The sequence below is a fragment of the Microcebus murinus genome, chromosome 1 (assembly GCF_040939455.1).
Source record: "Microcebus murinus isolate Inina chromosome 1, M.murinus_Inina_mat1.0, whole genome shotgun sequence".
NCBI lineage: Eukaryota > Metazoa > Chordata > Mammalia > Primates > Cheirogaleidae > Microcebus > Microcebus murinus.
Genome location: NC_134104.1, coordinates 143,317,627 through 143,605,984, shown reverse-complemented (window position 1 = coordinate 143,605,984; position 288,358 = coordinate 143,317,627). Strand labels below are relative to the sequence as shown.

Genomic DNA, 288,358 nt, shown 5'->3' with positions numbered 1-288,358 from the left:
TCAAAGCAAATTTTATAGCTCACTTCTGTGCTCTGTAGCATCTTGACCTTTCTTGGAGAGGCCTCAGAAGCTGACTAAGGCCATGAAGGGGAAGGCTTCTGGACTTTTCAGAAGCAGGAGAGGCTCTGGACTTTTCATCTCTGCTGTATGTTCCTTGTAACATTTCCTCTGAAGGAGAAAAGGGTTCCACGACTGAAAAAGAATTTGCCAACCACTGTTCCATGTGACATCTGCTTGTTCCTTAAGATGGTCTGTAGTAGCAGATGATTCCCGAACCCTACTCTGCTGTTTGATAAAGTAAGTAGTGGAATTTAACACATTCCCTCCCAATTACAGTATCATAGACACATATCTAGAAAGGACAAGCAAAAATATGTCTCTGGTACAAAAATTTTAGCAATGTTGTTTTTATAGCACTGACGGAACAGCTATGTGACGCCGATTCAACAATTATAACCACTTTGAGTCTTGATTTCTGCATCTGTAAAATGAGGATCATCATTAATATTAGGACAGAAGCTTGTGATGCACACCACACACCCTTGGACCACCTGTAATCAGCACATCTCTTGGTGGGCAGTTCCGTGAACTTCGTCAGAGTGCCGCAATGAGCACACTGAGAACACAATGCAAGGTGTCTGCTTTACTGTCCCTGGGAGTCCTCTGAAGCTGTGAAAGTTCACACGGACTCATGCAGGCACAATCCAAAAATGCAGAGGAGCTGATGTCCCAGGGCAGCTCTTAAATAATGTGAATGGGTGTCCAAGATAAATTCTCTCCAACTTCTGGTGGCACAATGCTGAGGTGCATTCTATGCAGTTTCTCAGTTTCTATACATTCTTTTTTTTTCTTTTTTGATTGCTACCTTTTAATGTGTATATCATGCATCACATATAGAGTGTGAAGGAGGTACATCATTGTTGCACCTTGAAATATGAGTAAAGAAATAAAAATGGGAAAGAAAAAAGAAGAAGTTACAAAGATGATTACAACATTTTGTAGGAAGCTAGCCAGACAGGCCCTAAATATATTTTAGATCTATTGAATTAAACCATGAATGAGTCATTGTCTGGGAAATAATTTATATTAAAGTACTGGCCTGTACCCATGTGTCTATGCGTTCTTGCATGGTGGGATTGAATCCTAGTTGCCCACATTGGTTATTAACTCATGAATCCACCTTTTATTGGTTCCAACGTCCATCAGCCGAAGACCACAGGACCATCCCATGTGAGGTCAAACAAAGTTAGGTTTACAGTTTGCTGCAACAAGGGAGACCCCATAGAACAGGGAGCTATAAAAGAGCTTAGGGAGTTTAGGGAGGATTTTTTATAGGGTGTTTACTTGTGAGGGATGATTTTGGAGATGATTGTAGGAAGTGAGACTTTTTTTTTTCTAAATGATGTACTGAATTGAGTACTAGGGGAAATTTGATGGCTGGATATTTTAATAATTTTTATGTAAGAGGCAGGACTAACAAAAGTTGTTGCTGATAAAGAAGCAGGACTCACTCCTGTTAGAAAGAAGGGGATGTTTGATTATTTCTGTGGTTTCACAGTGTCCTTGTCTTTATGTTCAGCCATGATTATGGAGTGGTGTTGTTTTTGTCTCGTTCCATCATTGGTGGCCCCATCTAATTATTTTTGATATTCTATGGAGGTTGTTTGTTGTCAGTTACCAGTTACGCAAGCTTTCAGGGCCTTTTATCCCACCTCTATTGGCTTCCTCCTTCTCCTGCCTCCCTTGTGCCCTCACTTCTACTTCCTAGCATCCTGTCCCTAATAAACTACAGGCTCCCAAGTCTCAGGCTTTTCCCTGCTATGTTACCAAAAGCATTAATAACACACCCCCTTTTCAGTAGCTCAGTTCCTGGGGTTCATGGAATAGCTGAAAAAATCCAGAGGCAGACCAACCTGGGACATACAGTGAGACCCTGGCACTGAAAAAAAAAATTAGCTGGGTGTGGTGAGATGCAGGTCTGTAGTCCCAGCTACTCGGGAGGCTGAGGCAGGAGGATCGCTTAAGCCCAAGAGTTTGAGTCTGCAGTGAGCTATGATGATGCCACTCCACTCCAGTCCCGGTGATAGAACAAGATTCCTCTAGGAAAAATAAATAAATAAATAAAAAAACAGAGGCAGGTCTGGTTCTCAGAATCTTAAGGCATTTTTTAAATGAGATCTGGACATGGTTACTTCCTCCTTACCTTGGAAGTAGTCACTCATGATGATGCACACCTACATTTTAAAACAGGACAATGTCAGGAGAATTTCCCAGCTCTTCCCAATTTCTGCTGACTGCTAGGAGTACTATCAGGAAGGAGTCTTTCTGCTACTATGACCTTTGTCCTTAATTCAGAGATGTTTACCAGGATGCTTACTCCTACATTTTTTTCTATTAAGTTTTTAGTATCCTGTGACACTCATCTGAAGCTGGACACTTTAGCATTGGGTTATCCTCCATGTTCAGCAAGTACAGATCAGTCAAATAGACCCAGTCACAATGCACCCTATTCCTCCATTGGGAGAAAGGCAAGATTCCCTCTAAGGCAATAAAGAAGGGCAGAGTCTCCGTGGATGACGTTATTATCATCATTATCATGTTTTATAGTTAATAGACTTTCTATTTTTAGTACAGTTTTAGATTTATAGAATAATTAAGCAGATCTTATGGAGAATTCCATATACCCATCCCCATCCTTCTATGCCCCTCCATCCCAAGCACAGTGTTCCTATTAACATCTTGCATTAGTGTGGTATGTGTGTTATAATTAATAAACCAAGATTGATACATTACTATTAACTCTAATTCACAGTTTACATTATGGTTCATTCTTTGTGTTCTATGGTTTTGAAAAATGCATAAAGACATATTTCCACCATTACAGTCTCATACACAATAATTTCATTGCCCTAAATATCCCCTGGGCTTCACCCCCTGCATCTTTTCCTCCCTTCCCTCCTCAAACCCCCTTGCTCTGTTTTGTTAAATGCATTAGGAAAAGCAGGATAATATCTTATGACCCTGGAATATTAACCAGAGAGGCTTTGCCTCTTGACTCTTGTTCCATCAGGAAGGTCAGACAGCTCCCTCTATCCGTATCCATCCTGTGGGGTTATGTGGAGAGTCCTCTACATGAAATGAAGTCTGTAAAGTGCCAGCATGTAGCAGGGCTTCAGTACAGGTTACCCCTCTCGCCCCCTGGCCTCCACTGCGGGCTAGCTGGGTCTCAGGCATTGGAGAGAAGGCTGAGGCAGCCCTGGAAACCAAGGTAATTGTATTTTCTTGTGATAATTCTTTTCCCTGCCTGCGTTCATTCCCAAGGAGATGAACAGACTTTTCTGGCCCCAGGCAGGGGAGGAATCTGGTGGGACATTTAATTTTCTGTGTGAGTTTGTGGGGGTCAGGGGCCAAGACTTTTCATTAATCACCATGAGCATCTTCTTCTGCCCAATTGCTATGGGTGTCACCCACCCTGAGCTATCTTCCTGGGGCCATCCATTCAGAACAACCCAAATTAACCTCTCACAATTGGTTCTGACCCACCCTGACACCACCTGCCCCCTGCAGTGAGCCACCCCTGCCAGCCCCATTCTGCTTTGATGTTGGGGTAGTTATTCCTTTATGCAGATTCGGCCCTCTGTGGCAGGATCTCTCAACCCAGACGTTTCTCTTTAGAACACGCTTTCATAATGCAGATTGGAAATGATGTTATAGATTAATTAGGAAGCTTGGTTTGCAATGCGGAGGCAGATATTGGTTCTAACATGGAGCTTGCTTCATGGACATAGGAAAATGTTGTTGCTCACAACTCAAATAATTTGTTGGAGTGCTCAGTTTATCCTAACAACGGTGGATTGGTTGGGGTCTTGAAGCAAACAGATGGTGCATGCAAATATAATTGTGGGGAGTTTAATGAGGGGGTGTTGGCAAAGATGTGGATAGGTCGAAGGGCACTAACAAGGAGTGGTGAGGCACTGTAGGACCAAAATCAGCGGAAAGCCATCGCCCCTCCCGATGGGCAAAGGTGGGAGTGGTGATGTGCAGTTGGCATGAGCTGAACCTGTTAGAAAGGGGCTGCCCCAAAGGAAATGTGGCCTTGGGTAGAAAAACACAGACACCATCCAAATGTTGTGCAGCAGGGAGGAAGCCAGGGAATAAACACAACTTCTCTTTCCTGCCCCCCACTTGCTTGCTGGTAGTTCTGTTCACCAAATCCAACCAGAGGCCAGAGGGCAAAAGAGCCTGAATGATGCATTCTACAAAGGTCAGCCTTCTGGGGCCCAAAGGAGGGTGGACAGGAGCTGGAGAGGGGCAAGTGGAGAGCACTCAGCATAAGTGGATTATATGCAGGATAAAGGCGACAAGAATGTGTAGGAGATCAGGGCTAATAAATGTGCCAGCAGTGAAAGGAAAACATAGGCGATAGTCTTGCACAATAGCCAGGTGGAATCAAATCCTACATGTGCTCAGTGATAGGTGGTTTCCTTTTTTTTTTTTTTGCATTTATTATTGAGTTGTAGGAGTTCTTCATATAGCCTAGATCCCAGTCCTCTGTCTGATATGTTTTGCAAATTTTTTATCTCAGTCTGTGGCTTGCTGAATTGTTTTCTTAATGGTGTCTTCTAATGTACAAAAGTTTTTAATGTAGAGTCTAATTTGCCATTTAAAAATTTTGTGGTCATTGCTTTCTGGGTCATGATACAGAAAGCTTCACCTATTGCCGAGTTGCAAAGATATTCTCCTATAGTATTTCTAAAAGCTTTAAAATTTTAGCTTTTATGTTTAGGTGTATGATGCATATCAAATTAATTTTTTATGTTTTGTGTGAGGTAGGGGTCGAAGTTCAATGTTTTTCAGTTGTTTCAGCACCATTTGTTGGAAAGACTTTTCTTTTCCTTACCTGACTATTTTGGAACCTTTGTTGAAAATCAAATAACTGTATGAACTTCATTGATCTATTTGTCCATCCTAATGCTGTGCGGACTCAAGATTCCAGACATCCAGAGCCAGTCTTCAAATCACTTAGAAAACCTGGTTGCTCTGTTTATAGTCACATGTAGCTGGTCTCCCCCACTAAAGGGTAAATTCCTGCAGAGGAAAACCCATGTTTTCCACGTCAGTACATTCCTTTCAGTGCCAGGCCCATGGTAGGGCCCAAACGATTACTGAATAAAACGAAGTTCAAAGTCAAGTTACAAATGGAACTATAGCAATTGTTGAACCATAACTAAGGCACAGGGACATTTTTAATATAAAATAGAGCGATAAACAGACTATTCTTTTATTTTTTCCTTTCCAAATAATTCTATTTAGGTATAGACCTCTTTCAGTACTAATGGTTCTAGTAGTAAAAATAAAATTTGAACACAGAAGGAAAATAAAAATGAATGTGCAGTAGACTGTGTTAAGTAGTTTTTCATTTAAAATTGGTAGAGTCAATCCCCCTGCTTTTCTAAAATGACATGGAGAAGTTTAAGAGGCTTTTATTTGCTAATATTCATTTTGATTATTATATATGCTATCCTGTCCAATGTTTGATTTTGCAACCATGGAGCATAACCGTAAAAAGAAAAAAATCTTATTGGGCTTTTTTCTCCTGTGTTTTCTCCAATTTAATTATTTGGAAGAATATCAAGTTGTAGTATATTTTTCCTCCACATTTTATTTCCCTGAATTTTAAAGAAAGGCCTAATAGAATAATGTGGACATATATAAATATATTCTTTCCCAGTACATGCTATAGGACTATGATTATTTTTAGTTCAAATAAATCACTGAATTTTTTTTCTACCAAAAAAACATTAAAATTTTTCCACAGGAAAAATAACAGTCTAAAATTCTCGAAGCCCCATCTCTTTACCACCTCTGCTTCTATCGCCACTGAAGCAACTGTTTTTTTTACTGGGATATTTCATTGTTGTTTTAATTTATATTTCGCTGATGGCATGTAATGTGGAGCATCTTTTCATATGCTTATTTGCCATCTGTGTATCTTCTTTGGTGAAGTATATATTAAGATCTTTGTCATATTTTTAAATTGGGTTGTTTGTGTTCTTATTGTTGAGTGTCTTTGTGCATTTTGGATAATAGTCCTTTGTCAAATGTGTCTTTTCCAAATATATTTTCCCAGTATGTTCCTTGTTTTTTTATTCTCTCAACAGTGTCTTTCACTTAGTAGAAAATTTTAATTTTAATTAAGTCCAGCTTATCAATTCTTTCTTTCATGGATCATGCCTTCAACGTATACAAAAGGTCATTGCCAAATCCAACATTATCTAAATTTCTCCTGTGTTATTTACTAAGAGTTTTATAGTTTTGCATTTTATGTTTAGGTCTGTGGTCCATTTTGAGTTAATTTTTGTGAAAGGTGTAAGGTCTGTCTCTAGATTCATAATGAATGTTTAATTGTTCTAAAACCGTTTGTTGAAAAGACTGTATTTGCTCCATTGTTTTGCCTTTGCTCCTTTGTCAAAGATCAATTGACTGTATCGATGTAGGTCTATTTCTAGGCTCTCTATTCTGTTCTGTTGATCTATTTGTGTATTCTTTCTCCAATACCATACTGTCTTGATTACTGTAGCTTTATAATAAGTCTTGAACTTGGGTAGGGTAGGGTCAGTTCTCCTTCAATATTGTGTTGGCTATTCTGGGTCTTTTGCCTCTACATGTAAACTTTAGAAGCCACTTATTGATATCCACAAAATAACTTGCTGGTTTTTGATTGGAATTGCACTGAATACCTATAGATCAAGTTGAGAAGACATCTTGAGAATATTGGGTCTTCCTACCTATGAAATGGAATAGTTTTTCATTTATTTAATTCTTTGATTTCTTTCATCAGAGTTTTATAATTTTCCTCCTATAGATCTTATATATGTTTTGTTAGATTTATGCCTAAGTATTTTATTTTTTGGGAGTGCTAATGTAAATGGCATTATATTTTTAACTTAAAATTTTACTTGTTTTTTGCTGGTGTATAGGAAAGTGATTGACTTTTATGTATTAAACTTGTATCCTGCCACCTTGTTATAATTGCTTCTTAGTTCCAGGAGGCTTTCTTTTTGTCAATTCTTTTGGATTTTCTTCAGAGACAATCATGTCATTTGTGAACAAAGACAATTTTATTTCTTTTTTCCTTATCAATATAGTTTTTCCTTTTTCTTGCCTTATTACATTGTTAGAACTTGCAGTGGAATGTTAAAAAGGAGAAATGAGAGAAAACATCTTTGACTTGTTCCTGATTTTAATGGAAAAGCTTCTAGTTTCTCACCATTAAATATGATGTTAGCTGTAGGTACCTTGTAGATATTCTTTATTAAGTTGAGGGAATTCTCTTCTATTCTTAATTTCCTGAGAGTTTTTTTTTTTTTTTTTTATCAAGAATGGGTATTGGATTTTGTCAAATGCTTTTTCTACATCTACTGATATGATCTGTGATATTTTTCTTCTTTAGCCTGTTGATATGATGGGTTACATTAATTGATTTTTGATTATTGAACAAACCTGCATACCTGGGATAAATCTCACTTGGTTGTGGTGTATAATTCTTTTTATACATTGTTAGATTTGATTTGCTAACATTTTGATGAGGACTTTTGCATCTATGTTTATGAGAGATATTGGTCTATAGTTTTCTTTTCTTAGGTCTTCTTCTGTTAATGCTGACCTCCTAGAATGAATTAGGAAGAAGTCTCTATGCCTCTATCTTCTGAAAGAGATTGTAGAGAACTGCCATAATTTTTTCTTTAAATGTTTGGTAGAATTCACTAGTGAACCCATCTAGGCCGGGTGCTTTTTGTTTTGGAAGGCTAATTAATAGATACAGGCCTATTCCACTTGTCTATTTTGTCTTGTGTGAATTTTGACAGATTGTGTCTTTCAAGGGATTGGTCCATTTCATCTAGGTTTTCAAATATGTGGGAATAGGGTTGTTTATAGCATTACTTTAACTTTATTATTATTTTAATGTCCATGGTATCTGTAATGATGTTCCCCCCCCCTTCATTTCTGTTATTAGTAATTTGTATCCTCTCTCTCTTTTTTCTTAGTTATCCTGGCTGGAGGCCTGTCAATTTTATTGGTCTTTTCAAAGAACCAGTTTTTGGTATTATTGAGTTTTACTATTGACTTTCTGTTTTCAATTTCATTAATTTCTGCTTTAATTTTACTATTTCTTTTTTTTTTCTTACTTTGGATTTAATTTGCTCTTCTTTTTCTAGTTTTCTGCTTCTTGATTTTTAATTATACATTATAGTATTGTTAATTATATGCACACTGTTATAAATCAGATTTCTAGACTTTTTCACCTTGGATGACAGAAACTCTACACCCATCGAACAACACCCTATTTTCCCCAACTGACAACCCCTGGCAATCACGACTCTCCTTTTTGCTTATCTGAATTTGGTTACTTTGCATACCTCATGTAAATGGAATCATGTTGTATTTGTCTTTTTGGGATTGGCTTATTTCACTTATCATAATGTTCTCAAGATTTATCCGTGTTGTAGCATATGACAGGATTTCCTTCATTTTAAACAATGAATAATATTCCAATGTATATGCACATATTTTCTTCATCTATTCATCTGTTGATAACTGTTTAGGTTGCTTCCTCATCTTGGCTATTGTGAATAATGCTGCAATGAACATGCATATACAAATATCTCTTTGAGAGCCTATTTCCAATTATTTTGGACATGTGCTGAGAAATGGGATTACTGGATCATATGATATTTCTATTTTAAAATTTTTGAGGAATGTCCATACTGCTTTTCATAGCAGCTCCATCATTTTACAATCTCACCAACATTTTGCAAGGGTTCTAATTCTTACACATTCTTGCCAACACTTGTTATTTTCTATCTTTTTGATAGTGGCCATCCTAATGAGTATGAGGTGATATCTCATTGTGGTTTTCATTTGCATTTCTTTGAAGATTAGGGATGTTGAGTATCTTTTCATATGCTTCGTGGCCATTTGCATATCTTCTGCAAAGAAATGTCTATTACAAGTCCTTTACCCAATTTTAAATTATTTTTTCATTATTGAGTTGTAGGAGTCCTTTACATATCTAGATATTAACATCTTATCCAATATATGGTTTGCAAATATATTCTCCCATTCCATAGATTGTCTTTCTCCATTGATTATTTCTTTTGCCATGCAAATTTTTCAGTTTGATAAAATCCCATTTGTCTATTTTTGCTTTTGTTAGCTGTGCTTTTGGTGTCATATTCAACAAATTATTGATGATTCCAATGTCATGAAGCTCTTCCCTATGTTTTATTTTAAGAGTTTTATAGTTTCAAGTCTTATGTTTAGGTACTTAATCCATTTTGAGTTAATTTTTGTATATGGTGTAAGATAAGGGTTCATCTTCAATCATTTGCATGTGGATATCTACTTTTGCCACCACCATTTGTTGAAGAGAATATCCTTTCTCTATTGTGCAGTCTTGACACCCTTGGCATCACTTGACCATATACATGACAGTTTATTTCTGAGCTTTCTTTTCTATTCCGTAGATCTATATGTCTGTCTTTATGCAAACACTATACCAATTTGATTACTGTAGCTTTGTATCATGCTTTGAAGTCAGAAAGTGTGAAGCCTCTGGCTTTGTTCTTCTGTCTTGAGATTATTTTGGCTCTTCAGGGTCTTTTGAGATTCTACATAAATTTTACATTTTCCTTTATTTCTGCAAAAAAAAATGCCATTGAGATTGAGATTTTGATAGAGATTGCATTGATTCTGTAGATTACTTTGGAAAGTATGGAAATTTTAACTATATTAAGTTTTCCAGTCCGTGAACATGAGAAATCTTTTCATTTATTTATATATTTTAAAAAATTTCTTTCAACAATATTTTGTAGTTTTCAGTGTAAAAGTCTTTGCCTCTCTTTTAACTTTATTCCTAAGTATTTTATTCTTTTTGATGCTATTGCAAATGGCATTGCTTTCTTAATCTTCTTTTTGGATTGTTTGTTGTTAGTGTGTAGAAACACAACTGATTTTTTTCCCCTGTGAACTTACATGGAGAAGTATACAACTGCTTTTTGAGTGTTGATTTTGTATGTTGAAACTTTGCTGAATTTATTTATTAGTTCAAATAGCTTTTTTGGGGGGGATGTGTGGAATCTTGAGGGTTTTCTACATATAAGATCATGTCATCTAGAAACAGAGATAATTTTACTTCTTCCTTTCCAATTTTGATGTCTTTTGTTTCCTTTACATTGCCTATTACTCTGGCTAAGAATTACAGTACTATGTTGAGAAGAAGTGGTAAAAGTGGGCATCCTTTCTTTGTTCTGGTCTTAGAGAAAAAGCTGTTTTTCATTATTGTCTATGATGTTAGCTGTGGGATTTTCATGAATGACCTTTATTATGTTGAGGTAATTTTCTTCTATTCCTAGCTTGATGATTATTTTTTATCATGAAAGAATATTGAATTTTCTTAAGTCATTTTTCTTCATCAATTGAGATGATTGTGTGATTTTTTCCTTCAGTCTATTAATGCATTGTATTATATTTATTGATTTTCATATGTTGATCCATTCCTTCATTCCAGTGATAAATTACATTTGATCAGAGTGTATAGTTTCTTTAATGTGTTGTTGAATTTAGTTTGCTAGTATTTTGCTGAGGATTTTCACATTAATATTTGTCAGGGATATTGGTCTGCCATTTTGCTCTAAAACAACTATCTCTGTGCCATGGTTTTATGTAATTTGAAATTTCTTAGTAATACTGTACTTTTACTTCTTTTTAGCCACTTATTCTCAAATTAGTTTTTTTGAAATGTCCTGACCAAAACAGGGTTCAATGACTAGATAAATTTTGGAAATGCTGGCTTAAACAAGGTTAAATTGATTTCTTTTCTCCTTTTTTTATAGAGGACCCAGAGCCCTTAATATGCTAATGAACACTGAATCTCCAAGAGAGCAAGTAATTTCACAAGCCTATTTGATTGTGAAACCCTTCTTATATTTCTTCCCAGAGCATTTAGGAATATCTTTAAGGAACACTTAACACATTTCAAAACAGCAGACAGGATGTTGGGACAGCCCCAGTGCCTGGTCTGGCCAGCATTCCATGGTGTGTCTGATGAGAGCTCAGGTCTTTGGTGAACACAGTGAAATAATTTGAAGTTGGTTGGTGGGCTTGAGACAACGGCTAGGCTCCTCTGGGAAAGGCCAAATTGGTTTTGGGTTTATACAACAGTCACATGTAAGGAGACCCGTAGCCTTGGTGGGAGGCCAGGCCTTTGGGCAAGTAAGAGCAGTAAGGCTTGCACAGCCTGGGTGGCTCAGGAGAAGCCAGCTGATGGCATGAGTTTGTAGAAGCAGATCTGCCTCTCAAGGGGCTAAGAAGAAGGTTCCTAAGCTATGCCTGGGCAGGATCCAGTAAAGTGGCAACAGCTATACTATGATATATTTCATGATAAACTTAGTATGTCAGTAGACAAAAACCTTCAAACTTGGAAGATTGGAATCAGGCATGTCATGTGCCTTTTGGATCAGCGAGGAAATAAATAAATTCAGTTATAACTACATTATTCTCCTGCTGCAAAAAACTGTGGTATACAATGGATTACCCCAAAATGGAAGCTCTTATTTGGATTTTGATTTTGGGTTGTCGGGTAGGAGGAGTTTATAAGGTACATGGCAGCAGCCAGTGCAAGTTAAATGGGGAGATAGAGTTTTGAAAGGGCTTCCAAATGGACTGTTGGTATAGGACTCATCTGCATGGAGCCTGTGATCTTACCACTATCTAGACCATCTAGAAAAATGCTTCTTATGGGCACACCAGCCACCTGGGGTGTTGTTACAATGCAGATTCCGCAATGAAACTGTGGCAGGTCCTGAGATCCTATTTCCCTAACAAGCTCCCAGGTGATGTGAATGCTGCTGGTCCGTGGAACGCATTTTGAGCGGCAAGGATCTAGATAGACTATAAGAGAGGGAAGGAATCTGCATCACTTTTTTATACACAGTAACTTCTGTTTTTTTCCTCACACTCTATGTAGGATTAATTTACCAAAACTGATTTAGGTTACCATTTTATAGATGGGGAACACTAATACTCAGAGGATTTCCTGGGTCCTTCCCCACCATTTGATTTATCAGTGAAGCTAGAAGCAGAATACAATATTTTTTTTTAAATAAAACTTATTTTTAAGGACAGTTTTAGATTTACAGAAAAATTGTAATGATAATACAGAGAGTTCCCATATATTCCACACTTAAGTTCCCAATTATGGTAGATTTGTTAAATTGAATGAATCAATAATGATACTTTGTTATTAGTGAAGGGCCATACTTTATTTGGATTTTCTTTTTTTTTTTTTTTTTTGTTTGTTTGTTTTTCCTTGTTCTTCTTCTGTCCTAGGATCCCACGTTATCCTAAATACCACATTACAGCATTGTATTTAGTCATCATGTCTCCTTTGTCTCCTCTTGGCTGTGACAGTTTCTCAGATTTTCTTTGTTTTTGATGACCTTGACAATTTTGAAGAGTGCAGGAGACCTTGATCACCTGCATGAGATAGTGTTTGTTGTCAGCTTGCTGCACTGCAAAGCTACTCTCCCACACTATCCTCCCCTTCCTGCTTACCATACTGCCCTCTTTAGAAGAAAGTCATGTGTAGCCCACATGTAAAGTGTGGGGTGTTATGCTCCACCTCCTTGTAGAGTGTCTACATTAATTATTTGAAATTCTTCTGCATGGGAAATTTGTTTCTTATTCCCCAGTTATTTATCTATTCAGTCATTTATATCAGTATGAACTCATGGATATTTATTTTATACTTTGGGTTATAATGCAATGTTACTTTATTTTGTTGCTCATGTTGTTTCAGTTTTGGCTCTTGGGAGCTCTTTCAGCTGGCTCTTATGTCCCTTTGACACACTCCCATCATTGTGAGTTTGTTTGTTTTGAGTATTACCTTACTTTTTGGCACTATACATGCTCCAGGCTCATATTGTGTATTTCCTGCCCAGTCCTAGAATCTTCATTTTCTCAAGGAGCCTTGGTTCCTTTTATTGGAGAATGGTACTAGAAACTGTGATGGTAAATTTTATATGTCAACTTGACTGGGATGCCAAGGTAACTTGTAAAATATTTCTGAGTGTGTCTGTGAGAGTGTTTCTAAAAGAGATTAGTATTTAGATCAGTAGACTGAATAGAGCAGATCCACCTTCACACATGTGGATGGACATTGTCTAATCCATTGAGGGCTGGGATAGAACAAAAAGACAGAGGAAAGACAAATTATTTCCCTCTCCTTGAGTTGAGACATCCATCTTCTCCTGCCCTTGGCCATCACAGCTCCTGGTTCTTGGGCCTTTAGTCTCTGGGACTTATGTCAACAGTTTCCCTGATTCTCAGGCCTTTGGACTTGGACTAAATTGTACCAACCAGCTTTCCTGGATCTAGCACTTGCAGACTGGATAGTGTGGGACTTTCTGGCCTTCATATTTGCATGAGCCAAGTCCCTTAATAAATCTCTTCTTATCTATATGTCTATCTATACTTCTCTGCCTCTATGTATACATATACATATTACATATATATCTCCTATTGGTTCTGTTTCTCTGGAATACAGAAATAATACAGAAACCAAGTTATGGGCACTAGGCATGCTTGTTGTTACTGAGGTGTTGTTGCTTCTAGGCATTTTCAGCTGACAGAGCAAGAAAATTTATGTGTATATACTAACCCATGAATATACACATATCCATATATATATGAAGCTAAATGTAAGTTTACGTTGATGTCTCCAACTCTCTTCTGTGACCTCATGGATAATTCTAGCCTCCTTCCTTGCTTACCTGTAACCTCCCACTCCAACAGTGAGAAACCTGGCTCCCACCACCTGCCATCCATTTACTTAATTATTAAGTTCCAGGATACATGTGTAGCAGGATCAGAATTACTTACTTGTTACCTCCATGGGGAACAACTTTATCAACTAGAGTACTCTGTTTATGTACAGTTTCTTTTGCTTTTAATTTTGCAGACTCTATTAATTTCCAAAGATACTTAGGTCAACATCTTTTTCCTCTAATTCCTTTAGTGAGTTTATTTTTTACAGTTCTAAATATAGTTACATTTTTTTCCCTACCACATTCTGCATTCCATTGTAGGATCATCTTGACTTCTTAAGTGATTTTTTTTTTTTTCAGATTTGCATACATTAAAGTTTACTTTTTATGTTGTAAAGTTTAATAGGTTTTGATGAGTGCATAGTATTGTATATCCACCATTATAAAATCATATAAAATAGTTCATCACCAAAAAAACCCCTCTGTACTTCACCTATTTATCCCTCATCAGAACAAAATCTATGTGTCTATTTTTAGGCTGTCTATTCTTTTCCATGGATCTGTGTCTGTATTCTTTCACCAATATTTTGCTGTCTTGATTACTGTAGTTTTATGAGACCTCTTGAAATCTAGCAGTGTGCATTCTCCAACTTTCTTCTTCTTTAGGATTGTTTTGCTATTCTAGGTGTTTTGCTTTTCCATATGAACTTTAGGATAATTTTGTTGACATCTACCAAATAGCTTATTGGGATTTTGATTGTGGTTGCACTGAATCTATAGATCAAGTTGGGAATACTGGACATCTTAGTAATATTCAGTTTTCTAGTGCATGAACACAAATATCTTCCCACTTATTTAGATCTTCTTTAATTTCTTTCATCAGAGTTTCATATGTTTTCTGTATATGTAATAGATATTTTATTAGATTTATACCTAAGTATTTCATTTTTATGGGTACTAATATAAATAGTATTATTTGTTCAATTTCAGATTCCAATTGCTCATTGCTGATAATACAGCATAGATATCAATTCCAGCCCATCTCATGCTTTTTCTATTGAGCCTTACTCTCTGGAAAGCATCAAGGGGCCAAAGAGCCTATGTTCTTAGATATAAAGATAACATTTGATGTTTTCAGTGCTACTGGGGCAAGGGCAAGGCTGGCACCTTCCTCCTCTGAGGTGTTGAAAAGCAGCTTGACTTTGGACCTTGAGTTCACCTTTGCAGAGAACTGGTTCTTTTATCACCTTGTGATCTGGACTTGCAGAGATTTTTTTTCCCTCCCTAATATTTATTGGTGATACAGAACTTTAGCACTAAAGAGAAGGTAGAATCTGGCTCATTGCCTAGGTCTGCATTCTCTTCTCAGTCCCCACATTTTGTACAGAAAATTCAATCTGCTTGGCTTCCCACTAGAAATGACACTGAGACTTATGTTACCTTATAACATTTAATTTTACATTTCCTTCTCCAAAAAAAGGGAAAACATTGAAATAGGAGTTGTATCACATTCCCCAGAATCAGACTTCCAGATAAGGATTCATGTGCAAATGATTTATGAAGGAACATGCTCCCAGGACAAGCAGGAGAAGGAAGGTGGGAAGCCAAGCAAGGGTGAGATTTCAGGGGAAGTCCTCACCTAAATCCGGTTCTGAGGGGGGAAGGTCTGGGGCATAAACCACACAGCAGAGTTTGTCCAGTCTCAAGGCAGGGCTCTAGGCCTTTATACTCCTGCACTTGCTAGTCAGTGACGGTAGGCTACCTCAGGAGGATGTAAACTCCTAGGAGCATCTGGCAGCTCTAGTAGCCCAAAGATAGTGCTCCGAAGAGATTGCAAGGGTGAGCTGTTAGGAGTGAGGAATAAAAAGCCTGGGAGAGGGGCATGCCTAATCAGTAAGAGGACCCTGGGGATCTGGGCAGAGCACTGACAGCAAATGCCCCCTTTTGAGTCTTCTGTATTGAGTGCATGGTGGGTGGAGGCAGTTGTAGCAGGGTTTACCACTTTGATAGTCCTTCTCCTTTTCATTTTTCTCTGCTGATCTGAGGTTGTGCCCACAGCCCTTCTCTTCTCCGTACCTGATATATAAAAAGACACATTTACTGTATATTGCTTTGCATGTTTCCTCTGGAGACAGACCATCAGTCCATTGCTTCTTTTTGTTTACAGAATCATAAGGCTGCCCACTCACTGTGTCGTAGTCCAAAGTTGTAGCAAATGAACATATTTCTTGTTTTAAATATATATATATATAACCAATTCTCTTTTTACTGGAAGGTGATGATTTAGTTTTTCAATGATCCATGCATGCCGATACCATTTTACCACTTTTCCTTTTAATTATCACATCCATAAGGGAACTGGGAGGTGAAAAGAGAGAAGCTGAAACTCAAATGGGCCTAAAATTTAAATAAGCGTGGTTAGGACGAGGCATCTTATATTACTATATGCTGACCCCTTCTACATGAGGTTTGCATTAATGTGACTCATTTGGACAGGACACATCTCCCTAAAAGTAGTCTTAATTTGCAGTGATGTCATTCGTAATTTTCTTATTGATTTTGGATGATAAAAGCAAAAGCACATTATTGATCAATTCTAGAAGCTAAAATGAGTAGCTGAAGGCTGTGGACAAATGATTCCTTTTGTCTGGAGTAAGGATAAAGAGGTGGCAGGGCTTTTAGGTCTTCTCTCATTTTTACCTCTATGTGCCCCTCCCTCCTGCATGCAGCCACGACACTGACAGGGGTGGCTGGGCTGACCCATCAATTCTATTGTCCTTTGCTGCCCAACATGGTTCATATTGGTGATGCATTTGTAGCCACTGCTTTTGTGGTGTTACTGCCTACTGTGCCCCTACCCATTATGGATGCTTCGGGTATCTTACAACAGCTACAACAAATCCAGATTAACATATGTGTGTGCTATCCTGGCATGATTCTAATGCAGAGAAGGATTGTTCTCTTAAGTACTTGTTGAAAACATAGATCAGTTTAACACTTTCCCCCTTCTTTAAGAAATCAGATGTCATGCCAAAACTCTGCCAGAAGCAATTCTCAAAAGGCAGTTTAAATGAGTGTCTATCGATAACTATACATCTCCCATTTGTCCTTGAAGGTAGGGTTAGTTATGGCAAATTAATAAAATCTATGTTAAATGGCTATCTAATCTAATTAAATGTCTCTGTTTTACTTTTACTACTACACTTATTTGTAATTAATGACTGCAAGCTGATATATACAAAGAGACAATTCATGTAGGCTTGAGGGGTTTCCTGAGAGATAAGACTTTCAGTGCTAACACTAGGAAATCCCTGGGGAAACCAGGACTAGTTGGTCATGCTAGACCTTACAACATTGATGTGTAATGCAAACTCAGCATTGCCCCCTAAAGAGGCAGTTTTCTGAGTTTGTTCTGACTCTACTGTTGCCAACCATTGGATGCCTCAATTCTTTCCCCACTTTTCTCCGTTCAAACTACTGTGAAGCCTTTGCACAAGAGGGTTCCAAATTTCCTCTTAGCATATTTGCATGTGGAAAGAAAGGTTAGCTTGTTTATTTCACTTATTATGGATCCAACTTTTCTCCAGAGCCTCCACTCTTGCTGGGAACTCTGAAATGCGGGGGGTCTTGCAGGGCTGGCTGGGTAGGCTTCTTTTCTCCCTTGTTGGACCTGGACTCCTCTCTTTCATGTTCTCCTCTTGGCCGAGACAACATTTGCCCTACTCTCTTCTCAGGCTGTAATAGATATGGCACAGGCAGAGAAATTGGCTTACTGTTAGAAGGACATGAATCAGGAAATATTTAGAAAAGTTAAACTCATATTCATTCAACGTACTGTGATAAATTTTTCATATTCATTAATGTGTCATGATAAATTTTTGCTCTGTACTTGGACTAAATTTAAATATAAATATTAACAACACAGTACAAAGACAGATTTCTACTGGTTTTTTATTACTCTGTATCTTTAGGAGAAGGAAGTTAAGACCAAGGAAGATTAGAATGAAGGATTTGGAAGGTTCTTTAACCTCACTGATAGATATCCTCTTCCCCGCCTCTGAGGCGGGCACAGCTGTGGTTGTCTGCCTTGTGAGCCAGCAGGCTTGCTATGGTGACGATGTTTCTGGTCCTAGGAGGCAGGCACAGGGCTCCTTCTTGGCCCCACCATTGTGGAAGCATCTTGATCATGGCAGCATATTTGTGGTTATTGATATGGAGACTTCATCTCTCATCGGCTGTAAGCTGGTAACATATGAGTGGTTTTAAATTCTCCTCTGACGGAGTGAATGTATAAAGTTTCACACTTCCTGGAGAATAATTTCACAAAGCCATTTAAGAGGAACATTTTTACAGAGAGTTGAATTTATTATCCCAGTAGCAACAGTTAAAGATGTTTTCCAGGAGATGTGCATCCTTCGCCCTGCCATTCACTGCCTAACTGTTAAATCTGTAGATTTACGTTTGGCCTCTTATTTTTTCTGGCTTTTGCATATTTAACTTTCTCTTTTTGCAACCAAGCACCTTTCAGAGGAGATGGTGTATGAGTTCTGGATGTAAGCATAACAAGGCGAATGCTCCTAATGACCCCAGTTTTTCAAATGCAAATTTACTATGCAGAAAAACCTTTCCTTTGTTCTCTTTGGCTCTAGAAGCATTTAGGACTCCCTTTTGAAGCTTTTATTCTCCCCTCAAAAATTCAATATTTGTAACTCTAAGAATTGGAGGTGATCATGATCTACATATACTATTTGAAGGCAACTATATTTTCTCAATAGATATTAATAACTCCTTCACTATGCCAATCATAGCATGTTCAGTACATGTAAATACGTGTTGAGTCATTGAATTACCAGGATAAACCAAATTTTTTCTAAAAGTTTTCCTTGATCTCTTTTCCTTTGTGTGAACATCCTTATTTTAGATCCAAGGCTGGGATACTGGTTTTCTATTGCTGTGTAATAAATTGCCATAAATTTAGAAGTTTAAAAAACACCATTTATTAGCTCATATTTTTATAGGCCAGAAGTCCAGCAAAGCATGGCTGGGTTCTCTTGCTGAAGGTCTCAAAGGTTCTTATCTGGATGCTTTGGGGAAGAATCAGTTTCTAAGCCCACCCAGGTTGTTGGAAAAATTCAGTTCCTTGTGGCTATAGGACTGAGGTCTTGTTTTCCTGCTGGCTATTGGCTGGGGGTCACTCTCAACTTCTACAGATTGTTCTTAGGTCCCTTTCAGATGGCCTTCTCTACCTTCAGAGCCAGTAGCACATTGAATCCTTCTTATGTTTGAACCTCTGATAGCTCCATCTCCCATCAGCTGAAGGCAACTCTCTCATTAAGTTAGGCCCATCTGGACCATCTCCCTTTCTTAAAGTCAACTGTGCCATAGAACAAAACCTAAGCACGGGCATAGTATTAACATATCGTCATATCACAGGTTTCCCCCACTCACTAATGGCAGGGTTTATAGAAGGGCAAATATTATTGCAGGGTCATCTTAGAATTCTACAACCATGGCTGGTGATAATGATTAAGAGTTGTGATCAGTTTCTCTGTGCATTGAGAAAAAGATCTATTGAATGTTGAAATTGGCTGTATGGAATATGATAATAGGAATAAAAATGTTTAATTTTTGTGAAATAGAAAGGCTATAGCATTGTCACATCTCCTCCATAGAAAAAGAGAGAGAATGAAAGAAAGGAAAAGATGGAAGAATTGCTGAAGGAGTGATAAACTTTAGATGCTACTAGCTTCCTCCATATTAATTCTATGGTGTGGAACTTAAGAAATATAATGCATGTCTGCTTTGTACTCTTTGTGCATACCTCTTTGAGCTGAAACAGCTAACTTGAATTCTAGTCTCTCGGGTCTTACACTTCCAAACTTGGCGATCCTGCAAAGTCTGGTCTTCATTTGGTTAATGAGGATAATCGCAATACACTTTCTTAAAGATAGCAATCTTTAGGGTGCACATCACTCTAAGACGTAGGTACTTGGACATAACCAAGACGTGAAGGATCCACTCACTTGTGCAGAATGGAAGCCACATGCTTTGGGGTATTTACAGATGCATGTTGTTCTTCCTCTCAGACTCTTTCCCAGTCCAGGAATCTGGCTGGCCCTGTGGCCTGTTGTTGGATCTCAGGCAGTTTCCATGGGTGGCAAGCCACTCTCCCACCTCCACCTGGAAAAGTGAAAACTTCAGAATTAAAGTTTTTCTTCTTTCTCCAGATCATATTTATGTTGCAAGCAGCATCTAAATGCAAGTCTATTGCAAAGCCTTTAACATGTGATGGGAAGGACAGCAAAGTCCAACAGAGGAAAAAGACTTATCTCAGTCCATTAGTGACAAACAAAGCCTGCAGAAGAATGTTCAGAGCAGTTAATTATTTCAGACTTGAATCACCTTCTGTAATCCTCACACAGAATCCCCCTTGAGTGAAGGGAGAGGTCCCTCCCTCCTTGGTCCCTCCATGTCACCGGCTCTCTTTTCTCTCAGCTCCTAAAGGAGCGTTTTTCCTTGAGTCCCACTTTCTCTTGCCATACTCCTTTCAGGTCCTTCAGATTTTCAAACCCTCTGCTGCCTCATCTCCCTTGCCAGCTGTCAATCATTCCGTTTAATTTGCCTTTTTTCTTGGATGGAACTCTATAAGGCCAAAGATCCATGAAAGTAGGGAAGGGATAAAAGACAGTAATTTGATGGTCTCTGGTCAAACATCTATAAGATAATCAGAGTTTTATACTGCCAATAAAATTGGCAAAATTTCTGTATATCCTTTTGATGTTTATAGAGCCCTGTTTCTTTTCAGTGTGATTTGAACTGTCCCCTTCTGTTAATCTGGGTTGGTACATGCCCAGTCCTGTAACTGCGTTGGTTTGGACTTATGTTGGAAATTGTATGTAAGTTTCTCCACTCACAAGCTGTTTCAATGACTGGGCAAACGCAAGCCTTATTCTTCCTGTCTGTGGTTTTAATCCTCCTTAGATTTGGAAATACTATTTTATTCACAAACAAGCCTGGGCTCCTAAAGTTAAATCATATTTTGCATGTACCACTGGATGACACCATTAAAACGGTCAATATTAATAAATCCAGGATGTTCAATTGATGTCTTTTTAAATTGAACTTTGAAAAAGTAGGATAAAATTATTCTAGACTATTGTTGCATTTCAAATTGAGATGGATGTCATAAGGTCCCATATTAACATATTTGTTTGAATTGAAAAATGAAGTCAAATTCTTTGGACAAAAGTGAACTCTGACTTGGTGATTGGTTTGATGTGAGGACTGGTATCATCATTAGGTTATATGAAAATAATCTACCACAATTTATCTGCTGCTCCAACTTTGGTTATAAAGTCAAAGAATTTTCTTCCCAAATATTGCTTAGAACAGTTGTGTTATAATTAGAAATATTGTATTTTCCGTTTCCTTTCTCAGTAAACTGTGTTAAACCAGGTGCCCATAAATAAGAGTATCCAGTATAACTAGGTATAATTAATAGTCATTTAGTAGATCTTGGTAAAGTCTCTTACATGTAATGCTCAGAAATTAAAAAAGTAAATAAACAGAATGATTATGTAATAAAATCTTTTGCAAAACATAGTTTTTAATTCTTTGCTTTCATCAAAATTGAAAGAAGACTGAATCAAGTTGTCAGCATCCAGGTCATTAAAAATTAGTTTTTGATGGTGGATTACTATGTGATTTTGGGCATAAAATGGAGAAGGAGTTCAAAGAATTGTGTAACATTACCATAAAAATATTTTTATTTTTCCTTATTTATATAAACAGGTTTCTCAATACTTTTAACCATAAAAATGAAAATTAGTTAAGAAATTAATACTAAATTCGGCTTAATTTTGTGTTTATAATATTTATCCACAGATGTCAGATCAAACTTCTAAAATTCCCTATCCAAAAATTATTTTTTGTTTAATGGTTACTTTTCAAGAATTATAATATATTTTTGTTGCTTTGATACTTGTGTTACAATAATCATAATGGTAATTCTATCAGAAGAAAGTTTTTTAACCTTAAATGATCAACTGGATTTATATTCTCAATTTTTCACTCATTATCTTTGTAATAGAAAGAATATAGTTCCCCACTCCACTGATGTTGAACTTGTCCATGTGATTGGATCAATGGAATCTTAGCAGATGGGATGCAAGTAGAAGCTCTGAAAGTGCTCGTGTGATCTGATCTTACTTCCTGAATTTATGTCATCCACCTTGATAAGAAAATGTTCAGGGTAGATCTTGACCAAGAAAGAAGAGATAGGGAACAGACCTGAATCAATCCGAGGTCTGGAGCTAAGACCAGTTGGCCTGTGGCCTGCTGAGAGCCACTTCTACTGACCCAGAAACTCTGGAGTAAGAAAAATAAATATTTATTATTGTGGCCATTGATATTCTGGTGTTGTACATGCAGCATTATTATAGCAAAACTTGTGTAATAAACTTAGAGATGTGTGCACAAATGAAATAAATAAATTAAAAATTCTATTTGTATATCCATTTTGTTGTAGAGAATATTAGTGTAATTAATGAAAGACTTTCAAGAATAAAATATAAAGTTACATTTTGATAAGATTTCATTCTATTTTATTTTCTCTATGGAGAAAATAAAATGAAAATACAAGTTCTATAGTTTATTTTGGAATAACTTGTTGGAAATACAAGTTCTAGAAAAAGAAGGCATAAAAAGACAAGAAGAGCTTGTTCACGTATTTTTTAAAAATGAGATGATGGTTGATAGCCAACCCCCATACTTAATTTTTCATCAGAAATATTTAAATGAGTGATATATAGCCCTCTGATTTTAAAAATATCAATACTTATTATATGCCAGATATTATATCTTTTGTAACAATTTAAACTTATGAAGAAAAATGTGTGATTAAGCACATTGTTTTTCAAATTTCTCTTAAGTCATATGTGAACATGAAGTTTGAAGACCGTCAACCATAGATAAATACAGCTGGATGGTATCTAAAAGACCCTTTATTTCAAAGACTTTCTGGGCTTGCTCCTCAATGTCCTTTCCAACCTTTAGTTTCATTGCTAAGAAAGAAATATAAATAAAACTCCAATATCTATGTCTTTGACCCATGATTTACTAACAGTAACACAAAGGCAACATTTCTTATGAAATTTGGCAAGAGTATAGGGGAATGGCTTAGTTTACCTAAGAAAGGAGATATTTTAGATTATTCTGTAACTGGAAACCATGTTCAATTTTATCAATTTCCCTCATTCTTGGTATTAAATGAACCTGTCTCTATTAAAAAAACTCCCTAAAATTGAGAATTTTGAAGGGGGTGGGTACATGAACTCCTGTGACTTTTGTGCAGCTGAAGACTATAGTCTACTCCATGTCCAGGATAAGAATAATTCCTCTTCCTGGGATATTACTTTCACTTGATCCAATGCTTCTTAAATATTAATACTAAATTAAACCTGGACATATTGTGGAATAGGGTGTAAGATGTGTGATAAAAATTTAAGGATATTATACAAGATTTATAGGACATTTTGAAATTATGGGAGTATCTAGAAGCCATGCCTCCAACACCCCTGAGTGTGAGTTTACCACCCTCTGCTACTAGGAGGTCTTCAGTGAAAATTGAAAAATCTGTTCTAAGGGCTCCACCTGTTTAGGGTGGTCCTAGCTATGATGGGGAGAGAAATAATCCCAGGCATCATCAATGCCTCCATTTCATACTTCACAGATGTAGCCCTTGTCATCTGGTCATGCCACTGGCCCTTTCCCTGAGGCCGTTCTGGACATGGTGTTTGAGAGGAGGTTGTAGGGTTTGCAGAAGTTCTGGAGGGTTTTCTTCCTGGCTGACATTCAAAGAGGAACCTTTTTTGCTTGGGTTACAAGGAGGTCAATGTCTCATTAACAGCGATGACAGATTGTAGGGACTCTGAGACAGCCTCATGCCAAATGTGAAACAACCATTATGTTTATGAGATCATTTAATCCATAATCACAGCAAGTATTGAAAGGGACTGATAGCTTGGCATTGGTATTTACAAACTGGTCACTATGATATATTTCTGTGAATTACAGATGCAGCAAACTGTGTAATTTATGAGCAATGAGAAAAAAGGATCCATCTGGGCAGTTCTTGAAGCTTTTTGAGGCAAGAGCGATGTCTTTAATTAACCCGAAAAAACAAAACAAAACAAAACAAAAAACCACACACACTATTTGAGTTATTTTGCTATTCTGCACAATGTCATATTCCTCTGGTCCTTAGCGTTTTCTCAGGGATTTGGGAAACAGAGAAGGTAACACTCTTTTCAGTTTTGCTGATTATAAATTTGTTATTTTCCAAAGATGCAACAGATGTGGTGCAATTATTTTTTGTTGTAATTCAGTGGCAACAGAGCTGTGGCTTTGAGTGTACTGCTTGCATTGACCTTGAGAAATTACTTGAGTTGCCTTTTATTGGATAAATCGAGAGCTATAATTTGGCCCTGAACAAGACTGCAGACAGAGTGTCTGTGAGATTTCTATGGGCTCTGGGTTTTCCCATCATTTTGCATAGTGGAATGCAACCCCTTTCTGAATTCTGGCCTCACTGATCTTGGTTTCAGTGGGTCATTAACTGTGCCTACATGCCATTTATTCCTTTAGGACCACCTTAGAAAGGCCCCATGTGTCAACCTCCATAATCACCACTCTGTGTTGTATTTGGGTCTGCAGGCCAAATTTAATATATTCAACAAATCTATGCCTGCCATGACTTTTGGTGTTTTTATTTGGAAGGTGATGACAGTAATATTAATTTTTATGGTGGTTGTGAGGATTAAACAGTCAGTAAGCATGAAGCACCAGGGCATTGGTGCTCAATCAATGTCAGTTAGAGTGCCTTCTGTCTACCCCTATACACATCCAGCAGGTTCTCTCAGGGCAGGGAAAAGTACTGGGTTGTAACTGTATGCTCTCTTGGTCTTTATGGGTGTGGGCAGATGTCCAAAATGAATCAGGCCCAGGGTGTGAGCTTGTAAGTTGAGCACTAACAGAACCAGATAAGTAGCAGCTGCATGTCATTGTTGTATGGGTTACGTACATATTTTCTGTTGATACACCATTGCCATACTCTTTAAAAATCTACATTTTGAGCAATAAAGGTATAATTCTGTACGTTAAATTTCAGCTGCTCTTATGGCCTTCAAGTGCATTTTTCTCTGCCATAGCATTTTATCTATACGCTTCTAGATTTTTAGTATTAGAGCTAAGATATATGTATTAAAAATGATTTCTGTGAGTAGCCAGAGTTCCTAGAGGTGGAGGGCTTGGCACTGGAATCCAAATCTAAGTTTCCTTTACACCTACCTCATTTTTGTTTCTCATTATCTATTTTTGGGATGTCTCAGTGATTTGGGCTGGGGTCAGAGGTGGCCAGGGGACCCAAAGACAACAACTAACCTTTGTATGACCTCAGTATTCACGGATACTCCTCTTTCCAGTATAAGAGATTGTTTGATACTCATGACCTAGTTCAGGGGTTTATAAAAATAGGAATATTAGGCCAAATTGATATTTTTTTAGAAAGAGTTACCTCCCCTGTTAATCCTAGAGAAATAAATAGTGATTTCGGCACAGATGATGCTAAGAATGCTCATTGTCGTTCTGTTTATAATAACAATAAAAGAGAAATTGTAATTTTATATAATTATTATTGAGATGTCAGTCCCTTTATAACCCATGTAAAAAGGTTATTCTACCTCTCCATACCAATCTGGAAGAAAATTCTCTGAAGCCACATCAGTCCTGCAAACTTCTCTCAAGCACAACTTTGGAATGGCCTCAAGAAAATGATTGATAACAAGGCCAGAGGGGCCACGTCTGTAAATATTAAAGTTACTCTTGGCACAATGAGAACTCCCTTAAATGACAGGAAAAGAACATAGTGTCATGTCTCTGGAATGTTCTCAGCAATCACTGAGAAGAGTGATTGCCAACACCTGGGTGATGGGGGGGTGGGATGAGGAGGAATGGCCTAGAATCCTGACGTTATCTTCTTTTCACTTGAATTTAAAATTTTCCTACAAGTCTTGGGTTTTATCTTTACAAATTAATATGTCTTCTATATTGTACTCCATAACAATCCCTCTTTTATTTATTGCTATTAAGTAAAACTGATGCCCCTAGAAGCTGTGCCATATTTACCCTGGGCTTTGAGGCGCCCATGGCCTTCTGTCTGGGGATCAGGTACTCCCAGTTTAAAGCCTGAGTTTGGTGCAATTTGTCCCCTATTAGATGTACTTTCTGCCACGGTGTCTTAGAAGTGGAAGCTCTGATGGTTCCCATGGAAGTGGCAGCTCCCAGTGAGGTGGTAATGCCAGACATGCAGCGTGCTGGGGGCACAGGGGAGCCCCCATGAGTCGATGAAGAAGGAGGATGGCAGGGTGCTCTCAGGAGGAACATGGAGAAAACAGAGCTCACAGGCAGTGCCCTGGGTCCTGGTGAGGGTCAGCCCACTCAACTTTGTCCCAGCAAGAACACGGCCATGCCCACTGTAACCAGGCGTGGGCATAGGACAGCATCAGATTCTGGGAAAAGAGGCAGGTGCAGCACAGATAAAATGTGAGCATCGGTTAGTCATTCTGGCTGTAGTCACAGGTTCAGCTAGGTAGGGGTGTCTTGAAGGAGGTGAGAAAGCAGAGCTCAGTCTTAGTGTCACTTGGGGCCAGGGCAGAATTTCTCTCTTGGTTCCAGATACCTCAATGGGATAGAAAAACTCAGGTACTCAAGAGACACTTAAAGATGGGACCAGATGGGTATGCTGGCCCTTGGTGGAGGAGGGGTTGTCATCCATGCTTTGTCTAAAATTAGAGTCTTCCTGATTTATAGTAAAGAGCTGGAAAAGATGATCTCCCAACTCCATTGGCATGAAAGCTATTGATAACCTTTGGACATGTCTGGTTTTATGGGGAGACATCAAGGATGGCACTAGGACTGAGACCATGGACTGATGATGTGTGCAAGGGCTAATGACTGAGGCCAGCAGAAAGGGGGAAGAAGAAAGGAAAAGAAAGCAGAAAGAGAAAAGAAGAACAAATATTAAGGGCAAAAACACAATCTCAAAGACTGAGGAGTTTGAGAGTAATCACTAGCCAAGGAGTCAAAAAAAAAAAAAATTACTCAGAAGTGACATTTCTGGCAGTGCGTGTTGTCAGAGGAAAATTAGAGGTTGGCTGAGCTTTTAGCATAGCTTCAGCTTGGGGATGATGAGGCAACATTTGGTTTAGATTAAGAATGTTCAGGCATGGATTTACTGTGAATGAGTCACACACAGATGAAGAGGTTGAAAAAGTTCAGGATTTTTCAGGTCTCCGTAATAGAATGGCTTGCTCTCCCAAGGAGATGGATATAAAGCCTCACTTTTTTTTTTTTATAAGAAGAGAAATATGGGTTTGTTTTTATAAAGGAGGCATAGTTCCCTTCTTTCATTGCCATTATTTTTAATATGAAGCATAGTTAGACAAATATTGGTGAAAAAAAGAGAAATATATGAGATATGCAGGCAGGCAGATAGGCAGAGGCTTAGGAATTCATGACTTGATGAAATGCCTTTGAAGTCACATAATTGCATCAATTTTTACATGATAAAACTGACTATATAAATGACACGAGGATTCTGAACTCTTTTTTCAGATGTGAGATAAATATATAAATACTACATATAAAAATCTGTAAAAAGTACTGTCTTTTGCCACTAAATATCCTTCAAAATATTCATTTAGCTTAAAATGGGATATTTTTGAGACAAACATGAAAAAAATATTTGTACACAACTAGGTTCCTTGATGCTCATTGTGAATGCCTAAATGAATAATTTTCTTCTTTGTTTTCATATTCCATTCATTTGAAATCTAACATATTATAATTCCAGAATAAACACTGTACCTTTTACAGGACTTACTGAGCAGAAATGTTTGATGGTCTTGAAACAGAGCCTTCATTCTTCTCTCCTGATCAAAAAATGTCTCTAGATGTACAGACTTTCCATTCACCCCTTTCAGTGTTGGCTTAAATTTGGGGAATAGGAAGCATACTTCCTGAAGAAAGGTCCTCACTTTATCAGTTTCCTGATTTTGTTTTCTGTATTAAGCCAGTGTATAAAATTACTGGTTATTTCCTGATGTTGTGAGGGGAGGCATCATGATTATCATCATCATTGTTGTCACCATCATCATCATCATCAACCTTCACAATTTCTAAAACTTGACAAATTTGTTCACTCATATATTTCCATATAGATGTAGTACTTTGTTAGATATTGACCAGCCACAGAGTCAGCTTTAAGTAGTTGCTAACATCACAGGGACAATGGAAGTGTCAGGCATGTCTGCAGGTATATCAAGGAGAATATGGCTGGTGCAAGGTAGAAGCCTTGAGCAGCTCAAATGCTTTTACATGTAAGCTGATAAATATAAATGAAAAAGCAAACAAACAAAATTCATAGTAGCAAAAGATGTATAAAAAATCCTGGTGTTCTAAGAGAAAGAGGAAAGATTACAGTCTCATGACATTATCTGGGGGAAAACCAGTCCTTAAAGTTTGTGCTAAGTAGCTGATTAATACCAGATTTTAAAAACTCAAAGGAGAATTCTGCCTGAGATTGTTGCTTGTGTTGTCACGATGTCAGTATTTTGCCATTTCTATGCTCAGAGAAAAGCAACTGTTTAATAAGTCAAGGCTACTTCTCACACTTCCATATCTATTTCACTTCTCTGATATATCTCGGATATGAACTGAGCACTGTGCCAGGAATGAGTTTGAGCTGGAATTAGGCTTTAGCATAATCACTTGCTGTGTAACTTAGTACAAAATAATCTTTCTGAGCCTCAGATTCTTCCTGTATAAAATGCCTATTGGTTTTTAGGGTTTAATATATGGATCAAATGAAATACCAAAAGTAAAAGCATTCAGAAAAACTGTCAAACAGTATTCCCATAGGAGTTGATGTTGATTATGTCTGTCTGTTCTCATAGTTTTATAGATATTTTTAGCGTTCTTTATTATTTTTCTACTTTTAAAAATATTCTTGAATAATCTCCAGATTAATTTGGAATTATTTGGTTAATTTTTCTAAAATATTTTGTTGCTATTTTAATTTTTATTGTATTAAGTTTGTATATTAATTTGGGAAGAATGGACATCTTGACCACAATAAGTATTTTGATTTGATGACATGAGATGTTGATCACTTTAACACATCTTTTATATACTATGGTAAAATTTTACTGTTTATTTGTTTTGTACCTCAGATTGATAATTTTTGTCTTTTAACTAGAAATTTAATTCACGTGCATTTGCAATATATATACACATGTATCTGAGTTTAAATGTGCCCTCTTATTTTGTACTTTATATTTGTTATATATTCTATAATCTTTTTTCCCTTTCCTATTTAAATATTTTTAAAATTCCATTTTCTCTTATTCGAAAGTTACAGAGTATTTTATTCTTTCAGTGGTTACTCTAGAAATCATTACCTTATCAAAGTCTAAACTCTAAACAATGACTTTACTCTCATTCCAGAAAAGATAAGGACCTGAGAATACTTTAACTCTGTTTACCTGATAGTCCTACAAAAATGTTGACCCTTTTTCATGCTCCATCTCATATTTTCTCAAATTTCTCACCTCATGTCTGCAGGAATCTGCATGACTGTGAGGAGGTTAATGACAAACTAGGGACAGAAGCTGATGAATAACTACTGTCTTGTGGCCTTCAGGTGCACAATTCTGTGACACATTTATTTTACTTGGCTTCTCAGAAGGCCCTGGTGAATGTGAGGTCCAGTTTTCCACAGAAGAGACTTGCTCAAGAATAACCCACCCCCCTTTTTTTTGCTTTCCCTCCTTTCCTGTTTTGCTTTCCCAATCCCCTATTCCTCTTCCCTGGGAATAAATTGCTTGTAAGTCATTCTCTGGCTCTGCTTTCCAAGGGGATTATAAACTAAGACCCTGTGTATTTTAGTTATATAATCTCAACCTCATATATTGATCTCTTTGCTTAAGCTTCATTCCTTTTGCACATCTAACATTTAATGTTAAATACTTTTTCTTCTGCTTGAAATACATCCTTTGTATGTGACATAGGGCTGTTGGCAATTATTTCTCTGGGTTTTTGCTGGAAAATACCTTTATTTCACCTTAGTTCTCAGATAATTTATGTTTTTCTGGGTATAAAATTCTAGGTTGGCAGTTATTTTCTGTAAGCACATTGAAGATACTTCACTTCTGTTTTTTGTTATTGTTGATAAGTTGTCTGTGAATGACTGTCATCTGTTTTTTGTTGTTGTTGTTATTGTTGTTTGTTTGTTTTCCTTTCATTTGGCTGATGTTATAACTTATTTATTTATTTATTTTTGGTCTATGTTTTCTTGCAATTTTGCTATGATATATCCAGGCATGAACTTCTTTTTAATTGATTCTACTTGGGATTCATTCAGCTTTTTGAATCTGTGAATTGATGTTTTCATTCAGTTCTAAAATATTGTTTTTGCCCCACTCTTTCTTTTTCTTCTTTTCCTTTTAGGATTCCAAGTAATTGTATATCAGACCTTCTTATTATTGTATTTTCTATGTCTCTTATGCTCTCTTCTGTTATTTTCATCCTTTTTGTCTATATTTGTATTATATATTCTCCCTATAAGCTAGGGCACCATTTCTCCTTCAGCTGAGTCTAATTTACTATGAAATTTTTGTTTATTGCATTTTTAAAATTTTAAATTTCTATTTAGTTTTAAAAAACCTGCTATGTCACTTTTTATACTTTTAAGTTATTTTCCCAAACTTGGCTATTATGTTTTTGAGCCAATAATCTAGTTAGCCTATGGTAACTATGATAATCACAATATATAAAGTCTTTGAGAATCTATTTTTGTATTCTGTTTCTGCTGGTTCTTGGTCATGGTGACTTGCTTCCTGTGTGCCTAGTTTTGTTTGGCTGTGTATTACACCTACATTTTTTTTTAAAGGAATAATTTGGTGCCTAGTATGATCATTCGCTTCCTCAAGAGTTTTCCTTTTTTGTTGTTTAGTGACTCCTCTTTAAAAAGTTTTGTTCAAAGTTTTAGACTTCTTTAGCAGGAGGGTTGGTCTGACTCCCTTTGACTTCAATTACAAGAAGTGAGAACCCCATTTAAAGTTTTTGAGCAGATGATATAATTTGGTTTTAAATTAAAAAATTTCTCGTTGGCTGCTGTGTGGATGTTGGAAGCAGAGCAAGAGTGGTAGAGGGAGACTAGTAAGGAGGTCTTGAAGTTAACCAGGTGAAAGACAGAGGCTATTTGTACAACAATGGGTGAGATGGAGAGAAGTAGATGGATTTATCTGTGAGCTAGAAGTGACAGGACTTTATACTAGACCATAGTGAATGATAAGGAAAAAGGGTGGCATAAAGGGTGACTTCCATAATTTGGCTTTGGTAACTCAGTGGCGACTGTGCCATTTATTAAGAAAGAGAAGACTGGTTATTTTATGTTTGCTCTCATATACTTTCTTCATCCTACCTATGCTATGCTCTGTGTCATAAGACCCCCAAGTCATAATTCCTGGGCTCCATTGTCAACTGGCTTTTGGTAGATTTGGCCAGTGGAGGAAATGGTAGAAAACTGATTAGCAAGAAAAGGGGAGAAGCCAGGGGTATTTCTTTTTTTTTTTTTTTTTTTTTGCCTTAAGTATCTGTAGCAGGGGTTTTGTCTCTTCTAAGTCTCTAGCTTCTATCATCTTGTATACTGGAATCTGGACTATGATGACACTTTCACCTCTCCTTTCCTTCCAGCCTTTCAGGTGATGATGACTTCCTGTTGTGGCTAATTTTGGGGCTTACCTTAGTCCACTCAGACTGCTATAAAAAATACCAAAGTCTGTGTGGCTTATAACCAATAGAAATTTTTTTCTCTTAGTTCTGGAGTCAGGGAAGTTGAAGATTAAGATATTTCGAATTCAACATCTATTTAGGGACCATTTCCTTGTTTATAGATGGCACCTTCTTGCTCTGTCCTCCCATGGTAAAGGAGGCTAGCTAGCTCTCTGGAGTCACTTTTATAAGGGCATGAATCCCATTCAGGAGGGCTCTACCCTTATGACATAATAATCTCCCAAAGGCCATAGCAGTGGTGCCACACCATCTCCTGTTTCCATCACCTGTGTTAGAAAATTTCTGGTATTAAATTCTCTTTGTTGGAAAGACCTCCAGTGATTCTGTTTTCTTGATGGACTTTAACTGATACACCTGGGTTAGGACTAGATTGGTTGAAAGAGAAGGGAAAATAAAGAGTTTCCTGAAATTTGAGATATCTTTTAGATATCAGAGTGGAGATGTCAAGACGGTAGGTGGGCATGAACCCAGAATTCAGGGGTGAGGTGAAGAGATAAAAATTTATATGCATATATAATGAGTGCTATACGCACCAACTGGGGGATGGACACACTGTAAGCTCTGACTTGAGGGGGGAGGGAGGGACAAAGGCAATATACGTAACCTTAACATTTGTACCCCTATAATATGCTGAAAAAAATTTCAGACTCAAAAGCATATAGATGACACTTAATGCTAGGGATGGATTATCTAACCTAGGGAGAGAACATAGAGAAAGAAGAGGAAGGGCCTAGGTCTTCCCTGGGGAATTTTAACATTCAAAATTCAGGTAGGGAAAGAGAAGACTGAAAAAGGAAATAGGAAAGAAGTGGTCAGAGAGGCAGGAGGAAAATCAACAAAGTAAGGAGTTGCAGAAAAGAAGAGGGGCAATAACAAGAAGGGGAGGATTTTCAAAGGACAATGAGAGGTGGAGTAATACGAGAAGAGAAAAATATCCACTGAAATTGTCAGCACAGAACTCTCTGATGCCCTTGGCAAGAACAGCTGTATGGGCAGGATGTGGATTGGAGTCAGTGGCAAGGAAACAAAAACAACTCTTTTGTGGATGTTTGCTACTCAGAGGTTTTACCTCTCTGGCTGCCAGTTACTTCTCCAGCTTGGCAGAATTTAATACCCCTGGACTTATCACAGTGGAACCTGGGGATGCTCCCTGGCTGTGAATCATGTCTAGGGCCCAAAATGGGGACAACACATGTAAGCTTCTCAGCTCACAAAAATAAATCTCTTGGCTTTGTCTTGAACAATAGAAATGACTGATATGTGGGACCCATGGTGTTGTCCTGGTAGGGTTTGGGTAGTAGTGCTACAGCTTTGACCAGGCAAGTGGGTTAATGGGTGTGTTTGACCCTAGAGGGAAGCCACCAGCATGAGGCACAAGAACATGCACACCCCACACATGGAGCCATTTCCCTCACACTTTTAGCAATTGTTTAGCACAGTATTTCTCAACCTCTCATTCACTATTGTCCTACTATGGAATATGTTTAGACTTTTTTTTCCTAATTGCTATCCTTCATCATGAAATTTCAAATTGTGGATATCCTTTATTTCTGTTTATATACTATATATATATATCTTTGTTTTATGTGTAAAATGATTGAAATTTTTTTCACTCCCTTAAAAATCAACTTTATTGTGATATCTCTGTTGAGAACGCATGGCCTAGCATAATAACTTTGAAACTGACAGGTTAATTTGATCCGATCTGCCTGCCCTGCTTGTTCTTGGTCACTTGATTTTTGTCTTTTCCCCCCTTTTTCCATAGAGCTGAAGGCCATGGTAGCTGAAGGCCACACTGCTAAGTGCTGAAATGTAACTTTCACTGGCTACTTTATGTATAACTTTCGTAAGTCACCATGATAATGGTTCTTTCAGGTGTTTTCAGGCACTTGGGCCAGCTCCTGTCCAGTTCAAACCAGTTGAGACTATGACCCTTCAACTGGGCCTGCACAAGCGCACGAGAGATGACCTTTTGTCATTGGTGGGCCAAATGCTCCAACCTGAGATCATGCTAACGGTGCCATTTTCTGTACATATGTCCTGTGAAATTCCATGAACCCCAAGTGTGCTTGTGTGGAATAAACCTATTTCTTCATTTTTCCCCATGCCAGTCACCTTTCCAAATGCCTTCGACCACCCTACTTTTCTAACCCATAAATATCCCTAAGCCTTATCTTCAGAGAGACGGATTTGAGAGCTGTTCTCCTACTTCCTGTCTCTTTGATGAGTGGCTGTGTGATTAAATCTTTTCTCTTTTGCAAAACTTGTGTCACAGCGATTGATTTACTGCATATGTACAAAACAGACCTGGACCTGTCTGGTAACAACTTTTCATCATTTATAGCAGGCATTGGCAATTTTTTATGTGAAGGGCTAGATAGTAAATATTTCACACCTTGTGGGTTATATATGGTCTCTAGTCTCCATGATGTATATTTTCCTTCCTTCCTTCCTTCCTTCCTTCCTTCCTTCCTTCCTTCCTTCCTTCCTTCCTTCCTTCCTTCCTTCCTTCCTTCCTTCCTTCCTTCCTTCCTTCCTTCCTTCCTCTTTCAAAATATACAAAAGCAAATATACAGCCATTCAGAGATGAAGACAATTGGTGACAAGCTGTTTCTATGATGAGGATGCTCATGAAATTCAGGAACCACTTAGAAAGTCTGATTTGGGACATCTCAGTGGCACTTGGAAGTTTTCATTTTTAAAGCAATCCAGGTGATTCTGATGCAGGTAGCACAAGGGCCACTCTCTGAGAAACACTGCCTTATTATTAAACAGAAAGGATTGGTTGAGGTTCCAAGATCTCATAACTGTATAGTTTTTCCACCAGGTTTCCTGAGACTTCATCAGCAAGTAAAGGGTGGAAATGCCAGGACTGGGTCCAGGGGCGTCTAACTGTGATAGCCAACTAGCCTTTCTATTTCAGTGACCAGTTTTAGCAACCTTCAAAAGCAAAAAGAGTCTGGCTTGACCCAGGCCCAGGTTGAAATCCTAGGGTGCTCAGTTAGATGACTGGGCCCCACAGACAAAGGCAGCACCCCCATGGCTCTGGACAGTGAGACTGGCTTGGGGGCAGGGCCTTGGATAGCTGAGGGTCCAGGAAATGGGACTGAAGGCAGAAAGAGGGGGCGATGATAAGAACTAGATAGGGTCCTAGAGTCTCAGCTGCAGTCCAACTTTGTGTGTGGAGGTTGAGACGACAACTTTTACTATTCAGTAGCCATACAAATACTTCTCAGGGCCTCTTTTTTTGAATCTATAAAATAGGATAATAATTCCTACTTTAGAGTGATGTTGTAAGGATGATAGAAGTTGTTCAAAGCACCCAGAATGGCACTGGGCACACTGTAGGTTCTTAACATACAGGGGTGGTTATTATAATCACTCCGGGGTGGAGTTCTGATTCCAGCTGAACCCCAGAGAGCTAATAAGGAAAGCAGACTCAGGCCAGGCTGGCAAGGGCTGGGGACGGGTCAGCTCATGTGCCATGTAAGCAGCCAGATTTTATGGCAGTGGGGTTGACCCCTAATGTCCCCATTGAGGATGTGAGGCTAAATTGGCCCTCATTGCCTTGGACAGAGCTGGGCTTCAGGGTCTGGGCCAGCAGCAGTGGCCTCCTAACCTGGGACTAAGATTTCCTCCATATTTCAGTCAGAGCCATCTATGTGCTTGGGATTCACTCTCAGAGACTCTGATGTTTTGGATTAGGATGAGAGTGAAGAATCTGCCTTTTAAAGCATCACTTCTCATTCCCCTTTTCCCCTTTGACCTTCCTTTCCCTCTGGTTCACACTTTAAGAAACACTGCGCTGGGAGGTAGGAAGATAAATGTATGGAATCGTGTTCTCACCTTTTTGGTGTTTGTAGCACCCTTTTGAATGTTTGGGAGCACACTATAAAGCAGGTATCCTCAAACCTTTTAAACAGGGGGCCAGTTCACTGTCCTTCAGACCGTTGGAGGGCCATTGGAAAGTGCGGCGCACATACCACACATGCGCAGTGGGGACCTGGACAAGCCGGCTGCTAAGCAGGACAGGCAGTGGTGGCAAAAACACCCGGCGGGCTGGATAAATGTCCTCGGTGGGCCGCATGTGGCCCGTGGGCCGTAGTTTGAGGATGCCTGCTAACGGATCACAGGAGTCAACCTGGCGCTAGCAAGCCAGTAGTCACTCTAATATTAAATATAACCCCCACAATCTCATGCTACCTTTAAAAGCATCCTGTCACCCCACTGGTCTCTGGTTTGCCCCCCAGAATCATGCTTCTGCTTGAGCTAAACCATTATTGCTCTGACCATACTCTTGAATATGTTCAGGGGGCAAACTTCTCATATTCTTCCTCTGAGTCCTGTTTGACTTCATGCTGTGGCTTTTACCTTGTATTCCCAGCACATCATGTCCCCTCTACCTTGAGCCACAAGTCCTATGCAGCTCAAAGTGTCAGCTGATGGACTGGACTGTCACAGCATGTATTCCCTGTTGGAGCAAGAGGGACCTTACACAGCCATCAACAGCTGGTGGCATGCTTGCGTGGCAGCTGTTTTCTGGGGCACGGGGTTGAGAGCCATTGGCACAGACAGATGGAGGGAAGGATTGGCAGAGCCCCAAAGCAGAAGTTGAACTGGACAGAGACAGGTGGGACACCATTTAGTGCTAGTGAAAGAACAACAATATTTCTGTGAAAATCTTTTTCACAGAAGTCAGTGGTTGGGAGCAATTCCCAAGCCAAGTTAAGGCTCCAGTTTCTTGCTTCATGGACATCTTGTTGGGTAGAAGCATGTACCCCAGGTATGGACTGACACTGTACATCCATTTGTTAGCTGGATTGACCACAGCAACGCTGGAGCTTCCTGGCTGGTGGGTCTGGATTCAGTAGTGAGAGTATGAATTGAAATGAGTCTTTAGAATTTACTCCTATTCCTTCACCAGGACACTAGAGTTTATTCCCGGGGTTCTCTCTCTTTTGTTTGCTGGTGAAAGCATAATGTGTTTATGTTAATTAGATTTGTCTGATTAAAACTGTTTTCTGCTATTGTAATGAATGTAAAATGACAACCACTATTTATAAGAACTTCAAACAAAAACATACTCCTTGTAAATGAATGTAAAGTTAATGTTGTGTGGAAATAGCATAATTTTGAAACTAAAGACATGACAGTCTGTTGGCTCTTTTGTCACCTGCATGGCTCTGGAGGAATAAAACAGTTTCATGCATTGCCCTAAATATGATAACTTTTCACAGACCTTTGAGTGACTCTCTAGTGTTTAAAAGAGGCTGTGTCTGTTTACCTTGAGTTTTTGCAGAAGTACTGACAGACCAATTTTTCAGGTGGGGCCTATTCAAAAGTGTGGCCTGAGGACTGTGCCAATCTGCCTACTGTTTGTGACTGGCTCACAGAGAGATGAGTATTAAATACATCAATGGAAGTGACTTTGATAGCAATTTGCCATTGCTGCTGCATCCCAGCAATGATCAGGGACTGTCTTTGAATGGAATATTTCTGGTGAAGAATTTGCATGATAAGTTCTATGTGGTGTGAGCTGCAAACTAGTCATGCCCTGTAGGACCATGTTAAAAAGTTAAAAATGAATGTCTTGAGCTTGTCGAAATTGCTTTAAACTCTTTTCTTCCCTTTCTGTCAACATACCCTTATGGGATTGGTTTATCTACTAGGAATATTATTAAAACAAAACACGGAAATCATTTAGATATACATTATTCCTTGTAAATAGCATCAATCTAATTTAGGTGAGCAGATGCATTTGTTATATTAAAACTTGTAAATACAGGGCTAAATACTGATATACATGGTGTTTGCTCAAAATGTGTACAAAGGTGCTTAATGTAGGGAATTGCTGACTCATAAGTTTTAGTTTAGTTGTGAGTGTGAAAAGACACAAAGTTATGACTATAATAAAGACTCTCTATGTATACTTTCCATGAATAAGATGCACATATTTTATTCTTTTCCTGTGCCCTGTTTGTTCTGATTATATTTTATTGATGCATTGATTATTTATTGATATGTAACCTTGTACCTACGGAATCTGGTAACAATAAATTCTGACTTAAATTTTTATGTACGTCAAATATATGTTTCTGGCTTTTAAATTTAACTTTTCTAGTAGTTAATTTTTGTTGTATTTTATAAAGCTATAGGTCTATGAATTGGAGATTAAGAAAGAATGGTTCTTTACCACATATAGGTAGGGAAACAATTCTATAGGAGATAATAGGAGAGTCATAGCAAGGCTACCGTAAGCTTATGGCCTAGTGGATTCCACTTCTGCCTAGGTCTAGGGTAGTACTTGCATATATACACCAGAAGGATTAAAATTAAAAAGACTGACAATATCAAGTATGGGTGAGAAAGTAGGGCTTCTGGAACTCCAAACACTGCTGGTAGTATAATAAATTGGTGTGTAAATTAGTACAAATACTTTAGAAGTTGTTTTGGCAGCATCTGGTAAAGACTATGACAGAAATTCTACTCTAGGTATATACCCAGTGGAAATGTGTCCATGTACATACTGAAAATCAGTACAAGAATGTTTATAACATCATTGTTATAGCTCCAAACTGAAAATAAATCAGAAGTCCATCAACATTAGAATGGACAAATAAATTACAGTATATTCATTCATTCAGTGGAATACTATACAGAAATGAAAATGAATGGTCTACATGTGACAATATGAACAAATCTCACAATGTTAAGCTGAAGAAATACCCCAAAGAATATGTTCTGTGTAATTTCGTTTATATAAAACTCAATCATAGGCAAACTACTGTCTGGGGACGGAAGTCAGGATGTTGGTTTCTTTTGAGGATGAAGGAGGGGCTGCTGACTTGTGGGGACGTGAGGGCGTGAGGGTAGCTTCTGGCATGCTGTCTGGTGATGCTGTGTTTCTGAATTTGGCTGGGTGATAGAGGGGTGTGTTCTTCCACCATGACCCATCAACCTGAACATGTATAATTTTGAACTCCTCTTCACATATGCTCTAGTTCGATAAAAGATTATTTTAAAAAATCATAGGCTCCCATGTCCGTTGGGTTTTCCCTGTCCTGGGATAATCAGCCTTCTTCAGTAACTCTCTGACTCTTAACTCTACTATGTTTTCTTGGTTAAGGAACAGAGCAAGTGGAAGGTTCTGAGTCCACACTCTGAGGTGGCTGAGTATGGATGCTGCAGCCTCATACAGATAATCTGCCACGTCTCTTCTCCTGGTAGGTCTGGGAGGGCCAGGCCTTGATTGGGTGGCCTCACTGAAAATTAGGTAGACCTATAGAGCAGGTACAAATCATTGTCCCAGGAAGGGCAACAGAGTCCAGATGGGAGTGGCTGAATCAGGATGCTGGGGGAGCACTAATCTGGACGTGGGAAGTGAAGCCAGCAAGTCAGGAGCCAGCTCAGACGGAGCTGGGGTTGAGCACAGAGGTGAAACATGAGGGCGAGGACTGGGGTGCTCCGTGCTGTCTCCTTGTAGGAGCATGGGCCACTCATGGATCAGGCTGGGAGAGGGAGCAGGGGACCACAACCTGATCTAATGATACTTTCCATATTTTATTCCTGCAACGGATCTTGGAATGATATCTGTTCTAAACTCAGGCTTCAAAATGGATAAAAACAAATGCAAATGTATCCCAGCATGCACAGTATCCGTTCAATGGAACACCTGGAGGTTAACTGTCTTCTCTAGGGAATTAAAATAAAGGTCTTCTAGCAAGGTGCTTATACCAACTGCTACTCACTGTGCAGTTAGAGCTTAAAATAGCACGAGGGGCAGGAGGGGGAGTTGTACTGAAGTTTGTTTGCCTTTGAATTTTGTTAGGGCCACAGTAAAACACAAGAGGGAATGTGCTGCAAAAACCAGGAAGTCATAAAGTATCTTTATTCCAGAACAGTTCAGTTGATGTTAAAATGTCAATTAAATCAGCAGATGGTAAGCTATTCTTCTTTCTAAGGTCAATTATGTAGTTTCAGAATTAAAAAGACTGACAAATCTAGCATATATCTATTCCATTTCTTCGTTTAGAGAAATAAGACATGCTGTTAAGTCACTTTTATAGATATTTACCTGCTTGTTCTCCCTCCCTCAACCCTCCAAAATGCCTGGTGATGGAATGGCACTGGCACGACTTCACATGGTTCTTGTGGGTCTGTCTGCATTATTATCTTAGCTTTTCTAACTGATGATGTATTTTTTTTAATGGTGTTGCATATGAAAGAAGTGAAAACAGGAAGCTGTCCAAAGTCACTCAGGCAGGTATTGGCACAGCTAGACCTGAAATTCAGGCAGTCTTGTTATTGTAACCACTGAGGGCTTATTGGCTGGATGGGTTCAACATGAGGTCCTGCTCAGACACACCTATTCACTGCTCAAATCACCAAGTCACAGAAAATCATTTAACAGTCACTAGGAAAGTCAGATACGGACAGGGCACACAAACAGAAGCCCGTGTATCTTATTTATTGGTGTTCAGACTTAATCTGGAGATAGCGAGAAAGCAATAGAGGCTCTTATCTCTAACAGAGGCAAGGCAGGGCAGGGCAACAAATTATGAGAGAGATAGAAAACAACAAGGGCCACTGGCCTCATCTGGTTCTCTTTTTATTTATTCTTGACAAATGTGATTTATGAATCCAAGCTCTTTTGTCCCATTATAGAATGGAGCTATCAGCTTTGTGTCCTGACACCATAATTTTGTTCTAAGCCATGCTGTCTACTCGTATGCATTTCCTGGCCACATTTGTACACCCACTTGTCGGTTCCATAAATCATTATAGATAAGCAAATCCTTCTCTTAACCTTTTGGAAAGATAACATGACCAATATTTTCTGAACATATTCTTGCCAGGCTTGCTTTGGGGAGATAAATGTGGCCTGTCTTGACGGTGCATCACTACACAATAGCATGATTTATGAAGGGAGAGTGGGGCTTGTTCATTGTGGCTTGCCCAGAGACTTTTCAAATTTTTTTTTTTTTTTAAGAATCTTGGTGAGTTGAAAGAAGACATAGTAAGGATTTTTGACAAAGATCTTATGTCAGATTTTTGTAGCTGTTTTTATGTACCAAGGTGGGGGTAGAATGTGAAAGTTTTAATAAAGCCACTTGAATGATTTAGATATTGTTTTTGAAGAGTATGAACCTTAGTTATGTATTTTTTCCTGTATGTTTACATAGACTCCACCATAAAGGTCTCAGCTAAGCAGCCTCTTTTCAGCTTCCAAAGACACATCTAGCATGGAGGGAATTTAAGACACAAAGAAGAAATGGAATGCATGTGGCCGTTGGGAGGGCCCTTTACTATAACATAACTGAAACATTGCATGTCTAAAGAAAGGACATCTCAGTGGAAAACCATGTCTAGCATAAAGGAAAACATGTCGTGGTTGACATACAGGCTGTGGAGTCAAACAGAGGTAGGTTTTAATCTCTACTGGTCCACAAAGTGAGCTCATGCTAGTGCCTATCTTGAGTTCACCCATTTTGCTTCCTTGTAAAATGAGGATAATGTGTACCTCAAGGTGTTGTAAGGATTAAAAAAGACAATATCCTGGCTTTCAATGAAGGATATTTTTCCTCCTAGGTGTGGAGAATCGGAACGATCATCCCTATTGCTCAATTTATTGCACAGGATGATTAGCCTTATTTCCTGCACAGTCTCTCTTTTAGTATTTTATTTCTTGTCCCATCATCTCCGACATCCAATCCTGTTTCCTGTTCCCAACAGACACTTACTCTTGGGTGTCTTCCCAGAGGCTCATCCAGCTTCTGGTATATATAAGCTCTTAGAAGGAAGGGGAAGTTGGAGGGGCCTGCATCACAGTCTTCAAAGCATCTAATCTTCCCGCCTACTGCCCTGTGTTCATGAATTGGAGGGCTGAACCTCAGCTTCCAGGGCTTTCTTTTTAATTTAGTTCAATCCATAGGAATCTATGGAATGCCCAGATATTGGCAGAATGAGGCTGGGGTTTTATCTGTTTCAGGATATATGTATATACATATACACACAGACAGAGGCTGTACATATACTAGGACTATCTGGAAAGTATCCAGCCACTGTATTCATGTATCCATTGTATCCATGGCTAGATACTTTCCGGACAGCCCTGGTATATACATATATATGACATATATGTATATCAAACAAAACATAATATAGATGTATGTCAATCAAAACAAAGTGTGTGTGTGTGTGTGTGTATATATATATATATATATATATATCTGTAAATACACAAACACAGTGTATATATATGCTTTTTTCTCTTTTCCTTTTTTTCCCCCCCAGGGGATATCATAGAGGTTTTTTTTTGTTTTTTTTTTTGGTAAGCTTTCATGTAGATCTGCATTATTATTATTATTATTTTTTCTTTTGCTGCTGGAATAAGGGAAGCCCTCTCTGGATCTGATCTTTACCACTTGTTAGGGGTGGGATATATTTTTTTTTTTATTTTGGCATATTATGGGGGTACAGATTTTAAGGTTTCAATAAATGCCCATTTCCCCCCCTAGGGGTGGGATATTGATGCCCTTGGTCTTGTTCTAATTCTGCTTGAATTTTCTTTGGAAGCTGATGTGAATAATTTTTAGCTCAGTTCATTCTGGGTCCCATGGTGGGGAAACATGGAATCTTTGTTTTGTTATTTAATCTCTACTGCCTTTTTCTTTCTTAAATGGAGTTGGTGACAACATTTAGTCCCCTTTATCTGCTACTGCTAGAGCACATAAGGCTTCCCTTGTCTTCACAGGCTGTCAGTTTCCTTCTATCTTCCTCTAGGGTTGTTTTCTCATTTTTTCCTTTTATTTCAAAATATTCACCCAGCCAAATATAAAATTGAACTTAACTTGGATGGAATAAAGTGAGCAACCATCTAGTTAACATTTGGAATATCAGGAAAAAATTAACCTGCCCAATCTCTAGCATCTCTCATTCATCCTGTAAGAATAGGTAGCATACTGGTTTCAGACTGAAGATAGGTTGAGATAGGTGTTTAAAAGCACTATTCAGCCACAAGAAACAATGGTGATATAGCACCTCTTGTATTATCCTGGATAGAGCTGGAACCCATTCTACTAAATGAAGTATCTCAAGAATGGAAAAATAAACATCACAGGTACTCACCATCAAATTGGTTTCAACTGATGAACACCTAAGTGCACATATAGAAATAACATTTATCGGGTGTTAGGCAGATAGGAGTGGGGAGGAGGGGATGGGTATATACATACATATTTATTTATTTATTTATTTTTTTGAGACAGAGTCTCACTCTCTTGCCAGGGCTAGAGTGCTGTGGGGTCAGCCTAGCTCACAGCAACCTCAAACTTTTGGGCTCAAGTGATCCTCCTGCCTCAGCCTCCTGGGTAGTTGGGACTACAGGCAGGCATTACCATGCCTGGCTAATATTTTTTCTATTTTTTTTTTTTAGTTGTTTGACTAATTTCTTTCTATTTTTAGTAGAGATGGGGTCTCGCTCTTGCTCAGGCTGGTCTCTACCTGAGCTCAAGCAATCCTTCTGCCTCGGCCTCCCAGAGGACTAGGATTACAGGTGTGAGCCACCGCGTCTGGCCTATTATATACATAATGAATACGATGTGCACCGTCTGGGGGATGGACACGCTTGAAGCTCTGACTGGGGAGGGAGGTGCAAGGTCATATATGTAACCTGAACATTTGTACCCCCATAATATGCTGAAATAAAAAAAAATAAAACACCATAGTTGTTCCTCCCTCCCCCCCCCCCCCCCCCCCCCGCCTCCACCCAGAAAAAAAAGACTCTATAGTGTTTCTAAACATCTTGTGGTTCTGGAGCATTGTATTACTTGTCATTTTTAGCTAGTTTAAACAGAAAAGGAAGTTAGTGAATACTAAGGGAATCAGGATTGGGGGCTACACAGTCAGGAAGAAAACCACAATGATATTTTCTAGGGCTCCTTGCAGGCACATTCTTGTGATAGTGGATACATGCCCCCAAGTTCTTACCGAGGACAGTGACTTAAGATGCGGCTGCTAAATTCTCTGCTGTCTCAGACTCTGAAAGCTTGCTATTTCTCTTCCACACTCCCTTTCCAATAAGATAGATTAAGTGCTGCAAGGCCTTCTTGTCTTGTTTTCTTTATCGAAATCTGTGGGGGTGTATCTGATGTGCTTCCTTGTGCCCAGATTGCAAGGGAGGCAGGGGAAGCAGGTTCCCTGGTGGGTCTCACAGGCTGGAAACTTTTCAAAGTATAGGAAGGGTATTCAAAAGATACCGGAAAACCACAAATATTACAAATATAGAAAATAGATGAACTCCAATAAGGTCACCTAAAGCTTCAGTCATGGGAAAACCAAAGACTGCTTAAGAAAAATAGGTCCTGAGCTAGTTTTGGAATTATTCTGTATTGTTTCCACTTGTGAGATTTTGAAACTAGGTTCTATCTTGCTAAAAAAAAAAAGAGAAAATTAATTTCTACATTTTGATTTTTAGAAGAACATGAGAACAGTAAATAAGCATGAGTCTTTTTTTTTTTTCTAACTTGCTTTTCCTATTGTTTCTTCTTCTTATTTAGTCCTTTCAAATGTCATTGTCTGGAATGGACTCTGAGATAGTGATTTGAATGCAGAAAATTTTCTGGGGTTTTTACTTGGACCAGGATGGTTTAAGTTTTTGGAAGTCCCTGTTTTTAGTCACAGCAAATGGTTCACTTCAAAACTGTACTTTTATGCTTAATATAATTTTTTTATCTTTTCTTTTAGCAGCTCAACTATGAAATACACCCTGAAATTAGCATTCAGTCAGAGGTATATAATCTCATTTCCTGTCTCCAATTAGTAGCTATTCTTCTGGGGGAGTACAATTTTGGAGAAGGAAAATAATAAACATTTATTGAACACTTATTATGTGGCAGACACAATTGACTTAATTCTCATAAGGACCTGTTTTGTGGTCACCCTGCAGAATCAGAATGAATCCCCACCTGGGATTTGGTTTGTATGTTGAGGCTGATGAGAATGCATACCAAAAGAATTTGAGAGAATGCTTATTATGCAAGTGAGGGACTCCTGGGGGGAGCTGGTTGGCCAAGCAGATCTGGGCTGGCTTGGGCAAAGAAGGAATGGATTGGCCCATTTTAGTGGATAGGGAGTGGGAGAAAACTTTCTGCTAATGCTATAGCAGGAGATACAGGCATTTTTTTTTTTTTTTTTTACAAGCTTGTCCATATGTGGAGGCAAAGAGGAATGGTAAGACATAATGAGAAGTCAGTGGTCAAATATCAAAAATGGAGTCAGACTCTCTACTACAGAGCTTGAAATGCAGTTGATATTAGCTCCATCTTAAAAACAAGGTTGCTCAAGAGTCATATAGCCGGTGAATACTGGAGTAATAAACTTGGATTCAAACTCTATTTCCAAACATCATGACGTATAAATATATATTATGTTCTATAAGTGTTGTGTGCTCAACAGAAGGATGAGTGATAAATAAAACCACCACTTTCAAAATGTGTGAACATTTCCTGAACTATAAATATTTATTTACACTTATAAATAAGTATAAAGGAGCTCCATAATTAAATAAGATTGGAAAATGGTCGGTTAAAACAATTACACTGTTTTTCCCCCTTTTCTAACAGAATTTATGCATTGTGAATCTTCAAGAGGAGTATGCAGAGTTACCCAATTTATTTGACTGTGAAATACCCCTTTTTCTAGCAATGCACTTTTGGGAAGTGCTGGATTACACTAATTCCACTTGCAACAGCAATTTCAATTGTGTCTATGTACATGGAATTAGGATCCCTCCCTAAACATGATCTTGATGTCTTGATAATGCTCCATCCTACTTTGTTTAAAAGATTAATATAGTTTTTCTGTTATGGAAGAGCAATTCATTTTTATCAGAAGATTTGCATAACGGAAAGAGTCAACAAAAGGATCCACAACCTTACATTTGTAGATCACTATTAACACTTCAGTGCATATTCTTTCTTTAAAAACCCATATATATTTATAATTACCAAAATATGGGATTGTACTTTATTTTGTGCCCCGAGTTTTCACTGAATAATATATGATGGACAGATTCTTATTTCAAAACCATATGCCCACTAGATGATGATGATAATGATTATTATTTGAGAAAGAATCTTACTCTGTGGCCTTGGGTAGAGTGCAGTGGTGTGATTGTAGCTCACTGCAACCTTAACTACTAGGCTCAAGCTATTTTCTTGCCTCAGCCTCCAGAGTAGCTGGGACTACAGGTGTGCACCACGATTGCCCAGTTAATTTTTCTATTTTTAAGTAGAGATGAGGTCTTGCTTTTGCTCAGGCTGGTCTCAAACTTCTGAGCTCAAGCAATCCTCCCACCTCAGCTTTCCGGAGTGCTAGGACTAAAGGCGTGAGCCATTGCACCTGGCCTAGATTATTTTTTAATGTAGGGTAGACGAGTTGTAATTTAAGTGTAATTAAATTAAATATTTAATCCACGCCTTATGGTTGGATATTTAAGTTTGCCTACAATGTCACTATTAAAATCTTACCATTATTAAAAACAGTGCTGTGATGAACATTCTGTGGCCAAATCTTTACATACTCCTTTAACAATGTCTTTAGGATAAATCATGGGAGAATTAATTAAACTCTCTCACTCTTTAGTTTTCTTATCTGTAAAGTGGAGCTTTTCATGGCATCTATCTCATAGGGATGTTATGAGGATTAATGAGTATCTGTGTGCATGTTTAGATCTTTGCCTCACACTTACCACTGGAGAGGTGTTAGTGATTATTAACTTATTGCCATCCTTAGTACTTTGTAATCCTGCCTGGCTGTGCTCATTATTCCCTTTATTCACCTGGTTCTTCAGCTGCAGGTTAGTGTCCCCCCCTCCCACCAGGCCATTGTCTGCGCCAAACTCAGCCTCCCCCTGTGTAAACCCAAGTAAGTCCAAGGTCTCCAGGGAGACCTGGGCAGGTTGTGACAGTCATGGGGCCTCACATGAGTCAACAGGGACTGAGCCAATAGGAGAGCTCCCAGTCCACCCTATGTCAAGGTTTTTCCAGCCCCCAACCCAACAACCCACAGGTTTCTGAACATTATATCTTGGGAGGATAAGTATTAAGTAGGCGTCCTGCCCCTGTGAGCCCCTCTCTCTTTCTAAAAGGAGAAAGATGGTGTTTTTGTGCTTTTCTGCACTGGGGCAGAGCTCTCTCTCACCACAAATGAAGAAGCAGAGTCAGGGTGTGAAATAAAAGGCCATTTTACCTTTAAAGCTCCGAATACTCCTGTGTTTGTTCCAGAATCTCTTCCTGTGAACTATCAGAGTGGGAGTGTCTCGGAGGTCCCAGCAATTCTGTTTGTGATCAGACTTAGGAGGGCTGGTCCCAGGCTGGCTATTTGGGTTGAAAAGTGTCTTATTCACATTCCTGGGATGATTTGTCAGAAACCTCATGGTCTGATCTCCCCTCTGGTGGTCCAGGTCTGCCTGGTGATCCTCTTCCCAACTCCGGTGTTTCATGAGCTTTGCTAAAGCCCTGTACTCTTCCTTTAGATTTAACTTTTCAACATGAAGGAATTTGGATAGTTTCTCAAGTCTTTGGGCAAGACCATGTCTGAGCCTGGCATTAAACCACTTTGACACTGACCTGTTCTGCCTGGATTTGACTGGTCAAGCTTCAGTCCCTCAGCTACCATATAGCTTATGGTAAGTCTCCCTTGTCTGAACAGAGGACCTCTTGCTTCTCTGTACACTTGTGGTCACCCTGGGCCCCTTTTCTCTTAGCTAGGAACTCTTTTCTATGCATGAACATTTAACCATACAAGCAAAACAACTTTAACCAGTGGCTCCAGTCCCCTTGGATCCTCTCTCTTACATCTGCCTCTGTGTGTATGATAGCTTCGTGCTTTTCTCACAGGGAAGACTGGGTCAGATACCCACCTATGAGCTAATAGTTGGTGACCAGGGTAGCTGACAATTACAAACATGGCAATACCCATGGGAACCATGTATACAGGGGAAAATGGGGAGGGGGAAGTTCCCTGAAGAAGAGGGTTGGTCCTTGGCAGACCATCCCTTATTGATCATTAGAAGGAGATACTTTTATGCTGATAGGAGAGCAGGTGCTAGGTATTAGTCAACTTTTGCTACAGTAACAACTCAATTTTCAACAGAATAAAATTAAACACCTATTTCTTTTACATTAAAAGAAGGCTGCAAGTTGGCTGTGATTCTGGAGGGCTTTTCTGGCATCTTCTCATTCCTGGACTCAGCCTAAAGGAGTAGTCTCTATTTTTGATACTGCTCGCATTGAAGGCAAGAATTCAAGAGGCTAAACAGACTGAGTGAACACATTTAAAGCTTATGTGTACAAGCGGCAAATGTCATGCCTACATTCCACTGTCCCACTCTGTTCACGTGGCCGACATGTCAGTGGGGTAGAGCAACATATCCTGCCACTGGGAAGCACCCAAAGTCAGGTGTCAAGGGTTGTTGATGTCACGTGTCAAGGGTTGTCCTCATCAAGTGATCCTCACCACTCATTATGGGGAAGGGAGCAGGAGGTGTGAGTTAATGGGAGTGAGGGCAGGACAGCACATGGAGATTTCTCTTTCAAAGAACTTGGCATTTAAGGAAATGGTGGTGTGGTCACCTGTGAGGGTGGCAGATCAAGGCTTTTTTTTAAAAAAATGGGGAGGCTTTTCTGCACAGAAGTCCAAGAGAAGTCACATAGGAGACTATAAGAAGATAATTTAATAGTTTTAGTGTATATTCATTGAGAAATTACTCTGTGTGCCCACTTTACATTTGTCATTAGTCTTCAACAGCTTCATGAGGCAGATAGTAACATTATTTTTATTTTACCAATGAGGACAGTGCATGGATTATTTTAACATTGGAATATTTGTGGTTTTTGTTTGGGTTCTGTAATAAATAAACCCAATTCAGTTGTTTGTATTTGGGGAATGAAGAAGTTCAGTTGCTGGGAGTGGGGGACATAGATAAATTCTCAGAAATATATGCCTCTGCAATAAAGACCAATTATTGAGCTGTGTACACAATGAACCAAATGCTGCATTAGACTTCTCGAACATTGCTCCTCGAGCAATCTGTATTATATAATACATATATTATATAACTTGCTTAGTCACAGAGCAAGTGAGTGGCAGAGTTGGTATTTCAGCCTAGTTGATAGACTGCAAAATTTTGGTTTGTTTCTTATTTACTAGATAAAGATGATAGAAACACCTCCTTCTCCTTCTTGCCCTGCACATCCAAGGAATCCAATAGGTGTGTGGGTGGTACCTTTTGTGTACTGGAGCAGCTGGTAAATGTTTGAGGTCAATGAGAGGCACAGGATGAGATCAACCTGCTCACACAGACATTTTGCCCTCCTACCTGTGCTCCAGGTATGCTCCAAGTATTGGACAGCTTTGCAATTAATGTACTGGGCCCTTGGTAAGACTTTCTGTTTCTTGGCTAGATGTGGCCAAAGCAAGCAGAACTCTTGGCGATTGCGTCCAGATGTTGCTTGAAACTGGAAAACAAACAGAATCTACCTCAGCCTCCCTCTGGAGCCAATAGAAGAAGTTTTGGGTTTACTGTACTCCTTGGTGGATTTGATGAAACATTTCTTTTTATTTAGGGCCAAATGTTCTGAAAGCAGAGCCTGCATTGTATTTGCCAAACATGCACAAGAACACAAACAAAACTCATGTTTGCAAGCCCCAAATAAGTGTTTCTTATGCCTTAAGTGCTTTTTGGAAACCATCCAGCACCACAGCGTGTAAGCTTTCTGAACAATTCTCCATAATTGTGTATGCAGAGAATGTGTATTCACAATTGCATGAATGTCTTTAATTGCTTTTGATTACATGGCACGCTCTGTCCTACCCTCTTGAAATGAATGTTCTTTATACACCAATGACTTCCTAAATTTGATATAGGTTCCTGTGGAGTGGAATTTTGTGCAATTGAATTTTCTAATTGGAGCTGTGGTGAAAGGAGAAGAAAGAGAAATGGAAGGGGACACCAAATTCTAAACAAAGAAAAGAAAAATCCAAGTGTAAATTGTTACATCCCACTGCTTTTCTCCCAAACAACTCTGCAGGCAGCATAGAATTGGCACCTTGGCCAAGTTTCCTCTGGGTGGTGGACTGCTGCAGCCCTGAACAGCATCTGGTATTTCTTAGAGTTTTGCTGGGTAAACGTAAAGGTCAAATGGGCAAAATGTAGGCAAGACAGAAGAATGTGTGGGAGAAGTGTATTTCACTTTCCATTCATGTCTCCGTGGTCCTCAGTGTTCATCCCTACCATCCATGCTGGCAACAGGGGTGAATAAGTCCCATGAGAGACTCTGGCCATCAGATTGTGGTAGTCCACATGGGGTTGTTAGGATGAGGGCTGGAGAGAACCTTCAACATCAGACAAGTGTTAATCCACACTAGGTGATAAGGGGTAATAGACTGGCTGTTGGCAATTCATGGTCCTTTCAGAAAGCAAGGGGAAGGACGACGACTTAGCACCATCTTGGTTTACTCAGAGTTCTTCAGTGCTAGTGATGCAAGCTCAGGCTCCAGCTGTGGTTTGCAAATTCTTCATTTTGTCATCTCTAATCCACCAGTTTTCTTCCTCCTCCTGTCTCCAGTGCTTGGTGTCTTTTAATTTGCCTTTTAGACAGAGAAAGTTGCTTTATAAGAATGCAGCCCTACTTTTTTGACCTGTGCTTTGGTGCATGGATTATTTTAACATTTGAATATCTGTGGCTTTTGTTTGGGTTCTGTAATAGATAAACCCAATTCAGTTGTTTGTATTTGGGGAATGAAGAAGTTCAGTTGCTGGGAGTGGGGTACATAGATAAATTCTCAGAAATATATGCCTCTGCAATAAATACCAGTTTTTGAGCTGTGTACACAATGAGCCAAACGCTGCATTAGGGGACTACTCAAATATTTTCTAATCCTACAGATATGCAAGGCACATATTATTTATTATTCCATTGTAACCAATGAGGTGACTGTAGGTCTGAGAATACCATTACATTTATAGACCTGGGAATACAATTGGATATATCTGAATCCAGAGATGTGATCTGTCTGATAATTAATAGCCTGCTTCATTTTGGAATTGTCAAGGTATTTTTTCCTGTCTCATTTTTCTCTGGGTTCATTTTCCCTGGTTCCTAGTACTCAGTGACAAGTCCTGTATGATCCCCTATCACATCAAAGGCTGATCTAATAGCATTTGTTTATACTGTTGCATTGGTGCTGCTGTTTCTTGTTTGTGTTGCATTTGGAATCTACCTCCATGTTATTCTCAAAGGGCCTTAAAGGGTCTGAAGGTGCTGGAATAAAGTTTGCCTTAGCAATGGTGATTAAAGAGTTTTGATACAGAAAAATGGGGCCAAATAAGACAGTATTCTGTAATGGGATATTGTCTCACTTGGCCCCATTTTGTCTAGCAAAGGGACTGTATAGTAGACATGGTAGTGCCTCTCGCTGCTTCCCCGTATTGGGCTGGGACACCCATCTTTTCAGCTTCTGTGAATCTCGGTTGCTCATGTTTCACAGCTACTTATCTTTTCTGGAAACTTGTCCTGGGCTGAGGGAAGCTTCCTGGCATACAGAGCTATAAGAGTATAAACTTTCTTTTCTTAAGAAGGGATGCCTCTGGGGTGTGGACTTTTTTTTCTCCAGAGCCCCTCTGTAGATCAGGGCAAAGACAGACTAAGTCTAAGACCACATCCTTGCTCAGTTCCTCCCCTTGCTCCATCCTGCTACCCTCCCTCCTTCACAGGTTTCTTGTGAGAATGCTTTCCCGGGAAACTGCATGTACCTACCTGATCCTTGTCTCAGGCTCTGCTTCTAGGGCTATTGACCTAAGACAGTTTGCTTGCCTGTCTGGTCCACTCTGAGCACAGAATATTATTTTAATTATTGAAACTCTTTTCTTTCTTTTTTGCTTGCTTATCATTAGATTTAGGATGAACAAGTGGTTTTGTGATACACGGATGAATTATATAGTGGTGAAGTCAGGGCTTTCAGTGTACCTATCACCCAAATAGCATTCATTGTACCAGATAGGTAAATTTTGATCCCTTAGCCCCTTCTCAGGCTCCCCCCATGTGAGTATCCAAAGTATATTATACTACTTTGTATGACTATGTGTAACCCATCATTTATTTCCCAATTATAAGTGAGTACACATAGTATTTGTTTTTCTGTTCCTGAGATACTTCACTTAGTATTATGGCTTCCAGTTCCATCCAAGTTACTCCAAAAGGTATTATTTCATTCTTTTTTTATGGCTGAGTAGTATTCCATGGCATGGGCGCATTCACGCACTCGCCTACACACACATACACACACACACACACACAGAGATTTCCTTATCCATTCATCAGCTGATTGGCATTTAGGTTGATTCTGTATCTTTGCAATTGTGAATTGTGCTGTGATAAGCATATGAGGGCATGTGTAATTTTGACATAATGACTTCTTTTCCTCTGGGTAGATACCCAATAGTAGGATTGTTGGATCAAATGGTACTTCTACTTTTAGTTTTTTGAGAAATCTCCATACTCTTTTCCATGGAGGTTACACTAATTTATATTCCCATTAACAGTGTGTAATCGTTCCCTTTTCACTTCATCTGTGCCAACATCTAGTATTTTTTTGATGTTTTAATAATGGCCATTCTGACTGGTGTAAGGAGGTATTTTATTGGGGTTTTAATTTGTATTTCCTTTATAATTAGTGATATTGAGCATTTTTTCATATGTTTGTCATTTGTCTATCTCCTTTATTTCTGGGCTCTCTACTCTGTTCCATTGATCTATGTGTCTACTTTTATGCCAGTACTATGCTGTTTTTTTTTTTTATTTCGGCATATTATGGGGGTACAGATTTTAAGGTTTCAATAAATGCCCATTTCCCCCCCTCCCCCCACAAGTCTGAGTCTCCATCATGACCATCCCCCAGACGGTGCACATCTCACTACTATGCTGTTTTTATTGCCATAGCCTTGTTATATAATTCAAAGTTGGGTAATCTGATGCCTCCAGATTTGTTGTTTTTGCTTAGGATGGGTTTGGCTATTCAGGCTTTTTTGATTTCATATGTATTATGGGATTATTTTTTCTAGTTTTGCGACACATGACATTGGTATTTTGATGGGGATTGCATTGAATCTATAAATCATTTTGGATAGTATGGACATTTTAGCATTAATGATTCTTCCAATCCATAAGCATGGGATATTTTTCCATTTGATTATGTCATTTATAATTTTTTTCATCAGTGTTTTATAGTTCTCCTTGTAGAGCTCTTTCACCTCATTGGTTAAGTATATTGCTAAATATTTTAATTTTTTTGCAGCTAATATAAATGGTATAGAGTTTGTGATTCGATTCTTAGCTTGGCTGTTATTAGTGTATAGAATCATATTGTCTCAAGATCATATTGGCTGCAAACAGGGATAGTTTGTCCTCCTCTTTTCTGATTTGGATACCCTTTGTTTCTCTTTCCTGATTACTCTGGCTAGGACTTCCAGTAAGTACTATATTAAATAGAAGTGATGAAAGTGGGCATCTTTCTTTTGTTCCAGTTCTTAGGGGGAATATTTTCAACTTTACTTCATTCAGTATGATGTTGGCTATGGATTTGTCATATATGACTTTTATTATTTTGAGGTATGTCCTTTCCAGGCCTCATTTATTAAGATTTTCCATCATGAAATGGTGCTAGATTTTATCAAATGATTTTTCTGTATCTATTGAGATGATCATATGGTTTTTGTTTTTAATTATGTTTATGTGTTGGATCACATTTATTGATTTGTGCATGTTGAACCATTCTTGCATCCCTGGGATGAAACCCACTTGATCATGGTATATTGATAATATTTTTTTTGATGTGCTATTAGATTGGTTTGCTAGCATTTTGTTGAAGATTTTTGTATCTGTGTTTGTAGGAATATTAGTCTATAGTTTTCTTTCTTTGTTGTTTCATTTCCCTCAGAGTGATACTGGCTTCACAGAATGAGTTAAGGAGGATTCACTCCTTCTTGACGTTATGGAACAGCTTCAGTAGGACAGGTACAATTTCTTTGTAGGTCTGGTAGAATTTGGCTGTGAATTCATCTGGTCCTGGGCTTTGTTTTGTTGGGAGATTTTTTGTACTGATTCAATCTCACTACTTATTATTGATCTGTTCTGGATTTCTTATTCTTCCTGATTCAAGTTTGGAAAGTGTTGTATTTTCAAAAATATATCCATTTCTTCTATCTTTTTGAGTGTGTGTACATAGAGATGTTTACAGTAGCTTTGGACAATATTTTTGTATTTCTGTGGTAATCAGCTATGTTTCCTTTTTCATTTCTGAATGAGCTTATCTGAATCTTCTCTATTCTCTTCTTAGTTAATCTAGCTAGTGGTCTAACAATTTTGTTTATTTTCTTGAAGAACCAACTTTTTGTTTCATTGATCCTTGGTATTGTCTTTTGGGGTTCAATTTTGTATCCTCTGATCTTTGTTATTTCTTTTCCTCTGCTAGCTTTGGGTTTGTTTTGTTCTTGCTTTTCTAGTTCCCTGAAGTGTGACATTAGGTTGTTAAGTTACCTTTCTGTATATTTGGTGTAGGCATTTAGTGTTATTAACTTCCCTTTTAGCACTTATTTTTCTGTATTCTAGGGAGATTTTAGTAGCTTGTCACCACTGTCATCCAATTAAAATTTTTTTTATTTCCATCTTGATTTCTTTGTTGACCCAAAGATTGTTCAGCAGCAGGTTATTTAATTCCCATGTATTTGTGTAGTTTTGAGAGTTTCTCTGGGAATTGCTTTCTAGTTTTATTCCACTGTACTCTGAGAAGATACTTTGTATGATGTCTATGTTTTAAAATTTGCTGAGACTTATTTTGTATCCTAAGATATGGTATGTCTTGGAAAACATTCCGTGTGCTGATGAACAGAATGTATATTCTACAGTTTGGGGGTAGAATGTTCTGTAAAGGTCTATTAGGTCCATTTGTTCTAGAGCCCTATTTAAGTCCAGTGTTTCTTTGTTGATTTTCTACCTCTATGATATGTCTATTTATGTGAGTGAAGTGTTGAATTCCCCACTATTATTAAGTTGTTTATTTTTTTATCTTAGGTCTAATAGTGTTTGTTTATGAATCTAGGAGTTATGGTGTCAGGTGTGTATATATTTAGGATTGTTAAATCTTCTTGCCAAATTCATCCCTTTGTAATTATAAAATGACTATCTCTGCCTTTTTTTTTATGGTTGTTGATTTGAATGCTTTTGGTTTCCATTTACATGGAATATTTTTTTCCACCCCTTTATGTTGAGTCTATGTGATGCTATCTTGGATTGTGTTATTTTCATCCATTCTATTAATCTATGTCTTTTAAGTGGGTCATTTACACTATTTATAATCAATGTTAATATTAATAATTGAGAAACTGTTCCAGTTATCATGTTGATTGTTATCTAGTTGCTTTGTAGACCCCTTGTGTAACTGTTTTATAAGAGCCATGAATTTATACTTTTGAATGTTTTTACATGAATGAGTATCGACTTCTTTTCATTGTTTAGAGAATTTTTGAGCATTTCTTGTAGGGCAGGTCTACTGGTGACAAATTCCCATAGTGTTTGCTTGTCTGGGAAAGATTTTATTTCTTCTTCATTTATGAAACTTAGTATTACAGAACACAAAATTCTTGGGTGAAAATTATTATGTTTAAGAAAACTGAAGATAGGACACAATCCCTTCTGGCTTGTAAAGTTTCTGCTGAGAAGTCTGTTGTTAGTCTGGTGGGTTTTCCTTTGTAAGTTATTTCATATTTTTGTCTCATAGCTGGTAGAATTTTTCTCCTTCACTTTGACTTTGGTCATAATGATGACTATGTGCCTTGGTGTTATCCTATTTGCCTTTAATCTCCCAAGAGTTTGTTGATCTTCTTGTATTTGGATGTCTAAATCTCTAGCAAGACAAGGAAAGTTCTCCTCCATTATTCCCTCAAATAGGTTATCCACACTGTTTGCCTTTTCTTCTGCTTCAGGGATATGTATAATTATTATGTTTGGGCATTTTACATAATCCTATATTTCTTAAAGACTTTATTAACTTCTGTTGACTATTTTTGCTTTATTTTTGAACTCCTTGAGCTTTGAAATCCTTTTTCCTAATTGGCTTAGTCTGTTGCTAAAACTTTCCACTGTATTTTGAAATTCCCTAAATGACTCTTTCATTTCTTAAAACTCTGTCTTTTAAAAAAATCTATCTCTTCAGCAAATTTTTTATTCATGTCCTGAATTATTATTTTTTTTTGTTTCTTTGTGTTGGTTTTCAACTTTCCTGTTGATCCCATTGAGCTTACTTGCAATCCATATTTTGAATTCCACGTCTTACACTTCAAAAATTTCCATTTGTTTGGAATCACTGTCAGAGCATTAGTGTGATCCTCTGGGGGAGTAAAGACAATCTGTTTTTTCATGTTGTCAGAGTTCTTATGCTTGTATCCTTCTCATCTGGAATCTCTTCCCTCAGCTCAAATCAGATAGCTTTGCAGTGCCCCGTTCTCCTCTGCTGAGAATTCTGCTGCTCAGTGTAGAGAAGGACAGGTACACTGACTTTTGGCTAATGCAGGTAGGTACTTGCTATGGTGTTGCTGGCAATTTGGGTCACTGGGACCTCAAACCCCTGGGAGAGTATTCAGGTGCCAGTGGTGATGGGCTAGTTTAAGTGATACTCAGTTTCCAGGCCCCTGGATGGCTTCCTTGAGTTCTGGGGGAACTAGACTGAGATTAGGCTGCCTTCAAGCCTCCGTGGGTTCAGGTGCTATCTGTGATAGTGAGGAGTGGGGTGATCTCCTACTCCAGAAAAATGCTCACAGGCAAGGGGTGGATGCACTGTGAGCCTGTGATGGGAGGGGCGCCTTCTTCTTGATAAGATTGGCAGAGGTAGGCAGCTGTGGCATGTACATGCCACTCACATCTCCCTCTCTTGGAAGTGCCAGTGATTTTGTCCTCCAGAGGCACAAAAGCACTCAGATTCCCAGCTTCTACCCTGACCCTTCTAGCCCCCTCTGCTGTAGCAGAGGTGGTGAAGGCAGCTCAACTTGTCGTATATAGGGCTACCGGACTGACTGGCTGAAATGCTCTGGTTGGGTAGGTGTGGTTGTGCCAGGGACTTGCTTTAGGTAATGTAGGTTCCTCTCAGAAGAGACAGACAGCTGGGGAGAGGACTGCTAACCTCACTCTTCCTTGGGAGTTAGTAGCTATTGTCCTTGGTGAATCACAAAAGAATTTGCTGTTGCTTTTCAGAGGGAAGAGAGTGAGCCCTAAGCTCCATGGAATGCTGGATGGTGATTGTGAGCACAGAATCTTGAGTGTGATAGGTGAACAAGATCTTTTTTATTTCCAACGGTATCCCTAAAGCTATCTGAAGGAGTTATTTAATGGATTTTAGGAGACATTAAAAAAAAACTTTTAAGAACAACTGAAACTGAACCCACTTACAAAATAATGACTATATAGACGTTTTAAAAAAGTTAACTTGAACATGAGTAATGCAACAACTATGGATACTATGTAATGGGGTCCATGTACTAATTTCTAATCTTCTCTTCCTTAAACTATGGCTAGCATCCTTGACCAGAGAGATTTTCCCCAAGGGCATGTTCTCTCTTGTGATCCAGCCTGGACTTCCTTTTCTTCATTTTGCCTATGTTTTGCTGAGAATAAATTGCTACTCTTGTCCCACACCATTTTTGTCTTTTGCTGGTATGCAAGGGAAGCAGAGTTTTTATATCAGAATGCTGAGTCTCAGTCTCTTCTTTTATATTTGTTTGAAATTTATTTTAAATATTGTTAAATGATTCTAAAAATTGCTAAGTACCAAATCCTTATTTTTGGGGAAATGCTTCTTTCTCTGGTTTGAGGGTCTTTGCCTGCATCTGTGAGCTGCAGCTTCATGCTGCCTTTTTCCTGAAATGATCCTGATTGGAGTCTGAGCTGAAAAGTGATCCCTTTGGGGGATGAATCAGGGAACCATGACAATTCCTATGTAACCTCACTAAACATCTAGTCTGTTTGCAGATTAGAGGGTCTAACTGTTGAGTTACTTCATGTCCAATATACAGTGTCTGGTATATACATTCTTTGAAGTTTTCAGGTTTCTGAGAATTGTTGCCCACAGAAGTTTTTAAGTCATTTTCCTTCTGGATGTGTCTTTCTGATTTTTGTTTGAGACAGAATCTCACTCTGTTGCCTAGGCTAGAGTGCCATGGCGTCAGCCTAGCTCACAGCAACCTCAAATTCCTGGGCTCAAGCAATCCTTCTGCCTCAGCCTCTTGAGTAGCTGGGACTACATGCCTGGCTAATTTTTTTCTATATTTTTAGTTGTCCAGCTAATTTCTTTCTATTTTTTTTTTCATTAGAGATGGGGTCCCTCTCGTGCTTAGGCTGGTCTCGAACTACTGAACTCAAACAATCCGCCTGCCTCGGCCTCCCAGAGTGCTAGGATTACAGGTGTGAGCCACCATGCCTGCCCCCTGATTCTTGTGAAGTAGTCTTTAAAATCCTTCAAGGAAGTGAAGACAGTAGGGTAAGGAAATTAATATTTATTACATCTAATTTTGTGCTATTGGAAAGCAATTGTTGAGTTAGGCAATAGGTGGTAATCTATTATTTTTCTTCCTCAAGGTCTCTTCATTATCCCAAACCCATTGAACTAATTCTCACTGACATGTTTTTTGGTTATACCATCTCCTCTGCTTGAATGCTTTAAAGTCTCCTTTCCACTACCTGCATCTCATCCATGTTTCAAGCTCATATTTCATTATCTTTAAGAAGTCTTCTCTAACTGCAGCTGTTCGATTCTTATATGACCTCTCACCTTCTTTTGAACTCCTAGAGCATTATCTGTACAAAACTGGCAAATAGATGTCATTGCATATGTCAACTCTGACAGAGTGGCAGTGGGTACCAGGTATACTGTGTTTAACAGATATTAAAATAAAGCTCTACTCAAGCTCTTTGGGAAAAGGAAGTACTATAAACTGAATGTTTATATTTTCCAAAAATTCATATGTTGAAGCCTAATCCCCAATGTGATGATATTAGGAGGTAGGATTTGGGGGGAGTAATTAGATCATGAAGGTGGAGCCCTCATAAATGGGATTAGTGCTCTTATAAGAAGAGACAGGAGAGAGATGATCTCTCTCTTAGCCACGTGAGAAAACAGAAGGCAGCTGTTTACAAGTCAGCAAGTGGCTCTCTCCCCAGATACCAGATCTGCTGACACTTTGATCTTGGATTTCTCAGATTTCAGAACTGTGAGAAATATATGTGTTGTGTTTAAGCCACCCAGTCTATGATATTTTTGTTATAGCAGCCCCAATAAGACAGGAAGTATTATTTAGCAATGTCTCCCATGGATATCAGTAGTAAGGGTGACCTTATATTTCACATCCTAGTTTTGTATTATTTATATAAAAATTTATACTTCATACCTTGCTTTTTAGTTATCTTTTAGAAATGTTATTTGTCTCTCCAGCTAGATTGCATGCTCACTGAGCGAGTGGATCATGTACTTCTCTGTAGCCACAGAGCTTAGTTTCTGGGTCACAGATGGTATTTACTATAATGAACCATTAATAACTTATACTAGACAAATAAACTCTGTAGGCTTCTAAGGCTTCATTGTTCTCCAGACAGACAAGAACTACTCTTGGAGCTTCTCTTGAGTGCTTAACCTACCATGAGGCAGAAAGGCACAATTCAAAGAATCACAGGCATGAAACATGGTTTCACAATGAAAGCTGAAAGAAGGTGAGTTTCCAATTGACCCAGAAACAGTAAACACACATTCATTTGCCAGTGGGGTATTTTTGTTTTTCAAATTTTCCATTGCAAACAATGATTTACAAAAGAAAACCGCTAATTAGAGTGTACTTAAAACTTAAACTGGATCTTTTCATGGAAAACTAATTATGAATTATATCTTTATTAAATACATGTCTACAAACATGTAAAACTCACCAGATTGGGAACATATTTCTCTATTAAATCTAAATCCCAGAAGAGTTTGCATCATTACTTCAGAGGAAAGACAAAGAGAATATATATTCAAAATCTGAACTCATTAAATAACTCAGGACAAGGGTCAATATATGAATGAACAATCTATTTGTTTATGTTTTAAAAATTTCTGAAGCTTATGATGTATCATGTGGATGGATGTTTCTTTGGAGGTGAATAACTAGAGATTGTTGTCATAAGGCCTAGACACCGAAGCTTGGTTTGTTTATAATTGACAAAGTATCAGGGAATTGTGTGACAGCCATAAGAATATACCATCTAGTGGAAAGTATGTAAATTATCTGAGGATAAGTTTGAAACTAACGTAACCCCCCAGTGGAGGAATTAACACTAAAGTTTTGATGCAATCTTAAACTTACATATATTAAGTGTCTAATAATTGTCAGGCATTGTGCCACACATTACATGCCTTACAAAGGTGAACAGTTCCAAAATTATTAGAAAGAATATGGGTCTTACACTTCATAATTATGGATTAATTTCTGGCAGTGTAACTGACTAATTGTAGCAGCCTGGGGAGGTTATTGACTTTTAGAGCCTTATAGTTATGTCATCTATAATTTATGTTGTTGTATAAACTAGGAGAAATAAAATAGATCTAAAGAGAGTTGGGGTAGAAATATAAGCTGCATGAAGAAGACTTAGGTGGGAAGCTGTTCATTGTTGGCAGATAAAAGACTACAAGATGTGGGATGGAAACCCCTCTTGATAAAGGGAGGATGTACTGTCAGGGGCTCTCCAGAGAAACCAAACTAAAGTATACACACACACACTAACATATACATACAAACACACACACAGAGTTATGCACTTCATAAAGATATTTTGATCAATGATGGACCACATATATGATGGTGGTGTCATAAGATTATAATAGAGCTAAAAATTCCTATCTCCTACTGATATCATAGCCCTAATAATATCACAGTGCAATGCACCAACCAATGTAATTACCATATTAACCTGCTAAGGAAGAAAAATCATATGATCATATCAATTGATGCAGAAAAACCACTTGACGAAATTCAACATCTGTTCACAATAAAAATTCTCAGAAAAGTAGGAATAGAGGGGAACTTTCTATATGATAAAGGACATTCACAGAAACTACCTAGCACTATATTTAATGGTGAAAAACTGAATGCTTTTTCCCTAGGCAAGGATGCCCACTGTCAGTACTCTTATTCAAGACAGGGCTGGAAGTTTTTTCAAGTAAAATATGGTAAAAAAAGGGAAACAAAAGGCATATAGGAAGGAAGAAATAAAACTGTACTTATTTATAGATGACATGATTGTGCACACAGAAAATCTCAAGGACTCTAATATTAAATAATTTCAGCAAGGTCACGGGATACAAGATAAACATATAAAAACAGTTGTATTTCTACATGCTAGCAATTAACACATGGATGCTAAAATTAAAAAAAGATACTATTTAAAATCACTCCAAAATAAAATATTTAGTGCAAATCTCACAAAATATGTACAGGACCAGTACAATGTTGAAAACTATACAACATTGATGAAAGAAATCAAAGAAGATCTAAATAAATGGTGAGACATACTGTTTCCATGATTGGAAGACTCAACATAGTAAATATGTCAATTCACCCCAAATTGATATAAAATCTGAATGAAATTCTTATTAAAATCCCAGAAAGATTTTTTTTAACATACAGCATAGACAAGATTATTCTAAGATTTTTATCCCATTTATATGGGAAAAAACTGGCGTAGCTAACACAATTTTGAAAAAGCAGAAGAAAGTAGGAGGAATTGATCTAGTGAATTCTACTTACTAGATACTTACAGTAATCAAGGCAGTGCAGTATTGGCAGAACTATGGAAACATAGGTCAATGGAACAAAATAGAAAACCCAGAAATAGAACCATGTAATTATGTCCAACTGTTTTTTGACAAAGGCATAAAACATACAAAATTCAATGGAGAAAATTAGTCTTTTCAATAAATGGTGCTGGGACATTCAGATATCCATAGATAAAAAAAATAAGCCTCAACTTAAGTCTCACACCTTATACACAAATTAACTGAAAATGGAACATGGACTTAAATGTAAAATGTTAAACTAATAAAAACTGTAGAAGAACACAAGAGAAAATCTTTGGGATCAAAGGCTCGACAAAGAGTCCTTGATTTGACATCAAAAAGCATGATCTAGAAAAGGAAAAGTTGATGAATTGGACATTCTCACAATTTAAAAGCTCTTGCCCTGAGAAAGGCCCTATTAAGAGAACAAAAAGACAAGCTATAGACTGGGCAAGATATTTGCAGATCACAAATCCAACAACGGAGTCGTATCTAAAATGAATATAGAATTTTCAAAACTCAACAGTAAAAGAGCAAATAATCCAATTAGAACATGGGCAAAAGACAGAAGAGACATTTCATCAGGGTATATATGATGACAAACACGTGAAAACATGTCAAATATCATTACTTATTAGGGAAATGTCAAGGAAAGCTGCAATGAGATATCACTTTTATACATTCTATGCATGTAACAACATTTCACATGTACTCCATAAATATGTACAAATAGAATGTATCAAAGAATTTTTTTTAAATGGTAAATCTAACAAAACCACTGAATACCTATAAGAATGGCTAAAATGGAAAGTAGTGATCACGCCAAATGCTGTCAAGAATGAGGAAGAACCCTATCACTCACTCATTACTAGGTTGAGGGTAAAATGGTACTGCCACTCTGAGAACAATTTGGTGATTTCTTAAAAAAAACTAAAAATGCAACTATCACATGACTTAGCGATTGTGTTCCTAAGCATTTATCCTAGAGAGATAAAAACTTATGGCCACACAAAAGCCTTTACGTGAATGTTTATAGTAGTGTTATGTTATTTGCAATAGTCAAAACTTGGAAATAATCCAAACATTTTTCATTGATTGAATGGTTAAACAAATTGTGATATATCCAGAGTATAAAATCCTACTCAGCAATAAAAAGAAACAAACTACTGATACAAGCAACAACTTGGATGAATCTGCAAAAGATTATGCTAAGTTAAAAAAAAGCCCTAAAAGGTTACAGACTGTATTATTCTATTTACATATCATTTTCTACATTACAAGTTCTAGAAATGGATAACAGATTAGTGGTTTCTAGGAGTTAAGGTGGTAATTAGGGCTGAAGAGAATTGGGTGTGTCTATAAAGGGCAACACAATGGATTCTTGTCATGATGGAAATGTTTTGTATGTTGACTCTATCAATATCAACATCCTATTGTGATTACTGTGTTATAGTTTTGCAAGATGTTACCACTGGGGAAAACTAGGGTACCTGGAATTGCTCTCTATTATTTTTTACAACTCCATCTAAGTCTATAATTTTCTCAAAATAAGAAGTATAATGTAAAAAATCTTTTAAAAGTAATCTTCAAATTTTAGCTAGGCTAACCTAAATTGGAAGGGCACAGATCCAAATGTCATAGCTCAAACACAATAGAAGTGAATTTCTTGTTCATGTTATAATCCCAGGTAAAGCTCAAGGGGGAAGGTAGGTTCAGAGACAGGCTCCAATATCCATCAGGGCCTTGCTATAGGTGATTGTGGCTAAGTTGCTTTATCTGTGGTCATGCTGCTGGAAGGAGAAAATAAGTATAGGTGTGGCTCACTGTCTCTGAAAAGCCTTGTCCTGAAAGTGGCTCAGATTTCTACTCACATTCAGTGGCAAATGTGGCCACATCTAGGTTCAAGTAAAAGTCAAAATGTAGTCCCTGTCAAAAACAAAAACAAAAAAACAGCTTCTGAGATACAACTATGAACAGAGGGAATAGATTTTATTCAACAGGTTTCTGCTTGAAATCTAAGAAAATTCAAGCTATTTGGGAGTACAAAAAAAGAAGAAAATGAATGATCTGGCTTTCTTGTGCTATTCTCCTTACTCCCAGAGGTCACGACTACTAACGATTTTCAGTATTTCTTTCCAGACTTTTCCTACCCATCTACACGTGTCATCATAGACAAATGGCCTCCACAGGGAGACTCACCAAAACCAGTGCATGTTCTACATAACATGGAGCAACTTTCTCTTTTCATTTACCAGTTTCTTCCTATTGTTCCCTGTCACCTCTCTTAGTCTTTCTTTACATACTGACACACACACATGAACAGACTTCAGTTTTCAAAAATGCCTGCATTGTATTCCATAGTAGAGATATATTGTGAAGTTTATTTATATTGCTGTAGAACCATTTCCTTTTGCCCCATATATAGACTGTTTCCAATTTTATGCTACTGTAAGTTAAACAACTTTGGGCAAAAAGCTATTTCTCTGTTTAGTATTTTTCCATTTATGAGACTCAGAAATAGAATTCCTGGGCTCAAGACCACTGGGTATAAGGCCTGCAAGTTTTATTTATTTAGTTTTTTACTCTTTCCTCCTTTTTACTCATACCTTTTTTTTTTTTTTTTGTCAGTTAAGTTTTCCTTTGCAAAGTTTTACCAAATTTACTGATTTCAAAAAGCCAAATTTGATTTCTGGATCTGGTTTGAATTTTATTGTTTTATAATACTTCCCGGTGTTTATGAGTTTCCTGCTCATATGTATGTGGAAAAACAGGCACAAGACCTTGACTTAGTCTTGGAAAATTGCAGTTTTTCATTCCCAAGAGATTCTCTAATAAAAGGCAGATCCCTGGGTCAGTCATCCCTGAATGTGCTCTGCAAGGGGAGAAGTCAGGTCATTAAGGTCATTCATACATACAATTCATGCTTCTTTTATTGTAAAGATTTTTTTTAAATTTCAAAACATTCAGGGGGTATAAATATTTTTATTACATGGATAGCTTTTATAATGCTTTCATCAGTGTGCCCATCACCTGAACAGTGTTCACTGTACCTGTTAGGCAGTTTTTTTCCCCTCCTCTCCTTGCTGCTCCCCCTTCTTGATTTCCAGTGATTTTTGCTTCTTTGTGTGCCCATCAATTCATTCCAAATCATTAGAGAATATATCTAATGTTTAAGAATGGGAAAACAATTCATGCTTCTTGATTTAGAAAAGTTTCAAAGAACTTAGCAATTCCTTCCTGGGTGGCCCCTTCTCTTGAGTTTGCAGGTCCTGACAGCTGATCTCTCCTTTGGGATCTCCTGAGCTTCAGATCTGGTTGTAGGAGGAGTGACATCATCTCTCTTAGTCCTGTGTCTGTCAATTAGCTTGACATCGAAATTGTTCTTCCCGCTCAGTTGGCTTCACCGGTCATCCTGCCGTGGTCCTTCTGGTTCCTCTGCTCTAGGAAATCCAGATATTTTTTCCTCCCTTATCTCCCTGGTTTATGACCTGGCCCCTTCTTTCTGTATAAAAGTCAGAAAAACATCCTGCACATTCTTCTTTCCCTGTGGGAGTTTATTTCTGTTTTATTAATAGAAGGTTTCTCTGGTTCTGCCCCTGCTCCTCTGGTAACTTTGTTTTCACTTGTTTTCTCAGCTTCCCCTTTTCTCTTCTCTGTCCTCTCTCTTTTGCATCTGATCTGTGTCCTTCTGTGTGCTTTACACTAGGTCACTTCTGTTTTACTATGAAAGGGTAGCAGGGGAAGGCCCCTGGCAGCCCCTAGTGGGAGATGGCAGAGGTCTGGGTTAGCAAAAGAGGCTGATGATGGATTACTGTTGGGCAGGCAGTGTGGTCAATGAATGAGCATGCAATTTGGAACTACAATGGTCAAACTGATAAGGAAAATATTGGGCGCCCGGCCGCAGCCGCTTGCCACCTCCCTTTCGCTCCACATCTTCGTGGGCCAGCGCTGCATGTGGCCAGTTGGAGGGCACGCTGCTGGGGCCAGGCCCCCGGCAGAGAGCCGCCTGGGGCTCCGCATGCTGCCTGGGGCCCAGTGTGCCAGAATGCGGCCAGGCCCACGTGCTGCTGCCTAGATTATGCCCAAGCTGCTTGCGTGATCCTGATTGGGTAATTTTTGAATCCCACTGTTTTTGATTGGATGTTAAAGCTTGTTGTTGATTGGATGTTAAAGCTTGATGTTGATTGGATGTTAAAGCTTGTAGTTGATTGGATGCTTTTTGAGCCCTACCAAGGGTATAAAAGCAGGAGAAGAACAAGGAAGGGGGGGCAGAACAGTCAGGAGATTGGAAGACGCCAAGATAGCTGTAACACTACGTGTGCTGAGCCTGCTGTGGAAGAATAAAGGCTCTTCTCCAACTCTTCGTGTGCCACTCGGTTCTTTCCCTGGTCAAGAGCTGTAACGCTAGCTGTACACATTGCCGCAACAAAACCTGTGTGTGCATGCACACGTGTTTGTATGCATGTGTGTGTGTGTGTGTATGTGTTAGACAACAGAAAGCATAGAAGCTGGTAAAGAAAACAGAAAAGAAACCTTGGGTTAGTCAAAGGAAATAAATAAAGAAAATGTTTAAGGGGCTTTAGGGAAGTCTAGAAGAAAAAGGATGGAAGAAAATTTTCTGAAGATAAGTTTTAAAAGTATTGAGAATACTCTTTTCTTCAGGAAAAAAAAAAAAGTGAGAACAGATGCCAGACTGCATGGAATTAAGAGCGAAATCAGTAAAGAGTTGAAACCCAGGCTCTGGAATCTGACTGCCTGGGTTCAAATCCCAGCTTCACCACATGCTAGCTGATTGACGTAGGACAACTTCTTGTTTCTCAAGTTCTTCACCTGTGAAACAGATAACAATAGTGCCTACCTTCTTCGACCATTGTGAGGATTAAATGAGACAGCACGTGTGTATTGCTCGGAGTTCCATCAGAGAAGCAGAACTACTCTAAGTAATAAAGAAAACAAAATTTATCGTGAGGATTTGACCCTGCAGTTGTAGAAACTGGTGGAGGAGTCTATGCCAGACTACATAACTCTTCACCTAATGTTGAGCCTAAAGTAGCCCTGGGGGCGCCAGGCAGGCAGCTGGATGGGAAAGCCCGTGTGAGTGAATGCAAAGGCAAACTGGAAACATGAGGATGAATTGCAACCTACGTCTGTCTCTCACCACCTGCCAACTCAGTGCCACGACTGACATGCAGCAGAAGCTGGTACCCTCCACCAAGACGCCACGTGCACATGTGAAGGAGCTGAAGGAGGAGATAAAGCAGGAGTTGGAGGAACTGCCAGTGAGTGCCTCCCACTGACCTTCAGAGCATAAAAAATACAACTGTGGCTTCATGTCTACTTTTTCAAATCTTGTATAAGATTTCTCTTGTGACTTGCACTGACGTGGAACCGCTCAGGGACAGGAATTCTGGGACATGTCGTTCCAGCTTAGCTATGCTGTCACATTGTAAAGCCTACAAGGCCACCACCTACATGTTAAAAACTGGGCACATAATGAGTGATAAGGAAAGTTAACTACGGGCATTGCTGAAAAGAAAGAGGCAGAGGCTGTCTGGGCTGAGAAAACTCCAGCAAGAGGAAGGAGGGTGATGGTCCCTGAGGGTCCCCTGGACACGTGTGTGTGTGTGTGTATGTGTGTGTGTGTGCGCGCGCGCGCGCGCGCGTTTGGTAACTGTGAAGTGCAAATCTTTCTGCGGCTTCCTGTCACAGTTGCCAATGCTATCTCAAGCTGGCAGGTTGGACCTCTGTCCTCTTGCAGCTGCTGATCAGAGCACTCTACCCCTCCCTGTGCACAAAGACCCTCTTTCTGGAGCTGTTCTTTCCTCCTAAGAGGCTTAGTGTAGCCCCTGGAACTTGGTTCAAAACAGAAACTTTGTGTTTCCCATGCCAGGTGTCACACAACCATGCACCTTTGGAATTCTGGCTTATCTGCTTGCCCTAATCTCACTGGCTCAGACTCTTTACCCAATTAAGGCAACCCCTGTCCTGGCACCCACCCCCACCAAGTCCCATAATTCGCCCAGTCACTTTAGGAGAATGGTGGGCTGTCCTCTCCAGGAAGCCACAGCCATGCTCTTTGGGGATTCCTGCCGACCCTCTGTGCACTCCCACGAAATGCTGGTCTTCTTATGTAAACTGCAAGTGTACTCATAAGGAATAAAGAATCCATAACAAGCATAACGAGTCCTGTGATTTATCCCCTCCTTGCCTCAGTTTATTTGTGTGGAAGATAAGGTTGTCAGCCACCTTCCTCAAAAGGATATTCTGAAGTTTCACATTGAAAACTTGACATTTATTAACCAGGGTCATATGAAAGCCCTGATTTAATCTCTGGAAAAATGCTTTGAGCATTTCAGGCATAGGGACCATATAAGCATAAAGAATTTTGCCCATAGCTCTTGAAGGAGGTGATGGTCAGTCAGCAGAGCCGTGGGACAATCTGTGGTTCACTTTGTTTTACACTTGCATCCAGACAAATTCACTGGAGAACTGGAGGGGTTCAGCATGTGCTACGATGGTTAACTATTCACACACTGAACAAAGATATTCTGAAGATGTTTACCATGTGAGAGTAGAATTCTTTTAGTTAACAGATTATAATAGTGCAATAGCCTCTTGATGGGATAATACCATTCTTGGGAGACAAGAGTAAACAAATGTGAGCCTTCTGTGTTCTAGTCCCTACACTATGTCCTTTCGTATAAATATTTCCCTTAATTCACTTAATGATACTTTCAGATAGGTATTATTATCTCTGAGAATCAGAAAGGTTAAACAATTTGTCCAAGGCCACCAACTAGTAAAGGAATTAATTAGTATTTGAACCAAGGTTGCTTATATTAAAAAAATAAAATTCATCTCTTCCCACTATATCATCAAACATTAATAGTTGCCTTCTAGGTCAACAGCTATATTATTTAGCATTTACTGTTTAACTTCTTTTTGTGATACAGTGGTGGGATAAGTAAAATAAAGATATAATAAGCCTTTAAGAACTATAGCTATTATATTTTAGAGCACACAATTACATTCATAGTATGCAAATAATGTTGTTATTGTTCTTGTGTACTTATGAAACATTATATTCCTTGGAAGGAAGAGTGTATAGTGGGAAACCAATAATAGCTGAATTTGTGTGAAGGGCAGGCCAAATGCATTCAGTGCTGGAAGCTTCAGGAACCCGAAGAATACAAATATTAAGGAGAGACCAGAGGCATTATTAAAAAACCACTTACTTGCACAATAAAATCATTCTGTTTTCAGGATTTAGGTCATTCTGTTTTCGCTGTTTGGTCAGGAATATGATTTCTATTTCTCCAAGACTGAACAATCCCCCAAATCCCTCATTGTTTCTTGTCTGTGATATGTTGGAAAAGAGACTTTCCAAAAATAATCTATTATTATAATATATCCAAATTATTATAATTTGTATATATTTATATAATTATCTAAATCTTAAATGAGAAGTCCAATAAAATCATTTTATGTTCAGTACAAAGGGAAGACATTAATAATAATAAAAAAAGCCTGCATTGTACTCACAGCAACAGTTACCTGAGTTGACATCGTGACATTCTCAGAAATAGGTGTCAAAAAGAGACATGATGCATGTGGTGTGGGGAAATTCCAGCTGGCTCACCATGAGAATATGTGAAGTGTTCTGAGATGCTGAGGCTGGAGATGTGTCCCCCAGGGCAGGAACCAGAGCAAGAGCCCGGAGGAGAGAAACCCTTGGAGCTCCTCTAATTCATTGTTCTAAATGGAGGCCTTTCTTGGTAATCAAAGATGGTATTTGTATAATTTATAATTTCCACTGTCATCTATATTCTTCTACGGAGTAGGTGTTGCCAAAAGGGAGCCCCCTAGTCCTGTTGAGCACTTTGGCATGTTTGGATATGCAAAGTGAAGGAAGGAGCTGGAAAGAAATACTTTGCTTAAAGAATGAGAGGAATTTGGAGTTCTTGGGGGCAAGATGGGAGGAGGCAGAGAGGAGCAGGGAGGGCACAGTGAGGTGGTAAAGGCAGTGGGCTGGGACTCCTGGGCCTCTTGGCTGACATCAGCAAGTCAAGTCTATTAAACTCAGCTCTTGATTTATGGGACTGGATTTCTTGTAAACAGTGTTGAGAAAACCAAATCTTGCCTCCAGCTTGTGGTAGTACAGCTCAGAAACAGCTTGCAAGGACTTAAGAACAGGGAGGCAAAGGGGGTCCAGAAGAACATGAGTCTTTGGGGATTTCTAGAAATTGTGATGGAGGCTTTAGACTTTTCTAGGCTTTGAACTTGAGACTCCCAAGTAATCCTCTCTAGATTTCAAGAGCTGAAAAGCCACTGGCTGGCACCTGTGTTTTGGAGACATACTCAATTTAATCTGAAAAATCCCAGTTATTGGACATTCACTCTATGTAGACAACTCTTCGAGGTGCAAGGAAAATAGAGATTGAGCTATACATTCCACAAATGTGTGTTGCTGAAACTATGATGAAGATCCGTTCCTCTTCTTAAATTGCTTCTAATCTAATAAAAGAGACAGATAAGAAAGCACTGAGTCTATAAGCAGAATGAGGTCGGGAGAATCCTGACGGGACACCAAGAGGTAGGGAACAAGCAATTATACTGAGTAATAGGTTCAGAGAGGTTATTTTCTGCACAAGCAGGATGTACATTTATAGGTATGTTTTACTGAGTGCTTATTATGTACCATAACATATGCTAAGATATTGCTATCTCATTCTCTGAACAACCCCATGAGATGGGCGTTATTTGATATCTGTTTTATGGCTGAGGAAATGGACTGTAATCTTACACGGCTGATGAGTGTGGAACCAGACTAGAACCCGCCCAGTCTGAGTGCACAGCTCAGATCCATCCTTAATCAATACACTGCAACTGTGGGAACATCCAGGAGAAAGGCTTTCAGTTCCTCCTCCTGGGCGTTAGCACAAGTCTTACAGTCAATCTAAGACACAGATTCATACAATACATTTTACTTTTAACATCACTCATAATTTGAGACTTAAAATCATAAAGTACAAATGATCCCTATTCTTTTTCCCCAGTCCCCCATGTGACCTGCATTGTCTCCAAAAGCAATAGAGATTGGAGGGGTCGGTGCACAAAGGGGCTTTGTGGGGCAGCCCTGTCAGCAGGTGCTCTTTAAGCTGTGTTCCCAGAGGTGGCGATGGATGGAACTGTGACATCACACCCAGCCCTTGTGACTGGACTGGAGCTGCAGTTCCCTGCCAAGGAACAAGACAATCAAATCTCGAGTCCAAGTCTTGAATTTGATCTCTATCTTGGTGGGCTTTGTTGACTGATTTAACTTCCTGTTGGCAGAGGTCATGGTCATCTAGTACCATGACCTGGACATGCCAAGGGGTAGGAGATTGTGCTAGTCATGGCCGATGGGGCTGGGGAGTTTTCTGATGATGTCAATACTCCGTGGTGCTCCGAACTTAACCTAAAGATAGTTTTCCTTGATTTCTTTCTCCAAGGCCATGACGCCTAATATTCTGCCCTCAAGGAGTTTAGAGTCTGTTCACGGAAACAAAATTTTAAAGTCACCACCAGTCAAACATGAAGTGATGGATGCCAATTGGGATCAGTTCCGGGGAGGGCTGTGCAGGCCCATAGGAGCCCAGTGTGGTCTGGGGCCCCTGGGGGAGACTCCCCACCGCAGGGCTGGGCTTGCTTCTGTAGCCCTTGGGGAACCCCTGCAGGTTTTGAGCAGGGCAGCAACAGGATCAAAGGGACACTTTAGGATGATGATTCTGGCACTGAGGTTGGCTCTGAGGAAGAACCGCCACCAAAAAAGGCTTTGCAATGGTAGAGGAGCTGTGAGCACACAGGAGGCTGCCAAGCAGGCTGGCCGGCCTTGCTGTGTTGCCGTAGGTCCCCTGCTGCTGCCCTATATGGCTATAGACTCTGCCACTCAGTCACTGGCCTCCCTCCTCTCTAGCCTGCTCCTTTCCTGTTCCTAAGAGCGTCTTCTCTTCTGTTTCAGCTCTCCCAATACCAACTCTGTTTTCACCCCAAGCCCCGTTGGAACCCCCTACAGAATATTCATTTCGCCCGTGTTCCATGATGTCCTGTAAACTTCTTCTTGGGTCTCTTCACCTACTTTTATCACCTCAACGATGTTATAGTCTCCTTGTTACCCACGATCTTCTCTTCCTTAGACACCTCTTTCTCTCATGCCTTATCAGTTACTCATTGCTGGTAATGACTGATCTGCCCTGAAACATAAAGTGTATGTGAGAAACAAATTGCAGCCCAGGGTGGAAATGCTCATATAGAACCACCTCTCCATATCCTCAGTCCTTAACTCACCTTTGACTATGCTTTTGCTACCCCTTGTCACACAAAGCCAGAGATCACTGAGACCAGAAAATCACCCTTCCCCTCTGAGAGAAATAGCAATTGGAAGAAGGATTTTTCACAAATTTTTACATTCATCTCCCGAGGCTATGAAATTTATAAGGTGCAAGAAATATGTTATTTCCTGAAGGAGGCTGAGTTATTTCTGAGTGGTAGGAGAGACTCTGGTGGGAGTGGTGATGAGGACAGTGGAGGAAGAGAGGGTTAAAGAGAACTAGAGGAAAAGAAGGCCCCGGGAGACACCGTCCAGAGGCCTAGACAACAAGACTTGGCTTCTTTGTAAAAAATGGGTAGAAACTAGCTTTAGAACAAATCAACTGAATCAAAGAAAAAATAACTGCTTAAGTCTTTGTGAGGGTCCAGTATAAATCCATCTGAGAGAGTGTGTGAGCATGCTCATGTGCATGGGTGTAGTATGCACACGCACATCCCAGAATTCTCTGCCTTCTGATTGGAACACGGACTGCAGCAGCATCCTCTGTGTGGGGTACAAGGTGTGGGGACAGTGTGCCTTTGGATGCAGTCCTTCTGGCCAAACTGAGGAATCTTCCCCTGCCTTTCTCACCTCAGAAGGCTAGCTTGGAGCAGCTAGCCTACTCTGTTTACACATGAGTACCATGATACTGGTTGTTTTTCCTATTCTCTTTGGTTGGCTTTTTCTGAGTTTTAGGAGCTCTTTTTTAATCGCTAATCTGTTTTTGTAGACTTTGTTCCTCCTTGGACACACAACAATGGGGTTCAGTTAAATTTTCCCCTTCATCTCTCCACCCTCCCAAGTGACACTGTGATGTTGTACATTTCCTATTAGTTCTGTAACAGATGGCTGCAAACTTGGTGGCTTAGACAATGCAAGTTTATTATCTTACAGTTGTGGAGATCAGAAGCCCTAAATAGGCCTCAGGGGGCTAAGGTGCAAGGAGCTTCAAGGGTTCAAGAAAACTGAGCTGTGGTCCACCTTATAGGCTCCTCAGCAAAACTAAAGCCCTGCAGGTAACAGGACCCACCCTTCCTGGAAGTCAGGTTAGCGTCAATCTGTTGTTACTTGAGTTGGTCTGTTGTGGGTCTCACACTCCAACATTCCAAACGAGGAGCTCTTAAAGTATTTCTGCCTTTAGTAGACACAGACCTGAGCTGTACAGCTTGCTCAGTCTTGCTGCATGGCTAGGGGTTCTTTAGTGCCTGCGGCTGCTCCTCCATGCACTGCCCCACCACCTTGCCCTGTCTTGAACCCCATCTGAGTCCAGCTCTGCTTCTTGCTACTGCCCTCCTGGCTGAGTCCTTGGACCCTCCTTGTCCTACTTTTCTTTCCATAAAGTACACGATGGCTGATTCTCCTGTGAGTGCAATAAACGTTGCTTGGTCCCCAAAGCCCATAGATTTATTTCCAGCCCTGGCTCAACAAGATTTTCCTTGCACTGTTTTATCACATTGAATTTTATGGTTTTAATATCACATGTCTGCAAGAGTCATAAACTAATTTCTTAGTATTTAAAGTTTTAACTCCCCTCCACCCCCGCCTTGTGATTAAAAAGGGGAAAAGCAACTTTGGGAGCACTATGGTTGAGCAGCTGTATATTTGAGATCACTCTATAGCAGGAAGGCTCTCGTGAAGTCCATCGTGGAAGTGACAGGAATCTGGCCCAAATCACAGGATGCTTGTGATAATTTTAAACCTTCTATCTCCTGGTTGTGAAGAAGCCTGTATATTTGTTTTTATTTTGATGATGCTTTGACCCTTTTTATTCTCTGAATAATTGTTTTCTGGGGTCCTAAACATCAGGACTGATGTGGGAAGGAAGGGGGTTTACTTGGTTACATCATTCTCCTCAGGCCATTTCTCTAGAGATTAGATGTGAGCCTAAACCCTCCTGGGAATGAGATGTCGCATAAATGAGTAAGTAGATTCTTCCTTCTGTGGCCCCCACCATGCTCCTACCTAACTCCATCCCCTCTTCCTCACTAGCTCCTCTATCCCTCACCCACTATTCTTCAGATAATGCTAATATTGTTCAAATACTCAACACTCCAACATAAGGGGAACACATTATTGGAAGCTTTTGTTCTAAAAAGCTCAAATAAATTGTCTCACTTTCTCAAAATCTAACTCTGTTCCATCTCCACAAAATGCCCTCCCTTATCATCCATAAATTCTGGTGAAACTGTAGTGCATCAAGTGTTGTGAAATTATAAAAAGAAAGAGCTGAAAAGCTGCCTTACCATTTCTAATCTAAAATTGCCCTTTCAGAAAGTGAGAAACTTCTTAGCATGAGAGCTTTGAACTTTTTTAGACCTTGTTCCTAATGGAACCAACACAGTTCTAGCATGCTCTTGTGGTTCACTAACTTTCTCTATTGTAGCTCTAATTGCACATTTTCAATATTGCTTGTATGACTCCAGTCTGTCCCAATAGACTCCAACAAATACTTGTTGATTTCACTTAAAAAATAATAACCATTGCTTCTTAGTTCATTTTGTGCTGCTATAACAGAATACCACAGACTGGATAATTTACAATGAACAGAAATTTATTGGCTCACAGTTCTGGAGGCTGGGAAGTTCAATATCAAGGTCCCAGAATCTTATAAAAAACTTCTTGCTGCATCATCACATGGTGGAAGGCAGAAGGGCAAGGAGAGGGCAAGGCAGAATGTGAACCCACTCCTGAAATAATGGCATTAATCTATCCATGAGGGCAGAGACCCCATGACCCAAACACTTCCCAATTAGATCCACCTCCCAATACCACTACATTGGGGATCAAGTTTCCAACATATGAACTTTGGAAGACACATTTAAACCATAGCACATTACAATGACCAAAGAAAAAAACTGTCTCGAAACCAGCAGTTTATAACTTACCATGTGCAGATTTAGATATTCTTCTGTATGAATATGTCTCGTTAGTTCATTTTGTGATTTTCAGCCTTGCCAGTCTCATAGGTGGTACACACTGAAGCTGTCATATGATCCCTACCCAAAGACCCCATCTTTGAGAACTTAGTGATGAGGTCATACCTGCCTTCTAAACGTTAAACTGTACAATCAGCACAGAGTAGATCAATGCAGAGAGAATGAAGCTCACTTTGAAAAGAGACATTCCCTGGCTAGGGTAAGACTTACATGGAAGGAAGAACTGTGCCTCTGAGGAGGTAAGTAGTCAGCTATGAAAGCATAGACAAAGTGAAGTCAGCAGTGCAAAAGTTAGCATTGATCATTTAGGCACTAGAACCGGGAGAGGGAGTTTTGTCCAACAGCTATTCAATATGGTGGGTGCCATTGGCAAGGCCATTTCTATTGTGTTTGTGGCTCTCTCAGGCTATGTCAGTGGAATGCCGATAAAGCACACCTCTAACTTCTTAGTCACTGAGCTTCCTTCCAAGTACAAGGCAAATTTCATGCAGTTGCCTTTAGGAAGACGACGTAGGGTATGACAGTAAAGTTTGCCCATCAGCATAGTGACTATATTATTTTCAATGTCAATCCATAAATTATTATTATTATGAGATTTTTGAGGTTGGTGAAAGTAAGTCCAACTTTGAGGGATGGAGTTCTCCTCAGTGCACTGACACGTCAGATTTTTAGTCTGCAAGGCTCAAAGCCAGGGGTGTGTTCCATAGATCCTGGGGAATTCATGTGTGTAATGCAAACTCTTCTGGCAACATCTCTTTATCACTGTATGCTTTTTACTACAGTCATCTATAAATCCATTAACTTGAAAGTATTACTATCATCATGGCAATAATTACAACAGGCTATGTAGTAAGGCATGTATGTCCCTTATAATAACTGCTGCCTGCTCTAACATTTAACTTTGCAACAAAAATCCTCCTAGTAGCCAGCCACTTAGGAGCACTAGAGATGCTGTTAGAGGTTCAAAATCTAGTTCTGCCTTTTATCAGTTATGTGACCTTGGGAAAGTGACCTAATTTTTCAGAGTCTCTGTTCCTCCATCTGTAAAATGGGGACAATAAGACTCAGCTGTCAGGATTTTTGTCAGGAATAAATGAATTCTTACCACGTGGCGAGGGAAAAGATTGCTTACACCAAACCTACTGTAGAAATGTGTTCTTTGGCTATGTTCTTCTAGGATTATCACTTTAGTCAGAGCTATATTTCAGCATTTCATTTTATGAACATCTAACATGAAAGAAAGAAAAAAAATCCAATGCCTTATAACTAGGAAATCAAAAGTCCCTTTGAATTTCTTAGAATCATTCTTAGCCTTTCAACAGTGATTAAGTTTCCTTGTAATATTTCTGTCTGTCAGAATTCCCTGACCTAAATTCTCCGCATTCAATATTGAAGTTTTCTAAGAATATCTTCAGAACCTCTTCACTTAAAAATGGTTCATTTACAGTTTGCTCCAGGGAGTTAAAGAGAATGTTTACTTAGGAAATGATCTAAGTGATTCATCCTAACTGTAGAAGGGGAGGCTGTGGTGGGGAGCCCTGGCTGCCATTCCTCCCTCTAAGGCTGGCTCTAAGGAAAAGATTAGAGGACCTTTAAAGGTATCTGTCGTTATAGCCTCACTGTTGCTTGCCCTTGTTTTTGACAGAGCAAAAATAAATGAGACTATAGATAACCTGAATACTTTAAGGATTTATTTAATAGATACATATCGGACTCTATATACTGCAGACATAACTTTTTCCCCAACATCATTGAATATTTATTAAGATTAATCATACCTTAGAGCACAAAACAAAATGCCAACTAATTTCTTAAAGGGGAAAATATATCAACTATATTTTATGACCACAATGCACAGTAGTTTAATTGCACACATGTGCACACAAAATAAAAAATTAAAGAGAAAATCAAACCATAATTACAGATTATTTAGAAATAAATGGAAATGGAAATAGCCATTTAATATGGTCAAAGCTGACTTCAGAGGAAAATTCATAACCTTGGTTAATTTTTTTTTTTACCTCAATGAAGAATAAAAGAAAATGACTTAAGCACATAATTTTCAAGAAGCTGGTAAAAGAAGACAAAGAAAAAAATTTCCATGCATAGAAAAATATGGAATCAGGTGTGTAACCTGAGAACCTGAATGAGTGACACTGGTGGAGGAATGTTAAAGATGATTACCCATTGTTCGTGCACTTTTCCAGTGAGTATTTTCAGGACTTTAGTAGGTTCTGACTTCCATGAAGATATGGAAGATGTTCAATGGCTGTTTAAGCTTGACAATGAGATGATAAAAATAAAATCTGCCACTTTTTCAATTTTAAAAGGGAACTATTAAAATAAATTGCTATAATCCTGTTAAAATTTCAAGGTATAGGTAAAAGTTTGTATTACCCACAAGAAGATTGAAGGCTATTTAAAACTCCTTATTGGAAGCTAAGAAAAAACACATTCAAAGGTCAAAACACCAGGTGTTGTACAAAACACACAAATGAATGGCAATTGAACAAAATCTCAGAGATAGTTACAGGATGTCATTAAACTGGTTTTAATATTCTTTCTGAGTTATTTTTAAAGGTTTTTGTTTTGTGATAAATCTGTGGAACACACCTGCTCACTCAGTTTCCTGGGGATGCTATTTTGGGCAATACTGAAGTTTCTTTTATTCTCAGATTGATACAGCCTACTCCCTGCTGATCTGTTTGAGAAAGCTATCTGCATGATAAAGCTGCTCTTCCTCCTGAGTTTTTCACCCTTGGGATATAGAAGTTCCCACTTTCTCCTATGTCTTACAGACTCAGATAATAGAGTAGATTGTCTTCAGCCTTACCAATCACTATGGTTGTGTGCTTTGGTTCTTTTCAATACTTTATAGACATCTTTCAGTGAGATGTAGGAAGAGGGGGAATATTAGGGAAACTGAGGCTATTAGGTGATCCTATGTTATATGAGAAGTCTCTGATGCAGAATTTTCCATACTGTGTTCCTTGGGATATTGTTCCAGGTGAGGCTACTAGGTGTTTCACAGTTTTAAATCACTTTTTTCAGATTCATCATAAAAATTAGGAAATTAAAGTCTCTGAGAAGTCCTGAGTAAATAAGTCAGATTCACTTTATTTAAATCTAAGCTTTTATTTGAACACAGCATACTTTTTCACAACTGCATTTCTGCCTGGATCTGGCTCTAGGCTGAGACTGGCCAATGGGATTCCTTCTTGGGTCTTTGTTTGGAGTAGCATGTTACCTGAACCAGCACTTTGACTTTAGGAGTCATTTTTTGCCTTTTAACCGTACTTGGCACCAAACTATTTGCATGTGTTTTGATCTTCCCACTGATTTTATTTTCTCCCTTCAATAGCAAAGAGAACTAATTCTAATAAGCTCTTACCATGTGCTACTCCACTACTTGCTTTAAATATGCAACTGATGCTGGACCCTTTTTCTTGATGAGAGAGAGGAGAGAGGGAGAGAGAGAGGGGGAGAGAGGGAGAGAGAAAGATAAAGAGAGAGAGAGAGAGAATGTGAGAGAGCGTATGTGTATTTGGCATATGGTTGGGGAAAGGAGAGGTGGTCTTTGAAATGAATCCTACCAGTAGCCATCTGGACATCTATACATGGGTTGTCTTTGCAGCCCACATTAAGGCTGCTGTAGATGTCTACTGGTGATAGAGGTAAAGAAAGTTCTACTTTCCACCTTCTGGAGCTCTGAAGAAGGTTCAGTCATTTTTCAAATTTGCCATTATATTAATAGAATTGAAGTCCTACAGCATTGGTAGTGAAATATAGGGCACAGCTTTCCTGGTTTAGCTAGATATGTATCATCCCTTAGCTTGAAGCAGGGGCATAAGGGGAGGGACACAAGGCTGTTTGCTTACACTATGAAAAAGGGGGGTGAGGGTTACCCTCAACCCCCTTTTTATCCTTCATTTGAACACTTTCCCTTTCTTCCCTGTCTCCTCACTAGTCTATCTTCATCTCATCTCCATTCAAAAATTGTAGTCCTTCTTCTATCTATTTTCTGCATCTTAGAAACCTTTGAGACTTTGGTAGGTCATAGCTATCCTTGTTTCTACATAACAAATCACTCCAAAACTTAGTAACTCAAAAATCTACATGTAGTTCTCTTGCTCATAAATCTGTAATTTTGGCAGGGCTTAGTGGGGACAATTAATCTCTGCTCTGTGATGTCTGTAACCTCAGCTGCTGAAATGTGTGGTCTTTCCACTGGGTCTCTCCTTTATAGTGGTCTTAGAGTAGATAAAATTCTTATGGCATCTCAGGGTTCCAACAGCGAGTGTTCTAGGAGATCAAGGCAGAAGCTGCAAGGGCTTTTATGACCTAGCCTCAGATGTCACTGCTCTGGTTTTGTCCCTTCTGAAAGTCAAACTGAAATTTGATTGCTATTGTGGGGTGTTGGGAGGTGGGGCCTAATGAGAGGTGTTTGGGTCATGGCAAGGGATTTCTCCTGAGTAGAATAATGCCTTCTTGTAAATGAGTGTAAATGAGTTTTAGCTCTCATGGGACAAGATTAGTTACTATGAGAATGGGTTGTTAAAAATCAAGCTGCACCTTGTGTTGGTCTCTCTCATTGTCTCTTTCCACACACCTGCTTTCTCTTCCACTTCTGTGCCATGTTATGACACAGCATGTGACCACCACCAGAAGCTGAGCAGATGCCAACACCGTGTTTCTTGGACTTTCTGCTCCCTAGAATTATAAGTCAAATAAATTTCCTTATAAATTATCATTTTTTAAGGACAAATTATAAATTTCCTTATAAATTATCCAGGCTCAGGTATTCTCTTCTAGCAACAGAAAGTGGACTAAGAGCCATGTAATATCACTTCTACTATCTTCTATTGGTCACATAAGACCAACCCTGATTTAATGTGGGAGGGGGATACACAAAGGCAAGAATATGAGAAAGCAGGGGTCACTGGGAGAACTGCTTAGAAGGCTGGCTACCATATCCTCCTTCTTCTCAACTTCAAAAGGCAAACTAATTTTTTTAAAGCTAATTAAATGTGCATATGATATGACACTACTATATCAAAAAACTGCGGTGGATATTGCCACAGAAAGAAGACATCAGGACACATGTTTCTATGCTCCTTCCAGCCACTGTGTTGTCTTTATTAAATGGAATATTAAATTAGACGGAAAGAGTGTTTGCAGTTGGCATCCAATTACACACAAAGGCCATCATATTATCCACCCTGGCTTTCAAAGAATGCATCTTGACTTTATACACCTGGTTTTGCATGTTGCATCAGAGAGGGAGGAAATTCTAGATGCTGGCTTGGGAATGAGAATAAGGCATCCAAACTTCTGTGAAGCCAGCAGCCATCCCCTCTCAGCTCCCAACTTCACACTGAGTAGCAACAAAATAAATAAATGGAGATTAATGATGCTTTGGTTTGGGAAATAATGCTTACATGCACTGGATGCATCCGCTTAAGTCTTTTAAAAACCATTGTTCCAATGATTTTATTGCTCGGTAACAAAATATATCAAACTGACATTGATTCCAACGTCATTGTGAATTGAAGTTTAACCATATTAATGACTAATGGGATGCAAGTTTGAATGCTAGGAGGAGGCTTGAGGAGGAAGGCATCACAGTATATTGCATTCTTGTAAACATTAGTACAAGTGCAGAGTAACAAGAGATTCCCCTAGATGATGCTAAATAGGCCCCAAGTTCCTCTGCTTTCAGAGGGATAAAACATTAAGGATTCTTTTCCATTTTACATCTGTTAGGGTTTATATAATATGCTGTCCTAAAGAAGAATGGGTTCCAATTTGGCTGCATTTCTTCTAAGATGCTGTTCTTGGTTACCCTCCATGTTCCTGGTTCCCCGCAAGTTGGGTTCAGCCTCCAAAATGAAGTCCCATAGGATGGCATGAGGAAAAATGCTTCCCCTAATACAGAGGATGTAAAATGAAAATGGAGACCGTTGGCCACATCCTCTTCCCCAGCTCCATCTCCTTCAAGAAAGGACTTCATTACTGAAAGGGCTGTATAATCTTCAATAAATGAGGGGTCTTTGCTCCACCTTATCCCTTCTGTCCTTCCCCATACCTATGCTTCGTATCTGCCCTGTCACCTCTGCCAATAACTACAGCAGCAGGAAGGACAGCCTGTCAGCAATCTCTGGGAAGGCCAGGTCTTTGCAGCTGGTGCCATGTCAACGTAGCCCTCACGTCTAATGCACATCAACAGGATTTACTCAGAGGACTGAAGAGAAAGAAAGAATAAGCCAGCCACTCTGTACTGCACAATCACAAAGTGGGGGCATCGTGCCGGGGAGCACTGGAATGTAGGGAGCTAGAAAGCAGGCCTTCCTGATGCTCTGCAGAGGGACTGCTTGGGTTCTGAAATGAGATCATGCTGATTGGCTGGTACTGGGGACAAAGGTCTGGAGCCAGAATAATACTTGGCTACATGGACCTGAACCTTGCACTGGGGCTACCCCACAACCTGCTGCACAGTCCAGTGGGTTAACTTACACCACTCGGACAGGGAAGGAGCTGGGCCCTGGGGGACCACTGTGGTTTACAGCCCTGCCATGGCTGCTGCCAGGCAGGCACCTGGCTCTGAGGCCCGCTCAGCCTTGTCTCCACCTTGGGCAGCCTGGTGACACCGTGCGGTGGGCCTTCCGTTTTGTGGCTGTTACTCCACAGTCTCAGACCCTTGAGTCTTGTCCCACTATTTCCTGGGGTCTTGTCAGTGCAGCAGCTCCTCCGGGTGGACACAGTGTGAGATGAGGCAGACGGCATCGGCACTGCAGCAGAGCTTGCCCACTGCAAATATAGGTGGGGCTGGCGATCAGATGTTTTCTAGGACATCAAGAGGGATGAGGCCTCTCTTCTTTCCGCTGAGGACTCTGATAAAGCCATCTTGTTCTTCTTCAGAACTCACACAGATCTGAATGCCAAGGAGAAACAAAACAAGAATTCAGTGTCAACAAGAAAGAAGCTAGAACATGCTGCCTGAATCATTTGCTGACTGAGGTCATTGGAATAACAAATTGGAAAAGGGAGAGCAGTTTCAGGGTGGGAAGCTGTGAGAAAAAGGTTTGATAAGAATTTAGGCACAAACCTGGGTTTAAAAGTAAGCCCAGGCATTGAATGTTTTCTGAGATTCAGCTTTATGAATGAGGATCAATAAAATGGGGATTAATAGTACTGTGACCCCCTGAAGAGTCAGTGTAAGAATGAGATAGTGTTTACCACAGAGCCTAGCATATAGCATGCTACATGTATGTAGCATAGAGCAAGCAGAGTTCTCAATGCATTATTTTGTAGAAAAATAATAGCTATCATTCAGCAGACTCCTCTCATATGCTTTGAACTTTATATGTGCCTCATATAATATCAGGAAGTCAAATGGAATTATTTCATTCCTGGCCCCAAGCAAATAGATGCTGACATTTCCCATATTCCAAAGCCCACCTATGCTAGATGTAAAAATTGAGGCTGTAAAAATCCATTTGGGTCCCCTTGCCACTCACCACTTATAGGCCACTGAAGGGCATGGCAGGGTGAATGTGGCCAGATAAAAAACTAGGAGAGGTTTGCAAAGAGAGCTGTCTGTGTGTTGTGAGTTTCTCCTGCCTGATCTACTTCCATGGATGGTGGGTTGTGTCTTAGGCCGGATTCCCTAGAAACGAAATCTGAGACAGGGATCTTTGTGCAAGTGATTCATTGAGTGGGTGCTCTCAGGAAGGGGGAAGTGGGGGAAGCAGGATAGGGCAGGGCAGGGAGCCAAGCAAGGATGGGGTCTCAGCTGGAGATCAATCAGCTGACCCCCATGGGAGCTCTGCAGCATGCATTTTATCACAGAGCTGTCTCACTTTTGAAGCAAGGGGTCCCACTTCTTGAACCCCTTGTTAGTCATTGACCACTGGCCGACCTGGAGTGCGAGAGGCCTCACCCCTTAGGCCAGGCAGCACCTTCTTTCTCAAGGGGGCCTCCCAGAGAAAGGCAGTGGTGAATAGTTAGTAGCTGACTTAGCACCTTGGAGATGGGTGTGCCCACCTAGTGAAAGGGACTTGGGCAAGGGTCCAACAGAAACCACCACAGTGGGCTCTTCTGTCACATAGAATACGGGACTTGAACAGGACACTTAAAAAGCTTGATTTGCGACCCCTGGGCCTTGGGGCATATAGTGGACTGGTATCTGACGCATGTTTCAGAAATCTACTTTATGAGAAACTTGACTAGACAGATGCTCAGATGAAGAAGTGAAGAGAAGCAAGTCTATATAAGCTGAAGATGTGATGGCTGTTTCATGAAGACCAGATGTGGGTCGCTTGTGAGAGAGAAATAGCTGGGGGGTCACATTAGACTGATGGGTAAGATGACCCCAAAAGGAAGGTAAACCACCTGGTTTTCAACACCTGAGACCTGCCATTGCCCATGCCAGGAATACCACAGGTGAGAGGCCCCAGTGACGGGTAGGAGAATGTCTTGAAGGAACCCACAAAAATGCCTTCAGAGGAAGATTTACCTTTAAGATCTGCCAAAGATTGGCTTTTCTTTCTTATTGAAATGTGCCAAAATTCAACAACCCTTAATATAAGTCCAACCAGTCAGCATCAACAAAAAGCTGAACACCTGGTCCCTTGTGTAGGCTTGTTCTAGGTGCTTATTGAAAACATGTTCAGTTTAATATTTAAATAAAAAAATCACATTTGAAAATAATTCACTGATATGTACACACACAGATGTTGTTATCATGGTGATGTTGAACAGAGAGAACTGGGCAAGGAATCAGAACACTGAAATTCTGGCCAGAGCCAAGAGCCTTATGCCATTACCCCCATGCCTTGGAACAAACAAAAAACAGACAGCAGTTTGGATCCCCACTGGCCTTTGGGGTCATTTTCAGGATGTTCCATCATTTCCATGACAATAAAATTTTAGTCTCTGGAGAAAAAAAAAACTATTGAAAATCCGAACGTGTGCCCATATGTAAGACAGACCTTTGCTTTTCCCTTTTCAATTTCAGGGGTTCAATGTGGAAGAGAAACATTGCTTGATAGAGGAGTTGTTTGGAAGTGTCTCAGAGATGGGAAGTCAAGAAGCACAAGCATAGTTTGATGTATTGACTTATTTTGCACCCTCTAGTTGGCTTCTCTAGAGTGATTTAATTTGGAGAGACATTTATAAGGATGAGAAGTTCTGCCTCCACTCTGCACTGCTTGGGCAGTCTTGGTAGGAAGCAATGGGTGAGTAAATGAGGAGGCTAAGGAAAGTCAAAAAGGATGAGTACAAATGGCTGAACACAGCCTTTAGCAGCCTTCACCCTACCCAGAAATTGAGGGTGTAGAGTTCAAAATTCTGGTGGTAAAAATACAATAGCCTCCCAACCTTGAGAATCTACTATTTAAGGAAATGTTTAGAGGCAGAATAGAAAAGTCTTCCCAGAAGATTAATTATGAGTAGAAAAGAGTGGGAGGTGAGGACACCCAGAGGAACTCCTTTGGATTAGAGAGCCATAAATAGGGTGACCAACCAGTCTTGGTTTGCTTAGGACTTTCCCAATTTTAGCACTGAAAGTCCCAGTCCTAGGAAGCCCCTAAGTCTGAGACTGAAACAAGTGGACAGGTGGTCACTCTAGCAGAAAGGTTTTACTCATTAACCCAGGTAAAGATATTTCTGTTGTCTAAGGATCCCCAATTCTCTGCTTTCCACATTTATTCATTCATTCATTCATTCAACAACTTTTTATTGGGTACCTGCTATGTGCTAGATACCATTCTAGAGGCCGGGGGACTAGGACACATGACAGATCTCTGCCCTCACAGAGCTTTCTGGGCACCACTGGGAAGACAGACATTCACTGAGTAATCACAAATGTGGTGAGCACAAGGGTCATGCCTGTTTTGATGACTGATGACCCTGTGGACAACACTTAATAATCTGACAGCATAACACATAATATTTTTGGAATGAATTAATGCATGAAGAAAAGGGTGCTAATGAAGATATATATGGCAACTTGATCTAGCCTGGGGACAAGAAAGATCTTCCTGAAGAAGTGATATTTAAGCAAAGAGAGAAAGGTGTTGTGGGAAGGAGGAAAATGAGAGTAGAATAAGAACAAACTCCAGTATCAAGAGACTGTGACACTTTGGAGTAACAGAAAAAGTTCAGTGTAGACAGAATGGAGAGAAGGAGTGGATAAGGGATGTGAGATGAAGCCAGAAACACTGTTTGGGCCTAGAATGCCAGTCGTGCTAAGTTGCAGGAAATGCCAGTCGTGCTAAGACCCCTAACCGACCTTCTGACCTATCTCATTGCCTTGAATTGGGCCAAAAGGCAACCGCTAAAATCATCACCGCCGAGGAGAATGGGACCATGGGACCAACTCAATCAATTCAGTTTGGATTGCCTGAGTCACATAAAATATAGGTGGACGATGGAACAACATTCGGCCCTGAAGCATGGGAAAAGGACAAACGTGATGGTTGGCATCAACCAGAAGGGTGTCAAAAGGTTTTAAGTGGAGGAATGAGATGGTCAGATTGATTTAAAACAGGGTTTTCCCTCATCTCCCCTCCTCTCCTCTCCCGTCTTCATCTCTCCTCTTTTCTTCTCTTGTCATCTGTTCCCTCTCTCCATCTTCTCTCTCTTTCTCTAACCAGAAGACTTCCTGAAGGCTGGAAAGATTTTCTTCCTGTACTGACAAATCCTGACCTGGCCAGCCAGCTTGCTGTCACAGTGTGGACGTGCCTCGGGACATTGAACATGCAGTAGTGGCGAGCTGGGCATCTCAATACCGAGGTGGGTGTGGACAATGGAGCAGATGCACTCAGGTACACCAGCACACCATCTCCAGCAAGCCCAGGGCTTTAGCGAGGGCCAGCTGCTCAGCATTACTCAGAGACTTTGTTTTCTGAATATGGGACACAGACAGTTTATGGTCTTCTGGCTTAAAAGACTTATTCCCTTTCTTCCCAATCTCATTCCCAGAGCCTAAACTCTTTAATGGGTTGGAAATCTCTGTTTTGGAGTTAAGCTTTAACACTCAGTGTTCAATCTTTGGTCTTTTAGACTTTATTATTATTATAACTGTAAGACCACTCATCCATGTCTCTACTCTGGCTTTGGATTTTAATTTGGTGGATACTGAGCTGAACTCTGATTAATCCACTCATCTTCTTAGCTGGGAAACCTTAGCTCTGTGTCAATCACTACTTGCTCTAGGATAGCTAAAATGCTTGAGGCAAACACTGTTGATTGACACTAACTCGTTTTTTTGCGCTTTGCCCATACAGCAGAGTCCTGTCTTTTGTTCTGTTGCCCATTCCTATCCTATGTGACTCAGGAAGACCTAATTGATCCAACTCTGTTTGTATCCTCCTTGTTAGTGATTCTCTTAGTGGTTTGCATGGAACTTAGTTCCAGCCAATAAAACAGGATGAAATATCTGCTAGGGGACTTCTGGGAAAATTTGTTTTCCTCTTAAAAGTGATGCATTAGGAGGAAAATCTCCTTCTTTGTCTGGAAGGGATTCCTGGAGTGGTTGCAGCCATCTGTGACCACTAGGGGAGGTGGCTGATATTTCAAAGGTGGCAGAGCTGAAGTGTAGAAGAATTTGGTTCTTTGACCATGGGATCAAGCCACTCAATTACCAACCCAAGAACTATCCTGTATCAGACCCCTTCTGACATGAATAAACTATACCCTTTGAAAATGAATCAATTTGAGTTTTATAATTTGAGACATGTATTGGTCTGCTATTGCTGTTGTAACAAATCACTATAAACTTAGTGGCTTCTAACAACACAGTTTGTTATATCACAGTTCTGTAGGTCTGGTGGACTCGGCTGGCTTTTTCTGCTCTTGGTTCACAAGGCCAAAATCAAGGAGTCAACAGGACTCTCTTTCCTTTCTACTTGCCAAGGGGAGAGTTCAATTCCAGGCTCATTTAGGTTGTTACTGTGTTCAGTTCCTTGTGGCTGGAGGACTGAGATCCCCATTTCCTTGCTGGCTGTCAGCCAGGGGTCATTCTCAGCCTCCAGAGGCCACCTTCATTCCCTGGCTTGTGGCCTCCTTTCTCCATCTTCAAATCCAGTAATGGTAGTGCAGTCCTTCTCATACTTTATCTTTGCTGACTTGCTTTTCTGCCTCATTTCTCTTCTGTCCTTTTCTGCTGCATCTCCCTGGCTCCAGTCAGATATACTTCTCTGCTCTTAAAGACTCAAGTAATTATATTTGGCCCACCTAGGCAGTCTACGCTACCCCTCCATCTCAGGGTCCATAACCTTCATCACATCTGCAAAGTCCCTTTTGCATGAAATCTGGATTAGTTTCCTATTGCTGCTATAACAAATAGTCCACATTTTGTAGCTTAAAACAACACAAATTTATTATCTTACGGTTCTGAAGGTCAGAAGGCCTAAGAACAGATGTTGGCAGGGCCACTTTCCTTCTGGAGGCTGTGAGAGAGAATCTGTTTGTTTGTCTTTTATAGCTGCTGGAGCCCACCTGCATTCCTTGGCCCATGGCTCTTTCCTTCAGCATCAGAGCATCCACAAGTATTTCTCTCTCTCTCTGACTTCTGCTTCCATCATCACATCTCCTTCTCTGACTCTGACCCTCCTGTCTCCCTCTTAAGAGGACCCCTATGATTACACTGGGTCCACCCAGATAATCCAGGATAATCTCCCCATCATTAGATCTTTAACTTAATCAGACCTACAAAGTTCCTTTTGCCATATAAGGTAACATACATTAAAAATTCAGGGATTATGACTTGGGCATCTTTGGGGAGCTGTCATTCTGCCTACCACAAGATGAACAGATCAAGACTGTTACTATAAAACGTTGAAAAAATATTGCAGGAAATATGCCCAGATATAGTAGACTGAAGGAAGACTTGGCCTCAATGTTATAAGGAGAGAATCTCTTGAGGTGAAGAGATGATGTAATGAGATACAAAGAAAATATGCTGTAGAAGAAAGGAGCCAGCTGAGAAGAAAACACTACAAAGAAATAAATACTAAATTATAATCTATGTTAGAAGCAATGAAAGACTGAATTGAAATTTCAGAAAATCAAAGTGAAATGGAGACTATTTGCAATGTTCTCTTAGGAGGTAGTGGAGACAGATAAAAAAGTGGAAAATAATAAAGAGATTAAAACTATCAGAGAATTATGGTAAACTAGAGGGGATCCAATTAAAGAACTGTTAAGCTCCCGGAGGAAGAAGCTTTAAGATCAAAAGGTCAGTGATAAACTGGGGAAAATATGGGCCACATATGGTGTAAATATTCTTAAAAGAAAACTTTTTTAATAGTGTGAGACAATGGGAAAAGCACATAAGCAGATTATTAAAAAATGCAAATGCCTGATACATATTAGATAAAATTTCAACCTCTAACAATCCAGGAAATACAGACTAATATGAAATATTATTTTTCTATCCAAATGACAGATATAAAAAGATAGTAACGTTCAATTCTGGGAAGGATGTGGTGACCTGAATATTTTCACAAACAGCTGATGTGTGTATAAATTGGTGTAACATTTTTGGAGGCAATTTGGCAGTAGGTATCAAGAACTGTAAAAGTCTTTTATCTTTTTTCCTGTAAATTCTAAAATGTATCCTAAGGAAATGATCAGAATTAGGGAAAAGCACTTAGGTCTAAAAATGTCCACTGCAGTTATCAATAATAGTTAAAAAATAAAAACTATGGATATCTAACAATAAGGGGACCCTTAAATATGTACTCGTACATCTAGACTAGGGACTGGCAAACTTTTTTTGTTAGGAGCAAATTGCAAATATCTTAGGCTTTGCAGGCCATATGGTCTCTGTTGCAATGACTCAACTCAGCTGCTTAGTTGTGGCATGAAAGCAGCCACAGATTATACATCTATAAATGAATGTAATATGTTACACTCTAATAAAACTATTAAAAATTGTGTTTTGATGAACCTTTAATGACTATGTTAAAAAAGTTGGCAAACTAAATGGAATATGATATCAAAATATGAATTAAAAGGAAAAGTTTTGTATGAAATACACCAAAGTGTTTATGTTGATAATAGTTTCATGGTTGAATTATCTGTGCTCACTATTTTATTCTTTATACCTTTTAAAAATGTTATTTCCTAAATTTTCCACAATAAATTCATTTTAGTTCTACAATCTAAAAATAAATTCTCTATTTTTGAAAGCCTTGATAGAACACAAAGAATCAATGAAAATAGTTCTGTAGATACCAAAGAACTGTTGATCAATTTAAGGAAATGCTTTATGGTATTTAAAGATGATTTAATAAAGATATTTTTAATTTAAAAAATGAAGAAAACATACTTGTGTCAATGCAAACTCTGGCTGTGTTCATAACAAATGGATAACTTAATTCTATTTGGAAACAAGAGCTCTGTGAAAAATAATACAATAATTATGAGGCAGATTAACCCCAAGGATAGAAATGTGATTTAATCAAAGAGATGCACTGCATTTATTTTCAGAATAAAATTTCTTCTATTTCCCTGTTAATGACCATTTGTCTGTTTATATTTGTAGGGTTAGAAATATCATTCTGGCTGTTTTCTGATGCTTAATGGGTAATTTTAGGTGGTATTAACTGTTGTAGATGAATTCCCCATTTAGGTTTCACTCTGCATGAGGATGGTGGCCAGGGAAATGACCTCTGTTATGTGTCAGTGGTGGCCTCACACTGTGTTCGGGCGTTTGCACAGGTGATCACATTTCACCTGCACATCCACATCAAGAGGGAGATGCCACTTTGCTGATTTTACAGATGAGAATGTTGGCATTCAGAGGGGACTGCCAAAACTGCACAAAATACAGATCCATTTTTATATGACACTAGAATCTGTGTTCTTTCTACTACAATATACTCCTTGAAATTAACAAGCGTATTCTGAAATCTTCCACCTAGGGTAACTTAGGACACTGAAATAGAGACAAATTTTAAAATGTGTTTCTAATAATAGATTGTTTTTTAAATGCAAGGTTTCTTCCAAGTGGCCGACGTGTTTAAAAAATTGGTTGCCACATTAATGACAAATATTGAAAATGGAGAATTTGTGTAAAGGTAAAGAGACCTCAGTGCCTCTTGTTGACTCATATCTAATTGGAAATAAAAATGCCTTTCATTGTCACAGAACAACTACAGGACTTAGAATGAGATAATAGCAATGGAGGTCATTCTCAAACTTCATCATTGCTCAGAACATCGGAGGGGGTGGTGGTGGTTATAATAGAGACTAATTCCTGCCTTTGTGTGACAAGTTCTGATTTAGCAGGTCTGGCGTGGGGTCCAGGAATTGGCATTTTCCAACCTCTGATCCCCAGGTGAGTCTGATTCAGGTGATCCAAAGACCACACCTCAGAAAATGCTAGATAGGACAAATACCAGAGATTAAAGCATTTCCCTAAAGAATTATGGGCAGACTCACGTGGTTCCAGGTTCAGGCTGAAATGCTGTGCTGCATCCTGAACATGTCTAGCTGAAGAGGTTGGGTTTTTGGCCTCACCTCCTCCACATCTCAAACCCCTGCACATGGTCAGTTTAGCCACAAAGGTGGACAATGCAGATGTGAAGCCCATATCCAGAAAAATTGGCAGGAGTCACTGAGCAGATGTTCTGCTTTCGGAAATTGATCAACTTGAGCCGATTTTAATTTGGCTTCTTATTTCACGGATTTGTATTTTAATAACATACAAACAATGTCTCTAATCTCAAATGGGGAAGCACAAGATTTTTCTGAGAGAAAAAAATCAAACATGCTAGCAAGATTATTTAATAACACCTTGCCAATAAAGATGAATATCCTTCCCTGAATTTATTTTATTCAAAAGACTTCCAAAATTTTTAGAACAGGAAGGATACAGTTGGGTAAACTTACAGAAAGTTGAAATGTTGGCACAGAATCAAGCTGGGAAAGTGCCTGTTTGCTTTGTGGGGTGCATATGGCATTAGAGATGGGGTCTCAACCTGATGATGATGGCTCCATTGCCTGGAGTCAAGAATGACTCAAGGGAGAGCCCACATGAGCAAGAACTTGTTTTCAAGGGGTCCTCTAGCCCCAAGACAGTTACCTTTACCACCCTTGCCTTCCTGGGGAGCCAAGCTGCTCTTTACTGTTTGGAGTTTGGTACACATTGTTCAGGGCACCTGGCTCAGTGCAAAGCATGGACCTGGGCTTGGCAGTCCTGTGTTTAAGTTCCAGCCTGGCCACTTAGCAGGTTTTTACCCCTTGAGCAGGGCACATAACCTCTATGAGAACTTGTTTCCTCATTTTAACAATATAAATAATGAATAATTAATTTATAAAATTCATAGGGCAAGTGTGCAACCTGAAATAAAATGTTGCAGGTATATGAGCTTTATAAATATTATACATAATGTGTGTGTATAGGAAATTATAATATAATGACTAATAATGATGATGCTTACAACAATTATTGTGACAATGTCCAGAACAGTATTAATTTGTTCTTTTTTTCCCCCTGCCCTGCAAACCGGGGACTAGAGATAAAGGATTCTCTTTCAAAGAGAAGACCTCAAAACAGGTCATATCATAATCCAAAAAGGAATAGCCATGAGAGGTTTGCATATTCTTTTACTGGAGGCAAAGTTATCTGGGCAATCTTCCATGAGTAGAGGGATAATGGGCTCCCCAGAAGAGCTGTCATTAATGGGATTCCTCAGATGTCACTGTTCTTCATAAGCAGATGTTGCCTTTTGCCGTTACCTCTTTGGGGAGTGTGCAGACAAGTGATATGTTGGCAAATACAAGCTCCAGGGAAAACAAACAACTCTGGGCAGGAAATGAAGAACCAGGTGATTGTAAGCAAGGTTTATTTCATGACAGCACATGCATAGGTTTTGATTTCTTTAAATCTCTTTTACCTGGCTGTTTCTGTCCACAAACAGCCAGGTAAAAGAAAGGCTGTACAATGTATGAAATGCAGTGTGTTCTCGAGTGGGCATATCATGTAGGCAATTTTTATAAAAGAGAAGAATGCCAATTTCAACTAAAACTCTAAAACCATAGAGCCCAGTGATCCAATTTCCTAAGGGTATTAGAGATTTTAATGACCAAAAATCATTGGATGGCATACCCCTCTTGGGGTTATTGTATTTTTATAAGCAGCAGACACTGCAGATAGATATGGCAATAGTGGGACATAGTGCATGAGTGTCTGTGCAAGAATTTGCACAAACATACAAAGTTGAAGCCCAGGAAAACTAGAGCAACACTGTGCATCTTTATATTATTAGATTCAAAAGATTGTATGTTTTATGATTTGCTTCTTTTTAAATGTGGTTTTTATACATTTACACTATAAAAGTAATTTAAATGGAAAAGTAAAAAAGCCCTTAAAACTTCCAATTTTTCCTCCTATATTTCTATATTTTTTCACTACCCCTGTATAATTTTTTTTTGAGACAGGGTCTTGCTCTATCGCCTAAGCTGGAGTACAGTGGCCTAATCATGGCTTGCTGCAGCCTCAAATTCTTAAGTTCAGTTGAAGTGATCCTCCTGCCTTATCCTTCTCAGTAGCTACGACTATAGGTGTGTGCCACCCTACCTGGCTATTTTTAATTTTTTGTAGAGGCTGGGTCTCACTATGTTGTTCAGGCTGGTCTCAAATTTCTGGCCTCAAGCAATCCTCCCACATTGGCCTCCCAAAGTGCTGAAATCATAGGCATGAGCCACTGTGCTTGACCCACTGTGTCATTAATATTAATTAATATTAACTAATTCATTAATATTAATTATTTAACTTATCCGCTCACTGTTTAAAAACCATAATTTAACAGAAACTTTTCAAAAGAAGATAGACTAATAGCCAAGAAACATACAAAAAAATGCTCAATATCTCTAGTCATCAGAGAAATGAAAATCAAAACCACAATGAGTTGTCACTTAACTCCAGTGAGAATGACTTTTATCAAAAAGTCCCCAAACAACAAATGTTGGCATGGATGTGGAGAGATAGGAACACTCAGTCATATACGCTGGTGGGACTGCAAACTAGTACAACCTCTTTGGAAAGTATCATAGAAATCCTCAAAGAACTAAAAGTAGAACTACCATTTGATCCAGCAATCCCATTATTGATCATTTACCCAAAGGAAAAAAAGACATTCTATAAAAAAGACACCTGCACTGGAATGTTTATAGCAGCACAATTCACAATTGCAAAGATGTGGAAACAACTCAAGTGCCCATCAATACATGAATGGGTTAATAAAATGTGGGATATGTATACCGTGGAGTACTACTCAGCCACAAAAAATGATGAGCTACCTATTGTATTATGCTGGATGGAATTGGAAACCATTCTGCTAAGTGAAGTATCACAAGAATGGAAAAACAAACATCACATGTACTCACTATTAAATGGGAACTAATTGATCAACACTTATGTGCACATATGGAAATGACATCCATTGCAGATCAAGCAGGTGTGTGGGGGGGAGGAGGGGATGTGTAAATTCACACCTAATGGGTGCAATGCATGCTATCTGGGTGAATGGGCACACCTGTGGCTTTGACTCCAATGGTACAAGGGTAATTTATGTGACCAAAGCATTTGTATCCCCGTAATATTCTGATATAATAAAAAAATAAAAATACAATAATAAAGATACATTTTTAAAAAGCCCGTCATTTAAGATGGTGACACAATGAAGAATTGTGCCCTTTCTCCTAGATCTCTTTACTTCTCCAAAGGCAGGAGATCTGATTGGCCTACGTGTTCCAGGGGTTTATCACTGTTTCTTAAAGCTTCCCACTCTCTTGTTCCTCCTGGGAGGTCATCGGGCCACCTTGTCTCTTTTGTCAGCTTTGCCACACTCTTTCTGGGCCTTTGTTCTCCCATGGGCCATGTGGTGCCATAGGCTCCTGAGATTCAGACCTGCCCGTGGTGGTGGCAGTAAGGGTAAGGTTGGTAGGCTGTGCTAAGGAGGCCTTTTAGGTCCCTACATGACATTTCCATCTGGTTCACTGTGGTTCCCAGGGGTATGGATAGGGCTTCAGGCCCCATCCATATCTCTCCCTTTCTGTTTACCTTGGGGAGCAATCACTGGGATCTGGGACTGCCCATAGTATCATCATAACACCAGCAAAACTGCCTAGGTTCCTGACATTATCCATTAAAGCAGATATTATGGTTGATTTAATCACACTCATTTTTGTGCGATTGTTTCTAATTCTCAGCATTATGAATTGTATTTTTTTGATAAAGATTACCCCTTATATTTTAGGTTATTTTCTTGTATACATCATAGAAAATGGACTTACTGTATTCATGAAGTTGAACAATTTCAGGGCTTTAAATGCATGGGACCAAATCACTATTTAAAATGAGTGCACTGATATATCCTAACATTTATGAAAAGCCCAAATTCACTCACTCCATCCCACACCATTGTCAAAATATATAGGGAAAATAATAATCAGAATTATTAATCTCTCCTTTTCAATAACTTTTATTTACTTGAATATAAAGGAAGAGTGAGTTAAACTTTTTTTAAAAAGCTATTCCTCTATATTATAATTTTTCTTTAGATATTTCCTTGAGAGATTCCTTTGACTAGCCATAAACAAAAGGTAAATCATTATTCTTTGAAGACATATTTATTAATTTGAAAATGATAAAGTCATTTGAAGCCCCATGTGACACACAAAATGGTTAAGTTGGGTAAAACAATGTTTTAAACCTACAAATCAGCTATAATTATAATATAATGACTGATTTTTTTATGTGTGTGTGACTTAGAAACTATCTTTGAAGGCAATTCTAAAAGAAGACATTCAAGATGTATTTGGGGCCACTCTATTGAACAGAGATGTATGAAAATTATTAATGTCCTTTTCATTTTGTACTTCTTTGTAGAGTGAGGCTTATCATTTTCAAATATAGGCATTCATTGCCCTGGGAAATATTAAAATTATTTATTATAGCAAGAATGCAGAAAGAAAAAGAGGCAAGCTTTTGACTTTCAAAATTAGGAATTAAAGTCCACTGTGAGACTTTATTGGGAGAGAAAAAAGAACTTAATTTCTAATTCCCCAAATCCTCCCCTAATATATCAAGAACAAACTTGGAGGACTAAGCATATTCTTTTACTCTGTGTGAGAATAGAGAATATGGCATGAAGGAAGTTGCAGTCTGACAGGAAGGGGCAGTAGGAAGCCCTCTCTCTGCTGGAGGAAGACAGAGGAAGAGTAAGACAGAGAGTTAAGCTGTGAGTGTCCTGTTTGTTTCTATCCACATTCTAGGGATGAGACAGAGGATCAAGAAGCAAGGAGCTTAAAGACTTACAGGTGTGGGCGTTCACACCTTACCCCTCAGGGGAACTGACAGCATCATAAGGAACTCCACAATCAACATGGTACTGGAGCAAGATGGTGCTAGATATCTCCAGATTAGATGTAATGAGATGGTCAGTGCATGGGCCTGAGACAGTCCCTCGTTATGTATGTTCCATGCATGTCTTATGTAGTGTTGTGAAGGTGTCACTGGTTTCAGTGAATTGGCAGAAGCCTGGAGTCTGGACTTAGAAACCTTAGAGGGGTGCTTGTGACTGGAGGCAAATGCAATGAAGCCTGGAACCCAGCAGCAAGTAACCACAAAATATTCCTAAGAGACCATGAAGAATCAACCACACGTTAGTGGACACCAACATAGAACCCGAATTAGATGGGCTGCTTACATCAGAGAGCAGTGGTCTTCACAGCAAAGATTGGGGACTAGATGTCCTCACCCTGGCACCGTGACATTTCCTCTTGTGAACAGATAACACCAAGTGAGATTCCTAACATTTTGTTATCACATTTTCCTCCTACACTAATATCACTGGAGTAAGTATATCTTTTCTCAAAGTGAACACTTTGAATTGGACCCCACTTGCTCAGATTTATATGTATTGTTATGTTTATTAAAATGACTGTTACTCTATTTTGGTCCTATCTGGCGTGTGTTTGTGTCCTTTACTCACCTGATTCTCTTTCAGTGTTATTTGCCCCTGTTCTTTACACCCAATGAAGGTTCTAACACATCTAAAAATCTTCTCATTTTGTTGTACTCTCTGGACGAAGTTGGCTGGAAAGAAGCCAATCCTGTCTTGAATTTTTCCCTGAAAGGAAAAAAGGAGGCATGCATCTACAACTGTAGCATTTATTGTAATTTTAGTTACCAAATCATTTTTTTAAAGAACGAGAAATACTTACTTTCCACCAGTCTTCATTGGAATCCTCTAGAAGAGTAATAATGTCTCCTGGCCTAAAATGAAGAATGAATGAGTTGAGTGGAGAAGCAGAGGGAGAAGCAAAAGAAAAATATGACACTTTAAAGTCAGACATAATAGTTTTTGATTTATACAAATAATCCTAAAATAAATAGAAATAAAATAAACATGAGTTTGGCCTGTTCTTTCCACCAAAGAAAATAGTTTGTTAAACATTGAAAGCAAGCATCATTTCTGTGTTATAGTTTTAAAAATAATATTTACCTTTATTTTCGTACATAAATAGTCAAAAACCTCCAAAAACTTAGAAGCTGATTCGTTTCATGGTGCAAGTCCCCTTCCATGCCCTGTGTGTTCTTCTAGACCCTTTTCTGTGCACTTATATTTATGTATAGATATGTATATGTATTTTTTGTTTAGCTTATTTTTTTTATTTTTATTTTTTTATTTCAGCATATTCTGGGGGTACAAATGTTAAGGTTACGTATATTGCACATGTTCCCCTCCCCCCTCCCAGCCATCCGACACCCGATAAATGTTATTCCCATATGTCCACTTAAGTGTTGATCCGTTAATACCAATTTGCTGGTGAGTACATGTGGTGCTTGTTTTTCCTTTCTTGAGATACATCACTAAGTAGAATGGGTTCCAGCTCTATCCAGGAAAATACAAGAGGTGATATATCATCATTGTTTATCTACATCTTTTCAGTACCTTCTCAAAACCTAGTACACATTTGCTTAGCTCCACTTTCCTTGACTGACATATACCAACATTTTATGTTGGTATAATTTGGAATTTTATGCTAGATTTGAGTGTGTGCATGTGTGTGTGTTTATATCGTTTATCAAAAATTACTGGGGTTTAGCTGAAGACTTAATGTGTTTTCATTCTCAATAATGTTGTAGACATGGTCGTTTCATTTTCACATCCAGATGTGTGTTTGAGAGTGTGTGGATGTGTGCTGTGATTCCTTCTACTCAGCAGCTATTGGAGCTTTTACAATCTAAAGACTCTTATTTTTCACCTTAAGAAAATTTTCTCTACTATTTCTTTCACTGTTTTATCCCATCTATGTTCTCTCTTCTTTCCTTCTGGAACTTCTAGCAAACACATATACTTTTGGATCCATCCTCCACACCTTTTGTCCTTCTTTCCCATCTTTTTACCTTTCCCATCTTTTACCTTTTCTATGTGTTCTTAAGATTTTTCTCAATTTTATCTTCCTAATCATTTATTTTATATCTGGGCTTATCTCTTCTATTATTTATAATAATACTGAGAATTCTGTTAGAAAAAATTTTCAGAAAACATGTTTTGGAAAAAAATTTAATTTTCAAGTGTTCTTTATTATTTTCTGAAAGTTTTCTTTCTTATTATTTATGATTTCCTGAAAGATTTCTAAAAGTTGCTTTCTATCATGGATGTACTATTATAATGGATCTTTCTGAGGATATTATATTTTTAAAAATGGCATTTCTTTCTTTTATTGAATTATTTGTTTTCTCTAGGATTAGTTGGCCCATCCTTTATCTTATTACTTCTCTTTCACGTCAAGGATTTTCTTCAGCATCTGGCGTTTCTTGGTTGTCTCTTTTATTAATGACTGAAAATGGAGGTAGGTGAGTGTGGACAGCAGGGCAGACTTCTCTGCTATTATTAATACATACCTCTGGTCTGCCGTGGGTCTCTCTCTCAAGTGTGAGAGCTGTTTATAGGCTCTATGTAAGGGAGCAGAGTGCGTCAATTGACTCATCTCATTTTTGGATACGTGAAAGTATAGCAGGCAAGCAGTCTGGTGCCTCCTACCACTAACCCAAGGGCTGATTAAGGAGGGTTTTCTTAACGCTGGCGAGAGAGAAGGTCAGTTCATTTTCCTCCTAAATAGAGCTGCCTTTTCCTTTTGTCTCTGCCCTCTAGAAGGTCTGGAAGTCTGGAATTATCTCAATGCAATTCTTTCTCAGGCTTCTGTGCTCACATAGGAGCCCTCAAAAGGCATGGATTCCCTTTCTTCAGAAGACAGGTGTTGCCTGTCAAACACAGGCTCTGTGACACATTGCCACTTCTGCCTCATTGGCCAAAGCAAGTCTCAAGGCCTGTCCAGACTCAAGGGACAGGGTAAGAGGCTCCACTCCTGTTGTGAGAGGAACTGCAAAGTCTCATGGCAAAGGGCATGAATACAGGGAGGGGTGAAGAATTGGGACCATTAATACAATCATCCACTGCAGAGCCCCTGTGCTGTTCAATTGTTCTGTGTTCAGTGTCTTTTTGAATAAATTCTGACAGCTAAAGTTGTTTTGTCCTGAGTATTCTTTAGTCTCTGGTCATCTTGTGTTCTCAACTCAATTGCATTTACTGCAGTCTGCCAGGAAGTTCCCAAGATTTCTGGTGCTCTCATGGCATTGCTTTCTTGTTTTCTAGTACTGCTATGGCTGTGCTCTTAAAAAAAAAAAAGAGATTTTTATGACATGTTTAGGAATTGGAGCTTAAGTAGATTTGTGTGCTCATTTTGCTATTCGGATTCAATCTCCTTTGTTGTCATTTTCAATTCTCAGTTAATATCTACCTTCGTCGGGGATTCCAAATATAACAGGCTTGTTACACCTGAAGCATTAAACACAACTGGCATTTTGGTATTTCAACAGTCACAGCTTCATGCTGATGCCACAGAAAGCGAGATGGCTGAAAATCACTCTTCCCCAGGTGAGGGATTTAATTAAGCAGCAAGGATGAAAGTCAATGTAGTAAAATCTTCTAAGCTCCAGCAGGTTTTATTTAACCCAGTAACCTAAGAAACCATGAGTTAGTATCAAATGCAATAACTTAGCCATTGGTTTGGTAGAAATTTTAAGTAGGGAATAAAGCTGGAGACTGGGGGAGGTACCTTTTCTAAGGGTTGAAAGAGGCTGCTGCCTAGATGTGATCTCTGTGGTGAGAGTGTAGCTGGAGACTCACCCCTTACTCTGCCCCGGGGGGTGGGGGGCGAGGAGACAGTCCCCAAGTGCACAATCCAGGTTAACTAAAACGCACATTAGAATAAGGCACTCACTGGAATACAAGCTGTAATTTTATGAGAAATACCAGATGCACTCCTGAAGGTGTGATGTGGATTCTGTCTTTTCCCATAAAAGAGTTCCACCAGCATCAGAAAATTGCTTGGTGAGTGAAGGGAGATAAAAATCATCCATTTATTATTTCCTTTCTTTTTTTGTTTACCCACTCACTTGAAAAATATTTATAAAATGCAGGTTCTGAAAACATGCCATCTTACTAGGCATTGGGCTTATTTTGGTGAATAAAATACTTATTGGAGCTAATATTTTAGTGAGAACAATAGATAATAAACAAGTAAATAGATGATAAAACATTTAATAACTGTATAAATAATAACACATAATGTGTATGTATAATTGATAAGTATATAATTGCAAGTTGGCTAAGGACTATGCAAGAAATAAAAAGATGTAGCCCAACTGAGTGAGTAGACAGATTCCTACTGAGATTAGTCAAATACTCTAAGCATCTGGCAGCGATAGCTAATGCCTCATTTTCCACTGCAGGGAGGATCTTGCTCTAGGGTAGCCCTTGAATACAAAATACCAACTCTCAAACATCTGGGCCAGTAAACCCATGGCTTGCAGGGTTTGCACTGCCTCCATGTCCATCCAGGCACCCCGCCACAGTCCAATCTCAGCTGTCTTTGCCATTGAGCCTGTAGTCAGAATCCTTTTCAACACTGAGCTCCAGGGTTCATGCTTAGCTGTCCCTCTGCCTCCCTCATTTCTCAATTTTTCACACGAGCGTTAGAACCCATCTCTTCCCCCACCAGGTAAACTGGCTTCAGGGTCTTCACAGGCAGAGTGTGCACAGAGCTCACGAATGATACAAGCTAAGCCCTGCCGACTATATGGAACTCTTCTGCAAGGTGTTATGAGGATGATTTGGTCTTCTGTGGCTGGGGGCTCTTAGAGGGAGGAATGTGAGTTGGCCTGCCCAGCCTCTCTCCATTCCTGAGGTAGAGCACAGATTCCTAGTAGGGGAGACACTGCCATCCTCCTTATGGGGTTACTGATTCCTAGAAACACCTTCTCCACTGCCCAAGACAATCTGAGACCTCAGACTGGCCCTCCTTTGGGAAACACAAGGTCAAAGCAGGATGCCCTTCTTTGTTTCTGAATATTTTGGAATTCGAAGACCATTTGCCTTTTCTTGTTCCTCCATCTATGCCCATTTAGCCTATGAAAATTATATGACATCCCAGTATATTCTAATTGCTTATTAACTTTTAGGTAATATAAAGGTGAAAAGATTTCTTTAAGCCTCTGTTTTCTTTTCTGTAGGGTGAGGATAATAGCACTTACCTCATTAATATGTTTTTGAGGACTAAATGAGGTAATACTTACAAGGCACATTTAGATACACCCACAATAGACAGTGGCTATTACTGTTTTTAAGACGTAACCACTGCCCTCCAGATGTCCATAATAAGGAGAAATACAGTAAGCTGGTAATTTACACTAAGCTTTATTTCTGAATGAACAGTAAATGCTGGTGGAGGTGGGGGTGGGGGTTGGGGGAAGGGTACGCAAGGGAGTATGGGATTGATCCCAAACAAAAATCTCAAACACATGCCTCTTTGAGTCCTGGCTATCTCAGTTATATCCATATACTTGTATATTATGCATAATAAATTATTGTGAACTGTATTTACTTTGCAAAGTTGCTGTGTGGATAACATGAGAAAGCATATGCGGAAAAGTCTTTAGCATTTTGGTTGGTCTACAATAAGGTTTAAAAATGCTAATTTCTTCCTAAACCTGTAACTTTCCACTTGGAAATCAGAAGTTCTAGTGATCACTGCCTTTTAAGTGAATGTCCCATGTGGCTTTTGGCAGGACTGGTTGGTTACTGAAGTCATCTTTGACTTCAGCGGCTTCAGATGCTGACCTTTGGTGTGGTTCAGAGCTTTGGAAAAGCTTCTCCCTCTCTTCATACCATCCCCCATTCCCCTCAGCCCTCCACTGCAGGTAGTGACCCCAAAGGGGCATCAGAGCCCAGGGGCTGGACCTAGTATCCTAGTGCTCAGGTGGCTGATTGCAAGAGAGATGTTGGTAGGGTCGAGCAGTATTCACTGAGGGAGATGGGCATGGCCAGTTGCATTTTCATCCAAGTAAGCAGGTTCAGAGAGATTTCACCACTTAATGGCAGGGGTTGAATCTATGACTAACTCCACTACTCCAAGCTGCCTCTGTACTACCCAGGCTTTGTCAAAACTCGTCAGAACTGCCCATTTCACTATGGAGGTATTTTGGGTCTCTTTAATATTTCTTTCCCTTTCCCATTCATTAGGCAAAAAGAACCCCAACTCATATTTACAAGCAGCCATAGTAACTCAGCCAAAACAGGTGTCCTTGAAAAATCAAGCTAAGGAGGAAGATAAAGGAGCCAGCCTAATGGCTCCATTAATTTTTGATCGACTGCTTAATTTTTCACCAGACTCATTTCCAAATTTGCAGTATCTTGGTCCAGAATCTTTTCCAGTCTCGGCACATGGGTAGGTAATACGATACTCCTGAATTTTACAATTTGATTTGGTCTACATCCTTATAACTGTTAAGACTGTCTGCACTTCCCCAAATTCATAGACCAGCTCAGAGAAAAAGCATTCAGCTAAAGGGCTATTTGGAAGGAATTTGGTAAATGTTCCTCAACTGTCATGGATCACGCTCTCCAGAACCTAATTGAGAGGGGCATTTGAGTGAGAGGGAGGCTGCTAAACACATTAGTGACATTCGGGAAGATCTGGGTTTCTTGACATAGTGCAGCATCAGAACATAATATGCATCAGAGACTTTCCTCAAATAGCTTTAATTGCATTTTGATGTCCTGGTGACTGTGAAGATTATTTTTAAATCAAATTGGTGCATTAGAATTACATTTAGTTTTAATTAAGTTGATGCATTTGCCAAGCAGTAATGTACTTAGAGAATGGAAAGAAGACACCAAGGGAGTCTTATTCTGTCCTACAGGCTCTTTTTCCTTTATTTTATGGAGAGTTTATAAAACCTCGCAGGGTGAAGGACATCAGAATGTAAATCACAGGCCAAAAAGCCAATGCAGAGCCATGCACGGGGCACTGACAGGGAATCAGGAAACCTGTGTTCTGGTTTTGGGTCTGCTACTGGCCCACTGCTTATCTTTGCATAAGTCACAGTTATTCTCAACTCTTGCAGATAATCATAATCTAGGAGAACATTTAACCATACAGATTTCCAAGTGGGATTGGACTCTCTAGGTCTAGGTGGAGCCCAGGAATCTCTATTTGAGTAGTATTCTTTATTTATGGCTTGTAAGAAGTGGCTTAACCATTCTAACCAGAGTTTTCTCCTCTGTGAAATGTTATTAGCTTGGGTTACTTCACAGATTTGCTAAAAGAACTCCAAGAGATACTAGGAAAAATTATGAAAGCTTTGAAATGGGCAAAAAGGATGACTGATCTGTCTGGTGCACCCTTTCAGGTTACTTCTCCCCTTTCAATGCCTTTGACCTAGTTTACACCTCATGCAAGTTGTAGAAAACTGATTATGCAAATGATTCTTGCCCATAGTGAGGCAAGTGAATTGTGCCTGGTGGAATGTAATTAGTCGTTATCCCTTACCCTGCGAATATTGACTGGTTTTATATCTACTTGCAAATTCATGTCAGCATTCCTTACCGCCTACATAAGTGTGATGCATCCAGGTGTGACATCTTACTGGTTCTCTCATTAAGTCAAGTAAAACTTCTGACATGTGTTCATTTTCCATTTGTATGACAGTCATGATTTTATCTTAATTAAAAAAATTATCCTTTAACAGGAATACACTCATGAACACACTCTACAGATCACAAGCTTCCTGGTTTTACCAACTAGACTTAACAATTCTAATAGACTTGCAAGAAGTGGTATGAGTGGCCAATATGGGATAAATTTGTACATTGCCTACATTTGCTGATTAAAATAGAATTGTAAACTTTATCAGAGAGGAGCACTACTACAATTAACATAGGTTGGAAAGTGTGGGGTAGAAGAAAGACTAACGGATCCACGTCTATGTGCTCTATCCCTGAGCTTCTAATTTCTACCTATGAGTTCTTGGGCTTGGTTTTTCCACCTTACCTCCAGAAAGATAAAGAACCATAAGCTGTCTCACTGGAATGTGAATGTAGGAGCCAGGTGTCCATTCACTAAGCATTACCAAATTTTAAAATAGTCTTTCCATCATAAACATTGGAATCCATGTAGTTATCTAAATGTACTCTTGCTCCTGCAATGAGTTTTCACTATTATTTTTGTAATGGGGTTTGCATTTGCCCCCCATTTGGTATCTCTTAAGATAACTCTTTGGTTTTGATGTGTAACCCATTCTTCGCCTAACCTTTCCTGGCAGGAAAGTGAGGTACCCACGATCCCTCTTCTTTCTGGAGGCTCAGCTGTTTCAATGCCTCCTGAGGTGCTGCTGTAGCTTTCTGCAACACCTCCTACCCACAGCTCTTCAAATTGGATTATAACTTCTGGTCTACTTAAGTGGCTTAAGAGCTGCCCCTGCCCCAAGACTGCCTGAGCTCTTTGAGAACAGGGCCTGTGAATAGTTCTCCCAGCAGAGAGCAAATGCTTCATCACCATGTGATGAGACTAGATGAGGCAAATCCTGGAAACAGCCACGCAAGGGTTAAAACCATTTTGAACTAGATTTCAAGTAGTGCTTTGACAACATCTGAAAGAGATGAATGCAGGCCATCCCATCTCCAGAGGTTCTTTCAAATAAATGCTAGCTAATGAGAAAAATGGTTGCCTGCTTTCATTCAGACTTGCCCATGGAAAATCTGAGACTCGCTGCTTCGGACAGTGAAGCAATTCATGAATCTAAATTTATATTTGGGGTTACAAAAGAATGTTTTTCTTGGAAGCCCCTTGAATGTAGGTATTTTGACGTACACTGAAGTGGTAACTAATATGTGTCTCTTTTAGAATTTAATAATATTGAAAAAAACATTCCCTTTCTTCTTTTCTTGGCTTATAAGTCCTTTTTTCTTTCCCTTCTCTTTTTTTCCACCCTTATGAAAAAGGGCCATTACCATATAAATCTGTTTGAGGAGAACTAATAAAAATGAAAATGAATTAGCTGTGGGATGTCAAAAAGAAGTCTTTGGGATAGGCATTACATGGTCACTAAATAGGCATTTAAACATTTAAGTCTTTTATTTACTCTTGATCCTTTATTTCAGAGTTCCTGTGATGTTTTAGGGGTTTGTGTTTACTTACAGTTATTTACATCTGGTGATTATTTACATAAAATATCAACTCAACCAAGCCATAAAGGTTATTCTTATTGCTTTAAAAAAGGTGTCTTGGCTTGAATAATAAGTGAGGATGCCAAGACTCTGTTTTGAAGAATTTTGAGCCCCAAAACAATGAGGATAATGGGACTGGCTACAGTGGAACTGTTGAAAGCGGGATTTACTCTTCATAAAAAAACTAAGCATGGGTTATCAAGCTTTGGACATGTGTGTGCTTGTGTGTGTGTGAATGTGTACTGGAGTGTGCTAAGTGTATGGATGTGCATATATGTGTAGGAGTGTGTGGTTGTGTGTGAGTGAATTCGTGTGTATCTGACTATGACTCTGAGTGTGTGTGGGAGTGTATGTGCACATGTAAATGTATCTCACACACTTACACATCCACTTGGCCAGAAGGATGATGTGACGCAAGGTCTATGTGAATTCACAGAGCAGTATATAATGATAATGACACCAGTACTGATTGTAACGCGGTTTTCACTACTATAATGGGGTTCTCCCGTTTGTTTTTCAAGTAACATTTTAAAGAGCTTTGCTCATGAATTAAGCTGGCAGTCCATAAGGTGTGATTTCCAGGGCTCTTCAAAAAATTTGATACTAAAGGCTATTGGCAGAAATTGCCAAAGCCTCTTGATTAAGGAAGATTCTCTATTATACTATATAAGCCTGTTATTGTAGAACCCGGGTGGCTTTTTAATGTTATCAGAACTCACATCTTCAGCAATGGTCTGGAGACCCCATGCATGATAGCATTGCGTCTTGGGTGTCAGTGGTAAAATTCCATACCTATAGCATGTCATATCAGCAATTGCAAAACCTATTCTGGAGGTAAGTATTGGATATCACAGCCCCTTTTTGCTGGCTCAGTTAGACAAAATCTCATTGGGTGTCCCCAAAGGCCAGAGAGAGCCTTTAACTGTGTTTTGTCTAAGATATCCCTAGGGTAGTGTTGTTCGGAAGACTAGGAGACAAAACATATTGTGAAAAAATGCAAATTATGAAGAGAACGTATCTAAAACATACTGTGTGCCTCACTTTGTACTGGGCATGAAGTCTCACATTTTATTTGTATTGTCTCATTTAATATTCAATCTCCCTAGTAAGGAGTAAACTGAGGCTCCAAGAAATTAAACAGTTTGCTCAAATTGACGCAGGTAGTGTCAGAGTTGGAAACTAGACCCAGGCCTATCTGACTCTCAAATATTGCTCTTTCCTGCCCTGTCACTTTCTCTCTCCTACTCTCTGTCCATGATGGTAGAAAGGGAGAAAATTTTCATGGTCTGCATCAACTCCAGAGGTGTGGATGGACAACAACAAATGAATCTACAAAGAGGTTCGTTTTGTACTGAAACCGTAGCAAAGCAGACTGTGTGAGGTGTCTGCCTTTATGCAGGTAGGGTTTGTAGACTAACGATAGGACCACAGCACTTCCAAGAAGGGTGGTCACAGCCCTATGAATAAGTGACAGCAACCAGCAACCGGCTCCACCTGTCTGAGGTTCCTCCTTCCCCCAGCTGTGAGAGCTTCAGTAAAGACTAGCAGAGCTTCCTCCATGTTGCTTAACCCTTTATTACTTGCAAGTGGGACCACAACTACTTTTGGTCTCCCCTTCTACAACTTCTCTTCACAAATAATATGCATCATGGGCTCAAGGCCCATCTCCTCCAGGAAACAGGTCCTGACTAATCCCCCTCAGCTTGGTTTGCTTCCTCATTTATAGTCCTTCCCCCCCCCCCTTTTTTTTTTGAGACAGGGTCTCATTCAGTTGCTTGGGCTGGAGAGCAGTGGCGTCATCATAGCTCGCTGCAACCTCAAACTCCTGGGCTCAAGTGATCCTCCTTTCTCAGCCTCCTGAGTACCTGGGACTATAGTGCACACCACCACACTTAGCTAATTTTTCTATGTTTTGTAGAGATGGAGTCTCATTATTGCTCAGGCTGGTCTCAACTTCCTGATCTCAAGCAATCCTCCTTTGACCTCCCAAAGCGCTAGGGTTATAGGTGTGAGCTCCTGTGCCTGGCCACTTTCCATTATTTTATCATAGACTCGATTTGCTCACTAATTGTACATGCCAGGAACAGCATTAATTCGTTTAATCTCCACAATACTCATTCATTTATCAAATATTTATTGTCCACTATGCATCTACTATGTTTCAAGGACCGACTCATGCTCTAGACATATAAAGGTTAATAATTACAGAGTTGTTCTCATGGAGTTTACAGGAGAGAGAGATTAACCAAATAAGTCTAGAAATATATAAATACAAATTGAGATAAATATTTTGAACAAAGGAAATATGGTATCATGAAAGTATGTAACAGGGAAATCTAACCCAGACAGGTGGTAACAGGAAAGGCTGCACCAAGGAAATGAAATCTGAGCTGAGATCTAGTAGATGAATAATAGTCAACTGGATGAGCGTAAGTGTGTGTGTACGTGTGTATGTTGGATGTGGCAGTGGTGGTGGACAGGAGAATGGGGCAGAGTGCAGGCCAGTGTGGATGGATCAGAGAGGCCACCAGGGATGAGACTGTGTGGGTCTTGGAACCCCCAGCAAATGTTCTGGATGGTACCCAAGGGCAATGGAAAGCTATTGGAGAATTTTGAGCAGACTTAAGTTAGGCACAATGATTGTCTACTTTACAAGCCAGGACAGAGGCTCAAATGGCTTGGGTAACTTTTCCAGGAATTATGGGGGGTCACATAGCTGGAAAATGGCTTGTCTAGGACTTAAACCCAGGACAAGGATGGCGACATTTTTTATTCTTAAACATTCAGTGACTCTGTGCTGATATTTTCTCTCAATCTCTCTTTTCTCCCCACCTCATTTCTTAATTCTGAAAAGGAAGCATCTCCTATTTACTTCTGGAGTATGAAAAAAAAATGATGGGAAGTAACATTATTAAGTTCCTGTGGTGCATGGGATATTGTTATCTAATCATGTCCATCCTATAAGAGCAGACCTTATAATTCATATTTTCAAGATGAGAAAACAGAAAGTTAGGCAATAGACCCTATTGTTAGAAAGTATACGAGCAGGGAAATGAATCCATTCTGACTCCAAAGTTCAGATGAAACCCAGAACACTGCAGAGTTACCATAGCATACTCCCCACCCATAATGGATAGGAATTGGGGGCAAGACTGGAACACAGAGACCAGGTAGGGTCTTCTACAACAATCCAGGCAAGAGATGAAGGTGGGGGTGGATGCAGTAGATTTTAGGCAAATTCCTACTCAAATGCGTTTTGGGCAGAAGGTAGAAGGAGGCCTCCCTGGCTGGCTTGAGGCCTGGGCAGAGGGTGACATCATTTACTCTAAGAGGCAGGTTTGTGGGAGGAGAGTAGAGCTGCTGTGCTCCACCCACTGCTGGGAGTAGCAGGTGGGCAGGTGAATCTTGATGTTTGGTGAGAAGTCTGGATCATTAGCCTCTGGCAGAAAAAGCTTTCCCTATTATTGAGCAGATAGATAGTGAATGCTTGCTGAAGCGATGCTCCATCTGCTCTGATTTACGACCATTGGCTTTGCTTGTTGGGTCTTCTTTGCCCTCAAGGTCACACTCCTAACACTCCCTGTCCTCTCATTTCATTTGTTTTCTTTCCTGAGGACCATACCCAGTGTGCTTCCCCTCTGGATCAGAATGCAGGTGCTTAAAATCGTATTTTATTAAAAGGAATTTTTTTTTGCCTTATGGTTTGAGGAGAAAAAGATAATTCACAAAGCCCCAGTTCATTCAAGAAATGATACCAAATCCTCAAAGGATTGCTTTACACATTCTAAATTATGCGCCTGACTTTTAAAATGGGAACCTACAATCTCCTGGGACAAAAAAGAGCGATTTATCACTCCAATCTTGCAGTCTATGTGATACAGACATTTCACTCCTGGGAATGAATAGTCCTATTTGCCTCAAAGCAGACGTGTAAACGTGACCAGACAACTTGACTTTTAATGGCCTGCAACCAACTAAAATAACCACACAAAGTTACGACGACCACCAGGCAGTTAAACATCAATCTTCGGTATCCCAGTAACATTCTGTATTTCTCGGCAACTGCTTTTTTCTTTTTTAAATTTGCTGACTTCAGAATAATCTTCTACTGTGGGACCCATGCAATAGGAAGTTGTTAAATCTTCAATTTTAGATACCCAAGTGACACTCTCAAAAAGGACCCAATATACTATACTTACTGCAGAGTAAATATATATCATCCTTGTGTCCATCAGCAGGTAGTTAATTAGCTGTGGACCGTCAGCTGAAGGTATGGCACCATCCTAGCAATGAATCCTAGGCAGGCTCTTCCCTGACTCATGGGAAGTCATATATCTAACAGAACAGGGCTTCACTTGGTAAATACCATCTCCTCCTCGTGCACCAATAATACCAGAACTGTTCAGGAAATGGTCACAGCTCCAGCCAGTGAGTTCAGCAGGACAATTTTACTCAACCATGGAGAAAGCTCAGATGCACAAGAGCTTAACTGTCTGAGCAAAACTAAGGAGCCAGAATCAAGCCCTGAACTCTGCCCTGGAAAGACCCAAGACTCAGACCCAAGTGAGACCCAAGGCAGCAGATCTCAGACTAAGACTGAAACAAGCTGACCTTGGGGTGTGAACCAGGGAGAGTTGCCAGACTCCAGCAGGTTAAATAAATCTGCCATGACGTCTCACTGGATCCCAGACCCAGTGTGAGGGGTGGTGGGGCTGCTGGGGTTGATCCCGGTGGCATATGGAACCCGGGAAACAGGGTTGAACTGGAACCATTCCATGATGCTCTCCTTTTCTAGGGGGTTTGGGGAAGTGGAAGAGGAGGAGGCTGATTTCACTGAGGCAGGAACCATGACTGGGAAGCTTGAAGATGTGGAAAAGCTCAGGCATTTAATAGCTCCTGGGTGGAAAGGCAAGGCCTTCCTCCAAATGGAGGCTATTTCCCCAGTGCTGTGGCAATTAAACCATTTTTCAGTGCTAATTTATCTCTCCTTTCTTTTCAGAAGAGGAAAGAGCCAATCTCCAAGGGCCTATTTGACTGGAAAAGCAGCCTCTTCTATCCTGCTCTAGGACGGAAAAATATGGAGCCTTTTCTTGAGATTGGTCACATTTTGGGGTCATGAATGGAGGAAAGTAGAAAAGCCTTTTCTTTGGGATAGGCCGGTGAACATCCCATCATAAAAATTATAATAACTACCCACTATTGAGCGTTTATGATGACCTATGTGCTTTATGTGCATCTTCTTTTCAGCCTCACAAATACTTCCCCTCTTCAAGGGGAAGAGGTCATTATTACTCTTTTATGAGTAAGAAAATCAGAGTAGAGAGATGTTTATAAATTGTTAAAGGTCACACAATAAGTAGGATGTGAACCCAGGCTTGATTCCAGCTTGCCCATGAAACCTGAGGAACTTCAAGCTGTGGTCAAGAGAAAGGTTCAGATTTTGTCACAAAATTCCCCTTATGCTCCCCAGTGTTTTCAATTACTATGGAGTGGATGGTTCCTAGATGGCCTTGATAGTTTTAGTTTGATTCTTCCATCAATGTTAACTTGAGGATTAAATACATTTTTTGGTTCCCTAGTGGACCCCATGTGCATTTGATGGTTAACCTTCTTGAAAACTCCCATTGGCAGCTCCGTTGATCAGGTTTTAGTACTAAAATAGTACTGCCCAAAGCACCTCTGCGAACTCATCAGAACTGTGGACTCTCAGGCCCTGCCCCAGACCAGCTGAATGAGAAACACTGGGGATGGGGCCCAGAAATCTGTGTGTCAACCAGCCCTGCAGGTCATTGGATGTATGCTAAACTTTGAGAATCATTGCTCTAAAGCATTAGGAGGGGCACAAATGGAATTTTTTCACATGGAAAAATATTGACTTTAAATAGTTTTTCATCCTTTTAATGTTTTTACCTCATTTCCAAATCTTCATTCTCCTGTGGTACAAATTTGTACAAGGCAACGTAGGTGTTCATCTGTAATGGGTCTTTGGAAAGAGGTCCCTAAAAAAAAAATTTTTAAAAAATGAGAAAAGGAAGGAGGAAGAACTTGAAAAAATAAAGAAAATGGGAAATGCTTCTTAAGTGTTAAAATATCTATTATTAAAGATTTCCTTTCAAACTTAGGTTTATTTTTAATTTCTCAACTTAGTTTGATTTTACTACAAACCATTCAAAAACAATTATTTGGAGCTCATTTTCAGAAATACTGTAAGTTTCTTCACATATATTTTCTTTGATGTCATTGTTCATGAAAATTAATACAAGTTTGACCCTAGGAATGGAAATATTTTCCCTAAAGAGATAGGGACACATGAATAGCTATAAACAACTCTCACTTTCTAAAATTAGCTTTTTATCAATTAATCTTTTTTACTGATGTTTATCAATAAATGTCAGTACCTAGCATATAAAAGGGAACCAGATGTATTCATCTGGCAATTATTAATAGTTCATTTATGTTAAGGAAAAAGCATAGACTTTACATCAGACTGATTTAGTTATATCTACTGGCTATGAAATCTTACAGTGGTGATAATAAAAGCTACCGTTTTTGACAGTTTACTGTGTACCAGACATTATATTACATGTATTAGCATCCTTGAATTTCACAGCAACTTTGTTGGGTAGATTCTATTGTTGTCCCTAATTTACAGACTATAAAAGATTTTTGTGAGTATAATATAAATATTAGCAATGATTACTAACCAAATAAAGGATTTATACTTTATAATAAATAAGTTAAAATTCTATATCATGTAATATATAATTGCATAATATATAAATATATAATAATACAATAAATATATGCTATTTATGTATAGAAAAGTTAAACAAAAGTTGCACACAACTATAAGTATCCTTTTAACCTATGATTCACTCTGCTATTCAATGGTCAGGTAGCTTATATTATTTTATTTCATCCTATTCTATTCTAATTATACATATATATGAACATAAAGTATATACTTACTATGAAATATAGTCATAATATATTATATAATTCTATAATTTACACATTAATAGTACATATCTACTTGCATATCATTTGTATGCAGAAACAAAAGGTGCACAATACAATACTTATCCTTTTTATCTTTTATGCACTGTGATATTTCTGTTTATTCCGTGATATCTATGTTGTGGTATATTATGCTCCATTATTCTATTCTATTCTCTAGAAATGCTGGTCTGGGACCCACTAGACTGATTTCATGACCCACTTGGGTGGTGACCTGCAGTTCAGTCTAAGGACTCCTTCTGAGTCGTCTTCTGTGACATCCATAAATACCTGGTGGTTTATGTTCTTTGCTTGGTCTCTGAAATCATCAGTGCCATTCTCTGGATACGTAAACACTGAAGGAGACAAGAGAAAGCAGATGCTTTATGAATCCAGTCACTATTTTTTGGAAATGTGCTTGAAAGATGGCTTTATTTAATCCATGTTCTGTAACTTCTACCTGGCTACTCATTGCCTTTTTCCTCATCCTTAGTGACCAGGCTTGCAAGTCCTCTTCTAGGTGACCCTTTCCCTACCTCCCCACACCGCATTCTATACCACCTTCCCTCCACTCCCACATCCTTCGTACATGCCTGGCTGGCACTTATTCCCTTGCATTACTGGCAATTTTGTGTTCAAAATTTGGTCTCATTCGGCAGTATTCTTCTCAGGAGCAGAAAACCATGCCATTCATCTTTGTTGAATGTACCAAACTAATGGGATGGTGGGCAAGGTATAGTCCAATTTAGTTGTATTTGAACTGCCTTTTCTAAATATCAGATTCTTTAATCTATGATATGTTCAATATCTGGATTCTTGTTTCTTGATGACACCTATATTCTATTTCGCAGATTAAAGTTTAGTTTTAAACTTCAAAATATTTCCTTGACTTCTACTGTTAATGCATTGGGGCTATTATTTTGTTTTTTCTTTCAGTTTATTCTTGGAATATATAAATCTCTTTCTTTTGTATTTAAGCAGCTAATCTGTGGCCTTCGATATAGAATAAGCCTTCTCGGAATGGGGAGGAGTTTTAACTGTCCTCATACATGGCTTTGCAAGGTCCCTGATGGACACTGAAGCCTCTGCCGTAGCTAGTTTGATCTGCCTAACCCACCCCAGTGACTAACATTACAGCCTTATCTTTCTTATCGCATGCATCTTCCTTAAATAAAAATGTGGAAAATGGTTCAAAGCTGTGGTGTCTAAATTAATCTACCATTTAGATGACTTGACATTTTAAAATAACACATTGCTGCTTTATTCTTCCCTTTGATTTCCCTTCAGATTATCAAGGAAATATCAGTAGAAGGAGGGAAACACCACAGAAAGCTCTATAACCTACTTCATTAGTGCAGTGAGACTCTCCACCGTTCTTAAAAATAGACTCAACAACTGTGATGCAGAAACATGCTTCAGAATGAGAGCCCTTATAAGTGTACTGGTGCTTATTAAAATATCCATTCTCAGTTTATAGTTCCAGAGTTTATGGATGCAGTTTCATTATCTGGAGGAAGACAATATGCAGTTGTTGTTGGAGCTCTAGTTTGTGAATAACTGGAAAATGAAGGGTCTGGAATATGGGCCTTGTCTGCTTCAATATTTGGCCACTCAACTTGATGTTTACCAGTGTAAAAAGAGTAGAGATTAGCAAAATTGTTTTCCGATGCTGTGTGATTATTTGAAACCCTGGTGTAAACACTTGATTCCATAAGTATAGAACTGGATACTTGAAAAGAATATTAAACATGTGATGGAAACATGCAAAAAGAGTCTTCCTAGAAAATTCTTGATTTGGGATGAAAAAGGAGGGATATATAAAGTACATATGCAACATTCAGTTTAGATAGATTTTACAATTTTGTATTAATAATTTCACAGTATTTTAGCTTTTTATTGAATATCCATTTGGACAGCTGGTTCAAAATGGGTACCATTTTTGTAAACTATGCTGAAAATTATTTGAAGTGACCTGAAATGTGTTTTCAGACGTATGGTTGTATGGAAGGTTGCAAAAATGATTTTAAAACCTATTCCTTCTGGCCATTTCTAAGACTTTGATTTAAGGGAAAATGAGAAAAGGAAGGTAATTATTTTAATAAAGATACATCAAGGCCAGGCACGGTGGCTCACGCCTGTAATCCTAGCACTTTGGGAGGCCGAGGCGGGCGGATTGCTCAAGGTCAGGAGTTCGAAACCAGCCTGAGCGAGACCCCGTCTCTACCAAAAATAGAAATAAATTAATTGACCAACTAAAAATATATATACAAAAAATTAGCCGGGCATGGTGGCGCATGCCTGTAGTCCCAGCTACTCGGGAGGCTGAGGCAGTAGGATCGCTGAGCCCCGGAGATTGAGGTTGCTGTGAGCCAGGCTGACGCCACGGCACTCACTCTAGCCTGGGCAACAAAGTGAGACTCTGTCTCAAAAAAAAAAAAAAAAAAAAGATATCATATATATTTTATTTTTGGTGCTTTAAGTTCTTTTATTAAAATTATTTAGTTGTTTATTTCACCCATGACAAGTATTCAAAGAATATGTCCATTACACAGGGCATATTTTCTAAAGTTACAGAATCAAAATGAATCTATAGCTTTTACCACATCCCCAAATAAGTTTCTTCTTTTCCTTTCTCATATGTTGTCTATGTTTTTTACTTTGCAGATCTGTAAGGCCTATGTCTAACACTGTTTTTTAGTGAGATGATTATTTGGTTTGTCTTTTTTTAACCTGTAATGCAGCAAGTTACATTACTGGATCATCTGACATTGACCCAAATTTGTGTGCTTGGAACAAGCTCAATTTGGTAATTATGCAATACCTTTTTAAAATACCTTTTAAAATGCATTGTGGATTCAGTTTACTAAGATTTCATTTTAGGCTTCTGTATCTATTAATATATTCAAAAGAGAGACTGGCCAGTGATTTTCCTCTCTCACACTGTCCTTGTTTGGTTTTGAAGTCAGTATTATACTAGCCTCATAAACCAAGGTAGAGAATGTTGCTGCCCTTCCTCCTTGCTACTTGTGGTTTCTCTGAAAGAGCTTATGTAATCTGGAAATTTTCTATTTCTTAAATGTTTGGTAGAATTTACTTATAAAGTTGTTCAGGACTGGTATTTTCTTTGTGCAAAATTTAGAATATTGATTCAGATTCTGTAAGGGTTCTGAGCAAAAAAGATATCTTTCTTGATATCTGCCCATTTAAAAAAGTTTAAAAATTTATTGGCATGAAGTCGGTTATTAAATTCTTTTATTTTCTTTTCAATTTTTGTTCTGTTCCTCTTTTTGTATTATTTTTTGTTTTATCTTTCTCCTTTATCTTAAAAAGTCTCTTAGAGATTGTAAATTTTATTTAAAAATTCATTCAAAATTTATTGATTTACCTTTGTAATTTAATAATGTCTGCTCTTATATTTATTATTGCCTTTCTTTGCTTTCTTTTGGGTTTATTCTATTTTCTGACTTCTTAAGTGTGGTGCTTAAATTATTACTTTTCAGACTTATTTTTAATAGTATCATTTTAAAGCTAAATGGTCTAATTGCATCTGTAGACCTTTCTGACAAGTTTTTTTTTTTTTTTTTTTTTTTTTTTTTGAGACAGAGTCTCGCTTTGTTGCCCAGGCTAGAGTGAGTGCCGTGGCGTCAGCCTAGCTCACAGCAACCTCAAACTCCTGGGCTCGAGTGATCCTTCTGCCTCAGCCTCCCGGGTAGCTGGGACTACAGGCATGCGCCACCATGCCCGGCTAATTTTTTGTATATATATCAGTTGGCCAATTAATTTCTTTCTATTTATAGTAGAGACGGGGTCTCGCTCTTGCTCAGGCTGGTTTTGAACTCCTGACCTTGAGCAATCCGCCCGCCTCGGCCTCCCAAGAGCTAGGATTACAGGCGTGAGCCACAGCGCCCGGCCTCTGACAAGTTTTGATATGTGTTGTTTTATTATTACTTAGTATTTAGATATATTCCAATCTTCATTATGAATTCTTTTTAACACATGAGCTTTTAAAAAGTGTTTTAATTTCCCAAATTATTGGTTTTCCTAGTTATCTTTTGACTATTGGTTTCTATCTTATTTGCCCTGTGGTCAGAAAGATAGCTAGGTGATCAATGTTTTAAATTGTTCCATGTGTTCTCAAAAATGTGAATCCTTCACTTGTTAGATATAGTGTCCTTTTTAGTCAACTAGATTAGGATAGTCAAATGTATTATCAAATCCTCTGCATCTATATTGAACCCTTTTGTCTATCTGACTTGCCAATGACAAAGGCATTTTACAATCTCTCACAATGAAGGGGCATGACAATTTTCCTAATAATTTGGTCAATTTCTCCTTGAGTTTTTATCATTTTTCAGGCTATGTATTGGATATATGCAAATTTATAATTTATATCTTCTGATGAAGTGGACGTGACCATGTAATGATGCCTTTTATCTCTAGTAATGTGTTTTTGGTCTGAAAGTTCATTCTTTGCATATTAATATGGTCAAATGATTTTTCTTTTGCTTAATATTTGCCTGTGGTTTTCCTTTTGTTTCTACATCTGAAAAATTCTTTATTTTGCCTATGTTTTCCTTTTTTCCCCTTGGGGTAACTTTAAAAAATAAGTCCTTTACTTGTCAACTTTCTATATCCTTATGTTTTAGATATTTATAAATAGCATATAGATCATTTTTTAAATCCAGTCTGACTAACTGTATCTTTTATCTAGTGTTAACTGGTTTACATTGATTTTGTTTACTGATAAGTTGGGATTCCTTCCTAGCATTTTATTTTATACTTTCTATTTGTCCCAAATTTTACATGCTTTTTCTACTATTCCCCACCTTCTCTTTTTTATTTTGAATTAATCAGCTTTATTTATTTATTTATTTATTTTTTATTTCAGGATATTATCATTTAATTTTGTTCCCTTTCTGATTTGAAAGGCTTAATCTATTTTTTATTTTTTTCTGTAGTTGTCCTAGGCATTTTATGAAGCATATTTTAACTAAATCTAAAGTGAAATAATATATTTAATCTCCTTTCAAACAATACAAGAATCTTCAAATGCCCATTTCCCACTTACATATCAGTATTTTAATATTTCATTAACAACTTTTAAAAAATATTATTATTTTTTTATGTAGCCAGTGTTTACTTAGATTTAACCAGATGTTTACTACTTTCTTTGTTCTTTATTTCTTCTTGCTTAGCAATCTTTCTGTTAAGTTCACATTTTCCTGTTTGAAGTACATCTTTTTACAATTTTTTAGAATAGGTCCTTCTCAATTGCCCTGTAGATACAATTTTTGTCTGAAAATATATTCCCGAAAGATAGTTTTGCTTCATTTACAATTCTAGGTTAAGAGTCACTTTTCTTTTAGCATAAAGAAGTTATCATTCTACTCTTATTTATCTTCTATTGTAATTTATAAGAAGTAACTGTCAGTCTAATTTTCATTCCTCTCCAGATAATTTGTCTTTTAATGCATGTAATATATATATATATTTTAAATGTTATTCCTATATGTCCACTTAGGTGTTGATCAGTTAATACCAATTTGCTGGTGAGTACATGTGGTGCTTATTTTTCCATTCTTGGGATACTTCTCTTAGTAGAATGGGTTCCAGTTCTATCCAGAAAAATATAAGAGGTGCCATATCACCTTTGTTTCATATAGGAATAACATTTATTGGGTGACGGGCAGGTGGGAGCGGGGAAGTGGGGACGGGTATATACATACATAATGAGTATGATGTGCACCATCTAGGGGATGGACACGCTTGAAACTCTGACTCCAGGGGGGAAGAAGGGGAAAGGCAACAGATGTAACCTAAACATTTGTACCCCCATAATATGCTGAAATAAAAAAAATTGGTGATTAATTTAATGTTGTGCACCTGAAGTCAAAAATGAAAAATAAGAACAGTGTGTATTGTAAAAATGAAATATTTATGTTCTATCAAAACATTATTGATATTCTTATATTTTAAAATAATAAATCACTGCCTTTAATCATTTTACTTAAAAAATATTTTCTTTTGTCTTTGAAATTCTGCAGTCCCTAAGATGTGTCTAGGTATAGATTTCTAAATTTGAGAAATGGTATCTTTAATCAGTTCTGGAAAATTCTCAGCCAGTATCTTCTTGAATATTATCTCTCTTGATTTTCTCTTTATGTTCTTCTAAAATGTCAATTAGATGCATGTTAGACTTTCTCACGTACTTTCCGTGTCTCTTTTACTATCATGAATTCCGCTGCTTTGTCTCCCTGGCTATTCTCTGCAATTTCTTTGGCTCTATATTTTAGGAAACTAATTATCTCTTCAGTTATGTCTAATATGCTATTAAACCCATAAGTCAAATTTCTACTTTTTAAAAAAATTCTAGAAGTTCTAATTGTTTTTTCTTCAAATTTGCCTATTTACTTTTGATAGTTTCTTATTCTTTTGTTATATTTTCTAGTCCATTTTTTATATTTTAAATATATACAACTATATAGTTATATATTTCTTTGTTTGATAATTCCAAAATATACAGTCTCTGGGAGTCTGCTCATAAAATTGGTTGTTTCTGCTAGCTCCTACTCATGATGGCTCATTTTCTCATGTGTTTGGTGAAGTTTGATTGTTAGTTCATGTTCTTTGAAAGTTCATTTGTGGGAAGTTTTTAAGATCTGGATTAAAATTCTCTTCCTCCAGAGTGGCTTTACATTTTCTTCTGCCTAATGCCTGGTGATCTTATCATACCTGGCAACTTTAAATTAAACTAAAATTTCATATTGTTTTACTTTGCCCATACAAGTAGCATGAATTCAGGCTGTAAACCGAAGTGATAAGACTTTATTTTCTTCCCCTCCCTCCCTCTGTCTGTCTCTCTTTCTCTTCTCCCCATTCTCCTTGTTTCTTTTCTTTTCTACCTAAATTAAGGCTGATATAGCATATTTCTCTGCAGGGCATTGTCTTTTTGCAGTGATACTAAGGATGCCTTTTGTGGTATTAGCATTTTTCCAAAGGGCCTCTCATGTAACCTTGTACCCTGCCAACTCCCTAGGTTTTGTCCTCTAGTATTCATACCTTGGGTCTATTATTGCCCAAGCTGAAGCCCAGGGAGATGCAGAGGAAACATTAGCCTTTACCTGCTTGTGTCTCTGGATTCATGTTTTATTGTCATTTCTATACTCCAAGGACTTTACTTATTTTGCTGCCAGCTCAGCCATGCATTAGCTAGGAATTTAAAAAAAAATTTCTCTGAACATCCAGCTCTCCACATTGCTAGAAAGGGAATATTTTATGCTTTCAAAGAGATCTTTACCTGGTCTAGATACAAAATGTGTGTTGTAGAAACATACCATAAATACTTGCATCTGTAATTTAGAAATTGTCCACTGGAGGGGTCCAAAATCCAGGGACATCTGCCAACTTAGCCATTAAAAAAATCTGCTCTTTTTTGTGACCTTAAAATTTGTGACCTTTTTTGTGACCTTAAAATTTGAGATACAGAATCAGTGCATTCTACATGTAAGGATGAACTTTCTAAATCGGAGATTGCCTTTTTTCCTTTCTGGACATAATTTCTTTGGTGCAAAGTGAGGTAATACCAGATTTTGTAATATCCTCAAGTAGACATGACTATCCCAGTCCTTTTTGAAGACAATTTCTAGGAATTTGTATTGCTTGTATCCTGTTCTCTCTGTTTCTCTTCCAGGAAAATTATGATCACATACAGTCATTCTGAAATGCAATTATTAAAAGCAGCCAGTGATGTTGTTCTATGGCATTTCAAGCTGAAATGGGAAGCCCAGAATTTTACTTCTCCCTTTGCTCATTACTTTGTTATGAGTGAAGTTTCTAGCAGTTAAGCCAAAGGTGAAGGTCAACAATTTTCCCCAATTGTATTTATGATGGATCCAGGAATAGTGTTGAAAACAACAACCAGACCTGCCCAAGATCATTTATAAGAGAAAAAGTAGAGACTGAACTCTTAGCAGTAGAGAAATAAATTGTACCTTCTTCTAAGGTGGCTTTGGAAATATTCCTCGAGGAATTTGACATAATGTCTGGGTAGAAGAAATAACACCTGTGTGGACTGCATTTATTCTTAGGACATAAATGAAACATGTCATGCAGAACTGGTTGAGACTGGCCTCCTAAACACTGATTCTGAAAAGCCAACACCCTCCTTGCCATGATTGAGAACACCAGTGGGAACTTGAACCACATAAGTCGGGTGTTTTCTCTATGTTGTTTCTCAAACTGCATGAACAGGGGATGAAAACCAATCAAAGGAAGATGTTTTGAAGCAAACTGCTGCATAATTAATCTCCCTGGCTTCTAAGGGTGCATTGTGGAGAAAGCTATTGCTGATCAAACGAATTGCTAATAGATCGCCAAAGCTTTTTGGAAGTTTATTGCTTGCTAGATTCTTTCAACAGATCTCTTTGAATGAGGCTGTGAAAATGCCCCTTGCCATAGAAGAGATGGAAAATAATCAACTTTGTGTCTTTATGTGTAGTGTATTACTCTGTGACTTAGTTTCCTTATCTACATGGCATGTGTTGTAGTGTGTGTGTGTGTGTGTGTGTGTGTGTGTGTGTGTATGTGTTGGAGGAAAGGAATTGGACTAAATAATCTCAAGTCCCACTTCCCAAACGTTAATGGCCATATGACCACATGAACCACAGATTCATATGCAGACTCTGATTCATCAGGTCGGAGGCAGCCTGAAACTCTACATTTCTAACAGCCTTTCACATGGTGCCCAGGAAGCTGGTCAGATGGGTCACAGTTGGAGTAATGAGGCTCTACCTGCATCTCTGATTCTTTGTGAGCTCATGATGGCTTTGCTAATAGCAACCATGCTGCATACTGATGATTCCTAAATACAGCGCTTCACATTATAAAATCCTACCAGGACCACCTTTTGAAAGAAGAGATCCCCAGGGCATAAACAGAGTCCTTAGCTACTAAAGGAATTGGTGAGCAACAGCGTCAACAGAGCTGGACCAGATGGCTGAGGCAGTGAGTTAGCAGCAGGCACCTGCTGGGCATAATTCTGATAAACAGCAGATAGAATTTCTTCCCTGATTGGATATGAGGGTGAGAGGCAGGGGGAGTCGAGGCTGACACCAAAAACTTTGGCCTAATCAACCAGTCGAATGGAGTTCCTATTGACCAAGCAGAGATAATTGTGGGAAGGGCCGGTTTGGATGGGTGGGTGAACGGATCAAGAGTAAAGTTGGTGTATTATGTTTAAGGTTCCTATTCCACATTCAGAGGGCAATGTCCAGTAGGCTATAGGTATCTGGGGACAGCAAAGAAGCCTAATGCTGGAGATGAAGTTTGGGTGTCATTAATGTATGGATAGTGTGTACATTTGCGATCTCACCTAAAGCTCGTAACAAACCTACTGATTTGATGTTATTATTATCTGCATTTCAGAGATGAGGTGATTGAAGCTGAGAGAGGTTATGTCATTGCTTCAAGGCCACACAATCACTAAGTGAAGTCTGGCAGTCTGTCTCCAGAGCTAGGATGGGACATGGACCAAAAGCTTCCAGTGCAGTTAGTGATGAGAAGGCCATTAGGGATGGTGGCAGGAGAAATGGCAGGGGAAGGATGAAGGTGGAAGTCAGACTCAGGACTGAGCAGCCTACCAGACTTGAAGAATTAACATCCAAGACTGATTTATATAAGAGTCCCTGATGAATCAGTGCCTAAGATGTTGCAGAACATCTCTGGGACTGCTGTTCAGATTCTGTTGCTGGTCCTGCAATGCCGGCCAGACCTGGCTGGGACAGCCCTGCCGTGTTGCTGCCCTGCTGTGAAGTTTTCCTTGAAGCAAACATCTTCTAATGTGTCTCTTTAATGGCATTGCTAAGTGCTCAATGATTATTTGCATTGATCTAAAAGTACAGTTTCACCATGTGATGCCAAAGAATCCTTATCTTAACAGGGAGCATTAGCAGGTGCATGTGGGCTGGGCAAGGGGAGGTGCGGTGGTGGTACGGTGAAAGCTGATGCTTATTTAGGGAGGAGAGTCACAGGGTAGCTAAGCACATGGTGCCTGTGGGAATCACACGGCATAGTCCTAATGAGGGAAGAGCCATAAATGAATTCCCAGAGGGAAGGAAGTGGAAGTGATATGTTGCAAGACAGCTGCTTGCTGCTGATGCAGTGACAAGCAGTACTGAATACAGAACTTCTGCACCCAGGCTGAAAAGGCAGGTGTATCGGAGCGTGGAGGGATCACTTCTGCCATGAGAATGCATTCAGTCCTAGTCAACAACGCAGGTCAGGACCTGCACCTTGCTAGACTGTGACGGATGCACTTTTGCTGATGATAGTAAAGGCTTCATAAATATTTTTTTTGCTAAATGTGTAAAGGTGAAATAGTTATTGATGTCAAAAAGGGCCAGCAGGATGCATTCCTAAGGGTCTTCTCACGTGTCCTTATGCTCTGGGTTACAGGGTGGTTCTTTCTTAATGTTGGCAAGCAATTGTATGTGTTTACCAGGTAATAAATGTTTTAGAAATTATTGAAACAAAGGCTTAAGCCATTAGATGATTAAGTGATATGAATAAAGAATGTTTGAATGGATTGTGCAGTTTTTGAAGGTTTTAGTTGTCTCTGCCAGGGAAGGAGCCATGCTCCCCTTTCTGGCCCTGCTGCCGTCTGGTGTCAGGCACCTCAGGTGTACCATAAAGTAGCATCTCTGTGATATGGTTGCTATTCTAATTTAGGTCATTGGAGAAAATGATACATTCACAAAAAGGTCTGAAAGTGACTCCTAAATCCTCATGTAGCTAAGTCCATAAGGCATGAGAACTCAGGAGACAGAACTCAGGGAAATATTGAGTCACGGAAATCAACCAGAAACTATGCTCAGTTTCCCTCCAGAATATCGAACACTTGCCCTGACTGAATTCCTGAGCTAGCAGAGAAATAGTGGGGATGGAACATGGACTTCACCTGCCCCCTGCCCCTGACTCAAGCGATTCACATTTGTGCTGGGCCAATCCCCTCACTCACCGCTGTTGCTGCGTTTCCTTAGGTCGTACTCGCCTCCTGGCCCATCAGCTTCCTCAGGAACCTCCACGAGATCTGAAGTCTTGGAGGAAGGAGGAAATAGCATGGGATGAGCAGTGTCATATCAAGGGGTCAATGAACAGAAATTTTGATGTCAGCCAAAGAGCTAGGGTGGCATTTGTATGACACCTAAGAATCCAACAATCACTATCTCATCTGTTTGGCTAACTTCAGAGAGGCCGTGTCCTCTTGTGGGTACTGTACTGTTCTTCAGGTGTCTGGCAGGCTCAGGCTGGCCATGCCAGGTACGCAGTGAGTGAATGCCTAGGTGCACAGGCCACAGTTAGGCTTCTTCCCAGGAACAGAAAACAGAGAAAAATCAGAATTCCTGCCCATATCCTGTTGCTTAACATTTTAAGTAAAACTATAGCTCTTTCTGTAGGTGAGTTTTAAGTATTAACTATTGAGAAGCAGATACACGACTGATTCAGATTGCACAACTGAGGTATGAGTTAAATGCTGTTTCCATTGCTGCAAAAAATATGTTGCTTTTGTAAATACTTACTCTGCCTTTTTTTTGCAATAAGAAAAGCCACAATCAGTCTTCCACTTAGGTTGCAGACATAACAAGAATAATAACAACAGCAATAATAATGACAGCACTCTAAACAGGTAATGGTTCCTGATCATTTGCCACATGCTGTTTTTAAGTAGTTTATATGTATCATCTCATTTGTTCAACACAATAATTCTATGATAGACCCATTTTTCAGAGAGGAATCTGAAGCCCAAAGAGAGTAAGTAACTCTACTTGAGGTGCCACAGCTATTAAGTGGTGGAGCTGGGGTCCTGAATTCTGGGCGTTGGCTCCAGAGTGTGTGCTTTTAAGCATGAGACTTCTTCCAGTGGTGTGCTGGGCAGCTCCTCGGGCTGGTGAGAGCCTTCAGGGCCATCACACTGACAGCATGAAATTGGTTACTGTGGTAGGGGTATTTATACCATGGAAATAGGCAAACGCTGTAAGTCAGGGTCCAGCTGCAAGCTGCTACTTAACCATTTAGCAGCAGACCACTGATTACCTCCTTAAAAGGGCCAGATGACCTTGCTTCTGTCTGCCTGGCTCCATGCTCTTCCAATGAGGAATTTAGGGGGCCTCTGAGGAAAGTCACATTTTAAAAACAATTTATCTTTTAACAGAGGATGGACAAGTTTCCTTCCCCAGCTATCCTAGTCACCTGGAGAGCACTATAGCACCACCCTCCAGAGACTGATTTTTGTTACAATTTAGCATTAAGATTTTTTTCAACCACTCTGACTTTCATGACATATAAAAAGGAGAAAAAGAGTCAGTGTCACGGGGTCTCTAAGTCACTTGTACCCTGCGCCCCTTGAAGTTCATGATCACAATTTCTGTACAAGAGATGCTTTGCAGAGAATTTCATTTACGTCAATTTCATCTTATGAAACTGAGGATTATTCATAAACTAGCCAATGGACTCTGAGAATGTTGTTTGAATTTGGTTTCTTCTGGTCTTCTCAAAGCCATCAAGCCTTTTAGATTTTAGAACAATTGAAAGCCCATTAAAGAAAACATAACAATTTGGAAACAGCTAGGCAGCGACTTCTCAACAATGTAAAGCAAATGCCTCTAGAGCCCGAGAAGAATATAAATCTGTGGGACAAAGCTTTGCTATGCGAGGAATACGTTAGCCTTAGGACATAACAGTACTGGAAGAATGGCAAGAGGCTGAAGTTCATTATCACTGACCCGCAGGAAGGAAGCAAAATCATTTTAAAGTACCAATCAATCGTTTCTGTTTTCTTCTATTGAGGCAAGTTGGACTTCTGGGAAAGAGTGATGTGACAGATATTTCAATACAATTTGATTTGTCTTTGTTTCTCTGCAGCTTTCAGAACAATGCTTGACAGAGCAAAACTCCAACAAATATTTACTGAGGGAACCAGCCCCAGTATAACTGGACAGTGATGAATGCACATCATATTGACATTCGCGAAACTATGTTTTCTGCCCCTAAAACCAGTCTGTAGGGTCCAGATGTTACTAGAAGCAAAGCTATTTTGGAGATGAAAGTGAACTGAACCACCTTCAATTGTCCCTCTGGTGGTCCTGCTACTCCTTAGCATCGGCCAAAAATGAGGAGGCTGAAATGTTCATTGCCTACTGTGAAATGTTTCTGAGGATCGCTCCTTGTCATAAATTCAGCAAAGCTCAGAATCACCGGAGTGGCCACCTGCTGATGTGGTTAGATTGGGGCCATCTCTGGGGAGCCTCCTCTCAGCTCTTGCCTGTCTAGACTGGCTTTCCAAGTGCCCTTCTGCCAAGGCTGGTCTTTTACAAGCATGGGAGATGCTTGTGCTGGTGTGGGAGGAGGATATGTTGTCTCTCGTAGGAGATGTGAGAAAGGCCTGTTCAGAATGCAGGTCAGAGTGGAGAGAGGTCTCTCTACTCTGGCCAGTTTTGTTTGTGCTTTTCTTCAGGATTGCTGGGTGGGACCTACAAAAGTCTTGAGGTGTAAAGAGAGATGGCTGCAGGCTGGGAGCCAGCTCTATGTGGCTTTGAGGGAGCAACTCATTGGCAGCCATGGCCCTCCTCAGTCCCCTGAGAAAGGAGATGTAATGTGGTATTGTGGGACTAGGGGGATGGTTAGTGTTCTTAGGTCTCTGTTTCAAATTTCAGACCCAGCCTGGTGTGGCCACTGTGAATGTGTGATTCAAAGCTGTTCACACAGAAAGGGAACAAGAGCAAGTGTGAGCCAGCCAGGGTGAATACGAGAGAGAGAAGGAGGAGGGGCTGCCACAGGCCAATTTCCTGGAAAGCAAACGTTAAGTCCTCCGTTTAACTCAGTCACTCACACTTTAATGTGCATCAGAATCACCTGGAGGGTTTTATAAAATGAAGATTATTGGGCTCCCAAAATCAGATTTTCTGATTCTGTAGATCTGAGAAGAGAACCCGAATTTGCATTTCTAGTAATTTCCCAGGTGATGCTGATGCAGCTGATCCGGAGACCACACTCTGAGAACCAATAATTTAACTCACCGCCGGCTTTAGGTCCTTTGGAATTTTAGACAGTTTGAGGAGGGTGTTCGTTCATTTGTGTATTCATGCATTGACTACATATTAATATTTAGTGAGAATCTATAATGAGTTGGCACAGGATAGATCAATGATTCTCAAATTGTGGTGGGTATTCGAGTCACCTGGAGAGCTGATAAAACTCACAGAGGTCCAGGCTGGTTGAGGCAGGACAGGACCTGGGTCTTTATATTGTTACAAAGTTGTCTGGGGGATTCGGATACCCAGTGATGTTTGAGAATCAATTGTGTAAGGTAATGGATAATGAAAATACAAAGGATGTGAACAAAGAGTCCTTTCATTTAAGCAGCTTCATCTAGGGGAGCAGGGGGCTGGAGAAGTGAGAGAAAAAGTAAGCAAAAAAGTGAAAATTACCAAGCAATATGTAAATCAGGGATTGATGAACTGGTTGCTATGGGAGACCAGGGAAGAGGCGCCCACTCAGACCCAGAAGCTCGGAGAAGTGCTGTCTGCAGAGAGGTGGAGACCAAGTGTGAGTGCCTGGACAGAACACAGCTATCCAGAGAAGGATGCACTGCGCCCGGAGCTTAGGGAGTGAGAACTGAAGTGCTGTGTGGTGGCTCTCTGAGGATTCTGAGATCTGTCTTCGAGAGTCCCTTGCTAATTCTTCCTCATTCTTCGCCCATTTCTTGAGTGGTCACTATGTGCCAGGAGTCCTGTCAGGCCCTGGTGTAAAGAGAGGGATAAGGAATGGGGGGGCCCTGCTGTCTACTGTAGTCACCCAGCACCTAGTTCAGGAAATAGATGTAAAAGTAGATCATTACAATGCAATCGTGTGTATCCTACAAGAAAGGAATTCTGGAAGGCTTGTGGGAGGAGCAAATGGCCATGCTTGGGGGAGTCTGTAGACTCTTCATTGCTCGTGTAGAATTCAAGTGGCTCTTAAAGAATTTCAGCTGGGAGGAGCAGCATGTTCTAAGGTCTAGAGATGTCACAGAACTTGGGGAGTTCAGGGGCAGGTGGGATTTTAGGGTAGTGACAGGCCTCATATGCCATGCCAAAGAGTTTGGGCATTGTCGTTCTAGCATAAGTGAGTCCATAGAGGATTTTAATTAGGAAAGTTGCACAAAGGTATTTATTACTAAGGGTAGATTCAAAAGGAAGAGAGCAGTGCAGTTATTCCTTTATAATAATCTGGGTGAGAGATAATGAGTTTCAAACCTCTAGCATTGGTGATAGAGAAGAAGGACATTTTTGATGCATTTTTCTGAGTTCTGAATCATAAGACCTAATCACCAAGGGAATATGATTTTAGTTTGGACATGCTGATTGCAAAATCCTACAGATTCTTCAGATATCTGTAGGACTGGTCTGGTGGTTGGGAAAGAGATTAGGACAGGAAATATGTAAGGGAGTCATCAGCTTAGAGACAGTAGCTGGACTAAAGGAATGTGAAACAGATCAACCAGAAAGAGCATGTAGAACAAAAAGACCAAGCAAAAGCAGACCCCAGGGAGCACCTCAACTTAAGGACTGACTGGAGGACATTTCAGACAAGGAGATGGGCTGAGAAGAACAGAGCAGAACCCTTGGATATTCAGGGGTTTCTAGCAGAGCCCAGGCACAGGCCCTATTAAAGGGTGGTGGCTGGGAAATGTTCTTCTCAGATAACATGTCTGCCTTGATAATGGATTACACCCTTGTTTAACTTCATAATAACTCAGGTTCAAAGAAAACCCAGCTAGGGCCTAGATGCCTAATGAAAACAAAGAAGCAATAAATTTTACTTATTGAATGTTAATTTTGTTAGGCCCTGGGCACTTTATGTATATTATTAGTATTATTACCCAACCTATGTATATAATAGAAATCCCACCCATATATATTTGTGTGTATTTTTTTTTTTTTGGTCACATTTAGCACCATTTCTATCCATCTTTCAGATATGTTAGACTGTCACAAGTTATACACTCATTGCTTTGAGGCAATGTCTACTAAAGCTAAACATTTTCAATCTTTATTATGAAGTACATCAGCACTCATATGACATAGTTATTATAATATTCTTAACACATATATATTGTGTTCTCACTCAATAAAATAGTATAAGACATAAAAGTGTATTTTTAAAATGTGCTAGACATTGCCACCACCATCAGCTTTCTTCTCTATTGTTTTGGTCTTTATAAATAAGTCGTGAATTCTAAGGGTATGGAACAATGTCTTGCTCTTCTTTTGTGTGTCTGCAGTGTTAGTAAACTGTAGGCTCTTCATGTTTGCTGAGTGCAAGAAAGAACTAACTGACATCAATTTTATGTACAACAAGAAAAAAGAGTAAAAATTTATTTTTGGTTCTTCCCTCTTAAAAATCAGTGGGATACAGGCAGAACAGGGCTTTCAGTGAGTGTGAAGATGGCTTCTAGGATAACCATGTGGCATCAGTCAGAGGGCCCACTTCTACCTACTCACCCACCTGGTCTATTAATATATTCCTACTCAACGACCTACAATCTCAGGTTATCTCATGGATAAATCGGTACTCAGTGAGGGAGCTATTTTAACTCAGTCCCTGAGAACCCCTCCCGGCGGCACGTCCTGCCTTTCTTCCCTTAGGCCACCATAATCACTGGATATTGAGATGACCCCATAAGACAGACCATTTGGATTCTCATCTGTGTCTTTCCCAGAAGCTTCTAGTCCAAAAGGGGCTGCAACAGTGGAACTGGTAACTGGGTATAGGCTATCCTAAGTGGTCATGTGAACTGGAAGGTCCTGGCCTCTTTGCAGTAGGCATGGTGACTTACAGCATGGGCTGCAAAACTCTATGGCAGTGGTCCCCAACCTTTGTGACACAAGGGACCATTGTCATGGAAGACAATTTTTCTATGGACCAGGGAGGGGGTGGGGATGGTTTTGGGATAATTCAAGCACATTACATTTGTTGTGCACTTTATTATTATTATATTGTAATACATAATGAGATAATTATATAACTCAACATAGGTTAGGGACCCCTGCTCTGTGGCATCTTGGAGTATTTCTAGACATTCTGGTTGGGACAGCCAGAGACAGATGATGATAACAGGTCATAGAGATGCAAGGAACATTAAGTTTAGATCAGATGAAGCTTAGGAGAGATGCCTGGGAGGGTGAGTGTCCCATGGAGAGAGGCCAAACTGAGTCACAGGACAAGTGCCTCTGGGGAGGGCAGTTTTTATGTGAAATCAAGAGGTATACCTTGTCTTAGAGAGAAAAAGCTAGGAAAATGTGAGAAATAGCTATGTCTTTGAACTGGGGTGTATCTGGAAAGAGAACTGGAAACAGCCATTGTTTGAGCCAAACATTTCTATGTGTTGATTAATATGTTACCTATTATAATATTGGGGCACATGGGAAGAGTCAAGGAGCATGAGGCCAAGAGGATGGTCTTTAAGCAGAAAAGTAAACTGATCCCTGGGTGTCAGCTAACACTTAGTACCCCAAGGTACTTTGGGTTTCCTCTTGGAGGCTGCTTGACTTCCAAGAGCCCCACCCTCATGAGGCATGTAGGTGGAATCCCTCACGCTGCAGTGTCTGAGGTGGCCCTGCCTAAGACCAACAGGGACAAACCAAGGTGGGAAGAGGACAATTACAGAGGTTCTGTGAGGTGAATCAGAGCCACTGCCGGAGCTGCTCTTCTTTGTTCTCTGGGCCAGAGAGGTGCCGAAGCGGAGGGTCTCGTAGACAGGGTCTACCTTATTGCCACAGGCTGCAACAGAAGAGAAAGCTCATCTGAGAAAGCTCATTTGAGAGAACCCAGCCAACCACCTACTGCCTGTCCTGGGTTCACCCGAGAAGTAGATTCTGGGCAGCAGACCCCAGCCCCTGGTAAGAGGGGGCTTTCTGTGGTCAAGCTTTCCTCACAGATGTGCCCCTGACCTCAATGTGTTCCCATTCACCAGGTCCCTCCACTGCACCCAACATCCCCAAGGAGGACTCTGCTCCTAAACTCTTCCTGATTGGTTGCTTTTCCTCTTTTGTTGTCCATCTCCTGGACTCCAATTTCAAGGTTCTTCCCAGATACCAGCATTATTTCCTCTAATGGGAGGCTCTGCCCACCAAGGTACAAAGCCTCGAGACACAAGATGTGCAGGAGGAGGTAAATGTTTTAGAAAGAATTTGTCATCACCAGGCTTTATGAATTTCAAACTGAAAGCTTTCTAGTTTACAACTATTTCTAGTTTAAAAATTTTCCCCTCCAAAAGGTAAACATAGATGTAGAAATTTTTGAGAGAGAAAAAAATAATTGAAGTAAATGGAAAGATATTGTTAAAGAAGAGATTCAAGCTAGAAATATCAATAAATACAGGGCATTTTGTTTGGTCCTCATTAAAGAAGAACATATTCGCTGAGTTTCTACTAAGCCTTGGTCTATAATCTATATTTATTTTTTTACAAAACAGTAGGAAAAGGAATGATTGCTGTTCTCATTATTAGGGCCTGACAGGTTGAGTAACTTGTTTAAAGACACACCGTTGGTCAAGAGAAAGCTGGGTTTGAACCCAGTCTGTGGGGGGCCATGCTTCATGCCCTTTCCGCTCTGCCATGCTGCTGATGGTTGGGACAGCAGATTCATAGCTTTTGGGACTTAGGTGTTCCTTAAGCTTCATTGAGGAAACAATGACAATTCCTGGAGAATTTTGTCTATTTTATATGTCTCCTCCAGCAAAATAATCATAACCTAAACAGCCACTAATCAAATACACAAAGATACCCCTACTTTTTGCATCCCTGGGAGGACTTCAGCCACTCATGCTGATTGTGCTACTCGAAACCCAGCTCAACCCATCCATGTCCCAACTCACCGATGGGCATAACTTCTTTAATGCATCCAAACTGCTCGTGAATGAGCAAGGGGGAACTGTAGTAACGCCGGAACCCCTTTGGCTGAGAGAGAATACAAAAGAGAAGGGGTCAATGTCACTGATAAGACGGAGAAAACCACACGAGGGCCCTAAGGATAAGGTTTCTTCAGGGGCACCCTCCTGTCTCTCATTAAGGTGCTGACATCCTATAATTCTATAATTTAACCCTGGCAGGGGCACTGGAGGAGGAAGCTATAGGTGGCAATAAGCTAGTTACACTCCACTGGAAAACAAGCTCCTGGCCCTGGCCTTTCCAGTCCCGTGTGTCCTCCTGCAGCACACAGCAGCCTCCTTTGCATCCTAGACCCTCATTATCTGCCAGATAGCAATGGACTGCCATGCATTATCTCGCCACAATTTGTTACTGTGGTATATTAAAATCATAAAAGGCCTGGGCATGGGAAAGCAGATCTCAGAGGTAGGCCTAGAGGCCCTTGTATATCTGAAGAGTTTGACCCACAGTCATCTGCTCAGTGTTCTTGATTCTGTTCGCTTTTTCTGAATTCTCCTCCATGGTCTTTGCCTTGGCTTGTGGGAATTGCCATTGGAAAAGGAGAAGGGGACCAGGTGAGGCAGGGCTTTGGGGGAAGCGATACTGCAAGTCAGAGTAGGTAGATGAACTAAGAGCCTGGACTTACTATACCCCAGTGTTAGATGGGAACTTAGTGGCACAGTCCCCCCTAGAAATCCAGAACCCTCTCCAATGCCCCTGGCAAGCAGGGTTCCTCCTTTGTTTGAACACTGTGATGAGAGAGTGGGTAGGAGCACTTGCTAACCCTAGAGGCAGGTCTTTGATGACATTATCTCTGATTGTTAAGGCTTGGTGTCCACTGATCCTAAGTCTTTTTCCTGGAGCCACAAAAAACAATAGTATCACTCTTCTGTGTGACAGGGCTAAATTCTTTTGAAGACAGCTGTTAAAGTCCTGTCTAATTATTCCGTAGAATAGACGTTCTTGTTGTACAATTGGTTCTATAATTCTTTGGCCATCCTAGTTTAAAATACCCTCAAGCATGCTCTAGGTTGCTTTTGATCAATGTGTGGCACCAGGACTGACTCCCATACTCCTGAGATGGTATGATCAGCTCAGAATGGGCCAGGACTGTCCAATGTCTCTTGATTAGGGCAGCATGATTCCATTAAAGTGGTGCAGATATTTATTACTCACCCCACTTTTGTGGGGGCTTAGCTCTAGTCCTCTCTAAACACCTACTGAGCTGACAGCCAACAGCCCTGGTTTGCCTGGGGCTGAGTGGGTTCCTGAGATGCACGAATTTAACTTTCAAAACCTGAACAGTCCCAGGAGGTGGGACTTTCAGTGCTAAAGCTGAGAAAGTGCCAACCTGGGAGAAGTTGGTTACTCTACTAAGGACCCTCACTCTTTTTCAACATGGGGCATTTACCTATTAGGTTGACAAGGCTCTTCCTCTGCTCTATCATTCTGATGATTAGGAAGCCAAACTGGCAGGCCAGTTCTGGGGTGCCTTCCTCAGGGCTGCAGGGAAGGGCTTTGGAAGGAGTGAACTCACTGGGGTAGGCACGTGCCCTAGGCAGTGAGTCCTGGGACTCTCTCCTGGCACAAGCCCTTACCAGCTTGCCCATGCACCGCTGGGGTGCCAGGCCATCTGTGCACTTGTGGTGGATGCTCATCTTACAGGCTTTGCAGCGCAGTCCATGTTTAGCATTTGTTCCTGTCAGGCACACGGCAAACTTTGGTTAGGACACAACCTGCCCATCACTGGTGACTGATATGAAATCACTGAAAAAGAGGTTATTCCTAAAACGTGGTAATTCTATCCTATGACTTTTTCCTGAAGCTCTCAAAATGGAAAACAAGTGACGGTAGATTCTTTTGCCTTCTCCCACGTTTGCTATCCAAGGTATGCGCTCTGGTGTCTTCCCATGTCTTTCCTATTCATCCCTCCAACAAATCTAAGCGGCCTTCACTTTTATTGTTCTCTTAATTCAAGCTAGTAAATTCCATTTTCTTTGCTCTTCATATAAGTCGCCCATTTCTGCTTCTCTGTGTTTCACTGAGTAGTGAAAGTCCTAAAATTTCACCCATTTTCTCCTTTCTATCACAGGGTCTGAGCGGTTGGACACACTCTCAGGAAAATGGCTGGAAAAGAGGGAGCAGCAGGATCTGTGTGGGAGTGGGGACTGATGGTTTTCTAAAGTGGGGGAGAGGGGATGCAATCAGACACCAAGCCCTGCCTGGGGGAAGAGGAAGAGGAGGCGGGCGGCAATGACATTGCTGCTGCAGTGAGTCACTTAGCTTTTGGGGACAGGATGGCATCATGGGGCAGAGGAGGAGAGCAGAGGTGGAGAACCATCCTGGCAGCTGCCCTACTGCACCAAGGCCCACGGCAGGAGCACTGGAGAGGCACTGGAGGAGGCAGACAAGAGGGCGGGGTGCGGGAGCTTCAGGGAGACGGCAGTGGTGTTCAGAAGGTGGCTGGATGGAGGCTAGGAGAGGATGCTAAAGTGGGACGTTTTCTGTCTCCATTTAGTCCAGGGCAAGAGCGTGCAGGCCAAGAGGTGACATGCACTGTGACAGGCCTCAAAAATGGGCACCACAATGAACTTTGTCACTCTTAGATGGCCAAGCACCTCAAGTATATTAGAAAACACGAAGAAAGGTGTGGCAGTGGAGAGAGGATTTCCTTGTAGAGGCACTATTAGTCTCACCCTCCTCCTCCACCATGATGAGAAGGATGGGGGTGCTTTGTTGTCTCCTCAGTCCTACTGAGAAGGTCTTCAAGGAGACTCTTAATGTTTTAAAAGCTTGGTCTATACCCTCTGGAGACTGTGGGGCATGCAGCCATGGCCACACCCACACTCGGGCAAGTCTAAAGGTGAGAGCCATGGGTGACCTGTGGTCCTGTCAGCCTCCCGACGAGACAACTGTGTGGGCAAGGCCTGGTCTCTGAAATCTTGTCAGGAAAAAGGTGTTTGAGTAAAACAAGCATCTGAATCCCATGGATCAGATACGGATGATGTAGGCTGCTGTCCAAGATGACCACCTAGAGAGACAATGGGATCCTAACAAAGTCAGTCTCTTCAGAGTGGAGATATGGGGATGGGTATGTCCATATAGCGTGAGATTTGAAGTCAGAGCCACAGCTATAGCCGACTGTAGCCCCAAATTGAGGATATCTCAAGATTATATGAAAAATCCACCCTCTTCTCTGCCACTGCCTCCCCTACCAGCCACCCTCATCCTGTGACCTGTTTTTGCCCTCTTCTCAACTGAGTGTGTACAGTGGCCAGAGTAATGTTTTAAAAATGTAATTGAGTCTCCTCTTTTTCTCATGTAAACATCTTCTAGCCAGTTTTCTCTGCCTTTCTGACATCATATAAAATGCTCACCGTGGTTCATTTGTCTGCTTTGGTGGGGCCCACCTGTGATTTTATCTCAGGCCAACCCCTCTCGTTTACTCTGCTTGAGCCCCATGGCCTTCCTGTAGCTCCTGGAATCCACAAGCTCTTTACTTCCTTGGCGCCTTTACATGTGCTGCTTCCTATGCCCAGAATGCCATTTCCATCACTCTTCACTTGGCTGGTGACCCCTCCACTTTTGGATCTCTTGTTATTTCTTCAATGAAGCTTTCTTGAAACCATCTCCCTTCCTCTGTCTAAATTATCCTTTTCCTATTATTCTTTTTTCACAGCACTCTGGTTATCTTTCACAGCATTTAGCACAATTATTTGAGAGTTTGTTTTTGTCTGTCTTTTCCTCTGGACAGTGAACTCCATGAGGCTAAGGACCATGTCTGCTCATTTGACACTGTATACCCAGCTCTGAGCGTGATACCTGATAAATGTACATTAAACAAATTAATGAATAAATTCTCCCATAGTCACACACGCACTAAAGCAATGGTGACTGGTTTGAGATAATTCATTGAAATTGATTCATCAATAGTGTAGAAATAGTATTCAAGAGCTGAAAGGGGACTTGAGTCTGTTTGTGTTATTTCATTTTAAAGATGAGAACCCTAAGGGCCCAGGGGGTAGAATGATTTGCCCCAGGTCAGACAAGGTCCTGCTTAGTTTCTCTTCTTCACTGCTTGGCCCAGACATTTCCTCCCTTTATTTGGTTTGTTTAACATACATCAAGATGAAGTTGGGGTTAATTAGAAAATAAAATAAGGGAGAGTGCAAGAACCTGGCATGCTGCTGGGAAAAGCCAATGGGCAAACCCTTGAATGGGAAAAAAGAAACCTTTTATTACCTGAAAACTGCCTACAGAAATGCATCATTTAACACAAAGCATGTCTGCTGTTATAATCACAGAGAGAAAAATCAAAGTGACACATAAACACACCGTAACTATTGGATATGTGCATTTGTTCGTAAATACTAGTTGGAGAGTCCCTTTTCCTTTTTGAGAATAACCAATTATCTGAAAGACTGCTATGCTTTCAAAAGACTGGACTTTGAAAGCAATTACTTATTTTTTTGTTTTCAAACTAGAGAATACTATTTGTGCCCTGTGTGGGAATGTAAGTGAAATCTTCAAAGAGGAAAACTATTTCATTGCGTGCTAGACTCTGAAATAGCATCATTGTATACTAAAGTATATTTTCCTTCAGAAGCAAACACCACAATTTCAGTTTTCTTTGTCTGTTCTCATAAACTCCACCATTTTGTATGAGTCAGACTACCAGCAATTATTTGGTTTTAGATGTTCCAATTTTCACTCAGGAATAACAAGAATGATTGAAGAGGAAACTTGAATTCTGCAGCTCAGAGAATAGTTCAAAGGAATAATTCACATCACAGCAGTGGCATTTAGTTTATTGTAGCAAGATATGGAGAAGCCAAGGTCTGACTTGTTTTATTACTAGCGACCTCCATCAGAAAGGCATTGCTGCATGTGACCCTTAGGCCTGAGCAGAGTGGGAGAAACAGTTTTATATTTGAATCTGTCTCAGGCTGGCTCTTTAAAGTTAAGAAAACTACTAATATTCCTGCAGCTGTAGCTATCTCATCATCAAATGGGGATAGTACTACCTACCCTAAGATTTGCTAATAGAATAGTGTCATAGAATATGCAAAGGAATTTTGTGGGTTTAAATACCCTTAAACAAAGATGCACTGGACTTTGGGTAAATAATAGTGAGCTGGCCACATGAATTTCCCACTTCGTCATACCAAAAGCCCACTAAAATTACAGTCCAGGAACAACAACAAAAAAAGGTGTAAACTTCGAAGAGCAAGGTTACTAGGAGGTGTAGTAACAGCAGAATAGAGTTTAACATATGTTTGGAAGATGAAAGGCAAGTAAAAATATGGAAAGCAATTTAGCAGAAGACAGGAAGATTGGATTTCTCAATAGCAACTTGGAAACTAGAAGGCCATAGAAGAAAAACTCAATGGAAATCAAGCAGGGGTGGGTAGAGAATGGGCAAAAACCCACCTAATGGGTACAGTGCACAGTATTTAGGTGATAGGTACACTTTTAACCCTGACTCAAGCATTACAAAAGTGATCCATGTAACCAAAGACATTTGTACCCTTGTAATACTTTGTAATTTTAAAAAACAGCTGTTGAATTTAAAAACTCAAATGATTTTCAACTCAATTTTATATGTAGCCAAATTATTAATGCACATGGAGATAGAATAAAGATATTTTCCAACCTTTGGGGATTCAAAATATTTACTTTACACATATTCTTTCTTAGAAAACTACTAGAGAATGTGACTCAGAAAAATAAGGGAATAAATCAAGAAAGTGGAAAATATCAGATCCATTACAAAATGGAAGAACTGACACAGGGGAGAGGTAAATGATACCTCCCTATGATGACTTTGCAAAACCCTGACAATGGAGCTTCAATATAAAGTAAGGCAGTAGACTTGGAAAAAATAGCACTTAAAAGTTGATCGATGCTTTTGAGGTTTCAACATTATAATAGATGTGGCATTTGACAAATGTATGAAAGCTTTAGAGAAAACAATTATAGGTGCATTAAAAGTTTAGGAAGTGAAAAGACCATTTCTAATTTGAGGAAAAAAAAACATCTGTGTAAGATTGTAAGAAATGTAATCATAGTATAATACTTGAATCAGAAGTTAACAATAGTCACAATAATGCATAAATTGACCATGTAAGTAATTACAAAACTGTAATAAGACTATTTGGGAAGATGGGAGCAAGGGAACAAAAATTGTGATATGGCTCTTTTTGGAAGGCAAGATCAAGGAAGAGAGAAACAAGGGGTGGTGCTGACATGTGGGAGCTGAATCCTCATCTTCCGTAGCAGGAAGCCAACAAATGTTTCATTAATCAATAAACAGCAGAAGCACAGCATTTAGAAATATCGAAATAAATGACAGAAGAAACAATTGAAGAGGATGAAAGTATTTGCCTTTCAGAAGAGAGTCTGGGTTGAGACAGTTTCCATTGTAGTTCTTTCAGTACTACCTGTCTTTATAATTTTTCTCACGTACTACTGTGATTAAAAAAAAACATATAATAAAATGAAGTCTCTGGAAACAGAGTCAAGTCATCCCTTTGGAATGATGTGGCTCTTGGTATATGGAGATGCTGGGAAAACATGGGGTCATGGGGTCATGAAAACACGTAAGTCATGAATTTTTCCCTGGGAATTTGCAGTTCTGGGGGAAATCTAGGACAGTTTTATGAGTTACAGTTGAAAATTATTAAGAATGTTAGTCATGGTGTTCAGATGGAGTTTGTAATGAATCAATGCAAGCCAATACCACACTGATGGAGTGCTTGGCACTGGATTATTTTATGAGCATGGTTTTCACCACCATGAATAGGATAAGTGAGCTGTTAATTGAGAACCAAATGTTGAAGTTCTAGAGCAAGAGAATTCTACACATACATGTTGGGAGGAAATTGCAGTTTTTCTCAACGCTGGTGGCTGAATCTACTACAGTGGATGACGTGCTTCTGTTGTTGTCGTTTTAATGAAATTAATTACATATGTCTGTAAAGCAAGTGGCCAGGCTAATTTTAGTAAGATTTTGCTATGGAGGTGTTTCTTAATCCTTAGCCAAATTTCATATAATGTCAGAATTAAAACAGGATAAAACAATGGTTTATAATTGAGATCACTGAACTACAGAAATAATTTAGAGAATGAGTAAAATATAAATTTATATAAGAAAAGAAATGTAATCATAGTATAGTATTTGAACCAGCAGTCAGTAAGTTATAATTATTATTAATAATTAGTTTGGTTCCAGATTGTACAGCTATATAATTACTTCTCCAAATTATTTGATTAAAATTAATGTAAATTAGACAATGAAAAAGAGCTTTTACTATGATTTTGGGGAAAACTTTAAAAAGTCTATAACTAAATATATAAAAATATGAGTATAAATATATCCATAAATATTTCTTAGATTATATAAAATAGCTGTAGATGATTCAAAGGTAAATACAGGCAAGATAGTTCAAAGACTTTCCACGCCCCTATTCTTAAAGGTTTAGCTACTGGACTCCCCTTAACTCCACCAGTACAGTGCTAGGCTGGGAGTGGAGGGATGCCTGAATTGTAGGGTTGGTCACCCAGGAGCTTGGAGAGTTCTAGGTGCCAACAAACTAGGATCCAGTCACATTAGAACATTGGGTGGGAGTCCATACATAAAGATCTGCAGGTAGGAATGCAGATGTGGAGGGATGCTTGCTTTGAGAGTATGCATAGTCCAGAGAGGGCCAAATGCCCAAGTCACAGAGGGGTCTCAAAGCTGGAGAAATGAGGGCAAAAATCTATGAATACATTTTGGTGCCTGGGAAGACCAGGGCTAGGGACCAGGCAAACAGTGGTAAAGATGACAGCGTCAGTACTTTTAAAAGAAAGGCTATAGTAAAACTGCTTCTGGATCATAAAAACAGGCATCATCATGCAGCTAGCCCTATTCATAGGCAGTTTACCCTTGAATAGACACTAACACAAAGAATGACACAGAATTATATGGGAATCAGCTAAAGCAGCTCTCCACGATGGGATCCCTACCTACTTTCCTCACTTCATTTTCAACATGAAGCCCTGGGCTTGTCCTTTGCATTATCAGATCATCTCTGGTTCCTGACAAAGATGGTTGGATCGTGCCTCTCTCTTGAGGGTTACTCACACTGCCTCCCCCGCCTTACTGGTAAACAGCTTCTCACCTTCTGTGAACCATTTCTAAGTATTAATACTTTCCGAAGCTTCCAGCACACATACCTTCCCTCCTTCCACAGCTACAGAACCCACCACTCTCTTCTGTCTCCTCACTGTTCCCAGAGTACCTGTCACGACAGGATGTCTTCTCCTTTACTGTATGGGACTCAATAGGGAACGGTGGTTTATTCACCTATGGATCTTCTGTGGTCAGTAAAGTGCTTGGCACAAAGTACGTTGTTGGCCTTCAGGAAAGATCAGCCTGTGTCCAGGCTAAGTGAATGCTGGGGATTTACCCCACTAATACTATGGAAAGAGCCAGCCTGTTTTAGGTGGCCCCCTGGCTCCTGGGGCCTGTGTGGGCACCAGGTTCAAGCCTGCCTGCAGATCCTTATGTATGGGCTCCCATCTAGCTGGTCTTGGTTCTCATACCAATGCTCTAATGTGACTGCATCCTAATTTGTTGGGACCTAGAACTCTCCAAGCTCCTGAGTGACCCTATAATCCGGGCCAGATACAGCTCCATCGGATGCCGGGCTGACCTAGGAAGCTATCTGAAAGCTGATTCTGGGAATCACTCCCTCTGTCTCTGCTATGATTCATCATACCCTCCTCAAAGCAGATGTTGACAGTTTTCTGGACAAGAATCAAGTTAGCTGTGCCCCTTGACTTTTGTGATTTTGCTTGTGGACTTCTCCCAGCTAACAGATTACACTTGCCTCTGCTTCTTCCTTGCTGTGTGAGCTCTCACCATGCCTCACCAGGTGACCTATGACAGCCTCTGTGAATGCCCTGTTGTGCTGAGAGAGGCCTCAGATTTCCATTATTGCTTTTATCTCAGATATATAACCCAGCAGTGCTTGGCATTCTATACCTAAACGTATCTAATTATAGGAGTGTGTAAGCATAACAATTTAGTCATAGTTTCATGTACCGATTCAATGCAAAAGCAACTGACTTAACCCATATAAATGATGGCCTGAATGATCACATGTGAAATCTTGATTTCCAAATCAAAGGAACGTATATATTTTACATCTTTATTCCCACTATTAAAACCTACAGCTTCAAAATCTAAATAATCACAGAATGATTTGGATTAGTCAATGTTCCATAGTAGAAATTTTAAAAACTACAGAACATAGGATATATTTTCATTACTTTCTCATGCTACTTCTTTTTGATGTGAAGTAATGATATGAAGACAATTTCTAAGACTCTGAAGTAACATAAAACTAGAGAGCCAAGTAGGGCCACTGGGTGTTAGTCTTCCTCTTCTTATATGGACAAAGGGTAATTTGAAAGAAAAAGAAGCTTTGCGGTGAATATACAAACATACACACACATATCTGAGAAGAAAGAACATTGTATTAGGAGTCAGACACTTGAATTCTTATCCTGAATCTGCAGGAAGGAATTAAAAGTTATTGAGCTCTTGTGCACTGTTAGGGAATTTTCTGGACACTTCTTCATTTTATTAATAAATTAACATTATGTTTTGTATACAAAATATTGTTTTAACTAGGGGAGGTAGGTTTAACTGGAAATCACGAACAAACATTGAGTTGGAGTGAGTATGTAATTCAGTAGCTGTGGAGCCCAATATTGGAAATTTTCTCTCCTCTTATAATCTCAACAGTGTGTGAGACAGGGATTTTCATTCCTTCATTTTTATAGATAGTGAACTGAGGCCCAAGCTAGTGAGACAGGACACAGCTCTGAAGTTCAGCTCCCTTCTCTTCTCCTCCCCATCTCTGTCAGCCATCTGCACATTGGCAGAGCTCTACCCCAATCTGGTCTAAATTTTTCCACTGAAATTAAAAAGGTAAAATTAGAAGGGCATTTGTGGCTATCTCAACTCTGACTGTCTACGATAGTGATATATAAAAACACAGGTATGTAGCTAACGGTCAATGAGAAATAGCAAGAGTTTCCAGGCACCAAAAGTTTCCTGAGAAGATTCTGGGGCTGCAATTATCCTGCAACTATCCCTCTTTGGAAGAGGCATTCTGATCACATTTATGATGGGTTACAATAGTTGACAAATGTGAACAGGAATTTTCAGGATGAGCTGGTCGCTGTAGAGATGGAGGTCCCTGTAACAGATTCATATGAGGAACTATAGACTCTACTGGTCCACAGCCCAGTGCAGGCACTTGAAAACATGCAGCATGAAAGTGTGGGAAATCGAGAGTTCTTCCCATTGCACATGCCATTGCCACGCCCTCTAAGCTGATGATTATGTACATAGTTAGAAACACATTAGGAAACAAGTCTGCAAATGCACTAGCCAATGTAAGTGTATGTTGCTGTTTCTAGTTTTGTTACACCCTATTCAGGGACTTATTCTTTTGTTTTGAAGAGGATATTGATGTATAGTCCTTCTTTAATAAAAATAATGCTCTCATTTAGGTTGATTCTCTTAAAAAGAAGAGTGGAGCCAGGGAAGAAAAGTACAAATGTAAGAATATAAAAGTAAAAAAGTAGAATACCTATTTTAGAAATTGTTAAAATTTCTATGCATACATATTTAATAGTATTATACTGGGATGTTCATGTCTGGACACATGTGTATGTATACACATGTATAATTTATGAAGGCTCCATGGTGGGGTGGAAAAGTCATACCTAAGGCATCAAAAGATTTAGCCCTGGGACTTTGGACAAGGCAATTAATCTCTGAGCCTCAGTCTCCCCATTTGAGCAAATGTGTCATGAACGCAAAATAGGAAAATGAAGGGGCCATGTCTTTAGAAAGTGTAACTCACCATGAAAAAGTCAGTAGTGAGTTGGCTAAAGGCGTATCATCTGCATCTCCCAATAGTGACTTTCCCTGAGGTCATGATTTCCAGGTTCTTTGGCTGAATTGGACACGCCAGACTCAGGTTGTGATTAGGCGTGACCGCAGATAAAGCACCAGTCCACATATATCTCTCTACCGTCCTGTGCATCCCACTTCCAAATGCCTTGCTTATATCTTAGTTTACAAACAAGTAAGTTGCTCTTTGCTTTATAAAAGTTTGCTTCAAATACAAAACTAGGCAGTATGTGTGAAATTTTTTGCACCGAATCAAACCTTCTGGCAAGATCAGGCTCTGGGGAGAGATCATTCTCAGCCAGCCTTTTTTTTTTTTTTTTCCCTGATACAGAGTCTCACCCTGTTGCCAGGGCTAGAGTGCTATGGTGTTAGCCTAGCTCATAGCAACCTCAAACTCCTGGGCTCAAGCAATTCTCCTGCCTCAGCCTCCCGAGTAGCTGAGACTGCAGCTGTGCACCACCATGCCTGGCTAATTTTTTCTATATATTTTTAGTTGGCCAATTAATTTCTTTCTATTTTTAGTAGAGATGGGGTCTCACTCTTTCTCAGGCTGGTTTCAAACTCCCGACCTTGAGCAATCCACCCTTCTCGGCCTCCCAGAGTGCTAGGATTACAGGCGTGAGCCATCACGCCTGGCTTCAGCCCGTCATTTTTGATAGCATTTCAAATGAGAGATTTTGATATAGACCAAGACCTGTGGTTCTTATATGTCAAAAACACATGGAGTTTGGAGCCACACACCCCTGGACTCAGAGCCTGGCTCCAATGTCTCCTCTCAAAAGTGTAAGAAGGACAAAAAGCAAACTTTACTAGCCTAATAACTGAGGATGAAATTGAAAAAAAAATTGTTTCAGGGCTCCCTCCCTGCCAATTGATACCTTATCTAGATAATTATAAGGATGAGTTTTTATCAAATCATTAAGAAGAAAGAATTGCCTTGCTATTAGTATTAAGTTACACAAGATAACAGAAATCCTCTAAATTAATTTTATAAGCTGCATTAAAAATGAAGCCAAAATTTGCTAAAGCAAAGAAGGAAAACTGAAGATCGGTTTTATTAATGAATATAAATGCAAGATTTCTAAATGAATTGTTAGCAAAACAAAGCCCATCTTGCACAGAAAGAAGAGTCATATGATCTTGTCAAGTTTTCTCCAGGAATGCAAGCATAGCTTTTCATGAGAAATGATTCTCAATCTTACATAAATAGACTTATCATTCCTACTTAAACTATTAATCAATGTGAGATTGAAGGGTTCTTCCCTAATATAATAAAGGATACACATCTGAAATGAGATTCTATGATACTTAAGAAGGAAATATTAGAAGCTGTTCCTCACCATCCACCAAAACTGCTCTCATCAAGGTTATCAGATACCCCCATCCACCCAGGTAAACACGATGGGTCAAAGTTCTTCCCAGCTGCATTTAACAAGTATGATAATTCTCTCCTCCTTAATATGTTTTCTTTTTTGGCCTCTAAGATAACATATTTTCCTACCTTACCCCTACACTCTAGCCACTCCTTCCCAGTCCCTTTGCTGATCAGTCCTCTTCTACCCAACTTCTTAACATTAGAGGGTCACAAGGCTCAGTCCTACATCCACTTTTCTGTCTACACTTACTCCATTGTTAATATCAAAAGGTCTTATGCCTTCCAATGCTATGTATATGTGATGACTTCAATGTCATTTCTCTAATCTAATCTAGACAAGACTCAAACTCAAAACCTACTTACACATCTGACTACTTTTTTTTTTTTTTTTTTTTGAGACAGAGTCTCACTTGTTGCCCAGGCTAGAGTGCCGTGGCGTCAGCCTAGCTCACAGCAACCTCAAACTCCTGGGCTCAAGCGATCCTCCTGCCTCAGCCTCCCGAGTAGCTGGGACTACAGGCATGCGCCACAATGCCCGGCTAATTTTTTCTATATATATTAGTTGGCCAATTAATTTCTTTCTATTTATAGTAGAGACGAGGTCTCGCTCTTGCTCAGGCTGGTTTCGAACTCCTGACCTTGAGCAATCCGCCCGTCTCGGCCTCCCAGAGAGCTAGGATTACAGGCGTGAGCCACCGCACCCGGCCCACATCTGACTACTTGGCACTTTTTGCTTGGCTGTTGAATAAACATTTCAAATTTTTAACATGTCTAAAACTGAATTTTCCCCCAAAGAATACCCCAGAGTCTGCTCAACCTACAATGGCAGTTTCCCTATCTCCTCTGACAGCAGTGCCATTCTTTAAGTTACTTGGGCTAGAAACCATGGAAGCACCCCTGTCTCCTATTCCCACATAGCCCGCATGCAGAAAATAATGTTGGATACTTCCTTCAAAATATATCAACAATCTTGCCCCTTCCCTATTCTACCTGCTGTATTTTAATCTCTAACTTGAATTATTATAATAGCTTCCTAATAGGTTCTCCTTGCTTCAATCCTCACCCCCAGCCCCCATCAAAGTCTGTTTTTCACATAGCAGCCAGAGTGACTCTTTGCAAATATAATCAAAGCCCTTTAGTCTACAGAGTGAATACCAATGTCCTTGCAATGGCCTATGGAGTTGCATAAGGTCTCTGTGCTTTGCATTCACTCTGCTCCAGCCCCACACTGGTTACCTGGCTGTTACTTGAACACATTAGATGTGCTCCTGCTTTGGGTTTTGCTTTAGCTGTTCCATTCACGTGGGGTGCTCTTTCCCCTGAGTTCCTTCATCTTCTGTAAATTTTACTCAGACCTTATCTTCTCAACGATGTTTACTCTGACCACCTCACTTGATACTGCAACCTGCTTTCTGCCTCTGCACTTCTGACCTTTCTCATTCTGCTTTACATTTTTCTTCTTTCTGTATCACTTATCACCTTAGGAGATCTATCTATCTATCCATCTATCCATCCATCTCCATCATCTATCCATCATCTCTCTAAAATGCCAACTCTACGAGGGAAAAGACCTTTGTTTGGCTTGTTCACTGATGCATCTCAAGTGCTTAGAACAGAGTCTGGTACAGAAGAGATACACCATAAATGTTTGTTGAATGAATTCCTATTTAAGTTTGAAAAGAAAGCAAAGATGCTTGGTATTAGTAATACTCAGCATGCTTATTAAATAAGAAAAATATTTATTGAAGGGATGCCAATTTTCTCCAAATGGTTCTGAAATTTACTAGAATTCCAATTGAAATCTCAATGGGATTTGGGTGGGAGACTTCACAAAATTATTCTAAAATTAATCTTGATAAATACATGCATGAGAATAGCAAAACATATTTTTAAAAAAGCATCTGTTGTGAACCACAATAGTAATTAAGCTAGACGGTTTTTGGTTCTGGAACAAAGAAAAAAACCAGTAAAGTGAAATGAGAGCCTGCCATAATAAGCATCTTTAAAGAATTTAGTGTTTGATAAAAGTGACTTTTCAAATCAGCAGTGAAAGGAGGATTATTCAATAAATATTGGTGAGTCATCTGACTAATTAATTATTTAGGGAAAACACCAGATAGGTAATTTGTAGCATATTCTGAAAGAAAGTTTGGATGGGTTAAGAAATTTATATGAGTTAAAACTATTAAATTAATTGAAGAAAATATAAATACTAACTTATTTATTCTTGAATAGAGAATTTCTATGCATAATTTTATGAGATATTTTATACCAAAAGATAGATAGATTTGACTACCTAAAATATAGTTATTAGTATAAAACTGAAAGGCAGATAAATTAGGGAAAATTATAGCCTTACATAATTAAGGATTATATAGAGTATTATATAGGATTTATAAGCAGTTCTTACAAATTAATAGGAAAAGATAAATAAGCCAAAAGATATATTGTCCAAGGACACAAACTGACAATTTACAAAGGAAATGGAATTGAAAGTTAAGTATTTAATAAGTCACAGACTTAATTAGTAATCAAGGAACTGGAAATAAGAATAGCAAGTTATCTCCTATTCAAGTACTAACCAGGCCCCAAAGGAAAAGAAGTCATTTTATTAAACAGACACCTGCACTCAAATGTTTCTTGCAACACAATTCACAATTTCAAAGATGTGGAATCAACCTGAGTGCCCATCAGTTCATAAGTGGTTTACAAAATGTGGTATACACACACACACACACACACACACACACACACACACACACACACACACACTACTGAATACTACTCAGCCATGAAGAAGAATGAATTAAGCCTTTTGCAACAATTCGGATGGAACTGGAGACCATTCTCCTAAATGAAGTATCTAAAGAATGGAAAAACAAACACCACATGTACTCACTATTAAATTGGAACTAATCGATGAGCACACATGTGCACAGAGGGAAGTAAAACTCAGTGGAAATCAAGCAGGCAAGAGGGGGAGGAAGGGGATGGGCAAAAAGCTACCTAACCAGTACAATGAACACTATCTGGGTGGTGGGCACACTTATAACCCTGACTGAAGCATAACAAAATTGATATATGTAAGCAAAAACATTTGCACCCCGTAATATTTTGAAATGAAAAGAGAGAGAGAAAAAGAATAGCAAGCTATCTACTTTTTCCCTATCAAATGTGCAAAGATAAAGCAAAAACAAAAACAAAATGCAACTCATAATGAGATATCACTTAACTCCAGTGAGAATGGCTTTTATCAAAAAGCCCCAAAACAACAAATGTTGGCGTGGATGTGCAGAGATAGGAATACTCATACACTGCTGGTGGGACTGCAAGCTAGTACAACCTCTATGGAAAGTGAGTATCGAGATACCTCAAAGAACTAAAAGTACAACTACCATTGGATTCAGAAATCTCACTACTGAGTACTTATCTAAAGGAAAAAAAGACATTCTATAAAAAGACACCTGCACTAAAATGTTTATAGCAGCACAATTCACAATTGCGAAAATGTGGAAACAGCTCAAGTGCCCATCAATATATGAGTGGATTAATAAAATGTGCTATATGTATACCATGGAGTACTACTCAGCCATAAAAAATGTCAAACTAATACTTCTTGTATTATTCTGGATGGAGCTGGAGCCATTCTTCTAAGTGAAGTACCACAAGAATGGAAAAACAAGCACCACATATAATCACCATGAAATTGGAACTAATCGATCAACATTTATGTGCACATATGGAAATAGCATTCATCTGAAATCAAGCGGGGGTGGGTTGGAGGGGATGAGTAAATTCACAACTAAAGGGTGCCATGCATGCTATCAAAAGGATGGGCACCCTTTTGGCTTTGACTCAAATGGTACAAGGGCAATTTATGTAACAAAAATGTTTGTACCCTGTAATATTCTGAAATTAAAAAAACATAAAATAAAATAAAAATGAAAAGGATACCATCACTGATTGGGTGTGGATCGTGGTTATTCTTACACGCTGCTGCTGGGAAAGGAAAATGGTGCCACTGTTGTCAGGTTAATGTGGGTGCAGGCATCAAAAGCTTTAAACATGTGCATAATTTTGTGATACAGCAATTCCAATACCAGAGTTGGGTCTTAAGAAAATAATGAAGTAAGTTTGCTAAGATTTAAGTACAAAGATGCTTACTTCAGCTTGGCAAATACTGAAAAATGGAAAACAACAAAATATCACAAAATAGGGTATTAGTGAACGTTTGGTACATCCATAAACAAAATATTTTGACCACTGAGATAATTTTTTAATTAATGTTCACAATATAATGTTAAAGTGTCGAAATCAGAGTAGAAACCAAAAATGTTTAGAAAACTCATTTAAAATAAGAATATGCGTGCATGTAAAAAAAATGTCTGGCAGGGCGTATACCAAGATGTTAACAATATTTCTATCTGGATGGTAGGACTATAAATGGTTTTTAGTTATTGTTTTTGCTTATTTGGATGTTCTTATTTTCTATGAGTATATTTTCTTTTGGTAATAAGAAATATTTCATTTCCTCTCTCTCCCAGATACCCAACGCCTTCCACATAACTCTTAGCGACTTGCTGGGTTTTAGCGAGGTAGAATAGTCAGGAAGATGTGTTAAAACTTGCAACTCAAAGTGTAGTTCATGCACCAGCATCACCAGAACTACCTAGACCCTATGGGGGCTGCACAATCTCAAGCTCCAACCCAGACCCACTAAATCAGGTATGTTTTTCTTTTCTTTCTTTCTTTCTTTCTTTCTTTCTTTCTTTCTTTCTTTCTTTCTTTCTTTCTTTCTTTCTTTCTTTCTTTCTTTCTTTCTTTCTTTCTTTCTTTCTTTCTTTCTTTCTTTCTCTCTCTCTCTCTCTCTCTCTCTCTCTCTCTCCTTCCTTCCTTCCTTCCTTCTTTCTTTCTTTCTTTCTTTCTTTCTTTCTTTCTTTCTTTCTTTCTTTCTTTCCTTCCTTCCTTCCTTCCTTCCTTCCTTCCTTCCTTCCTTCCTTCCTTCCTTCCTTCCTTCCTTCCTTCCTTCCTTCCTTCCTTCCTTCCTTCCTTCTTTCTTTCTTTCTTTCTTTCTTTCTTTCTTTCTTTCTTTCTTTCTTTCTTTCTTTCTTTCTTTTTTCTCTTTCCTTCCTTCCTTCCTTCCTTCCTTCCTTCCTTCCTTCCTTCCTTCCTTCCTTCCTTCCTTCCTTCCTTCCTTCCTTCCTTCCTTCCTTCCTTCCTTCCTTCCTTCCTTCTTTCTTTCTTTTTTTTTTTTTTTTTGCGACAGAGTCTTGCTTTGTTGCCCAGGCTAGAGTGAGTGCCACGGCGTCAGCCTAGCTCACAGCAACCTCAATCTCCTGGGCTGAAGCGATCCTGCTGCCTCAGCCTCCCGAGTAGCTGGGACTATAGGCATGCGCCACCATGCCCGGCTAATTTTTTCTATATATATTAGTTGGCCAATTAATTTCTTCCTATTTATAGTAGAGACGGGCCTCGCTCTTGCTCAGGCTGGTTTCGAACTCCTGACCTCGAGCAATCCACCCGCCTGGGCCTCCCAGAGTGCTAGGATTACACAGGCGTGAGCCACCGCACCCAGCCCAGGTATATGTTTTAATGGGACTTCCAGGTGATTTGTATACACATTACATTTTTGAGAAGTCCTGCCTAATGGATCAGTAGCCTAGGGATAGCAAATACATAGCCTATGTGTTGAAGCCCTTCGTTTTGGGTATATGGCAGACACCGCTAATCAGTCATAACAGTTTTCTCACTGAGTTACCGTGCCTCTCTAGAAGCTTCTTTGGAGAATCACTTCCCATCAATTAGTAGGGAAGTCAATTTACCCCCCCCCTGACCCCGGCCAGCCCTGTCATTTTATGGATAAAAGAACTGAGGCTCAGAGAAGCAAAGAGGTTTGATAAATATCACACTGCTGCTTCACAGCAGGGCTCGTATTAAAATACTAGTCTCCAGCCTCCTGGTCTAATGGTCTTCTTGTCACACCACGCTGAGAAGTGGAGCACACACAGCTCAAACCAGGGCTTACAACGACCTTCTCTTTCTCACCATCTCAAAAGGAGCCCCAGATTACTTGTTACTGTCCTCACAGTGTGGTGTATTAGAAAGAGCTTTAGCTTTGGAGTTAGAGCATTGCAGCTTAAACTGTCCCTAGACTTTAGATATCACTGAGTAGTTAGAGTAGTTAGAGCATTTGTTAAAGAAGAAGAAAGGGAACCTATTTTCTATCACAGTTGAACTCTAGGATGGACTTCACTTAAAAATAACCCATCCCATCTCTCTCCTGCATTGAGTTCAATTGAACAAGATGGTTTCTAAGTTTTCCTGGAAATTCAGTGATATTGTAAATCGCGAGTGACTTTTGAAATGCCATCAAGCAAGCAGAAAGAGCCCATGAAAAAATGTGAGGACCCCTGGCCATCTTTCTCTGTTTATGTTCCCCACTTCTTGCTATACTACATCTTTTCCAACCCCGTCTTAGCTTAAAAAAATTAATGGCATTCATTGTTTATAAATGCCTCTGTTGATCTTTCCTATTTCGGTTCCTGACTACTAGTGGAAAAACTCTCTCTGCTTCCCCCGCCCCTCACCCGCACTTGGCTTTAAAAATAGCAAGTGGAGTTTCATTGGCTCAGAGCCTCGTGTTTGGAGTCTATATAGCCTCTGCCCTCTGGGTCACCCGTTCACATCCTAATACTGGGGCTGGCAAGCTTTTCTTCTGTTTTGTGTGTTTTGCTTGAAGTTTTGGGAGGAGGGTTACTTCTGAACGATCACTTTCTCACGACCATCTGGGAAACATCTGGTCTTGACACTCCTGACCCCGGTATTAATAATCTCTGCTGCTCTGTGTTCTTCTCTTTGCTGAAGCCTGCAGAGTTCACAATCTCATTTACTTTCTTCAGAATTATTCTTTTAGCTCAAGGGCAAAGAATTTGTGTTTATACCCAGGTTTCCAAGAATGGACTGCCCAATCCAAGTGCAACACCTTTCCTCTCCAAAGTGCTTTCCCAGGAATTTGGCATATGATTAATGTCAACCTGCTTTTCACACATAAAGATAGCTTCAATAATAGTGAACACGTTTTGAACTTTCTAGTCCAAAAAGTACTTTCATATGTATCACTTTACTTAGTTGTCCATAAATTATATAAAGTAGGTATTTTACTTCCAATCTCTTTTAAAGACATTGAGATCTACAGAAGGTAAAACAGTTGTCCAACCTAACCCATTCTACCCCTCTCAGACTCCTCTGCACCATCCTGCCTCTCTCCTGACTTTCTCTTGCAGGCTGTATTTTGAGTTTGTTTGCGATGATCCACTTATCGACGTTCACCAGTGGCATTGGCGATGACTGTCAGGGGTAGTGAACACGGTTTCACTTCTATAAATCTGATGGGACTAAGTCCTTACTTTGCTTTTGTTAGTTACTGGAGGTTTTAGCAAGTCAAACTAGGGAACATGGTTGTAATTCTTTAGGCAATGAGGTAGTGCAAGCATTCTTGAGGAAAGCAATAATGTGTTGGCATGTTATTGTGTTGGCAGTTTGTTTCCAGAAGAGATTTGGCAGCTGTGGGTAAAGTGGATGAGGAGATAGAGATAGAAAGAAATTTTAGAACGTTCTTGAAACAGTTCATTGAGATGTACTAAAGCCTGGACCAGGGCAGGAATAGTAGGAAGAGAGGTGGGTGCTGATGGCGGAGAAGCCACAGAAATAGCCTTGCACTCTGGCAAGGCTACTTACACTCTGGCAAGGATACTTTTATAAAGGGGCCAGGCAGCTGAGGGGATGAGGTGCCATCTGCCCTAAGAGGAGAGAGGAAGTGGCAGGTTTTATGAAGGAAGGAGATGCTTTGTTCCATTGTGGACCTATTTAAGCATTTCAGCATTGCCAAGGCATCAGGCAGCAAACTTGTGACAGTTGACATGAGAGACTAGACCTCAGGCGAACAGGCAGACCTGCAGCACAACATACGACCCCTGTAGCAGGACACAAGGCAGCAAGACAGAGAAGAAGCAAAGTGCCGTGAGAGTTACTAATAATTGAGCACTATTGCATTTGAGCACTGGCTTATTTAATCCTTACAACAAACCTAACAGATTTTAATTTCTATTTTTGTTGTTAATGAGAAAATGAATGCTCAGAGAGCGTTCCTTGAAATTTACTTTACAAGCAGGGATATTAGGCTAATCTCAGGCAAAGTGATACAGTTTTTTTGGATTAACAGAATCAGGCTGATTCATCGTCCCTTGTCAGTTTTAATTATATGTAGATTTCTTGATACTTTCTTTATGGCATTATAAATGGGATGAGGATGGTGCCTGGATCTTGGATTGCAAGGGATCCAGATACAGGCTGAAGTGGATTTGAACTCTTTAAATCACATTCTTGCTGTGTCAGTGAAAACACATTTCCCTGACTAGAGGTGAGAATGTGTGTTTGTGTGTGTGTGTGTGTGTGTGTGTGCATGGTGTGTATGTGCATCCATCCCTGTGTGTATGTAAGGCTTGTTCATTGTTATGTTATTGGGTCAGGGAGTGCAGAACCCATAAGCTTCTGCATTTTCTTCCTAGGTAAGCTTAGCACGTGATGAAATGATATCTGCTTTGTTTCTGGGGATGAGCAACCAGGCAGTAGTTGATAAACTATGGAGAAAATACTTTAGTAGAATTTAGCCATGTATTTTGCTTCCCCTCACCCTCTGCCCTTAATAGTTGGGTCACAGTGTACAGACATTTCCAAAGGTGCACGCATATACACACCCCACTTGCCTGATGCATTGGGTCCCAGATGTACACAAAGGACTGTCCTATTTTATACTACTGGCCCAGTTCTGTCATTTGATGACGTGAGATCCATTGTGGCTGCACAACCAAGACGACTATTCTAAACTAGGTCAGTGGAGCATTCCCTGTTACAGCAGCTGAATGGTGGTGCAAGATACACAGATAGAGATGGGGTCTCTATCTTCCCCATGTTTATAACTGTAGCTGGCCTATTCCTGTAGATCCCTAGCCTCCAAACACAGAATTGATCATGAGGCAAAAGGAATGCCACCTCTCAACACTTGTCTGTCATGTCTTGGTCTGACCCTCAAGCAGGAAGGCAGAATCAGCAATACCACAGAGAGGAAAAGGATTTCCAGCTTCAAGCTTAGAAAACTCTCAGAGTATACTGTGATTTAAACAGAGTCTACTTTCTGTCCATCCTCAAACCCCAACCAAACTCTACCTATAATCCTTCCTCCTCCTTTCCTTCTGTCCTGGGTAACTTTTAATTTTTTCCTGGATGGAACAGGGAGAAAATATATTAAGCACAATGGGTCCCAGAAAAACATGGAAATATGCATTCAGAATATAGATGTTGTGGGGATATTACTAAATAGCATCTAGTTGGTGATCTATCAGGAATGACTAAAAATATAACAAAAGCCTACCTTAAATGATCATCCATTCTCTCCTCTTTTGTCTGTTTTTTATGCACTGAAAATACCTTCCTGTGTGTCACTTCTTTTCAACTAAGGTATGATCCTAAAAGACCACTAAAACACAAATCTCTGTTTGCAGGCAGAAAAACATGACTTTCCTGAAAGATCATCTCTATATAGTGATTCAAGCAGTCACCAAAACACTTGTAAACATTATGATCTATAATTAAAAAAATGTTTTTTTTGAGACAGGATCTCACTCTGTTGCCCAGGCTTGAGTGTAGTGGCATCATCACAGCTCTCTGCAACCTCAAAACTCCTAGGCTCAAGTGATCCTCTTGCCTCAGCCTCCTGAGTGGCTAGGAGTGTAAGTGCATGCCACCACATCTAGCTAGTTTTTCTATTTTTTTGTGGAGACAATGTCTTGCTATTTTGCTCAGGCTGATCTTGTACTGTTGGCCTCAAGTGATCCTCTTGCCTCAGCCTCCCAAAGTGCTAGGATTACAGATGTGAGCCACCATGCCCAGCTGATCTAATATTTAAGAGGGACTGTTTTTTTCCTTTGGCTGTCTTTTTAAAAATGATTTCCCCCAAATTTGACCATTTAAGACAATTACTAGTAAACAGTTGACAGGAAGGAAGTTTCACATTTTTTCTTACACTTGATAAGATAGAGGCAGTGCCTGGCAACTTGGGAAATTTTTATTTTCTGGGGAGTCGTATGCATGCAAAGACTCTCTTCAACACTTGATTCCTTTCTCATTCTTAATAATCATGAGATCTTTCAGGATGGGGTAGAGAGGGAGGCAGTTTCCATGTCTTTCTAATATTAGCATGTATGTATATTAAGAAAAACAGAATTAGGAAAATATGTAGCAGTATGACCAAATCATTGAAATGAACTAGACTGTAACAGTTCCTTTGGGTTTCTGACTTCCCCAAACTAGTACCCCAAATGGGGTTCATATATATTTCCATCAGCAATTTGGCTTCAGGACATGCCAGTCTGATAGCCTGAATGGGGATGGGGGGTTGGATGGCCTTGGAAGGCCCATGAGAGCATCAAGAGGCCTGCAGAGACTCCTTTGTCCACCAAGTACTGCAGAGCCTGTCCTGGAAGGAGGCCCTGCAGGTCTTCAGCTTACAGGGGCAGGGCTCCTTCTTCCTTCTTCCAGTTTCTAGATAATGTCTATTCCCTTTTCCTTTGCTACCTCTCAGTCTCCTCACTGCATTTAATGAAGATGTTAGACTTGGTGTCTAACATATCAGCACTTGGATGACATATCAGGACACTTGGTGTCCCTACATATCAGCACAGGGCTCCTCATGCAGTTGGTGCTCAGTTAATGCTTGATGGATAAACGGTTATTGAGGTCAGCTGCAGTTCTACCTTCTTAATTCTCAGTATTTTGCTTTGTGTGTAATAAAAATGATCACGAGCATAATTCTGATAATATTTCTCATCGATTGAACACTCATTCACTCATTTAACAAATTCATATTGGCCAGTGATTGGAGAGGTGCCAGGCTTAATGCTAAGGGCACCACAGAAAATATGACATGGCATGGCCTCTGCCCTCTGGAATCTACCTTGTCACATGGGCCACATGCCAGTCTATGTGACTGCATGACATATCCTTTACTCCTTTAGATAATGCCATAATGAAAGATGTACTTTCAAGAGTTATACTTTATTGAATAAAAGACAATGATAGAGAGCATCTGCTTTTGGTTGAAAATAAAATACAAGAGAATAAGATATTATGATAAAAGAATCAAAAGAAGAAGAAAAATTTATTAAAAACCCTAAAAGAATGTACGGGGAATATAGGGAAGCAAAAAACAAAATTTCACAACCAAAATCCTTATTAGAGGCAGTGAAAGCCAGAACTGAAGTTGCAGATGATTTCATTACTAACATAAAAGCAGCAGTTTTCAAATCCTTGGATTTTTATAGACTAATATAAAAGGACAGACTGTGATACCGTCTTCAGAAAAAGCAAAGTGGGCAGGGAAACAGTGCAAAAGAATGGAGCTGAAGGACATCAAGTAAAATCTGCAAGTCCGGAGTTGGACTCTGCTCACCAATCTGCCCCCATCTGCAAGAGACTGATTAGCCAAGCAAGTGGGATCCACGGTGGTTTACTTCCTTGTGTGTTTGGTACCCATGATTCCTTCTAAAAAATGTTAGTGAAAAGATACTTTGAACAACTGAGAAACAAACAAACAAAATAAATAAATGCTTAGGAATAAGGAAGTTATAGACAGCTAGAAAAGATTTGAAACATTCCTAAGATCCACAGATTTGAAACAAAGAAATGGTAAATGTTTGAGGTGATGGATATCTTAAATACCCTGATTTGATCATTGCACAGTGTATGCATGTACCCAAGTATCACATGCACCCCATAAATATGTACAACTGTCAATGAAAAGAAAAGAAGAGAAAAAACAACAGGGAAGTTATGTAGTAATAGAACTGGTGATTAATGTTGAATCTGGTTAAAAATAGAAATATGATATCTAAATAGAGGTATAAATCTTGTTATTAAATGCACATATATCCTAAGATTTCTTCTCAATCAGAGGTATGAATTATAAAACATTGGAATAACAATAAAAATATGGATCGAAAAGAGTGCCATACTTAATTTGTAAAAACAGGAAGTGAAAACACCATTGCTACAGAGATGGATTTGGGATTAAAAATTTGGAAAATTTATTTAAAATAATAGAGGCATCAAAGTACCATATTTATTTTACTTCTTAATAACTTGAGAAGTGTAGAATAAAGAATGTTTTTGAAAACCTCAGAGGTAATCTTTAGTAGAAGAACATAATATATATTTTCTAAATGTGAAAAGTTATTAAAAGGAAAGGACACATAAACCACATGTGGCAAATACACACACACACACACAAACACACACACACAATGGAAGGAAACAGGAAACACAAAATAGAAAACATATAGTAATAAGACAGAATAAAAGCCAAATATTAATATTTCACTCACAATGATAAATGCAAATGCATAATCCTCTTCTGTTTAAGAATAATAATTCAGGTTGGGCAAAAAATAAATCTAAAATCAATTATGTTTATTTTTAAAAGAGGAATTTATGTAACATGACAAAAGAGGTTGAAAGGTAAACATAGATAAAGGCATAGCAAGCAAATATTAAAAACACTAAGGTGGAAATATTGTTATAATAGTGGAATTCATGACTAAAGTTCTCCTCCCCATGACAAAAGTTTTAAATAGAATAGGATACCATTTTATTTGATATGAATATAATTCACAATGAAGATATGCCTCTGCTGATCTTCGTGCACTGAGTAACTTTGCATTAAACATGTGACACAAAGGAGAAATGAAGAGAAAGATGACAAATGAGGGGAATCAGGCCTCTGCGTCAAGCTTCCTTTTGGGCAGGATACAGCCTTAATATACCTGGGAGTGACTTTCAGGAGGATGAGAAATTTTTCCATGTTCTTCTTCTATTTTTAAAAATACACTTCTATTTCTGGCTTTTGATTTTTGAAGGCAGATTTTCTTTTTTCATTCACTGACTACTATTTTTAAAATACTATATGCCAGGTGTGTGCTGTGTGACTGCTATGGGAATAGGCACAGACATCAGAGCTGGTCACATCTCCAGGGATCTTCCCAAAGTTTAGGCTGTCAATGACATGCAAATTCAGAGAAAATAAGAGATCACCATAGAACCGGAGAGCGAATTGTAATTTTGGATCTTGATAGATTTAGGATTGTACTGACGGAGAGATGGATCAAGCAGGAGGTATTCAGATGTTCCAGAAAGGAGGTCAAAATGCCAGAGCCCTGAAAATGGGCCCAGAAAATGGTATTAGGAGCTTCCACAGAGAGAGGATATTTGTGGGAGAGCAGTGAGAATACGGTAACATGGGCAGGCCTCACCACCTCTTCTTGCACTGTCTTGTCTTTTGGCAGCTGCTCAGGGATTTTTACATTTTCAAAACAATGACCAGCAGGTCCCATGTGATGCCTCACAGCACAGCACTAGCCCTTGGCAGGGGTTGATTCCATTTCTGTGTGAGACTGTAGGATACCTCTTTTCTTTGGAGTCTACCAACATCAATTTTTGCTCAATCTTTGCTGGAAGGAATGTGGTTTCCTTTTTTCATTTAAGTAATTTTCAATGAGAGATTTCTTAAAATACACAGTCCTTGGCAGCAGGCATACAATTTCAGGGAAATAACAGCAGATGCCAGCTTAAAAGTATCACGTGCTCTTTGGTTGAAAGGTGCTGGGTACAAGCCATACGTGCATACATGCCATTTATATTTGATAATTGCTATGAGAACATTGGACCTTATAGTGAAGTCTTAATAACTCTTTAATGAATTTGCCTTTGCAATTATTGGAAAGTCTCTCTGAATTGTGCACATTAAAGAGATACCTGCCAAATAGTGTTCAGTAGCAGCCAAGTGGAATTAAGGGAAAGTAGACAGGGGAGAGAACTCCTTACTCTATTTGCGTCACTGCCTTTGTTCTCCACTGATGATAACACCTGGGTCATATGAAGGATGGCAGGACTTCAAAATGTTAATGTGTGCTATGAATACTCAGAGGGAGTACAGTATACAGCATTTTCCATACACATGTTTTACGCTCTCCTCCCCAAATCCAAGCAGCCTACTTCTGGAATTACTTTAAGAAGCCCTTCTTTTTAGTGTCTTGAACTCTGCCTCATTGTATCATCTGTCACTGTCCACTTGGGACCCCAGGGGAGTTTACATCTTCTTCTAGATGAGATCTCTTCAGCTACTTGAAGACAATGATCATGTTCTCCTAAGCCTTTTCCAGGCCAAACATTGCCACCTCTTGGAAATACTCCTTATCAGGCAGGGTCACCATCTCTTTACGGTGACTGTGTTTCAGCTTTACTTACGTTCACTTACAATTCTGTACCTAGAATCAACAGGAGTCTCTTAAGTGGGTTGATTGCACAAAGAATAGAAAGGAACTATTTGCCTCTGTTGGACTGGGCATTCCACTGCACTTTTATCCCCTAGTAGAAAAGTAGCAGCTAAGTTCTGGACACCAGAAACTTACGAACCTTGGATTTACAAACTGAGTTCTTGGTACGGCACTTTAACACGGAAATATGTTATGGCCCAAAGGAGACTGTCTACTTGAGACATTTAAAAAAAGGGGGTTTTAGAGAGAATTCTTATTTTATTATTTGCAAGCTCTACAGGCCCTGAAATAATTGTCCAGTGAAATGATTGGCAGCACCTCAGGGATTCAATTCCATTCTGAGAATACACAGACTTGACATTTACTTTTTAATATTCCCCTTGATCTTTTGTTTGGTCTTTCTCACCAAGAGACAACTTCATTGGTAAGCAAACACTGCTTTGTCTTTTTAGTTCTACATCTTTATGTTGTGTGTGTGTGTATATATATATATATTCAAACCAAAACTTTGAATGGAAAATATATATATTTGAATGGAAAATATATATATATATATATATATATATATATAGTGTGGAAAAAATATATGTAGTGTGTGTGTATATATACATTCAAACCAAACTTTGAATGGAATATATATTCCATATATATATATATTCCATATATATATATATATATATTCCATTCAAAGTTTGGTTAATAGCTCATGGCTTTTTTGAGCCATGGGATGAGGTCAGCATAGGTCAGGAAACAATTAAACCAATGGTCAAACAAGAGCATAGCAGAAAGGTCCTGCGCTCGGTGTAATGTAGTATATTTCCTCATGCTATATTATTCATTATAATGGTAATGCAATGAATAATATAACAATATACAATATATGTACAGCAATGCCAAGGTCCATGGGCATTTTAAATTCATTCCTAGTGCAGGGTATTTTATATTGCATCTTGTAGCATTAGAGTGTGTTCATGGATGCAGTGGAACCTTGTCAACCTGTTGGTACCTATTCCAGGTCTTATTTACCATGCTAGTGCTGTGAGTGTTGGCTGCTCATGACTCAGAGATACCCTTCTTTTCCCCAGAGAACTGTCCTCAGCCAAATGGGATGCTCCTTGCCTGAGATGCCCACCACCACTTCCTGGGGCAAGCCATGGCAAGTGACTGTGGGACAGGACTGTGCAAAGGTCAGTTTCTTATCTCAAGTTGGGACTGCTCAGTAGGGTCAGTCTGAAGTGGACTCACCTGAGACCACAGCCTTGCTTGGCTTCTTCCCCTGCTCCTCCCGCCTCTTTGACTGTCCTCCTGGGGACACTCCCCATAACAAATGACTTTCACAAGAACCCCTGTTCTCAAGTCCTGCTTCTAGGGATGCTAACCTAAGACATCACTATTATTATTTTTCCCAGTGGTTGCCACTTGGACAGTTATGAAAGTGAATGATTCTTTGTGCAGCGACTGTATACAGAAACTTGATGTTTTAGGCAATGAAATCCATTTTGAAAAATATTTGTTTAGAAAATATGAGTCCATTTAATATACTGTGTCTTTTGTTAAGTGGACTCCAACTAAATAACTTTAGTTAATTTAAAAATAGTTTTGGAAACAAGGGATCTGTCAATAAACAGAAGAATGGAGTCCCTTGGAAAAATCTAATTGTTGGAGTAGATTCATGAATTGAGTTAGTTATATTAATAGTACATGTTGACTTGTTGAAGTCTTTGAAATTTCAATGAGATGTAGATTACCACACAGGTTTAATGTTCTCCTGAAATGAGTCATGGTAGACAGCTAACTCAATATAAAGATAGAAAGCCATAGGCACAGTGACGATGAGTCCTCCCACCCCGAACTCTCATTGTCAAGGTCTAAGAATGGCAAGAGAGAATCTGCTTAGTGGAGGAAATATGCTCATCGAACCAAGCACAAGAGATAGCTCAGAAATCTCCTGGCCTAGCTTAAGACTTGGTCTGGAGTCCTGTTGACCCAAAAGCAGGGGCATTCAGCATTGGAGCCGACAGGCACACCTGACTGCCTATTTCTCTTACATCTCCATGAAAAGTTGGGATGATCATCTTTGGCTTCATCAGGTGACCAAATTTTCTTGGAAGGGATAGCTAAGAGGTGATCAAAAAGAGTAGCAAGGTCCCAGAGGCAAAAATTGGATTAACCAGAGGTCATGCCATGGTGCCTACTTAACTCAAGGGGTCTGGGAGCCAGGTAAGTAGCAGTTTCAGGTGTCGAGTCCAAGGTCAAAGGAAAAACGTGGCAATAGGAAGCTAAACAAATTAGAAACAGATGGGTCAGTGAATGAGGCTGGGGTCCTGGTCTACTTTTACTGATCAGCGATCATATGGCAAAAATGTGTCCTGTCCATCTTTAAGGCACAGGTGTCAGTGGGACACAAATGTGAGGCCTTGCAAAACCAACTGTGAGTGCCCACTGAGGATGTCAGATTCATTCGATTTATAGTTTGATTTTTCTTGGCTATCGTACAACCTTTGGTTCTCAGTTGAAAGGAAAAAAAGAAGCAGCTTTAATATCTCTTCTGGAAGGTTATTCTAAGTGGATAACAGAAGGTAGTCCTTTCCTGAAAATCTAGAATACGATGATGACCTGAGCCTTGAAGAAAACAAATCTTTGGGTAATCTGCGTGGAGACACCAGCCTGGGTTTGAAGGGTAAAGAAAGAGAAAGAGGGCAGATCAGCTGAGCTCCCTTAGCAGAGAAGTTAAAAGCCCTAAGCATCATTTCAGGAAGTTAGAGAACTTCTCAGCCCTATTCCACCTCTCCCCCTCTCCTCTCCTTCTCCCTCCTGTCTTCTCTGTCTCCCCCTTTCCCTTCTGCCTCACCTCACCTCCCTAAACCCCTTTCTTCTTTCATAGAAGGAGCCTGCTGTTTGGTTTACTTTGGTTTTGCCCTTGAAAAGAGTAGCATGCCTTGTGGACTCCTTTTTTCCTTTCTTTTTTAAAAGATAAAATGGCAGCTACAATATAAATTTAATTCTGAGAAAAGCACAGTGCAATTGTCTTTAGCAGAGGGCATTTTCGGATGTGTGCTATTCAAAATAGAGTCTTTTAAATTGTTGTCGCACTTGAGGCCTACCTAGAATCCTCTTTAGGGTAATGACTATGACATTCCTCAGAGGTGAACTCATTTCCATTACTCATCTGTAAAAACACATGTTCCATTTGTCTTTTCGCACTCATCACAATGAGATTTAAAATAGAGACTCATCATCACCTATTTAAGGGTTATGAATAGCGCTGCCTTGAAAAAGCCTGGTGGGAATTTGTGTGGAAATTGAAAGTGGCACGTCAGATCCAGAAGCTAGGCAGACACGGAAACCGAGTTAGCGGCCAAAGTGCCCAAGTATTCAGGGCATAGCACAGGATGAGACCTCCAAGCCCCCCGCGCTGATGGTCAGATACCAGGTGTCACTTTCAGATGGGATGTGAAATGGAAGGGTGGGAGCCCCAAGATTTGGCAGAGTCTACCAAAAAAACAAACAAAAAATGATCCATAATCCAGAGACCACCCTAAGTGGGAGACTGGATTACTGAGCCCATTCTTTACCCTTGTATCTATGCCCTTTGCCCGTGGGCTTGCAGTTCCTGCTACTAGAGGCAGAAGGGACTTCCCCATCCCTTGGCTATGGGCCTGGCCACACAACTTGCTTCGGCTGATGGAATGCCTCCAACCTGAGTCCTTAAGATTTGCAGGGTTCCACTTGTCCTTGCAATGAGAACAGGACATGGCTGGGCTGCTGGTTCAAGGAAAGGGTAAGAAATAAGGGATATAGAGAAGCTGCCAGCTCTGTGCCCTGTCTGGATCAGCCAAACCCCAGGTGACCTGAAGGTGCCCGCGTGAGAGTAAATTATGGCTATTTTTAAAACACTGGAGTTTTAGAGCAGATGTTGGGCAACATTATGGTGGAAATCTTTGACTGATACAAGCACTATTCCTCCATGTGGCCTGTTTGAAGGAAGAACATGAATCACAGTGACTAGAACACGAGAGTGTGATTAGATAATGATTTTCTGAAAATGAGGACAGGCCTTGTGTATACCGTTGTAAGAAGGGGCTGACGTTGCTCCTCATTTTGAAGATCCCACCCCTCAGCTGGGCCTGGCAAAGGGTGGAGGAAACTGTAGAACCCTGCCTTCCAGTCCATACTGGAAACCACGGATATGTCCAACTTTGGGGATGCCAGACATTGGCCTCTTTGGGAAGAAACAAACATTCCAAGTCTCACTGGTTGCCCACTAGCAATGACGGGCTGATGAAGGTGTGCGATGACCCAGACCTCTTGCCTCAATGCAAGAAAGCTCTAAAGGACTTTAGGGCTCCCTGGGGGTCAGCTGAAGCCTTGGTTACAACTATATCACAACCCCACTTCTCCCTCTGCCCAGTCCTGCTTCCCTTACCTTTTCACAAATATCGCTCCCCAAAGCACTCCCGAACGATCCTCCTGCATGTAAATCTCTGAGGCCCAGAGTCTGTCGTGGGAACCTGGACCCGTGGTACACCACTCTCACTCAGCTTTCCAGGGGCGCTGGGATCTGGAGGAGGGGGCAGGGGAGGCCTTACCCACTATCATGTGGTTGCAGACATCACAGAAAGTGGGCTTCTTGAAGATGTGTTCCTGAAAGGCATGGGCCTTCCCGCCTGGGTGCAGGCCTGCCCTGGCGGGCGTGGACGTCAGGCTTCCGGGCACAGGGAGTGGGCTGGAGCTGGGGCTGACCTCAGCCAGCATGTCTGCTTGCAGCTTCACGTCGTCACTGTTGGCACGCTGGAAGAAGTTGTCAGCACTTTTGCTCCGTAAACTCTTGGTCTTGAAAGAGAGTGATCGTTTTAGTCTCTGGAGCTGTAATACAATGACAGAACAGTTTCTCTTACCATTGATGGATCAGGCAGACCCAGGCTGTGGGGGTGAGGTCTGTTCCATGCGTTGCACAGTTCCCACTGACACTCCCAGCCCCGAGGAGGCTCATGTATGGTCCCTGTATGGGTGGGGTGATGGCAGTGCCTAGTGACGAGGGAACTCAGCAGCACCAACCCACCCCTGTCGCCAAGCCAGACAGCAGAAAGTGGTCCCGTTGTGCCTTTGCTTCTGCCCCTGCTCCTCCTCCCTTCCCTCCTTCAGGTCCCACCAGTGTGCTGTCCAGCATGTCCCACCATGCTGGGTTTTGACATCACTTGCCTTTTGAATTTGAATCATTGGAAATGTTAAGTGCATGGACTCATGGGCTCAAAGGCTGGGTGTGTAATGCTAGCCTTTCTTTCTTGTGATCACTTAGCAGCCACTTGTCTCTGCACACAGCAAAGCAGAAGAGGCCATGGTCTGATTTGAAGTCAATCTGGCTCAACTATCCACAGAACACAAACCAGAAACTCTCAAGTCTGCTTGGGTCTGAAGCATATGGATAAGTAACCTCTGTGTGCGTGCGTATATGAGTGTGTTTGCATATGTGTGCGTGTGTGTGCATGTGTGTGTGTGTGTGTGTGTGTAGGACACAGTGTTGAATTATCCCTTTGACTTTCTGTGCTCTTCCTGCTGCCCTGCCCCTTGTTTTTGGCCACGACAAACTAGACCATTTCTCCTTTGCCTTTGGGAGTTAGGAAGAGGCACCAAAATGGGTGTGGAAAAGCACTAGCTTCTGAAAGGTTTGGGTTTGAGTCTGGTCTGCCCCTCTAATCCAGTCTTCTCACTGAAGCTAGAGGGATCGTTGGGAAACACAGATGTGAACAGATGAGCCTTCTTGTTTAAAATCTCTCAAGTAGTTTCCTTTGTTCTTATATTTAAAGAAAAACTCCTTGTTGTGGGTTCCAGAGATTGGCATATTCTGGACATCAGTGACAGCTGGCACCACCATCCACCTTGCTCTGTTCCCCCAGCCACAGTGGTCTTTTAAAAGTCTCTCCTAGTTACTATTCTTTTTCATTACCATCCCTTAGTCCATAGTTCTTCCTCTGCTCAGATAAAAGAAATGGGCCTCCTACTCACTAGTTTCATGACCTGCAACAAGTCACTTCACCTTTAAGGTGGTTTCCTGAACAGTTCTTTTTATTACCTAGAATTAACATCTATAGCAGGCAAAAAGGTGCTCAGATATTAAACCAAAAAGCTTTTTCATAACAAAGAAAGTAATCAACAGAGTGAAAAGACAACCTACAGAATGAGAGGAAATATTTGCAAAATATTCATCCAATAGGGGATTAATATCCAGAATATATAAGGAACTCAAACATCTCAACAGCAAAAATAACAACAACAATAACAAAAACCACCTAAAATCTGGTTAAAAAACAGGCAAGTAATCTGAACAAACATTCTCAAGAGAAGACATACAAATGGTTAACATATATATGACAAAAATGCTCAACATCACTAACCACCAGGGAAGTGCAAATCAAAACCACAATGAAGGATCCTCTCACTCAGGGAAGGATGACTATTATCAAAAAGACAAAAAATAGCAAAAGCTGGCAAGGATGTGTAGAAAAGGGAACAGTGTTGATGGGAATGTAAATTTAGTATAGCCACTACGGATAGCAGTATGGAGGTTCCTCAAAGACCTATAAATAGAACTACTATAGGATCCAGCAATCCCACTACTGGGCATTTATCCAAAGGAAAGGGAATCAGTATGTCAAAGACACTTCAGCACCCCAATGCTGTCTACTACAGCAGTATTTACAATAGCCAAGATATGGAATCAACTTAGGTGTCCAACAACAGATGAATGGATAAAGAAAATGTGATGTATATGCACAATGGATTGTTATTCAGCCATAAAAAGGAATGAAATCCTGGCATTTGTGGCAACAGGGATGGAACTGGAGGGCATTATGTTAAGTGAAATAAGCCAGGAACAGTTAAACACCACATATTCCCACTCATATGTGGAGATGAAACAAAGTTGATCTCATAGAAGTAAAGAGTAGTACAGCGGACACCAGAGGCTTGGAATGGTAAGGAGAAGGTTAAAAGACACAGAATCATAGCTAGACAGGAAGAATAAGTTCTAGTATTCTATACCACCATAGGATGCCTATAATTAACTATAATATATGGTTTCAAATAGCTAGAAGGAGGATATTGACTGTTCCCAACCCAAAGAAATTATAAAAGCATGAGATGATGGATGTGATAATTACCTTGATCTGATCACTATGTATTATTGATATATCTATTAAAACATTACTCTGTACCCCATAACTATGTACAATTATTATATGCCAATGAAAAATAATAAAAATTGAAGAAAAAGGTGCTCAGTACACTATTCTAACAAGGGCCTCCATCAAGTATGCTCAGACTCCCTTACACAATATGCAAGACAAGTGGATGTCACCTTGCCAAGCCCAGCCGCCTCCTCCTCAGCCTCCCAACTTTCTACCTCAGAAGTCCAGGAAGATATGGTGGCCAGTAGTGCTTGCTGTGGACTGCAGAAAGGCCACATTCTCTCCCCTTCTCCTTCTCCTTGCCATTTTGCAATGTGACTTTGTATCTCCTCTGATCAAAAGTGAAGCCTATTCTCTCACTCCTTGAATCTAGTTGGTTTGAGGAATTTGATCAATAGAAGGCAGCAGAAGCAATTTTAAGGCAGTTCCAAGCCCAGGCCTCAAGATGCCTTGCATACTTCTGCCCTCCCTTGGGAAACCTGCCAAACTACCGTATGAACAAGGTACCTAAGGTAGCTTGAGGGATTATGAGAGACACGTGGTCTAATCAATTCCACGTCACTCCAAGGAGACCCCAGAAGTAGATCTTCCCTGCTGCCCGGCAGGCATAAGGGAATCCAGATGAGACCGGAAGAACTGTCCAGCCGAGTCCTGCTCAAATTGTCAACCCACACACTCATCAACTCAAGAGGTGTCTGGTGTTTTAAGCCATTAAATCATGTGTGGGTTGTGAGTACACAGCAATAGATAACTGTTACAATACTTCTTTGTACTTCTTTGCCCATCTGAGGTTAGATGTGGTTGTTTGAAGCCAGCGCTCTTCTCTCCACTTCAGGGAGCTACTGTTCAGTAGGGAGGACCTGAAGGGCCCTCTAGAAAACCCCACTATGGCCACCAATGGGGCTCTCTTGGCCAGAAAGGGCTACCCTGGAAAGCAGCAACAACCTACACAGAAAGGTCAGAAATAGTGGGCCAGCTAGGACTCTATCCTCTTTCCTTCTACCCTATAGTTCAAGTCTTCCAGAGGAGGTAGAGCTGCTAAAGAAGGGGGATAAGGAGTTTTGGGTTATTGTGAGCTATTGTGGAGTTGCTTGTTACTGTGGCACGACCTAGCATATTCCGACTGATATAGGGGAGCAGGTTCTGAGTCTTTGGAAGCATGGCATTGATTGTGAAAAGGCCCCTCCATCTCTGAAAAAGCTAAGTGGGGTGGGGGGCTATGCGACAATCACTGTGATTGAACCACACCAAGGTGAGGACCTGGAAACAGCACAGGGGCAGAACAGACCCTCTTTACTTCAAGTCCTTCAGGCTATAAACTGGACAGGGGCTGGAGGAAGGGAGGCTTAAATAGGAGACTAGAGTTTTTTTTTACTTTAGACAAACTTTTAATACATTAAAGTAACCAAGAAGTTAAAGAATGTGCCAAGATTTTGTCATGAGATGTACAACCAAGGGAGAGGAAGGTATATTAAAGCCAATGCCATTAAATAGGAAAAATAAAATCATTTTCTGTTTACTCCTCACTGAGTTTAGAAGGTTCCATAAATTGGCTACCCACGTCTCAAAAATTGAATAATAACCTCCACCCTGATTATACCAGGGCACTATTGTGAGGGTCACAGAGGATGATGTATAGGGGGACACCCTAAGAGCTCTTCAGGGTACAAAAGGTGGAGGATGATGGGGCAGGAGAGGGGTAGCAGGAACTGGGAGTATGGAGCTGGACTAAGTGCTTCGCCAGGTGACCCCTCGTAATCGTCCCGACCTTTCATGAAGATGCTATTTTATTCTTGGAGAAATGGAGTCTGGAGAAGGGTGAGCAACTTGCCTCAGGTCACACAGCTTATGTGAATCAAGACAAGGGCTCACAGCGAAATCTGCTTTCCTCCCATCCTCATGCTCTTTCCACTGCAAGTGAGGCTTTAGGGGTTGGGTGGGGGAACGGAGGAGGGTTACCCTTCAAACCCAGGAGGATGAAACAATTTCCGGGGGTCAGTGAGGGTGGGAAGGGATATGGAGTGGGAAGCCAGGATAGGGAAAGTGTCTAGGTGATGCCTACACACTTCCAGCCTTGTCTCCCACCTGTGCTCACATGCTGTACAACTTCTTTCAAACTCTTTGTCATATGTGGTGTTCTGTATGCCCTGGAAGTTTACGTGTGATGTTTCAGTGTGATGCTAGGAAAGCTGTAGCATTTTCCTCGCCCTGTACGATGTGGCTGGAAGTTTTGTCAGGCAGTCGGAGCCTGACTGCCTCTAGAGCTAGAGAATTAGCCTTGGAAGCCAAGGTGACATTTCTTATTCAAGTGGATGGCTTAGAAGAAATATCTACATGTTAAATAATGTCCTAGACATGAACCCAAAGGAATATGTTTTCTCCAATTATCCCTAAAAGAGCAAAGGCCAGATGAGAATATTATGCAATGCAGAAATAGAAGCAAACCCTCGTAATCACAGATGTCACAGAATGCTTAGCTTCCATGCACCACTGCCATGTCCTAGCTCCATTTTGTTTATAGTAATAATGACAAAAAGGAAGAGATATTCTTGGGTACCTGACCATGTGCTAGAAACTACTCTATATACTTAATATAATCATCCTAACAATCTTATAAGGGAATCATTCATTCATTAAATAATTCATTTAGTAAATATTTATTGGGGTAGTACTATGAGCCAGGTATAGACTTTGATTTGGGGGAAAGTATAAAGTCCTTTCCCTTAAAATTTTAAGGTCTAGTGACCGGAGACAGAAAATGAACAGATAACCAAAGAGGTGTATGATATAAATTCGGATAGGAAACAGGAGCTACAAAGGAAAATAAAGGCAGAGCCAGGCCTTAGAAAGTGACTAGGAAGGCTTCTCTGACAGGTGACCGTGGAGCAGAGACATGAGGAAGTAAGGAGTGTGTTAGCTGTGCTGTAGAAGAGCATTCTGGGCAGCAGGAAAACCAAGAGCCAAGGCCCCAGCAAGACAGCAAGGGCAGTGTACTTGCGAAACACCAGGAGGTCAGTTTCTGGATGAGAATGACAGGAGAGGGAAAGGGCAGAGACGCCAAGGGCAGCATCCTACCAGGCCTTGTAGGTCATGGCAAGGGCTTTGGAATTTATCCTAAAGGTGATGGTTTTGATCAGGAAAGTGATAGGGTCTGACTTTTACTTAAAAGGGTCCCTCTAACTTCTGTGTGGAAAACAGACTGTACGAGGGCAAGATGGAAGCAGGGAGACCAGTTGGGAGACTCTTGCAATAAATAATTCTGATGAGAAGTAATTTAGGCTTGGCCTTGTATAGTCACGGTAAGATGTGGCTGAATTGGGGGTACATTTTGAAGGTAAGGACCAGTTGGACTTGTCGAGGGATTGGATGTAGAGTATGAATGATTTTAAGGTTTTTGGAGAGAGCAGTGGGGTGAAGGGAGGTACCATTTACTGAGAGGAAGAACATTGAAGAAGCAGCATGTTTGGCATGAGGGGTGAGATGGGGACCAAGAGCTGAGTTTGGGGTAAAGTTACGTTTGAAATGCTTATTTGGAATTCAAGTGAAGCTACCGAGTATTTATGATTCTGGGGTTCAGGGGAGAGAGATCTAAGCTGGAGTAATATCTTGGGAGTCATTAGCATATAGATGGTATTTAAAGCCATGAGACTAGCTGAAGTCACCATATGCTGCCTGATCACCCATGTGTGGATCTTCATTCTGCAACCTGCTAGCCGTTTAACTTCTAGCCATGGGAGGGGAGGGAGCAGCTGCTGGAAACAGTAAGAGAGACGTGGAGTCGCCATTTCAGAGACAGGAGAGTGAATGGACTAGAGCAGTGCTCAGCGGTAGGAAGCTGGGGCGGCACAGAGGCTCCATTTCAGGTTATTACCTCATCTGACAGACGAGAAAACAGAAACCTGGCAACTCACCCAAAGTTAAATGGCTAGCGAGTTGCAGAATGAAGATCCACACATAGGTCTCTCTGGCTCCAAATCCCTTTAAGCCAAATGGACATTCATGAGCAGGCACCCCACCCCTTGACCTCTTCTTAGTAAAATTCCTCTGCTCAGGGTGTTTCATCTTCCTGGTGCCAGCTGGAATTTTAGCCATCATCTGTGCGGTTGCCAGGTTGAGCAACACTTCTATGGCAATTAGTCGGGGGATGCAGAAACTGGGCGTCACGAGAGCACTGAAACAGAGAATTGCAGCCTGAAGGTGACTGTAATAGCAGGCGTATTGATTTGCCAGTCTGCTCTGCGGCGGCACATCGAGTTAATTAACCAGCGTGCTGCCCGACCATTTCAGCCAGGATCTCAAGTCCGCACGATGGAGAAGGGGTGGTTTTGTGCACATGCATCTCTGCCCACACAGGCAGTAAATCAGGAGGCACAGGCACCACGTCAACTCCGTTTCCTGCCTGTTGACATTAACCATAAAGTCAGCTGCCTCTACACAGACATTTTCACGGCTTTTTAAGAATGCATCAATAATGCACTGGCTTTTACTTCCGAATTGAAATGAGATCATCGGAGAGCCTTTGACAAGCAAATGGCTCATCCTTGATACTCATATGTGATCTACACCTTTAATTTTAAAACATTAAAATGTTTTCCTTTTTCACATTTTAACTTTTCTAAGATAGAGTTATGTTTTCAATTGTAATACTCATTCTTTTCTTTTTTTTTTTTTTTCTGAAAAGATACTATTAAGCCAATCCATGACATCTGAGACTTGAGGAAATAGGTTATTTGTCATGCTGCAGCCTCACAGCCCTCGTGCATTGCCTCTGAAACCCAGCTCCCTTCACGCTCCGGCAGCCACACGGATCCACTCCATATATTCCGAGTTTGCCTGACGATGTGGTGGGTCAGGGCGCTTTCCACACTCAGCCCTAGCATCTTACCCATGGCTCAACGGACAGAGTGAGCACTGGGGCGTCTTGAGAAATGTAGTGCCACTGGCGAGGACCAACTCTCCCACCAACAGTTTTGCCCATCCATACATAGCCTGATGGTGACTTCAAAGTAAGAAATATTCTTCTTCCCTCTGCCTCGCTCTGTCACAGCCCACTGCCAGAACCAGTTGTTAATGAATATATTGATAAGTGCTGCTTATTGAATCTATTGCATGCTCTGCCACCAGTGAGCTATATGGTCTTGGGCAAGTCCCTGAGCTCCTTGGCCTGGGTTCCACTGGGAAGTGGAGAGGATGAGCTCGATGGCTGCAAGGTTCCCTCCCAGCTCTGGGAATTCAGCACGATGAGGGGATACAGAAGACTTTGAACAGTCTCCTCTACTTTTAGGAAGTCTAAGATCTAATTCTGGAGACAAGCAGCAATGCCTAAAACTATCAGAGGGTGACATGAGACCCTATATTTATATTATCAAGTGAAAAGTAGAGTGTTTTGATCGCTGCCTACTCTAACATGTCAAAAAAGGGAGCTATCAATGGAGGCTAGAATTGTCAGAGACATTCTTCCAAACCTTGAAGGATGAATCGACTTGAAAACATATAATTCAACTGTTTAAGTGCTCCAATGGCCTCCCTCACTTCTAGGCTATATCGTCGTAGAAGGATAGGCGCATTTCTGTGGGATACAAGACCCTTTGATGGACGTAGGCCATCCACCTGTCCAGCATTACTTCTGGCTGCCCCCTCCTGCACCCTAGGCACACGGATGCACTAAAGGCAAGGCCCAGGATTTCAATGATGCGGAAGCCTTCAGTGCCTTTGTTTGTTCTGTCTGGGAGGTTTGATACATTCTCATTCAATGTAACTGGGACATGCCTGCTTCTCCTTGACTGCTAAACTTCCCTGTGGAGTCTCGCCTGGCCCTCCTGCAGGTGGCTCTGGACCCACTCTCCTGTGTGACTCCCAGGGTGCAGCATGGAAGCGTGTCACTGCCCTTCCTGTCTTCTGCTCTTGGGCTTCCCTGCAGACCACGAGGCTACTTCCAACAGGTAGCACAGAGCCTAGCACACAGTACTGATACTAATTACACTAGCAAATAATTATTCAACTCTTATTACACACTAGGCTCCATCATAAGGATTTTATATGGGTTGTCTTTTGATCTTCTGGAGAACCCTAGGAGGTCGATACTACCGTGTTTCCCCCAAAATAAGACAGGGTCTTATATTTATTTTTCCTCAAGAAGACACCATAGGGCTTATTTTCAGGGGATGTGTTATTTTCCCCTCAAAGCCTCAGGTTGCAGTACACACAGGATGGCCGGGACCTGACAGGGGGGGGCTGACCTTGTTGGTGGGGCTGCCCGAACCTTTCTGGTCACCTCTGGGATGGTAGCTGTCACAGTGGGGCATATAAGAAGGGCTGCTCATCTTTACCACTCCGTGACGAAATGCATGGGTTGTGCAGATACGCTGCGTAGCCAAGCCCACCACTAGGTCTTCTTTTCGGGGTAGGGTTTATATTGCACAAATGCTTAGAAATCCTGCTAGGGCTTATTTTATGGGTAGCTCTTATTTTCCAGGAAACACCGTATTACTATCCCCATTTTATGGATAAGGAGATGGTGGCAGAGAGAAGTTAAGTAATGTGCCCAAATATACCCAGCAAGTGTAGTGGAGTTGAGATTAGAACCAAGCAGCAGTTTGACTTCAGAGTCCAAGTTCTTAGTCTCTCTATACATTTGTTAAATGACTGGCCGACAGACTGATGGACTGACCGAACACAGCCAAACTGGAGATGTAGATGTGGAAGCAGATGCGAGGATGCCATGAACCAGCACGTGGGGTCTCCACAGGAGTCAGGCAGAACTTATAGCAGGGCTGCAAACATAGTTGTCCAGGAAACCTTTACTGAAAAGCCTGGCCTGACTGGTACCCTGTGTTCTGGTAAGAGTGGGAAACAGCAGACACTGAGGAAGCATGTGCGAATGCGTGTGGGTGGAGGCGTTCCAGGTACTGATGGCGGCAAGGTAGACAGTGTGAACAGAATGGTAATCTACGGTGACCCACTGCACACTCTCCATAAGGCAGTCATTAGTCTTAATGAAAACAGCGTGTGCTGATTGCACTGGGGTGGAATCTGGGTGCAATAGAAGGAAGAGAGTAGCATCAGGGAGACACACTGGGAAGGAAAATTGGCAAGCTCTCCCTCTGTGCACTGAGGCTGGCTGACATATTTTCTCCAAAGAAGATTCTGTGTAGCTCCTGAGTTCACAGTCGCCGAAACAAGAAGAATGTAGTGCCATGGAGGTCCGGGCTATCTCTCCCCTATTTCTCTTCACTAGAGAAATTCACGATCACTCATTTTTTTTTAGACACCATCATCTTCCTTCGTGACAGTGCTTTTATTTCTTTGACTTTTTATTTTGAAGACTTCTACACTCACAGAAAGTTGGCAAGAATAGTTCTGTGAGTGCTGAAATACTCTTTACCCAGATCTACCAATTATTAAGGTTTTACACTATTTGCTTTTTATTGTTCTCTCTGACATGCAGATATTATTATGAGTGTTGTTGTCATTGCTATTATTGCAATCATTACTGAACTGTTTGGGAATAAGTTGCAGGTATCAGGATCTTTTATCCCTAAACATTTCAGTCTGTATCTCTCAAGAATGAAGATATGTTAATGTAGATACAATAGAGTAAATTTACATTAATGCAATACTATGACCTAATATGCAAATCGTACTCAAATTCTGAGAACTGAGCTAATAACACCTCATAGCATTAAAAAATCTGCTTCAGGATCTAATCTAGGATTATGCATTGCTTTTAGTGTTCATGTATTTTTAGTCTTATTTGATTTGGAATAGTGTCTCAGCTATGCTTTTTTGTGACATTTTCATTTTTAAAGAGTACAGGATAATTGTCTTGTAGAATGTTCCTCAATGTGGGCTTGTCTGATGTTTCTTCACTATTAGGCTTTGGTTACACATATTTTTTGTCAGAAATGCCAAGAAGGGACACTGTGTCCCTCTTTGTGCACCATATCAGGAGGCATATGATTTCTTTATATAACTTTCTTCCTTCCTTCCTTCCTTCCTTCCTTCCTTCCTTCCTTCCTTCCTTCCTTCCTTCCTTCCTTCCTTCCTTCCTTCCTTCCTTCCTTCCTTCCTTCCTTCCTCTGTCTCTTTCTCTCTCTCTTTCTTTTCTTTCTCTGCCTCACAAGCTAGAATATAGTCTCCACCAGGGCAGAGATTTTCCATTGTTCTATTAACTTCTGTACCTCAGAATCTCGGAGCCTGAAACACATTAGATGCCCAATAAATACTGAGTGAAAGAATGAATCCAAATGCAATTGACTCTAAAGCCCAGGCATACTTAATTACCAGCTGAACTTCTTACTACAGCAACCCCCCCCCCCCCAGAGAATTCCAGAAAAATGACTCCAAGTTACATATTTTTGAGCAGGCACAACATGCCAGGCAGCCTATAGGCACCTTGGGCAGGCAGAACAAGGCCTGTAAATAGCTCAGTGCTCTCTGAGAATTATGTCCAAGGCGGGCCCAGAAGGAATGCTGCAGTAGTGGCTTGTGGTAGCATTGCTGGTTGTAGGAGGACCTGCAAGGGTTCTGCATGCAACAGCTCATTCCAGATGATGCTTATTGGGATGTGGAGGAAGGCCAAGGTGTTTCACAGGTTCACAGTCTTCTCCGTATAGTCACATTAGCCCTAGGAGCATGGGGAGGGATCTGCTCTGCTCATCACTTATCCAGAGTGTGGCGTGATTAGGCTCTTGTTTATAACCCTATCAATTCAGAAGTGGAAAAGGTGGAAATAAAAGGCAAGGTGGAGGCTGACTCAAAGAACAGACCACTGCTCATTTTCCCAATGCAGGTTCTCAACCCAGGGCTTAGGCCTTAGCTGGGGTGTTTGTGGATGGGGCAAGAAGAGGGTTGGAGGTGGGGATGGGTGGAAAGGCAGTGAATTAGCTGTTAGACTTACATTTTGCTTTAGGTGGATTGGACTTTTAACACCTGCAGATGAGATCCTTACGACCAACAATGAAAGCCATGAGACCTGCCCAAAATGTCAAGAGGCAATGAACAGAATTTCAAGCAATCATGTTAGAAGAGTGTGATAGGAGAAATAGAAAGCTGATAGCTGAGGGCACCCCACTGGGTTCAGCCCATTTAATAAACCGGTGACCCTATCCCTATTTAAGAACTTATTTTCATATACATTATATAATTTTATGTTAAAATCAGTAGTGGGGTCAGAACTTGAACCCAAGCTTGTGAGTCCACATGTGGAGACCTTTCCCACAGACTGGTTCTGCTATTCAGTATGGTATTAGGTCAAGAAAAACTCACTTTTGTCTTGAAAAAAGTACTTAACAATGGATTAAGTCAATTTATATGCTGAATACTTTGTATATCTCCAACAACATGTATAATCCTTGACTTTTCATTTTTAAGCCACTGCAGGACCCACCTCTAGAGCTGCATGTTAGATTTACAAGAACTTAGTAAATCATTTTTTATTAAATGGCTTATAGCTTTAAATTCCGCTTGGAGAATCAGAGCAGCAAGTACAATCCCAGCTCTGTTTGGAGCCTCCTCTGATGCTTTCCCTGATTTTAACAACCTATGTAGCTAGAGATAAGGGCAGTTTCCTTTGCCAAATGAACAAGAAGACATTGCTTCTTCCTGAAAAACCTCAGAGTTAGATTACATCAAATGAGGGGAGGTGAAAAAAAACGACTGATTTTAAATATTAGTTAGCTATTAAGCATTAGAGAATCATTCTGAACTTTTAAATTCAGCAGGGCTCTGGATTCCCTTATCTTTGAAAGAGCAACCCAGTGGTAAATTGTATGACTTATTTCCTTTTTTTTAAAAAAAAAATACTATTTTAAGATAATTTTAGTCATGCTTAAATGTTGCAAAGTAGAGTCCCCACATACCTTTCATTCAGCTTCCTCTACTTCACTTCTTATATAATCATAGTAATTTGATTGCAACCAGGAAATTAACACTGATGTAAAACTATCAACTCATCTACAGATCTTAGCATAATTAGAATTATTATGCATTATTAGAATTAGTTGTTAAACTAATGTCCTTTTTCTGGTCCAGGAACCAATCCAGGATTCCACATGCACCTATGATTATCTTTTTTTAGTTTCCTCTAAACTACGTCAGGTCCTCAGTCAATCTTTCTTTGTCTCTCATAATCTTGACCCTTTTGAAGACTGATGGCCATTTTGTTGAATGGCCTTCAATATAGGTTTGTTTGACTTTTATCATTATTAAATTAAGGTTATGTATTTTTGGTAAGAATAGGACAGACGTGATGTGCGCTTCTCTGTGCATCATACCAGGAGGCACCTGATGTCAATGTGTCCCATCACTGGTGACTAACTTTGGTTGTGGGGTTAAAGTGGTATTTGCCAGATTGCTCCAGTATAAAGTTACCTTTTTCCATTGTAATGAATGAGTATCATGTGACTAGGAGACTTTGGGACTGCAAATATCCTATTCTCATCACACATTTGCCCTCTAATTTCAACATCCATCAATGAATCTTGTCTGTAGACTTATTACCTAGTGTTTGCCTGACGGTGGTGTTCTGTTTCCATTGGTCCTTCTATATTTGTTAATTAGAATTTTACTGCAGAATTATCCCTAATTTATTTCTTTATTCATAAATTTATTTATTTCTCTTCGTATGGAATGATAGATATTTGCTTTCTACGGATTACAATTATCCATGATCGTTATTTATTTTGTTGCTCAAATTATCCCAGGTTTGGTCATTTGGCACTCCTTTAAGTTGGCACCTGAGTTTTTTTGAACATACTCCAATCATTTTGGAACACTTCCTTCCTTTCTAATACTACAAGATTTTTCAGGCTTACTTTATGCTTTCCCCGTTCCAGTTGTGCAACTAGCCATTTCTTCAAGGATTCCCGGTTAGTTATACTGGGGAATGGTATTTACAAACTGAGATATCTGGGTACTAGATGTGCTCATTGCTACTACGGTACCATTGACTTTAGGCTCTCTCAGTGGACAGAGCTAGGAAATACATGAATACTCACATACCTATACACAATATTTATTTTTATATCAATCTATCTGTATAAATATTAAAAACCATTGGTTCATACAAATGTACTCCCTTATTTATTAAAACACATTTTGTTGTTCCCTGACTGATATTTGCATGGCTGGTCTCCAAACCTAGTGTTCTTTAAACTACACTAGAGAAGGAAGGAAGAGAAATTACTAGGAGAAAATACATAGCACAAAACAAAGAACTTGGAAAAACTCTGAAGAGCAGAGAAGCCACTAAAAGAGGAGCCATGTAGTCACTTGATAAATGTTTGTTGAATTAAGTGAATGGGAGGATCATTTTATTTTCACGAATATTCATCAATGACCTTCTCTTTGCTGTCCATTCTGCTAGGGACAAGGAGAAGCAACTACATGCTCCTTGTTCTCAAGTTTTTACTCATCTGGGAAGAGACAGATACATACACAGATTGATTATGTTCATTATATGGAAGTAAACTCAGTCTTGTGAGAAAAATAAAGAAATGAAATATAGGGTAGCAGTGTTTTCAGGAGGAATATTTTAGGACGATAGATTATTTATGAGCAAAATAAGGAAAATGAGGAATAGCATAGGAAGGAAGCTTCAAGTTCAAAGCATAAGACAGGAAAGGAGCTTGATTAATGTATCAATAAGCCTGGAAAGTATCTTGGAGCAATGGATAATTGCTGAATGGTATTAAGCAATGGAAGAATTTGTTCATATTTCTATATATTTTACAATATTAATAAGGATGCACATATAGTAAAAAATTATACAACGCAAAAAAGGGAACTTATTGTAAAGTAAGTTTTCCCCTCACATCAGATCCCCAGTTCAATTTAGAGTAAAACCTCTATTAGCAGTTTCTTCTTCCAGAGCTGTTCTGTCTATACGCCTGTACATAAACATCCTCTTCTTAAAAACACAAATGTGATTATATAATGGACATTTTTCTGGATGTCGTTTCTACATTTTACGATATATACTGGGGATGTTTCTATTGTATATATCCAGCAGAACAGGAGTTTTAACTTTTTTCTTTTTAGTGATACCCTAATATTCCATTGAATGGAGGTACCAGATTAATTGATTCCTCTTTTGATGGACATTTTGATTGTTAGCATTTTCTTGAGCCAGAGACCTGTAGTACTTCACCAAAATTCATTTTCATTTTCTTCCTGGGTATATGGTTAGATTTTGTTTCCCAAAGAATCTGGCAGATAAATGCATAAATGAGACTGCGTTCTTGCTAGTGAAATACAATGAAATGCTACGTGTCACTTCTGAAATTAGGTCTTAAGGCTGTGTGCATGTCTGTTCCATTCTCTCATCCCCTTTCATGCTGGCTGGAGTATGAATGTGGAGGAGATCCTATTCCACCATGGAGATTGTGAAAATGTCCTGGGGAACAGTCAAATGATATGTTGGAAGGAAATGGGTACTTAGATGACCACAAGGAGTGGAGCTGCCATGCTAGTCTAAACGGTTTACCTTGAAACCTCGTGAGAGAGGAATAAACATCTATATTTATCGGGTTTCTTTGTTACCGCAGCCTATCCTCACCCTCACTAGTATATTTCTATTACAAACAAGACTGGAATGAACATTTTGTACCTACATATTTGCATACACATATACCATTGGTTGGCATAAGTGAGTGCCTTTTTCTCTACACCTTGGCTAGTACTCGTTATAATTAATTTTTAAAATATGTGTCAATTTCCATAGCACATCTTATATTTTCCTGGTTAGAGCTGGAACCCATACTATTAAGTGAAGTTTCCCAAGAATGGAAAAACAAGCACCACATATACTCACCAGCAAATTGGTATTAACTGAACAGCACCTAAGTGGTCACATAGGTACTACAGTAATAGGGTATTGGGCGAGTGGGAGGGGGGAGGGGGGCGGGTATATACATACATAGTGAGTGAGATGTGCACCATCTGGGGGATGGTCATGATGGAGACTCAGACTTGTGGGGGGAGGGGGGGAAATGGGCATTTATTGAAACCTTAAAATCTGTACCCCCATAATATGCCGAAATAAAAAAAAAAGAAAAAAAATATGTGTCAGTTTCATAGGTAAAAAATGTTCCATAAACATTAAAAACATATAATTTTTTAATTCTCTATGAGGCTAAATGTCTTTTTATATATTTGTAAGCCCATTAATGTGGTGTATATGGGTAGAAAAATAAGATATGAAAGCTGAGATAACCAAACTAGATTAGAAATGGGGGGGTATAGAAGAGGTAAGGAAGGAATTTGTAGCAACCAGTAATACCATAGTAAAATTTAAAACAGCAGTAAAGGCAAAAGCGAGAAAGACTGGCTCTGCAGAAAGGTGACCCAGTGATGTGTGGGTATGTTTGAGAAGCTCACACACAATGAGAAGTAAAGGTACAATAAGTTGAGAATCTCTAAAGAAAATATTAAGGAAGATATAAAGAAATAATTGGATCCTGAAGACTTCAGAATGACTAGAGCAGAAGCAGTATTCAGGGGTAATAGAGTTCCTGGGCTAAATGAGGGAAGAAGACCCGAATCTGTCAATGGGTGGGGATAGGGACAGGGGAGGAAGGGTCACTATGCATGAGGTCCGTGTTGTGAAAAGAGACATCTCTTTTCCTGCCAGCAAGTTAAAGTATCTCATCAGAATGTTGTGGAATCAAAAGCAAGGAAGGATTTCCAAGCACACAGGCAAAAAATTGGGTCTCCCACAAAGAAAGAAACCTAAACTCACTTCAAACTTCCCTTCCACAATATAAAGCAACGTAAGACAAAGTTGGTGACCCAAGTACTCTTAATGCAGACTCTAATTGATGAGCAGAGACAACAAAAGCCTTGGGAAATACGGAACGTGTGAAGCACAAAAAGACTTGTGCTCGGAGTAATTTGAACGTGCCAAAGTTTAAACGACTGGTGTAAATGTAGTTCACAAAGAAAATACACCTGTCACAAATAATGAAACAGATGTCTTAACAATAATAAAAACACCGTGCATTGCAGTAACAAAACACAAGTGGTAAGGGGAATGGAGAAGGAAGTCAGGTTGTGTTAATTTCCTGATTTTATACAGAGAAGAAAAATCATGATGACCACCATAACGATGGTATCGGTTTCAGCTAACATTCGAGTCCTTCTGTGTGTCAGATACAGGACTTTACAGGTATCATATCTTTTAATCCTGCAAGCCACCCTCTCAGGTAGGCCCTATTATTATTATTCTCATTTAAGACAGGAGAGGTAATGGATGTGCTATTCCATTCTCAATGCTAATACAGGCACATAGTTGCAATAAGTGTTAAGTAGAATTTTTAAATTAGCCATCAATATATTTTACAAGTAGGATTGTTCTCGATTTATCAGAAAAAAAGTTCATACGGCAAAAAGAAAATAATTTAAAAAGAAAAGAAGAGAATTATCAAGGGGCATTAAAATCTTCAGAAAAGGAAATGAAATGACAGAGGTAAAATCAAACATGTGACAGTCATTGGGACTCAGAAGCCAATACCCCAAAATATGCTGCATTGACATGCTGAAAAAACAGCCTCCAGGTGTTTCTGACCTTCCCCACACCAGGCTCTCAGTCCTCTTCTCTCCTCAAGCACAGGATGAAGTTGTTCCCTGAAGTTTTTTTACCTGCCTAAAGGCTAGACCTGCTAAAGAAGAAAACAATTAACCTCTGGTCCCTTCCCTGAATTTTCATTAACTGAATTCATATTGTAGAAAGAAAGACTGAAATCTGTCAACACACCTGGACAGACTTGTCACAAATCATTGTCTGCTCTGAGGATCCAAAAGACTCTGTCCCAGGCCATTGTATGTTCTTCAAGCCCAATGAATTCCCCTAAACATCATTTACTACTCCCCTAAAATCACCCAAACTTTCCAATCTCTCTTTCCTCTTAGAAGGAGGATATGTAACCATCAGATTCCACACTGTGTGGTGGGACAATCACTCCGTGACTCTCCCTTGTGCACACTAATACATTTTAATGCTATTTCTCTTATTAATCTGTCTTTTGTAATTTGATTTTCCAGTGAAACTTCAGAGGGCAAAGGGGAAGTTTTCCCTTGGTCCCTACACGGTAAATGCTAATGGATTATATTCCTTATTAAATAAATTTAAAATATAACTTAAAAGAGACCCACTAAAACCAAAGTAACTTCTAAAGATTAAATGAGGGAATTAACAAAGAGAATGACAAATGCTGTCGAAAAGAGGGCTTTGCAGTATTATTAATAATATTAGACAGAGTGAATTTAAGTTAAAAGAAGTTGGTAGGACAGAAAGAAGTTTGTCAGTGGGGAATGACACAATCCAAAATAAGTTTAAACAGTTAGGAGTTGTTGTGCACCAAATAACAAGACATTAGACAATATAAGATGAAACTTTTAAAACTATAAAAAGAAATAGAAAGAAATGGATCAGTAGCAAAATATTTGATTTCTTTTAATTCATGATAAATCTCACATTGAAAAAAATTATAAATTATACAATTGGATTTATGATGTTGATTTAATTGAGAGTATTAAATTCTTTACAATTCATTTAAGTACATTTTCTTTTCAAGTGCCTATGAAACATTCATCAAAAATTACCTTATAAAAAAACCACAAAGGAATTCTCAATAAGTTCCTCAAAATAGATGATTAAATAGGCCATATTCTATGAACACAGAGCTATGGAACAAGATTTTAATAACCAAACAGTAAACAATATTAAAACACCTAACCAATTGGAAATTAACCCTTGCCCTCTCATTAGCATGTCTGCACAGCCATGCACACATTCTCTTCTGCTTTAGGGTACTAAGAAAATAATAAAGAGAATAATAATTATAAAAATTTTAGAGATATAATCACAGTTGTATACAGGAGTGACTCCAAAGCCATAAAATAGTTCATTGTTGCAATGAAAATTGGTGAACTGAGAATGCAAGTAAAAAATTATAAAAAGATCAGCAAAGCAAATCCAAGAAAATCAGGAGAGATATTGTTTAATAGATAAAAACACAAATTAAAGAAAAATCACAGAATAGATAAATTTAAAAACTATTTAATTTAAAAATGTTAAAATAGAAAAAAAATTACTTAGTCTAATCAAGAGGGAAAAAAATATCTCCATTAAATACACAAAATTTAGAATGAGAAAGTAGGTATAATCACAAATGCAAATGACTGGAAAAACTTTACTAATACACTTTAAAATGTGGCTTAAAAAGATAACTTTCTAAGAAAATGTAAATTGCTAAGATTAATTTAGAAATGAGCTGATTGGCTCAATTACCATAGAAAATCTGGGAAATGATTTCAAAATAAATTATCTGCAAAAGGGTGGCTGGACCTGATGTTTTATGGGCAAGTCCCTCCTAAAATTTAAGGAACATATACATTCTGTATAAGCTGGTCCAAAGCACAGATCCAAATTCGTTCTTTTTCTTTAAACCTAGTATAAATTCCCATGCTAGAAATCAGTGAAGAACATGGCATTCACAAGTATACAAACCAATATCATTTCTGAATATAGAGAGAAACATTCTAAGTGAAATTCTAGAGAATCAAATAAATCTATCTATTGTAAGAATTATATGCTGTGATCAAATAGGGTTTATTCTAGGACTAATGACTATTATTTACATTGTTCTAAAAATTCTGGCTGTAAGCAGTAAAGCAACCACCAGAAAAATTACTTATATATGTATGAGTGTGTATGTGTGTGTCTGTGTATCTGTGTGTGTAAGTATATATTCCTGATTGAAAGAAGAATAAACATAAAACATGTTAACTGAGGCCCTGAATCTACCTCTGGATATGTCACATGGATAGACAGAAAGGAGACTGAAGGCTCAGAGAACTCAGTAGCTCTCTGGGTTCTATTATATGGGGAAAAATAGCTTCAACTTAAAAGAAAGCTGAGCACCATGGGCTATATTGGTAACACCATGGGCTATATTGGTAACACTTTCCTCTCTTACATGGCTTTAGGAAGCTCGCTGCTTCTCACACACTTGTCCATGCAAAGCATTTAAGCAGCAATGCTAGCTCAGGGCAAGTTGGAGGCCATGGGGTAGCATCAGGGAATTTGCCTGGTGCCATGGGGGACAGATATATCAGGGGTGGGCCGAAGACTTGTTCCCAATTTCTTCCTGACCTCCCCTCTACATGCGGGCTATATGGCAACTCTTGGCAAAAAAGAAGTGCCCAGTGTGCAGGTGCAGGGAAGTTTACTGAACAGCAGGATTACCTAGTTGTGTGAGGGAGGTTATAAACAAGGAGTGGTTGAATCCAGATAACAATACCAGAGACACTCTGCTCTGTGATGCATTTTCCACTCCTTAAATGGGAGCAGAGGACATGCTCTATGGCTTTGGCTTTGGCTTCCCCCACCAGGTACAAATTGGCAGCAAATACTCTCAGGAGAATATTAGCTCACAGGAAAAAATAACATGACATAGAGAAGATAATGAATGGACCAGATTAGAACATAAACATAACATAAGCATAATAAATATTCTAAAAAAAAATTAAGGGACAATGTTAGAAGCATGATGCAAGAATAAGCAATCTGTCACAGAAAATCAACTAGAAATGGTGAATATAAAAATTATGAGTGAACATAAAGAGCCCAAGAGAAAGGTTGACTAGCAGCAAGGATACTTTTGTGCAGATAATTTAAATGTCTTATTGTAGGACATATAAAAAGACCTGCACAGTAGAAAGATACACCATGTTAAAGGATGGTATGACCCAACAGTTTTATTAAGTCAGTTCTTTCCAAATTACTATAAAAATTCAATGTAATTTCAATGAAATATTGAAAAAAAACTGAATATAAAAATAATATTACAAAACAAAGGACCACAATAAAAAGCTAAGGCACTATTACAAATGAAGAGCAAAGATGGTGCTAACCCTACCAGATTTTATGACATTCTACAAAGCCATAAGAATTTAAAAAATACATGACATTTACGCAGAAAAATATATATCAATGACATCAAATCAAACACGGAACTCCAAAACAAGAGTATGAGTGTGTGCAGAATTTTGGGGAATATAATAATGGTCCAGGACAGACAAATTAGATTCCTTCTTCTCGTGCCACATACACATTTAAATTGAATTAAAGATCCAAATGTGAAAGAGTAAAGCTAACAAATGAAAATGTGGAAGAATATCTTTGGCACCTTGGATAGGGAAGGATTTCTTAAACAGATCTAGTCATCACAAACCATAAGGGAAAACATTGGTGGACTTTACAACATTAAAGTAAGAATTTCTTGTAAGTGCTTGACACTGACCTGTGACATGAGTGAGAAATAAATATTTGTGGTGATAAGCCACTGAGATCTGGGGGCTATTTGTTTCGGCAGTTAAACAACTGATCAATACAAACAGTAAATCAAAATGGAGAAGGTTGGTGTGGCTTATGTCTGCTATTCATTGAAGAGGGTCTGGCTAGTGGTTGGGGATTTCTGTTGTACAAAAGGACTGTAAATGTCTAGTAGTGAAATGGTGGATCAATAGTTAAGGCTTTAATTAAGTTTGAGTAGGTTACTCCTAGAAATAGTAGGAGATAATGAAAATGTTCTGTCCTGTGACATTAGTGTCACTATACCAAAATCTAGGTTTAAATTCTGCACCCCAATTAATTAAAAATCCAGACAGTCAAGGTCAGCTATTCTTACTAGAGTATAAAACCCCTTAGAATACAGTCTTGTCTGTTTTGTTCACAGTGCACCCCCTTTCCCAAGTGTGTAGAGCTGTGCTGTCCAACATGGCCCCGTCTGCCACATGTGCCTGTCGAGCACTTAGAATGTGGCTGGTCTGGACAGAAATATGCTGTAAAGTAAAACACACACTCAATTTGGGAGATTTGGCAAAAAAAATTTTTTTTAAGAAAGGAAGAAAGAAATTGAAATATTTCAGTAATATTTTATATTTATTGTTAAAATTAATTTTACCTTTTCTACTTTTATTCATGGATTAAGTAGAAAATTTTAAATTATACATGTGGCTTGCTTTATATCTTTATTTGACACTGACTGCTTGTCTAGAGTAAAGACTGGCACATTGTAAGTGCTAAAAAACATTGAATGAAAGAATTAGTGAGTGTATTAGTTCAAATGAATTTTTTAATCAGCAGGTGCCTCATGTTTTACATTTATTGTTCAGTCTTATATTCTTACATACAACTGAAAATATTTTATCAACTGAGAAACGGATAGCTTTAGTCAAAAGGGCTAATTTAGCAGTTTCCAAAGGAAGAGGAACAATGAATAAATAGAGCACTATTGTTAGAACACATTTCACTTACGGAGCAGTTACTGTGTGGCAGATGTCTCATATGCACTCTCCCATTAAACATACCCTACAACTCTGTGAGGGATTATTATTCCAATTTATAGACAATGACACTGAGGGTCAGAGTGGTGAAGGTCACGGTAAAGTCAGGAATCAGTCCTGCTCACTCTGGCCAAGCCAGATGTTTGCAGCCAGCCGAATCTGACAATGTTCTTCCATCCTCATCAGCATTTCAGCCGCAGTTAACCAACAGGGTGCACTTTTCTGCCTCTGAGCCTTTGTTCATGCAGTTCCTTTGGGAACACCCTCTCACTCTTTCAGAAAGCCACTTGCAATGTTAGGATCTGTCATAATTGGATGTTATTTTATTTGTTTGTTTGTTTCTTGTCCACATCCCTCTAAAAATGTGAACTCCATGAGGGCAGGCGGGTTCTCTGTCTTGTTTCTCAGAGAGAGCTTGGCAATTAGTGTAAAAATGCCTGATTCACAAGCAGTGCTTAATAGATAATTGCTGCCTAGATCAATGAAGATGCCTCTGTCATTCCAATAAGAATGAATTGCTTCTTGGGTCTACCATAACTTTCACCCCAAGTATAGTTCTTATTTCACTTTGCATGATATCATAATTAGCTCTCTTTTGGGGTGTCTCACCACCCCAAGTTTATAATTCCTTGTAGATTGAATTAGGTCTCAATCAATGTCGTATCTTTCTCAAAGCAGTTCTCAGTCTTCTTTTCTTCTGCAAGACTTTGTTTTTTACCCCCTTTCCACAGTGCAGACTCTGTTAGTTGTGTACCCAACTTCCATTCCCTATTTCTATTTTCCTTTAACAAAATCCTCCATTCTTGCTTAGAACAGCAATCTGTCCAGCTTTCCTTACAGCTACAAATGGCCATATGACAGTTCTGGCCAATGAAATGTACATCTAGTATAGATTTTTTCCCAGAGATTTTTTCTTTCCTGGTAAAAGAGAGATGGCTTAGTTGGCTCTCCTTTTCTCTTTCTCTTTCTTGTCTTGAACACAGGCACAGTGTCCAAAGCTACAAGGAGCCCTCTTGCCATCCCAATGCCATAGGGCATAAGCCAACAGCCCAAGTTGGCCAAGCACAGAAGGATCTTGATGGCTTTGCTGAGCAGCTGAGCTAAGCCAGCAACTTTCTTCCAGACTTCTTGCTGTGTGAGAAAAACAAACTCATGCTTACTTAAATTATTGTAAGTTTGTGTGTTACTTTTGGCCAAAATTATCTTCAACTTGTATAGCTGATATATTTAACTGGTATAGCTGTATATGCTATACTCCCATGGGCATATGCAGATTTTTGATAAACCCCAAATGTTATGGAAAGAAAGTAAATCACTGCAAAATGTTGAAATATGAGGAGACTCAGAGAGGCCCTGACTGCCCACAGTCACATGCTGATATAAGTAGTGGAGTCAGGAATAAAATACAAGTCTCTTAAGACTCCAAAATCCATGCTCATGATTCATCCATATTGCCTTATGACAGGGTGTGTGTGATGCCTTCAAAGGCTACATCCCTCAGCCTAATAGAGATATGGGGACCTCTCCTCACTGTCCCTTGAAGACCTCATCACAGTGGAACAGTCTCTCCGGGGCTTGGCTGCTATGATCTTAGTTCCTAGGATGTAGATACAACTCATTGGCAAAATACTCATTGCTTTTTCCAGGTACTGCTTTAAGAGCTACTTTGGAACATTCCCCACTAGCATTCTTTGATCCTGGTCATTCTCCCAATATGAGATGGGAATATGTTCTGTGTATCTGAGGAACATTCAAGAGCTTGAGCATTAGTGACTGCAGAAGACTTGGAGAGGGACAACAGGAGGCAAAGGATACGGTTCCATGTGCACAGTCTGGATCCTGTAAGACCTCAGACGTCTTGGTGAGGACTTTGGATTTATTCTCTGTGTGATAGAATGTCATTGCCTCACTTCGAGTGATCTGAATATTAAAAGGACTATGCTGACTTATGGGCAGGGAAAGGACCAGCATTTCTATAGATAGATAATGGCTTAAGCCAGGGCTATGGAAATGGAAATGGTAAGAAGTGGTGTGTTCCATACGTAATTTGAAATTAGGGTTTATGGAATTTCTTAGGGGATTGGATGTGGGGTTTGAGGAAAGGAGAGTAGCCAAGGATAAGTCCCAGGTTTTTTACTTGTATGGTTACCAGTTACTGAGATGATGGAGAGTGAGAAGCAGCATGTCTGATGCAGGAGGGGATGGCTATTGGGCGATTGTTTTTCATGAGTTAATTCTGAGATGGCTATTAGACATCTATGTGAAGATTGGGTATAAAGAGAGTTCAAATCCCCTAAATTTACAGTCCCAAACATCACACCAAACTTTTTATGAGGCAGAGGCCAGATGGCAAGGCATTAAAGTGAACCAAGTGGGTTCTGAGACATATTTGAAGATAAAGACAAATATCCATCAGGATTCACAAACACCATAGGATTTATCTTTTTAATCTTAATTTGCTGCTTAACACATTAATGTGTTACCAAGAAGATGGGTATGTTCGTTGGGTCAATTGTTTCAGGTTGAGTAACACACTGACTTAATGCAGACAATAAAAAGAACAGAAACCTTTTAAGATTTTTTTCAAAACAGACAAAAAATATCCAAGCACACATAGAAACATGGTTGTCATGCAGCATAGCAACAGAATAGGTGGCAAAGGGCTCTTGGGAGCTGTTTGCCCAAAATGGTCAAGCTACCTGGATCTGAATCCTGGTTTTGACTCCAGATAGTTCTATTAACCTATTTGTGAATGGAAAACTTATGCTGTTGAGATAATTTAAAGAGATAATCCCCATAAAAGCTCTTAGCACAGAGGCTGGGACACAGTATCAACCTAATAAATATTAGTTAGCTATTGTTATTTACATTCACAGAGAAGACGATACAGACACACATAACACATGGGACACACCTCTTCACAGCCATGCCCTGATAAGCTTATGAGTAGACACACATGCTAACTAGTAAATCTATATGTTGAGCAACATTCACACAAATATACAGAAAATGCCTTAATTTTTCTCATTCCCTCCCTGCCTGTCTCGCCTGTCTTCATGCTTGATAACATTCCTTTTGAATGCTTTTCAAGAATGGAAAGATTATTTTCCTTTTCTCCCAAGAGCTGGCTGTTACTACTGATGCCTGCCTTGCCTCACGGCTGGCTGTCTTCCTGAATGAGTGACAAACACTCTCAGCAAATCACTTTCTCTAAAAATAGACCACCCCAGATGATCTTTAGCTTAGATTCTCATTTCCATACACCTTTAAAAGAAAAGACACACTCCATTCTTTCAGAGACCTACTGTGAATCTATCACAAGCTCTGTGACTCAATGAACATGAACAAATCTCCTCTCAAGGTTTGCAAAATGCCCTAAGTTTGCCTCATCTGTTGATTGGATTTATATAAAATAGAAATGTAAGGCTGACAGATTTCTCCAGAAACTGCCAGTGGACTGTTCATTCTGTTTGGCTTTATGGAACCATTTATCTGAAGTATTTTACACTGATAATTTAATGCATGACTTGCCTTCTCTATTTTTCCCCCAAGATGCCCAGGGATGGATTGAGAGGTACAAGATACCTTTCAAGTCATAGTTACTATGCAGAATCAGATGAATTGCTCTTAGTGTTATTAGCCAACAGAACTTTTGGTGAATAAGATTTCTCAAGAGGTCAAGTGGCTTTCTGAGTCAAGGACCACTCAGTTCAGAGCATCCATACTTTTGGGATGCATATTTATGGGAAAAATTAAAACAACAAAAACAAACAAACAAAAAACACCGAAAAAGCATTTTATACCAGGAATGTCAACACTGTTGACCCAATGCTAATGGAGCCTAAGCATGAATTCAATTTACCTCCTTACAATCTTGTTATGCATGAATCAACTAAATTCTGATTTGGACTCTGATTTGGACTCTGCTCCACTGATTTGGATTGGAAAGGGGCATTCAATCAAGATTTTAACATAAAATCATTAACAGCTCCTCTAACGTCTGTCATTGGCACACTTACTCTGAATTTTCAAACTGGAGAACACTGAATCTGGAAGACTAAAGAAAATATGCCAGACCTATGTTGATATACTTCTAGATGCTGTTCAGTAAAATCAGGGGCAATGGGTTTTGCAAATTTTATTTTATTTTATTTTATTTTATTTTATTGTATATCTGGTGATGCTGGTGATGTTGACATCATTCCTTGGCCAGAGGCAGCTTCTCTATACGTTGTTGCTGATGTTATCATTATCATTGACATCATCATCATCATCACCATTAATATTTCTGATTATAGTACATGAAGTAAGGGAACCACACTATTTTCCATAGTTTCATTGTGCTCTGTCGTGGGTGCCACGATTAAAGATTAATACACACACATATATACACACACTCATTAGGTGTCTACAGTTGCAAGTATCAGGAATATCGTGTCATATAACAAGAGGTCCTAATGCAGGGAGACTCTTGTTAGGGATGGTTGATTCCGCAGAAGAATGACATTGCTAAGGACTCAGGCTCTTTCCATCTTTTGCTTTGCCTCCCTCACTCCAGCCTTAAGGCTGGCTTCTCTCATCGTCAAAAAGTGGCTGCCAGTTTGCAATTATTTAGCAGCAGAAGAGTGATGGCATTTTCTCCTGTGTTTGTTCTTGTTAGTTTGGAAAACCTTTCCTAGGAGCTTGCCATTAGATTTTCTTCAGGTCACATTGGCTAGAATTGTAACCATCATACTTGGCTTACCAATCAAGATTTGCATCTTTGGGCTGGGCACAGTGGGTTATGACTGTAATCCTAGTCCTTTGGGAAGCTTAGGCTAGAGGATTGCTTGGGGCCAGGAGTTTGAGACCATCCTGAGAGACATAGCAAAACACTGTTCTCTACAAAAAAATAGAAAAATAACCAGGCATGTGCCAGCAAGCCCGTAGTCTCAGCTACTCGGGAGGGTGAAGCATGAGGATCACTTGAGCCCAGGAGTTTGAGTTTGCAGTGAACTATGGTGACGCCACTGTACTCCAGCTTGGGAAACAGGGTGAGACCTTATCTCTAAAAAAAATTTTTTTTTAAATAAAAGAAAAAAGATTTGCCTCTTCTGTGCTTGGTGCTTGGGCTGAGAATATAGTTATGCAGAGTAGGGTGGCTACCAGAGCAATTAGCAGTTTAATAGAAAGAAGAAAGAGGAGTAAAGTTTTATGGGATAGGCAAACAACAGGGTCTGCTAAACATACAGACCCCTGGGGGAGAATGACAATAACTGGGCTAGTGGTAGGAGCAGTAGGAGGAGATAGAGGAGAAAGATGGAAATGAGAAGAAGAAGAAGATGAAAACAAGGACTCAAGGGACCAGGAGTACATCATCTCCCCTAGAGCTTGGCAGGACCTGGGATAGTAACTCCATTGATTAGGTTACATTTTATGAGAAAGGTGATGGGATAGTCACTGTGGTGACCACCACATTGTGTTATATGAGAGTCCATCCTAGCAGAATGGAGCGAGACATTCTGTTGGCCTTGGAGAAGTAAGCTTCCATGTTGTGAGAAGAAGGGAGAGCATGTGGCAAGGACCTAAGGTGGCCTCTAGTTACTTATAGCATCCCTAGACTGAAGTAGCTTATAAATGGGGGCCTCAGCCATACAGCTGCAAGGAAATGAATTCTTCCAATGTCTGAGAGCTAGGAAGAGGACCCCGAGTTTCATACGAGATTGAACCCCAGGTTGACACCTCAATTTCATCCTCGTAAGATGATAAGTAGAGAAGCCAGCTAGCCTATACCCAGACTTCTGACCCACAGACACTGTGAGATAATAAATTTGTGTTGTTTTCAGATGCCAAATTTGCGGTATTTTTTTTATGCAGCAATAGAAAACAAATACACCCACTTTAGACTGTTGGATGAATGAGAAATAAACATTTTTGTGCTAAACCACTAAACTTCAGGGATTCACAGCATCTAGCGTTACCTTAAGTTTAAGTAAATACAATGGCATTAACAAAGTTGCTCATATAAAAGCATTAAAAGCCCCACCAAAAGTATAGCAACTAACCCCTCTGGAAATCTCACTTCAGTTTCCTGGGCTGGCCCACAGGAAGGATGTACCTGCTAATGAAATGGAATTCTGAATGGCTATGACACAGTAGTCGTCACTCTCAATTTATAGCACTTCTCATTTATGGGATCTGGCTTGCTCCAATTAATTAGAATCTGGGCCAGATATACAAAGCATGATACCTCTGAGAACCATCAGGGTTGCCTGTCACATTTATGAAGCAAGAAAGGCCATGGATTTCTGGCAGGTACAAAAGGATTTTTTGTTTTGTTTTGATAAAATCAGCACCACTAACATCTAGTTTGTTAAAATAGGGAAGTAGGATATAATTCAGTCTTTTTCACCCTCAAAATGTCATGTAATTTTTTGAATAGACCCAATGGCTCTCATTTAAATGAAGATATAGCATGTGCCAGGAACTGTGCTAATAATCTATACACTTTCTCATTTAATGTTTACTATAACCCTGAAAAGGAAGTAATGAATTCCATTTTATTGATGAGCTTAGAGAGGTCAGTGTGCCTAAGATTAGTTTTTGAGTGGCAGAGCCAAGAATCAAACTGAAGTCCATGTGATTCCCTTATCCATACATGAATTCATTGGACTTTCCTCCAAAATTCAATTTCCAGGCACACAATATGGAACAGTATATAGGAGATCAGGGATTGGTACACTTTTTCTGTAAAGAGCCAGATAATAGTTATTCTAGGCTTTGAGGGTTATATAGTCTATATATTCTCTGTCACAACTACTTAACCGTACATTATAGTATGAAAATGGCCTCAGACAATGTGTAAATGAATGAGCATGGCTGTGTTCCAAGGAAACTTTATTTACGAAAACAGCAGGTATTGGGATGGATTTGGCATGCAGGCTGTAGTTTGCTGAAGCCTGGACTAGAGGGAAGACTGACACATTTTAACACATCCTGGTAAGTGCAGAGACATGCACACACAGGAGCAGAGAAGGGTCGCACAGCAGAAGCTGTAGTGTCCAACCAGGTCACCTGCTTCACCCCTGTGCTGCTGGAGCATGGCTGGCTGTAGGCTTGCAGTGAAGGGAGATGCTGCAATCAAGGCCATGCCCTTTCCCTGGAGGCATAGCAGGTGGATGTGAGATAGGCCCCACGTTCTTTTACCAGTTTGGAAGAACTCTGACGGATCCCCTCTAGCTTCAGAGGGCCCCGTGCAATCAGCTGAGGCTTTTGTGACTGTGACTGCACTGCAGTTCAACACTTCCCTCAGCTCATGCCCACTTCCCTCTGTCTCTTCCAGAGCTTCCTCTCAAGGCCACCTCTCAGTGAACTCCTTGCATGCGACTCTCCATCTCAGAGTGTGTGTGTAATGAAGCAAGCCTAAGCAGGTCCTTTAACCCAGCCTGTTGGGTGGGTAAGGGGGCTTACTAAAGTTTGTCTTAAAGCACTACTAGGACCATGGTAGTAGAGGGGGGTGAGAAGTAGGGGAAATAGGAAAGAGTCTTCTCACCAGGGAGAAGAGCAAGGGCAAAGAAATGGAAGGAGGACACATGTGATGGATACATGTGTATCCATATGTTCCACATGGAACCATATGTATTCATATGTAGTTCATAGTGGCTGGAGTGTGATGTGTGGCTTAGGAATTAGCTAGAAATGAGGCTGAATGGGAGGCGAGGGCTAGATCAAGCAAAGCCTTCAAAGAGCAAGCAGTCATACGTCTGAGGATGCAGTCACTGCCTTGAGACAGCCCTGGGTGGTGAGGGAGACCCTTCTCCATCTTGTGACCAGGAAGTAGGAGGTACAGTAGCTGCAGCAGCCCTCACAGGGAGCTGTGTGCCTTGGGGCAGGTCTGGCCTCAGTGAATCACCGGACAAAGGAATTGCAAAGACCCCCAGAACATAAGAGAGCACGGTTATCATACCTCTACATTTCGGAAGACACAGTGGAAGGCTGGGGGACTTGTGGAGTCTGCACAGTGAGTCAGGGGTAGCAAGCTCAGATGAGAATGGTGGTGATGCTGAAGGGAGAACAGGTGGCTGAGAGGTTGCACTTGGGGCTAAGTGAGGGTGGACCCGAGTCTGGTGTGAGGCTGCTTCTCCACTGAGGGTACTCTGCTAGCACAGGGACCACCTGAAGCTCGACTAGAACCTCAAAACACTGTGTTTTCCTATTTTGTGATTTTTTTAAAATAAATATTGTATGATATTTTAAAATTTTTCAGATAATATAGATGTATTTGTAATAAAGAAAGGAGATAACTTTATATTACCTATCTTCATATTCTACCCACAAATAATTGGTAATAGTTTGGTGTCTGTAATTCCAGAACAATTTCTGTGAATTTACTAATACACATTTACTCTTATTTAGAACTTTCTATCATCTATCTACCTATTTTTATATGCTTCTTATGCACATTTTGTTCTGTGACTTGCTTTTTCCATGCTAGATTATAGATATATATACAACAAATGTTATTAATATTTTTCCATGCTGTGGATATAGTGTATTGTAGTTAATCATTATAATTATAATATTAATGGAAATTTGAGGCTGTTCTATTTTTTGCTATTATAAGTACTGCTGCAATGAACATTATCATATATACAATTGTATATACAGGTTCATTTAATAAGCATAATATGATAAAAATGAAGATTTGTGGGTGTTCCTATGGGTTGGGCATTGTGCCAAGTGCTTTGCATGTGTTATCTCATTTAATTTTCACAATTACCCTTTGAAGTAGTTTTTCATTATGATCCCATATACTACATATGAAGCAAATGTGCCTTGGAGAGTTTAAGTAACCTGTCATTAGTTTTTCTCAGAAGGATAGATGAATGAACTTGCTAATTTTCATTTCTTAAAAAAAGCTTGTTGGTATATGATTAGAATTAACTTGAGTTTGCATATTTAGTTAAGATGGATTAATATTGAGTCTTCTCATTTAAAAGTGTAATGTTTGCCCATTTGTTGAGATTTTCTTATTTGTCTTTCTATAATGTTTACATGTATCTTCACATTGGACCTACCATATTTGTTAAGGATATTCTTAGATAAGATATGTTACAGTTATTGTTGTTGGTATAAAGAAAATTAATAGAATTTGTGTTTTGCATTTTGAGCTTATAGAATACAGAATTCTTATTAGTCATAAAAGTTTCAAATGATTATTTTAAACAGGCTTTTATATCAACTGCTAATAATAGCAACTTTGTCTCTTTGTTTCTATTGCTTAATTTTCTGCTTAATTTTCCCATCCTGAGACTTCCAGAATAATGTTGAGTAACACAGTGCATCTTTGTCTTGTTTCTTACTTTATGGGGCCTCATGATTTACTGCTACGTGGGGTGGTTGCTGCAGCCTACTGGTGGATACCCTTCAATAAACAAATAAATCCTAGTTTACTAGAAATCTTTTTGATAATCAGGAATTCCAATTCATTCTGCATCGGTTGGAGTCATAGTAATTTTCTCCTGTTTTCTATCAAAGTATGTGATCAAATACTTTTTTTTTAATGTTATATTTCCCTTGCTTACTTAGGGTACATTCTCCTTGGTACTGAGACCAAGGAGACATCTTTTAGTACACTGATGGCTTTGTGAATCCTTTATCTAGGATTTAATTTGTATCTATGCTCTTTCAGGAGACATGTGGATGATTTTCTTTTTCAGAGTCACCTAAACAACTTGATATTGGATTCCAGATTGAATGCACTTTCTGCTGAGAATCTGAAATCATGGTGCCCTTGACTTATACTCTCAGTGTGATGCCCCTTTGACTGTCATGATGAAAAGGTCACCTATTTTCTAATTTCTGGAAACATTTAAGGATTTTTCTCTATCCTTGTAGTTTATAAATGTCACCATGATTCTGCTAATTGTGTAAGCATAGTTCTTTCCATTTTATTTTTCACTTTTCATATAACTTTTTTGTATTTTGAGTTTTACTGCTTGGCACTTCTATTTTATTATTTTTGCTCAGCATATATTCAGCCCTTTCAATTTGAACATATAAATCAAATTTTTTTCTACCAAATTTCTTCTCTATTTTCTTTTTCCTATTTTTTTTTAATATTAACTTTCTTCTTCTTCTTTTTTCCTTTAATAATCTCCTTACCTCTACTTTAGCCATTCTTTCTTAGTGGAGATGACTTGTTGACCTGTGTCTACTTTCAATATCTCTAGATCTTTCCTTTATAAATTACCTGTGCTTTGGTCTGTCTTTTGGAAGATTTCCCAACTTTATCTTTTATTTCACTGATACAGTCTTCAGATTTGTCCATTCTATTTTTCATGCCCTACGTAGATTTTTAGAAAATATATTTATTTACTTATTTATTTTAATTTACAGGTGAAAACTTATATAGAAATCTTACTTTTCCAAAAAATTCTCTCCTAGGCATTGATGGTTCCTATTTTTTTTTTTAAATAGAAACCAGTTCCTTTGACATAGTCACAATACTTCTTGAATCTCCCTGAAGATACCAATTAGAAATTTTTTGAGGTTAGTCATAATCCTTGTGTTATTTCTCATTTCTCTAGGTTAGTTTGGTTTGGGCACATTGGTTCTTTTGTTCATGCTTTAGTGTCTGTTCACATTTAAGGGTGAAGAACTAGCTTGATCATATAAGTAGCTGGGCTGAATTTCCTCTACAGATAAGGCTCTGAGTAGATCATGTCCCTGAATCCATCTGAGTTGGGAAGGCTGACAGGCAGACTGTCTTTAGGATACATGGGAGGGATCAAGTAGGCAGGATGGAGACCTCCACACATGCCAATGAAGGCTTTTACTCTAGGATTTGAATGCTTTCACTTATATTCCTTATTATTCTTAGGTAGAGCTGTCTTCTACTTATTATTTTTGTGTAGTTATGATTTTTGAAGTCTGGAATTATCTTGGTGTCTGCTCCCCTGTCTGGCCCCTGAATCCATTCTGGGTAACCTCCTAGGCTCATGTTAGGGATTGTTTAGATAGAAATCCTGAGCCTTTAGCATTGGGCAACTTAACTAACAGCTGTAAGCTTCTAGCTCTGCATCTGTAAAGTGGGCACAAAGATAAGACCTATTTGGGAGGGCTGTTGTGAGGGTTAAATAGAATAAGGCATGTAAGACGGTATTTGGTAACTGTCCAGCACATACTAGTTAGCATTCCTCCTGTCCTCTTTCTCCTCTCTTCTCTTCCCCTTCCTCAACTCTCCTTCCTTTCCTCCTGGTCCTGTGTTTCTGCACATACTATTGCTATTATTATTATATCAGGATCTGGACCACATGTTAATTTCTTTATTCACTAAAATATTATCAAATGTTTACTCTTTCTTTGAATTTGTAGAGAATAAAATTTGAAAAACATATGTAAGAGCTTTTCCTACAAGCCATTACTGCTTCAGGAATGTAGATGGGGAAAAGTTACAAACAAACAAACCAACAAGGACTTAGAGCCAGAAATGAATCTCAGTGTAGACACACACCAGCCACGTCACTATGGGCAAGCCACTTTACTTCCTGAGCCTCTGCCTCCATAGTTTCCTCATCTGTAAAATGAGGATTGAATAAACTGGTGTTCCTAAATCAGCTTGCACAGAAAATCTAAGTGAAACATCCATCCTCTCTCCCTTCTCCCTTCTCTTGTTCTTCCAAACTCTGCCACGGGGGCTATGCTGCAGGTGGGATTCATGGGCAAGACCTGTGTGCACAGGGCCAGGCTCTTAGATGGGCCCGATTTTGCTTCAGTGCTTGTTGCTGTTACTGTTTTGAAATTCTTAAAAATATTTGAATGAGGAGCTCCTATTTTCCTTTTTTGTGGAGCCCCACAAATTATGTTACTGGCTCTGCCTGCTGTCATCCAATTCAATAGAGAATTCCCATCTCTGTCTTTCCAGTGGATGGGAGGAAGCAGGTTCCCAGGTATCTGAGAGGGCAGCTCTCTCAACGTCATTTCTACCCAAGTTCCTAAAGCAGCCAGGGCAGGCATCCTTGGGTTCCCTGCAGCATTTCTAACTATAGCTCCAATTTGACACGCTTGCTATTTTCTACCCAGGTTCTTGAGGTAGCTTTCTGCAAGGTTTTGGAAGTAAAGCAACACCTCACCTGCTTGTTAATGACTTTTGAAGGAGTGAGCATTTTTTTTTCAGAGCATAAAAAAAAACTTCTAGGAATATGCTGGAAAAAGCAGGCTCATGCTGCAGATGGACTAGAGTGTGTCCTAGAATGAGAAATCCCTGCCAAGGAAACACATAGCTGGGAGGTTCCCTTTGCTTCCTTCATGCCCTAGGTGGCCATCTGTTCCTTTATTTCCAGAAGGAATGGAGACTAATTTTTACAAGCCAACATGGTTTCAAAATTTAGGGGTAGAAACACCTTTTAGAGGGCTTGATGTCCTGGTAGTTTCAAAATGAACACAAACTGTTATGTGGAGGTTTGAGAAAGTTAGCCTCAGCCATAGGAAGCTGACTCCTTTGCCTTCTTTAGCCAAGTCCACAACTGAGGAAGGAGGAATAGGGTGTGGGAGGCTAGACCAGCCTAGTGTGGTCCTGGCATTTCCCTCCTTGCCAGTTGAATTAATTCTGGCCATTTGTAGGGTGACAGAGGCTATAGTCACGGCCCTTACCTATCAACCGAATGCCTACAGACCAGCCTAGGTTAAGAGAACACCTGTATGTAATTAAGGCCAAAGCAATAAACTAACAGGATGGGACCATTTGCATGCAGGGTAGGTGTTTACCTCTATGGAAGTGGCTCTTAAAGTGTCATCTCTACCATCACCAGAAACTTGTTAGAACTGCAAAATCTCAGGACCCATCCAGGATCTACCAGATCAGAAACTCTGGGGATGGGAGCCCAATAATTTATGTTCTAATAGGCCCTCTAAGTGATTCCAATAAACACTTAAGTGTGGAGCCAAGTGCTCTATCACATTTTTGAAGTTCATTCTAAGGCTTCCCAAACCCAACATATAGACCCGAATGGTCTGTCCCATAGATTTGGGCTGGAGTATGGGTTGTGTAATCGTAAGATTGTCTGTGAGGATCTCAAATGTCCCTTCCACATTATATTTTCAATGAACTAGGGTTCAGAATGACCCACAAACACTCTCAAATAGTTATACAACACGTGGACAAAGGATCATTTGACAGTAGATAAGCAGCTATACTATGTATCTATTTATACACAGTATCTCTATCTCCATACCCATTTATCTATCATCTGTCTGAATCTGGAACATGGTAGCCCAGGTTTGGTCATCAGATGACCCGAATTTGACACTTACTAGCTTATCATGTGTCACACTGGGAAGCCACATATCTCCCAGGGGATGAGACAATAAAGGTAAAGAGCTCAGTGCTGGTTGTGGAACAGGAAGGCTTCTGCAGGGCAGTCTCTGTCACTTTATTGCTTTATCCCCTTAGACCTGAGCATCACCCCACTTCCCCTTACAAACTTTAATCCTTTCCTTTCACTTATTCATTTCCCCAGATGTTTCCCAAAGCACTTGAGCACGAGTGCCTCCACTTTGCATGGGGCTGTCTGAGCCATAGGATTGGCTGTGGCCAGTCAAAGCTCACTAAACCCAGAGGCACCACTCAGGCTGACTCTGAGCCTGGGCTTTGGCTTATCTATGACTTCAGAGTCATAGATAGGAGAACCTTGTAAAAACCTGTGAGGCAAATGAATGAAAAATCTTTCCAAGAATCATGAGTAAGCTACCCCACAGCCAAGGGCTTCTCATGAATCCAATCATCCTAGTTTGGACGATGGCCATATCAGGGGACAAGGTCACTTAGGTTGTCCTAGAGAGCAAGGCAGCGGAGCCACCAGTCCTCCAGCTATTGTGGTACTTTAAATTGGCCAAAGGAAATCTTGCCAAGTGCCATTCCTCCCTTCTGAATGTCGCATTTTTAGGGGTAGAGTGTAGAAGATGCCACTGGTGCTTCCTCCCCCCCCCCCAAATCCCTGGCTCATCCTCTTTCTGCTGTGTGACTCAGGGCTGTGTTAGGGGTAAGCAGTCAGTTCCCAGGACCAACAGCTTATCAGGTGTCTATCAACCCATTTTCAAATGCAACACTCTTTTGAAGCAAAAATTTTTAACAGGATTCCAAATTTTAGATCATGGAAAAGGGAAGTGACTGCTCCAACTAATGCGATGCAGGCAGGAATCCATCACAGAGGGTGCTGTGGGTGCCCCACCCCGATCCTCCCTACCACGTGTCCCACCCCCTCCGTCTGGCTGGCAGATTGTTCTTCTTTCAGAGAATTGCCCTCAACTAATGGAAACTGTCCTCTCTGGGGGATCATGCATCCCATTCCTATTCCATTTCTGGGGCCAAAGACTGACTGACACAAAGTAAAAGTGTCCTGTCATATAGTCTGAAGGGACAGCTCTGTGGTGCACTTCATATCCCATGTGGATCAGTCCCCTGCATACTTTACGTGAGCCTGCATTCTTGTTCATCCCCCTCTCCTGTTCTGTTCTGTTTCACCTGAGAGCCCACTCTCCATAAATTACATGCTTCTGGATCTTGGTCTCTGCTTTTAGAGACCCCAAGTTAAGTGAGGGATATGGGATGATAAAACATCCAAATTCATTACCTACTGCAGCTACAGCAACCTATGTGTCAGAAGCAGGCTTCCTCAAAGTTGGAACAATAATATATGATTGAATGAGTGTGACTGTTTCCCTTTTTTTTCTTTCTTTCTTTTTAAAAAGCATATCTTCATAGATGGCACTAGAATACTCTTATTGCAAAGTTTGTAAACTGGCAGGTGGACATTTTAGTCCGACCATTGGGGAATGAGGTCAAAGTTGTTGCTCTCTCATGAACCTCCTTCTGTCTCACAGCTGCTGTCTAGAGTGTGGAACCAGGTGCACAGGCTCAGAGAGCTAGATCCAGGCTGTCTGTGCAGCTGTCCGACCAGGCTGTAGACAAACTTACATGTGAAGGTCCAATTAAGAGCCAGGAAGCATTCTGGCATGAAGAGGGCTTGGCATTTTGCTCTTGGCTCCTGAAACAAAAGTTTAAAACCTGTCCCATCATCAATATGGTGAATTATTACAATTTGAGTATCAGGCTTTTTTTGCTGCCCGTCGTATTACAAAAGTCATCCTATAGGCACTCCATGAAAGAAACTTTGCCAAAATAATCCTAACCACTGGAACAAACAAACAAACAAATAATATACGAAACAATGTATATTGCTTTCTCAGACATAAACTCCATGAAATTCTAGAGCACCCCAGGGATCAGAATTGTTTTAAAGTTATTCCTTCTGGAAGGAAGACCTTTCACAGTGGTTAAAAATCTGCACATATGAGAGGCTTCAGTGGGCTGAGTTGTGGTCTGACATGAGGCCTCCTGATTTTACATTGTGTTCTTTCTTACATTTATGGGAAGAAGCATAAACTGAATGCTTTAATTTTGTAAGCTGGATTTTTTTTCTTTTGCTATTTTTTTTTTTTTTTGCCTGATGCAACTTATTCATGGGACTTTTATTTTGATCATATTCACTTACAGGATATATACCTGAGTAAAAGAGATAGAATCCAATATAGCTGTTAAAAATATCCACTCAGTAGAAGTTGACAGTAATGAAATCTTACATTTGAGAATTTATCTTTTCAATGACAATTGGAAGGTCAGGTCCACTGGGGATGATTATTAGCAAACTGATCAACACACTAAGCATCTAGCAAAAATGCATTAAAGAAATGGATACCAGCGACTTCAGCTTAATTGCATTTGCCTTTTAAACAAGAATTAAGAATGTATAATCTATCAGAAACTCAGTATCTGAAAAAATAACTTCTAGGAAACATAGCCAAGAACCAGAAAATATAAACAAAAAGTCTGATGAACTGTCAGACTAATCATTAAATAAAAAACAAAAATAAAACACAAAAACACTAGAAAATAAAACCACTCTGTTTACTTCTCTGATATTCCATCAGGTTCAGCATCTATTTTATTTTAAGGAACAAAAATTCCAACTAATGTGATGATTTATTTTCCAATATAAAAATAAATTAGCAGAAGCAAGTTAGAAGCCTCAAAGTGGACTAGGGAGAGTATTGGTCCTTGCATAGGAGGAAATACAAAGATGTTAAAATGAGGCACAAGAACTAGGACAGTCATTAGTACAAGGGAAAAACTATCCTATATGTAATAAGTTCAATAACTGGCATTCAGAATGGTGATCCTGACTAATCAGGAAAAAACAATAAAATTGCTTTGAAATTGACAAAGTATTTGCAACTCTTTACTATATGTGAATGGAATTCCATGTGGTATATCTGCTTTTGAAAGCAGGGAAATGTGAACCAGATTATAGGAAGATTTACAAGCAAAATTTTCAATGAGAATGCTTGGAACATTTTCACATCCTCTGTTATCAATATGGCTTAACTCTCTAGAATGACTCCTCTACTGAGGATTCTGAGAAGGTATCTCTGTACTTCTTGGAGATGGAAAGAATTAATTTCCCCCCAAATATAGAATTCTTAGACAATGATTCTGGGGGAAAAAGTAGTAACTAACTTTTCATAGTGGTAATAATAATGCATTATCAGAAAATTATCCCTAGCATTTTTCAACCATAAATCTGATTTAAAGGATTCATTGCATTTGTATCATATATATTTTATTATTATTTTTCTCAGTGTTAAGTTATTTTTCCAAAGAGATTCATCTCAAATTTCTTACTGAAACTCAGTAGGAAAATATTATTCGATAAACATAGATCTGATTTATAATTACGTTTTTATATGTATATCTAAATCATGTATGCCCTGCTTGATGAAACTTTGGTTCAGCATCTGCAAAAAAAGGCAGCAAAGGAAATGAATCTGAAACTCCCTTTAAGCTTATTAAAACTCTACGGTGGAGACTCCCATTGTACATTCAGAATAAGATTAATCAGGGGAGGAGGAAACATAATTCTGTCAAAAGTATTATCAGAGAGGTTTCTTCTATTGTAGAGATAAATATTATTTACCAGAAAGACTCTCTCTGACTGAAGGAAATTATTCTAATCTGAAGTCTTTCTACTTGACTCTCATATTCTTTTAATTTTGTGGAGAGATATAGACTACGTTTATAGAAGGCAAAAATCAAAGGGTTTTCTTGTTGGATGGTTCTAGCTTGTGTTGCCATCTTCTTGCCACATGAGGAGATCCTGAATGTAGATTACTGGGACCAGCAACCAATCCTTATGACTAAGGGTTGGCTGATAACGTATGGGGACTAAGCAACGTAGAAGAGAAGAACTGCAGAAGCAGTGAGATTGACAGGGTTGGTTCTTGATTTTGTACCTCATGCCATCCTGCTTCTTATCTTCTTCATTGCTAACATGAAATCTTGGAATCTTCCCTGTCTCCATGTTTCTGGCTCTGATTTTAGAATTTCTATTCAATTATCCTGTCCATTCACTCTGACTGAGCAGTCTCCAGCCGACAGATAAGGATCCTCCTGGTTGAACCTGACCTCCACCCCTGTGCAGAATCCATGACGATGGCTCCATGAGAAAGAAACAGACACTTACTTGCCTTTGACATTCCTCTCATGCCTGCTCTTTTCTCATCCTTCCCATTTCCATTCTTTAATCTTTTTTAAGCCTTGGATTGCTGACCTCTCTGGCTCTAGGCACTCCCCATGCCAATCCATCTTCCATTTCACTATCACATTAATAGGTCCAATTCTCCTCACCTTTCAAATCTAAATCCCTCTGCCCACCTTCCAAGACCTTCCTCTGACCTCTTCGACTTTCTTGTCTTGTTTCTTTGCAATATGCAATTTCAGTAAAGCCAATTACATTGTTTCTTTCTTTGTAAAGTTATCCATGAGATTAAGTTCACATCCCATCTTCTTGAAGTTTACCACGGCTGCTACCAACTTGCTTTTGCACAAGCCTTCTTGGAGCATAAAAAGTTTTGATATACATATCCTTTTTTGATTCTCTTAATTAACCTTTTAAGAGCCATCCTTGGTTTCTCTCACTCCTTCAATCTCTTGCTATATTCATAGCAAGTTTTGTTGATTTTACTTTCAAAATAAAACCTAAAATTTATCACTTCTTAAGTCACTCACTAAGTAATACCTGTTCTTAAACACTGTTCTCTTCCTAATCTGGAGAACTGTAGCTTCCTAACTGTCCTCTTGCTATACCACAGTCCCACAGCACAGCCAGAGTAAACTTTGTAAAATGTGGATAATATACTATCCAGATTCTCCTCCTCCCTAGCTTTCTCCAGTGGCTTTCTCTTAAACTTAAAATCTAGATTCTGTAGAATGGCTGGTAAAGTCCACAGGACCTAACTAGCACTGCCCACTAGGATGTTCTGCAGTGATGAAAACATTCCCTAATCTGTGTGTTTAAAAGAGTAGCCACTAGCCACTTGTGCTTACCAAATACTTGAAATATGGTTAGTGTGATCGAAGAACTGAATTTTGAATTTCAATTAATTTAAATTTAACTAGCCACATGTGGTTAATGGCTACATATTGGACAATGCAGATCTGTCTCTTGGACTCACCTTTCTGGAGGTCTCCTGTCATTTTTCCTCTTGTTCACTCAGCAAGAGCACCCAAGATTTCCTGCTGCTCCTATTCCCACTGCTGGGGCTTTACCCAGATCTCCCCCTCTCCTGTCTTACCAGATATCTTCACAGGGCTCACACCCTTACTCCACTCTGCTTTCTGACTCAAAGTCACAGTTTTGTAGAATCCTTTCCCGTCACAAGTCAGTTTAGGCACGTAATAAAAATATCACAGACTGCGTGGCCTACACAACAGATATTTATTTCTCACAGTTCTGGAGCTGAAAGTCTGAGGTCAGAGTGCCGCAGGTCAGTTTCTTGGTGAGGGCCCTCCTCCTGGGTCATAGGTGGCTGCTTTCTTGCTACATGCTCACATGGGGGACAGCAGAGAGGGGAAAGCAAGTTCTCTCCTACTAATCTCATCATGAGCGCTCTACCCTCATGACCTAATTACCTCCCAAAAGCCCATCTCCAAATACCATCACATTGGGGAATAGGGTTTCAACATATGAAGTTTATGGGAGGGGGCACACACTCAGTCCACAGCAGTCACTCTATGTAAAATAGCCCTGTGCAGCCTCATTCCACATGTACCTCTTCTGTGTAGCTTTATTACTGCCTGAAATAATTTCATGCATTTTTTCACATTGTTTATCAGCTGTATCCTCTACTTTCTCCAGAAGTGCAGGTACAGAGTAGGTGGAAAATTGGCTATAGGTAGGGTTGGATTTCCCTAGATGACTCTGAACAGAGGGACATAGGAGCAAAGGAGTTGAGGGTGTTTACAAGGGAGTAATTGCAATGATGGAAAAGTGGCCATCTGAGAACCCCAAATGGGTGAGGGACAGTGAAAACAGGGCAAGCTCACTAGTTTAATGGATTTTGTGCTCTGCTGTGGTTGAAATATTATTGGAATAGAATACAAGTGCTAATGGGAATTCGATAGAAAGATACTAGGTGGTAGTCATAGAGTGGGAAGCTTGAAAGGGAGATTCTGGAAAAGGTATAATTCTCATGTGAGCATTGTCTTGGGAATGCTCACAAAAGTAGACAGCTGATGGGAAGAGGGTGGGAGACAAGATTGTAGGTGGAGGCATGTTTAAGGGCTGAGGAAGTCAGGGTATTTGCAAGAGCCATCTGCAGTGTGTGAAAATCACCAGGGATTATGACAGAAGCAGCACTGCCACTGGAGAAGAGGCAGAGATCTGCTTGGCACTGACCTGTGACTGCTGATGGCAGCAGTAGGTAGAATAGCCTGAGCGCAGGGATCTTAAAGCTGTGAGCTTTAAGCGAGGGGGGACAACAATCTAGAAGCAGCGGTAAGGCTGACTTCCCAATCAGGCCTGATTAATGGAGGAAAGAGCCACCAATGGCAGGCCTGCGGGGGGCTGGAGGGGAGGTGTCAGAGTAAGAAGTGAGGGACACATCAGAGAAGTTGGGGGTAGAGAGGATTTTGCCCAAGAGAGGATTCCAGAGGGTAGAGTGGAGGGCATTGACCCCCGAGGAGGTTGGGTGGTGGGTTGCATTTGCAGATGTGCAGACCTGTACACAGAGAGGAGGGGACCCCGCAGCCTTGCACTTCTGGCGATTGACATCATTGGGAAAAGGGGTGTGAAGGGAATCTTTTCCAAGGTCTCCATGTCATTGTGTTTGATAAAACTGAGAGAGTTGGAGGTGCGGGCAGGACACACGGGGGTCTCATCAGGGGCACACAGAACCGTGGCCCCGCTTGTCACTCCCCTGATGTCAGTTTGGAGGGCAAGGGAGCAGTGGCGTTCCTGGGAGGCCAGGGTGCTCTTGGTCCTGCTTTTTCGTTCCTTTTCTTGTATCTGACCTCAGTCCTTTCTTGTGTCTGCTCCCAGATCTAAGGAAAACATGCCGACTGAAAATTCGGCTATGGGGGCCACTAGGACCAGGCCACAGGTATGTGTTTCACTTCCAGACAAATGAAGCGTGCTCTAGGAGCTGAGAGACGTCTGTCTCATTTCCTCCCCATCTACTGCCAAACAGCCGCCTCCCCACTCAGCGTAACCCCCGCAGGGTCATCAAAAATGACTTCTGGTTTTCAGCTTGGTTGACTCTATGGGTGATATGTATCTGTGAATAAGCACATCAGAAGAAAAGCACACAAGAAACGGGTGACAATTAAGTCACGAAGGGTGACCTCAGTTGAGGGTAAGTTGAACTTAAAATGAGGGCATCAAGAGAGGTTGTCCAAAAGGCAGCTAGATATATGGGTCTGGAATTCAGAAGGGAGATGTCTGAATTGGGTTCAGATTCGGGAGTTATCAGCTGGTGGATGAAATAATAAGAATAGGTAAGATCTAGCCCAGAGAGATTATGGAAAGTAAGAGGGGCTGTGGGCTGAAAACAGAATCCTGGGAAAGACCAACATTTGAAGGATGTTGGAAGAAGAAGAGATTGCCAGTGGGACCAGAGAGGAACTATTATAGCCGTAGAAGAGGAACAAAAATAGAGTGAGAGATTTAAGGAGGGAGCCACCGGTCCTTTCTCTTGGTAAGGTAGAAATGTGAGCACTGGTGTCTAACCCTTCTAATTCCAAATCCGGATCTAAGGGACCAATGTTAGATAAAAATAAAGAACTATAAAAGAAGGTGTTCACAAGAGGGAAGCTTGCAAGAGTCTTGCTAGAGAAAGTGAAGATGGGGCAAGATGAAGGAAGGTCCCAGTGCTGTCCTATCATGACCAGATGGTATGGAGATTCAAATGAAAGGGATAAATTTTCTAGCAAAATACAAGTTAACAAATCTGACTCAAGCCAACGGAGAAAGAAAAGAATAGAATAAGAAAATGGAAAAAAAGTTTTCAAATTTTTTTTTAAGATGGGTGCTAGGTTTAGATATTATTGGCAGGTTTATTTTTCAAACCTTCAAAGAGGAGATTATTTCTGGGTTCTGTAAACTGTTCAACAGAAACAAACAAACAAACAAAATTCATGATCATCTTTCCAAATCATTTTCTATAACTTGGCATATGCTTAAAAATAAAATCTGACCAAAACCATAAAAGTGACAGTTATTAAACAATCCCCCTTATGTATATGGATATAGAAATAAGAAGCATTAATAATCAAACCCAGAAGTTTATTAAAAGAAAATCCCCATGGCCAAGTAGGACTTGTTCCAGGAATGTAAGAAGAGTTTAATATTAGGATATCTATTAATATAATCCATCAGATAAAGAGGCCAAAGGACCAAAAAAAAAAAACAAAAAAATCACATGATTACCTCAATACTTGCCAAAAAGTCATTCGAAACAATTCCACATCTATTCCTGACGGAAATTCTTAGTAAGCTAGGAACATTACCTATCTTTAACACAAGAGAGACTGTCTCAGTTTAACTGTGAACATGAGTAGGAAGTTCGGAATTTGGTCTTATGGAATGATTTATTTGGAAATGGATTTGCCTTGAAGTTGAATTTGCCATGCACCACACGATTTTTCTCAGGTTGAATATGTACTTGCAGAGGCTTCTAGAGTGGCTGGTGGTATACAGGAGAGCTAAGGCCACACCTCAGTGCCCACTGTACAATATTACACTTATAGTAAAATATAAGTGTCATTTAAAGTAAGTCAGGTGCTAGCCTGATACCTCTACGAATATTTTCCATATTTTTGGAGTTCTAATACAAGAAGTCCCTGTCCCTGCCCATTAAACTCCCCATACCTCCCCAAAGAGAGATTTATAGTTACAGAAGGCAAATTATTATTGTAGACAGTATCATAATCTAATAGTAGTAGCTACCATTTACTTACTATATGCCAGGCACTGTGCTAAGCACTTAGCATATACTACTGATTCACTTAACTCTAATGACAATGCTGTAGAGGGCGTTATTATGCTCACTTTAGGGAAGGGACAGTAAAGCTCTGGAAAGTGGAGGGCAGGGAAGCTTGTTAAATGGCATTCCAAGGTGGCACATGGGACTTGAACGCAGCTGTGTCTGATTCCAGAGCCCGTGCTCTGAACCAGCAAGCAACAGCGTATTTCTTTATTAATATTAAGACATCTCTAATCATCAGGGAAATGCAAATCAAAACCACAATGAGATATCACTTAACTCCAGTGAGAATGGCCTCTATCAAAAAGTCCCCAAACAATAAATGCTGGCGTGGATGCGGAGAGAGAGGAACACTCCTACACTGCTGGTGGGACTGCAAACTAGTTCAACCTCTGTGGAAAGCAATATGGAGATACCTCAAAGCGATGCAAGTAGATCTACCATTTGATCCAGCAATTCCACTACTGAGCATCTACCCAAAAGATCAAAAGTCACTTTATGAAAAAGACACCTGCACTCGAATGTTTATAGCAGCACAATTCACAATTGCAAAGCTTTGGAAACAACCCAAGTGTCCATCAATTCATGAGTGGATTAATAAAATGTGGTATATATATATACCATGGAATACTACTCAGCTTTAAGAAACAATGGTGATATAGCACCTCCTGTATATTCCTGGATACAGCTGGAACCCATCATTCTACTAAGTGAAGTATCTCAAGAATGGAAAAACAAGCACCACATGTACTCACCAGCAAATTGGTATTAACAGATCAACAGCTAAGTGGACATACAAGAGTAACATTTATCGGGTGTCGGGAGGGTAGGAGGGGGGAGGAGGGGATGGATGTATACAACCACAATGAGTAAGATGTGCAACATTTGGGGGATGGACATGTTTGAAGCTCTTACTCGAGGGGGGAGGGGGGCATGGGCAATATAAGTAACCTTAACACTTGTACCCCCATAATACACTAAAAAAAAAAGAAACAGAATCTAAAAGATCTTAGATTACAAATTAATATAAGAATGAATTTCCTATGTACCATCTATCACCAGTTAGAAAATATAAGAGATGGTTTATAATAGTAACTGAGTATAAACACCCAGTGCTATGTTCTTAATATCTGTGTCCCCCCGAAAATCCATTTCTTGAAACTTGATCACTAATGTGATGGTATCAAGAGGTGGGACCTTTGGGAGGTGATTAGGTCATGAAGGTGGAGGGTTTGTGAGTGAGATTAGTGCCCTTACAAAAGAGGCCTCAGAGAGCTGCCTTGCCCCTTCCACTATGTAAGGACACAGCTAGATGAAACCATCTATAAACTGGGAAACGGGCCCTCACCAGACACCAAATCTGCTAATGCCTTGAACTCGGACTTCTTAGTCTCCAGAACTGTGATAAATACATTTCTGTTGTTTATAAACTACCCAGTTTATGACTATTTCTATAGCAGCCTGAATAAATTAAGATGCCCAGGAAATAGCTAACAGAGAATTGTGTAGGAAATATTTGAAGAAAATTCCCAAGCATTTATGAGAGGCATAAAAGGCAGACATTTCAATAACTAAAGAGATACATGATGTTTATAGATGAGGAATCTCATTATTGTAAAGATTTCACTAAATTGATGTTAAAAGTGTCATGGAATTACTTCTAAAATATTACATTTATAATTTGATAGAAAAACAAAAAGGTAAGTGCAGATAAATAAATAAATGAAACTTGTATTATTATGAAAGTCTATTACAAAGCTACAATAATGAAAACATTATAATAGCAATGCACAAGTACAGTATAGTAATAAATGCAAAAATAAAATTGCAAAACATTAGAATATAACAGATGACTCTAAAAGAGAATCTAGTACATATTACCATTTATTATATAATAAATGTAAAATTTCAAATCAGTGAAAAAAGAATAAATTATTCAACAAATGGTTTTAGAAATACTGATTAATCATTTTGGAAAAAATTAGATTTCTTCCATACCACATAATGACATAAATTCCAGATGGATTAAAGTGATAAAAGTAAACAGTACATATTAAGGATCTACAAAAAAATACAGGTTAATATTTTTCTGTTCTTGGCATGTGTATACCTTTCTAATAAAAGTGCAAAAAACATAGCTAAATAAATTTGAAACATTAATACCATAAAAGACATCTTTTATGACATCTTTTATGTTGAAAATGTAATGAAACTGAAAAACAAATTTCAATCTGTGAAAATGTTGGTAATGTATATGAAAGATCATTGTTTTTATAAAGTATATTAAAAATCAATAGGAAATGGAGGAACAATATTAAAATGAATAAGGACATTAACATATAATTCACAAAATTAAAAAAGACAAGTAATGAAAAATATGAAAAATAACTCCCCCAGTGAATAAATATAATTAAAACAATAATAAAATTCAATACATCTTTGTTCTTCAAATCTGCTGATTTAAAATGCTATGCTACAACTCAATAATAATAAAACAAACAATCCAATTTAAAAGTCAGCAAAGGGCCAGCATTCATTTAAATGAATATATGAGGGCCAGATATGGTGGCTCAAGCCTGTAATCCTAGCACTCTGGGAGACAGAGGCAGGAGGATCGCTTGAGCTCAAGAGTTCAAGATCAGCTTGAGCGAGAGTGAAACTCCATCTCTACCAAAAATAGAAAAAATTAGCCTGGCGTGGTGGCATGAACCTGTAGTCCCCCAGCTCCTCGGGAGGCTGAGGCAGGAGGATCACTTGAGTCCAGGAGTTTGAGGTTGCTGTGAGCTAGGCTGATGCCACGGCACACTAGCCTGGGCAACAGAGCAAGACCCTGTCTCTAAATAAATAAATAAGTATAAACAAAGGCCTTGAATAGATATTTCTCCAAAGAAGACATACAAATAACATAGATGCTCAACATCACTAAACATTAGGGAAATGCAAACCAAAACCCATAATGAGACACCATCTTGTACCCATTAGGGTCAAAAACCCCCAGAAAATAACAAATGTTGATGAGGATGTGGAGAAACTGGAACCCTTGTGCATTACTGGTGGGAATTGTGCAGCCACTGTGGAAAATGGTATGGCAATTCCTCCAAAAATTAAACATATAATTACCATATGACACAGCAATTTCATTTCTGGTTATACACCCAAAAGAAATGAAAGCAGAGACTTGAACAGATACTTGCACACCCGGCTTCATAGCAGCGTTATTCACAACCGCCAAAAGGTAGAAGCAACCGCAAGTGTCCACTGAGACATAAATAGATAAACAAAATGTGGCATATGCATACAATGCAATATTATTCAGCCTTAAAAAGAAGAAAATTCTAACATACGCCACAACATGGATGAATCTTGAAGACATTACGCTAAGTAAAACAAGTCAGTCACAAAGGAGAAATATTATATGATTCCTCTTATATGAAATACCCAGAGTAGTCAAATTCATAGAGAGGAAGAGTAAAATGGCAGTTTCCAGGAGTGGGGAAATAGAGAGAAGGGGAATTAGTGGTGAATGAGTACAAAATTACAGTTGAGGATGATGAAAAAGTTCTGGAGATGGATGATGGTTATGATTGCAAAACATCGTGAATGTACTTAATGCCACAGAAGCATACACTTAAAAATGGTCAAAATGGTAAATTTCATGCTATGCATAATTTACCACAGTTAAAAAACAAAAACCTAGGGGGTTCAGTTTTGATGTATGCATGGAGTGGAATCTGAAAAAGAAAGAGGATAAACTAGAAACAAAATTCCCACCAACTCAGGTTAATGATAAAGAAATCTTAGCTTAGACTTAAGGTGGATAAAAATAAATAAGCAAATAAAATATTTCTCTGGGAATTCCTAATCAAAAACTGGCCTTTGTGTGTATCTGAGGCTCAAATTTACACCAAAAAGTTGCTCTGGGAACCCCCAAACTGAAAAACAAACAAAATCTGGTTCTCACCAATGACATCCTAGGGGACTAGATAAAAACAAATACTCCAGAGTGGGACTATGCCTATTCTCTCCAAAAAGATTTATAGATTCAGTGCAAGCCCAATCAAGATCCTGGCAGGTGTTTTTGTGCAGATTGATGAGGTGATTCTCAAATGCATGTAGAAATGCAAAGAGCCAAAAATAAACCCAAGTCAGTTTTTAGAAAGAAGAGCAAAACTGCAGGGCTTACTCTACCAGATATCAAGACCTTTTAAAATAAAGCCATTACATTTAAGTCAGTGCCTGATACAAGGGTAGACAAAGAGACCAATGTGACAGAATAGAAACCTCCACATAAACAGGAAAATTATTTATGGCAAACGTAGTGGTGCAGTCCACAATGAATCTCGACTCCTACTTCATACCATACCCCCCTCCCAAATTCTGAATGGATTGTAGATCTACCTGTGAAAGGTAAAATAATAACACTTCTAGAAGATAATATAGGAGAATACCTTCACGACTTTGGGATAGGCAAAGATTTCATAAGCATGACACAAAAAGCACAACCATAGGAAGAAAAAGTTTTAAAGTTGATCTATATGAAACTAAGAAGAAAAATGGCAGGACTTTTTCCAAAATATAAGAGGGTATTTGCAATCTCTCTCTCTCTCTCTCTCAAAGTTCTCATATCCAGAATATGTGAAAAACTCCTAGGAAGAAATAAAAAGAGATAACCCAATAGAAAAATGGGTAAAAGGCTTGAACTACAAAAAAAGAATATCAAATGCCAATAAATAATTGAAAAACTGCTAAACTCATTAGTTATTGGAGAAATGGAAGTTAAAGCCACATTGCAATACCACTCATACCTGTGAGATGGCTAAAATGAGAAAGACAATACCAAGTGTTGGTAGCACGAAGAGCAGATTGAACTCTAGTGCATTGCCAGTGGAGTATGAATTGGTATACCTGCTTTGGAAAGCTGACAGTATCTATTAAAGCTGAACATATGCATACCCTAGAAGCCAGAAATGCCAGTCCTAGGTTTACACCCAATAGAAGTGCTTCGTATGTGCCACAAAGGATATGTACAGGAATGTTCATAGTAGTCTTGCTTATAGTAGTAAGAAACAAGAGACAATGCAGATGTCCATCATCTGTAGAGTAGGTAAATACACTGTGATATCTATTCATACAGTGAAATACTATACAGCAATAAGAATGGAAACTATTGCTACATGCATTGGCATAGATATATCTTAACATAATGCTGAGAGAAAGAAGCCAGGCATGAAATACCGTAGGATTCCATTTATCAAAAGTTCAAAAACAAGCAAGTAATTTATGTTTTTAAAAGTGAGGATACTGTTTACCTTTGGGAAGGTAGTGACCAGAAGTGGGTATGAGAGAGATTCTGAGGTGCCACTAATACTCTATTCTGTGATTTATTCAGTGGTTACACATGGGTTAAGAGTTTTTTTTTTGGAAACCCAGTAAGTTATAATCTTATAGTGTATGTACTTTTTAAATATTTCAATGAAAAATTTACTAAGAAAAAAAGAATGTGATATAACTTTTTCCCAGGTCACTGTGATAATGTGAATAAAATACTTTAAAAGCGTTTATAGCCAGACCTAGTAATACTATTTCTTGCGACACTAATCAGAAATATAAACAAATGTTTATATATCAGGATGTACATTTTAATACTTTTTTACCTATATGATAGCTTGGAAAGAACCTAAATATAAAATGAGAAGGCATTGATGAAATAGATGTGGTAGACAATGAAATGAAATATTATGCCATTGTTAATTTTCATGTTGTCAGTTATTTAAGATTTTGGGAAAATGTTTATGTATAACATTAGGTAGAAGAAAAAGTATAATGTGCATTTAAGTATACATTATTCTAATTTTGTTTTCAGTGATCATCTGCATAAAAAAGGAAATATATATGAAAGAAATATAGCAAAAATTTAACAATACTTATCTCTGAGTGGTTGTGTGATAAAAATGAATTTTTTCTTGTTTATGTTTTTACTCTGAATACTTTTTACTTTTGTAATCATGACAATAACTCAAATAAGGATATAGTCAACCTTGTAAATCTAGCTGCATCTGAGTAACACTCAAAATTATTTGGACAACAAGCAGGTCCCCTTTGCCAGAAACATTTCTTTGGGTTGAAGTGTAAATGGGCGTGAAGAAGAGAGTGAATACAAATGAATCCTTCAAGTACTTTGGATAGAAGGGAAAGAAGCCAATAGAAAGGCATAAATCTTGCTTTCTTTGACATTCTATAATCCTTATAGTCTAGACTAGTGTTTCTCAATCTTGGCTACCTAGGAAATCACCAGGAAAGCTCTAAAAAATACAGATGCATGGGACCTTTTCTCAGAGATTTCAATTTAATAGGTCTAGCCTATGGCATGGGTTCCCCAGGGGATTTCAATGCAAAGCCAAGATTCCATTTTCTTTCATCTTTTCCCCCAAGTAGAGTTAAATTCCTTATCAATAATAGCTCCACATATATGCATGAGATATGCTGGGCACAAAGTAGGAGCTTAATAAACAGTTGCTGATAAATGGACACAGAAACATTTCTGGGAGATTCAGGATGTGTCCTTACAGTTAGGGATTTCTTTTTCATAGGTTTGATTATGGTCCAGATTCAGAGAGGACCATCCAGGAATGAGGGCACCTTGGTCCAAGGCTCCACTGGGGCACTGGGTGGCTTATATCATCCTTTCGAAATCTAAGTCACCTGCCAGTTGGTCTACGGCATATCCTCTTGGGAATGAAAAATAGGTGAGATGAAATCTTCCTGCAGTCAATAGCATAACTTACAAGTCCAAAGAGGAAAACTCTGTTATACTATTGGAATGTCAGTTGTGGTTACTGAAATTATTTCAATGATGACATCTGAGATTGGCTAGTGGTAATAGTCACCCAATTTGAAATAAGTAGAGGAAATAAACAGTGCTTTATACTTGTACATGCTTATAACATATTACATGTTTTACATATTCTCAGGCCTTACAAAAACCATGCCAATTGGGTACTAGCATCACTATTTTAGAGATGAGGAAGTTGAGGCTTGGAGATGTTAGGCAATTTTTTAGGCAAGTTGCCTTGTCATATTAGGCAACTTGGTTACCAGGAATTTTTCTTTATATTCAATAGTCTCTGTCAAGCACTTAGAAAATAAATTAGGCTGTGATCTTTCTGGAATAGTTAGTGGAAAGATAGAGGGGTGAAGTATATCAGTGGCTTTCAAAATTTTTCAATTCAACTAACTTCATAAAAAATAAAACCACGATTACATTAAACTACATTACTACTTGTGCTAACAGGAATTTGCTCTGAGGAAATTGTACTGGGATACCCAAAGTCCAAGATAGTGTTCATAGATAGGGGTATTACCAGTAATTGTCTGATCTCAGATGAGTCACTTCCTTTCTCTGGGGCTCAATTTTCTAAAGAGTGAGACAGAAAAGGATATTAAAATAATCTTTGAAGTCTATAGACCCTTTATGAATCTGATATGAGCTATGAATTCTTTCCCTAGATGATGCATGTACACAGGTACATGTACAGCTTTGATTGTTAGTTCTGATTGTTCACAGATTTTCCAAAAACCATTCATGGGCCTCCAAAGAATATATTGACCCTTGATTAAAAGCACCTGGAATATGTGCTAATGGGATCATAGTCATGTTTACAAAAAGAATCTTATCTTTTAGAGATGTAACTTGATAGTATATTCATGTGTGAAATTATTTCATGTCTGGAATTTGCTTTAAAATGATCCAGCGTGTAGAGGAAAGGGTGATGGTGGTGGTGGTGGTGGGGGTAATATTGTCCATGAATTGATAATTAGTAAAGCTGGGAGATTAGGTTCATGACAGTATTTTGTACTGTTTTCTCTACTTTCGTATATACTGAAATTTTCCATAATAAAATAATTTTCACAATAAAAATGATCAGTAATTTTAAAAATACCTGGTATAGAGGATCTCTAATGTCTCCAATTCTAATATTCTATGATTTAGTATTTCAAAGAATCTGCAAAGAATATGGATTTCTGGTAACATTTTATGTGCTCAGGGCACTGGATCATCATTTTTCTCTTAATGGACCCTCTGAGCTAGAGAGCCTATTGTGGCTCCTTTTTCCAGATGATTCTGTGATATTCCATTTAATTTCTTCCACAAATATACTTTTGGGGAAAGAGTAGCAAAGCCAAATGTAAAAGAAGCTGGAGAAGAACTGGACATTAGACATTTCACATGATAATGTGGCTCAATTTATTTTCAAAGATTTCTTAAGATGAGAAAACCCAAACAATATTGCAAATGATGTTTAGTAGCATGTAAAATACTCAGGATGTCAGGCGAAAAGGGGGTATAACAGGGTATGTAAAGCAGTACGTAAGCATAAAAGATAATTGCACGGAGGTTGAGAGCTTGGTCTCAGACCCTGCTGCCTCGGTCCCTGTCCTGTGTCACTTAACTAGCTACGTGGTCTTGGGTAGGTCATCTAACCTTTCTCAGCTTCCACTTACCTATCCATAAAGTGGAAGTAATAACAGAATTTTTTATTGCAAAGATTAAGATTGTGCCTGACTTACAGTAAGCATTCAGTAGATACTCACTACTGCTCTCTCAACTATATAAATATAAATACAGATTAAAAAAAAGGTATAAGGTATAGATCAAAATGCTATCAGGAGTTGCCTCTAGATTGTGAAACAATGGGTGATTTTGTTTTCTTTTTGTCCTTTTCATCTGGACTTTTCAAATATCTACAACAAGTATTTGCTACTCTTATAATCAGAGAAAAAAAGTTTGTTGTTTTTTTTTTTGAAAAAGTAATTCTGAAAGTCTTCCTGAAAAAGTTTTAATGACTAGAGGGGCCTGACCCATGTTTGTCCCATGAGGTATTTTACAAACAAGACATCTTCACAAACGAGTGAGATGGAATGATTACCACTGTCTTGTTCCCATTTTCCTTAGCAGGCTCTCACGTTTATTGTAGAAGATCCGTGTAAATGAGCTTTAACATGTGGCCTTCCTGGGATAGGATAAATAGAGCTTTCCTCACATGTTTCATGCCATTCTGCTCCCTTACCACATGTCCCCTGACACCAGCAGGTTAGCCCTTTTTAGAGGCACGGATCCCTTTGAGAATATCATGAATGCTACGCCAAGAAAATCTCACATTCAGGTGCACTATTTTGCAGTGAATTTCCTAGGGTTCATGGGCCCCCATAGCTCATCTCCAGTGATTAAGAACACTGAGGCCATGGCAACAAATTTAGGAATGTATAAACACACATCAGGTGTGTAGACCACTTTATGAAAAATTGACTTGTACAAATCCGAAACCACAAGCCAGATAAACTGGTGGATAATTATGGGCATTACATACGAGGTTGCGCTTTGCCAAATAATTTACATTAGGACATCTATAAATAGCAAATCCATACAGTGTGTTTGAACCATGCTGCTGTTTATCCAAATGCTAAGCTCTTTCCAGAACACACCTACTGCAGAGCAACAGGCCCAGTTCAAAAAGTTTAATACCAGCTTCACTCTTGAGATTATAGCTACATTCATTTACAGAATTCTAGGCTGCCTTTGAAATGGCCACAAAGCCATATTGCTTTGGGTGGTCAATGGCAGACAACGATGAGACAACCGGAAACTTGCAGGTGGCAGAGATATGATGCACGTGCGTGGGATGTGAGACTGCTCTGGGGTGGATTGGCAGAGGTGAGATGGATTCCAGCTCCTTAACTCAGAAAGAAAAAGGATCAACACCGAGTCCTTAACCTGTGCCAGGATGGACATTAGGGCATCTCATGTATTCCTCACAATGATTCTGGAAGGTGGGGGCTTTTGCCCTCATTTCCAACTCAGCTTTAGAAAGTTTGACGCATATACCCCAGGTCTGGAGACTGGTAATTAACAGAAAAAAAAAATTAAAATAAAATGCAAAGCTTTCTGTCTTAGATTCCCATCATTGACAGTGGACTTCAGGAAGGCAGGACATGCTCAGTCCCCAGCATCACACCAAATCCCCAGAGCCACTTAGGCTGTGATTCTGATCCTGCTGATTTTGTCAAGGGCTTCCCAGGATGTGGGTGAAGGGGACCAGGATTGCATCTTCCCTTGCCTCATCTGACCTGCCCTCCAAACAGGCATCCCCCTCTCCTTCCCTACACACTACACAGGGACTGCCTCGCATTCCAAAAATGCCTGGGAACTCACAAGGAAATCAAAGAGTCAGGAGCCCTGCACTTAAAAGAATCCATATGACTCCAAACTCCATCTTAGGGTTTTCACTGCTAGTGGAGTTGCCTTTTGGTATTGCACTGCTACCAGCCACATTTTACTTGATCCTCTTCCAAGATTTCCAAACATGCTTGTGGCACCCAGGAGAGTTTCAGAAGAAGTGTTAGAGTGACAGGAGAAGTGCTGAGGGGTTGGTTTTGCGTATGGGTGCTAGTGTAACTTTCATAAAAGCAAGTGTAAGTTCTTCAGAGTATTAACTTCCACAGGGGCATCAACTTTTAGGCAAATGCAGTTATTTCCCTTTGCCTAGGCTTATTATTATTACTATTTTTTAACAAGAGGTATCTGAAGTTAGGGGTGAACCCTGTTAAGCAAAAGGTCTCTGGGACCCTTGGGATACGGATTCCCTTCGCTGACCCAGTGCCCAAGCTTTTCGGGAGGATTAGCCCTCCCCTGTCTCCATCCCTCACCCTTCAGAAACCGCCTAATACCTGCACGCGCTTTGGGCACAAGCAGGTTCAAAGCAAAGAACGATTAAGCCGCCACCCCGCAAGAAACCTATTCCTGAACCCAGAGTCAACAGGAATTGTGTGTGTGTTTGTGTCGGAGAGAAGGCTGGGTCCACAGGGACGTGGTCCAGCATCGTTAGCAGCGGGTCCTGCTGGACGTTCAGGTCTCCAGGGAGGGACAGTCCTTGAGCCCCGGCCGAACTAGGGACACGTCTCGGCCCCGGGCGCCAGCGCCAGATCAGGAGAGACAAAGGTGGACAGAGAGAGGAGAGAGGGAGAGTGAGTCTGTGTGCTCTCCGGGCAAGTGTGCGCGGTACCTTGGATTCCTGGCTGCTGGTGGATGCAGGAGAGGGCGGCTGCTCGGCGCTCGCCGCCTCCTTGGGCAGCCCGTCCACGCCGTCCTCCCGGGCGCCGCTCGGAGGGATCATCGTGGCCGCGCGGGAACGGTGTTGGGCTCCCGGAGGAACAGCAAGGCTGCCTTCCTCCGGCGCGCCCTGCCCGCACGCGCTGGGTCGCTCAGCTCCGGGTCCCGGGGATCGCCATCCCCGCGGAGGCGCCGACGTGCCCTCCTCCGGCCGCCACCCCGCCCGGCCCTGCCCACCTCCCCGGCACTTCCGCGGGCTGCGGGGAGAGCGCGCCCTGCTCCGCCCCGCCGCGCCCGCGGCCACCTCGCCGGCGACCTCGCAGTCGTGACTGCCACCCGGCAGTGGGCGAGCGGGCTCCAGCTCGCCCGCCCAAGGAGGAGGAGGCGGAGAGGCAGCTCGGGGCGGGGCTGCGCGGCCAACGCCAGGAGTAGCGAGGGCAGCGGGAGGCAGCACCCAGGAGAGCGCAGGGGGAGGCTAGGCGCGCACCGGCACCGGTCCCGGCCATTCTTCAGGGAGTGTGGTGAAAATTCAGACCAAATCCGAATGCACAGAAAACCCATGAATTCTACAGCCAGGAAGGACCACCTGCAGCAACTCCCTCATTCCTCATCCCAAGAAACAGTGACTCTGAGAGAGAGATAGTGACTTAGCTAAGCTATTAATAGGGTTCCCAGTGACAGAGATCAGAGATCAGAATGGGGGTCCCCTGACTCCTGGGCCCTGAGATTCCTACATTCAGCTTTGATCTAAAGCAGACGGGTAATGCACTGTATGTCTGGACACCTGTTCCTCATTTGTCCTGCATGGATTATGCTGAGCCTTTTACGCTTTTTACCTTATTTAATAGTCACAGCCACCCAACGCGTCTAGGTATTATCGCTTCTATTTTATGGATGAGGAAACTGGGGTTTTAGGACGGCTAAGTGATCTTTAAGTCGCTACACTGTAATTTGTGGAACTGGGATTTGAAACCATTTTGGCTTCAAAATCCTTGCTTTTCGCACTGGAGCCTCAACTCTAGGCCAGGACCTAGAAGCTAAAGAACAATTGGAAGTTGCAGTACAGAAAGGAATTCGGGACTGTTCACAGAGGGGCAAACCAAAAGATTATTAAATCTTTTGGAAACAGAGAGTTAGCCCTGGTGGACAAAGGCACAGAAGGGTCCAGTTGCTTTAGAAGATACAACCTTAGTGTGCAGGTGAAGGAAATAAACCTAGATATTTAAAAGCTTCTTTTTACCCATTAATGCAAATCTCCTTCCTTAATATTTTAGCAGAAAATTGTGAGCATATGGTTAGATTTTCTTAATTAACTGTAGATGTTTGCAAGACTAACTTCAAAGGTGTGCAACCTATGCGGTTGCACGGGGCCCTGCACTTGGTTTAATGCTCTGATGTTGTCGTCTTGAACTACTTCTTAAAAAGTTTTTAACAACCGGCTGCATTTTCCTTTTGCACTTGGCCCTGCAAATTATGTATCTGGTCCTGCAGGCTTACTTTAGCTCATGTCCTTTGGAAAGAACTTATTACTCTTTGCATTCCAGACATCAATTGAAAGTTCCTGTTCTAAGTGTCAGCCTCTTACTCAGCATTTGGTGCTCAGAATGCTCCAAATTCCCTAGTGACTCTCAGCCTCTCATTTGACCAGCCAGGTTGGCTAGCTCAAACGGCCACAAGCTTTTTTTCCTCCTTAAAACACAATTCCTGGTTCCTCAATAGAAACAAAATTCTAGCAGGCAAAGTCACAACAGTAGCAAGCACAAAGCAGGAGCAGCAGTATCAATGCATTTTATCAAGCCCCTATTCTGCAGCAGACCTTATGCTAGAAACTAAGGATACAGCAGAGAGAAAACAGAGTGTCTGTTTTCCTGGAACTTGAGTCTGGTGAGAGAGACAGAGGTTAATCAAATCATGCACACATACACATACACATACACACACATTTTTAACAGACTATGATAAGGAAAAGTGTAGGTCTTGAATGAGTGTGTACAAATGTGAGGCCTGAACTAGCATGGGGCCAGAGAAGTGTTTTCTTGGGAAGTAAAACTCCCAGGGTTTACTGGCAATTCCAGGTTTGGTGAGCAAACATACCATGGCCAACAAGAAATGTTTCATTTTTGGACTTTATTTTTTTAAGAATTGAAGATTTCACCCTTCATTTTAGTATGTGCTTAGCTATAATTAGCAATAGTATTATCCAATAGTATAAGTTCAAATGTCGTCCCCTGAAGGAACGTTTAAAGAAGATAGTACCTCCCTCCTTGTCACCTAACCCTTGTCCCAGTAACAGAAATACTTAATATGATAAATAAGAGATATCTTTCCTAGGAAATTGTGGAACTACCCTTGGTTTTCCAAACTAAATCAAGGTTTGTTTTATGTGGTTTTTTTTTCAACAAATAAGTTCTTTTCCATCCTATCTTGTGTTATTTAGTTAATTTCTCTTATTCTTCAAAATACATCTCTGAGCATTTATTACTCTTGAAATCTTCCTTGACCTATTTATCTGATTTAGATATCCATATTAATACCATGTTTTCATGGCATCTTTTCTTAAATAATCAGTAATTAACAAGATGGTGAAAAGAAGTTGCCCTTGTAGCTCCCCAGGCTCTAAGATGGTCTAGTCATTAGTTGCTCCAAGTGTCCTCCACACACTGACTAGAGAAAGACCTTGAAAGCTTCTTGGAAATAGTGGTATTTGAAATCAAATAAGCACCACCTCAATATTGAAGATTTTGTCCTTATTGGCTTAAAAGAGGATATTAAAATGAGAGTCCTGTCTATCTGTGAATGTGCGGCTCCTTGATCTGCATGCAGGTAAGTGGTCTGGAAAAGGGATGTTAGGTTCACAGCTCACCTCTGGAAGGAGGTGTGGAGGTGAGCAGAATCCTTCTTTGTCTGAGAATGTGGGGAGAGGGCTACTGGCAGAAATGGGAGGCACTATATTTGAGGCTTGGGTCACAGGTATTGCTGGTTTTGGTCCTAGATGAGCATATCTGAGTCCAAGTCATGGAATGATGAGTGCTCTCCTATGTTGTCACAAAACCCAGCCCTGGACTTGGTACTGAAAGGACATTGGTATATTGCTGGCAATGCCCAGAGGACAGTGGAGAGAACCGATAGTGTCACATACTGGGGGTTGGCTTCAGTGGATGGTAGTCAAGCAAAGTGAGTCTCAGAAGATATCCAATGAAGCACTGATGTCCCTGAGCAAGAGTATACTTTTTCATGGCCATCTGTGAGATACCCCCTCAGACTCCCAGAAATATAGCAGTGACACTTCACAGAAGACTAGAGGTCCTGCATTAGATGCTGTGGTGACATTTTAGCTATGGCTATCAAGATGACCTCCTTTCTTCTGCAGGCTGGTAAAACCTGGGGAACAAAGGTTGCAAATAATTATTCTCAGTCTCAGGTCTGTAACAGGACTTTGTGATTTTTGTCGATTCCCTTCATGGTCCATTTCACTCTGATTGCTGCGTAAATAATCAGGCCAGCAGAAGTGTGAGGTGTACAAAAATTTATCTCCACAAACTTGAGCTGGAAGCTCCCATTCCTGGTTCAGTTACTCATTCATTAATTTGTAAGTAGGCAAAGCCCTTTTCCTGATCAAATCCAATTGCCTTTCGCAGTAAACACTGTTGAGCGGAAGAGTGTGTAATGCTTTCGTCCTTCTCCCATTTCTCTACTCTGAGTTTCGATAAAGATACTGGTTTTTTGTCCTATGGACTTTGGCTGCTTCTAGAGCCATTATGTAAAAAGATACAAGTAAGATTCCTTAAATACAGTGGCCATACTTATGAAGGGTACAAAAAAGAACAGCAAGGAAAAGGAAGAGGGAGATAATCAGAATGTCCGAAGGATGGAGTATGACAAGAATAAAGGAGAGAGGGTCTCAAGGAAGGGCTGGCTGTCCATGTCTGATGCAACAGAGTCATTGTGGATAGTCAGCTATATGAGAAGGACTTAGGATTGCTGATAATAATAATAGCTAACATGCATTTGGCTTCTAATATTTGTAAACATTTTGTATATTTTATTTCGTTCAATCCCTACAAAATCTTAGCAAGGTAAGGAAAATGATCCTAGGTTCCACAGTGAGTGTGGGAACAAAGACTTGAACTCAAATATAACCTGCTCCTGGGCCAAGTTTTGGCCACTCTGCTATGCTGCCACCTAGACAACAGCAGAACCCCGATCTGCTGAAAAGGCAGCAGGCCTCAAAGGGAAGGAGCAAGGCAAATTGAGAGCCATAGAAATAATAGAAGATACAGGGAGAGTACTCAAATAATGAAGTAAATAATGAGCAGTTCTACACTTTGAAGGTGATAGCCAAGAAGTCAAGACAAAACTAGGCAGCAGGCATCAGCCATTAGCGTCACTTGTTACCCTCCAGCTACCTTGCCTGGTGGACCTGCCTTCTATTCTAGAGAAACCAAATGCTTTGCTCACAGTCGCACAGCTAACACCAACAAGTCTCCTACTTTGAGCAACTGTTAAAGCTAGGCTTTAGTGCTCGTAGCCACTCATGACTGGTCTTTCCTTATTATCAAAGCTAATGATTTAATGTGGAGACACATATTTTTAGGGCAAATGAGCTCTAGCTTAAGTATCCTTAACTTGTGTTTTTTTCTCAGTGCCAATAACATGGTAATAATAATAATAATAATCATAATACCAACAACAATAATAGTCAATCACATTGCATAGCATTGTTTGACTGCATTAGGATTATCCCCACTGGATATTCCCAGAAAAGGGTAGGAGTACGAGACCCAAGACTTATACAGTTGCCTACCTTCCAGATTAAGATTTGTCTCTCTTCTCAGGCAAACGCATGCTTGCTTCTAGGTGGTTATAACTTCTTTGAGATAGGGGGAAGCTGGAATCTTTATTCTATATTTAGGGGAAAGGCCATGAACCTACAATCCAAATATCCTAGCTCTTTTGCTTAAAGGCAGCAAGATCTCAGACAGTTGATTTTATCTCTCTCAGCCTCATTTTCCTCAAGTTCTACAATAGGGTAATAATCCCTACTTAATAGGGTTTCTGTGAGGATTAATGTCTGATATCATGATCATCAGCAGCAGCCGTATGATTTTGGGCAAATATACTTGGTTTGAGTTGGGTTTACTGTTCATTACAGCCAAATATGCGTACAATATTTAAAATAGATATATTCTACATTTTAAAAATAGTTAATAGCTCCTGTCTAGAGATTTTATAAGCAGTGAATATCTAAAATTTCTTGGGAATGCACATGAAGTAAATCTATTTTATAGATAGTGGTCCTTTGACCAACGATTAGCATTTACCTTTATATATCCCTTCTGTGAGTTCAGGCTAATAGTTTAAGAAGCATATGATCCAGCCCACTTGGCCTTATGGTTCCTCAAAAATTCCTAGTCTATTCCCCCTCCTAAGCTTTAGTGCTTGCAGTTCCCTGCATCTGAGGGTTCCCCACTGTTCCCCATGGCAAGTTCCTCTCAAGTTCCTCCATGCCCACCATCTGAAAACATGGTGTCTCTTTCTGTCCTTATTTGATGTATGTGAACTCCATGAAGTCAAGAGCTTCACCTCTCCTCTTCACCACATATCCCTGATGCTTAGTTGATTATATATACTAGGTGCTCAGTGAATATCTGTTAAATGAGTGAAGGGCTGAATGAAAAATGCCAGTATTATAGAGGAACTTGTAGATCTAATGAAAAACTATTTTGTAGAAGGAAAAAAGATTAAAACCCAAATAGATTAAGTACTTAACCAAAGTCAATTAATATCTAACACAATGAACAGATGTCTATTTACTCGTTCACCGATTCCAGTGGTCATTGCTTTATTCAGCTTTGGCATATATGACCAAACTACCGGCTGCACAAGTTTCTTTGCCAATTTTTCAAGTTTTTTATGGTAGTATTTCTAAATATTCATTTGAAAATAATAACTTTATTATTATTCAAGCAGTATTTAAAAAGAATACTGAATAAATTTAAAAATCTTCTAAAATTTTCCACCTATTCGTAATAACTATTAGCATTTTGGTGAACCTCCTTCTAGAAGCACATCCATATAAGTATATATTTGAAATTTATATTTCTTTATATTTACATAAAATGATCTCAGCACATTAAGCATTTTTTAACCTCCTTTCCCTTCAGTAATATGTCATAGAGATAGTTCTGTGTCAATAAATGTAAGAATACATCATCTTTTCTTAAATGACTGTGTGTATTCCATTATATAAATGCACCAAAATTTATTTATGAAGAGTCATGTATGCTTTTTTGCTAGGAGCTGTTAGAGAGTAATTAGAAACTCCTTATCTTTTTTATTCCTAAAGAGCAATCTGGCGAAGTAAGTACTATTAGACCCATTTTGTAGATGAGGTAATTGGAAGCCAGTAACGCTTTATGACTTCCCTAGGGGGATATGATAAGTGCAGAGTGGGAATTCCAGTCCACAACCTCAGACTCTAAACTCAGGCTCCTCACAACACATAAGCAAAAAGCAAACAGTAAAACTCAGTGAGATCACTGTTGTGTAAGAGGCCTGCACGACATGCTTTGGGAGCACGTGCAGGGGAAGGATAAGGTGCACCAAGTGGAAAGGATGTTGGGGAAGGTTCCAGTGGAATTTGGAGGGTGAATACAGTTTTTCTGGAAGGATAAGGGGAAGCAAAGAATCTTGTGATAATGTATAATGTCAGTGGAGACATGGAGGTGTGCATATGCAAAGATTGACCAGGTTTGGCTCTTAGAAAACCACTGTTAATTTCTTTTAGGAGTGATATTTACCGATCACATAGGCAATGCTTGAGATAAAGAAAAAAAGGCTGGAGCTGTAGAAATTCTTTGAATAATAGTTTTCAGTACTTCTTCAAATGGGCCATGAGGAATCTTGGATCTCAGTCACCTGAGAAGAATGCTATTGGTCGGAACTAGTAATAAAGGGAGGAAGAGAAAGCATCATAAGGATGCTGAGGGGTTAAATGGGTCACAGAGAAAAAAAAAAAAAGAGCCAGAATTCAGAGAGTTTGGGAGACACATAGAGTCTTCATTCCTGGAAGCTGGATATAGAGAGTTCCATTTCCCTCTGAGGCAGGAACTCATTCTGTATATGGGACCCTAAAATTCAAACATACATATAAGTTGCACATTACAACCTCTAAAGGATCATAAATATTCAACTTAATCACTGTGTATCATAAATGATGTCCCTGGAAGTGAGGAGTGGGACTAACTTTTAAAACAAAGAAAAGGAACTCCAGCAGAAATGGATAATAGTTGATGCTCTTTATCCATAAAGCTTTGTACTTACTTTGAAATATGTTCCAAAAGCTTGTAGAGCCATGCTGACAGCAGATGAATCTCACAAATTCTCTCCACTATGTTTTCCAGAATGTGGGGTATATGACTGCTTTGTCTTTCTGCCTCCTATAAACCTCTCTGTTCCTTCAATTGCTCACTTGGCAGCCACGAGCCATCCGTCACGCACTTGACAGTTGGCCTGGAAAAGATGACTCAGGCCTTAAGCCTTAAATGCCAACTTTCTTCCCTCTGTAGCTGAGGCAAACTTACCCATACAGCCTGGACTTAAGAAACAATGCACAATTGCAAAGCTGTGGAAACAACCGAAGTGCCCACCAATACATGAGTGGATTAATAAAATGTGGTATATATATACCATGGAGTACTATTCAGCTATAAGAAACAACGGTGATATAGCACCTCTTATATTTTCCTGGATAGAGCTGGAACCCATTCTACAAAGTGAAGTATCCCAAGAATGGAGAAACAAACACCATATGTACTCACCAGCAAATTGGTATTAACTGATCAACACCTAAGTGGACATATAGGAATAACATCTATTGGGTGTCGGGAAGGTGCAGGGGAGGGGATGGGTATATACATACATAATGAGTGTGATGTGCACCAACTGGGGGATGGACACGCTTGAAGCTCTGACTCGGGGCAGGGGGCAAGGGCAATATACGTAACCTTAACATTTGTACCTCCATAATATGCTGAAAATAATAATAATAAAAAAAGGAAATACACCTATGTTTCATCTGCCTTTTTTCCTGCAGAGTTGGCAAAAAAAAATGGAGATTTTTGTCTCCTCAGATGTTAATAATAATTAATAATGATAGCTTATCAGATGCAGGGGGAGACAAGTAGAGGGGGATATGCAGGGGGGGCATGCAGGGATAGTGGGGGACAAGTATCAATGGGGTTGTTATTCAGACAGACCTTGAAGGTGGTTTTGATTGCATCTTGGTCCACTGTTTACTCCCTGAAATGCAAGCTGCCAAATTGCCAAAGTCTTCCAAGCAAATGGCCCAGCCTGGGTAGCAACTTTGTATTGCACAGAATTACTGAGTTCCCTGAAACACAAATAGAGCTGTTAATGTGTGAAACAAGGTAAACACCTATGTTTTAAATAAAAATTTACTGTACTTTGCCATTTGCTTTTCCTCAACCCAATTATATACATAGTGAGTCATCATGTCCTGTTGTTTCTACCTCTGCTGTAGTCATGGTGGCAAGGACTTAGTACTCAGCTTAAGATATTTGAGTTAATTAACAAAATAAGGTATAGATGTCTAAATGAATAAGGTACTTATTTTATTCACTGATTCATTTATCAAAAATTGCTGAGACCTGCTTATCAGGCACTTTATTAGTTGCAGGGATATAGAGAGGTATATGCGTATTCCCTGACCTGAAGAAAAATTCAACTTAATTAGAACAGCAGAACTGGGGACAAATAATACCCATAAGTACGAAGAAAGAGCTGTGGGGACCTGGAGAAGAAAGGGCTAATTGTACAAAGAGGCCCAGCGGGGAATTCACCAAGGAGAAAAATTAACAGTGAGAGCTAAGTAGCAGTTTTTCAGAAGAAAAGGAAGGTCATTCTTGGCATCTTAAGATTCATATACATCCATGCTTATGTTTTCCTGTGGTATGTTGTGAGGGCTGTTTATTTATATTTATTATTATGACTTTGGAGGTATAGAACAGACTCAGAATTGAGTTTCTCATTGCACACTGTCATCATCAGTCCTTGCAAACCCCCTTTCGCATTTTAACTTATTTAATTAACTGTCCCAAATTTACCCTAAGCTTCACTTGAAATTCCCTCCTCTCAGTGACACCCACAATAAAGTTTTCAAAATATATATCTTAGACATGTTACGCATATTTGAAAATTATGTGGGGTTAATTTGTGTGTCTAAGTGTTTTGAATTGTATTAAACATATTGCACTATGGCACATTTCCTCTTTCTAACTTATCTCAGGAAACATAATTTGACTTTTAAAATGACATTAAAAGTAAAATATGCAAAGATTTTATACAATTGATAAAGGCCCATGTTGTTGAATGCATTCTCTTTCATTGTCATATAGAATTCTACTGTATGAATCTGCCATGATTTCCTTTATGCATTATGTGTTAATAGACTGTTGAATTATTTACAGTTTTTGCCTGTCATGAATAGTGCCACTATGAACATTCCTGCATATGATTTTGATGCTAACATTTAAGCATGAATTAAGGGTTTCAGTTTTTTTCTTCAACACTTATGTAGTCATTATTTTTAATTTTATCACTGTGGATTTATTAGCATTTTGCTGATTCCTAATAAAATTTAGCACCTTCTCATATGGTTACTGGTCATTCAGATACTCTCACAAATATAAGGTAAAACAAGTAGACATAGAAGAATACATACTACGTTATATAATTTATATAAAGTTCAAAACAACAACACAGGAATCCCTAGTGTCAGAAGTCATGACAACGGTTATCTTTGGGGAGGAGAGATAGTTGATAATCGGGAAGAAGTGCTGTAGCTTTCTAGGGTACTGAGAGTTCTATCACTTCACTTTAGGCAGTGATAACTCATTAAGTCACACAATAACAATTTGTGAGCTTTTCTGCAGATGTATTTCAATAAAACACTTATTTGAAAATTTGATAAGAAGCAGATAAACAACCAAAATAAAATTGAATAGATTCTTCTTGTGAGAAGATGGAGTAGACACATTTTTTCCTATTTATTTAGTTATTTAAGGACACCTAAAATCCCTGGATGTTATATATAAAACAAACATAACCGGACTCTGAAAGGTGGAGAGATGAAAGCAGACTGATTTGGGGTTTCAGGACTCAAGGGATGACACATTGGTTGAGGCTAAAGAAGTACTCAAGGAAGCAATGGCTGAAAACTGACCAAATTTAGCAGGAGATAGAAACCTCTAGATTTAAGAAGCTGAGAGAACTCCAGGAGGATAAATCCAATGAAATCAATGTCATGATATCTCATAATTAAACTTATGAAAACTAAAGACAAAAGAAAACATTCTTAAAAGAAGCCAGAGAAAAATGACACCTCTACCCATAGGAAAAAACAAAAATAATTCAAGTGATAGAGAATTTCTCATCAGAAACCATGGAAGCCAGAAGGAAGTGGTGCATTTTTCAAGTGTTAAAAGAATGGAACCATCAGTCCAGAATCCTGTGCTCAGTGAAAAACAACCTTTAGGAATGAAGGGGAAATTAAGGCATTCTCAGATGAAGGAAAGCTTAGAGAATGTACCATCAGGAGATCATCCTATGTAATGGCTAAGGGAAGTTCTCCTAACAGAAGGGCAATGATAAGAGAAAGAATCTTTATGCATGAGGAAAGAAGAAAAACATGGTTAAGAAAAACTGTGAGTAAACATAGTAGTCTTCATTTTCCTCTTGAATTTTCTAAATTATGTTTGACAGTGGAAGCAAATAGTATAGCATTGTGTGGTGTGGTTTTAAATGTATGTAGAGAAAATATTTAAGACAAATATATTATGAATGGAGGAAGATAAAGGAAGATAAAGTTTTATATTTCACTTGAACTGGTGAAACGACAGACATCTGTAGACTGTGATAAGTTATGTGTATACATTATAATACCTAAAGCAACCATTAAAAATGCAATACAAGGAAATACACATAAAAACACTATAGGTACATTAAAATGTGATTTTAAGAAGTGTTCCACCATTTAGAAAATATTGACACCATGACCACAATTCATAAAAGGAAAAATTGGTAAGTTTGGCTTCATCAATATTAAGAATTTTACTTTTCAAATGACCCTTTTTAGGGTGAAAAGAAACTATAAAAACATATCTGACAAATGACTAGAACTTATTAAATGCTCTCAAAACTCAACAGTAAGAAAAAGCAAACAAGTCAATTAGAATATGGGCAAAAGACATGAAGAGATATTTCACTGAAGCAGATGTATATGTGGCAAATAAGCACATAAAAAGGTGTTCAACATCATAGGCCATTAGTAGAATGATGATTAAATCTACCGTTAGATATTAGTAACACCTGTCATAATGGTTTTACTGAAAATTAATGACGACATCCAATGCTAGTAAGGATGAGGAGACACTGGATCACTGATACATTGCTGATGGGAATGTAAAATGGTAGTCACTTTGGGAAACAGTGAGTTTCTAAAAACTAAATTTGCCACTATAATGTGAAAGGCAATTATTCTTCTGGGCATTTATTTCAGAGAAATGAAGATGTATGTTCTCACAAAACCTATACATGAATGTTCACAGCAGCTCTATTTGTAATAGCCCCAAACTGAAACAACCTAAATGTTCGACGGTTCAGAACTTCCATACTACGGTATACAATACTAATAAAAAGGAATGAACTATTGATAATTTTGTTCACTGAAAAAAGCCAATTACAAAAGAGTACATGCTATATAATTTCATTTATATAACATTCTTGAAATTATAAAATTATAGAAATGGAAGACTGATAAGGGGTTGCCAGGATTAAAGAGGGGGTGGGGGCAGGACAGAAGGGGGTGTGGCTGTAAATGGATAACAGGATGGATCTTTATGGTGATGAAACTGTTCTGTACCTTGACTGTATCAAGACACTGGTTGTGATATTGTACTGTGGTTTTGCAAGAAGATGTTACCGTTGATGGAAGCACACTGGATCTCTGTATTACTTCTTATAGCTGTATGTAAATCTGTAAAGACCTTAAAATCAAAAGTATAGTAAAAAACATAAAAAGTAAGTAAAATACATAAATAAGACTGGCCAATTTATAGATCAGAATACTTAACACGTTAAAGAAAATATTAAACTTTGCTTGATGGTCACTTTTAGTTAGAAAAATGAAAATAAAAGCAAATCCCATACCCACTTTCACTCATTAGCTTCACAAAAACAAGAAACAAATAATAGCATTTCTCTCCAGGGAAAATGTGAAGAAATCCACACTCTCACGTTAATTGTTCCAGCCTCTTGGAAAATTACATGTTACAGTAGCTACTCAAATGAATAATTCAGTTGTTTCTCCAACCTCATTTCTGGGGATTAATGACATGAAAATCAGAGCTCTCATATATAAGGAAGTGAGTAGAGAGAGGGTAAGAGAGAAATCATTGATTTTTTTCCCATTATAATCTGTATGTAGTTTATATTACCGATAGTGGACTTTTCTTGATGCTGAAGTATGGAAAATTAATATAATGAGAGAGGTAAAAAAAGAAATGTGATTTCTGGTTTTAGCTTTGACATGTAAAAATCTAGGTAGCCATCACTACTGTAATTAAAACAAGAAAAAAGCTGAACAAACTGAAAATCAACAACTTTTCTTAGACCCGTCTGAGAACTTAGGGCACAGGGGAAACCAACACCCTGAAATTTTGAGAGACAAGTGAATATAGAGAATCACAGCTAAGATCAGCTTATTTGGAGGTGAAGCTACAGGAGCCATAAACTGGTAGAAATACTGTCTCAAAGTAATTTTTATGAATTGCTGGAGGCTGAGAGTAAACTTGTTTGTAGTGAGAAACTCAGGTGCACAGTCCTAGGATGAGCACCTGCACTTTCACAGATTTTACTTCTAGGAACACCACCGGATTCTCATAGGAAAGATTATAGAAAAATTCCCTCATGCTTTATATAGGAGGAGGGGAAAAATAACCATTTTGTCATAATCCTGGAGCAATCTCTGTAACAGAGTCAAATGCTTCTAGGAAAACTTTATCAGAGACTTATTTGACCAGGAGAGGAGAGAAATCAACAACTTCAGACCCCTATAGCCATCCTGTATCATCTATGGGGGAAAAAAGCTGAGAAATACTTGGGAAGATAAGCATCTTAGGGACATAGGCTCATTAAAAGACTGAGATATAATTATAAGATTATAGAATGCTTCTTCTCCTCTTACATCTTACTGCCAAAACAACAACGTTCCAATATGATAGCAGTGGATTACAGCAGAAAGAGCTTCAAAGCTCAGGCAATTTAAAAATGAATTTTTAGAGAAATCCACAGGCACCAGGGAATACAGAGACAAGAACATTAGAGGATTTGAATATTCTGGTATGTACAGCTACAGCAAACATTAAACACAGTTTAACTTCTAATCAAATTAACATAAAACCTCACACTAAGAGCCTATGTATCTCAGTTTCTATTACCTAATATCATGTAAGGCTTTCAACAAAAAATTAGAAGGCATTCTAATAGCCAATAAAAAAACTGTGAAAGGACAAAGCAAGCATCATGACTAGACTCAGATATGACACAGATGTTGGAATGATCAGACAGGGAATTTAAAATAACTATGATCAATATACTAAGGGCTCTAGTAGAAAAAGTGCACAGCATGTAAGAACAGATGAGTAATATAAGCAGATAGAAACACTAAGAAAGAATCTAAAATAAGTGTTAGAAATATAAAACACTGGAAGAGAAATGAAAAATACCTTTGAGGGCTAATCAGTAGATTGGACAAGACCAAAGAATGATTCAATGAGCCTGGAGATATGTCAAAGGAAACTTTCAAAACTAAAATACAAAAAGGAAAAAAAAATGAAAAATCAGAATATCCAAGACTGTGGGAAAATTACAAAAGATATAACATGTGCAATTGTACTATTGGTAACAGAAGAAAAAAAGAAAGAAGTAAAAAAATATTTGAAGTAATAATGGCTGAAAAATTTTCATAGTTAATGACAAACACTAAGCCAACATTGTAGCAGGCACAAATAATACTAAGCAACATAAATTCCAAAAATTCTATGCCTAGGCACATCATATTCAAACTGTGGAAAGCCAAGGAAAAAGAGAAATATTTGGAAGAAAATAAAAGAAAAAAAAACTTACCTATAGAGAAGCACAGATAAGAATTGCATAGAAGTCTCATAAGAAAATTTGCAAGCGAGAAGAGAAAGTAAGAACTATTTCAATTGTAGAAAGAAAAATATTATCTATGTAGAATAATTTAATTCAGTGAAATTGTCCTTCAAAGGCTAAGGAGAAATAAATAATTTCTTAGACAAACAAAAATTGAGGGCATTTCTTGCCATTGCATTTGCCCTGCATGAAATTGGAAATAGACTTCTTCAGAAAGAAGTAAAATGACAAGGATAGAAACTTGGATCTACATAATGAATAGAGGAGCATTGAAGAAGTAATTGAAGATAAAATAAAACTTATTTTTATTCTTGATTGATAAATGGATAACTTTTTGTTCAAAGTAATGATAGTAACTATCAGTGAACTGGGTACTTACATCAAATGTATAAACAAACAAAAAAAAATGACAGCAACATTATAGAAGATGGAAAGGGAAAGTTGGCAATATTCTGTTGTAAGGTACCTGCACTACCCATGTAGCAGTGTAGTGTTATTTGAACATAGACTTAGATCCTTGTAAATGCATATTGCCCACTCTACAGCCAACCACTAAAATTATTTTTAAAGGAGTAAATTGATATGCTAAAAGAAGTGAGAAAATGAAATCATACAAAATGTTCAATAAAAACCAGAGAAGGCAGAGAAAGAGTGGAAGACCAAACAAACAGCAACAACAACAACAACAAAATAACAAAATAACCACAAAACAACAACAAAAAAACAAGTGTAGCAACCCAGCAGCAAAAAGAAAGCAGTTGCAATGATGTTAGATACTATTCAACCATTCAACTACATCAATAATCACTTTAACTGTGAATGGTCCAAATATACTAATTAAGACAGAGACTGCTAGAGTGGATAAGAAAACAAGACCCGACTATATGTTGCCCACAAAAAACCCACTTTATTATTATTTCTTTTATTTCGGCATATTATGGGGGTACAGATTTTAAGGTTTCAATAAATGCCCTTTCACCCCCTCCCCCCACAAGTCTAAGTTTCCAGCATGACCATCCCCCAGATGATGCACATCTCACTCATTATGTATGTATATACACGCCCCCTTCCCCCTGCCCAATACCCTATTACTGTAGTACCCATGTGTACCCTTAGGTGCTGCTCAGCTAATACCAGTTTTCTGGTGAATATATGTGGTGCTTGTTTTTCCATTCTTGGGATACTTCACTTAGTAGTATGGGTTCCAGCTCTAACCAAGAAATATAAGATGTGCTATATCACCGTTGTTTCTTACAGCTGAATAGTACTCCATGGTATACATATACCACATTTTATTAAACCATTCTTGGATTGATGGGCACTTGGGCTGTTTCCACAGCCTTGCAATTATGAATTGTGCTGCTATAAACATTCGAGTGCAGGTGTCTTTTTTGTAGAGTGTCATTGGATCTTTTGGGTAGATGCCCAGCAATGGGATTGCTGGATCAAATGGTAGATTCACTTGTATCGCTTTAGGTATCTCCATATTGCTTTCCACAGAGGTTGAACTAGTTTGCAGTCCCACCAGCAGTGTAGAAGTGTTCCTCTCTCTCTGCATCCACGCCAACATTTGTTATTTGGAGACTTTTTGATAAAGGCCATTCTCACTGGAGTTAAGTGATATCTCATTGTGGTTTTGATTTGCATTTCCCTGATGATTAGAGATGTTGAGCATTTTTTCATATGTTTGTTGGCCATTCTTCGGTCTTCTATAGAAAAGTTTCTGTTCAAGTCCTTTGCCCACTTTTTAATAGGGTTATTTGATTTTTTCTTGCTGATTTCCATGAGTTCTAAGTATATTCTAGTTATCAGCCTCTTATTGGATTCGTAGGATGCAAAAATTTTCTCCCATTCTGTAGGTTGTCTGTTTACTTTCATTACTGTTTTTTATGCTGTGCAGCTTTTTAGTTTGATCATGTTTCATTTATTTATTTTTGTTGCTGCTGTGATTGCCTTTGGGGACTTCTTCATAAACTCTTTGCCTAGGCCGATGTCTAGGAGAATGTTTCCAACATTTTCCTCTAGAATTCTAATAGTTTCATACCTTAGGTTTAAGTCTGTTATCCAGCCTGAGTTGATTTTTGTGAGAGGTGAAAGGTGTGTGTTCTGCTTTAGCCTTCTACAAGTGGCTATCCAGTTTTCCCAGCACCATTTATTGGAAAGGGATTCTTTTCCCCAGCGTATGTTTTTATCCGCTTTGTCAAAGATTAGATGGCTATATGAGGATGGTTTTATAACAAGATTCACAGATCTGTTCCACTGGTCAATATTCCTATTTTTGTGCCAATACCAGATTGTTTTAATTACTACAGCTTTGTAGTATAATTTGATATCTGGCAAATTAATACCTCCCATTTTGTTTTTGTGACCTAGAATTACTTTTGATATTTGGGGTCTTCTTTGGTTCCATACGAAGCGTAAAATTATGTTTTCTATATCTGTGAAGAACGCTGATGGGATTTTAATAGGTATTGCATTGAATCTGTAGATCAGTTTGGGTAGTATAGACATTTTAATGATGTTGAATCTGCCGATCCACGAACATGGAATGGATTTCCATCTGTTTACATCCTCTGCTGTTTCCTTCCTCAGTGTTTCATAGTTCTTCCTGTAGAGGTCTTTTACCTCCTTGGTTAAGTATATTCCTAGGTACTTTAATTTCTTTGTTGCTATTTTGAAGGGAATTGGGCCTTTGATTTGGTTCTCAATTTGATTGTTGTTAGTGTATATGAATGCCTCTGATTTCTGTGTATTGATTTTGTATCCTGAGACTTTACTAAATTCATTGATCAGTTCCAGGAGTTTCTTGGTTGAATCTTTGGGGTTTTCTAGATACAATATCATATCATCAGCAAACAGTGAAAGTTTGATCTCTTCTGCCCCTATTTGGATACTTTAATTCCACTTTCCTGTCTGATTGCTGTAGCCAGGACTTCCAGCACTATGTTGAATAGAAGTGGAGATAGTGGACAGCCTTGTCTGGTTCCAGTTCTATGTGGGAATGCTTTTAATTTTTCCCCATTCAGTATGATGTTGGCTATGGGTCTGTCATATATGGCTTGTATCATTTTTAGGTATGTCCCTTCTATGCCTATTTTCTTAAGTGTTCATATCATGAAAGGGTGTTGAATTTTGTCAAAAGCTTTTTCTGCATCTATTGAAAGAATCATGTGGTCTTTGTTTTTGCTTCTGTTTATGTGGTGAATTGCATTTATAGATTTACGTATGTTGAACCATCCCTGCATCCCTGGGATGAAGCCCACTTGGTTGTGATGGATATTTTTTTGATAAGCATCTGGATTCGGTTAGCTAAGATTTTGTTGAAAATTTTTGCATCTATATATTCATTAGGGATATTGGTCTATAGTTTTCTTTTTTTGTTGCATCCTTTCCTGTTTTTGGTATCTGAGTAATATTCGCTTCATAAAAGGTGTCGGGGAGGTTTCCGTTCTTCTCGATGTTGTGGAATAGTTTCTGATAGGTACTAGTTCTTCTTTGTAAGTGTGGTAAAATTCGGGTGTGAAACCATCTGGACAAGGACTTTTCTTTTTAGGGAGATTTTTAATTGCTGTTTCTATTTCAGCTGTTGAGATTGGTCTGTTCAGGGAATCTATTTCTTCTTGGTTGAGCCTAGGGAAACTGTCTGTTTCTAGAAATTTGTCCATTTCCTCCACATTTTCCAGTTTGTATGCATAAAGATTTTTGTAGTACTCATAAATTATATCTTGTATATCTTTGGGATCAGTTGTGATATTTCCTTTTTTGTTCCTGATGGAGCTTATTATAGATTTCTCTTTTCTGCTTTTTGTTAGCTTAGCCAGTGGCATTTCAATTTTGTTTATGTTTTCAAAGAACCAACTTTTTGTTTTATTAATCTCCTGAATAGCTTCCCTGTTTTCAATTTCATTTAGTTCTGATTTGATCTTTTTGATTTCACGTCTTCTGCTGGGTTTGGGGCTGGTCTGTTCTTCTTTTTCCAGCTCTTTGAGTCATTTGATTAGATTGTCTATTTGTGATCTTTTTGACTTTTGGTTATAGGCATTTATAGAGATAAACTTTCCTCTCAGAACTGCTTTAGCTGCGTCCCAGAGGACTTGATAACTTGTTTCTCCATTGTCATTTTCTTCATACAATTTTTTAATTTCCATCATGATTTCTTCATTTATGAAGTAATCATTTAGTAGGAGGTTGTTTAATTTCCACATTTTTGTTTAGAAATGTGAGTTTCTGTTATGGTTGATTTCTACTTTTATTCCACTGTGATCTGAGAAGATACATGGTATGATTTCTATTTTTTTAAATTTCTTGAGATTTACTTTGTGTCCTAGGATATGGTCAATCTTAGAGAATGTTCCATGAGCTGATGAGAAGAACGTATATTCAGTGGATTTTGGGTAGAATGTTCTGTAAATGTCAGTCAGACCCTATTGTTCTAGAGTTTTGTTTAAGTCCATCATTTCTTTATTAATTCTCTGTTTGGAGGATCTGTCTTGTGCTGTCAGTGGGGTGTTGAAATCTCCGGTGATTATGGAGTTGCTATTAATACATTTGCTTAGATCCAGTAAGGTTTGCTTTATGAAACTGGGTGCCCCTAAGTTGGGTGCATATATATTAAAACAGGGGAATCAAGATGGCGGACGAGAAATACCGCCAGACAGAGTGTCTCTGCAGAAAAGACAGATTCTAGCAGAAATTAGAAAAAAGAAGCAAGAAGAGGAGCCTACATCAGACGAGGGTCGGAAGGAGGAATACCTGAGACCACAGGAGACTCCACAGGAGGAGGTTGCAGAGGAGAATTGGAAGCTGAGACCGCCGGGGCAGTCTGGAGACCAGTGGGAAGGGTAGGTGGATAGGCAGTTACCCCTCTCCTGCATCTGGGACTGCTGGTGGGTTCCCCAGCAGGTGGAGAGACCTGCAGACACCAGCCCAGTGATGGCTGCCACCAGTGAGCGGTAAGCCAGTAGCGGGCACGGCACCAAGATCCCAACTCCCTCGGGGCACCTCCGAATGCACAGATCTGAGACACGTGGCAGGCACCATATTGCCTCTTTCTCCCCTCCCCCGACCCTACCAGTGGAAGCCCAGAGAGACAATACAGCCACCAGCCGGAGGCAACTACAGGGATTGGGACCTTCCCTTTTGGTGCCCTACAGCTGACTAAGGGGAACTCAGACTGTGAGCTCTCTACCCACCAGCCCTCCCAGGTGCTGCTGGCACGGTGATCCCAGGAGAACGGGGCAGACCCTGAGGCTGAGAGACATAAACCCAGCTTGGTCTCCTTATAGGTGAATTGGGACTGGCACTCCTCTCCCTGGTGGGGATATAGTTTGAACTCTGGGACCCAGAGGTCAGACCTGCAGACCAGATCCCGTGCAACAAGGTCTTGCATTGCCTGGGACACAGAAGGGATATACGTAGACAGCCTACTGAGGTGTGTGTGCCTTCAGGGGCAGATCAGCGTCCTAGAGGTCAACCCTCCCCCCAAAGGGAGGCCGTGCGCCCAGCCCAGGTGGCGTTCCTGCACAGGGAACCTCCTGGCCGACATCACAGTCTGGGGAGGCCCGGTGGCGTGTGGTCTGGCCTGCTGGCAGAGGCTCAGGAGTAGCCGTGGAGTTGGGAAGGGTGGGAAGAAGCGAGGCCCATTACAGACTGCGGGTCTCAGACAGCCCCACCCCCCCACACAGACTTTCTGGCTGAGCAGGACCATTCCAGCCCCGACCTGACAGCTTTTCCTGGAAGCAGAGAACAAAACTTTGACCCCTGCTAACAGCATTGGTGGTGCCTGAGGACAAGCTTACCCAACCCAGCTCCGCCCAGACTCACTCCCAGACCAGCCCTCACTGAGGGGGAGAAAAGGACACACCTGGAAGTCCCAGGGCCCCACCGACCACCTGAGGCACTAGAGTGCCTCTCCACAGGAACAAGAGCTGTTAACAGGACACAAAAACAACAGTGTAACCTGTTCCTCCAAGCAAGCCCCAACTACTGACAGGGAGGACATCTTGCACACCCTTTTCACGGCACCCACTGACTCATTATACAGGGAGTGGTGGAATCTCACCCACAGACACCACCTAACGGCTCAGAAACTAAACAAGGTGTGTGAATACCCAAACGAAAACTTAAAGGAAAGAAACAACAACTGATCGACATGGGAAGAAATCAGTGTAGGAACTCCGGAAATATGAAGAACCAAATGGAAAACACACCCCCAAAGAGGAACACCAGCCCCCTAGAAACAGACACCAACCAAAATCAGGCAACCAAAATGACAGAAGAGGAATTTCGTATGTGGATCATAAGAACACTCAGTGACCTGCAACAACAACTCAATAACCACACAAAGAAACCACAAAAAGCCTCCAGGATCTGGAACAAAAGTTCACTAAAGAAATAGACACAATGAAGAAAAGTTTAGCTGAACTCCTGGAAATGAAGAATCAATTCAGGGAACTACAAAATACAGTGGAAAGTCTCAAGAACCAGGTAGATCAAACAGAAGAAAGAATCTCAGAGATTGAAGATAACATCTTCCAACTAAATAAAACCATCACAGAGATAGAGCAGAGAAACAAGAGAAAAGAGCAAAGCCTACAAGAGATGTGGGATTATGTGAAGAAACCTAATGTGAGGGTCATAGGGTTACCAGAAGGGGAAGAAGACAACACTCAAGGGTTGGACAAGCTGTTTGAAGATATAATAGAGGAAAATTTCCCAGGCCTTTCTCAAAATCTCAATATACAAGTTCAAGAAGCTCAGAGGTCCCCTGGGAGATTCAATGCAAACAGGAAGACGTCACAACATGCAGTCATCAGACTGACCAAAATATCAACTAAAGAGGCCCTTCTAAGAGCTGGAAGATGAAAGAAATAAGTGACATACAAGGAAAAGCCAATTCGAATAATATCATATTTCTCTAATGAGACTGTACAAGCAAGAAGAGACTGGGGCCCCATTCTCACTCTACTGAAACAAAACAATGCCCAGCCTAAAATCTTATTTCCTGCAAAACTAAGCTTCATATATGAAGGAGAAATAAAGACATTCTCAGATAAACAAAGTCTCAGAGAATTCACCAAGACAAGACCAGCCCTACCAGAAATACTGAAAACAGTGTTACACATGGAACACCATAATAAAAACTCACGAATATAAAAACAACCAAAATCCAAAGATTAAAGGCCAGATATTACAATGGCTCAAGAGAGAAATCAAAGCAACAACATCCGACCCAACAGAATGAACAGTAATCTACCTTACCTATCAGTTCTCTCAATAAATGTGAATGGCTTAAACTCTCCATTCAAGAGACAGGCTGGCTGAATGGATAAGAAAATACAGGCCAAGTATATGCTGTCTTCAGGAAACACATCTAACCTGCAAGGATGCATATAGTCTAAAAGTAAAAGGGTGGAGATCAGTATTCCAAGCAAGTGTAAGCCAAAGGAAGGCTGGCGTGGCAGTTCTAATTTCAGACGATTTAGTTTTTAAACCAACAAAAGTAGTGAAAGACAAAGAGGGTCATTATATAATGGTGAAAAAACCCATTTTAAACATAAATATACATACAGGTTAAAAGTATGGGAGTTGAGAAAGCTATATCATGTTAATACTAATAAAATAAAAGTTAGAGTAGTAATATGAATTTCAGACAGAGAAGCCTTCAGAATAAAAAATATCTTCAAGGATAAAGAAAGTTACTACATTCAGTAATTGATAGATCCAGCAAGCAGAAAATCAATAAGGTTATAGTTGAACTGAACAACACCATCAATCAAATAGATTGAATTGACATTTATAGAATACTTCATCCAACAAGACCAGAATACACATTCTTCTCAAGGTCATATGGAACATACATGAAGATAGACCTGAATTGTAAAATACACATTAACAAATTTAAAAGAATAGAAATCATATATTCTACAGTGGAATTAAGTTAGAAATTAAAATCAGAAAGATAACTGGAAAGTCCTAAAATATTTGGAGATTAAATATCTCATATCTGAGTAATTCATGGGTCAAAGAAACAGTCTTAAGAGAAATTTAAAAATATTTTTAGCTAAATGAAAAAAAAGCAGACAAAACTTATGGGATGCAGTAAAAGCAGTGCTTAGAGGGAAGTTTATAGCATTTAATGCATATATGTGTATAGAATAAAATGTAAAATTAATAATCTAAGCTTTTGCCATAGGAACTTAGAGAAGAAAGAGCAATTTAAGCCTAAAGCAAGCATAGAAAAGAAATAATAAAAATTAGAGCACAAAGTAATAAAATTGATAAAACAATAGAGAAAAATCACCAAAAACAAAAGCTAGTATTGACAGACTTCTAGCCAGGCTAACTGAGAAATAAATACTAATATCAGAAATGAGTGAGGAGTCATCACAACTGATCCCATGGCCATTAAAAGGATAATTAAGGTACATAATGAACAATTTTATTCCTAGAAATTCTATAGTTTATTTAGGAGAAATGGACCAACTCTTTGAAGATACAAACTACCAAATCTCACATGGGAGAAAAAGATGCTCCAAATAGGCCTACATGTATTAAATAAATTTAGTGTTTGTTTGATAAACTTCCAGAATAGAAAGCACCAGGTCCAATGGTTTCACTGGTTAATTCTACCAAACATTTAAGGAAGAATGATGCCAATTCTGTACAATCTGTTAAAGAAAGTAGAAGCAGAGGGAACACTTCCTTACTCATGTTATGATGCCGGCTTTGCCCTAATACCAAAATCAGACAAAAATATTACTTGAAAAGAAAACTTTTAGCCAAATATCTCCAACAGATCTAGAAGCAAAAATCCTCAACAAAATATTAGCAAAAAGAATCCGACAATGAATGTATAAAAAGAATTACATATACTACAACCAAGTAGATTTTTTTCCAGGTATGCAAGGCTGTTTTAACATTTGAAAATCAATTCATGTAATGTGCTATATCAATAGGCTAAAGAAAAAATAAAGCATGATTGTATCAATATATGCAGAAGATTTGACAAAATATAATATCCATTTATGATTAAAAATACTCTCAGTAAACTAGGAATAGAGAAGGAATGAGTAGGACTGAGGCCAAAGAGCTTTCTTAGTCCTTTCCAGGGAAAAACATCATCCCTAACTTTGTATGATGTGTTCCTGGATATCCTCAGTTCTTCCAATCCATGTTACTCTGTGTTGCATGACTGAGGTTGCAAAGGACACTAGCCTATATTCTTAATATCTCTCCGTGTTTCCATCTAGTTAACTAATTCTATCTGGTGTATAGTATTCTATTACATGAACCCACTTACACTTACTGTACTGTAGCCCCCTTTTTTGTGATGATACTGTCCTGTCAGAGGCTGGGTTCTGCTACTATAATAAATACCCAAATTAATAAACCCTTAAATTATTGTGGATTAACACAAAAATACTTTTACTTCTTTTTCATTCAAGTTCAATAAAAATTGATAAAGGCATTCTTCAAGCATTGTTTTGAGAGACCCAGGGACTCTCCATTTTGTAGCTCTTCCATTTAAAGATGTGGTCCTCACAGTAACTAATCACTGAAGAGCTCTCAGCTGCCTCAGTCTAGAAGTGATAAAAGTAACTTCCACTCATAATGAATTGGCCAGAACTTGCAGACAGAGATTGGGAAACATGGGGGAAGATCATATGGACTACCTGGTGTACATTAAGGGTCTCTGCCCCAGGAATTGATTTCAACTCCCTGTAACACAACAATTTCTGGCCTAAATATTTTCCTGCATTTAGCAGGAAGTGTATTATCAAATCATTGTTACATGAATATTTAAATTTGATTAATGACCATCAGATTCCTCTCCAGAGTGGTTACATCATTTATTTTTCTGTTACCCTACTCTTCACTAACAATTGTTACTTTCTGACCTCCTAATTTATATAATCTAATAGCTAGAGAATGATATCTTTGTGGATGGTATTCTTCATTGAACAGAAATCCTAACATTTGATATAGCAAAATTTATTCAATAGTTTTTCTTGATGGCTTTTGAATTTCTGCGTCTGAGTGGAAGATCCCATATCCCTCAAATTCCTGATGTGGAAAAGCTGTTCCAGGTATATTTAGCGGGTGGTTATATAGGTGAACATTGGCCGATCCAATCCTCCCTGGCTCTGGATTGCAGAAGAGTTGCGTGAGACAGTGGTGGTTCCTGGGCAGTGGGAGAAATTGTTGCATTCCTGCACAGTGCCTGCTCATTAGGGAGGATATAGGTGGAGTAGCTAGCCCTCTTCCTCACTCTAAGCTTCTGCTCCATATTGCAGAGATTCTGTCCAGGGGTGGGATAGAGCAAACCTCAAAAAATGATAAAACACTATCTGTTGCCAAGGAGCCTCTGGTTTATTTGAACCAGACTGTTGAGCAATTTATATTCCAAGGTGTTATAGTGAACAACATAGCAGTCAACTAGCAATTAGTAGAGGCTAACAGATGGGTGTGATATACACAGAGGCAGACCAGCCAGAAGCTTCATGGAAAGATCAAAGAAAGAAACAGTCACAGAGATTTTAGGGAGATGCACACCCATCTGTGCACATGCCCAAAGAATGTCCAGCAAGGGAACATCTGAGCTTCAAGTCTTTGAATGAATGCCAAGCAAAACTCAAACTCCCTGAACAGTGAAAGCAATCTCCAAGCCACACACAGATCTAAAGGTAAAAGGTTAAACTCTTAATGGTTCAGGTAACATAAGCACAATCACTTAACAATGAGTGGCTAACCACTAAATGGTATTGACCCAGGATGACCTCTAAGAAGTCAGGCTTAAAGATAAAAATGAGAAGAAAAAAACGGAACAGTGTAATCAGAGGCTTATATGTGGGGGAAATAGACTTCACTGACCTAACCTAGATTAAGTCATTAAACAAATAGGCAAGCAAATAAACAAATGACAGCAACAAGCCCTAAAGGAGAGGATCAGTATGAGAAGTTGCTACAATATATTATTTAAAATGTTTGATTTTCAACAAAAATTTATGAGGCATGCAAAGAAACAGGAAAATGTGACCCACATATACAAAAAAAAATAAAGCAGACAATAGAATTCACCTTCGCAGGGGCCCAGATGTTGACTTTAGCAGAGAGAATTCAAATCAGCTAGTATAAAGGAAAACAAAGAAATAAAGTACAGTGACAATGTCTCATCAAATAGAGAATATCAATTAAAACAAATTATAAAAAAGAGCCAAATTGAAATCTGGAACTGAAAAGTAAAATAGCTAAAATGAAAAATTAACTAGAGGGGCTCAATAGTAAATTTGACCTGGAGAAAGAATCAGCAAACTTGAAAATAAATCAATGGACATGATTCATCTTAAGGAAATCTTTTTACTCCCACTGCCTTAGATCTTGTCTATGCCTAATTTTCCCTAGTCCCCTCTAGGCTCTCTGCTCCTCCACATGGCTAACAGAAGTTTCATTCTAGAGTACAAATCTGGCTATAAAACTCTTATTTTATAAGCACTGTTATTTTATAAATTCCTTAAATTGATCTATACTACCTGGCTTCTGTATTCATTCCCCAATTAAATAATTTTTATTTACCATTCCCCTTGAACTCACCCTATTATACCTAAAAGGCCTTGTTCCTCCTTTTCCATGCTTTGAACTTCTATTCATCCATCAAGATCCAGGTTAAATAGCACTTCTTTGCTCCATCTTGGTCTGTATTCCTCTGGCACATTGTACATTACAGGATTTTAACACAACACTTGCCCTAATATATTGTTTGTTATATTTTTTATTCTTCGTTGGTTCATTCCACTACTTAGCAAATATTTGTAGAGCACTCACTATTATTAACAGTTATACAATGTGCTAGAATTTGGGGGATACAGGATAATGGCAGACAGACCTCATGCTGTCTCTCCTAGGACTCAAAGTATTGTGGGAATATAAATAAGAAGATAATTCACTATAACATGGTGTGAGAAGTGACAGATACTATGTAGCATCTTGGCTCTATATCTAGAGATGCAGAAGCATCTAATGGGTGGTCCAGAAAGGCTTTTCTGAGGATGTAATACCTCAATTGAGCACTGAAGCATGGCTTAGCTAGGTGAAAGAGTTGAAGTGTGGGTGTTGTTGAGGGAAATTAAGAGTGTTTCAGACATAAGGAACAGCATTTATGAAGACCCAAGAGTGAGAGACTGTGGTGCTTTTGATGTAATTTATTCAAAGGTCATCAAGGCTGATACAGGGTAGGGGGTTATATTAAATTTTTATAAAATGAATAAGTGAGCGGACATCTTAAGGTTTTTGTTTTTGTTTTTGTTTTTTTTGTACCAGTGAATATAAGGACACGCAAAGGAGCCACATTTCTTTGCTTGAGGAATCTTTGGCTATTTATCTATTGATCAGTTGATTGATCTATATATCTCTGTCTTATGTATCTATTTTCTACTTTTCTATCTATCTGTCTACCTAGTTATCTTCCACTTAGAGCTTCTAGGTTAACTTGTCTTCCTACTCCAGGTGATTACACTCCTACTGAAAGAAGAAGCCCAATATTTTAGAGAATCTGACTGGGTAACCAGTCCACAAGTAAATGCACAGTTTTCACTACATTTGCATTTTTTGTAAAATTGAAAATAAATCCTAGACCCTTGTATCTACCCTAAGAATCCCTGGGAGCCTCAAGAAGCCATTCCTGTTTCCATAATCTCCCTGTTTTCTTCTTCTGTTTCATCTTTCCTCTTGGGACTGTTTTCCCACTGATTCTGCATCACAGAGTCCCAGATTATTTGGCTGGGATGAGACTTGGAAAGTTAAATCAGTCTATTTTCCTTACTTTACCAATGAGAACACTGAGCAGGTAATTAGCCTATTCAAGGTCATCCAACCCTATAACCCCAGTCATTCCATGAAGTGACATACTCCTGTCTTTATTCAACATTCTTTTCTCTACATCCAGTCGTTAATTCCTCAGCCTTCCAAGCCCCTACTGTGTAGAAAATAAAAGAAAGAAGGGCCATGAAACTAAGTACCTGTTAAGAGGGGGGAAAATTTAGACTCTTTTTTGGAATCTTTGGATAAAAACCTTTTTTCCCCGTTATAATACATATCTAGCTTGCTTCATAAAATACTCAGAGACAACATTGCTATTCCTGTATGTGCTGTGTGTGCACAGTCTTCATGGGAACTGCTATTGTGAGTGCTCAGCTAGTCACAGCATATTTTGAGGGAGATTTAAATGACTGACTTGGAGGATTATTCTTGATTGTTATGACACGAAACAGAAGAATTATGAGCCTAAAAGAGGAATGATTGCATGATCAGGAAGATATATTGAGGAATCTCAAGGCGCAAGAAGTTTTTCTAAGGCTATAAAAAACAAAAACAACAACAACAACAAAAAATAAAGAAAATTTGTTTTAGTTTTAAATTAAAGTTATTTTTATTGAGCATCTCTTCACTGTGGACCGATTGTAATTCCCAAACTTGGGAAATCAATCAGACTAATCATAGAAGAATTATTGACAATGGACAGTGACAAACCTTGAAATTCAAAGTTGTTTTCATCCAAGCTTCTAAGAGAAGGAAACTAAAATCTTCTGCATTTTTTCAGCAGACCAAATGTTAGTAAAGTTATCTGGAGGTAATGTGAGAAGGTCATGTGGCTGCTTCCCCTTTCTGGAAAGTGAACCTTTGGAAGAAGGATCAATGTGAAAAATCAATGAGAGCAAAGTATTATATTACACAAAAAATATTACAATTGCAAAAATGATGTGCTATAGGGAAGGAGAGAATGTTTATTCATTTGTATTCATCATCTGGGGAATACTTGAGTATTGACACACATGTATCTAACTAAATAAAAAAACGAGTATCTCAGAAAAGAGGGATCATTTACAAACTTCACTCATTAGAAATTATAATATGACAGTTCTGTGAAACTGCCATGCGTTAACCAAGGTGTGACTCCATTGTCTAAAAATCGATATGAGTATTTGAGTTTTTCCAGAATGTCTAATGTAATTCCTTAATGTCTTCCTCTTTTATAAAAAGCATTTTCCTGATCAATAGTTTCCAGCCAATATTCTCTCACCTAAAAACAGTCTGGACTCCTGGGTAGGAACAGAAACAACTAGTGATTTGAATAGTCTGTGTTTCGTTTGTTTTCATCATAACCTAATACTGTTCCCACAATAGGCACCACCACACTCTAATTCCCACATCTGCAATGTTTCTTTAATTATCAGTCACTCTTACTTCCTTTCCATTGGTAATCAGATGTGGGGTTGACCTATGCAATGGAACCACTTCTATACATCACTCTAGACAGAAGACACTTGGCATTTTGCATTCTGCGGGTCTGTTCAGGCACTTGAATTGATCACAAGTCCCTGGCAATTGTGCTCAAATCCAGGTTTTATTTCAGTAATTCCTTTCTTGTTGGGACTTACTTCCCTCTGATTCCACACCACACAGCCCCACGCTATAGTATCGTATAATAGTTGTCTTAGTCTGTTTTCTGTTGTTATAACTTAATACCTGAAACTGAGTAATTTATGAAGAAATACTTTTTTTTTCCTTATAGTTCTGGAGGCTGAAAAGTCCAAGGTCAGGGGGATACATCTGGTGAGGTTCTTCTTGCTGGTGGGGACTCTCTGCAGAGTCCCCAGGCAATGCAGGTTTCACATAGCAAGGAGGCTGAGTATGCTAGACCAGGTCTCTCTCTCTCCTCTTGTAAAGCTACCAGTGCCATTCCCATGATAACCCATTAATCCATTAACCCATGAATGGATTAATCCATTCATCATGACAGAGCCCTGATGACCCAATCCCCTCTTAAAGGCCCCACCCTTCAATATTCCCACATTGAGGATTAAATATCAACATGAGTTTTAGAGGGAACAAACATTCAAATCATAGCAATAGTGTTCAGTCACAGACAACCTGACATGAGAGCCCTCAATACTGTCAGCCTGTCTTAGATGAGAGTTCAACTTCAGTGACTGGTGTGGCTGTCCATAAACAGTGATCTGAACCATCCCATTTGAGCCACAGGAAACATTGCAAGGGTCAAACATACTACCCAAAAGCAGCAAGCATGTGTTGAGTACTGATTATGTGCTAATCACTCTTTTAAGCATTTTTATGTGCTTTATTTCACTAAAGTCTAGGAGGTAATATGATTTTCACTTTGCAGATGAGGATCCTGTGGTTCAGAGAGGTGACTTGCCCAAGAACACAAAGCTGTTAAGTAGAGACATTCTGATTACAGAATCATGCTCTTGTATTTTATATGGCCTCCAAATTGAGCACCCTGCTAGGATTCAAAACACAATTAGGGAATTCAGATATATTCTTGTGACTTAAGTACCTTATCTCTCATTTACAGGCACACATAATTAGAGCCTGTGGTATAAATTAGTTCACAAACACAAACAAGGTTCTCATTGAAAATCTCCCTCATTAATTGTCTTTCTGGCTGGCAGTTTGGTTTTTATAGCCCTTATACATGTTCTTGCATTCATATTTTAGGTTCAGATGACATTCATACTGAAGATAGAATAATTCTGTTGCCTACCAGGAAACAGAAGTTGTACATGCATTTCTGAAGACTCTAGATAGTTCTATCGTAAAGGATAAACATGTTACCTTGAGCAAGGTTTCGCATCTCAGGACTTCTGCCACTGAGGGGAGCTTTGAGGGTCAGAAGAAGCTCAGTTCAGAGACATTTGTGAAATATTAGCATATAACTAATTTAAAAAACAACAAAAAAATTTTCTATTACATCGTGTTTGCTGCTAGTTTAAATTTATGTCAATTTCTGACTTCAGCAGTAATATAAACGCTCATAGCTATTAGATATTACTTGAAGTTACTTAAAAGAAACTAAATCCACACTATTGAAAAGGGAAGGTTTGCATGTTTTCCTAATTGTGTTCCATAGGGCAGAATTTTAATTTTTAGAAAATTAATTCTCTTAGACTTGATGTTCGAGATAGAGAAGTAGAAGGAATTGAACCACTTAATACTTAATTTTTTTTTCAGAGGCCATTAGCAAACCCACATATCCTTCCTGTGATCTAGTTAAATATTATTTTGCCTGTGCTTCCCCAGTAGAGATGAATCAGGAATGTGTACATGCCACTGAAGTCACAGAAAGTAGAAAATTCAGCTGCTAAAACTGTTGTGTGGAGGCAATGGTTAAAAAAATGTTCCTCATGAAAACAAAGCACATCATCAAATAGCATTTTTCAATTTTTAAAACCTATTAACCAGTGTATGAAATACCTAGAAAAACTTAAACACCAAACAAACAACAAAATTCCCCAATGTTGCCTTTTAAAACCTGTCCCAAGCAATTGTGTGGTTCTAGTAGTTGCAGAGCATACAGAATCCCATAGGGTCACCCCTGGCCTCTGGCTAAATTAAATTCTGGGTATAAGGACAGAATCATACTATTAATATTAGCCACTGTTTATCTAATATTTTCTGTGTGCTAGGCACTATTCCAAGTACTTCATATGCATTATTTTAGTTAATACACTCAACAACCTATGAGTAAATTATTATTATTATTTTCATGTTATAGATGAGGACACCCACGTTTAAAGAGGTGAAGCAAATTATCCAAAGTCCCTGAGTGTGCCAGTTAGCTTTTTGTTCTGTAAGAAAAAGATCTCAAAATGTAGTGCTTAGAACAGCAATCCTTTACTCAGCTCAGGGGCGTGTGGGTAAGCAATCGGGATGGGCTTGGCTGGGCAATTCTGCGGGTAACTTCGGTGGGTTCATGCACAAGTTGGAAGTCATCTGCCAGGTGTCACGATCTCTTATCCTTCAGCAGGCTAGCGTGGGCTTGTTCACATGTTGGTCTCAGGGATCCAAGGACCCACAGAGAGGACAAACTCCAATGCTCAAGTGCTTGCCAGGCTTTGTGGGGCGCGGTGACAACGCCATTAAAAAATGGCGCTGATATCCGGTGCCTCGCCCTTGCTTCTCCCGCTGGTAAACAAGCTTTGCGCCTGTGTGTCAAATGTAACCAATGATATGAGTTTCCTGCTTTGCAGTGTATATAAGAAACTGCCCTTCCCCTTTTCTGGGTCTTCCGTAAAATGTAGCCTAAGGGATCCCCCAATAAAGCACCGTCAGAAGGACTCCTGTTGCCGTGTCTTCCTTGCTGGCGAGGCGGGCGCGACAAGGCTTCTTCTGCTTGTGTCACAAAGCAAATGACATGGCAAAGACTAGATGCAAGGAGATACAAAAATAGACTCTACCTCTTGATTGGAGGAAGTGCAAAGTCACATGGTAAAGAAGAGTGGAAGGATTGGGCCTACTTTTTATAATCTAACACAGTCAGCAAGAGACAGAGAAAGACTTTGAACACTGATTCCAAAGCCCATGTCCCTATGACAATCTCATAGTGCCTTTCATAACAGATCCCTACATGGTTTCCAAGAATCCCATCCCGCTTTTGGGAGGGACCTTTGCCATCTCTTTATTTTACAGCCCTGACTCTTTTTGTAATCTCAACAAGCATTACCTGTCCCTATGTACCCCTGTTCTGTAGTTCATCCAGTAAGGCATTTATCACATTATGAAACATTTATCATAATAGAGTGTTTACTCTCTAGCCTAGGGCAGGGATTATGTCTAGTTATTATCTACAGCCCTGATGCGTGGCCCAGTCTCTGGCACAGGGTTTGTGCTCCAAAATTGCTTGTTGAAGAAAGTTGTGATAATTTTTTAAAAATCAGCTGGTTTTTGAATAGTTAGCAATACTTATTGTTATCACCTTCATTAAAACATCCTCATGACCTTTGAACAAAGCGATGATAATCATTTTATTTTTGATCTCCAAATTCTAGAAAAGCTCTCCATTTCTTTTTTATTTTTTGGTATGCTTTATAATATCAGCAACATGGCAGGGTGTGGTGGCTCATGCTTACAATCCTAGAATTTGGGGAGGCCAAACCAGGAGGATTACTCCAGGACAGGAGGTCCAGACAAGCCTGAGTAAGAGGGAGACTCTGTCTCTACAAAAGGTAGAAAAATTAGCCCCGTGTGGTGGTGCATGCCTATAGTCCCAGCTACTTAGGAGGCTGAACCAGGAGGATCACTGGAGCCCAGGAGTTTGAGTTGGCAGTGAGTTATGATGATGCCACCCTACTCTACCCAGGTGACAGAGGAAATCCTGCCTCAAAAAATAAAAACAAAACAAAATAAAACCACCCCTCCAAAATCAGCAACATTAATTTCACACAAAATAAAGAAAGAAAATAAAATTAGACGCATAGAGTAAGAGAAGACTTTAGCACTGACTTTACATCCTGGCTAGTAACCTCAGGGGATGGGATATAGCTGAGGTTCCTCGGCCTGTCTGTCCTTTTAAAGAAGGGTATTTTTGCACCCCAAGAGAAAAGGGTTCTCAGAAGTGGGGCCACTTCCTCCTTTTTTCCTGGAAATTTAGCTGTGTGTTGTGAAATAATGCCTGAGGGCCATGGCTACATTCAGAGCCATTGCTGTACTTGGGTTTTCCCTCCTCTCAGTAGCTGATGCTCCAGGTGCCCCCATGACCATTTCAATTCTTTTCTCCTCAAAAACTTGGTGAGCTCCTCCTCGTCTCTCTAGGCCTCACTCCTCATCTACAGGCTGCTGGTTGAATTGTCCTTGAACACTCTTTTCAAGTTCAAGTTCTGTTGTTGCATGCGCAGACAACAGAGTGGGGGTATAGGCAAGCACCAAGGAATGGGAAATTGCTGCGATTCACCGTAGGTACTGGGACAAATGAGGTTTAAGTGAAAAACCTCAGATCAGAGACTTAACTTTTTCTTTAATGTTTCCCAAACCACTGAAAAGCTGGTAGAATGATAATCCATTTATGTACCCCAGAATATTATCCTTATTTGACTCTCACGGAGGCCAAGTGTCTTACCCAGTTTCACAAATGCAATGAAATGTTGAGATGGGCCTAAAAATCTGGATCTTTTGGTTATCCATCTAGTCTTCTTTCCACTTATTGTGTCCTTCCAGAGAACTGCAATTGGTGGATTTCATTTTCTTTGTGGCATACATTTCCATTGGAGTGGCCACATGTACTGCCATGTAATTTTCCATTTCATCTTCCTTCACTCGGATGTTTTAAAAGGTTTCTTTGGCCACGTGTCTCAGGCACAGCATCCTCTCTTGGGTTATACAAGTGGGTATAACTTGTTGTAGGCATTTTATGTCCCCAGTCTCCTGTACAAGCCTGACTCTAGTGATTAGACCAAGAGCAGGAAAAACAAGCATGTGAGCAGAAAACCAAAAAGGAATTTTCTGCTCTTCATTTTGAAGAGGAAGGCTCTTTTTATTGGTGTCATTTCCATAAAGACATTTTTTTTTCCTGGAGAACACGAAGTCTAAGCATCATCAAGTCAAGCCTTCTTCTTTCTCGTGTAGTCTTTTCCTCTGGCATTATTAAAACCTTATAAATCAGAGTATTTGTCACCCTCATTTAAAAGTTCTAGATATGGAGTTGGAGTTATGATAGCTAGCAACATAAAACCAAAGGAAATTTGGCATGGCAAAAATAACATAAGAAATCTGTTCACCATTCAACTGCCCTAGGCCTTTGTTTCCTCTTTGGTCAAATCAGGACCTTCAGTGAAATGTTTTTTTACCATTATCCCTGCAACCTTCCTGCACAATGATTCTATTCTGGTTTCCTAATGTATTCACCCACCCACAACTACCTACTCTGTTAATTGTCTAGTTGGAAGTTTTAAAAATTCCATTAAGTATCACACAAAGAAATTCCCATGTGAGCATTCTGTGTGCCCATTTTCTTATTAATATAACTACATTAAAGTGCTATTGAAGTTCTTTTGACTTTTTTTCTATGTGGGTGCCCAAATTATGCTATTCATTCATTGAACACATAAATTAAATATTGGCATTGCTAAAATTATAAACACAATGACTAATGCCTAGAGGAAGATATGTAAAATAGCATAAATTCAAAAATGGGACATAACTTCTAAAACCGAAACCAAAATGCTGACAAGTATTTGGCCTTGTAATTCCTACTTTATGATCCTTGGAGACTGGCAACTTTAGAATTTATCTTTTGTTTGCGAGAACCATGGAATCAAGAGGGACTTCACTATTAAATTCACCAGACTTTTAAAGCTTATTTATTAAAAACATACATAAAATACATGTGGTATAATTGTGTTATAGCAATAGAATATAACATATTAAAATGACACATTATTAAGAACTCTTAATATTGCTAAAGCAATAATTTTATGTTTAAACATATATTAGTTTCTTTATACTCTTTTAAAAATTCTGTAAGTCAGGTGCTAAAAATTCCATTTTAAAGTTTAAGAAATAGGGATTTAGTGAGTAACTAAAACATTGCTCTCTGAATTGTTAGCAAAGAGTAAGTCAGTTTCCCATTACTGACTAGTATGTAGAAAACCACTACTTGCTTAATTATCTGGTCATATTTTGTTGTTTTTTTTTTCTTTATATTTTCAGTTTGTTTCTTTCTTTTGCATAAATACAAATAAGACACATAACATAAACAGAAATTATAAATGAAAATATTACTAACAAACACCCATGCACAAATAATCTGGCTTACAGATAGAGCACTATCAACATTTTTATTTATTGTCCCTCAACCGACAGCTGTGGCTTCATGGGGAGTTTCCTAGGGCCGGTCAATAGAGAAGAAAAATGATGGAACCTACAAGGTTTGCCAGTTCCAGTCTATTAAGAATTTGTGCCCAACTCCCCTTCCTAGATGGATAGTGGTGAAGGGAAATCCTCCCGGGAGAAGAATTTTTTATGGTATTATCTGATTTTCTTCTTCTTGTAGATGAGAGGACTTTCTGGATAATTGCTAGTGGGTAGGAGTTGGAAAAAACAAAACAGGAATACATTGTGATCAGTTCTGTTGAAGTGTATGGATGAACCTCTTGGAATGGGCAGAATGTGAAGACAGTGCGTCCTCAGTCAATTCACACCGGGACCAGGTGACAAGACCCATCCTATGGATGTTTGTCAGTCTCTTTTAATCAGCTGCCTAGTGCATGCTCAAAGAGCTGGTGGGCAAAGAGGTCACTGCAGCAGGGACAGAGGCCATTCATGGGCTATTCCTTCTCTCACTGATCTGGTTTTTATCACTGCGAAGTATGGGGCAGAATCTGAGATATTTGGTGGGGAAAAGTTGGCTATCTTGTGGCCAGTCGACAACATCCAATCCCTCCTGTTAAGCTAGGGACAGTTTTTGGTGCTCATAGGCATAGACACAAATTCCAGGTATGCATTTACCTTCTCTGCTAAAAGTGCTTCTCCCAGCACTACCATTTGTGAGCGTAAGAATGCCTTACCCAATACCATGGGATTCCCCATGACATTGTTGCTGACCAAGGAACACATTTTAGAGAAAGCAAGAGAAGCAGTGAGTTTGTACTCATGGAATTTACTGATCTTACCACATACCCCATTATCTAGGAGCTCAGATAAGGAATCAGCAAAGAAACAACTTACTCATTTGGGCGCTGTCCTGTGAATGCCAACTAGGCTGTCAAACAGCTGCCAAAATATAGGGTCATCTCTCCTATAACCAGAATGCTCAGGTACAGGAACTGGGGGTGCAAGTGGCTTCTCACACCACTATATCTAATCACCTTTTATAGAAGTTCGCTTTTCATGTCTGTAAATTTAAGCTCAGTGCATTTGGAGGTCCTAGTGCACAAGAGTTAAGTGCTTCCATTAGGGAACATTGTAATTATTCTGATAAAATAGAAGCTGAGACCAATCTGACTATTTAGATCTCCTTTTGTTACTGAACTAACTTGCATAGTTTGTAGGCTGGGTGATTGATTTTTATTGCAAGGAGAAATGAAGTTTGCTGTTGCACAAGGGATGAGGACAGTGAATTCTATGTTTGCAACCCCAAAATTCACTGGGGTGCCTCTTTGAACTCCTTTTGTTCCATAGAACTGGGCAATGGAAAACTTTGAATTTTCCTTTGAACCCCAAATACTCCCATTTTTAGTATAGATAGAGCATTTTCTTTCTAGCAATAGGGGACAGTTCACTTAAGAAAAGCAATTAGGGGAGACAAAAAGAGAAGGATGTAGGAGAGAGAAATACAAAGACATTTTTCAAATTAATAGTATTCTTATCTTCAGATAGCATAATTCCTACTTGAAAAGAACAAGGTAACTAATTTAAGACTATTAGAACTCATTAGAGAGTTCAATTGGGTAGTTGGTTAGAAAATTAAAGTGGAAATGGCAACAGCTTTTCTTTCTATCTGTAATAAATGAGAAATGTAATGCAAAAAGATCCCATTCACAAGGAAAGAATATTTTTTAAAAATTAAGAAATAGGCCTTATGTGATTATGCAGAATTTATAAATAATGAATGAAATAAAAGAAAACAAATCAACAACAAAAGCTACTACTTGCCTGGTGCATGCACTAGGCACTTAGTCTATAACTGCTGAGTCAGTAAATGAACAAAACTGGAGATTTTGATGGTAAGAGGGATCTTGTTTCTGGATAGGAAAACATATTACCATATAGATGTCGAATTTCACCGAAATAATAATCAATTTTATTTCCAGTACTCTGATGCTTGAAATTTGGGTACGTTTCAACTCAGGCAAGTCAATTCACTCTCTTGGGTTTTCATTTCCTCATCTTTAAAATTTTTTCATCCCATGCGGTTGTCAAAATGACTGGACAATACAATTGTCTTTGAAAGCTCTTTTTATAATGTGACAGCTTTTATACATGCCCTGTGCTCACAGAAGTTGGACCTTCAGTAGTCATGCCTCTGAAGAGCCAGCACTAACAGCTGCTTATTTACCCAGAATGCTTTGGCAATTCCCCTACAGAGCCCCCAGTCCCCACCACTGAGCAGGCAGCTGTGAAGCCAGGTTCCCGGCTCAGGCTCTCTGACATTGCCCAGAATGGCCTGGATGTGACATGCCACTCAATTTGAGGACTGCCTCAGGATCTTTGTGCTCTGATGTGCATGCTCTTTCAGCCTCCACAGTGACCACTGCAGAGCACTCTGCAACTGATGCGTCACCCCAGGTACTTTAGAAGGGAAATGTGACCCCACAAAGTCACTAGGTTTAATAGAAAGCTTAGAGAAGTATGATGCTGTGGGCTGATGTTTTTAACCTTAATATAGGAGAAAAAAATGGGCAGAAGAATTTACTCTGTGTAGAGAACCCGATTGGAACTTATAGGGCAACTAAACTATGCTAGCCCCGCTCCCACATCAAGTCTTAATTCCTGGCTCAAATCTGAGATCTCTGCACCGAGTACTTCCTTAGAATCTGTTGTAGAAAAGCAGTGATGCCTGGGGGGGGGGGAGGAAAGGAGCACATCAAATGCAGGAGTGTTCCAAATTAGTCTTGAAGCTTAGAGCTGATAATGTAAATTGCCTTGGTAGGACCACCTAAAGGGAGCTTTCTTTGGAAAGTCTATTTTTAGCTCTGAGCCTGGGAGCAACAAAGACCCAGCAAAAAGACTGCTCCTGCTTGACAAATGATGGAATGCACACACCCTGGAATGGGCTTTCCTTCCCATTTCTCAAGCACTGGCACTCATAAGGATTAAGGTAGGGGCTGAGTGTCAAGGTGGATGCCAGGAAAAGCCTGCATAGCCTCAATCTCTGACATGCTTGAGATCCCAATTTTTCTTAATTTCAGTGGCAGATTTCTCTTTAAGGGGTTGGAAAGGAGTGGGAACTTCTTAGGTGAACACTTTCTAAGCACAGCACACTCACACACTCGCACACTGACATTCATCTGCATGGCAGCCGCCTTTTCTGAGCCTTCACTGCTTTCTTCATCAGCAGGTAAAGGACCATTGCTTTCCTCTTTGAATAGTTATCCTTCTCTGGCCCCTTCACCCTTCCTATTACCAACCTTCTTTCTGCCCTCTCTTCCCTTAAGGGAAAGAAAGAAAGAAAAAGCTGTGAAGAAAAAGAAAAGCATCATAGGACATCAGCTCTTGCCTGGACTATTCAAATCAACTCCCAGATGGTTTTTCTTTCTCTTATCCTGTCCATTCTCTCAAAAACTGCCAAAGGGTTAATGAGTGAAATGAGCACCATCTAGGGGATGGTCATACTGGAGACTCAGACTTGTGGGGTGGGGGAATGGACATTTATTGAAACCTTAAAATCTGTACCCCCATAATATGCCAGAAAAAAAAAAAACTGCCAAGGGGTTATTTCCAAAACAAACTGACTGTGAATCCCTTGCAGGTCTATGAGCTCCTCAAAGGAAGCAATCAAAGCAATCATCTTTGTGTCTTTGGCTCTGGACTCATGCTGGCATGTAGTAGATTGGGATAGAACTGGAGGTCTGTCATTCATTAACATGCACGACAAAGCTTCCTCCTAAGCCTAAGTGGAGGTCTGTGTGAGAGACCCCTCCACCAAATTTCCCCAGGCTGCATGACCTCACAGTTAGTCCATAAAACACTTTGCTCTACAAGTGTTTCCCTGGCAAGGATTTATTATAAATTATGTAACAAGGCTTAAGACCAGTGGAAAGAATCAAGTTGAAACATAGCTGAGTTCAGTGTAATAGCTTTCCACTAACCTGTGGGAGATGCTCTACTAAATAACCCATTTGCCAAAGATGTGTCTTAAAGGTTTGTTCTTCCAAATTGCAAATATTAGACATTTTATGACCAAGAAACCAGCAGTTTCACGTGGTATTTGCGGAGAGCCTATTTGCCAAGGGATGTAGTGGGGAATAGTCACACCCAGTTCCTGCCTTCATAGACTTCACAAGCCTTGCATATAACGTGTGCATCGGGCTTTGTGACAGAGAAATATCAGGTGGTATAGAAATATATAATGGAAGGGGAGAGGAAGGGGCCTTGTGGCAGATTATGCTGCCTTTTTGCACAAATACAAATTCTCCCCCCCCCCCCTTTTTTTCTGGGACTACAGCTAGATAACATTTTCCAGTCTCACTTGCAGTTAGATATAGCCACATGACTGACATCTAGCCAATAGAATATGAGAAGATGTAATGTCTGCCAATTTCAGGTTTGGCTCATATAACTTCCCATGTGTGCTCCTCCCTGCTCTTACCCTGGTCCAGCTGAGTGGTGAGATAATCATAATGATCTTGAAAACCACATGTTGAAGTAGTTTTAGACCATATCACCTGTGTCCTCAAATTATTCTGATTTGGACTGCTACATGAGCGAGACAACGATTTGAGCCATTTTTGTGTTGAAGTGTATTTGTTACAGCAGCTAGTTTTACTTTAATTTGGGGGACTACTTAGTTTAGGGGGGCAAGAAGAGGCTTGGTAGAAGTGAGATGTGAGTTGAGAACTGAAACATGAGTAAAGTTTATCTAGGCAATGCCTGAAGGAGAAAGTTTGCAGGGTGTAATAAATATAAAGGTACTAAGGAACCACATGGGGAATTGAAGGGGGCTTAGCAAGTTTGGGAAGCAGGTTGCTTAAGCCTCATTTAGAGAAGAAGGTTGAGGCCAGATCCTATAGGATCTTTTAATCATATTAAACATCCGTGTCTTTTTCCTGAGGGATAATTGAAGGAATTTTAGCAGAGGAGTGTTCTGGTTGTATATAGATTGCATAGAGCCATGTGTAAATATTTTGAGAAAACTTACATGTAATATTTTCCCCTGAGTGGCTGTGGTCCTTTACACTTGCCTTTGTACATATTTCCCTAACCCTTAAAATGAGTGTGCTAGCAAAAATTAAACATAATTAATTCCCTTCTCGTCTTGTACTAGTGCCTTCTCTCTCCTGCCTTGTAGCTTGGGACTTGTGAGATTTTAGAGCAAAGTAATAATGCAGATAAACCTTTTTAGTAGAAGTCACTTCCCTAGATGCACAGAGGAACAAGCCCAAGAAAACACAGGTGGGAAGTTTGCCTTTTGTGTCTCAGCATCCACATTCTTCTCATCCTTAGTTTTCTTCCCAGAGCATGCTTCCCCCTACTTCTAATGCCTGGTATAAGGAGACAGTGTTCATTCATTCATTTTTTTCCCCACTCATTTATGTAGGAAAGTTTGATGAGTGCCTACTATGTGCCATGGATTGTCTTAGGCTTTAAGAATGTTATAAAAGTGAATATGGCAGGCAAACTTCATGCTTTTTGAATCACATTCTAGTGTATGAGATGGACAATGATAATAATAATAATAATTATGATAGCAAATCACATGTTATCATGATAGTTAGTGCAAATGTTGTGAAAAAATAAACTAGGAAAGAAACCCAAGAGGGACTGCTATTTTAGATGGATTTACCAGAGAAGATCTTTCTGTGGAAGTAACATTTGAGTCAAGACCTCAATAAACTGAGAAAGTAAGCCATGATGTCTGAAGGAAGAGTCTTCTAGAAGAGGAACTAACAAAGGAAAATGCCCAAAGATGGGCGTGTGTTTGGCATACATGAGGTACGTGAGTATGGTCAGGGGAAAGAGACAGACAGTCCTGCCTAAACCACTCTTATTCCAGAGTAACTGTGGGAATATTCCATGATGTGCCCATTGAGAACCAAAATTAGAGGCTTAGCACTGAAGGATGGGGGTAGATTTCACTATAATAATCCATCTAGTCACTAAACCAATAAACAAGCAAATTACAACAATAGACCCTGTGAAGGGGGTATAAGTATCCAGAGTTGTGATAATATATTATCTAAAATGTTCAGTTTCCAACAAAAATTATGAGAAATAAAAAGAAACAGGAAAGTATGACCCATACACCATAAACAGACAACAGAAACAGCCTGCGAGAGAGACCAAATGTCAGATATAACATAAAAGATTTCAAAGTAACCATTATAAATATGTTAAAGAACTAAAAAAAAAACCATGATTAAGGAATTAAAGGAAGATATGATGATAATGTCACATCAAATGAAAAATATTAATAAAGAGATATAAATCATATGAAAGGTCAAAATGTGGATTCTTGGGTTGAAAAGTAGAATAAGTGACATAAAATGTGACCAGAGAGGATAAATAAGAACATTAATGTAACAATAGTCACAAATATATACCTTCTATTTCTTCTCTCATCTTCTTTAAAAGTTATAAAATTATATAATGTAGTAATTTTAACAATGTATTATTGGAGTAGTGATATTTATAAATGGAATATGTATAACAATAATAACACAAAAAGGGGAAAAAGAGAATAGAACTATATGGAAGTAATATTTCTATATCTGCCTCAAGTTAATATAAATCTAAAATAAGATATACATATATATATGTATATCTTAGAGCAACTTAGTATATAAGTATAAAAAGCTAAAATATTATTAAAGAAATTAAAATACTAGAGTAGAAAAATGCAAAAGAAAGCAGTAAAGGAGGAATAGAAGAATAACAAAATGAGACATAGAAAACAAAAAGTAAAATGGCAGACATAAATCCAACTGTATCCATAACAGCGTTAAGTGTGAATGGATGAAACAACCCAATTAAATGACAGAGATCATCAGATTGAATAAAACACAGCTATATGTGTTCTATGGACAACACATTTTAGATTAAAAGTTACAAATAAATTAAAAGGAAAAGGAAATCACATATCATGCAAACAGCAAGTATAAGAAAGCTTGATGTACTGATATCTGACAATGTAGGCCTTAAAAATGTTACTACAGGTAAAGAAGGACATTTTACAATGGTAAGAGAGTCAATCCATCAGTAAGATATAACAATTATAAACATATATTCACCTAATAACAGGGCACCAAAATACACAAAGCAAAAACTGACAGAAAAAAAGGGGCAAATGGGCAACTCAACAATAATGGAGATTTCAATAGTCTACTTCCAATAACAAATAGAACAACTAAAAAGAAATAAGGTATGTTGCTCTTTCCGTGTTTAGCGCAGCCATGGCCTGCGGTCCCAAGAAGCATCTGAAGCGTGTAGCAGCTCCAAAGCATTGGATGCTGGATAAGCTGACCGGTGTGTTTGCTCCTCGTCCATTCACTGGTCCCCACAAGCTGAGAGAGTGTCTCCCACTCATCATTTTCCTAAGAAACAGGCTTAAGTATGCCCTGACAGGAGATGAAGTGAAGAAGATCTGCATGCAGTGCTTCATTAAAATTGATGGCAAGGTCCGAACTGATATAATCTATCCTGCTGGATTTATGGATGTCATCAGCATTGACAAGACTGGAGAGAATTTCCGTCTGATTTATGACACCAAGGGTTGCTTTGCTGTTCATCGTATCACACCTGAGGAGGCCAAGTACAAGTTGTGCAAAGTGAGAAAAATCTTTGTGGGCACAAAAGGAATCCCTCATCTGGTGACTCATGATGCTCATACCATCCGCTATCCTGATCCACTCACCAAATGAATGACACCATTCGGATTGATTTGGAGACTGGCAAGATTACTGATTTCATCAAGTTTGACACTGGTAACCTGTGTATGGTGACTGGAGGCGCTAACCTGGGGAGAATTGGTGTGATCACCAACAGAGAAAGACATCCCGGGTCTTTTGATGTGGTTCATGTGAAAGATGCCAATGGCAACAGCTTTGCCACTCGCCTCTCCAACATTTTCGTTATTGGCAAAGGCAACAAACCATGGATTTCTCTTCTTCGAGGAAAAGGTATCTGCCTCACCATTGCTGAAGGAGGGATAAGAGACTGGCAGCCAAACAGAGCAGTGGGTGAAATGGTCTCCATGTAACATAATAACATGTTAAAAAGTTATTTGTACTTAATTAAAGATATTACAGTGTGAAAAAAAAAAAGAAATAAGGTATGCGAACTATATATCAAAAGAAATGTTTTACAAAAGGAGAAAAAAATGGTCTGTTACTCTCACTGGGTGTCGTCATATTTAAACTTGGTGGTTGGAACTACTGCAGCCATGTTGTAAAAATGGAGAGCCATCCTGTAGGTGAAATTGACATTCTGGATGGTGGAGCAAAGAAGCAGAAAGATCAGCGGTTCTCTAGGATATTACATGCCCATGTTCTTAGCACACCAGGGACCTGGCTCCTTAGGAGTACCATTGCGAAGTAAGAAATTTGATTTTGTTTAAGACATGTCGAGTGTAGATTTCTTTCATATGCTTCTGAAACCTTCCTGACCAATGGATATGTGCTATAAAAGTAAACATTTACTAAAATAAAATTTTATATGTAAAATATTAATAAAGAAGAGACAGATAATATAATGGGGAAAAAAGGAATGAACATGGGGCTAAAAGTCATTGATTCAAACCCCACTTCTTTCACATGTTAGGTTTGTGATCTTGGGCAAGTTACTTGATTTCACTAAGTCCTATCGATGAAAATGTTATTAAATGCTTACAGAATTTTCTAAGGGCTAAATATAATAATGAAAATGAAATAGAAATGTAAGAAATTATTATTAATGTTTTTATTGTTCAATGGATTATTCATTTTGTTAGTGAGCTGGGGACAGTTTTCCCTTATATTTAGTGCAATTTGACATAAATATATTGATTAATTATGGCTTATACAGGTAGGAAAAAGTCAATGATGAAAAGATTACATTATTGGGAGAAATGTCTAATAGGTGATGGTCTGTTTCTGTTTTGAAGAACCATGAAGGAGATTTTTCTGAGTTTTCAATATCATCTTCTTTATTCTTTTTCTTTAAACTTACCAACACCGTTTATCTTTTAATTGATCATTTATTCTTTTCTTCCAGAACTAAAAGTTCAATATCAAATTTGCATCCCACATGTTTCCATCAAGAATACAGGACATTATGGCACCAACTTGAATACAAACATTTGATGACTGTATTGATTTTCCTGTTTTTTTCCCTTTGCCTTCCTTTATTTTTATCCAATTGTTTATATTTCTGTAACTTGCCTCAAATAAATAAGAATGAGCTAAGGTTAGGTTACATAAATTTACACTCATTTGACTTTCTATTTTATTCTTCTTACTCTTTCTGGATTGGACCAACCATACCATGTAATAAGGGGAAGAGGAAACAGACAACCTAATAGGATACTATTCTTATTACTCTGATCTCATCCCACTTAAACTTGTCATTAGGAAGACAATATTTTGTTTCTCCCATGAAGATCCTTCTTTGTTAGCAATGTTGATAGTCTTATAGGCAGAATAATGTGGACACAAACCCACATTATCTTCACTAAATTACTCTGAGGTTGGTAAGACTAACTACAGCAGTAATTCTCAACCAGAGCTAATTTTGCCCTAAAGGGAGCATTTGGCAGTATCTGGAGAGATTTAAGTGTCAAAACCAGGGAGGGTGGGGAAGGTTAAGGGAGAAGATTTACAATTTACAACGAGGGGTGAGGGTAGAGGTTGAGCAAAGTCTTGAATGGGATAAGGGAGTAAGACTAGTGTAGGTCTGGGGCAAGTATTTCTGGTATAAGAAACAACTGGGGCATAGGCCCTGGCTGAGGTAGGAACATGGCCAGCCTATTGGAGAAAAAGTGAGCAAAAAAAGTGAGAGAAGTGTGGCTGGAGCAGAGTGAGGGACGGGGAAGGCAGTTCTCCTGGCATCTAGTGGATAAATGCCACGAATGTAGCTAAATATCCAGGCACATGACAGCCCCCTACAGCACAGAATTATCCTGCCCAAAATGTCCATAATGCCGAGGTTGAGAAGCCCTGAACTACAGGTATGTGCTGTACCTAGAAGCTATACGAGGAATATGGTCCAAAAATTAATTCATTCTATATATAACTGAAGTAGTCTCCCCAAGAACTTATTCTTTGTTGGAAAACTCATTTCAAACTCCTCCCCAGATGTTTTCCAAGGTTGAGCTAACCAGGTCATGTGGTTCTACCTTTAATTGCCACTAACTAAATTTGCTAGTTGTAATAATATTTAGTCTGCTTGGGATGCCTTAACTGAATGTCACAGACTGGGTAGCTTAAAGAACAGAAATTTATTTCTCACAGTTCTGAAGTCTGGGAAGTACAAGATCAAGGTGCTGGCCAATTGTGTTTCTAGTGAGGTCTCTCCTCTTGGCCTGTAGACAGCTGCTACCTTTTCACTTATGTGTTCACATGGCCTTTCCTTGGTGCCTGTATGTGGAGACCTTCCTCTTCTTACAAAGCCAGCAATCCCACCGGATTAGGATCCCATCCATATGACGAGCTAAAAGCCCTATCTACAAAGACAGTCGCATTGGGGGTCAGGGCTTCAGCACATAAATTTTGAGGGGACACAATTCAGTCTATACAACTAGTGTTTCCCACCTTATTATATGATCATTAGCATGGGGAGGGGCTCATTGCCATGGGAACAGTAGTGCTGTGTCCTCAATTTTGCTTCAGTTGGACCTTCTGATTCATTTTGTCAAATCCAGACAGCTTTTTTAAAATATATATATTTTAGCATATTATGGGAGTACAAATGTTTAGGTTACATGTGTTGCCTTTCCCTCCACTTCCCCCCTGGAGTCAGAGCTTCAAGCGCATCCATCCCTAAGACGGTACGAATCAGACAGCTCTTTTATGGTCACAAAAATGTTTTCATTTTTCACTACCCTATTCCTTATCTTATTTCTAATGAAGGCTTGCTGACCTGTGCACATTCTTTTGAACCCATTAACCTATTTCCTTGAATTCAATTTTTACTAAATGATCTTAGTTCCTTTCCCTGCAATTAAAACATTTCCCTTCAGATTATTACAGCCCTTTCAACAGAATTCATCTTTTTAATGTTTTTCCAAAGGTATTTCTTCCTTTAAAAAGGAGTTTGTTTGTGATTGTTTCTTGCCTATCCTTACAGTTTTTATCCCTTGGTCTTATTTTACTATATAGTATAATACTAACATACTCTTTGTGACAGAAACAGTTAATTGCTAACTGACCAATGTGAACAAAGCCAGACTAGTTAAAATGGTAAGGACATATTTTAATTGGTAACATACTATTGTAATAGTGAAAAGGGTCCAATGTAAACTGAATTCAACTTTGACTTATACAAAAGTGTCTTTGTCTGTGCTGCTATAACAAAACACCTGAGACTAGGTAAATTATAAATAATAGAAATTTATTTTCTCACAGTTTTGGAGGCTAGGATGTCCAAGATAAAGGCTCCAACACTCTAGTTAATTCCATTGTGCCCATGAGGACCACAAGCCACTGTGGAAGTAATAAAAAATTATCATTTTCAAAACTCTCACACATCTGGTCCAAACATTGCAACCAATTTGCCCAGCCAGGTAACATATACACGCACTTGCTTCACAAACAAGTTTCAGAAAAAGTAACTTATTACTAAAAAATGGAAATGTTCCATTTTCACCCAAGTAAACTCTGGTATCTTTAAAAAATATCTTTTTAAACTCAATTAGCTACCGATGCAATTTGTACAAATCTGTAGTCTTGAGGCCAAAGAGATGAGTTTAACCTATTCTGTGAGTAATTGTTTAGTTGATTAAAGTTTTAAGTAAAATAACCTTTTATTATTATATAATCAGTATATATTCATTGCATATATTTTACAAAAAATGTATATAATGTAGATACAATAAAATTCTCATATTTCAAATGCACAGGTTGATGCCAAACAAACCTTAAATAACAAGCACCCCAATTAAGACATAGGATATTTTCACCTCTCTAGAAAGTTCTTTCATGTCCCTTTGTAGTTCATTGTATACATTTGTTACATAGAATTACTTTTACAAATTTAATGAGTAACCAGCATGATACCCAATGCCCCACCAAGTTCCACAGTTTTTCCGGTAAGGAGCCCCTTCCTCAGTTCCTCCTCTCTCAGTGAAGCCAGAGGACCCCTTACATTTGTCTGCTCCCCCTTGTGCCATCTAAGCTTTGTCATTGACTCCATCTCCATTGCTGTGTAGGCACTGTATGTTTCACAGAAATTTCTCCTACTTGCCTTTGAAGCCATAATTCCTTTTACTATGACAGCCTATTTCCTACATTTCCCTTTCATCCTCTTTTAACGTCCTCGATTCCCTGACTGCTTGATCAGTCTTAAGCCACTGAAGCAAAGCCCACTTAATCCAGCAGAGACTTCAGGTTTATTAATTACCTCCCCGGTCCAGGTGACCGCTGCCTTTCCTGACACCCTGATGGGCTGGTGATTAAGTGTACAAGGCACTGACATGTGACATGCACATAGCTTGCAGTCATTGTGGTCTCCATGCCGTTCCCAGTTATTCTTCCCGCGCAAAGAGGGAGGGGAGAAAAATGCCCTCTCTCTGCCCTGTCAAACTCCCTGTGGGTTTGGCACAGCTCCTCATTAATCAGGTTAGTGCTACTTTCTCACTTTTTCAGGCTGACTAGCATCATGGGCAGAGTGGCAGTTTGCTAAGTCTCTGCAAGCATTCCTCTCTTCTCAGACTGCTCTAAATTCCCTGCTACTCTGACCCTCATCTTGGCCTAACCCTGCAAAAAGGCCATTCTTCCCTTTATGCCATCTTTCATGCTATCGTCGTTCCATTTGAGAGTTAACTCCAATAATATAATTTCAAAGAATAATCTTTGAATTGCTTCCCTCCAGGCTCCCTTGTTTTTCCCCACCCTGTTATGCAAACTTGGCCCTGTAATCAATCAAACGTGTACACTGACTCTTGAGAGTTGCTTCCCTCAAGCAACTTCATCTTGGGGGCAGGAATGGAGCCTATTCTGGCGGTTTCAGTGCTGGGCACTAGACCCGGGCAGGCCCATTCCTCGTGGCATAGATTGGTCAAGCTCTGCAGCCAGTTTCCTTGGGCACAGGGGCTCACTCCCTGCTCACAGCCCCTCCCTGCGACTGCTCCCTTGGGTTGGGTTGGTTAAGCCACTATCTCCATTGGGATAACCAGGGGCCATGTTCAATCTGACTCAGGAGCAACACGTACCTTTCAGAACTGGTCTAGACCTGTGCTCTCTGGGTGACTCAGGGGCCTCTTAGGTTGGCAAAGTTTGGGATAGGGATTTGTGATTTAACAAGGGAGCACTTTCCAGGTCAAAAAACTATGAGGAAGAGACTAAAACCAAGAGATAGGAAGGGTGAAGGAGCTGGGCAAGGATGTGGTATCAGGAATAATCTGGCTTTGGCCTGACTCACTGGGGCAATGGAAGGAGGCTCCAAAAAACAAAGAACAAGGCAGAGTCGCCCTGCATTGAGGCAAGGTGGCAGCAAGCGTTTGTGCACCTGTACCATGTGTTCATTGGCTCTGGCCTGCTCCTGCACAAGGAGAGCAGGACATAAAACCACAAGGTTTTGGTCAAGGGCGATTCTCCTGAACAGGAACACCTGTGCTCTGTAGCAGCAGCATCAGTCACGGAAACTTGGAATGGGTATGCCAGCCTTGCAAAGAGGATCTTATCATTTGACTTGTTTAAGCAGTAGGAAGGCAAACTCCCCAGCTGCGCCCAACCTTCCACCTCTTCCCCACAGGTGGGGATGCTACGCCAATGTTCTCCTGGGTTCTTCCTCGGGGCGGGACTCTTGGAGGATGCTGGCTGGAGGTCTAGCACGTAAGCACATTTAGTGAGAAGCACATGCAGCTAGATAATTGTTTATGAGAAGGCAAGTCTACACCAAATGCTGTGTCTAAAATGTATTATTTCTCAGTCAGCTAGACCTGAGACGTGCTGTGGATTAGCCACAAAAAGCAAGCTGGGGGCTTGTTTGCTCTTTACTTTCCAATTGTTTTATGGTTATGACTGCAGAATGAATTGCTGGAGTCTGTTTGTAATGCATTCCTCATGCTCCTTGCTGGGACAAACTGACATTTATCAAAAGACTGCTTTGTGGTAGGTACTGGGCTGAGTTCATATGAGTCTGATTTTACAGGTAAGGAAACAGAATGAGAATGTTCAACTGGCTTATATCCAAGGACAGACAGCTAATCAAACTAGAGGTAAGGTTCACCCCCAGGGCCAAAGCCCTGATATTTTTAAAAAACATTTTGCTTTCTATAATATTATAAGAAAAATTAAGAGGCTAGCTAAGCTTACTCTCCAAAATCTGTCCCCAGGTGTTTGCTATGGAGTGGAGTAACTCAATTTTCTCAGCCAAACCACATTGTCTAAAAAGCAGAAGCATAAAGCAGGGGTTGAAAAACTTTTGTATAAAGGACCAAATGGTAAATATTTTAGATTTTGCAATTCATATGGTCTCTGTCACAATTGTTCAACTCTGCTGTTGTAGCATGACAGCAGCCAGAGATAATAAATAAACAAATAGGTGTGGCTGTATTCCAGTGAAATTTAAGGGCACTGAAATTTTAATTTCATATAATTTTCACATTTTATAAAATATCACCCCCACATACTGCAAGCTTTAAAAACGTAAACTATTCTTATCTTGTAGGCTGTACAAAACAGGAGAAAGGCAATATTTGCACACACACATACATAGAAGAGAATTTTTGATGTTACTTTGAACATTAAACTCCTTGCATCTAGAAAGAGATTTTTCTTATGCTGAATTTTCAATCTTAATGCATCACACAATAGCAAAACACTAACATTTTAGAAGATGTGTATAGGAGCTATAAAACAGCAACAGTGGGAAAAAACTTGTAATAAGGACACAAATTAAGAATAAAATGAGGCATACTGAATCGCTAGAACACAATTTGCCACATAGGTACATATATATGTCAATTTGTCAGAAAGATAGCAGGCTTATGCGTGTGTTTAATTTGAATCTTAGTCTCGAATAGCACTTGTGGGATTTATAGAATTAGTTTTTTAGGGCAATTACTTAAAATATCAAGATTGAATAGAGATTAATGTCATATGAGTACAAAGGAAAAAAGTCCTTAATGGGTTTCAATTATTTTGCTGTTTGGATAGCATTTTGGAATGAGCTAAATGGGGTAAAAAAAGGTGTGGGTCTTGTCTTATAAAGTATTTTATGCATGACAGAGTGATAAGTGTGGCCTGCAGTTGGAGAACCATTTCTCATATTTCATGTTCAAAGAACTGAATTAGTGATAATGACACCGAGCATTTATGTAATGTTTCATTATTTACAAAAAAGCTACCCTCCATATAGTATCTTATTTAATTCACATAAAGCTTTGCTAAGATAGGTTCTTCCCTAATCTGGCAGAGAAAACCAAGGCTCATAAAGTTTAAGTAATTTGCCAGTGACCTATTTGATGACTTGTGTTTAGGACTGAAACTCAAATATTATCTGATTCTCATTCCAGTGTTCTTTCCTTTTACGTTATACTTTGTTATGTTGCTAGGTATCCCATGAAAAGGAAAGTTCCATAACTGAACTATCTGAAAAATGCTGGGATAAGCTGGTGTCTTTGCTGCAGGACTCCTTAGAACCTTTCATAAACTAAGGTGAAATGTATAATAAATTGTCAAAAGGAGAATATAGGATGCAGTGTTTCCCAACTTATTTGGCCTTAGAAGCTTTTTCCCCATAGAGTATTTTCTAGAGCAGAATCTCATAAATGAGTGTTGGGAAGTGCCAGCTTACTCAGAAACTTCTAATAAATCTGCCACCGATGAAGGGACCAGAGCTGTCCTGCCAAGCTATCCTACAATAATAACATCTCTCTTAAGAAAGAGATTTAAAAGCCCATCTGAGAACAGAGTGCTTTAAAGAAAAAGTCTATTCCACAAAACAGTAGTTTTATTACATCTAGGGCAGTGTTTTTGATTGTGTGTAATTAGGAGTTGGCCAGTACTTGATTTCCAGGAACCGCCATTTCCTCTACCTCATTCCTCCCCGGCCCCTCTAATGGGCACCCAGCATGGCTCCAGTTAGCACCAATTGCTCTTCAATATTGATTCAAGGTTTCAGCTGGACTCAAAGTCCTAGCAGAATCTAAATCCTAGGAGGAGTCAGAATCCACAGTAGTTCTTGAAACAACCTGATTTGAGGTTGGCAGTTTGCTGTCTCTGCCTAGAATTGTGTCCCATTGCCATCCATTGCATCAAGTAAATATTCATGTTAGAAACTGTTCATGGAGGCATTTCCAACCATGTGCCAGGCACTGTTCTCAGTATTAGGTTTATAGTAATGAACAAGATGAAGTCCCTGCTGCGTTCTATGCCCTTGCCACTTCAGACATAATCTTGACATCACCACCTCTCCCTGTAGGAATATTTGCTGCTCCTGTCTGCTCCTGGCTGTTCCTGTCTCCACATTGTTTACTAGTTCCTTCTTTGGCCCTCTGTTTGTTCCACCTGGCTGTCCACTGTGCCACTGAGCTCGCTGGAATGGTAAATAAGTTTATTCTCTTGTGCCTACTCCAGGCAACTTAGAGTATGAGCTTTTAAAGGTCTTCAAGGCTATCTTAGGTCTCAGCAGCAAAGAGTGTCATGATCCGCCATGGGGTTTAGGGCAGGGGACTAGCAGTACCCACGCTATTATCTGCTCCATCTGGACAAACTGACTGTATTAGTCAGGATTCTACAGAGAAATGGAACCAATAGGATATATAGGGGCACTGGTGTAAGTCTTGGAGTCCAAAGGTCTGAAGACTGAGAACCAGGGAGCTTTGATGTTCAAGGACAGGAGAAGATGGATGTCCCAGCTCAAGAAGAATGAGAGTAAATTCACCCTTCCAACACCTTTTTGTTCTATTCAGGCCCCCAATGGATTGGATGATGTTTGCCCACACTGGTGAGAAAAGATCTTCTTTACTCAATATGCTGATGCTAATCTCTTCTTGAAACACCTTCACAGACACACTCAAAAATAATGTTTTATCAACTCTCTGGGTATCTCTTAGCCTATTCAAGCTGGCATGTAAAAATTAACCATCACACCGACCTTCTGTTAATGACGTTAATCAACCTTCTGTTGATGTTAATTATGACTACTATTGTTTGACCAAGGGAAAATCTTCTAATTATTTACTCAGGAGGAAAAAAAACCTCCAAAAGCCTGTAATTGATTTAACATACTGATAATACTGATTTTCGAGCTAGATGAAAACATTTTGACAAAAAGAATAGGGGAGGTTAGTAGTTTATTTGCTGAGGTGTTCATCAAGGAGACAACAGCTAATTATAGCCAAAAGATGAGTCCCATTTGTATTGAAGCTATTGCTGTTGAGAACTAGCAGGCAGCATCAAGGACAATCCTAAGAATGTAGTGATCAAGAGCTTGTGTTTCACATAGCCCTGGATAAGAGTTAAGATTAGGCAAAGTACCTAAAACCCTCTAACCCCCTGTGTTCTCATCTATTAATATGAACTGGAATAATAATGATTGCTTTTTCATTGGGTGGTTGTGAGGGTTAAATGAGTTGATGCACTTGGACTAATGTGTGCCTCATGTAATTGCTTAATTATATGTGATTCCTGGATGACATATCATTGTTTTATAGCTACAATATACATCAAGTACACACACCTGCAAATCCAATCTCTTTTCACAGATGAAGAAACAATTGAGAGTAGTGAAATGATTTTCTCAAGGTCATGCAGTCAGCAAGGGAGAGAGCTGGAATGCAGACTTAGATCTTCTAAACCAAGGACAGAGCTTTATCAGAGCAAGGAAGATGAAACTAAATATCCATTTTGATCTTAAGGTCTGAAACGAAATCTGGAAGATCCTGATCCTTACCCATATTTTTTAAAAGAGATAAACATCTGCCTATTTGGCAAGAGCCGGCTGGCTGGCTGGTGTTTCTGCTCACCTTCTGTGTGAGGGATGCGTTGTCCTCTTGATGAGATGGATCTGTAACTCCCTGCATCGCTAAACTACTCATCTCAATTTAACTATATGATTTGGGAGAGTTGGAGCTGTGCCATTTTGCCAGAAAATGATTAAGACAAACTCTAAGAATATTGTGAACTTTATCAGGAAAATCAATTCCTCTAACAAGGAAGTGAATCACTATTGATTTTTTTTTTCCCTAATTGGACTCAGAGCCCTGAGAGCTTTTCCTAAGTGGTGTCAGTTTGCTTTCAGCAAATGCGTTTTTCACTTTGCAGTGGAGCATAACATGCTTTCAGAAGCCTGTGCCACTCTTTTTCTCTTTCTCATTTGTCCCGGTTCTTGAAGGTTAGCGTGGAAGCTTTTAGACATTTCCTATCCACAGTGACATGATGTTCGGTAGGCCTTTTGCTGCCCTGAGTGAACAATCTCTGTGTTCCTGTAATATGTAGATAGAGGGGAGTGGAGAGAGGTTGGACTCACAGAACAGGTGATGCATGATGAGAAAATGCCTAAGATTTAACCACAGTGATTAGTGAAGCAGCAAACTGTACACTTTCAATCCAAGATGACAGCTTGGATGAGCTACATAATTTGCAAGCATGACAGAAGCTAGCAATCTTCCCAGCAGAAAGTGGGCACCCGAACATAGGAAAGCATAGGTCCTGGGATGTTGACTGCTGGCTGAGGCCTTTGGAAGAGAGTGGCTTCTCTGATCAGGTGGGGCCCATCTTGATAGGTGCTAGAAGGACGAAGTACATCGCTAGGTATGTGAAGCTGGGAGAGAGGTAGAGACAAGAAAGTGTTCCTGAATATCTTCTCCAACACAAGTTCTCAGCTAGAGGCCTTCTGTTTCTATTTCCTATAACTAATTTTTGTCACTTATTTCCCTTCTTTTGTTTCCCTGTATTTTCAATTCAGAATCTTGGAATTGATTTAATAGTTTTCATTACTGAAATGTCTGGGTTTTTTTTTTTTTTTTCCTTTCAATCTGTATTGTTTAATTCTCTGACTCTTAGATTTTTAGTCTTTCTGCTTCATGACCATTTTCTTGTCTTTTTTTTTTTTTTTTTTCTCTACTCTACCAAGCAGGAAAGAGTTAACTCAGCAGCCCTGGGTTGCTCAAACTCTGCACATTCCCATGAAAGGCCTTTTTTCAGGACTGGCCCTTGGCTGGCTCCTAGAGGAATGAGTTCTGAGCCCTATGAAAATAGTGATGTATTCCTATAGCCTTGTACCATGTGATAATAGTACTAACTGTGTTACTTATGATGAATGCCTATTTTTGTATGCCTTGGTACTTACTGAGAAGCTGAAGTTAGGCAAGTGCTGTGTGCGGAACCCCAGTAAAAACCCTAGACTCAAGGCTTGGATGAGTTTTCCCTGTTGGCAGACCTTTGCATACATTGTTGTATATTCTTACACATCAGTATGACCCCACTGGGGGAGGAGAACTGGAAGCTCGTGCTTGGTTTCTCCTGGACTTCACCTCATGGATCTTTTCCTTTTGGTGATTTTAGTGTTTCCTTTCACTGTAATAACTGTGAGGATAACAGCTTCTCTGAGTCCTGTGAGGCTTTCTAGTGAATTGTCTAGCCTGAGGTTTTGGAAATGCCTAGCACACCTACATTTTCATTTTTTTTTTTTAATTTAAAATTTTCCTTTATTTCTAAATCTGTAATTTTTATTGTATATCTCTTAACTAATATTCTGGTGCCACTTTTTATCTTTTTTTAGTTCTATTTTCATATCATGTATTTTGACCTGATTAACTTTTGATCCTTTTACTGAGTTTTTATTTTTATTATTTTTAATATCAGGTTTATACATTTTTTGTTCTTAACTTATCTTCTAATTATTTTAATTTCTATTTTAAGTGTATAGTTTTGTTTCCTCTTAATTTATTACCCTCTTCTTATTATTTTGTTCTATTTGTTCTCCCTTTCATTTTTACCTATATTTTACACTATTTAGGGCTCATTTCTATACTGAATGGCAGGAAATTTGAGGCTGCAGATGTGGTAATAAGAAAATAAAACAGAATCACGTAGAGACCACTGGGGACTCATTTTCTCTTTGATTGCTTCTGAAGCTACCTCCTATCTCCCTGTTTTGTATTCAACTTTTCTTTCCTTTTAAAGTTGTTCTTCAAAACTTGTCAACATGAAAAACTTGTGAGGCTGCTGGTTAATAGGACCTAAAAACATTACAGAGTAAATTGAGAAGACACAGCCAACATAAGTCAAGTCCAAATAGGCTACTGTGAAAATGACCATAGACATTAAAGACAAACAAAAATACTTTCACTAGAAAATACTTTCACTAGAAAGCCTAAATGGGTAAGATGGAAGACTGATTTATTGACCTAAAAACAGATTGCTTTTGAAACTGAGTCTGGATATACTTTTGGTGTTTCATGAGTATTTTTTTTTTTTTGGTTTTTTCTTTTTACCTTAACAGTGAAATGCCATTTTTACCTTAAGAGAGGGATCTTTCTTTCTTTCTTTCTTTCTTTCTTTCTTTCTTTCTTTCTTTCTTTCTTTCTTTCTTTCTTTCTTATTTTTTAACTTAAAAGGGTAATGCTTATTAGCCTTTAAGAAATACTATCTGAGAATATAGAGCTGAATGACAAAAAGACAGAATATCAAAGTATGAGGAACAAATATTAATATTAAGACACTTGGAAAACAAATCCAAAGCCCTCGTGTCAATGAAAAAAAGATATATTTGGGGAGAAAACAGTAACTTGAAGGATGGAAGTAAAAAGCATGAAGAAGAAAGAGAAGGATACAGAGGAAAAGGAGGAAGAGGAGGAGAGAAAAGAGCAGGATTAGGAGAAGGAGATGTTGCTACTAAACTCAAGGAAAACTCAGTGTTTCCAATTAAAAGGGCCCACGAGGTGCCCAATAACAAATGTGCAGAAGCCATGCATGTTAAGAATACTTAATGTGGCCAGGCACGGTGGCTCACACACGTAATCCTAGCACTCTGGGAGCCCAAGACGGGAGGATTGCTTGAGCTCAGGAGTTCAAGACCAGCCTGAGCAAAAGCAAGACCCCATCTCTACTATAAATGGAAAGAAATTAGCCGGACAACTAAAAATAGAAAAAATTAACTGGGCTTGGCGGTGCGTGCCTGTAGTCCCAGCTACCTGGGAGACCGAGGCAAGAGGATCGCTTGACGCCCGGGAGTTTGAGGTTGCTGTGAGCTAGACTGATGCCACAGCACTCTAGCCCAGGCAACAGAGTGAAGACTCTGTCTCAAGAAAAAAAAAAAAAAAGAATACTTAATACATGCTCTAGAAGATTACAAAAGTGGAAAATTAACCAAAGAACTTGGTAAAGAACAAAAGCAAATACAAAAAGAATAGGAGGAAGATGTCTAACAGATATAAAAGCACCACATCAAAGAAACACATGTATAGAAAAAAACATACAAAATGGATCGATGAAGCCCAGATATGTTCATTTGGAGAGACTTAAAAATAAAATTTTGGTAGTTAGACTAAGAAATTAAAAAAAAAAAATTGGTACCAACTGTACAAGGAACAGTAACAACTAGAATATGGTTGGAACTAAAAACAGAACTAAAATACAGACAAATGCAACTGGAACTCAATACAGACAAACCTAAATTGAAAATAAGAAAAGCTGGCCAGGCGCGGTGGCTCACGCCTGTAATCCTAGCACTCTGGGAGGCCTAGGCCGGGGGATTGCTCGAGGTTAGGAGTTTGAAACCAGCCTGAGCAAGAGCGAGACCCCGTCTCTACTATAAATAGAAAGAAATTAATTGGCCAACTAATATATATAGAAAAAATTAGCCAGGCATGGTGGCGCATGCCTGTAGTCCCAGCCACTCTGGAGGCTGAGGCAGGAGGATCGCTTGGGCCCAGGAGTTTGAGGTTGCTGTGAGCTAGGCTGACGCCATAGCACTTACTCCAACCTGGGCAACAAAGCGAGACTCTGTCTCAAACAAACAAACAAAGAAAATAAGAAAACAATAATATGTCCAACATGAAAAAAGTAAAAGAGGGCATAGCCATAGTTGTGGAGAAGATTTTTTAAAAATAAGATAATAATATGCTTAGTTTTATACCAATATACTTGAAAATCTGGATCTGCTGCCCAATATTGTAGCTGCTAGCCACATGTAGCTATTGAACACTTGAAATATGGCGAGTCTGAATTGAGCCATGCTATGTGTAAAATACAGACTGGATTTAGCAAACAAAAAGTAAAATATCTCATTAATAATTTTAATATTGATTCTATACTGAGATAATATTTTGAATAATTTGGCTAAATAAAACATATTATAAAATATGTTATTAAAATTAATTCCACCTGTTTCTTTTTTACCTTTTAAATATATGGTGAATAGAAAATTTAAAATTCTATATGTGACTTGTTTTTGTTGCTCATGATATATTTCTACTGGATACTGCAGGAGAAGTATCTATTAGCCTTCTAGCAGAAACGTGCTTATTCAAAAAGATAACCGAAAACAATATGTGTGCCCAGGATTAAGAGTGAGAGGACCGAAGGGGCAAGACAGGGCAGTAATTATGGAACCTTGAAAGAGGTATGGATATAGGATAGGTCTGCAAGGGAAGCTGTTTTCGTAAGAAGAACTCAGGCATCGTCTACCTGTAGCCAGCTCAACAGTAACATTGCCCTATGTGGCTTTCTCCTCCTTCATGCCAGGTACATTGTAAATTACACGTTGCATTTCTTTTAATATGTTCATAAGCCATTGTATTTCTTTTTGTTTTTTGCAAACTTGTTGTTACATGGGCAGCATGTTTCTAATGAGTAGCTTTCCTTTTCTTATTGATAATTGTTCTTGATAATGGAGGCAAGTTAACTTTGTCTATTATAAAAATGGCATATCTTTCTCTAAATCTGTAATTTGCTTTTCACTTGGATTTGCATTTTTTCTTCTATCCTGACAAAAGTTTTTTTTAGCTTTTATATAATAAAAAGACATTCATTTCTCAGATACAACTTCTAGATTTTTTTTAATCAAGTTTGGTAGAGCTTTCCCATTCCTAATATTTGAAAAAAAATGCTTATTTTTAAATTTTAGTACTGCTATACTTCTTTTCTTAATTCTTCTTTGAATGGTTTTAACTGCCATTTATTTTGGAGCAAAAATGAGAAAGGGAGTCTAATTTTTTATTCTTATTTTTTGGAACAAATGGTTAATCCATTCTACCAACCTATCCTTTAATACTTATATTCCCACTACTGCTTATTTTTAAATGTACTTTCTTGTATTATATATTCTAGGCATTTCAGACTACTCTGGTCCACTGGCCCATTTCTCTACACTCGTGTCAGTATCATATAGTTTTAAAAAAATCATCCTAGGAATATTACCTGAATCTAGTCCAGGCTGACCCCAGCCCTGCCCTCCTATCACTCCCAGCACCATTGCTATCCCTCATCTCTGTTCTCTGGGGCTGTGCTGGGTCAGGAAACATCAGGAAGGCCCACAAGGAAGGAGTGGGGTAGGGTGTTGTGTAGCAACTATTTCTGAATCTGAAAGAGTCTGAATCTATTTATTGGCTGATAAGAAAGAGAGAGAGGGGGGAGAGAGAGAGAGAGAGAGAGAGAGAGAGAGAGAGAGAGAGAGAGAGAGAGAGAGAGAGAGAGAGAGAGAGAGAGAATGTGTGTTTAATTGACTTTGCATTAGTGAGAGTTCAACAAGAGAAAAAGAACCAATAATATGTGTATATATTAAAAGAATGATTGCAAGGAATTGGCTTACATTATTTTAGGGGAAGGCTGTCAAGCTGGAATTCCTGGGCAGAAGCTAATACTGCTGTCCATAGCTGGAATTTCCTCTTTCAACCAGGGAAGCCTCAGCTCTGCTCCTAGGGTCTTTCAATTGATTGAATCAGGCCCACTCATATTATATAGGATACTCTTCCAACTGATCATAGACTTTAAAAATCACATCTACAAAATACCTTCACAGCAACACCTAGATTAGTGTTTGGTTGAGTAACTGGAAGCTATAGTCTAGCCAAGTTGACACATAAAGCTGACCATCACAGAAGTGGTTATCATTGAGGTGTAACTGACATGCAATAAAGTATTAATATAAGATTTGGTAAGTTTTAACAAGTACATATCACTTTGAAACCATCACTGCAATAGAGATAATGAATATGTCCATCACCTCCAAAAGGGAGTGCCTTCCCTTCTGCCCCTCCATCAATTCTCAAGCAACAACTGATGGGCTTTTCTGCCACTGTAGAATGGAATCATATAGTAGATAATTTTTTCTTTCAATTAAGACATAATAGAAATCTTGAAAATATTGAACTCATAAATAAAACGAACACATATAATTCCTGTTACTCCGGTTTTCTTTTATGTGCCTGTCCAGAACTTTAGTTTTATTTATATTTTTTCATGATTATTCCTAAGCAACTTATCTTTTAAAATTGTTATTGCAAATAGGAACTTTTATTTCCTTTATTATATATTAATAAATAATAATTAATCATTACTATATTGTTTTCTGTTTGTTTATTAAAATAAAATTTGTATGTTTATTTCATTACTTATAGAATTTTCATATATTTCTAAGAGCTTTTTATTTTATTTTAATATTTAACCATATTTTCATTATAGGGAAGAAAGTACATTTGGAATAAAGTGCTATTGGATTTGGTTTGCTAATATTTTAATGTATATTTCTGCAACAATAATCATAAGTTTGATTGGGTTTCCATATTACATTGTACACTATATTTTATAGGTTGGTATTTATATTAAACTGGCTTTTAGAAATATTTTGGAAATGCTCTTTCCTTTTTTATACTCTGGAAAAAATTTTAACTGTTTGCATTGTCTTTTATTTCAAGGGTTGAGTGTATTTCAATTTCTAAATTCTCTGTGACTGGTAAATGTTGCAGTCTTTAATGCTTTCCCACAATTTCTGACATGGTAAATTTTCTAGATAATAATATTAAGGTGAATGTCTATGCCCAAATCTCACTACTCCGAATTAAAAAATAGAATAGTATTAGATTTTAGAAACTTCACATATATTCCTCCCTAATTTTATCCTACTCCTTCCCTCTCAAATTAACAATTTGTTAAATTTTGTGTTAATCATTTCCTTGTTGTTATTAGAATTTTAACACATAATATTTATATCCTTAATATTGCCCAGTTTTTTACCTGTTTTTTATTTTATATACATGGAATGACACTGAATATATTCTTCTGTGATATGAATTTATTTACTATAATTGTTTCTGAATTACATCCATATTGATGTGTGCAGCTGTAGTTCATTCATTTGTATATATACCATATTGATATGTCCATTTTGCTCTTGATGGCTATTTGGGCAATTTCTGGCTTTTTAAATTTCTTTGAACATTCATGGTTTTAAGATTTTAATATTTAAGGAATTAAAAGATAAAAATAAAAAATATAAACTTTATCTTTCAGCATAAACTCCATCAAGTTCAAGACACTTTTGTAAACAATGATACCAGCCATTTTTAATGCATCCCTAAAGAACAAGGAGTCCTAAGAATTTATCCATGTCAATGTGGTCTTTTGTACATATTAACTGAAGAAAAATAGATGCTCTTTAAATATTTTTTAAGATTAGGAAACACAAAGAAGTCAGAAGGAGCCAAATGAGAAGGAGGATGCTTAATGATTTCCCACTGAAACTCTCACAAAATTGCCCTTCTTCGTTGAAAGGAACGAATAGGGTCATTGTCCTGGTGGAGAAGGACTCTGCGGTGAAGCTTGCCCAGTCATTTTTCTGTTAACGCTTTGGCTAACTTTCTCGAAACACTCTCATAATAAGCAGCTATTATTGTTCTTTGGCCCTCCAAAAAGTCAACAAGCAAAATACCTTGAGCATCCCAAAAGAATTGTTGCTCTGACCTTTGCTCTTGACTGATCTGCTTGTGCTTTGACTGGCCCACTTCTACTTCTCGGTTGTGCGTTGTCTTCAAGATTGTACTGGTAAAGCCATGTTTCACCTCATGTTACAATTCTTTAAAGAAATGCTTCAGGATCTTGCTCCCACTCATTTAAAATTTCCATTGAAAGCTCTGCTTTTGTCTGCGGCCGATCTGGGCACAATGGTTTTCACACCCATCAAGTGGAAAATTCGCTCAAGTTTAATTTTTCAGTCAGAATTATGTAAGCTAAAGTAATTGAGATGTCTGTGGTGTTGGCTATTGTTTCTGCCGTTAACTGCTGTTAACTATGGGTCCTCTTCAATTAGGGCACGAACATGATTAATTTTTTTTTCTCAAATTGATGTGGATGGTCTGCTGCTGCAGGCTTCATCTTCAACACTGTCTTGTCCCTTAGAATGAGCTATCCATTTGTAAGCTGCTGATGCATTTGCGGCATTGTCCCACAAATATTCTGTAAAGCATTAATGATTTCAACATTCTTCCACCCAATAGCCACCATAAATTTGATGTTTGTTCTTGCTTAAAGTTTATCAGAATTCATGTAGCTGTGTTAGGGGCTCTTTTCAAACTGATGTCTTATCTTTCTTAGTGCTTCAAACTAGATACAGTTCAGACCTCTTAGGTATAATAAATTAGTATGAGTATATTTTTGTGTAAAAAATTTGAACTTCATGCAGAGTTTTTTCATAATATGTATTTTCCACGAACTTTTTGAAGACCTCTCATAAAGCTGGTAATTGTGTTGTAAGATGTATTTACAAGGAACTGTCAATATTTGTGCTTGACAATTTTTATCTTTTCAGCAATATATGAATTTACCTTTGCTCTATATCCTCATCAATATTTGCTTGAGAACTAATTGTATTTCCTCATCTGTGAAGTACCTATTTATATCTTTTGCACATTTTTCCTATTGTTTGATTTTTTTCCTATTATTTAATAATTTTCTTCTTATTATGATTAGAATTATGATTTTAAAGTTTTTGGCATTTAAATTATATACTCCTTTTTATTATATAAAATCCTTATTTTTAGTGTAGTTGAATGTATTTTATTTTCTTTTGGCTTGTTCCTTTTAATATCTTAAATCCTCTTCTACTTAAGAGACCTGTATAAGTTTCACATATTTTCCTTTCATGTTAATATATTTAACCCACTTGGATTTGGCTTTTGAATAAATTATGAGATTAGAATCCACTTTCTAATTTTTACCTAAATATCTAATTATTAAAGGGCTGTTATTAAGTAAACAATCATTTTCCCAATGATCAGAAATGCTCATAGTGCAATAATTGAAGCTCCTACAAATGTGAAATTCTATGTCTGGTCTCTCAATTATCTTCTGTGGTTTATCTGTCATTCTATATTTTTTTTGTGTATCCTTGTACTTTTAACATATTATCTAATTATTATGGCTTTAGATCCATCTTGATGTTCAATAGGACAAGTGTTCCTCCTTGCTCTTGCACAGAATGTCTGGGTTGTTGTTGTTCTTTGTTCTTTCTTGTAAATTTTACAATAGCTTATTGAGTACCTATAGGAGGGGAGCACTTTGGGATTTTTGATTAGAATTGTATCAACTCCATTAGTCAGTTTGAAAAATTGATGTCTTTATGACTTTGACTTTTCTGCTTATGGTTGCTATCACAGTATACTTGAGGCTGAGTAATTTTTAAAGAAAGGGGATTTGGTTGGCTTATGATTCTGGAGGGCTGGAAAGCCCAAGATTGGGCAGCTTGTCTGGTGAGGGGTTCATGCTGCTTCGACTCATGGCAGAAAGGTGAAAGGAAGTGAATATGTGCAAAGAGATCACATGGAGAGAGAAGTAAGAGAGTGCCTAAGAAGACAACCTCATTTTTATAACAACCTGCTTTCTGGTAACTAATCCAGTGCTGAGAGGGCAAGAACTCAATCACTTCCCCAGGAGGACATTGATCTATTCATAAAGGATTTGTGACCCCGCCCCCTTACCTAAACACCTCCTGCTAGGATCCACCTCCCAACACTGCCACACTGGACATCAAATTTCAACATGAGTTTTGACAGGGACAAACCACATCCAAACCGTAGCATCTTATAAGAATAAGTCAGAAAAACTCTGTCACTTATGTATTTAAACTAAATAAATGAATAGCTGATACCAGCAATTTCATTCCTGGGTCATTTTCCAACAGAAATGCGTAATATGTATATTAGAAGATGTATACAAGAATGTTCATGAAAGCAGTATTATTATTAGACTATAACTAGGAATTACACAAATGGCAATCAACTGTTACTTACTGTGATATATTCTAAAATGGAATATTACATAGCAATGAAAATGGAGGCTCTACAATCACATACAACGATATGAATAATTCTCATAAACAAAATGTGACAAAAACAGACACAAAAAGTATGTGTTGGCCGGGCGCTGTGGCTCACGCCTGTAATCCTAGCTCTTGGGAGGCCGAGGCGGGCGGATTGCTCAAGGTCAGGAGTTCAAAACCAGCCTGAGCAAGAGCGAGACCCCGTCTCTACTATAAATAGAAAGAAATTAATTGGCCAACTGATATATATATATAAAAAAAATTAGCCGGGCATGGTGGCGCATGCCTGTAGTCCCAGCTACCTGGGAGGCTGAGGCAGTAGGATCACTCGAGCCCAGGAGTTTGAGGTTGCTGTGAGCTAGGCTGACGCCACGGCACTCACTCTAGCCTGGACAACAAAGCGAGACTCTGTCTCAAAAAAAAAAAAAAAAAAAAAAAAAAAAAAAAAAAAAAAAAGTATGTGTGGCATGACTCAATTTGTAGAAAGTGCAAAAACAGCCAATACTAATCTGTGCTATTAAAATTCAAGAGAGTGGTTACTCTTGAGGAACATAAGGTATTGCCTGTAAGAAAGCACAAGACAAGTTTCTGGGATATTGGCAATGTTGTATTTCTTGACATGGGTGCTCATTGCATGGCTGTGTTCATTTTGTGAAAATTTAGCAAGCTGCACACTTATGATACATACAACATTTTTCAGGAACATACGTACATGTTCAATATTTTTTTTTTAAATGGCAGAGTTGCAATTCCTTTTTCAGTTTCACGTTTGCTCTGTTCAATTGTGGCTTAATTTTCATTCTTCCAAGTATAAGGCAGCAGATTTTATGTCTTTCATGCTATACAGATAAGTGGGTCATTCTTGCAAAAGGCAACATTTTCCCCATAATCACTGTAACTAGATGATCTCTCTGAAAGTAACACAGAAAATCCTTCAAGTTTAAATTGGATTTTTTTTTTTTTTTTTTTAGTTTCATGGATAGTTTATTTTCTTGCTTTGGCTCTGCAAGAGCTTGCTGCCACGCAGCTGTGCTAGATCAGCCAGGATGTGACTTACCTCCTTTTTAAATACAGTCCAATCCAATTCAGCTCATGTCCAAGTGACACAGAGGGTATTGTGAGCAAGAAATTTAAATCTAAAAATATAAAATGATAAAATGATACTGTACATGAAATTCTTCCTGTGGCTAATCGAGAACAGAAGAGGAAATAGTGTTGTTTTCAAACAAAATTTTAACTAGGCCATATATATTTTGGCTATCTTATATTGTGCTTGGGGTTTGTTGATCTTTTTGAATCTGTGATTTTATAGTTTTCATCCAACTTAGAAAAATCAATTATTATTTCTTCAAATAATTTTTTTGTTTCTTCTTTCCTTTCTTTCAATATATATCATAATGCTTGAAGTGGTCACAGAACTTACTGAGGTTATTTTCATTTTTTGATATTTCATGTCTCTGTGTTCTCTTTTGGATAATTTCCATTGCTATCTCTTGGAATTTACTAATCTTTTTTTTTTTTTTTTTTTTACTGTACTGTTTAGTCTACCACTAAACCCATCCAGTGTATTTTTCATCTCAGTAATTGTGTTTTTCATCTCTAGAAGTTTAATTTGGATCTTTTTGTGTTTTCTTATCTTTTTGAACATCTGGAATTCAATTATAACAAACATTTTAATACTCTTGTATCCTATTTCTAATATGTTTGTCATTCTAGTTTATTTGTAATTGGTTTATTTTCCCCCCTCATTATGAATCATATTTTCCCTTTTCTTTGCATGCCTGGTAATTTTAGAATCTCAGAATAGATGCAAGCCATTCTGAGTGTTACCTCGTTGGGTGCTGGAAATTTTTGTGTTTCTATAAATATCCTTAGCCTTTGTATTGGAACAGTTATCTTACTTAGAAACAGTTTTATTCTTTTGTTTTTGAATTGGTTTTTGTTGTTGTTGTTGTTGTTAGGTGGAACCAGAGCAGCTTTTAGTCCAGGGCTAATTATTCCCCACCACCGAGGCCAGCTCCTTCTGAGTACTCTACCCCCCAGTTCTATGTGAATTATGAGCTTTTCTGGTCTGGGTGGTGCCAAAGTATTCTTAGTCCTGGGTAGGAGCCTGTATCTCTTTCCTCCAGTCCTCTCTGAGGGTTCGTCCTTGGCCTCTGGTGGTTTCCTCAGATCATCTCTGCTGAATAGTTGGCAGGGATTCTCCCAAGAACTTTAAGTTCTCTCTGTGCAGCTCTTTGTCTGTGACTCTGTCCTGCAAACTCTGGCAGCTGTGGTCCCCACAGAATGTCAGGTGCATCTTCTCAACACTGGGAGTCTGCTGGGCTCAGTCAAATCTGCCCCCTGAACCCTCTACTGAACATTTTCTCAAGGTAGCAAACTGGAGCAATTGTTGGTCTCAATTAGTTTGTTTCCCATCTTTCAAGTATCTCTGTTTAATGCTGCCTGGAAAAATGTCTTGATAACTATTGTTTTACTTATCTTTTTCTTTTGACTTTAAATTTTTAGTTGTTTCAGGCAGGAGTGTGTATCTGGTGCTTGTTACTCCATCTTTCTCAGAGTTGGAATTAATCCTACCAACTTCTAAAATGACCATTATCCACACTTTTCATTTATAGGACTCTTTGATCCATTCCCAGTTGGTGTATCTACACGGTCACCAATCTATCTACCTTTATGAAATGGAATAAAAGTTTATGAAACGGAATAAAGCATTATGTTTTAAACATAAGCTAAGTACAACATGTAGACGAGATTGACTTGCCAGTCACATACTTAAAGTAGTTAGACTGTCAGAGGTTGGAATATTTCAAAGATGAAGGGAGAGTTAGTGATCTTTTAGGAATTTTAATGAAGAAAGTCCACAGAAGGGTTTCCTAGTATAGAAGTAATATCTCTTTCAGCATCACAGTTATAAAACAAATTATTGCCTTTATTGAAATATCTCATGTTCTAGTTAGCGTTGACATCTTATCAATACATATGCACATGTTTTAGAGGGCACTACGCAGGGAAATACACTCTGCATTCTGATCTAAAAACCATACAGGAAAACAATCCCCAAATTCTTTGAATATTCTAGAAGCATATGGACATCTTTTTTCCTTTCCACTCTTCAGTCCCCACATTAAACTGTCCCTCAATTTGTGTGGATTCTTCAATCCAAACACTGCTCTATGTCACTGTCCTGCTCCACAAGCTGTTATTATCAAGCGGCAGGATTACTGACGCAGACTCCTAACTGGTTCATTACTTTGTCTTTATTTTTAATGTGGCTCTTCATGAACACTGTTAAAATGCAAGCTTGAGCACATCACTCATTTCTAACCTCTGATGAATGTCTGGTTTGAAAATGTGGTGTGAAGTTGGTACTTTCTGTTTCCCCATTTTATAATCTTAAAAACTAGGACAACAATAAATGAAAAGACAGCCTCAACCTTTAGTGAAACTAAGATACATCTGAAAAATTGTACCACAAATAGACAGAATGATTTTTGTATAACAGAGATGTGGAAAGACAACACTCAGAAAAAGCCAAATGAGAGCATTTCCCTAGGTATGTGTCAAGACTACAAATACAAAATGGATAATTCCTTGTTCCCAGCACTGCACCAGGCATTAGGTGCATGACCTGGCAACAGGAATTTCCCTGGAACTTCAGTGGTTTAGAGTCTGAGACAGTTGAGCATTCATGCAGGAAACAGTCTGTTAATGAGGCAATTTTTAAAAAACTTATAATGTGAGCAAGTCACAAGGGCCAACCTTGACTGGCTGGGAAGAAGTTGAGGCTAAAAACTCACAATCACATGCATAACACTCTGCCTCACAAGAATTTCTGAAAGCTTTCTCAATGACCTGCCTGCTTCCAGCTGATTCAGGAAAAATACCCTCATTGTAATGTGAGCAATAGATTAAAAAGGACCCCAAACAGGTCTTTCACAAAGTATTTCCAAGGAAATAAAACAAAAACAACAATAGATGATTGAAGAAATTGAGAAAAATTGCTAATAAAAATATTTACATCAATATGGAGAAGATAAAAATTATCAACGAATGTACCTCCTTGCACTAAAACACTTTAATGAAGCAACTGTCTCCTTCAAACAAGAGCACAAGACAAAATATATGAGGAGCAGTAGGCAGAACAACAGAAAAAGATAAAATATAAGTTACATAAAAGTGAGAAAAAATAAATAAGAAAGAGACAAAGAATCTAGTTTAAAAATGGGCAAATGATCTGAAAAGGCCAGGCATGGTAGCTCAAGTCTGTAATCCCATCACTTTTGGAGGCTGAGGCAGGAGGACTGCTTGAGCCCAGGAGTTCAAGGCTATTGTGAACTATAGATTGCATCACTGCACTCTAGCCTGGGCAACAGAGTGAGACCTTGTCTCAAAAAATAAATAAATAGACACAATCTTAGGGATGTGGGGAGCATTTTGGAGGGGAAAGGCATAACTCTAACCCTTCTTAGGGAGAGGCAAACATATATAATGTAACCAAAGTGTCAAACAAAAAACCAACATACAAAAAAGAAAAAAAAAACTTTTTATCGGGTGGTGGGCAGGCGGGAGGGGGGAGGAGGAGAACGGTGTGTACTTACATAATGTGTGTGGTGCACACCACCTGGGGATTGGACACACTTGAATCTCTGGCACATCTCGGGGAGGGTGGGGGCAGGGGCAATATTTATAACCCTAACAATATTTGTACCCCCATAATATGATGAAATAAAAGGAAGAAAAATAAATAAATAAATAAAAATAAAAAACAAGACATCCAAATGGCTAATACTCATTAAAAAAAAAAAAAAAATGGTCTTGCCGGGCACGGTGGCTCACGCCTGTAATCCTAGCACTCTGGGAGGCCGAGGCGGGCGGATTGCTCAAGGTCAGGAGTTCGAAACCAGCCTGAGTGAGACCCCATCTCTACTATAAGTAGAAAGAAATTAATTGGCCAACTAATATATATAGAAAAATTAGCCGGGCATGGTGGCACTTGCCTGTAGTCCCAGCTACTTGGGAGGCTGAGGCAGAAGGGTCGCTTGAGCCCAGGAGTTTGAAGTTGCTGTGAGCTAGGCTGACGCCATGGCACTCACTCTAGCCTGGGCAACAAAGCGAGACTCTGTCTCAAAAAAAAAAAAAAAAAAAAAAAAAAAAACCCAAAATGGTCTACCTCAGAAGTAATCCAGGAAAAAAAATTTAAAACAACTCAAATGTAAACTGGTAGACTTCTTTGGAAACAAGTGGGACATTATATAATAAAATTGAAAATATATATACTGTGATAGTCAATAGTGCTGCTTACCAGCATTTTTAGCTTTCCTCCTTTTGGATACTTGCTAGAATTCTTGTTTCCATCCCCTTTCAGTTAGGTATAATCATGTAGTGTGCTTTGGACAATGAAATGTGAAGAAAAGCAAAATGCTTTTCATTTCTACATGATGCCTTTACGGTACAATGCATGATTTGCCATCTTCTATTTCCCTTGCCACAGCCACCAGTCTTGAGATGATAGAGACTCCAGTTTCTTAGCTCTGTGAGTGAGCTCCCTAATTCCCCAGATAACTCAAGGTAGATAAATGGAGATGGACAGTGGGTGAGAAATAAATCTTTGCTGTTTTAAACCACTGAGATTTTGGAGTTGTTTGTTACTGCCCCTTAGCCTAACTCATCCTTGACTGATTCACAGACTTCAACCCCCTCCAAGTTATATGTCCTGGAATAGTTAACATTTTTGTGCCATGTACCCTTTGGCAGACTGGCAAAGCCTAAGGACCCCTTTGTATAAGAAGTTAAAAATTGTTTTAAATACATAAAATAAAATACAAGGGTAAATTTACAAGGGGAAACAATTGTATTGGAATACAACTGTCAAATATTAAAAGAATAAATTTGTATTATAGTAAAAATTGTTCATCTTTATTAACATATTAAATAACAACAGCTAGTAGTGGGTCTAATAACTACTACAATTTGAAAATAGTGATGAGTGCAAGTGATACTTCTAGATATTTACAATCATTATAAGATATATAATATCTATTATTTCTATCAGTGACAAAAATACAAAGCTACTTGTGACAAAGTTACAGGTATTGTATTGTGTTTTTCTTTTATCTACTCTTGTAATGGAAGAAAATGCTGCATTTCAATTGTAAGTTAGTGAAAAAAAGATGGAATTTTTTTTTCTCATTCAAGTTCATGGACTCTGTAAATTTTATCCATGGATCCAAGGCTTAAGGACTTCTGCCTGGAGAAAGATATGCATGTGTATGTCAGGGTACACTTCACAACATTGTTTGTAATAGTAAAATATTGGAAAGATTACCAATTTCATTAAAAGACAAAATATATAAACAATAGTGCATTCTGCATTACAGAATATATGGAATATTATTTGGCAGCAAAATTAACACTCCTTGGCTGTACACAGCTACATGAAATTATCTAAGCATACTTACTGTGTCATTCCAGCTATATAGAATTCCCAAAATAGGCAAAGCTAAATTATAGTGTTTAGGTTGCCTACGTAGGTGCTAAAATTATAAACAAAAGCAAGGAATGATTACCATAAAAGTCAGTGTGTTTAGCTCTAAGGTGGAGGAATGATATTAAAATAGGAAAGGATCATGTCTGGGGGCTCTGGTTTACTACAAATATTCTATCTCTTGACTTGAGTGGCCGTTATGTAAGTTTTAAGTGCATCATAATTCATGAAGTTGTATATTTATATTTCATGTCCCTTTCACCTTTCTGTATGTGTTATATTTTAGAATTGTATGTTTTTAAGTAGAAAAATTGTATTAGAAAAATAGAAACATGGCAAAGGTAACATGTAAGTGCAAAATTTGATTCTTTTGGAAAATTAATAAAATTGAGAACCATCAGATAATTAACTTTAAAATAAATAGATGAGAGAAAATTCACAAATACTCCAAATGAGGAATAATAATGGGGAAATCAACATAAATACAGAAGAAATAAATTAAAAGAATCATTGTAGACTACTTTACTCAGATTAGTATGATACATTTGAGAGTATGAAAGAGATGATTATTTAGGAAAATATAAATCACTGAAACTAACCCCAGTTCAGACAGAAAATTTTAACAATTTTTTATTACAGAAAAATAGAGAAAAATGTAAAGATTACCTCCCTATAAAGGTATAGATTGTTTTATATGTATATGTAGATGTATATTTAGAAGTATAGACTGTTTTATGCCATGCTTTTAAGGAAGAAATAATGACATTTAAATTATTTAAATATCATGGTACAAAAAAGAAAATTTTCCAAATTATATTTATAAAGCAGATATACATTGTTTTCAAAGTCTGCCATAGATGGCATAATCGAAGAAAAGCTACAGACCAAATTCAGTTATAAATCTCAATGCAAATGTCTTAAAATGTAGCAAATGTATTCCAATGCATTGGCTTTGCTCAGTGCTTCAGGAAATGTATTGATTGACAGCTTGCAGGGCCTGCTCTCACGTAGCCTGAATTTAGAATAGGGGGTCAAATTAGAAAAATGACTTTACTACATGGCAAGGTAAGGTAAGCACTATCACAGGTGACCCATGCATTGCTAATGAAGGCTCAAAAGAAGGTACCTTAATATATTTGGTTTGCATATATGAAGAACAACTTGGAAGAGCTGCTCTTTGAGTTGGGTGGTGAAGAATCATGGCTAAGATCCTTAGTTCTGGCTTTGTTCTCTACCCAAGTCCAAATCCCATCTCTGGGACTCAGTTATGGTAAGTTGTTTAATTGCTCACCCTTGTATCTATGCTCATCTGTACACTCTGGGTACCCTGAAGAACACGGGGTTACACTAGGTTATTCTTGTAGGAACTAATTGATTGCTTTTCTTAAATAAATGCAATAGGTTGCAATCGTGGCCACAACTTTTTGCAGCTTCTCCTGTCAAGGGGCAGAGGCTATTTTCATATTGCTTAAAGCTAGGCTGGTCTTGTGATTTGCTTTGACTAACAGGATATGGTG

The 288,358-nt window shown here is 39.2% G+C and overlaps 1 protein-coding gene and 1 pseudogene across 1 annotated transcript; one reads left to right on the top strand and one right to left on the bottom strand.

The window, feature by feature from the left end:
* Positions 1 to 79,993: 79,993 nt before the first annotated feature.
* On the bottom strand, positions 79,994 to 217,543 carry STAC (SH3 and cysteine rich domain). Its single transcript, XM_012745422.2, has 11 exons — positions 217,167 to 217,543; positions 161,806 to 162,082; positions 132,084 to 132,184; positions 130,434 to 130,515; positions 129,222 to 129,337; positions 122,535 to 122,613; positions 111,812 to 111,876; positions 110,435 to 110,523; positions 96,174 to 96,225; positions 95,942 to 96,079; positions 79,994 to 81,864 (listed from the first exon to the last, which is right to left on the bottom strand). The coding sequence occupies exons 1-11, from the start codon at positions 217,275 to 217,277 to the stop codon at positions 81,766 to 81,768; spliced, it is 1,209 nt and encodes a 402-aa protein (XP_012600876.1). The 5' UTR covers positions 217,278 to 217,543; the 3' UTR covers positions 79,994 to 81,765.
* Positions 217,544 to 259,332: 41,789 nt separating this feature from the next.
* LOC105860552 (small ribosomal subunit protein eS4, X isoform-like) lies at positions 259,333 to 260,195 on the top strand (annotated as a pseudogene).
* Positions 260,196 to 288,358: the final 28,163 nt, after the last annotated feature.

What these genes read in the sequence shown, in the direction of transcription:
- STAC (XM_012745422.2), bottom strand. Translation starts at nt 217,277, where the DNA reads ATGATCCCTCCGAGCGGCGCCCGGGAGGACGGCGTGGACGGGCTGCCC. An exon ending in TAAAGAAGTTATGCCCATCG is followed by an intron (nt 129,338 to 130,433) that starts GTGAGTTGGGAC and finishes CTTCTGTTGCAG; the next exon opens with CCTGTGGCAATAAGGTAGAC. An exon ending in CAAAGAACATAAACCACCAG is followed by an intron (nt 110,524 to 111,811) that starts GTATTTATGGAT and finishes TTTTTTTTTTAG; the next exon opens with GGACCTCTTTCCAAAGACCC.